This window comes from Pygocentrus nattereri, chromosome 9, assembly GCF_015220715.1.
Source record: "Pygocentrus nattereri isolate fPygNat1 chromosome 9, fPygNat1.pri, whole genome shotgun sequence".
NCBI lineage: Eukaryota > Metazoa > Chordata > Actinopteri > Characiformes > Serrasalmidae > Pygocentrus > Pygocentrus nattereri.
In genome coordinates, this window is record NC_051219.1 from 29,777,627 (window position 1) to 30,002,136 (window position 224,510).

At 38.5% G+C, this 224,510-nt stretch overlaps 8 protein-coding genes across 10 annotated transcripts; 6 read left to right on the forward strand and 2 right to left on the reverse strand.

Moving 5' to 3' along the window:
• Positions 1–1,159: 1,159 nt before the first annotated feature.
• Positions 1,160–5,275, reverse strand: tmem18 (transmembrane protein 18). Its single transcript, XM_017706952.2, has 5 exons — positions 5,000–5,275; positions 4,541–4,658; positions 3,993–4,047; positions 3,793–3,886; positions 1,160–1,638 (listed from the first exon to the last, which is right to left on the reverse strand). Exons 1-5 carry the CDS (start codon positions 5,090–5,092, stop codon positions 1,540–1,542), a joined length of 459 nt encoding a protein of 152 aa, XP_017562441.1. The 5' UTR covers positions 5,093–5,275; the 3' UTR covers positions 1,160–1,539.
• Positions 5,276–7,274: 1,999 nt separating this feature from the next.
• Positions 7,275–23,075, forward strand: ankrd52a (ankyrin repeat domain 52a). Its single transcript, XM_017705989.2, has 28 exons — positions 7,275–7,521; positions 10,656–10,739; positions 11,060–11,138; positions 11,271–11,341; positions 11,555–11,755; positions 11,907–11,994; positions 13,496–13,638; positions 14,050–14,262; positions 14,715–14,793; positions 14,883–14,997; positions 15,198–15,280; positions 15,395–15,512; positions 15,671–15,739; positions 16,228–16,368; positions 16,802–16,852; positions 17,052–17,163; positions 17,280–17,351; positions 17,502–17,703; positions 18,350–18,437; positions 18,759–18,876; positions 19,734–19,953; positions 20,202–20,289; positions 20,420–20,506; positions 20,775–20,920; positions 21,173–21,255; positions 21,767–21,849; positions 21,948–22,039; positions 22,218–23,075. The coding sequence occupies exons 1-28, from the start codon at positions 7,495–7,497 to the stop codon at positions 22,466–22,468; spliced, it is 3,204 nt and encodes a 1,067-aa protein (XP_017561478.1). The 5' UTR covers positions 7,275–7,494; the 3' UTR covers positions 22,469–23,075.
• A 10,847-nt stretch (positions 23,076–33,922) lies between these two features.
• slc39a5 (solute carrier family 39 member 5) lies at positions 33,923–44,759 on the reverse strand. Of its 2 annotated transcripts, XM_017706025.2 has the most exons (14): positions 44,325–44,759; positions 44,207–44,245; positions 43,769–43,901; positions 43,052–43,190; positions 42,100–42,323; positions 41,293–41,470; positions 39,945–40,122; positions 39,111–39,280; positions 38,130–38,249; positions 37,967–38,024; positions 37,743–37,895; positions 37,496–37,576; positions 36,215–36,405; positions 33,923–35,197 (listed from the first exon to the last, which is right to left on the reverse strand). In XM_017706025.2, the coding sequence occupies exons 3-14, from the start codon at positions 43,789–43,791 to the stop codon at positions 35,048–35,050; spliced, it is 1,665 nt and encodes a 554-aa protein (XP_017561514.1). In that variant the 5' UTR covers positions 43,792–43,901; positions 44,207–44,245; positions 44,325–44,759; the 3' UTR covers positions 33,923–35,047. The 2 variants fall into 2 exon arrangements, with proteins under 2 accessions (XP_017561514.1, XP_017561490.1); XM_017706001.2 differs by having other exon boundaries at positions 43,769–44,759.
• Positions 44,760–46,113: 1,354 nt separating this feature from the next.
• Positions 46,114–63,937, forward strand: rnf41 (ring finger protein 41). The gene is made up of 7 exons (XM_017706965.1): positions 46,114–46,262; positions 51,724–51,816; positions 57,223–57,338; positions 59,365–59,636; positions 60,951–61,086; positions 61,269–61,372; positions 61,908–63,937. The coding sequence occupies exons 3-7, from the start codon at positions 57,249–57,251 to the stop codon at positions 62,260–62,262; spliced, it is 957 nt and encodes a 318-aa protein (XP_017562454.1). The 5' UTR covers positions 46,114–46,262; positions 51,724–51,816; positions 57,223–57,248; the 3' UTR covers positions 62,263–63,937.
• Positions 63,938–67,350: 3,413 nt separating this feature from the next.
• dgkaa (diacylglycerol kinase, alpha a) lies at positions 67,351–137,262 on the forward strand. The gene is made up of 24 exons (XM_017706978.2): positions 67,351–67,670; positions 93,232–93,319; positions 95,497–95,573; positions 98,252–98,366; positions 101,274–101,348; positions 101,432–101,481; positions 101,804–101,878; positions 103,355–103,471; positions 109,507–109,624; positions 109,712–109,800; positions 112,797–112,916; positions 117,503–117,601; positions 118,262–118,348; positions 119,188–119,261; positions 120,485–120,559; positions 125,591–125,676; positions 126,288–126,377; positions 126,764–126,924; positions 128,116–128,180; positions 129,905–129,995; positions 131,412–131,589; positions 133,702–133,819; positions 135,166–135,226; positions 136,236–137,262. The coding sequence occupies exons 2-24, from the start codon at positions 93,244–93,246 to the stop codon at positions 136,314–136,316; spliced, it is 2,178 nt and encodes a 725-aa protein (XP_017562467.1). The 5' UTR covers positions 67,351–67,670; positions 93,232–93,243; the 3' UTR covers positions 136,317–137,262.
• Positions 120,568–124,285, forward strand: LOC119264064 (nuclear apoptosis-inducing factor 1-like). The gene is made up of 2 exons (XM_037541365.1): positions 120,568–121,202; positions 123,008–124,285. Exons 1-2 carry the CDS (start codon positions 120,749–120,751, stop codon positions 123,418–123,420), a joined length of 867 nt encoding a protein of 288 aa, XP_037397262.1. The 5' UTR covers positions 120,568–120,748; the 3' UTR covers positions 123,421–124,285.
• Positions 137,263–139,046: 1,784 nt separating the features above from the next.
• Positions 139,047–159,447, forward strand: tamalin (trafficking regulator and scaffold protein tamalin). Its single transcript, XM_017707008.2, has 8 exons — positions 139,047–139,394; positions 143,374–143,426; positions 144,446–144,500; positions 148,706–148,808; positions 152,256–152,349; positions 154,559–154,625; positions 156,211–156,277; positions 157,573–159,447. The coding sequence occupies exons 1-8, from the start codon at positions 139,182–139,184 to the stop codon at positions 158,091–158,093; spliced, it is 1,173 nt and encodes a 390-aa protein (XP_017562497.1). The 5' UTR covers positions 139,047–139,181; the 3' UTR covers positions 158,094–159,447.
• Positions 159,448–206,016: 46,569 nt separating this feature from the next.
• Positions 206,017–212,191, forward strand: nr4a1 (nuclear receptor subfamily 4, group A, member 1). 2 transcript variants are annotated; one of them, XM_017707027.2, is made up of 7 exons: positions 206,017–206,155; positions 207,862–208,628; positions 208,785–208,914; positions 209,073–209,236; positions 209,350–209,552; positions 209,709–209,887; positions 210,391–212,191. In XM_017707027.2, exons 2-7 carry the CDS (start codon positions 207,864–207,866, stop codon positions 210,645–210,647), a joined length of 1,698 nt encoding a protein of 565 aa, XP_017562516.1. In that variant the 5' UTR covers positions 206,017–206,155; positions 207,862–207,863; the 3' UTR covers positions 210,648–212,191. The 2 variants fall into 2 exon arrangements, with proteins under 2 accessions (XP_017562516.1, XP_017562524.1); XM_017707035.2 differs by having other exon boundaries at positions 206,058–206,155; positions 207,953–208,628.
• Positions 212,192–224,510: the final 12,319 nt, after the last annotated feature.

Consider the following 224,510-nt stretch of genomic DNA (forward strand, 5'->3'; position numbering starts at 1 on the left):
CCAGACCTGTCAAACATTGAAACTTTTTGCACATTATGAAATAAAAATATTACAAAAGACACTTTGAACTGTTAAGCAGCTAAAATTCTATATTAAGCAAGAAATGAAAAAAACACTTTCAAAACTACAGCAGTCTGTCTCCTCAGTTCCCAAACACTTTTTTTTAAAGAAGAAATGAAGAAATATAGTAGCAAACATGCCCCCGTCCCAACTTCAAAATTGGGATATATTTTTCGAAGCACAATAAAATTGTAACTAAACCACATATTTTATGTTTTTGCTTTACTATTTTCAAATAAATAAAGGGTTTAAATTGCTTTTTATATGTTTTTTTTTTATTTTGCAAAGCATCACAACAAACAAAGCATAATTTTTTGGAAATGGGGTTGTAAAAGAAACACCAACCCCCCCCCCCCCCAGCAGAATTATAATAAATAAGGATTAAGAAAAAGAGAAACAAATTCAATTAAATTGAACAGTAAACAAAGGCATACATCTGGGAAGTAAACTAATGCACAATTTACAAATGTATCAGGATAGATCTGGAGGACTATCCAGATTAAACCCAGTTTTGTTTCCTTACCCTATTATCCCCCACAAAAAAAAAAAAAAAAAAGTATTTGAGCCAGTAAGAACATGCAGTCATTGCAAAAGCCAGGTCTTCCTTTCAACACTGTAAAATCGTTTATAGCTTCTCCTAAAGTAACTTGGAATATCCATGCAGTGTGTATGCTTGATGCAGGTAAAACTACAGTGTGGAGTCCACAATCTCACAGCGGCCACTACACTAAGCAGACGTAGCCAAATATTGATCCGCTAGCTCCCTCTTCTGGAAGGAAACATGAAACACTCTTTTGACTATAGGACTCAAGTATTTAGTGAAGTCCAAACAAAAAATTGACAAACAGTAAGAAACGCCACAGAGGCTTCCGAAGATTGCAAAATATTTCACGTGAAAAACATAAAATAGCCTTGTAAGAAACTTCCAAAATACTAAATGCAGAAACCAGTATTAAAATATTATTCATTGTTATTACACAAACTGCCCAATAATCATTGCAAATTCACTCAGGATGTATTTTATAATTGATCACTTTTTAACCAAGTGTTCAGGTTCATCTGATCAATTGTGGTTCATCCATCCAAAACCAAACACTGATGGCTTTTTCATAAAACACCACAATGCATTTATTAACAGAAACATACAATTTACATTTTCCATGCACACAGACCAACAGAACGGTGTCAGAAGCAGAAACAGAACAAAAAACAGATAATTATGGTTGTTGATACAATATGAGCTATCCTTTTTCATAAAACCTATATAGTAGTTTTATCTACTTTGCCCCTGTTGATGGTTCTTATGACTTTCTTCTGCAACCACTTGCCATCATGTCATCATTGTCTACTGAAGTGTGCTGAGGTTCTTTACTTATTCTTAAAATGAAGAGTATTACTGGTCCCCTGCACCATCCTGGGTCAAGAAAAGCATGGTCCCTTTTCTGGTACAGTCTATAGTATTACCACCCAACTCTCCCTTTACTGGGTTTTCTTTGAGTTTTCTCTGGCTGCTTTTCTCTTCAACTGTAGCGTCTTCAGCTCCGTCATTGTTGAGAATGTCCTCTTCACCCACACAGCCTGAAACACACCCATCAAACACAGTCACTTCATTTAAATGAAAAAATGCAACTGGGCATTCATTTTAAACTCTGAAACACTGCTCATAGATGCAGATGTGTCAGCTGACCATTCACGCTTGCAAATCTACCACATCCCAAAGGCACTGTACTGGATTTAGATCCGGCAAGGTCACAATAGTACGCTGACCTTGTGGTCATGTTCATGGAACCAATTTGAGGGGACTTGTGCTTTGAGGGTGTACAACCATGCTGGAAGTTGGGTAAATTGTGGCCATAAAAGAGGTGCACACAATCAGCAACAACACTCACATAGGCTGTGGCATTCAAATGATGCTCAATAGGAGGCACAATTTGTTCCAAGAAAAAAAAAAACACTCCCCTGCATTATTACACCACCGCCAGTTTAATGGTGCAGTGTGTTAAGATTTAGTGGCATCTAGTGGAGGGGTTGCAGATTGCAACCAACTGAAGACCTCTCCTTTATTCCTCCATTTCCAAGCACAGAGTACAACCTACGATGCCCATCAGGCTTGCTGCCATCGACTTTCCCAGTTTAGTTTTGCTTCTTCGTGTTTTTTGCTTCTGTTACGTTGAAGATTTACCCTCACTTACTTTTTTCGGGCTAATAATAAATAAAATCCTCCATTTGTCAAAATGTGGCTTCTCAAACTTCTCACAACACAAAACTAGCAGCAACCATTTCCAAACAGTGCTGTAGTGCCACCAAATTCAAGCTGCCACTTCAAAGTAAAAATTTATCCTTCTGGCCTACTGTAGAAACATGGCACCACAACAAGTTGAAAGAGGAACCTCTCCCTATAAAAATATTAAGGGCCAATTCTTAGCTTGTGAAAACACAATGATTCATAGTTACAGGTGATTATACACTAATGAAAACATGGTTTTGTATATCACATTTCTGCTAATAGATTCCCCTAAACCTTACACACGGCACCTTCAAGCTGTAGCCACAAAGCAGGTTGAGTCCTTGGATACATATGGTTCAGCCTCAGATTCCTGTTCTTGGCTGACATGAGTGGAACCCAATGTGCTGTTGTAACACATACTCCTCAAGGTTTGGCGTGACGTGTGTTCAGAGATACTGTTGTGAATAGTGGTCATTTGAATACCGTAGCTTTCCTGTCAACTCAACAATATATGGCCATTCTCTGTGACCTCTCTCATAAGCAAGGCATTTCCCCCACACGGCCGCAATCTGGGTGTTTTAAGGCTATAATTGACCTAGCACCTCAGTACCACACATAATGTATGTCTGTTTGCTCTAACATGCAATCTTATGTCTGGAGATACCGGCCTTCTGCAAATACCTTCCATAACTGCAGACCTCCATTCCACCTTTTATTAGACAGTTTATTCGTAATTAGACGTTAGTTTATTCGTAATTAGAAGTTAGACACTTTTAAGAAATACTTGACAGCATTTTGAGCTGCCACTGGTAATGATATCACTCTAACAAGCTGATATCATTACCATTATTATTTGGCTTTTTGCACCATTCTTGTAAACTCTAGAGACTGCTGTGGGCAAAAATCCCAGAAGATCAGAGGTTCTGAAATGCTCAGACCATCCCATCTGACACAAACAACTATGCAATGGTCAGTGTCACTTAGATACACATATTTCCTTTCCTTTCCTATACCTTAACTCATATCTGTTTGCTTTGCAGTGCTGCCACATGATTGGCTGATTGGGTAACTGCATGACTAAGCAGGTGTACACATTCCTAATAAAGTGTCCAATAAGTGTATATTAAAGTAGAGAATGTTTCCCCTTTCATCCACAGAAACTTCCATCTGAGGGAAATAAAAGTTTTCGTCAGGCAACTACGCATAACCACTTTCATCATTTTGTATATTAATACACATCTTCAGATAATGCACTCTGTTACATTTTTAACAGGATCAGCTTTAGTAACATCAGTTTCTTGATGTCTATTGGAGGACCTTTTGCACATCATCACTGTCCCATCAACACCATGTATCTCTTTACATTGTGTGACCATTTAATGATGGAATAAAACCTTCTTACGTATGTTCAAAGCTGCAAATGTTTTTATGCTCTCCTGAAAATGTACCAGTTTGGAGCCTTGCATTTTTTTAAAAGACCTGAAGAAGCATTAATAATAACTTACCACTATGATGACAGTGTTGAGCAACAATGGCACTGAATACACCAACGATATGAACATTCCCTTGGAGTCAAAGTACTGGAACTTTGAAAATGACCTGAAATTGAAAATACATTGCTAATAATCTGTCAACATGTACACAACATAAAGCTTTAAATTAGTAAATGGGAAGGTCGTGAGAGGCAAAAAAAAAAAAAGTTTACCTCCAGTTCATGGCTGCCACTTCATTCAGATACTCTGCACTATACACCATGGTTACTGAGGGAGGCAATTAGATCAACCCAAGCATTATTTTGACTAGTTTTGAATCAGTGATACAGCAAACATGCTTAACAAAGGATAGTTCTTCGTTTTTTTTTAGTAAAAATAATGGTATTAGTTATCTGGAGCCATGAGTTCTATACAGAACCATTTCATAGTGTTTTTTTTTTTGCATATTGAAACTGGCAAATGTGTATTATATGGTTCTACAGAGAACTTTTTGGTTCTACAAAACACCACATATTATTGAATTGTTACAAGCTTGATATTGTAACAACAGCAGGCTGATATACTGCTATATAGAATTATTTTCCCAAACGTTCTACATAGAACCATATACAACACATTCTCCATCAATCTGACGCACCACTTAACTATGAAACTGTTCTATGTAGAATTCATGGTTCTCAAAAGAATCATGAACTCCTGAAGAATCATCTTTTGAAAGAGTGTAAAAGAAATAAACATTGCATAATCAATACATACTAACCCATTAAGAGAAAATGGAAGATCTGTAGTCTGTAGTACTTGCAGGTGAAAATAGTAAAGGCAAAACATAAGAAGTGAAACACCAGCAGGCCAATGAGCCATGGTTCTGACCAATCAACCTGGATAGCAAGAAGAGAACACCTGTATGTTCTTTTTGTGGTGTAACGTTAGACAACATAATATAACTTATATATATCATATTTACAGCTTAAATAAATGAAGTGTATTGTCAGCTAGTACATTACGTTAACTAACTTCAAGCGCCACTAAACCACAGGAAGCTGAAGGCAGCTTGTAGTTCAAATTTTCCCGTTCCACCTTAAATGATACAGCAGTTACATTGTGGCGTCAGTCGCCTGAATGCAACTGCCGCGCCATTTAAGGTGGAACGGGAAATTTGGAACAAGAAGCTGCCGAATAAGGACCTGACTTCCTCTGAACTACTCGGCTGTGTCCTTACAGACTGTAGGAAAGTCCACGTAGATGTAATCCGTATATTGCTGAAGCCATCTATGGGAACGGCGCTGATGTTCTTTGCTTTTTGTGCGCTCATTTTGCGGAATACCGACACGTTTGAGTTAGCAAAGCTGACGGTAAACCATATTATCAACAATTGTCCGTATTCGTCACGTCTCCTACGAGGAAAAGTGAGACTTCAAAATAAGAGTGCGTGAGACAAAATCGCAGAAACGTGCGCAAACATCAGGCAACAAACAACTGTCTATAAGATTCCCTTGTTTTGGATTTTTAGTGCAGATTCTACCACACAAAGCATTTTACACAGAGTTAAATTACAAGATGAAGTCCATTTTAAAACCTAATGAGGAAACAGGTAGGTTGGCTATCAAAATAAGGTTGTGCCGCGCTTCCGTGTCCTTTTTACAGTACAATTGCTCCTCCCAAATCAAACGTAATAATTGGGAAAATAGAATCACTTGAAAACGTATATTATTATTATAATTGTAATCTAGGGGTTTTTAAAAACTAGAGAGTTTCAATTGTTGAGATTTGTTGATCTTTTATTTTGAAATTTGCAAGGCAGTCGCTGCTACTGTTAACAGTAATAATAATAATATGCAGAGCGCTGAAAAAACAACAAGGAGTCGGTTTAAAACAAAATCACCATCAGAGCAATCACCTCTACAGAGAAAAAACGATACAGCTGGACTGTGCCAAGGTTATTTGTAGTGCGTGTGTCTCATATCAGTCCCTCGTTCCCTGCGTAGTGAATTACAATCTAGGGAACGAAAGTAAGTGATCAGATTAGTCAAAGGGGGTATTTGTCTCAGCCTAGTGGAACATAAGGACCCTCGACATTTTAATACTGTAGCAGTAGGCCAATTACCTAATGGATAAAAAGCTGGAAGCATATTATATACTTGTACTTTAAACATATTTTGTGTATATTTAATATATTTCAGTTTGTTTTTCGTGTATTTTTATTTTTACTTGTTCACTTTCTGTAGAGAGATTACCTGAGCCTTTACCACAAGCATTTCAGTGCATGAATGTCCTGATAGGTTGTGCAAATGACAAATAAACTTGAAAATGGCAAAATTTAGATGCAGGCCACATTTAAAACATATAGTGATAAACTACATGGTAAAAAGCACATTTAGAAAACACTGGAAAACACCATTAGACTTGTTCGTTGGGAGCTTTATGGGGTTTTCATAGCCGATCAGCCACATACAAGCTTAAGATCAACATAAGCAATGTCAAGCATCGACTGGAGTGGTATAAAGCCCTGGAATCTGGAGCAGTGGAAATGCGTGCTCTGCAGTGATCAGAATGCTACCTGTCCAAATGCGTAGTGCCAACTAGAGGTCTGTGAAGCACTGTTTTTCAGTCCCGCTCCCATAATATTTCAACCAGCTCCTGCAGAAAATTAGAAACATTTGTTCGGCTTTTCCTGCAACAAAAACATTTCTGGGAAACTCTGCCATCTCTGTAAGCTACAAGAATTTATATGTTGTTCATATGATTGGTTGCTACTCAACTCTTTAGAAAGACTTTATTCATTGAAATTGGTTCACTGTTATTTTACTGTTATTTGTATTGTTTATACGTATGATTAAGTGATCGTTCTACTTCATTCAGGCAATTCAGTAATTTGCCTGATTTTTCTTAATGATTGCTTAGTCCCGCTCCCGCCTGCAATGGACTGGTAACACTGAACTAAGTCACACACTGCAAGACATTGTTTCTCATAATTTTGACTTAATTATCTCCTAAAATTGCTTCCAATTTGATCATAATTAAAACATTTTCTCATAATTATGAGAAAGTAAATTATAATTATGAGAAGGTTAGTCATAATTATGCCACCATAAGTATGAGATTTAAAATAAGATTTAAGAGACTGAATCTCATTATTAAGTCATAATTGAGAGATGCTAAGTCGTTATGAGACTTTAAGTCATGACTACGACATAAGTTATTATTATGAGATAGCAACTCACAATTATGTGATACCAAGTCATAATTACGGAAAACGTCCTCATTATTATGCCTTACTAAATGGCTTATTATTTTCCAGTGACACAAACGGGCTTCCAGATCCCTCTGCAGAACAAGCCGTGACAGTATTGTCCTGACTAACTAGCTCGACAGAGTGATTTAGACTTATTTGGCCTTTTCACGAGGTCCATTTATCAAATATATATGAAATTACGAACGTCGCCATGTAAGATTTGTCAGACCGGTGGTATTACCCAGTCCTGCTCCTGAGCTCCTCGCTGTAGGTGGCAGTAACACAGACCGCTGCTGTTCAGTCTGCCATAAAGCTCCAGCAGCAGCAGCGGCAGGACTGGAGGCCATTACGGGTTTTTTCTTGCTGGCGTCTCTTTCTCTCTTTCTCTCTCTGCTTCGCGTTTCACACTTCTAACAAATTAACACAGAATCTAGCGTCTGTCCCGATGAAGGAGTTTCGTCCTGACTGACGCTGCTGGGAGAATGGGGGTACTAAATATTTCAGACCAGGTAAGAAACTGCAAAAATAAACCCAGTCTGCAAGCTCTGCCCAGCTAAGCTAAGCTATGCTAAGCTAACGTTACGACAACTGCGTTGTTTATGCTCCTTCTTTGGATACAGCCATCAGCCTTCCGTTAGCAGCCTGGCTAAGGCTTACCGTAACCTCATTGGCTCGTTTGTTTGTGCTTTGGTGTGGATTTTGTTGGCAGTGCTGCTGTATTTCTGTAAACCTCTTATGTCTGCGTGTGCAATAGAGGCAATTTTAGCGCAAAGACTCATGAGCATCATCGTTGAACTCCGACATTAGCCTGTTAGCCAACGGTAACCCGCCCAACATAGGTTAAAAACGCATTTTCCTTTCACTTTCTGATTCTCAGCTAGCTTAGTCTCTAGTTAACAGTGCGTTTCCTCGTTTCAACAGAAGCTTGTAGAACATCTCAAGGAACAAACACAAGCCAGCGCTCTCCTCTTATTCGCCACCTTTTTCTCGTTCCACCTTAAATGGTGCAGCAGTTACATTAGGGCGCCCGAGGCAGCCAGAAGCCAACTTGGAGCCTTGTCCAACACTGGATAGACAGCTATAACACAGCGGCTTAACTGTGTTAGCAGAACAGCTAATTAAACTACCTTTCTGCAATAGACTTGATTTTTAAGGCTGGTTTCAACTCTTAACTTGATTTTCTGAGAGGTTTGGCCGCTATTCACCACAATTTAGGTTGGTACTGTTCGGCAAAACCTGTTGAGGTATTTTCCTGTAGTATATTTAGGACTCTCTAAGGGTCAAATATCGACATTTCACTGTTTTGAGGGGCGACTCATGGGAAATTCCACCGATTAAAAAAAAAATGTTTGCATAATTAAGTGGTTTTAGGCTGAAACTGTGTTCCTAAACTACTGTAAACTGTCTGTCATCAGGCTGAGAATTAGTAGCTATCTATTTCATGTAGTAACTTTCTGAGAGAGAGCTCTTGGAGGCATTAAACTGGTTCCTATCACCACCACTGCCAACACTTCTGACTCTTCCAGTTTCTCTGGAACAGAGCGTTTCACACCAGACCACTTTGCATGTCTTGGTTAACAGCTTCATTAATTAATTATGCAGAAATTTTGAGAAAAATGCTGGAGTTTTCCTTTTTCCGTTTTGGTCAGTCAGCAATACTGTGTAGCGTTTTGTATTTTAAGCTCCCCGTTATTATTGTGATTATTTAGTACAGTCAGACCAAAATAGGATTTAAGACCGATGCTGATTCCGATATTTCAGATAATATTCTATTTTTACCCCCCTTCTTCTTCTTTGTTTAAGCAGAATAAGTTAAATTCTACAGTTTAACTACTCATTAACATTAGTTGTTTTCAACTGATAAGCATGATAAGTATAGCTTATTAACTAGCTTTGTGGGTAACCTAATTTAGAAATTAACAGTGTCCCAGAAAAGTTTTAGAAGTAATAAGCTATGGAAAAAAAGATAAGACCGTTGTTTGTTTACTCTCTGGAATTGCCACACTCATTCATAAATAAATCTACAGTCAAGTTTGTCAACAACTTGGTCCATACCACTCAACTGCAGTAACCTTAAATGTAGGCTACGTATGGTGTTTGCCTGAAGGTACTGTTGATCTAACAGTTTGTCTTACCCAAAGAGCGATCCTGCTGAGCATGCGCATATCATTAGTATAATAAACATTATATTGTGTTTTGACTGTTAATTTGGAGCAGACACAGCTCAATGTTACTGCTTATCCCCTAATAAGATGATTTAGTCTGTCAAAATCATGCGCTGGGGGTTAGGTTAGGGAACCGGCCCTGTGACTGGAAGGTCGCCGGTTCGATCCCCAGTGCCGATCTAACCCCCATCTGTTCCCTGGGTGCTGCGGATAGGGCTGCCCACTGCTCCAGGCAAGTGTGCTCACTAGCGTGTATGTGATGTTTCACTTCACGGATGGATTAAATGCGGAGGTGAAATTTCCCTGTTGTGGGACTAATAAAGGTCACTTAATAATATGATTCATAATAATTATTATTTTATGAATGCTGGTAACATTTTCTGATGATGACATTCACCAGCTTCTTTACATTTTCTGAAGGCGGCAGAATATAGTGCTGCACTACAAAAAATCTGGTGAAAAAGGGAGAAGACTTCAGCTTTGCTGTTTTAATACTGGCAGGATTTTTTTTTTTTTTTAAGATATATAATATCTAGAGGATTTATGTATGGTGACTGGCTCAGATATTTAGTGTGGGCAATTAAATGATCAGTCATTACCCACATGTTGGTATAAATACTACTGTCTCCGCATCTGTAGTGGCCAAAAACGGGAATCAAGCCCATGTTCCTACAGTAAAAGAACCCAAAATGGCTCTCTCTGGGACCATGAGGGCTTCATTTATCAGTCTTCATTTTAGTAAAAAATTAATGGATTTAATACATAAACGTGAAGATGCTGGATCTGTCAATTAGTAAGAGCATGGAAGTTCATGCATGGCTAAGTCATACTGTCCAACATCGAACTGAAATGTTACATGTAAAAGTTTTAGTATTTTATGCCATGCTTTTATACATTGTGCCCTAAAGTAACTGGATGCCCCTTCTAATTGTTAGTAATATACAAAGCCCCCCCAGCACTGGGCTGTTGAGCACTGGAACTGCATTCACTGGATGAATCGAGAACCGATCATCCAATATCAGTACCTGACTTCACTTCATGTTCTTGTAGCTGAATGCAATCAAATCTTCACAGCAGTGTTCCCACATCTAGTGTAAAGACCTCCCAAAGAGTGGAATCTGTTATTGCAACCAATGGGGACAAAGTCCCTGTTAATACCCTTGATTTCAAAAGAAATTTTTTGGATGAGCAGGTGTCTACAAACTTTTGGACACATTGTGTATACTTGACCGTAGCACCACAGCAGTGTACTAGATTATGCAAAGCTGTCTTTGTTTGTTTCTTCAGCAGTAAACAGTGTTGGCCAAGCAACCAAATATTGTCCTTATTTAGCAAAAAGTCATAATTATGGTAAAAAACATAATGCAAGAGCATGGTGAACCTTTTGTTGCATTTTACTAACTAGTGCATTGTTTATAGAGGAATAAAGTCACAGCTGATGACTGTTTATAACAATTTTCTTTATTTGTCCTCTTCAGCCACCTCTGGTCCAGGCAATATTTAATCGGAATGTGGATGAAGTTCAGTTATTTTTGCACAAGAAGGATGAAGTCAATGCACTGGTATGTCTTCTCATTTTATGAGTGAGTAGTATGTATCTATTTTGGAAATGGAGTAATCATATCAGGATTCATGCAGTATTAGACTGTAGACTTTGTTGCATGTAAAATGTTCCTCTTTATATAAAAAACCCTGAGGGGTCTGTAGCTATGGGTTAAGATATTAAAGCTGGTCAAAGTCAGCAAAATCTTCAAAGTGAAGTGAGGAAGCTTAGAGCAGCTGCAGATGGCTGCCCTACTAAAAGGCAACATGTGTGGGGTTGTGTGTGTTTGTTTTTTTTTTTTTTATATATTTTTTATTATTATTATTATTATTTTAATAGGACCAAGAGCGACGCACACCTCTACATGCTGCTGCTTGGTTGGGGGATGTCCATATAATGGACCTCCTCATTACTGCAGGTAATATGCGGCACTGCTGCATTTAATTGTTTTATTAGTGTTATTTCTTTTCTTTTTATGTTTTAAAAGTATTTAATTTGGCCTGCTTTTTCCCCCCAAATGTTCTCTCCGTAACTCATTCTTATCCTTTAGGTGCGAATGTCAATGCAAAGGACCATGTCTGGCTAACACCGTTACACAGGGCAGCTGCCTCCAGGAATGAAGTAAGTCAGCTGAATAAACAAAAATGCTTTAATTTGCATGATGCTCTGATTGTGTACTAGACTATAAACATGCTTTTTTACATAAGTGTTTTAGACATACTAACTATATAAAGCTTTTTGGTCATCTCGTGTCATTAAATGTGATTTGTAAATAAAATTAAGTTATTTGCTCCCTACTGTGATCAAACCTTGACTGTTGCGCTTTTCTGCCAGAGAGCCGTCGGGCTGCTGCTTCGAAAAGGGGCCGACGTGACAGCGAGGGACAAGTTCTGGCAGACAGCACTGCATATTGCGGCAGCCAATCGGGCCACACGCTGCGCAGAAACTCTGCTGCCCCACGTCAGCAGCCTCAACATGGCAGACCGCACGGGTAGAGCTGCCCTCCATCATGCCGCTCAGAGTGGCTGCCAAGAGGTAGGAGTCTTGTTTTAACTGGGGCTAATTACTGCAGCCCTGTGTACAAGGCCCTTTCATCCCCCTCATGCTTGTACTGACCGAATAATCAGAAACGTAGTGTTCATCTTGCTTGTTCTAGACTTAATGTGTTTTACTTGCTTTTCTTTAGATGGTCAAATTGCTGCTGAGCAAAGGAGCCAGTTTGAGTGCCAGTGATAAGAAGGAGAGGCAGCCCATCCACTGGGCAGCCTACCTCGGTAGGTCATGAATCAATTTGATTTATTAGTTGTTTTTGCTATAGTTCAGGGGAGCCCAATCCTGCTTTTGGAGATCTTCAGCTGTGGAGAGACCAGATCCACCCTATTTGGCTCTAATGTTGAGATCTTAAATCTCTGGAGGCCTTAAATACCTGGATCAGGGGTGTTAGATCTGGGCTATAGATAAATTCTACTGGCTGGTAGATCCAGGATTAAGCACCTCTGTTCTAGTGTTATGCATTTTTGAATTGTACTGATGTTGTAGTTGTTGAGGGACCCAAAAGAGGCAGTAGTTCGTGGTAGGGCTCCCATGATCAAACTCAAAACTTCAAACCACTTTTCTGCCTTTATGGAAATGGAAATGCAAATTAGCCTGATTTCAGTTAATTGAAACCAGCATATTTACATATGTCTATGAAATCATACAGCAGTTTAACTCCATCCATTCACAATGAAGTTATAAGTAGTTTTTCACTGACTGTCAATACAGGGCAGCCAATCAAAACAAAGATACTTTACGTAAAGCAATCAAGGTACAATAGCAAACTGTCTGTTTGAATTCAGAAGGCAAATACACACCGTACGTGCCGTGTCGTACAACGTCCAGAAATTCAAGACTGTTGTTTTCAATGACACGCTAGCGCCACATGATTCTCTGTGTAGTTTCTCAGTGTGCCTCGAATCATTTGCCATTAGTGCATTAAATTAAAGCTATATTGAGAACACGGTCAGTCTTTTAGGGTTTTCCAGACCCAGAACTGCTTGCTCTGCAAGTTCAGTATGTTTGGTCAAGTGTGAACGTTGTTTCCCTGGAGAGGTCCAGAGTACCAATCTCTTTTACTTGCCTGCAAGATTTGTGATGGTGAGGAAAGGATTGTTGTGGACAAAAAGCACTATTCTTTGCTGCTTGAGTGTCCAAGAATGATAATAAAAAGCAGCAAACGAATAAAGCTAGAGCCTACCGTTGTGCAAACTGCATGCCAGAAAGTGACGTATGGAATTGTGCTGTCGATCCGTGGTTCGGATGTCATTCTTGTGAGTGAAAACAAACCAGCGATGAGGAGCCCCTCTCCAAAACCAACCTAAAATCAATCCTGGAAGTGTGAAAACACCTTCAGATAAGCACACATGCTAGTGGTCTGTTTCCTCAGCTATCATTACTATCCAAGCCTTTTTCAGTTCATATCTTTCAGCTCAAACACAGCCAGTTTGTGAAGAGGTAGCAAACTGATGCCATGCATGATGAGTGATTCTGAAAGCTTTATTTCATTCAGTTTTATGGAGTGCGCAATTGGCCCTTCCATCTGGCATTCTGTTCACAGCAGTGCTCTGCTGTGCAACTCAGCACGACGTGTCTGGTGTGGACTGGCCTTAAGAGATAAAGAAATATTGGAAAACTAAAAAGTCCCCCCCCCAAATATAATGTTGTAAATATTCTTAATGACTTTTTTTTCAAGGTTTCCTTTAGATTTTCCAGTGATGTATTTTGACATTTTATCAGGTCACCTGGAGGTGGTGAAGCTGCTGGTGTCTCAGGGCTCAGATAAGAGCTGCAAGGATAAGCGAGGCTACACTCCTCTCCATGCTGCTGCCGCCAGTGGCCACGTCGATGTGGTCAAGTACCTGTTACGCAGTGGAGCAGAGGTCAGCAGCTCCATTTTTTAAGGCTTAACTTACACCCTTTATGTGAACTAGCCTTTCCTGTTCATTAATAGAAAACAATGTAAGATGTTCTTTCTTGGTCTTTTGGACAAACAGCATTGTGTAGTGTTGGACAACTTGTCTGTGCAATTATTATTTCCGTTAGCCAACAAGGGGAAATGATTTCAAAATGATGTACAAAAACAAACATCCTGGTGAAATCTGTTACCTTTTGTCACTTAATCTGTCACGGCTCTTATCAGTGTCTGTCCATTACTTACCTGTATCTGTCTTCCAGAGCTTGTGAAAGGGCTGTGATGTTCTTGCATCTTAACTGCAAAAGAAGTGCATAAGCTGTTCTTTGACAGTTTAAAGACAGTGTGCAAACACTAGTGTTTCTTCCCCTTTTCTCAGATTGATGAGCCCAATGCCTTTGGTAACACCGCTTTACATGTAGCCTGCTACATGGGGCAGGAGGCCGTAGCTAACGAGCTGGTTAATCGCGGGGCTAACGTCAACCAACCCAACTATCGTGGCTATACCCCACTACACCTGGCTGCTGTGTCCACTAATGGCGCACTCTGTCTTGAGCTTCTGGTCAACAATGGGGCTGATGTCAACATGCAGGTTAGGACGAATCAGCCTTGGAGTGGTAGCTGTTACTTCTGTGTGGGCATGTCTCATCTTCTTATTGTGAAAGCTAATTTTTCTTTACTTCTTATGTTCCTGGCCATATGAAGCACTTTTTTGAAAGACAGAAAATATTTTTTCTCAATTTTTTTCAAAAATTCTTTTTTTTTTCTCTCTCTCTCTTTTTTTCTCTTGTTTCTCAAAGTAAAAATTTTATTATTTCTTTCATTAAGAACACTTAGTACACCAGATTCAACTGGTCAGATAATTATCACATGCAGTTGTTACGTCAGAGCAGAGCAATTGACTCTGTTACCCACTATTGAGCTGTATTGGAGAAAAGAACATCCAACATCCAGAGTGCCAAATCTGGACAAATATCTGTGCTGGTTAGTGACTGAAAGTCTTGGAATGGTTTGGTTTTTATTTTGTCCTCTTTCTGTCCTTAGAGCAAAGAAGGCAAGAGCCCCCTTCACATGGCTGCCATCCATGGGCGTTTCACACGCTCCCAAATTCTGATTCAAAATGGTAAAGTAGCCTTTCTGTCTGTGTAACTCCCCTTCACTCATGCATACATTTACACTGATCCTCTGTCTTGCTGTCTTTCTTGCACTCAGGTGGGGAGATAGACTGTGTGGACAGATATGGCAATACTCCTCTTCATGTTGCTGCTAAGTATGGCCATGAGCTGCTCATCAGCACCTTAATGACAAATGGTGCTGACACAGCCAGGTATGTGTGGAATATGATGTTCTCAATGATTTTTGTAATTTTGTAAATTAATAATGTTAATAACAATACAAAAAAAGTTATTTAAATAAATAAATATTTATTTAAGTGTCTTTGCATCTGCAGCTTATTTTGTATTTGCAGTTTATTGTTCTGGTTTTTAATTAATTTGTTTGTTTATTAATTTTTTTAATCCTGCAAAGGCAAGGGATTCATGGGATGTTCCCACTGCACCTAGCTGTGCTCTACGGGTTCTCTGACTGTTGTCGCAAGCTACTCTCCTCAGGTATGTGTTTTACATGCGTAATCACTTTCTACATACTGCTATACCAGTTACCAGATTTAAATAAATAAATAAGGCCTTGTCCTTCCTAATGAGTACTGTTGTTTCCCTGGATAGGTCAGCTGTATAGCATAGTGCTTTCTATGAGCAAAGAGCACGTGCTGTCAGCCGGCTTTGACATCAACACTCCAGATGACTTTGGGAGAACCTGCTTACACGCTGCTGCCTCTGGAGGGTCAGACTAGAACTTCATCCACTCTTACAGCTCTCAGTTCAAACACTTTTATGTATCCATTCTGCTACTTGGGCATTCATTGTTGCTTATATCTTTCTCTTCTATTTATTGATATATATATTTTTTTTTTTTTTTTTTTTTTTTTTTAAATAATATAGAAACACTGAATGTCTCAACCTGCTCTTGAGCAGTGGTGCTGACATGAACAAGAAAGACAAGTTTGGAAGGTAAATAACATTTGTCTCTTAATGTAGTTTAACTTTTTTGAAATATGTAATACTTCAGAAATGCAGCGTGTAGTTAACAGCACACTTGAAACATATTGTATCCAGATGGCAGTAGTTATTGTGAAAAGTTGTTTTTCCTCCCTCTTTTTCACATGTTTACAGCATCGTGTTCTCTGTTTAGTTTCATGTGGTTTTAGGCCTATTGTTAAACGGTATCTTTGCTCGAAGGTTTGAAATAGTCCCACACTCCCACAGTAGTTACACAGCTGTTTTCTCTTTAACTAACTCCAGTGATCTGAATTTTATTTGTGTGTTAACATGCTACCATTATGTTAGTGTTTCAACACTGCAGGCCATGTTTACCTTTTTGATTTTAATTATACTGCAGTTTTTTCAGACTTGACAAAGTGTACCAGTTATGTTTTATATTATCATCTGTACCGGTGTCCCAGATTCAAAGTTTTTTGATGTTCATGTTCTCTGTGCAGGACCCCTTTGCACTATGCGGCTGCCAATAGGAGGTATCAGTGTGTGGTGATTCTGGTGGGAGCAGGAGCAGAAGTCAATGAACCTGACCGATCAGGCTGCACACCTTTACACTACTCAGCTGCTTCCACAGCTTTCTGCAGGTAAAATGCACTTACAGATCATGGAGCATTATAATGGCTAATGCACATATTAATCTTTGCCAGATAATGGTCATATTCATATTTATAGAGCACTCAAAGCACTACATGAAATACTGGTATTAAAAATGGCATTATTATATAATATATAAGTTGTGATACACTTTGTAGATATTAATGGTCTTATATATTTGAAGACCCTATTTTCATCTATTTGAAATAGCAAGCATTTTTAAAGTTTTAAATTGTACCCAGTTCATATATGGAAATGAAGCAGAGTTCTTTGAGTTGTTTTGTGATGCTTCCACATCCAAAGCACTTTTGTATGCTATGCTTACATAGTTATATAGTATCAGCAGTAATCCAAGACACTTTTACAAGTGCATTCTGAAGTACTAATATGTAAAATCACCATCAGTGCTGTCTTGTTTTTTAGGTTGGATAGAGCCCAGCAGAGCCCCGAGGATGGAGAGAAGGAATCTTTCATGTATGTCCTCCTCATACTCCTGATTTTTCTCATTGAATCATCTCATGCCCACTTTGCTAAGTTGTAAGAACTTTGTTGGCTAGCATAACAGGTCAATCACTTGTACTAGTAAGTAAACAAAACCTAGGTTATATTGAATTCTATGATCTGCCTCTGCAGTATCTCTGGTCTTTTGACCCAGGTCTTTTTGTGTGGTTAGGTGTGTGGAGTATTTGCTGGATAACGGAGCAGACCCGTGCCTGCACAGCTCTAAAGGATACAGCCCTGTCCACTACGCAGCTGCCCATGGCAACAAGCAGAGCTTGGAGCTGGTGAGGGACTTTGCACTTGATTGAATTCTAAATGTTTTGTGTACATGCTGTAGAGTTTGTGATGTATGTGGAAAAGTAACATTCAGTGATGCTACTTTCTTGCTTTTAATTGGTAGCTGTTGGTGATGTCCTTCAATACATCAGGAGATGCAGAGAGCTGTGGACCTGTCAGTCCTTTACATCTAGTAGTAAGTGTTGGGTAGACTTAATAAAATGGCCTGTAAAACTGTGTGCATATTAATATTCATTGCCATGTATTGCCAGTTCAGAGTTTCTTGTCAAATTTGTGGTTCTTTCTCTTTTTCCTTTCTTCTCTGACCTATGATTTTCGTTCACAGGCGGAGGCTGGGCACTGGGAATGTGTGAATGTGCTGGTTGAATCGGGGGTGTGTGTTGATGTCTGTGACACTGTGGGCCGCTCTGTGCTCTATGTGGCCGCTCAGAAAGGCCATTCCCGTTGTGTAGAGCTCCTTCTCAGCCATTCGGCATCCTGCCTGTTAACTGAACACTGCAGTAATTGGAATCCGCTCCACGTTGCAGGTAAAGAGGAGCTGAATGGGGGTTGGTTTTTGCTTGTGGCGTTTTCTAGTAGTTTGTTTATAGAGATGTGCATTCTGAGTCATTTTAATATTGAAGCATGCATAAGTTGGCCAACAGAAATCTGGTTTACCACAGGGAATGGAAAAACGAGTATGAAAAACAGACTTTAGTGGAAAACAATTTAGGGCTATATAGACTTAACGGCACTGGCCTTTGTTTCTGGTAGTGTCTGAGCTCATGGGTAATTTGGGCTCTAACCTGTTTGTACTAGCTAGGATATATTTTCTGAGTAGATAGCACTTTTGTAAGTTCTTCTGAATAAGACGACTGTGCCAAATGCTGTAAAATGTGAATAACTGCCTTCTGTCCTTTACAACGTACTCATGTTCAGGCATGTGTGTTTCGGAGTAGCAAAGTATAATGTACTAGCAGGTTCAAGCAAAAATATTGTTTACTATATGTAGTATATTTTTCTTTCTGTGAGTTTTAAAAAAAATTATTTCTGCTGTGGAATCAACTGTTGAGTGATTTCACTGTTTGATTTCTGGCACCTTAAATGGTTAGTAGTGAAACTTTTTGACTATGATTTCACTATGCTTTTGAAGTGCTAACATCATTTATTTATTTTTTTCCTTCTGTTTCACAGCTGCCAATGGCCACACAGACTGTCTGCAGATGCTCTTGTCCAGCAAGGAAGACCCTGAACTTCCTAATATCTCGGACACTGAAGGACAGTGAGTGAAGTTTGGATCATACTTATTTGACATTTACTTTATTGGTATATTCGTTGTGGCATATAGCTACACTATATTCTCTATATGCTAAGCAGTATGTCAATTTCAACATGGTGTTTGTAACCTAGTGTACAGTACAGTCTTAATTAAATTGATAGATTTGTAAAGAATTTGAACCACAGTGACAATTTTGATTGTGTTAATTTGTCCATGCTGTAGTAGTATGGAATTTCAGTATGGTTAACCTTACATACATGTAAATGCCTTTCAGTTCAAGCTGTAAAAGCGGTCATTCTGTCTGGTCTCTTCATTTCTCTGCAGAACTCCTTTAATGCTGGCTGTACTGGGTGGTCACATTGACTGTGTGCATTTGCTTTTGGACCAAGGGGCCTGTCCTAATAAAAGAGACAGGAGAGGAAGGACGGCCCTGCAAAGAGCGGTCAGTCTTATAACCACAGACTATGTTTTTAACGTTGTACACATTGTCTCTCAAACTTTGTGTTTTATAGATAGTCGAGTCTCAGTTTAAAATACTGGTGTTTCTAAACATCTGTGTGATGCAGTTAACTGGGGTTAGTATTTTATTCGGGCATTATTGAAAAATTCCCAAATGTCTGTTTTATTCCAATTCAGCATAAAATTAAAAAACTATTCTAACTGGTCTTTGTGCAAGGTTTTATGCTACCAGTTAATCAACTGCATCACAGCCCACAAAAATAAAGAAAAAATAATTTGAAAACATTTGAGTGTATATACTCAATATTTCTACTTTTAATAGAATAAGATGTATACACAGTGATATTGGAATTGTATCTGAAGATATTTTTAAAAAGATTGCATTGGATGAATGTTTAGATTTGAGTGATCTTTGAAACAGATATTTGATTATTCTACTCAAGAAGAGCAGAATGTTTATGCAGTGTGGGTGCTAAATGTCTTATTTTGTTCATTCGTAGTTGTTGAAATAAATTTCTCTGTAATTGTAATCCTAGTAGACGTAGACACAGTTTCCAAATTTTGTCAGTGTTTGTCCACAAAAGTACCAACACTGACAGATGTGTGAATGAAAAATACTTCTGCATGGGCCCCTAATTTCCTTATTGGCTTGTCCCTATTAAGACTTCAAGAGTTCCTGTTGTTTCACTTTATTTGCAATGTATCTCTTTTTCCATGGATTATTGGTGAATTAATATGTAAAAAAAAAAAACTAATAAAATAAAACTTATGATGTTTATGTGAAACAAAATTAACTTGTGTAAGTGGAACATTCCTAACCTCCGTATCATCTCTCTGTAGGCACTGCTGGGCTGGGAGGACTGTGTGACTGCTCTGCTGTCCCACAATGCCTCAATCCTGAGTAGAGACGCTCAGGGACGCACTCCAGTCCACCTGGCTGCTTCCTGTGGCCACGCTGAGATTTTGTCCAGCCTGCTGTCTGGTGCTGACCACACCAACCCACATGATCAAATCACTGACCGCCACGGCTTCACACCCGCACACTGGGCAGCCTATCATGGTAAGTATATTGTGTTAAGGCTGTAGACTGAGCAGTTACAAACAAGCTTTTATGTAGTGCCTTTTACACAAAATATTTTCTGATCAGTATCTCTGACTCATGCTAGAATGAGGTATTTTGTTATGATTAATTTTGATAGAAAGCACAAATTTCCATTAAAAAACAATAACATGCTCTGTTAAACAAGATTCACTCACTAATCATAATATGAAATGGGTCTTTGAAATCCATTTCTTGTGTGTTGGCAGGTCACGAAGACTGTTTGGAAGTTGTACTTGAACTTAAACCATGTAGTATCCAGGAGGGAAATCCCTTCACCCCACTGCACTGTGCTCTGTAAGTCTACTTCTCATGTATGAATGTATGAACATTCATTTAAAGCAGTTTTTAACTATGTGTGTGTGTTGAGAAGGATGAGAGGCAACAATCATAAGTTTTATGGTTTATTTCTGTTTTCCCTTGACAGAATTAATGGCCATAGTGGTTCTGCAGAGATGCTCTTGAACTCAAGTTTTGGCGCATCACTGGTAAATGCCAGGGATGCCAAAGAAAGGTATGTGTAAGCACATTAGCAGTATTGAATAGTAGTTTAAACATGTAACTACTAAAGCAAACCTTCCAATACAGAAGATTATCATAATGATTTCCTTTGGTTTGGTTTGGTTTGGTTTGGTTTGCTCTGTCCTGACCTAAGTGAAATGCCTGAATAAATACCAAACCCTCCTTTGTACCTTCACGTAAACCGTAAAAATGCTGTCTAGAAATGTCTATTTGGGTTCTACTGTACCAAACTCAAATTGCTGTCCTTTGTACTGCTGCAGGACCCCTCTCCATGCAGCCTCTGTAGCAGAGGACGTTGCTGGGTTGCAGCTTGTCCTAAGGATGGGGGCTGACATCAACGCTGTAGACCTCTCGGGCCGTTCTGCACTTATGGTTGCCGCCGACAAGGGCCGGAGTGGCGCTGTGGGTAAGAAGGATTGGCCAGTAAATGGCCTTTTTTTTCTTTATCGCCTTAAACCCACACTTCAGTTACGTCTTTCTCATGGCTCCATTGTGTGCATATTAGTATCATAGTAGTTATTGAATAACCCATAGGATCTACTGAATATGTGAAGGTGTAATACCTGTATAATAAGGGGTGTAAGGGATTAAGATGACCGTCATTGTGTCCTTGTTATGTAAGCGTTCATTGTGTTTCTGCTTGTACTGTTGTACGCAGCCCTGCTGCTGCACAGAGCCAAAGCGGATCTGTCTCTACTGGATGAAAATAGAAACACTGCCCTGCATCTGGCCTGCAGCAAGGTATTAACATCCCTTAACCTTTCCTGCTGAGTCTCTTTTGGTGGTGTTAAGTAGACCTGGGTGATGGGCCAAAATAATTTGTGATACATGAAGAAACTTTGATGTCATTTTATGTATGTTATGTATTTATTTATCATCAATCATTTGATTAGTTGGTACAAAGGAAAAAAAGGTGATGCATAAAAATACTGTGAACTGTAATGCTATAAACTATAAACATAATGACTTGTGCAATACTTTCAATACCACATACTGGGCTGTGCTTATATACTCTGTCGGTCAATGTTTTGCAGGTGCTGATCATATCCACATTATATTAAGAAAAGCATATTGTACTGTGACATTTTATCATTTAACAATGAATATTTTTAGATTGCTCAGCCCTAATGTTAATTAACAAGGGGGGGCACACTAGATTTGACAAATTTTTATTTATTTATTTTATTTGGGTTTTTTTTAAAGCTAATTGCCACCTAATGACTAGCATATGTTTGTGTGCATCTGCTTATAGGCTCATGAGATGTGTGCCATGCTGATTTTGAAAGAGATCCACAACCCTATTCTCATCAATGCAACCAACAGTATGCTTCAAATGTAAGGGCTTCCTACCTTTTCATGTATTTAATTTCACTCACTGCTGAGATCTGTTTTAAAGGGTGGAGACATTTTTGCTCTGTGATTCTATCCTCCAGGCCTCTTCATATAGCAGCCAGAAATGGCCTGGCCACAGTAGTTCAGGCTTTGCTGAGCCGTGGAGCCACAGTGCTGGCAGTGGATGAAGAGGGTGAGGACAAATGGTCTCTCTCAACTATTGCTTGACTACATGCTAAACAAAATAAGGGTAGCCCTTAGTGAAATGTGGAATGATCATGGTATGGTGAGAGAACTGCCAGTCGGATTGTGTGGTTGCAACTAATTCTTGTGTAAACACCATGCGTTTTCTCTCTGCATGTGTATTTCAGGTCATACCCCTGCCCTGGCATGCGCCCCCAACAAAGCTGTGGCCGACTGCCTCGCTCTTATCCTCTCAACCATGAAGCCTTCTTCCTCCACCTCTTCTTCCTCTTCTCCCTCCTCTCCCAGCCTGAACCTGCTCAAACATTGTGGCATCACGGCCGCGTGCCCCCCTTTGCCCAACGGAAGCCTTCGCCACACTTACGGCAAGGATCGGCACGGCGCCACCATCGGCTTGGACGGCTGCCTGACTGAGTGAGGCGCTCTAATTCTCGCTTACAGTGTACAACACACAGAATAATAGTTCTTTGTGTGTGTGTGGATGCTCGGTTTGGTCTTCTGTCCTTAGACACCTAGTCAAAATGATATGCAATTACAGCCACATAACCCTCCTGCCCCCATTTATCACAGCTTTTCTTTACTATTTAGTAGTGGATGACCAGGAAAGAAACCATTTGTTTAATTTATTTTGTTTAGTTACTTGTTAATTCTTGATTCTCAAGAATCTGAAATTCCAAGCCATCTGTTGTAGAGTTTCTCCAAGAGTGCTAGCTAGTCATTTTTAAAATATTGATGATTTAAGCCTAGTTTACTTGGCTAAGGTTAGTATTATGCAGCTGTGCATCTTCTTGGTCACGGTGACAGGCGTGCGGTTTTCATATCATGCTTCCCATGTCTTGAGAAGCTGTGGCCTTGCATAGGAATTTACAGCCTGCCCTGAGGAAGAGTTAAACGGGTTACTCTAAACTAGCATGAAGGTATGGGCCATGTGTTGGGGCCTTTGCACACCAAACGTGATTTGGGTTTTGAATGATTAATAAATTTGAGCATGTGTGTAAGATACTTGCACACCAAGTGTGACCTGTGGACAGCAAAAATACAACAAATTCCAAAAAGAATTGTCACACAGTTTTGGTGTAAAAAAAAAAAAAAAATGTCATAACCTTTTTTTTTTCTTTTCTTTTTTTTTTTTTTCTTTTTTTTTTTTTTTTTTTTTTTTGAACCAGTTAATTATTGTTCGGTGTGTAATGGCCTTCAGATGGTCGTGTGTGTGTGTGTGTGTGTGTGTGTGTGTGTGTGTGTATGTGTGTGTATAGATAGAGATGTAGAGGTTTTTTTTGTTTTGTTTGTTTTTTTTTCTCTAAAGTCCAACCAGATTTCCATCCCATACTTGATTATTGCTTTTTAAGCTTGTGCATTGTATGTCAGGTGCAGTCAAGTTCAGCACAAAAAAACATACTTTGTTTTCACAAGGGAAAAAACCATAAAACCTTAAGCCAAATGACCAGTGACCTCTGGGTTCGAAAGGTCAGAAAATGGTGCATGTTTACTGTAGGCATTTTTTTTTTTGAGAGGAAGGAATAAGCTGGGGACATTGCAATAGAGGTTTACACAGAATATATTTGTTATTCCAGAAAAGAATAATGCTAAAGTGTACCATCAGTCCTTTGATAAATGGAGGAGTCGAAAGCACAAGCTTCGGAGTGGGCATAGGCCTTTATAAAATTAAAATAGCTGAGTACAGCACTTGCTCCTTGGGACCACTTTTTTCTCAGAAGCAAAGACTTTTATTTTGGAGGAGAAAAACAGATTAAAGCTGCTAGCTTCAATCCCCCCCCCCCATATCAAACCTGTCTTATGTTGTATTGAGCTGCTTTCGCAGTGCCTTTTTTTTTTTTTTTTTTTTTTTTTAAGTGGGTTTCTTTTCGGAGGTCTCCAGTCAGTTAGATTTGACACCTTTCACAGCTTAAGTGGTGCTTCCTCTGTGAACCATTAACTTTAGCCATATAAAAACATTTGTCAAGCATTTTGCTGTAAGGTAGAGAATTAATTTTTGGGTTTTTTTTTTTTTTTTGGGTAATGAATTAATACTTGTGTGGAAATAATGTTTGAGCAGCTTTTTTCTGTCAGGGAGTATGGCTTTAACTTCTGCAGTTCACACACATGCGATACAAGAACTCAAACTGATAATCGATGTCTGTGTGATAGATGATGTGGCTGATTTTTGCATTGATTTCGTTTTGATGGACTGGTTATTGATATGACCAAAGTTTGAGAGCAGATTTGTCCATTTCATTAGTCTTTGTTATAATTAGGTAAAGGCAAAACGTCGTCTTTCTAGCTTGTTGACAATACATTTGAAGCAGCATGTTGCCCCCACTTTTTAACTAAATGCTTCCTTATTGCCAAAGGTAGATTATATGTTCTGTGTACGATTGTGCTTCCCTTTCCATTTTACGTCCAAGCCAGAAAATTTCAGAAAAATAGAATATTAGGGCCAGAAAATATCCTTATTTGCAGAACATGGACATGCAATATTTGCTCAAGTAGTAAAGAGACAATCAGTTGAAAGGGCTTTTAATTTTCCCTCCATTTATTATTTTTATTTTTGTTGTTGTTGTTATTGTTGTTGTTATTATTATTATTATTATTATTATTATTATTATTATTATTATTATTATTATTAGCAACTATTAACTCTTTATTCCTAACGTATTTGACATCACAGGTCTTAATAACCTGAATTGGAAGCATTTTATTTTTGGGTTTCAGCTAAAGTATACACAACTTGCTTTTTTTTCTTCTTTCTTTCTTTTTTTTTTCTTTTTCTTTTCTTTTCAGTAATTGGAGCATTTAGTAGAATCCATGAAAGGCCAGAGTGAAAGCACTTGGTTGATTTTTGAATTGAAAAGTAAAAAGGCACTTTTGTACAGTAGCTGTATGTGCACCTGGTCACATGCAAGAATGCGAGGCTGAATGCATTCGCAGGTATGTAGGAAATATGGCTAAGAGACGCATTTAGATGTCAGTTTATTAATATAACTTTTGAGGTGAGCTAACTGGATTGGTTACAAGTGTTTTAGAAAACTGGTGGAGGGGGTGCAAATCAGGACTCAGGTCAGCCTGTTATAAGCAATTAAAATAGCACTGCCAGTTATTGATTTACAAAAAAAAATGATTGAAGGAAAAAAGCCTGACCAGATCCCTGCCTTTTGATGACAGTTGAATTTTTTGGAATATTTTTGTCACTTAAAAAAACAAACAAACAAACAAAAAAAATGCCAGGACTGTTTGTTCCCAAATAATTTCCCATTAGTTGAAAGAAAAAAGTCACTAGCGTGAGGAGCAGTCAGCTTGGTACAGGAAAGTTTGTACAACGAGTCAGTAAAAGTGGTCTGTTACTTAAGTGTCTAGTTGAAACTGTTGCCAAGGAGCACATTTTGGAGGGAATATGAGTAATTTTTTGTAGAGTATGGTGGTGGTCATTTCTCTAAAACTTTGCCATAGAAGTTTTTTTTTTTTTTTTTTTTTTTTTTTTTTTTTTTTTTTTTTAACATTTCAAAGTTGTGCCCCCCCCCCCCGCCTTTTGTTGATTCACTATAACCAAGTTAGCAGTCTGAGATGACATGGGCTGTTCTTTTTTTTTTTTTTTTTTTTTTTTTTTTTTTTTTTATATAGGTAAAATATAAATTGCCATCAAATTAAGCTGTAAGCATGTTACGCTTTTGCAAAGGCTAGATTTTTTTTAATTAAAGCCTTTTTAAGATTTTCATTACAGTCACAATCATAGGATATTTTAAGGAAAAATGTCAGTGACTGCCGGTTTTTACAGGTAAAATTGTCATCATGAGGCCAGTAATTGGTGATTGGCGAGGTTTATGTCTTTTAATATTTGATTAAATGCCTTAACTGTATCAGGAGGGTGGACATTAAAGTTCCTGCTTGCTTTCTTGTAATGTGGGGTTAACATGCATATGAGAATTTCAGTCTGATCCTGCAAATTTTAAACATTAGGGCAATCTCCAATGCCCCTCAATCAAGCTATGATGCTTGCAATGAATTTTAAGCTAGAAGACTGTACATTTAAAAAAAACAAAAACAAAAAAAAAACTGCATGCTGAAACTACAGCCTTCAAAAAAAATTGCATCCAGTTAGCTGAAAAGGGGATAAAGTGTAGCTACTTCAAGTTGTGTCTTAATGGTATGTTTGTCATGTCTGTTTTTAATGTGTCTAGCTTATACTCTCAAAGGTGGTGTTGACTGATGGAATGTCTAATTTACCTCAGTGGACTTCAGTGTCCCTACTACTTGAAGACGCATCCATTTTAAGGCAATATATATTAATACCTATTTGATTTATGCTATGTCCTATTTATCTCTAGCTATTTGCCTTAAGAGGAAATGGTGTACTCAACAAGCAAGTTGCAGCACTTGAGAGATGACTTTTTTTTTTTTTTTTTTTTTTTTTAATAAATCTTGTGTCTTTCTTATGACCAAGATTGTCAAGAAGCACACATCTATTGGGTTTTTGCAGAGAAAGTAATATATTGCCACATAGTTTAAAGGTGTTTGTCAGAGAAAAAAATAGGAAACATTCTGCGTATGTGGTGATTGTGGTGCTGTGTTGTTTTTCCTGCTTTCAGAACTCATGTGGTACCATTTGTTGTAGATTTGGAAGAGGTGAGTCAGTTAGGAGGGTCACTAATTGGCTTAAGTTTAGTTGTGAACAGTGTTCCTTTTACTTTTGTTGTTTGTGTGTGTGTGTAGGGTGTTTTTTTTTTTTTTTTTTTTTTTTTTTTTTTTTCCCCCCCGTCCTTTTGTTTGCCTTCAACAAAGAAATTACCGTTTACCCTTTAAAACCCAAAAACCTAAGGAAGTGGGTTGGAGAAGAATCTCCACAATTGGCACAATTTTCCACTTGCCCCAGATGTGGTTGGTTGGCCGAGACACATTTGGTGTCCAAATGTTACTACTTTTTTTCTTTTCTTTTAATGCTGGAGATATGAGACTAACAAACACTAAACAAAACTTCACTCAAACTGCATGCTAATCCTTAAGGGTTGCCCAGACTTGATATGGTTACGAGCACTAAAGAAGCTGAAGTTGGACACCAAGCATGTCTTGGCTGATTGACTACATACATCTGGAGTCAGTGGAAAATTGTGCAAATGTATTTGAACCATTCTTTGCACGCTTATCTAACAGTGCAAACATACCTCTGAATATCAGTTATAAAACGGGAAGACTTTGTTACAACCAAGGACACTTTAAAATGGCAAAGAAAAAAACAAGATATATAGAATTTGTTTAAGTGAATGGCATCTAGACCAAACAATACTGAAGTCTAGAAATATATCCTTATTACTTTTTGCATTTTTAGAGCTATATACACACAAAGATGCACTGCTGTGTCTTTGCTGAATAATGCAGGAAGATTTTTAATGACAAAGGCTGATATTGGAGAATATTACATCACTTTAATTATTTTAATTGTACAAAAATAAAGAAAAAAAAACATTTAAAATGGTTAAAGGTTATGTAATTTACTAAATGGCAATGTAGCTGATGGGTTAAGTGTAAGGGAGCCATGCACTGAAAGTCATTTGTAAACAGTACTTTGAGTTGGTAATCTTACCTCAAAACTTGTGGTCTTTTAAAACAAAACAAAAAAAAAAAAAACGCACGACTATGCTTGTGTTTCTGTGGTACATATGTACAATAGAATCTGTTAACACTTTTTATTCAGAAAGGGGTTCAAAGAGCAAGCTCTGAGGCCTTCTGGAGATTGGCGTTTGTCCGGTGCTTTTGAACTTCAAATTGATGTCCTTTACCTTTAGCTAAGGGTTAAATTCAATCAGCACCACCGTCATTGCTTTTTGTCCTTGATTTGATATTAATATGCGAATGATTGTTGCAAAAATAGCTGCTTCAGTTTTCTCATATGCAGCAGCTTATTTGATTAGCGCCCTTAGTAGATACAGCCGCCAGAGCCTGACTAGAGTAGTCTTTATACAAGGCCTATGGGGATCCCTTTAAACTCCATCTTATCATATGTGATGAAAGCTATGCAGGAATATTCTTTTTCTTTCAGACATATGAATTTGCATAGTGCCACCAGATCGTGCTTATTTTGTATCAAACGCAGAGCTATGAACCGTACTTCAACCTAAAACTGACCTTACGTGGCTGACCAAGCATCTCAGCTAGTCCATATCACTGCTATATGTGGCATGCTGCTATTACTTTGAGTCTGTAAGCATCTTCACTGTTTTGTTTAAAACTACTACACCATGTGGTAAATGTGGGATTGTGCCTTTTGTTATCAAGTACATGCCACAGGGTATGGTCTTCCATTGAAACCTTTTAGTGAGCCTTACGAATGAACAATTTGGTGTAAACGAACTCTGTTGATTACGTCATTCGGCTAGTTTCTACATGAATATCGTGTCGTGAACAATCAGAAGCCTCTAAACTCGCGGGAGTGAGTGATCTTTGTAAATCTAATTCAACATGAACTTCTCGGTCTGTGCTAGCTAGTGACTTCTTTGAAACCAGAATGGAAAAATCTGTTTAGTTCTAAGAAGTGTGAACTCTTTAGTGAAGTAGACGTGTGCTGTGTTTTTTCGTGTGCTTGTGCATTTGAAATTGGTTGTAACCGTGTCTCGTAGAATGTCAGCATGAATCGTCCTCTCTCTCTCTCTTGTGATAGCGTTATAGTATCCACCTGAAATGATGGATTGGACTGAAGTGCAATAACGTTTTTTTTTCGTGCACCATAGCATCCTTAATGGAGGAAAACGTTGTCATAAACTGACCACTTGTTTTTTCTTCTCCGAGCAGGTTTTTTTTGTGAGGATTACTGTTAAACCATCTGGCTTTGCCTCCATAAAAGTGGCACTTTCTTGTGGAATGTATAAAAGACTTGGTGGAGACTGTGACAGGCATCAAACCGTGTCAGTGCTTCTAGCTTTCGCAAAGATGGTGTGTTTGTTTCATTAGTGTGATTAGTGCCGTTTCCTCCATTTAACCTTTGAGAAACCATTTGAACGTTGATTTCTGCATCAGCATTTATGACTCGCAAGCATGACTTGGGAGCCATTTAACTTGTTTCATGATTTTTTTTTTTTTTTTTTTTTTTTTTTTCTCCTTTCTAAACCAAAAATTGCCTAAAATTTGTTTACTGATTTGGCCTGTTGTGGTATGATGAAGAGCTGTGGGTGGGTGTGGCCAGTAACTAGTGAACTATGTGTATTTCCCTTTGGTCCATATGTGTTACAAAATGAGTAATCCAGGAAATAGTCTGTGAGCATGCATGTGTTTAGAAACTGTTAGTGTGCACTAAGTCTTTTTTTTTTCCTTTTAGAATCAGTACCCATGTAACAGCATACAGATTTGAAGTGCTAAATTTTAAAGAATAAACATGTTCAATATTTCTGAAAGTTTAGTTTGCTAACAAATAGACCTCTGAAGTCGTCAACATTATGCTGCGTTTACATGTTTGGTCGTCAATTTGATATTCCATTGTTTTCAGTGGAGTGGCAACAGCGAATGCCGCCACTTCATTTTTATGGGAATCTTGGACGCCAAACTTGCCCATGTTACGTCCAGTAAAAATTGAGGGTGCAGTGCATCCTGCTGCCTTTTTCCACCGTAAACAATCACCACTGCTAAAGCTCTCCTCTGATAATCACATGTTTTCATCTATGGCGCGGTTGCCATGGCAGTGTTTGCGTAGCGGCATCCTGCCGTCAGTCAGTTACGGCCATGAGCCATGGAACAGTGCCTAACACCAACATGTAAACACTTATGTCCTTATTAGGACTTTTGGTTTGCCGTAATTTCTGACATACATCTTTCCTCTGAACATCACTGGATCCTCTGAATCAAGTGGTTCTAAAGGAGGCGAAATATGAATATTGCTACATGCAAGCTGGCATTGCTGCACACTGAATTGACATAAGACTGGCAACCTCACCAAAATACCACCCACAAACCAGCAAGCTTGCAGACTTGGAAGTTGCTTTGGCAGAATGTTTGAGTAGCTGGTGTTTTGTATATCCTAGAATTGTGGGTGGTAGAATTGCTTTCATGTCTTTGCGCAGGAGTGTCAACTTGCTTTTAAAGTGTGTATATGTAGCATTATTTGTATTTCAACTGCTGAACCCATTTGTTCAGAGGATACAGTGATGTTTTGGGCAGGGGGATGTACACAAGACATCGTTGTTTAGCAGTCAGCTTTTTGAAAAATGCCTTCATTTTTCCCCACAGGAAAAACTGCTTGGACCCAAAGTTCCTAATTTATGGTTATGACACAGACAACAGAATAACCTATGACTTTAGAGGTTTATTTACATCAATCATGTAACATTCCTTTGAATTCATGTGTTTTGCACCAGGAGAATTCAGTTCAGTATTTGGTGACCAAGATCGAAAGACATGAACTGTTCTGTATATAAAGACCAAAATATTCTTGTAGTAGGGTTTTTTCATTTTTTTTTCTTTTTGACCATAAGCAATCAATACTGAAGTATTTTGACATGAACCACAGCGAGCACACTGCTTTAGACTAAAAAGGAAAAAAAAAAAAGTAGCCTAGTATTTTATTACACAGGACCAACCGGTGTCTCCGTAGAGACTGTGGGCCAGTTACGCACGATAACTTGATTTCATCCTAAAACAAGCAATACAATCAAGAGACAATTGTATATTTCGTACGATTTGATCGCTGGGTCACTTTGGCTCATCTTATTTATTCTGTGGCACCTTAGGTAAACACCCTCTCCTTGTGACTGAAACTTGAATAATTTAAATTTCAGTACTGAGAGAGCCTTATTTCAGTCAGACTGAATGTGAATTTGATATGTACAGGATTTGGCCATTTTAAATGGACGGGCTATAACATTCTAGTGGATCTCATTGTGTCTCATATTTTAAATCCAGACCCAGAGTCTATGAGACTTTTCCAAAAGTTGATTGAGATTTTAATTTTTTTTTCTTTTTTTTTTTTTTTTTGCTGTTACAAAAAGAGAAGCAAAAATATCTATGCTCTGATCGTGTCAGGTGGCACCCTTTTGTGTATGCATGCATGTGTGCGTGTCCGTGTATCGTATGGGTGTTGTTGAATCACCTGGGGTCATATTCGAACCTCGTATACCTCATCGACATATCTGCAAATACTCTCGTTATGTCTTTAAGTTGGAGGAGATGCCATCACCAGCATGTGCTGAAAGCCTGGGACCACTGCAGGGTCTATAACATCACTCAAATCCTGTATCAGCCAATCGCGATATTTTTTTATTAATTTTGAATGTTTTTTTTTCTTGCATTAGACACACCTCTGCCTCTGCTTAAAGCCTGACCTGCAGCCAGAGTCGAATTGATTTTATTAGCAGCATAGTTTTTTGAGAAGTAGTAGCATTTATTCCTACCTCTGCGTGTTACAGCTTGATGTATCAAATATTTCACCTGTTGTGGTGACACATGGAAATATGTATGTATATGGAACAGATATATGTATAACTTATAATCAACAAGCGGTAATATAAAAGTGTGCTTGACTGTGTGTCTGTCAGTGTAACATGAGATATTAAGTGTACACAGCAGAGTACCACTGGAATGTGAAGCCAGACTGTATTAGATAATTACACGTTTTTGCTTTAATCATGCTTTTTTTTTATTTCTTTCCCCCCATTATAGCTCAAATGATGTCATGTATGTTATGCTTATTGCTCTCTTCATATGTTTTTGTTTATTGTATCTGCGTATTTGCTAAAACAGGGAAGACCCAGCCTATTTCACCTTTCTATACCCCTTTTCTTCACCGTTGTCTTTTTTTTTTTTGTTTTTTTTTTTTTGCCTATCTTTAGATCTTTAGACCCTCACCTTCTCAATGTTCACTGTGAGCCCTATGAATTCAAGTTTACAACTCATGATGTGCGTGTGTGATTCTGGGCGTTTCTGGGTTTGTGCGGGTGGGTGTTTGACTTTGGTACTGAAGCAACAACCTAATTTTTCTACTGGTGGTGGGGGTTTGAAAGGGCATAGGTTGGAGTTCTACATGCCATTCTGTTCTGATGGGGTCCAGCAGAGACCCCATGCCTTACACCAAGCCATTTCAAAACACTGCATACATTATTGTTCAATTAGCATTATCTACCGCCCATTTCTCACATTGACAAGAGGAACTGTTACTTTCTTTTTTTTTTTTTTAGTCCCAAATTCATCAGTCTCCTCGCAGCCTCAACCCCAATGAACAGCCTCGCCCTTTCTCACCCCCCCTGCCCCCCCCCCCCCCCCCCCCCCCCCCCCCCCCCTCAAGCCATTCGTTTTTGTGTGACAATGCAATCCTGAAAGCACTTTGCCTTGTTAATTCATAGTAGAAGCTTGTAAATGGTTGTTACTAACAGATGTCAAAATCTGTACATGTATTTAAGTAAGAAGGAACATTTTATCTTTGTTTTGAATTTGGCATTATACAAGCCTGGTCTCTCTGACTTTAAAATACGAAGAAAAAAAAACAAAACCCATACATTTGCGTTTGTCAGTTTCATAATATGCTGCAGCCAGTAGGTCTTGTCATTCAGTATTGTGGCTTAGGATTGGTTATGTTTGAAATAAAGTGCTATTGCTACATAAAGTGTGTTGTACTGTCGTTTTTAGACTGGTATTCACTTAAACTTCTCTCTTGATGCGTTCTTTGAAAACTGAAACTAGGTGTGGCTAGAAAATAAGTGGGAGGTACTGAAAATGAGTCCATTTACATAACGCAACAGATTTCAATCTAACCAATAATTATTCTCACGTTGGCTTGGTGACCTATTTTGTTATGAAATTTGTTCCACATATTGGAAAGCAAAACACGACTGGTTGATTCACTGGTCACTTCGTTAATATACTGTTTAACATTTTGGGTCTTCTTTTAAGCTCTTGATGCTGTAACTAATAGGAGAGCCCACCTGCCTAAATCTACCTAGATACAACAGAGAAAATCAGGAATGATTTGGCCAATTTTTCCATTCAGTGGAAGAATTTAACCCTTTTCTTTCCCATCAAAACTTAATGAAATGGGAGTAGTACTGTAATGAGTTTAAATACAAGCATAATTCTTCATTTCTTCTTGAATGATTTCTCTCCATCTTATTTCCAATACATTCATAAACTGCTCAAAGGTTTCAGTGCATCTGCCCGAAACCTTTATTGTTCTCTATGCTTTAATGCAGGGGCACACAAACCTTTGGGGCCAAACTGCGATGTGTTTTGTAGTCAAAAGCCAGAATGAAAGAAAAAAAAGTTGGAAGGTTACAACTTAAGTGTCAAATGCATTTTATAACATTTACGCTATATTTTCATACTAAAATACAGGCCAAATCAAATGTTCATGCAAGCCAACGTTGGGCAGTCTGTTTTTAACTATATAAACCCTTGTTAATTTCACACTGAACTTTCATATCTGTGCTAATATAAGCATGGAATTATGTTTGCTATTTGTAAGTGGAAATATAGTTATGTTCACACATTTCCTGTTCTTTTTGTAATAAGACAAACTTCTTGTCTCATCAAATGTTATGGTTTACTTTTGATGTTGTAAAAGACATTTAAACAGATCGTAGCAGATTATGTTTACATAAAGATAACCCCAGTGTAAGACTAAAAGGATTTTGAAGACACAGATGATGAGCGGTTGGTCATTCTCTGAATGTGATTGTGTGGGCAAAAGTTTAAGTACACTGTAATATTTAAATATATGATTTTTGTGTACAGAACCTTTTTCTAACAGTGGGCAGCAACCACATCCGTAATTGTGTACATTTTAATGTCTATACAGGGACACCAAAAGGCAAATGCCATTATTCAATTAGCATTTTCATTTTGAGACAGAAATATGAGGGGGAAATTCACCTTCAAATATAAGAATACACATGTCACAGGATAATTCAAATGAAAATGTAATTTTTTTTTTTTAATATACAGAGTGACAGTTGAAGTATATAGGCAAATAGATTACACAGGAAAAAAATGGCAGGCAATCAAAATACTGAATCTCTAGTTTCTGGGAACCTGCTTAAATAATAACAAATAGAACTTATTCGGGATAATTTGATAAAGTTGATTTCTGGAACAAATTTACCTGAAAGCCCCTGATGGGAAAATCCCTTTAAATTTCAACTATAACTAGCCATTTGTAATTTCTAATTTTTTTTGTAATTTCTTGCATAAGTCACTGCTGATGTAATTACAGCGGTATGCAAGTAATGTAAGTTATGTAAGTTTTTCTAAGTGAAAATAAATAAGCAAATTCTCTCTCAAAAAAAAAAAAAAAACTTCTTTAATGCACAATCATTGTTTATTAGCTGATTTCAACATAATGGGGGAGAGGAGGGGGTTAATTAAATGTGGCCTGTGCAAAAGTTTCAATATATTTGGCAACAATATGATAAAATCAATAAAATTATGAACATCATGAACTTGAACAGAAAAATGCCATATTTAAGTGTTCCCTGTACATAATGTGTCTCAGAAAATCCAAAAAATGCCATTTCACTGGGGGTGCCCAAACTTTTGCATGCAAAAAATCCTTATAACAGTACATTTTGTTGGTTGACATAAGGCCCATCAAACTATGCATAGTTTAAAAAATTACATATTTATAACAATATTCAATCTGTTCATGTAAACCATGAAGTATATACAGTGATAAAGTGGATGTTTGAAACTACCAGTCATGAGGTTTTATATGGTGATTGTCATCACATAATTATGAATAAATCAACCCTAACTTAACAGTGGTCCTACATGGGTACATGATTAGATGTTTAAAAATGCAAGATTAGATCCTTAAAATTTGATCTTATAGAATTACACTTAAGCAGTGAAACTTATGCGGTTTTCACAGAACGTTCTTATCAAAACTGCTTGCGGTCAGACGAGCTCTCGATGAAGCAGCTTGTAGCAGCCTTGCTTTATAGTGACAGTGTCCATTTGGAATATTCTTAAAGTTATTCTTGGAAGGTGTGGGTGCCACTCCCTGTATAGTGTTCCAGTAATGCTGTTTATCATCTCATCTGTCCCCAATGCTCAGAGCAATGTCCTCCTCAAAGAGGGCAATGCATAGCATAATGATGCCCCCTACCAGCAGACCTGCACACTGCAGGAGGAAACGCCTGAGAGGGCCCATCGAACCACGTTCCCCATGCAGCATCTCTGGCATCTGTACACAAAGGACAGCCGAAAAAGTCAGTCCATTTAATATTTGTATGAAATAGTATGATGCAAGCATATGATGTATAACAAGGTTCACTTGAATGTAAAAGAACAGTTCAGCAAAAATAAACACATTTAAAGTTTACAGTTTTCCACTAACCACAAATGTGGTCATTCAGCCAAGACATGTTTGGCAGTAAGTAATGGAAGCTTGTAATACATGGATTAACCCTTTAAATATGCATAGGGTTCTCTAAGTGTTCATGGCTCTATATAGAATCATTTTCTTTACTAAAGAACCCTTGAAGAACCATTTTTAAGAGTGCACAAGCACTTTGAGATGGGCAGGCTGTCGAATATCACATCTGTGTTCGCGTCTACATTAGTGGTACAAAAGTGGATTATTTATTGCAGTGAAGAGATTTCTAAGCTGTATTATATATTTGCGTGGTGCACTCTGGGTATTGTAGTGAGAGAACACTGCTGGATTAAACATGAAAAGGAAACAAAATGGTCAATTCTGTCAAACAGATGAGGCTCAGAAATTATACTGCACTACAGAATAATACTTAATAGAACAATTAGCATATTAAATGCTAGCTTTTGGCAGGAAAGACCCTTTATCTGATCTCAAACAGACTTGTTTATGTGGCTACTAACATTGTATGACAGTGATAAACATGGACATTGCATTGTCACAATGATTTAGGCTTGCAGTGCTAACTGGTTGGGTATAAATTTCTATTACTTGTTCGTGACATTAGCCTTGTAGCTCCTTTACTGAACTAAAGAATCACCCTTTGGACACCAAATGTTGTGGCTGATCACATTTTGTGTTAAATCAGATTTTTCAAACATAAGGGTTCACCATCTCTCTGCTAATCTTGACCACTGATCAATTTTTTAAAGCTTGTATATTTGCATAAAACTGCAGTTTTGTCTTCTAGGCTTGCTAGAACACACGTTTCCCCTTTCTTTGTGCCGTGAGGATCGTTATCCACAACAACGACCCTGCTGTTCTCACCACGTCTGCCAGAGCCACATAGAGGAAGACCCCAGCGGTGATGGTGAGGATCCAAGGTGAATGCTGAGCCCATTGATGACCCAGTACTGTTCCCCCCAGCACTCCTACGTAGCCCAGCAGAGCCGAGAGCACACTGAACACGGCTAGTCTGCGTACGGGCCAGCCTGCAGCCAGCAGCACCGCCAGGTCACCTGAACAGGGCAGAGGACAGGTTAATGCACAACTGTATCAGGGGCTACCATAAACAAAGTGCTAGAATTTGTTTGATATACACACCTCAAAATGATGGTTCTTCAAGGGTTTAGCAAAGAAAATGGTTCTACATAGAATATAAACACTGTTTTGCATGATTAAAGGGTTCTTTGAATTGGAAAGGGGGTTCTTTAAATTGATTGTTCTATTTAGAACTTTCCAGAAAAGTGTTCCATTATTACAAGCTTGAAGAACAACGCTTTTTGGTGCTATCTGGACCCCTTTACAGTACATTCTCCATCAATCTAAAGAGCCCTTTTACAATGCAAAGGACTGTTTTATCATGCAAAGGGTTCTTTGAGTGTTCATGGTTCTATATTGCACTATTTTCTTTAAAATTTTTCTTCAAAGAGCTCTTAAAGAACCATCTTTTTTAAAGAGTGTATGGTAATGCATTCTATATGCTTGACATTAAACGTCTATGAGGTCATTATAATTATACGAGGCTATGCATGTAATTCATGCTGAACACATTTCATGGCTGTCAGACTTTTAAGTGCTAGTCGGGGGAGGGGGGGGGGGGTTTGCCTCTTCTACACTAAATATAGTAGATCAGCCATGACGTTTGGCATCTGAAGATTGCTTCTTTAGTTTTCCCCTGTAGATACGAAGCTAACAAAGGAGGTTTTCCTTGCCCTAAAGACTATTGTGGCACTGCTGAAGGGTGCAAATAAGCAAGTTCATAACATATGTAGTGATGGTTATATTTCAGTTTTGACCAAAGTGTCCCTTTAATAATCTCAAATAGACTTGCTTATGTAGTTCTGACCCTGTATAATAAATTATGTATGAAAAAAAAGGTTTATTGCTTATCTAAATACAGTAGAAACAGTCGCTGTAATAGTAGTAGCGTTAATGCAGAAGCCTACATTTTCTGTGTACTTTTGACAAAACTTCAGAACAAAACATGACTGGATACTTTTGGTGAAAGTGTGAAATTGTGCTCATTTAATTTTTCAGAACTACCATTATACAGATACACACATCCTAAATAAGTGAGAGTCTATGCGTGAACCCTGTAAGTCATACCTAGCTCGTGAGGAAGCTCATGGCAGAAGACAGCAATAGTGGTGCTGAGTCCTCCAGTCAGGCTCTGAGAGAACGCAACACCTGGAAGAGAAACAGAAAAAAAAGATACATGTTAAAGACATATAGAAATGCTGGGAAGCCCAAAGAGATTTTTATGAGTCACAACAGCTCTTTAAAACAGAGAGGAAGGGGACACAGGTGGACATTTGGGAAAAGAGCTTATCTTAACTCACTCAGTACCACGCACCAATAGCCAATCCATCGGTCAGGTTGTGTATCCCATCTCCCATGACGACCATCCAGGCCACACTGCTGAGGCCTGACGATTCATGGGCAGGCGGAGCGTGAGAGTGACCATGACCAGACTCAGAGCTGACCGTATGATCAGGAGCAGAGGAACCTGCAGAAATGTGCAATAGAGTTTAGAATTTTCCATTATTTCTGTGTTGGTCCTCATCTCTTAGAACTTACCCTCCAGTGCCTCCAGCTCCTGAACCACTTTTGAATCCTGCTTCCTTTTCCTTGATTTCTGATTGGAAAGAAAAAAAAAACATTCTAAGAAAATATCATCTTCTTTACAAGTTCAGCTATTGAGTGAAAGAACATGCCATCTGAGCACTGGAGAGCATCTGACCTTGTAGTGTTGTCGGAGTCCCACCACACTCTCAAACACAAAGAGCAGGTACACTCCCCCCAGCACGGTCAGGCCTTTCAGGACAGCATCCTGGTTATCACTGTGTGGTCTAGAGCTGGCCTGAGAGACCACAGGTCTGAAGTCATTAACTCCACATGACTACATTCATACTTCTTTAGAATGAAATGATGGGGGCACATAAAAAGGACAGTTTGGTAACAAATATATAAAACCTTCCCCTTACTTCAGTGGCAAACCTTGATTATTGGTGTAGGCCTTTAGTTTGCCATTAGTGAAAAATAAGGACAAAACACCTCTCCAACAATGTCAATTTCTATCCCCTTTGGGATTGTAATAGTAAGTTAGCACTAAGCTAACAGCAATCATATGGATGATTTTGTGGCTGTTATAGGTTAATGACAGACAGTTGTAGCTTGTAAAAAAGACATTTCATGTTTTGAACTCTCTTTCAATTCAGCTCATTAACAGAAGATGGGGTTACCAATGAGCTCACTTAGCCATTTCTACCTAATTCTTAAGACTTTTATATCCAACTAAAATGAATAATGAAATCAGACTATTACTACAATACGTGCAGTGTTTTAATACAACAAGCATGATGTTCATATTAAATGAAAAATCACTTGCCTCGAACTTTGTTGACCATGTATATAAATACTATTTTTGTACTTAAACACCTTCATAGGTGAGTTATTTTTGAATTTTATTTAGATTTACAAAAATCAGCTTAATTCAAGTCAAATGCAACAATTTAGGCATGCAGTTTTTTAGCATGCTAACTGGTATATTCATAAGTTATCATTACTTGTTAGCTACATGAGCCTTGTAGCTCCAGTGCATAACTAAAGAAGCAAACTTCAGACACCAAACATGGTTTGGCTGATTACATTTGGGATAAGAGGGAAAATGTATAAATCAACACACCATTATGCCGTCAGAAAATTCTGGTCACTCACTTACGTGGGGCAGTAGGTGCAGCAGGGCATCTCCACACAGAGTGCCCACTGCCATGGCAGCCATCGGGCAGAGGAAGGTGTGGAGGTTGGAAGGTGGAATCAGAGGAGCCAGTCCCAGGGCCAGCAAGGAAGGCAGGCTGATCACAAATAGAGCCAAGGAGGCCCAACCTAGAGCTGTTATGAAACGTAGAGTATATTTTATATCTTAAAACTCCTTTAACACATCAGAATGAGATTTAGTATCTAGGGTGAGACTGACTGCCTATCTAATGCACTCATTTTTCCGAAAACTAAATAAAATATTTTAATTACAGACATACTTTAACTTACATGAAAGTGATCTTCAGATTTGGTCCCATTGAAATTTCTCATTCATACTTTGACTATAATTATTACTTTACTTTAAAGGGCACATGTTCTGCTATTTTCTTGTTTTGTTTCTAAAGACCTTCTAAAGACCACTTGTGTGATTTTATGCACCAAATCTATATCTATAGACTACCTGAAGAAACAACACTCTGGCTGTGGAGTGCGCAATCATATGTAAATGTATTCATGATTGTGACGTCACAACCATATTGAATTCAAAAGGGATTATTTTTGCTCTTATTTTTATAAATGGACTGTTTGGACCTGCAAGTGTATGGGATGCGCTGACAAGAGATTTGTTGTTATTTGTTATAAAAAACACAAAAAAAATTGAATACAAAAAATGCTTTTCATTCAGACTGTCATCAACTAACAGCTGTAAACTTTAGCATATAACCTGAGCATATCACCAGACTCCAGACACCAGCCAGTAGCAATGTATAACAGCTACTATACATTAGCTATTCACCTTTGAGGAAAGCCACACTATTTTTGACTTCTTCCAAGTCAGACTCTGTGTGGCGGAGGCACACGCCACTGTCTATCTGGTAGAGTAGTGCGGGGCACAGGAAGGTGAAATGTGCTGGGGTGATGTGGGACGCCTGACCCAGACCAAAGTTCCACAACAGCTGGGTGACATTCAGACACTGTGGAGAGAGGGAGTGAAGAAGGCATCAGTGGCTACTCTGGTAGGGAAATGATCACATCCTGATTTACTCAAGAAAATGTGATTATACTGGAAATTCTAAAACTGCATTGACTGTTTTGCAAAAATCTAATTTACAGTCTCTCTTACATCCAAATATAGTGAATCAACCAAGCAAAGTTTGCTTCTGTAGTTTTGCACTAGAGCTAGAAGGCTAACAGTTCAAAATGGAAAGTTAGGTACAACAGTTAGCATCGTGTTAACTGTGTAGCTAAATCATCAAAACCTTTCCTCCATGAATAAATTCAAAATGGACTGCTCTTTCTGTATGGCTTGTTTGGAGTGAACAACACGTCTTGAAACCCTATGGTGATGTGGGAATGTGGGTCCTATGTCCATTGTTTTATGTACTTATCTGCTGATGCTTTTCGTTGACTGCATTTCGTTGCTTTGTACCTGTGACATACGCAATGACAATAAAGTTGAATTCTATTCTATTCTATGTTGATACTGATATGCAGCACACTCATTTATGAACGTAGAAACTGAGACACCTGGATTAGCATTACAGAGTTTTTAGAAGGTTATGGGTGCATTATGAATAAAATGCAAGCATTTCAGAGTAGCAGAACCAGCGAAGAAATGTTTGCTTCTTTAGTTCTGCACTGGAGCTATGAGGCTAATGCAGCCAATAGAAAGTTATGTACAACAATTAGCATTGTGCTAACTGCATGCATAAATCATCACAAACTTGCCTCAAACAGTGTTGTTTGTTCGGTAATCTCAAACTGACTCGCTTGCGATTTCTGATACAATATGACATAGAAATTGACAGGTGTTCAGCTATATGACATATTTTTGTTCATTTTTAGAGATTTAGGGAAAGTATGCAATGATTAAGGCAGTCCTTATTAGCAGCTATAAGCATCTCTTAGGCCAACTAACTAGCTACATTAGCCCTGTAGCCTCTTCAGATTCTAAATACGTCTTGGCTGATAAGGTCTAGAGTGAATTATTGCTTATTTGAGTAAATGTATAAACAATCCCAATTTGCATGTGACTCACTCTGACACCTTATGGTGATAAAGGATCTTTGATCACCTGATATCTGAGACGTATCAGGCATGAACTTTGATCATGTAGTATAGTCGGTTTGGCAGTTAGCACTCACGTTGTCATGGATGTGTTTCTTTGTTATGTGACTCGACAGCAGTGACAGGCCGTCCTGGAGTCTTTCTTCTGTGCCAGGGGAAGCTGTGGGATGTGAGTGATCAGCAGCTCTGCTGACCACAGTGGTTTCAGCACTGGACATTGTTTCTTTTGGTCTAAATGTCTCTTGTTGACTCAGTCTGTGTGAGGGAAATGAGAAAAACATTTGAACATTTGAATTGAACCATCTGCAGTGAATAACAATAAATAGAAGCTATTAGCCACCAATTAGCCTGATGTCACTAACCTAATAGTATACAGTTGTTATATGATTTTATCCATGGTTAAAGGGGCATTCAGGCCAAAATGAAATGAATGCCTACTTGCTTCCTACAGTGGTGCTGCAGTAATCTCTAGAGTGAGAGTTTCTGGTGTTAATTATCACAAAATCCCCTTTTCATGATGTATGTTGAGGAGGGACATTTAAAAAACTACAAGCATGGTATTTTTGAGGGTGGGCCTCTACATTAGTAGATTTATTTATTGCCGTGGGGGGTTTTCTATTGACTGAATTACATATTTACTTAATGCATGCTGGGTGACGTAGTGAGAGATCACTGATGGATTAAAAAAGATATATCTCAAAACAGAAGTATCTAGAAGACATTACTGGCATAATGCTAACGGTGGCTACAGAGTTTCATTCATTGTTAGCATACAATTAGAACTCTATACAGTAATAAATAGAGCAGAAATTGTATACTCATGTAGGCAGTACATAAAATACAGTTGGAACTGGAAACCTGTACACCTACAATCTGTCTCTTACTTGTTTAATGGTGCTGTGCTTGAGGCCTGATGAGGATGATGGTCTACATAGGAGTGTGGATGAGAATGAGAAGGATTTGGAGATGAATTCTTGACAACTCCATGTCTGATATTCAGCACGCTGACCTCGCCGAGTCCCAGACTGCCCAGCAGCTTCTGTAGACCCTCATACGTCAAAGTCCCGTTGCTGCCGTACTCCAAGAAAAGTCGCTGCAGGTAGTAGCCCTTGCAAAGAAGACATGTGCACACACTAGAAAACAAGTGCAACACTAGCACTTTCAAGGACAATAAGAATGTGCTCACGGCCTCTTTACGACAGGTCGATTGGGTCATTCACTAAAGCTGTGGGACTATGTTTAGACGGAAACTCTAAACTTATTTCACCACATGCTAAAGGTAACCTTATGGATTTGGAGGAATTGCATCACAGCGCAAATAACCAGTCCCAAGGGCTATGGATAAGAAATGAAAAGCTAAATTCTGATATAATATGAAAAAAAGGGAGGACAAAATATTCTCTCATCAGCTTTAATCTCTTATATTGTCGCTGTCCAATGAAAGACAAGTATCTCCAAAATATTAACTTTACAGGAGAAGGTAAAAACACCCGTACCTTTCAACGTAAGTCAATGTAAAGAGATTTTGTTCCAAGTGATTTTAAAGCATTTCTATTGGTCCATTCATCATGTGTTAAAATAATGTAGAAAACTAGAAATCAACAAAAATGGAGATACATGGATTTCATTACACAGTGATGATATATATAGTAATGATAGCCATGCTTATCTTTGTTGATTTACTTATTTTACTATTTCTTAAGGTCATTTCATTTTTTGAAAGCAAAATCCCATTAACACATCAGAACTATTGAAAAAATGCCACTAAAAAAGTAAAACATAAATAAACAAATAAATGCATTCATACAGTTTGATCTGCAGTCTCAATGTGCTTACCTGCTCTTCAAAGGCCTCATCTAAGTGCTCTTGTGTAGATGCATCTTGGTCATAGGAACGAGAAACTGAGCTGTGTTTGGATAAAACCACCACAAAACTCAAGCAAAGGTGAAGCACGATCTTGAAGCTCAGGTACGTCCTGAAGGCAGGCAGCAGAGAACTACAAATTAGCATATTTGCCTCTGAAGCTGTTTTATTAGACAAAAATAAGTTATGAGTGATCTATCTTCTTCGAAAGTCATGCACAATCTTGAAGTCCAGGTACATCTTAAAGGCACGCTGCAAATTTCATAATTGCTGAACATGTAAATCTACTGTTTCAAGCCAGATTGAACTGGAAGTTAGTATCTAGACAACAGGAAGTAGAACCAACTCTCAGCTGTCCAAATATCTGAACAGTTGTGATAATTTCCTGCCACACTGTTGAACTAACATGTAATGAAACTCTGTGATTGAAGTCCAAGAAATGGATTTTGTATGATAAATGCAACAGAACTTTAGATAAAATCTATACATTCTGTTATTAATCAGACCCACATGACCAAAACACTGAATTTGGTATAAATTAGCTTCGTGTTTCAGCAATACTCAGAGAACACAGAGAACATATGGACCAAAGGAAACTTCGCATTTCAGCAATGAACATGAATGGATTAAGATAACATCTGCGAACAGTCTTTCTTTACTCATTAGACACTTAATATAGAGATAACTTACCTGTGATTCGGCTCCTCCATCATTTGAGGAAACAAAACCGCGTAAAATGTCTGGCTGTCACATGCTGCCCATTCCTTTATGCTCCCGGATGGGCAGCACAGCACTGAATGATCAGCACGGCACTGAAGAGGCTCTAGTTAATATTTACACAGTGTTCAAGTCAGTCACCGGGGTCAAGCAGGAGCAACACGTTAATCAGCTGTTTATTTTGTTATCTTCTCAAGAGACTCGCAGGAGTAGGCCAATCAGCAGGCAGCCGTGAGAATGATCGTGCACAGCTATTTAGTTAGGGGTCTGAAAGTAGGCCACTGCCGCCACCTCAGTCTTTTACCATGATTATGATTAGCAGCGATTTCCCTGATCTGATACACTTATGATTAGGTGATGAGTTGATAATTAACTGATGAACTGGATAAGGGGTGTTGAGGAGGGACTCACCAAACTTTTCTGACCTCTGACCTTCCAGAACCTTAGTTTCTGAGATGAAACAGACGTGATGAATACTTTAGTCTACTTGTTACTGTACTTAAATATTACTGACATAATTATATCTTACCCAACAGGGGGGGGCTTTTTTCACTCCTTACATTTGCATTTAGACCATCAAAGTCTCAAAAGGTCAGTTAGGTGGCTGCTCGTTCTGAGCTTCTTTCAAACCCATATCACTGTAGAATGAAACCGCCCATCAATATGCTAATACATCTTTGCACAAAGACCAATCAGAGTGGATGGATTTGTTTAAGACTAGCCCGACCAACATGGTGGAGAAGAACTTTTCAGATGCAAGTTTAAATGCATTCATTCATATAACTAAACAGCGCTGTGCGTTTAATCTAGCCTGACTGCTATAGATAAGCAAATGAGCTCATTTAAAGAAACAAGGATGCCGACTATGGCACAAATAGAGCCTGTGGGTACGTCACCTGAGTCTGTCCTAACCTGACGCTTTAAAACCCAGTAGGGTTAAAGGGCCCGTATCACGGAAAAACACATTTCTTTAGCTTTTTTAGTAAAGGAGTCTGAAGTAAAGTAATGCGTAAGCAGTATGAAAGTTTCAAAACATATTATTCACTACTATTCCTGGGTGGTATCTAAAAATAAGTAACACGATATCTTCCAGTTAAAAAAAAAACGTGATTATCGATAATATCACCCCCCCCCCCCTCCCCCCTAAATACATCCGGACCTTCTTTCTATTCTGTTTTAGTCTTTACGCTTTGATTACATTTACCGTTTAATTAAAACCTTTAATAAAACTCACATTAAATAATGATACTGAGTAGCTTAACATCATTTGAGAACCTCTTTATCAGTTATTATAATAAATGTTACTGTAACCACGTGCGTTCACAAGCTTCTTCTGCTGCAGATTCCCGGCGACGTGCCTACTAACAGCGCTCCCTGCTGGAGAAAGTTCAGACCGCAAGTGATTTCCAAAGCCACGTCTTCGCGCTTTGAACAAAAAAAAAAACAAAGGGCATTTTTATAAGTCAGCTAAACACGGGGTCACTTAACATGTACAGACAATACTGCACACCGGCCGCAGACCAGATCAGAGGGATTTTCTCTTCAGGTTAGAGTTAATATAGCCTGCTCTGCGCCAACTTTCAGTCATTTTAGCTCTCTCTCTCTCTCTCTCTCTCTCTCTCTCTCTCTCTCTCTCTCTCTCTCTCTCTCTCTCCAGTGTCACAAGAACCAGCTCAATCACACACCACGGCAGATTAGCCCCGCCCCGCCCCGCCCATTCACGCTGAAGTTATAAAGAGTGTTGAAGCCTGAATTACTTGTTGAATTATTGACGGTCTTAAAGGCACAGTAAGAAAACAGCCTGCTTGATACTTAAGTGATAAAGAGTGGTTTACGGAGAGGTTTCTAGTGCATAAATCCACATGTATGCCGTACGTGGAGACATATCTGAAAAATGCAATAGAAACCATTTCGTGTTTCTGTTGGTTTTAAAGGTTTTTGTAACGTGCCTTGGCTTTTTAAATAGGTTGATATTACAGTATCTTAGGACGATATTGGTTTACCAGCTGACCCAAGGCTGATTCCACATACAGGATTTAATCCTAACCGTTTCTAATGGTCATTTTCAGCATGGGACAATGTAGGACGTAGGCAATGTAATATTATTTGCATTCATCCTAGTGTTGGTGTTTTTCTCAACAAACAAAAAAACTGGACAGATTTTAAGAAAGTTATATAAATATATTCCAAAAAAATAAATAAATGCTCGCTGAATTTGCTGATGTGTATTTCTTTATTAGATGTCAAGTCCAAAATGATGGGTTTGATGTGTAGATAAAATTCGGTCTGTTTTTCTGAAGCAGACTGACCCTCAGAGCTGGACGGGACGGACTTCGCTGTAAGTGACACACATCCGTTCAGCTAAGGAAGAGAGGCAGGGGGGAATCGTCTCACAGACTGAACCAATGAAACTGGGGAAATCGACATAATTACGTCAATTCGAGGACGTACATGTCTGTAAGAACAGGTACTGTCACTCCTGGCGTTGTATGTTTGAAAGCTTAAAGAATTTTAAATCCATTAAAGGTCTAGATAGCAGATGACTGCCAAAGACAAACAGTCTTCTGGCAAGAGGGACGCGTTAGCTGTTTTTTCTGCTGTACCTTGGTGAAGGGTAGAGAGCGGAAGACAGTAAATAAAGATATATATCTCAGATACTTAAATATGCCTTTATAAGGACAGAGCAGACGGTCTGTGGTTTGATTTAATGTAAAGTAACGTCAGTTCAGCCTTGTTAGGCAGTCTCATGTTGCTAAGAGGTTAGCTTAGCATTCGCTAGTTACTTGGTGAGGATAATTGCTGTCGCCAATATCTGATTTATATGTTTTTCCTCATACTTTTTTGAGTCAATGCTTGAATAATGCACTACGTGGACATTTAGTACAACGTGTATACCAGTTAGGGTAAAAAGTATTGTTATTTATTCAGTTTTCGTTTCTCCACAGTGCTTTTCACACAACGTTAGCTGGCTAGGTAGCTTTGGTAGTTAGCTAGGTTAGCTGCTTTCTAGCAAACGTTTGGCAACGTTAGCTAAGCAACCAAATACCAACGTTTCAACCTTGTTTATCAAGAACCACGTTCGTAAGATTGGTTTTCTTCACTGCGATATGTGCAACCAAGCTAAGTAAGCGGTTAAGGTTGATTTTTAAAGGTCTACCTTAGCTTGCTAACATTTAGCTGGCAAGCCAGTGTCTAAAAGTAGCTAAGCTAGGTTAACTTAGCTGTGTGGATCACGTTAAACGATAGTTATCGGCTTATTTTGCTGTTAACAAAATTAGGTTGTTAAAGTCTTTGTATATTTGTCCATTTCTTTAGACAGGAGAGATTAAGGCTAGCTTGGCCAGTTATGATTTCCCGACACTGTTAGTCCAGTAGGTCGCATAGCTTGCCTTGTGTCTGTCGTACAACAAGTAAAATAATGTTGGTCCACTTGTTTATAGGGCACTTCCACAGATTTTTCAAATATGCTGTATAATTCAATCTTTGAGACGTGAAGTCCTTTAGAGTGGTTTAATGAGAAATGGTTCACTGTAAAGACTCGGGATTTCTCTGTAGTAGTGGTGATGGGAAGCAGGAGTTATGATGTCTGCAATACAAATATAGCCATTTTATTTACTGTCCGAAACGACCAGTGAAACTACACGTGTCTTCTCAGCTTTTGTATGTAATATTGATGATGCTAAACTGTTATAGCTTATTATTATACATTTTCTTTGGCAAATATTTTGCCTCACATCACCCTGCTGGTATTCCTCCCCATGAATAGATCGTAAAACTACATTTTGGGCCAAATCCTTCTCTAGCATAAAAACTAGTATTAAACAGTATCTCTGACATCAGGCAGCAAATTTATAACCATTTTAATTTGTAACTTTTCTGTGGTGTAGCTTTCCGAGGCTTTAAATGCTTTGGACATCTGGCTCTTATTATCACCACTGTGAACAATTCTCAGTCAGTATGTTTCTCTAGATTCACATCCGATCCATTTGAATGACTTTGTTTACACCATAAAGATGGAATTGTGCAAAAATGTGGGTGAAAAAAAGGATGAAATTCCCCTTTAACTGCATTCTCTATTTCACTTTTCCATCAAGTTGTCCCAGCTCAGGGACAGGAGCATAGTTGTTTAGCATGTGATTTCTTCATGAACCTGTCCAAAAAATCCTTCTAAACATTATTATGCACAAAAATGTGCTGACAGCTTAAGGTTCCTGCCAGCATATCCTTGATGTTTGATGCTTGATTCCACTTTATGGCTTGTGAAAGTTTGCATTTATTTGTACCATCTCAAAGATGTAGAGGTATAACCAGTAATGTAGTTTGTAAAGCCGTAAAATGGCTCACTTGGGATGCAGAAGGCTGTTAGCATACATTTTCTACATGGAAATGTTTAAATTATTTGAATGTGAAATAATATAGTTACAAATAGAGCATGAATGGTGACAACTAGCTGGAAGTGGAAAGCAATTTAAGAAACAGTTCACAGAAAAAAAATCCCTTTGCCCAGATTTAGTCCATCAGCCAAGATATGTTTGGTGTCTGAAGTTTGCTTTAGTTTTGCTGGGTTAACCTTGAAGCTCTAGTGTAAAACTAAAGGCGTCTTGGTCAGTGGACCATTTTAAGGCTAAGCCGAAAATTGTGGAAATGTGATTTTTTTTCAGTGAATCATTCCTTTAAGCCACCTCCCATTGAGAGGGGTACATTCTGATCGTGCCTGCCTCTCTTCCCCGTTTGTGTTGCCATGCTGAAATTAGGTCACCAGCATCCAAATGGGACACGACACCCCCTTTCAAGTCAGCAGTACACTGTAGCATATGCAAAAAAGAGATGTTTCTAAAGCAGAGGATTCCCTCCATTTTTTTTAAAACCCGTCGGCACAATTTTATGCCCTGTCGGATTCTGAATCGATCTGCAGTTTGACCAAAGCTCTTGGCCCCTCACATCTTCTGTTTCAGTTGCATTCTAAGTGAGAAAGTCGATACTGCTGGATTAATGTGCTTCCTGCAAGGATACATAAAACACAGCACAGCCCTGCCAGCCATATCTGCTTTGTTTTTTCAATGTCTGTGGATTAGTACTGACTAAGCCATCAAATGAAGAAAGACGGTTTGCAAAACAACTGGGCTGAGCTGTGTCAGGTTGAAATAGAGAAAAAAAAATCACGTTGTCGTGGGATAACAGCGCACTGTTCAGGTAAATTTGAGTCCCCTAAGGAATGAATGATGTAAATTGTATCCTCAAAGGTACAAAGGACTCACTCCATTCCCAGGAGAAATGAAGTGAGACTAGCAGGGGCCTAGTTTGTCCCTTTTCATAACTTAAAATCAAAAGCCTCATTTATAAAGAAACACCTGAATTACATTCTGAATTTATTATTTAGATAAGGTATCAGTGTTTGTAGACATTTGATTTATAAAAGCCAGAAATGTGCACGAGTACTTGGGCCAGTAATTAAATACAAAAATCACTGTTCAGGTATTGATTTTTTTTTTTTCATGAGAAGACAGAAAATATGCAGTCTAACAATTCAGTAAAATACCGCTTTCATGCTTTAACAGAACTGTAAAATGAACGTTTGCTTGCGTTTGTTTGTACGTTATACTTTGCTGCTCTAAAATGCGAGTGCCCTAATGTGAGCATATTGCCTGACTGATTTCCAGAAAGAGTTAGAATATTTTTCTGTAATCATTTAACATATTGGAATGTCGTCTTCTGAACGGGCAAAAAACATCAGCCTTTCAGCATCCATTGTTACTGGTAAGCTGTAATTTTAGCTCATAAGCTCACTAGAATCTTTTGATATTTGATTCATCTGACACACAAACCTACCACTTTTCCTCAACAGCCTTCTTTTTTCCGCTTCTCAGCTGTTTTACCAGGCATCTATTCACATAGTCCAGTATGAAAATACTCTGCATACACATTTTTAATCATGCAATGTAATGCTCAGTCTTGCATACCAGACTTCTGCCTTTCCCTTTCCTTTACACATGGAAGTGTAGAATCAGAATGCAACTGATAGAATACCTATAGCTGTGTAGAGAAGATATCTCAAGAAACAAAGCATCTAAGACTGAGACAATAACGGCTGTAACACCCTGACACCGGTGTTCTTACGGCAGTTTGAAAACTTGCATTCATCTGTGCACATTTCCACATCACGTTTTCTAAATGGCTTAAACATGAAATTTGACATTTGATCATTTTAAAATCAAATCAGCCTGTATGGATATTTTAATGACTCATTTAGAGTCAAGCTACAGATTATCATTATGTTGATAAATTACATGCTTTTCCAAGTACATCATCAGTAACATGAGTACTTGTAGGATACCGAACAGCTGCATGTGTCATTAATAACATATTTTTACTAAATATAAGGAGCCAAACACTGAATCAGAAATCCTATGTTTTCTTGGAAATGTCTCGGTATCATGAGGTCATTTTTTTTGCTAAGGTACCCACTTGATATTCAAGCTTATATTGGAAGGCGCCCAGCTTTTTGTTTTGCTTTGCAGGCATATCTACCTCAGATCCTGTTTACTTTCACTCTCCAGTGATGAGGCCATGATTTCTAAAGTGCTCTTTTATTTGGTCTGTAGTTTGTGTGTGATTGTAATTGGTAATGCTTCATAAATGCTAATAGAGGCTGTGTGTACAAGAAATCAATACAACACAATGGCAAAGTAGGATTTTCTCTGATGGAAACACGACACTCAAAATTCCTCATTAAGATATGGATCATATTGTTCTAACTGCATTAGTGGTGCTCGGTCCAGCTGATGATTAGATAATAACATACATTATGTTCAAAACTCTATAGACATCCTTCTAATTAGTACATTCAGCTATTATAAGGTACACTCATTGCTGACCATTGTATGTACAGGTTGTATGAATATCTTAATGGGGAGTTTCAAGTACCTTATATCCATCTGATGAAAGCCTTCTTTGATATAAAGGAACATTGACCGCTAGAATGGGATACTGTGGAGCCTAATGTCATCATGCCTGATGCCAAGCGCCGGTTCCAAGGGTTTAAACCCTTAGCATTGGGCTGTGGAGCAGTGGAGCTGCGTACTCTGTGTGATGGAGCTCCATCCAGTGCCTTTGGGATGAGTTAGAGTACCAGAACTAACATCAGTACCTGACCACACTAATTAAATCCTCACAGCGATGTTTCAACATCTAGTAAAGGCTGTTGCTGCAACAAAGGAGAACAAACTCCTTATTAATGCAATTGATTTCATATGAAATGCTGGACGAGCTGGTGTCTACAAACTTTCGAACATGTAGGGTGAAGCAGTTCCATTCTGAAATACTGTGTAGGTTTATTTCTGTCCAACACCATGACCTACAGTATAATGTATTCTGTTGTAGAGTTTATTTGCTTAAAATGCTGGAAAGGGAAGTAGACTTGGGTAATTAAGAGTAGTGAATATTTTTAGTTTCTAATGTCTTTGCAGTCAACTCCTGTGAAAGATTATATTCTTTCACACAACCTTTCACCGAAGATTTATGCCTTTTCACCAGACTGCTTTTAAGATTCTGCATATAAACACATTAGTTACGCAAATGAGTTCAGAAACTGGGACTGCTTCAATAATGTCTTTATGGTCGTCAGGCAGTGAGTCAGTAAAGAGTAATTTACAGTTCCAAATTAACAGTCAGAATAATGAAAGACCATTACATTAGCGGGTGAGAAACAAATAATGGCATGGAAGAGCAAAGAGCTCAGAAATGTAAAAAAAAGGGAATTTGTAAAGAAGTAAGTGTTCATGAACAAGACTTTCTCAAATGGGATCTAACACAGACAATACTTTACATATACACATTAATATTATAGACTTGCAAGACTTGTAAAATATCTGGCAGTCTGGTTTTATTGGTTTATAACACATTTCCTGTTATGCTTTTTGTTTGTTTAGGAGTGATGCATTTTTCATAGAAAACCATCGTTACCATCTGACCCATGAGGAAGACTGAACACCAAGAAAATATGAGGGCAGTGCTTGAGTGAGGTATGAATATTTGTCTTTGTAGAGCTTTATGCTCATATCATGTTTTATCACCTTCCACCATAAAATACTTTGAGAACTGAAATGAAATTGCTATAAGAACAAATACAATATTTGATTTATATAAATGTATGATACATTTATTTAAATATATGGTCAATCAGTCAAACATAAGCATGTTTGTGTTTGTGTGTTATTGTTATCTTTATCATTATAATCTTAAGAAGAATATCTAATCCTGTCTACCTGCTTGAAGGTTGCGAGCCTCTTGGTAATTAAAAGTGCATGTGTAACTCAGTATGTTCATAGAGTTGGTTTGGAATGTCTTGTTTTCCATAGTGCTCTGCAACTCCAATTTGAAATGAATCTCACAGCAAACTTTCAGACCCATTTAAAATGATGGACTCCCTACAACATTCACGCAAACAAAACATTACTATTGCTCAGGCGAAACGTGAAATTATGTTAAGCAATCCAGTGAAAGCTGTTTAACATACTACTTGCGTTCTCTCTTTATTTGAATGACTAAAAAGCCTTTGTAAGAAACACAGTGCAAAATTCAGTGTGTGCACAATGTAGTGGAAACACCACTCGATTGTACAGAAATCGATTGGCTTTTTAATGCTCTTTTGGGTATTCTTGGAATGCTTTTATATGTTTTGAACAGTTCCATATGAGGAAACTGGACCTTTCATTTAGGCAGAAACAGATGCGTGGTCATGTAAAAGATGTGGGCAGTGTTGGTTCAGCCTATCCGTAACAGGCTGCTCACTCTCTTTAAGCTCTGTCTTAACACAATATTTAGTTTGATTTGTTTGTCATACCTCTAATTTGAATTCCACCTTAATTAGCCTCTTATTCTCTTTGACATTGCGTATTGTTTTACCAAAGTCAGCCAAACCTTTTATTTAACAAGTCATTGCTTAACATTTACCTTTTAGTTTCATCTCTCATTCTACTGCTGGTACTTTGTTTTCAGCTTATAAACGGATTATTTATCTGATTAATTATCACATGGTTTTTTGCACTTGGTCGGTCTGTCTGTCTGTCTGGCTGTCTGTCCTGGCACCCCTGGATTTGCAGTTTTTATTTCTTACAACAGGTTTTAAAAACAGTAATTCTAGCATTTAGCTTGTTAAAGGAATCTCCTGGTTTTTCAAATGAATCTGCCGCATCTGCTGGACACGTTCAGTTGCAATTAACAAAAATGCTGACGCATCTCCCTGTAGGTGTGCTGCATCTGTAGCAAAACTACTTTTAATAATTTCCCTCTACTTACAACACAAAACCTGTTGTTAAAATAAACTTAAAACAAACTTAATAGTACTATGCAGACTTCAGAGATTGAGTATTTCGGAGAAGATTAGATATAAGATAATCCACTTGCATAAGGAAGGGAAAAGCGACAGGAACAAAGACGAGGAGGGGAAAATGGTGATCCCAGAATATCAAAGGTACAAAAAATGGGACTCCTAACAGCTGTGAAATACCTGGCAGACCACCCAAATCGTCCCAGTCAGATAAACAGTACTTAAAGCCTTTATCTATTAGAGAGAGGAGGAGAAAAGTTAAGTTTCACTCTTACTTGAAAGCTGGAAAAATTCCACAGGTGGAATTAAAGAAAAACGTCCAAACTAAACAAAAGCTGCTGGTGTTCTCAGAACAGTGGGCTGACCTCCCCAGAGTCCAGACCTCAGCATCACTGAATGTGTTTGGGATTACTGGAATCGTGAGAAGATGAAGAATGAGCTTTTGGAGGTGTGGAAAAATATCCCTGCACATAGACTCTAAAGATTAGGAGTTGAATTGAGGGCAAACATTAGAAAATTATATGTAGTTGTTGAGCCTTGTAACTTATAACTAATGGCCATTTTAATCAGATAATTGAGGGCTCTTGCAAGGTACTGTATAATAGTCAAGCCAGTTGGCAGGTGCTGAAACACCTTCCCATTCATTTCTGTTAGTGGTTTTGAGTCAGCACGTTTTCTGCTCTTTTCTGAGTGCAGTCAAATTATTCTAAGTGGTATCGACCGTGTGCTACAGATGTAGTGTACAGAGATTAGATTGAAAAATGTAGCACTATTCCTTTAATTAGCTGCTGCTTGTTTTTGTTGGCAGTTTAATTACCTCCCTGTAGTTGCCTGTTCTCACAAATCAGTAGCAATGTGATGCTTCGATCCACATAAAGCTGCAGCTGGTGCCATATTCCTGAGATCTAGAATGATTAGGTCGGCGCATATACAATGATGATGATGACCATTCCATAGTATTGGCATCAAGCAGTTATAAAAGCTTGCTGGCGCTTTGCCAGTTCAAATGCCTGACTAGCTCGGTGCAGCCAAAATGGATGTGTGAGAGTTTCAGAATGGATGAGGTGGAGGTGGCTGAAATTTGCTTGTGTGCACACCACTAATCATGAGATTAAAGTCTGTCTGTGTACTTGACAATGGCTGTCACTTTGTCAGGCTCACTTGTCTTTCATGCTGTAACAGTGGACTAGCGCTGCCCATATAAAATGTAATTGGGTGTGTCATAATTATGCAAATAATCTTAAATTAGAAATTACTTTTGCAATGAATTAGTAATTAATAAGTTAGCAATTTGTATCATACATATTTCACATGTTTATATATATATATATATATATATATATATATATATATATATATATATATATATATATATATATATTTATTTATTTATTTATTTATTTATTTATTTATTTATTTATTTATTTATTTATTCTCAGTTAAAAGGGTTATTTAGTAGAACTTAATTTTTCAGCATCAGGAAAGAAAATGCTTCGAACACAAAGTATAAAATCAAATGTCAGTATTTTCATATGTCCACTCTCTACTTTTGTGAACTTCTTGCCACTTGAACTCTTCAGTCCTTCTAATCTTAAGACCAACCAGTTACAGCTGTGTCCTCCCAAAAAAAGCTGCTTACGAAGGAATCTCTGACATTACGCTCCTTTTCAAAGAGTCCCTAACATTCATTAGTACTTAATGCTTTCATCATTGAGAGAGAGGTGAAAATTAGGCTGCACTGTGAGAACAACACTATGGGTTTGAAAGGATGTATAACTGATAGCTGTCAATATGCCCTCACAAAGAAAAGGAGGCAAAAAAGAAGGAAATTTGTGCTAGAACACCATGACATCCAGGATGTGGAGTAATGTTTTATGATCTGATGAGTTTAATTTCTGCTTAGATTTTACTTGGATTATTGTAATTGGAAAATGCAACCAACTTCTAAGACTGAACTTTGAGGGTGTGGAAAAACATCCATCCTAAAAAGAGTGGAAGATGTAATAAATGAAAAAACTGTTTTCGTTAGTTGTTGGGGGCTCTGTTAAATTTCTGTTTAATGTGTTTTTCTGCTTATTTTTTCCTCCTGATGCTAGGAAGTAAATAAATTGTACCGAATGACCATTTTGACTGGTAATTAAGTAAATGAGAGGGTGGTCTCTAACTTTTGCATGGTACTGTATGTGGATGTGCAGTAACAGACGCTGGATATTTGCAAGAATTATGTAACGGTCTGTGTAAACCCAAAGCAGTCATTGAGATTTTTATTTATAGTATACTTTCTACTGAAGGGTAGCTTTTCATAAACACTGTTAATGTCCTGCTACCAGTCTGCTGAGTTTGACTGCTCACACAGAGATTTCTTACATCTGTAACAGGTCTGTGGGAATGTTGCCATTTTAGTTGAGCTCGCTTGTCTTACTTAGACGTTGCTTGTGAATCTTTAAATCAAACAAGTATTATGGGTATCCCCTTTGCTAGAGTACACTGGTCATACAGTATGCATTTCAGTGCATTGTGTTCTTTGAGTGATCTTGAGTGCTCATTCTTTGTTTTATTTTAGTGATTGGATGTTCTGCATTATATTTTCGGACACCACTACAAAATGACTGAACCCCAAAGTGATCCCCTATGCAGTGTTAGTTTTACTCCATAGGTGGACCTTGTTTTAAGCCATACCCTTGCATTTTAGAATTTTTTTTTTTCTTTGTTATTGTTTGAAAAATATATCATTTTGAATAGGGAATAAAGGGTTTGAGAAGCTCAGAAGGAGAATTTTTAAAGGACAGGCTGTCTGTGCTTCCTTTTTATTATACTGGATTATATTACACTGGCATTGACACACCCAGCCAGAGAATGGGACAATGTCAAGGATGCCATTCACACAGATATTTACTCACTACCAGTCTATTCAGAAGCCAATTTGTGCTGGTGTTCAAGAACCTATTCTTACCATCTTATCCTCTCTGCAAAAGTCCTTCATATACTGGGGTCAAGATGGGAGAAGCCAATTTGATTATTTTGATTTGATCACAATCAAATTTCTTCTAGAGAAGCATAAAATGGTGAAGAATAAGAAAAATCTGTCTTCACCACAGAAATAGGCCCTGAAATACGATATGTAGTCTTCCACTTAAGCTTTGCACTGCCTTATTGAGTGCTCCAGTGTGCAGAACAATGGTCACACATCATTAGAACAGAACATCAGTAATCTCATACTCAGCAGCCGTAAATTACGCACACACCACTGCATCTCCTTCCTGAGAGAGGCAAGCAGTCTGACTCCAGTGCAGGGTCTCTAATAGGAACAGAGAAAAGGTCACCTTTTGTACAGGAGCCGCTATCGCATTACCAGCATTTATACCAGTCCATTGGAGTGATTCCACCACCTCACAAAGCCATATGGAGGTGAGTTCTAAAAGGACTACTCCAGCATTTTCAATATCTGTTTGTACATGGTATTAAACCATATGCTGCAGAGGCAACAATCGTTTCAACACATTTCTCTGTGCTTGGAAAAGAGCAGAAGATCCACTGCCATATAACATACTTATAATAGAAGTGAATGGGCAAGTGTTGAAGAAGCTATAAAGCTGAAGATTGACTACCAATTTTTACTGGTTCTGGAAGTAAAAGTCACGTTAAACGCCCAACTGAACCATCCAGCTATGAGAGAAATCTTAATATAAAAGAGATGTCTTGAAAACCTGACAAAAATGCAAAGGTATCATGCTGTGTTTAAAAAAAGAATGGACTACTTATCTGACTACTTGTGTGTTGGCAGGTTTTCAAGTTCAGGAAAAAAGGGCCAAAATGGAGTTCTTTTAGCTACAACAAAACATAATTTAGTCTGTACCATTTTCTTCTGCACGCAGCCTCATTTTGGTTATTCATGAGTTGTGGTATATTTGAAGCGAAATTCCGCTCATCAGCTGTGCAACCAGCTAACAGCGTTTATTTCCCTCATTTTCATACAGGCTCTTGAACCAGCACAAAGGAAATAATGGTGTAAATGCATTTGTTTAACAAATAATTTTTAGTTGGCCCCAGATGACCTTGTTATGGTGCTCTTCACTCTTTTAACCACATGCCTCCACAGGTATCAGAGAGTGCCAGTAATGTGCCATGGGGTACGACGTCACCAGGTTCCAAGGGGAGGTGGATGAGGATCTGCTTTGTCCCATTTGCAGTGGAGTGCTGGAGGAGCCTGTGCAGGTTGGTGGGGCCCTTTGTGTAAAAGCCTCTTCTGAAATAAGGAAGGGGCTGTATTCTGTTCTAACTCCAGTTTAAATTGTGCTGAATTGCAATTTAAAAGCACAAAGCACACTGATCCACCATTCTCCAACAAGCACTCAAACGTTTGGTTGGTCAGTGCACCGTATACCGTTTATAACTGCAGAGAGGCTTGAGAATCACATTGTTCTAGAGGGTTTTCCAACCTTTTGCAATTCTCAACCCACGCAACCGACCACAAGAGCTTACGTGGCCCGCTGGAAGATTTAACTGATCTGTTCGGTTTTTCTGACTCACCTAATTTGGTGGCTGATGTTTGGCTGCTACCAAGTGCTGGGTCAGGCTGAAGAGAGGAAACTGAGGTCTGTCTCAATTTGTTAAGCTTAGATTCATTCTTGCTATGTTTAGGTTTTAAATCACAGTGTGCATTGTTCAGATTCAATGCTTAATTTGACAATAGCCCTGATCACGTAACACAGAGTGATCTGCTCTTTTTCAGTTAACATACTTGTGAAGTCCTGCGTCAAGTACTCACTGATTTATTTTCTTTGTTTCTGGGGTTTCTTACTGAAACATAAAGGCTGCTTCACTTGTACATGAACCAGCCTCTAGATCTTTCCTTTTGAAAGTCCCTGTTAGTTACCATTTATCTATGATGTAGAAATTCCAAATGATCAGAAAGAGAAAATGTTTTACATTGACTTAAACTGGACATAAACATCACTAGCTAGCATTTTGTCAGACTAATCAACAAGCTGAATCTGTATGTTTATGAATAATTACCACCACGACAATATTTGTCATATGTAAAGTTATGTTTGGTTTAGATGTTTATGTTGTAACAAGATTTGTAGGTAAATAAAACATCTGATGACCAAAGGCCCCCAGTAGAAAGCAAAATGAAAACCACTGTTCTTGAATGTTTTTCCTGGTTCTCATTGTTTTAGAATGCTTTCTGCCATTCAGCATAACCTAGAAGTTTCTTCTCATTCACGTTGTTGTAGAAAGTTTTCACAGTTCACTCAGGTTTGTTCGGCTTGACTTGTCATAGTCCTCTGAAGTTTTTTTTGTTGTTTTGTAGTCTGCAACGTGCCCATGTGAGGAACTCTGAATCTAAGCTGATTTCTCTATGGGTAAAATGTTCTGCTGTGTATACTTTTATCCTTGTTAAGGAGCAGAAATAAAAAAAGAAAAGAAAAAGAAGTGTTGCATGCAGACTAACACTGCTGAAATGGCACCATACGACTGGCAGCCTCAACAAAATACCCCACACAAACCAGCAAGTTTTGTCAGATATGGTAGTTAAATTGCTTTGGCAGTAGTAGCCTGCAGTTTGACCAGCTGATGTTATATAAGTGTTGAGGTTTAGTAGTGTGCAGGGGTGGTAGCTTGCATTTAGTGTGTATGTAGCAATTTTTGAATAAAGACTACTAAACAACTTCAGAGGACATGATGATGTGGAAGGGAAATATACACAAAATGTAATGTCTTTAGACCATTCTGTTTACCACAGCATGATGGCAGCAATTTTCAGAAGTGACATTGGTTTTAGTCAGAGAAATCTGCTTGGATACGGAGTTCTTAATTTGCGAATGTTGCTGGCTACAGAGTGACGAAGAACTTAAAGTCTATTCTCGAACAGTGTTGAGTGTGTTGGCTCAGTGTGCACTACACCTTTTTTTTTTTTTTTTTTGAGCGAGATGATCAAGGTTCTGTCTTGGTTTGATGAAACATTTTTAAATGAGTTGTGGTCGCATGGTGGCCTCACTGGGGGAAAATGGCTTTTAGGATAGTCAGAGATTCTGATGAACATTTGCCTGAAAAGGCAGAAAGCCTCATGAACGGTCTTTCTGCTCATTTGGTTCATGGTTTAAAAATAAATAAATAAATAAATCAATATTAGCACTGTGGAGCTCCTCAGACTTGCACCCTAATCAGTGTTCTCTCTCTTCTGTATCTCTTTCTCTGGCTTTATATATGTATCTGTATGTATTTGTCTACCTCTCAGGCCCCACATTGTGAGCATGCCTTCTGTAATGCCTGCATCACACAGTGGTTTGCACAGCAGCAGATTTGCCCGGTGGACCGCACTGTGGTGACACTCGCCCACCTCCGACCGGTTCCCCGCATCATGCGAAACATGCTGTCTAAGCTGCAGATCTCATGTGATAACGCGGGTTTCGGCTGCACCGCTACACTGCGTCTCGACCAGCTGCAGTCGCACCTCAAAGACTGCGAACACAACCCCAAACGGCCCGTTACCTGCGAGGAGGGCTGCGGGTAAGTGAGGTTGCAACCAGAATGGTCCATTCAGTAACTCATGGGGGACAAGTGGAGGGTGGCTGGCATGTTTAGTTGTTCAGAATATGGAATTCAAAATGTTGATTAATGTACTTACTTAAAGGGGAAATCTACTAATTTCTGCATAATTCACTGGTTGAGATGTAAACAGTCAAGTGGGAGAAACTTACCTCCTCACATTTCTTTACGTTGGTGATGACAGGAACCAGGGGTAATGATATCTACATATACACACATATACGATACAACACACACATAGCCACTTTTATTTCCAAAACAACCGGTGAACTTGCATGTGCCTTTCATCTTCACATTTTTTTGTATATATTAAAATAGTAGTAAATCTGGGAAAAAATAGTATTTTTGCCTTATGACACTTGCATGTTCCTCCCCATTAAAAAAAAAATAGTTTGTCAAATTCTTCTCTCAAAACTAATGTAAAACAAAGTTTTACATCAGACTGCAAATTAATAACAATTTCATGAAATAACTCTTTGGAATGTAGCTTTTTGAGACAGTACACTCTTCAGACGTCTGGTCCTTTTCATCACTACTGTAAACAATTCTTGCTCAGTAAGTTTCTCTTCAGAAGAGCATTTCCCAACAGTCATTGCTGAATGACATTTATTTATTTATTTGTTTATTGTAAGGGGATTCCCACCAATTTTTCAAATTTTCTGCAAAATTCAGTCTTTAAGATGCAAACAAAAAATGTGATGTCCTACAGTAATTCTGACTAAACATATAGTATGTAGGGGTGGCCAATGCGGCACGGAGCATACAGATTTATTTTTTATAGTACATATCAGTGTGACAGTTTTGATAGACTACTAGTACACTACTAGTAAGATGTTTTAAAAATTCTCTTAAACTGTGTTTCTTTTCACTAAATCCAGTTAAACAGGACAAATGAAGCATTCAGTTGGTCAGTGTTTTTTCGATACTGAAGATATGATCAGAGTATTGTTTATCAAATTTTCATGATGGCGATAAAATATTGTCACCTTTCTCTCCTCTAGCAGTTCACTACAAGAAATACAGGGAGTGTTAAGGATGCTTTTGTTTTATTGTGATTCTTGTCAGAATAATGACAGAATAAATGTTGAATTAAATGATGTTAGTGGCAGAATGTAAGGAAACCACAGAAAGGATAATGGTTTGATTAACCATTTAATCAAATAGACTATAATAATTGGTTCTAGAAATAATCATGAAATCCTTCAGACCTGTGTGAACCGGATAAGCAGAAAAGTGCAAATGTGATATACTTAACATGCCTGTCGCCTTTTCTAGGCTAGAGATGCCCAAAGACGAGATGCCAAACCACAACTGCATCAAACACCTACGAAGTGTTGTTCAGCAGCAGCAGACCAAGATCGCAGATCTGGAGAAGACTGCAGCTGAACACAAGCACCAGCTTGCTGAGCAGGTTAGACATGTGTATATTGTTCTTTATCACAGAGCCATTTTTTATCAGACCGTTCTTTGGAAAACTTGGTCAGCAAGTACGCTTACCGACACTCCAGCATGGGCTGTGTATAGCTGCAGCTTCCACAAAAACATGATAGGATATAGAGAAATGTGTTCAGTGTTGACTTTTCTTTTGTGTAGAAACGGGACATCCAGCTCCTCAAGGCATACATGAGGGCTATCCGAAGTGCAAACCCTAATCTACAGAATCTGGAGGAGAGCATAGAATACAATGAGATCTTGGAGTGAGTGTTGCAAATTCCGATTTTTGTCTAGCTCTGACTGCATGTGCTATTAAAGACACAACTAATTTGTACCAATTATAAGCAATCTGTTTGAACAAAAGCAATATACAGTAGCAGCATATGCTGCTTAATTACAAGTAACCATTTGCAGATTACCCCATTATGGCATTTATTACAAACTTAATCTATCTGTCTCCCTTCGGTTTCTTCTTAATTAGTTTATTTTTGTGAAGGATGAATGAAAGAACTGTTCAGTGGTGGTGATAGGAACCAGACGTCTTTAATGCTTCTAAATGCTGCATCACAAAGTTATTACATGAAATGGTTTTAAATACACTACCTGATGCCTGAGACATCTTCTTTAATCAGTGTTACTTCTAAAAATTTAGAAGACATTTAGATTCAAGGATTGTTTTGGATACTAAATAAAATGCCTACAATTGAATCATGCAGACTTTTTTGGGAAAACCAGTAGTATTTCCCTTTAAGATGTTACATATTGCTGCATTTCCTTTTTTTTTTTTTTTTCCCCCAGGTGGGTGAACTCCTTGCAGCCTGCCCGGGTGACCCGCTGGGGCGGCATGATCTCCACACCTGATGCCGTCCTCCAGGCAGTGATCAAACGTTCCCTCATTGACAGCGGCTGCCCACTGTCCATCATCAATGACCTCATCGAAAATGCACATGAGCGCAACTGGCCACAGGGTCTGGCCACATTGGAGACGAGGCAGATGAATCGCCGCTATTATGAGAACTATGTGGCCAAACGCATCCCAGGAAAGCAGGCGGTGGTAGTCATGGCCTGTGAGAACCAGCACATGGGTGAGGATATGATCCTGGAGCCAGGATTGGTGATGATCTTTGCCCATGGAGTGGAGGAGATCTTATAGTGGGTACTACAGGAATGCAAAGGGTTGATGAATTTGGGCAGTACTGACTAGATAAAGGGGTTTTACTGTGAGTCATTGTCCCCTCTAAAAAATAAATAAATAAATAAATAAATAAAAATTCTAATTCAGATCCAGTGTCAAGGAAATGCCTGGCAGTCTTTACCTCATATTTAAAAGAAGTATACCAACACGGGAAGAAAATAACATATATGAAGGAACAGAATCAACTACGAGCTGAGGAAGAGAGCCTCTAGCTGTCCTGTTCTTGTTGCCTTAAAAGGAACATTTTCAAAAAGTGAGCCCTGAAGAAAAAGGAGAGCCTTCTCTGAAACATAATCATTATGATATAATGGGGTTTTATCATGAACGCTGACAAAATGGATTGAAGTGATTGTCTATTTACCCCTTTGCCATTCAATGCTGTCTTTCCTGGACTGATGATAAAAAATGTCCAGTCCAGATCTTCTGTAATGTAAATGATGTTCTTTGTAAATATGGAAGATAAAGAAATATAAACATATATGCTGTCTATTCTTGGTATTATAGAATAGTTAACAGGTATTTTTTGTTTTTTTTTGTTTTTGCTGTGTCCGTCTCAGTTTGCTGTTTTGAGTGCTTTTGGTTACCCTGAATCTGTTGGCTCTTCACTTAAAGCCCCAATTAGGACTGCTGCACTTAAAGATTTCTGAATAACAGCTTAGCTGTAGAGAATGGGTACAATTACTGTGCTGTCTGTTGGTTAATGTGTCATAAGTCTGGGTCATGACACTGTTTCAGCAGTTCATAATTGAGGCTTTAACGGTTGTGCTGACTGACCAGGTCAGATAAAGCATTCTGTGCTACCCTACACAGATATCAAACAGAAGGAACACTATATTCTTCAGCATCTGGGAATGTGAAGAGTCTTTGCCGACAGAATAGAGTAACTAGCAGGAGGAAATCTTTGGGAAATTTGATAACTTGATTGCAGTGATGGGTGATGGCTGCTTACCTTTGCTCAGCCACTTCTTATTGCTTGGGAGGGTTTTTTTCCCCTCCCCTATCCCTTTGTCAGTTTCTCAGTTTTGAGTCTCTCAATTCTCTCAGTCTGTTAGGCTCTGCCTGATTAAGTGGAAAAGACTTACATGAGCATTTGATGGTCAGGTCAGATCAGAATAGTGGCTGGTTCTGTCCAGTTTTACAGCGCTTAGTCAACTACACCTTGTTCTATTCCTGTTGAAACACTGACTCTGAAAGGACCCCAAGTCTAGAAAGTGCAGCAAAAGAAGTGCAAGAGCCGACTATCTGAATTTCACCAACTTGCATCCGTTTCACTATGTAAGATGCCCAACCTATCTGTGCTCTGCAAAAGATGGTCATTTGTCTTTATTATTATTATTATTATTATTTTTTTTTTTGGTCGCACTTGAAGTGTTTAGGTTTTTATTTTGTGCAATCAGTTCCTTTGTTCAGGAATAGTGATGGATTTGAGAGTTTATTTTGCATATGTTTTATTTTTTTTTGTTTTTTTTGTCTTGATAATTTTGCTGTACATAGTTGATTTTAAAGAGGGTCTGGTGTAATTCTTGTGCTGCCGTGCTGTCTTTTCTCAAACAACCAAAGTGTGTTATTGTGATTTTTCTGCTCATTTGTGTTTTTTTTCGGTTCTGCAAAAATATCAATATGAACTATTGTATGTTGTCCTGTTCTTTCTTTCTTTTTTTTTCCTCCCTATGATTTATTAATATGGTGATTCTTACTTAGCCCCGAGTGTCATTTATGGTAGCTACTTTCAAATGCGCCAGAGTATGATTTTAGTACTTAACAGGACGGAGAATGTCATTGCTTAGCAATATTCAACATGAACCGGGGGGGGGGGGGGGGTGGGAAAAAAAGTGTGGAGAAACAGCTGCACCTCGTTGCAGACTTTGCCTTATAAGCTGTGCACTTCGTTCAACACAATGTATATTTGACCTCCTTCATTTTTGAAGGGTGTCAGATGGCTCACTTATACTGGTCATCTTGGTCTCCGCATCAACTCTGCTCTTGAATTGTAAGCCTTTCAGCAGATTTCACATTTATTATCCTACATATTAATCTTGATGTTTTAACCAACTACACAGGGACACTGAGCTCAGTGGTTACAGTTTAAGTCTCTGAAGATATTGTGGTTTGGCACATGTTGTATTATTCCACTTTCACTCAGTACAGCATGCTTCTTAGTCCTGAAATGAAGGTACAGGCATTTGGATGTGATATTTTTCCTTTTTTTTTTTTTTTTTTTTTTATTTTTTAAATTGGCTTACTCGTTCTGTTGCAGGAGAATCACACAGGACCTGTAAGACCGCTTCAGGCCTGTGCAGGATTTATCTTGTGATCATGTCTTGTCTTGTCTTGTCTTTTCGGAAGTGAACTGTTCGATTTGGGAGACTTCTTGCAGTGTCGTCTTCTGTGGACGTGACGCTTATTCCTTTGTTGCTAATTGTCTTTCTTCTGGCTTTTGTGCTGTGGGATATTGACAATATTAATAAACACAATGTTTATTTCACAGCATAGCCTCACCCTGCTATTATTATTTATTCTTATGATTATTATTGTTATTATTATAATTGTTGTTGTTATTGAAATCTACTGTGTTATATTTGGTGTTGCACTGTCTAGCAGTTTAAAAGCTTTCAGGGGGCATCATGTGCTTTATGACCTGACTTGGCCTTCTGCTTTTCAGCAGTTCTTCCCCTGTTTTACCACAACATGGCACCAAAGTGCTGCAGTAGCATTTTCTCAAACAGCCTGCTTTAAGATTTCCTGATTACATCTCTTTCACTGCATTGTACCCACGCTAGAGTAATATTTCAGACAGGCTTTCATGATCTTGCAAACAATGCCTTGTAAGCCATTGGTATGTCTACATGTAGGGCTTTTCTGATTGCTTTCTATTCTGTTTTTATTCTACTTCTCATCTCACAGGCTCACTTTTGGTGCACACAAACAAGCATAATCCTCTCTTGTTTGGTATTTGCTTTGGCCAGCCTATACTCAAATGGAGCGAACCATTTTAATCCTCCCTTTTGTGTCGGTGTATGGACTGGAATGCCAGTGTTGTGTGAATGTCTCTATCCAGCCACACTTCTGACTGAGGTCAGTAAACATATTGACAGGTTCCTGTCAAGATGATACATGATATTGATTTATCGATCAGCCAGATGAGCACAATTCAAAGCCTGTGGGTGGATTTTTTTTCCCCTTCATTTGCTCCAAACTTACAGCAAATGCATGAGCTCTTGCTATTAAGCAAGGTATTCTGATAAAGCAGTCTAATGATTCTCTATTGCTTACTGCATCTGATAACCATATGATGACATTAGCTCACGTAGGGTTTGCTATTCAGACACGCCCACAGCCTTATCTGTTTGCGCCTGCTGGAAGAACTTAGCACTTTTTTTTCTAATTACAGAGACTTCCAGAAAATGCAGTTTAGGATTATTTTCAGGTTCATAAAAAAAAACAATGCGGAATAAGAAGCCCTGTGGCTGAGGAGGTGTTCTGTCAAAATGTTGCTGAAGTTCTTGTCTTACAATAGATCACATTAGCACATGTATTGTTTTCTAGCACTTATCAGTTTCAACAGAGCTTTTGTTTTGCTAACAAAAGAGAATAGACTCCCCAAAACTGCAGTTTTTTCACATAAAAGCATTTTAAAAAGCCTTTACTTTTTCAGTTTTAAGAATTCAATGTCAGAGAAGCTTTTTGTGAGGATGATTAATGAGGAATTGCATGGATTCTTCAAAATTGTGGGCATAATTTAATGGCTAAGATGTAAACAAAGTGGTTTGAAAGGAGTGAAATGTATGAAGCCGTTCAAGTGACATCCCATAGAAATAAAAATAATGGATGGCTGCGACATATTAATGTGAGGGAACAAGATCGAAATGTGTGGCCATGACTTAGTAAGCCATGGGAATGGGACCATACCTTACTAAGCTGTGGTCAAAGCTAAATTATCTCATTCCCATGCTATAGTCATGGCCATGCAAGTCAAGACCACGCATTTTTATTTATATATATATATATATATATATATATATATATATATATATATATATATATATATAAATATTATATATATATATAATGTGATCTTGACATAGTAAGGTCTGGGATCAACAGGGCACTGTAGAAATGCTCCATTCTAGAGGAACAGTGGTGATGATAGGAACCAGACGTCTGCAGCATTTAATGTCTCTTAAGCTCCCTTACAGAATGTTATTACATGAGATGGTTAGGAATATGTTTCGTGATGTCCTGAGTTTTTTTTTCTTTCTTTCTTCTAACTTTTAGAAAACTTGTTTTATAAAAACTCAGTCTTCATGTTTGGTTTGTGTTGTAGGAATTATGACCCCTGGTTCCCATCACTTCCGTTGTGTTCATTTACTAAGTTTCCATAAAGTTCAGTTTAACAGCAGGCGAAGCAAGAATTAGTGGAACTAAAGGTGGGCGATTTGATAAAAACACACACAATCTAATTTTTATGGCAATTGCCTGACGCTCTTATCCAGAGCGACTTACAATTTGATCATTTCACACAGGCAGGCCAAGGCGGTGTTAGGAGTCTTGCCCAAGGACTCCTATTGGTATAGTGTAGGGTGTTTGCCCAGGTGGGGATTGAACCCCAGTCTACAGTGTAGAAGGCAGAAGTGTTAATCACTACACTATCCCAACCACCTCGATATATATATAAACAATATTTCAAGACGTTCTCACGATGTAATATATTCATCAAGAAACGGCAAAGTAGAGTCTGCAGTGCCACAGATCCAAATACTGAATTAGTACAAGCTACAACTAGAACCACTTTTATCACCTGCTGTGCTGAATCCAGCTAAACAGGTTTGATTACGCTCGCTTGGTAATAAACATGAGGTCAGTGTTTCTAGAAAAGCGAGTATTTACATTACATAATCGATCTCGGTAGCCGTATTGATCACCTCTCAGTGGGACTGAAGCGATGTTGACATGTCGACATTTTTAAGATGTTTCTCTCAGGGGAGATGAACCGTTACTAGCCAGCGTTTAAACGCTTTGCTGTTTGCTAACGTAGCGTGAGATTCACACCGCACCGGTTCAGTGCTCTCTCGGTCTTCTCACTCTTTCTCTTTTCTTTTTTTTCTGTTCCCTTCTTCAGAGTTATCGAGGCGGTGCTTTTGACTTGGGAGTGTCGAGCTGGGCGTGTTTGACAGTCAGTGGTTTTTTACGCCATTCTGTATGGACTACAAACGCACAGCTCTGCATTTTTCTCCTCTCTCTCTCTCACGCTAGTCCTCTCTCGTCGCTTTTAACTTGCCTCTTTCGGTCTGCCAACTAAAACTTGTGGCCATTTTACATCTCTCTCATCTCTCGGAGGACGAGATAAGGCTTATCGAGAAATCAGGGTAAGTGTTTTGGATCGTTCCTGGTGTTTTATGGTGTCCAGCGCTGCGAGGGAAGTCGTGTTCAGCCTCTGCCGTGGGTTGTACTGAAACTGAATTCAGGAGAGTTTAGAGGAAAGTAGAGCTGGCAGAAATGTCCACGGGCGTGATATATAGCGCACTTCTGCTGTGCTCAAGTGTGCTGGGTATGTGCTCTAAGGGTGGACCGATGCACGTATATTCGATACGGTTTTCAGCTTCGATATTGAGTCATATTCTACGAAGCTCTCATTTAGGCTACTGTACACACGTATGCAACAGACAAAAGCAAATATGTTTCTATATATAAGTTTGAATATAGGTTTACATACATTTGTGGTATGTATTTGATATGTACCTATTCAAATTGGACATATACACTCATCAGCTACCTCCTTCAATCTATTTTATCAGCTGCACTTACTATATAGGTGCACTTTGTAGTTCTACCATTACAGACTGTAGTCCATCTGTTTTCCTGCGTACTTCGTTAGACCCCTTTTACCCTGTTCTTCAGTGGTCAGAACCACCACAGAGCAGGTACTATTTGGGTGCTGGATCTTTCTCAGCGCTGCAGTAATGCTGATGTGGTGGCGGCATGTTAGTGTGTGCTGCACTGGTACTAGTGGATTAGACACGGCAGTGCTGCTGGAGTTTTTAAACACTGTGTCCACTCACTGTCCACTCTATTAGACACTCCTACCTTGTAGATGTAAAGTCTGAGACGGTAGCTCATCTGCTGCTGCACAGTTTTGGCTGGTCATCCTCTAGTCCTTCATCAGTGGCCGCAGGACGCTGTTGGTTGGATATTTTTGGTTGGTGGACTGTTCTCAGTCCAGCAGTGGCACTGAGATTTTTTTAAAAACTCCCGCAGCAATGCTGTGTCTGATCCACTTGTACCAGCACCACGTCAATTTTACTGCAGTGCTGAGAATGGTACACCACCCAAATAGTACCTGTGGTGGTCCTGTTGGGGATCATTGGGTATACAGAGAAACGGACTACAGTCTGTAATTGTAGAGCTACAGAGTCACCTAAGTGGAGCTGATAAAAAGGACAAAGAGTGTAGAAACAAGGAGTATTTATTAAAGTATCTGGCCAGTGTATGTTGACATATTTGCATGTGTTTATATATTCAAAATGGCGCGTTTAACTATTTTAAGGGCATAGATAATGAAATAGCACACGTATTCCATGTATATTGCACATATTTTCAATTTAAGAGCAAATATATGCGTCTTTTATGATCTTCAGTGTTTTATTTTGAACTCAAAGCTCTCACTGTGTGGGCTAACAAATGGCGCAGCTTTAGCATATTTCCGCTAATTTCTATTAGCAAAAGTCACAATATAAACACCATTATTTACTCTTTAAAAGGCCACACTGCCTTTTTAAATCCTTGAAATGCAAAGTGAGTTGCCTGATTAAATAACATGAATTAAATAAAGTGCTACTTTGGAAGTAAGAGGCGGCTGCGATTTAGCTCAGTGACTCATGCATTGTTATGCTATGACATTTTGGTACAGGTGTAGCAGCAGCATTCAAATACAGCACAAGAGCAGACACAGATCGGCCAGAGTAAAAATTCAGAAATCAGCCTGTCGCATGTTTGCATCTGCTGATTCTGATCGTGCGTTAATTGCAAAGTAGCATGTCATTGTGCAAAATAGTGATCTTTTTAAACAGTGTAGCCAAAATAGGCTGCCTTGTTTTGATTGTTGACAGTCCCAAAAGCTGCTAAATGAGAAACATATTTTTTCTACACTGTATTGCCATGGTCCTCAAACCAGTTCTCAAGGGCCCCCAAACTCAATTCAATCCCAGCTCCCACCATTTAGGGTTAGAACAAGAACATGGACCATCTGGTGGTTGCTGAGGACCTGTTTGAGAACCACTGCTGTATTGAAATTGTAAAGACTCGTTTTACTTCTTTTAGTCCTCTGAGCTGCTGTGAGTTCTCTGTCATGACTTGTTTTTTTGGCTGGTGTTTGACTTTCTTTCACGTTTGTCACAGAAAACCCTTCTCAAGTAAAACCTACAATACTGCACTTTCTTTTTACCCTTTCTGTTCTTAACATTCCAGTTAAACTTGGAAAGCCTAAAGTGTCTGAGCTGCGAGGAGTTTGCAACTTATTTGGGTATTCCAAGGCCCACTTTCAAAGTAATGTGCAACATGTTAAAATACCGTAAAGCAGGCTTTTTGTGCGCGTGTATATGTGATCTATATTGGCCACAAAGCACAATATGGACCTGTTTGAACTAGTGTGCTTGTGCTTTGTCAGTGCTGGATCCCTCTGTTTAGTTTGTTACTGGGGTATCTTGAATAATAATCAATGTCAGTGCTGTCAGAGCTGTGGAACGGCACCTAGTGAATAAAGTAAATGTCCCAGATCCTTCTCACCATGCGAGATGAATGGATTGCATAAGTTGCCGTATGAAATGCTGTCAAGCAAGTTTATGGAGTGCACAGTTTTGTATCCTACATTTTTCTTATATGTAATTTTACCCATTATGACATTTCTGTGGTTTGATAGATAAATAGATCGAGGTATTTACATATTATATTTACAGATCATGTAATGTAGCATGTTATTAGCATCTAATTAGCTATTAGCATGTAAGATACATTTGTTTTATTTGCCTGAGAGCAGGTATTGCACTAAGTGGTACGAGGTAGTTTACAGTGCATTGAGTATGTGTTGTACCAAAAATATCATTTTTCATGACCATTTTCCAACCTGTCTTTGTCTTTCATATTTAAACAAGCTATTTTTGTTATTGTTTTGTTATTAAGACTGAGTTCTGTTCTGATTGGCTGCACCTCTTTCAAAAAAGCACTTGGACTGAAACATTGCTTATAAGTTCTGTGTTGATTTTTGTGACAACACAAGAACAGTGGATTCAAAACAGGCTGTTGGTTTTCCATGGAATTGGGCCTTAAAGCTTGTTCTCTTCAGAACTGTAATATCACACCGAACTGCAGGATGTCTGGGTGAATCACTCGTTCGATGTTAAAAAAAAGTTTCAGCATTTTCCTCTGCCTCCTCCTCACCCTCCTCCTCCTCCACTATGACACTCTATTGGCCAGTTGCAAAGCTGTGTTTTTTTCCGTTTTTTTTTTTTTTTTTTGCAGTTGTTGTCATTTAAAACATCTTGAGACAGTGATGGAAAGAATGTCTCTGGTCTGCTTCATTTTTACTGCGTGTTTATGCTCCCTTTTCCCTTCTCTGACACATTAAACCACTGGAAAGCTTTCACAGATATGAACGCATTTAGCTCACCTAAATAAAGGCCTAATGATGATCGTCCTCTTTCTTGTCTCTTTGAGGAAATCCTGACCTACACACATTTGGCTGGTCAATAAAGGGTGATTCACCTGTCCCCCTTTTATACTTCTGGCATCATGGAATGGAAAACCGTCTTCAAGAATAACGCTGAGGTTTTCCTAAAACTGTGGATGTTTTTTTAGCAGGCTAACCACATTGCCCAAATGGCACAATGGAAAACCCGCCTTTTTTGTGGGGCTTATTTGGGACAATAATCACTGTCCCAGAGATCCTTCCCACTTGCTTGAGGCTGGACATGATCTTATTATGTATCTAAAATTGGAGTAATGGTGCTGGATTTAGAAGCCCCCAAGAGGTCTTTAAATCCCTGCTGGCTCCAGTGGTGCTTGTAATCAGGTACAATCTGTAATAGTGTAGTTATGAGTCAGTTGACCACTATTACCACATTTCATAGAAATGCTTTATATATGAAGTTCTGAAAGGCATTCTAAAGTATTCTAGCTGTGGCATCCTCATATATATATATATATATATATATATATATAAATACACAATGTTGCATGTAATGGCGGTTTGCAGGGAGCTCATTTCCTTTTTTTTCTGGTTTCACTTTCCCCACTTCTTCTGGGTACAACCAAGAATAGTATGATACAGGATATGTTCAGGAGCAGTGCTTGAAATGATGAATGTACAGTTGTATGCAAAAGTTTGACACCTACTGTCAGATTACATGTTTTGTTGGTGTTCTGATATTTTCTAAAGAGTTGAGTCATCCTCTACAGTGAGCAAATAAATGTGACACGTTTTTGGCAAATTACAGTTTGCAGTTTGTATTTATTTGTTGAATTGAACATATTGGGGGGAAAAAGAGTACATAAATGTACCATACTCCACTATAGGCTTACATTAAGCAGATAAACAGTAATTGTACTTTAAAATGTGCAGTTCTCTGAAGAAGGCATGTACTTAGTACTTGCTTAAAAGGAACAAAACTTGTCATTTGACAGGGGATGCAAAAATATTTGCTATATTTTATTAATTGTATAATATACAGACTGGTCTGACTCTAAAAATGCCACATTTTATTTTAAAGCACAAAGTAAAAAATCACAAGCTTGTGCAAAATAGTGGTCATATAAAAGTGAGGTACCATGAATATAAAACACAAAAAATCTACCTTTTATATAACAAGCATGTTGGCACCATCAGACAAAAAACCTTGTGTCTCCAAATGGGTGACTTTATAGGAGAAGACAAAAACATTCATAACTTTTAATGGAAATCAATGTGAGAAAATTTCATGACCGGTTATTTTGGCTCGGATCTGTTGGTCCATTCTTCATCAAATTTTAACACGATGCAAAGAGCAGCTGGTGCTTTCGAATTATTTCAAAAAATTTAAATCGACAAAACCGAAGACGCAAAGTTTTGTTCAGAGAGCAACGATATTCCAGTTTTCAGCCCTCTATTATCATTGTCTTAAAAAGTCTTTGTAATAAAGTAAATGGTGCACTATGTATTAACATGAGATGAAGATGTGATGACAGTAGTAGATCTAGCAGACTAGCAGCAAAATAGTGAAATAGACTACAAAAATCAATAAAAACGACAATAAAAATGTCACATTGATGATTTAAACATTTTATTGTCATTATTACACAAAATACTAGTCACTTTATACGACATGCACATTTTCTGGTAGAGCTACAGGCTTGAAACCATTGCCCAATCATAAATCAGAAAACTGCTGAGAATGTACTCTTTAACAAATGATCTTACTATCAAGGGAAGTAACTATTTAACTATCAAACCATTTGTAAAAGTGCTGTCTGTGGAGCTTGCTTACAAGTAGTGGCCGTTTCTGGCTTAGGTTACCAAACATTGCATGTATGAATGGCCAACGTTTGCAAGCTGTAGCAGTCATGCTGCTGCATCACTCAAATGCTTATTTTCCATTAAATCATCCACACCAGTCATATTACATTGTCATTACACGTTAAAAAAGATGAAAATGCACCATACACACAGTAAGCTGTGACAAAACACTCTGTAAGTGTGCAGCAGTGCTTAGTGAAGCAGCTAGCCTAAAAGCTAACTTCACTTGCTTTTATTTGTATTAACATTATATGATTATTATCCATCCACTCTACAAAGCTTCCACATATGTACTTCTTGTTATTATTGTTTGTACTTTAATATTGACATATAAACAGAGTATGTGGATGGTGCAGAGTGGGAGCAGAGCGGCGTGATTTTGCCCAATCGGCAAATCGGCAAGTCAGCAAAATTTCTCTGAAATTGCTCTAATACTACACTATCCAATGAGCAAGTCCTTTTTTTCCCACACTGACTGCCTTTGTGCGACCTGAGTGATGTAGCAGTGATGACGCACACGATGGCCATTCATTCACAACGTCTGCGCTGCGGAACTGTTCGCCAGACCTGTACTGGAAATTCTCACAGATCTCGACAAAGTTCCACAGATGTTACACGCAGTGTTGTGTTGTCGGTTTTGCTGCAAGAATGATGAAGATCGTGTGAAAAGCATGTGCATTTGTTTACTCTCAGCACTTTTCTGGCTCATGATTGGGCCATAGTTTTTAGCATTTACCTTCCAGAGAATGTCTGTGTAGCATGGAATGGAAAGTAATTTTCCCCTATAATAAGGGCCTTAACTAATATAATTCAAATGGAGTGGGGTTTCTGTGGGTATGAGGCTGATATCAGCAAAAAATTGATATATTTTAGATTTCACTATTGGTATCGTAAAAGAAAAAGTAGTATGTCACTGCTGGTTGCTCTTAGTGTTGCCACTCCCTCCCCAGTAAAACCAAAGTTCCAAGCCCAAACAATTCATGAAAGTGTTCTACAAAACAAAAACATGTTTCACAGAAATCAGCAGCTGCCCATTGATTTATATGATACGTGTATTTTGAATAAACCAGTTTTTCTGAGTAGAGCAAAATGTGTCAAAGTCATTGTCTGTGGTTACTGACAGGTTGCAGTTGATGGGGCAGATAGCAATTCGGTTGAAAATCATTTGAGTGTTCCTACATATTAAGAATGAACTAAGAATACACTGGCGAGTTCAGTAATAGCAAATAAGCTGGCAGACAAGCACGGTACTAGAATTCTTAGTATCATTACTTTTTCCATAGGTTCATGAAGAAAAAACTGTTAAAACAGATCAAGAACACCATCTAAGATGTCGGCATAGATGTGTCAAATATGTTCATGATGAGATGAAAATACCAGCATGAACTCCGAGGGTTTACCACAAGGTGCAAACCACTGGAAAGCCTCAAGATTAGAAACAGCAGAACCAATACATCAAAAAGAGTGCACCTGTCCAGTTACACATGTACTGTATAGGCCTATGAGGACAGATAGTGCCATGGAGTTGAGAGGTTAGTTTTGCACATGCACTACGAATTTAGGAAATGTCGTGATCAGGCTGGTGATCAGGCATCGAGCGATTTGTGTGCAGAAGGCCCTAAATAAATTAGTGGACCATGAAACACTGCCATTTAGACTTAACGATAATTTAATGGCCCTATTTAAGGCTTATATTAAATTAAGAAAGCCCCATCCCTTTTTATGGATTAGCTGCAGTTTAAGATGGGTGGCATGTGTAATAGAAGCTTGAGATCATTCTGGAAAGAAATGCCACACTATGGGCTGTTCAGGTTGTTGAAATGAATTTGTGGACCGTGATACTGTCATTGAGTCATAATTTAACAACTAAATGCCCCTAATAATGCCTACCAATTATGTTCAATCAGTAAGGTAGTTCCATACGTGTTTTATGAGTGTGTTGAAGCAGGCTGTAAACTATATGGCACATGTAATAGGGGCTTACGAAGTGCAATGACCAAGCAAATAACAAAGGTAGCCAGTGGCATATTTGCATGCACAGATATTCGGGTCATTTAAGTGTTTAGAGGCCATATATTGGGCCAGTTAAATCATCAACTAGTCCCATCCCATTTTTAAAAATGAATGTATTGTAGTATACAGTGTGGCAAAACAAGTATTCAGACATTTTTGGTTTTGTTATTTAATGTACTTCCAGTGCATATATCCACTTCACATGTACACACATGATGTCTTTTGCCTTTGTACTTATAAATATAAACAGAAAGTATGTATTCATAAGCATTTAGAAAGATATGTTAAAAAATGAGATAAAATAATTCAGACACTGCATTGAAATAAACATGTAACATATGTTAAATTTAAAAATATAAATATTCTAAAAGTTACCTCTTTTATTACCTCAGCTATTCAAAGTTCTACATGTTAATGCTGCAAAAGCAAAAATAGAAATGTTCTCATGTCATGATAAAAGACATTGCCATGCTGAAGATGAAGGAGCTTCACAGGGACAGCATTATTAAACCACACTCGAATGGAAAAAGCTGCAGAGCCATAGCAAAGACCTTAAACATTACTGTCAGTACGACTGTTTTGATAACACGCAAATGGAAAGTTCAAGGAACCACAGTTAATCAGGAACAGACAGGAGTTCCACGCATGATTTCACTCAGACTAATGATAAGGAAGGGAAGAGAGAAGCCATCAGTCACTCAAAAAGTGTTGCAGGATGACCTGAAAGCAGCAGAAAGCAATAAGCAATGAACTGCACTTCATTCGTCTTTGGTCCTACATGCCATGCAAAAGTCCTCTGCTAAAAAAGAAGCACAGTGATGCGCATCTAAAATTTGCACACAGATATATAAACAAATCAGATGTCTTTGAGAACAATGTAGTCTGGTCAGGGGAAGCAAAAATAAAACTGATTGGTGAAAGAATGGTATGTATGATCCTAAGAACACCAGACCCACAGTGAAGTGTGAGGGTGGGAGCATCGTAATAGGGGGCTGCTTCTCTGCAAATGTTACTGGAGCATTATACAGCATCAGAATAATGTGTTGTGATGGAATAATGTACTGGGAGATATTAGAGGAGAACTTGAACTTATGGGCCAAGAAAATAGGACAACAAGTCCAAACATACAACCAAAATAATCATTTTAACTGATTTCCAAAAAGAAAGTGAAGGTGTTAACATGGCTTAGCCAATCTCCTGACTTGCATACTGTTGAAAACAAGGGACCCTTCTAACTGCGGGGAATTGTTTGATAAAAGGAATGGGCCACAATTGAACCACAATGCTGCAAAAAGTGATTTATTTCTTATAGTAGACACCTCAAAGCTGAAATTGCCGGCAACAAAAACGAATGTTATCAATTTGTGGTGTCTGAAACGATTTTCTCCGTCAATGTTTTTTTTAAACCTATTTTTGTTTATGTTTATAGATGTGAACGTTTTTTGATAATCATTAAAAGTACAAAGTCAAAAGACATGCAAAAAAAAGGCAGCACATGAAATGCAAACTGCTTGAGAAGTGTCATAACTATGCTTGTGACTTTGGCTATCGCTTCAGGTTTGTGTAAGTAAATTAGTGGAACAGTGACACACTGCCATTTAGTCAATGATAACTTAATGACCCTACACACTGATAAGCCTGGGTTAAATCATTAAGAAAGCCCCAATTGTTTCTTCTTTTTTTCTGAATGTGCTGAACTCTAAACTAGGTGGAGAGCGTAATCGGGCCGCTCGAGGAGGTTAACTGTATTTACCCGGAGGCCTCCCTCGTGGTTTCCGTGGAATGGAGTGCACTCTGAGCGCTGCTGCTGTGCTTGGCTCGCATTGCAGTGTGTAGGAGGCAGAGTGCAGGCCTTTCGCTGCTTTGCATGCTCTCTGTGCGGAGGCACCCGTGCAGAGATGAGGCAGAAATCGGGAGAGAGGCTGTAGGGCAAGGCGCCTGCAAGCCCAGGCGTGTGAGTGCGGTTCAGCTGTGACTGTGAATGGGTTTCCTCTCATCACGCTGAAGCTGCTTTTTTCATGTACACACGAAATAACAAAAACGCCCCTGCCACAGATGCAATAAAGCATAAGGCCTTCAAAGAGCATATGAATCATTCTGGCTGTTGATGTGAAAGCCTATGACAAGTTTCATAATTCTGCTCAATGTTCAATGGGTGTTGTTGCTCCTGTGTTATTGTATTGGATGAAATTGGTTGAGAAGGAAGTTATAAGTGAGTTCTAGAAGAGTTTTCAAAGGGGAATTCCAGCAATTTCTCACAATTTCTGCACTGTTATTCAGTGGTTTGGTGCCACTGTAAAGAAACTTACTCACCTAGTCAGTATGTGGTATCACAGTGGTGGTGATAGGAACCCAATGTCTGAAGCATTTCATGCTTTTAAAAGCTACATCACAGAAAACCTTTTGCATTAAATGTTGTAAAACGTTGTTTTGTGATAGCTTTAAGATATCAAGCTATAGCTTTAAGATATAAGGTATTTGCAGGCTGTTGTATGGTAAAATAGTCCATAGACAAAACATCTACTTTTCATATTTTCTGCTGTTTTACCATCATCAACATATAAAAACTCTGAAGATGTGTAGATTCACTGATCGGTCTGGATAGTAAAAAAAAATGATTGTTTTTTTGTTGTTGACATTGAGTACCCTGGTTCTAACCACCACCACTGTAAGGAAATCCAAGTTTCTTTGCAACATACCATTTCACAACAGACCACTCTGAGTGACTTTGCATCTTAGTGATTGAATTATGTAAAAATAAATGAGTGGAATTCCCCTTTAAACATGAAATTGAGAATGCAGAAGCCTTTACTCTTTTAAAAATAAAGGTGCTAAAAGGAGTTCTTTGGAGCTATGGCACAGAACCACCTTTGGTTCCATAAAGAAGCTTTTAATGGATAGAGGCATTTTAGTAATTGGAAGTGTGTGGCACGAGGCCATGTTTAAAGTTCAGAGAACCTCAACATGAATAAAACTTTTGTTTCCCTTAGAACTGCATAGCACTGTGTAAAAGTCAGAAACTTCCTTTCATTTATTTAATTTCCAGACAAAAGAGCCATTGAGAACAAGTTTTTTTTTCACTTTCAGGAAAAAAAAACTGAAAGTATACATTTACTATAAAATGTAATTCAAAGAAGCGTCAACAACTAAATATAATATCAAAATTTACAGTATGTGTCCACTCTTCACCTTTATTGTAGCTTCTGTTCTTTTCAACAAGCTCACTTTCAGTTTTTCAAAAAAATCTGCAGGGACATTTTCCAACATCTCCAAAGTTCAGTCTTAGAAGTTGGTTTCATTTTCTGATCATCATAACATTCCAAGTAAAATCTAAATATAGGTTTAGACTCATTAGAGCATAAAAGCTTATTTCACATCCTTGTTGTCCTGGTGTTCTAGTTCAAATTTACTTCATTTCTGTCTACCTCCTTTTCTCAGTAAGGGCATCTTGACAGCCACACATCCTTTCAGACCCATAGTGTTGAGGCTGATTTTCAATTGTATTGTCAAACACATTCAAGCACGTGGACTCTGGGGTGGTCAGTCCATCATTGTGAGAACACCAGTGGCTTTTCTTTTTCTCTAAGGAACAGCTACGCATCCTTTGAGTTGTCTTCTCACAGTACAAGGTTGGGCAGAAAAAACATCTCGCTGTTGAAAGAAAACCTCGTGTCTCCGAAATGGTAACTTTACTGGAGAAGGAAAAAACCTACTCTAGTTTTAATGTAAGTCAATGGAACCAAACATTTTCCCATGTTATTTTGGGTCTTTTCTCTTGGTCCATTCTTCACAAAATTTACACACAATGTAAAGGGCAACAGGCTTTTTAAAAGTATGTCTAAAACTAAAAACAGAGATATGAGCTTTTCGTCCGACAGCAGCATTATGGATTTTTCAGATCAAGCAAGAGTGAAGCTTGGTTTTCTCTCAAAGATGAAAGCTTTAAGTTCTGTGAAGCTGATGCCGATATCATCGTTTAAAGTCCAGTTTTGGAAACTCCCGTTTATTTTTGTTTTTCTTTGACTTTCTCCTTAGTTATGCAAGTGGATTATCTTATCTCTTCAGAAATATCTTCTGAAAATGAATAACTTGCACTTAATGGCCAGTTATGACCGGAAATGAAATGATGATGAATACTTCTGTATGTATGTATGTCTAAGTCAAGAACCACTTAAGAGTTTAGCACAGAACTTTGATGCATAAAAACATTATCTTCCAAGTCATGCGCTGACATGCACACACTTTCCAAAGAAGGGTACCCATTTATAGACATGGAGTAACCCCTTGTTGATGAGGATGAATCAGGCTTGCATCTGCAGGTGGAATGCAAACTAGACTGTTTGAAGGCCAAGTGAGTTGAACAGCGTGGGAGGAGGCCAGGGAAAGACCCATTAGCGTGTGCATATCTCTCTCTCTCTCTCTTTCTCGCTCTCTCTCCCCGTCACCCTTGGCAACAGTCTGACGAAGCACAGCTGATGGGGAAACTCTTTCCATAGTGACCAGGCTTGCCCTTCCTTCTCTTCACTGACCAGATGTAATCTGAGTGTCCTCTTGCAGAAACAGGCATGATTTCATTTGATTTCTTTTGATTTGGTAGAGCCAATTTGATAAACAATGACTGACAATAACAGACCGAGGAAAGAACCACACCCGAGGCCAGGAGATGAACTCCACTAAGTTATAAAAGACTGAGTTCTCTTAGCACAGTGTGTGGGCGAGACGTCAGCAAACAAGACAGAGCAAACACAAATTAAGCTGCAGAGAAGAAAAAAAAACACCTTTTACTTTAAGTGTTTATGACTGGAAGCCTTAATTAGTGACAGGCTATGAAAGACCTTTGACCATGACACTTTTGAAAGAACTGTGAGTTCTTCTAGCATGAAGTGTAAAGATACAATATCTTCAGAGTAGAGTGCTAAGTGCTATGTTGTATGGGTAGGGTGTTCTGGCAGTGATGGTGGTACACCCAGGGGAGTAACAGTACTCTATAGGGCTGCCAAGACTATTTGAGTAAAAACAAATAACATAACAAAATTGACCTTGCTGATGAAAAGGTGATTTGTGATTTGTTGGCAACTTGTATGGTTATAATAAAGGAATAAGCCATGAAAGGCTGTGCATTATTATGATTTTATCTCAGGTAAGGGGTGCTCTTAGGCACGAGTTATGTCTAATAGTAGTCCCGGTATATCGTCTCTGTCCAATGAAAACCATGTAACTCCATTTTTTTGTTGATTTTTAGTTTTCTACATCATTTGAACACACCAGCTGTCCTTTATGTTGTGTAAAAAATTTCATGATGAACGGACCAATAGAAATGCTCTAAAATCACTTGGAACAAAATCACTTTTGATTTACATTGAAAGGTAAGAGTGTTTTTGCCTTCTCCTGTAAAGTTATTTCGGAGATACCTGTTTTTCATTGGATGATATGTTTCTTCCACCAAGGAACGTAGTTTGTTTAGCAGATGCTACTGTTGCCAAGCAACGCTGAACTGCTAAAGGAAGACAAGAACAGTCAGCCAACATTGTTCATTCCAGTCATTTCGCACACTTGTAATTTTTTTTGTGATATGATAATTAAAAAATATCATAACGTAGCTCTGTTTAATGGAGAAACGTCTGCGTCATTTTTCTCACCAGTTTACCACCTCAGTGCTAATTTCTGCTAGTGGCTAAGTGCAATTTTCTTTATGGTGTTAGCATCAAGCTAACTGTGCCACACATTCATTTTGCCACACTGGGTCTAATTCTACGTAAGGAAGATATGCGGAAAAGACAAACGTTAAAAGCATGTTAGAACTGACAGATCCTTTTCTTGTTTGTTTTGCAGTTTTACAGTGAATAATTCAATGAATACTACAATTCAAAGCCTAACACTGAATCTTTTATCCTGTTTAGCTTGCTATTTTTTACCCTGTTTCTTAAGATAATAAGAAAATAAGTTGTCAGTCCACAGTTTTAAACCAGGATCTTACTGCATATTAGTGTACTAGGTAGTACAAGTGAGCATTCACCCAAACAGACTTCAGAACCAGTTCAGAATGCATATTTTATAGGGGTACTGCTGTTTGTTTGGGTAGCGCAGCATAGAATCCCTCAGCCTCATCACTTTGACAGAATCACAATTCTATTTTGCTTTGATGTTTTCATCCACCTCAACAATATCTGGCACGTATTACACAAATACATCATACAGCCATCAGGCATCCCTGTGCTGCTAACACTTCCTGACTGCTAGCCACTGATCTGTAAGATGATAAATGCACCCAAGTTAACAATAGCGTAGCTCTTATGTAACAATATTGTAAGGAAAGAAGCAGTTTTTAAAATAATGCAGTCTTTATTTAGCATAAAATGGATTCCAGACATGAATATTTCTACCCTTTCAGTCACAGGAAAGAAGCCAGACTGAGGTAATGTATCTAGATAGCAGCTCTTGCTAACTTTAGCTCTTCCCTTATTGTCCTCCTCATCTGACAAGCTGTTTCTGTTGTTTAAGTGTCAGTTCTCTCCAATGTGACCATGATTTAAAGACCATTGCGACAGTTATACAGCTGAAATAAGATTTCTGGCATCCTAGCATTAGCGGTAGCGATCTGCCTTTCATCTGCATTCCCTAGCAAAGCAGCTATTTTTTTTTCAGCAGTCCCTTTCATTTCAAAATGTTTTTTCAAACCGAATCTACTAAAGCAGCCCCCAGAGAGATTTATATTAAAGAGATTTATTATTGTATGTAAATATTTTTTCTCAAAGACAGTAATCATTGAAAGAATCATTTAAAAAGCTATGTATAGTTTGTTGTTGTCAAATTAAATCTATTTTTGTTGGTCTGAAACAAAAATTTCCATGAATACTCAGAAAAACTGGTGAATTACCCAATAACTGATGTACTTGACAGCGACAGGCCTACAGTTTACTGATCAAGGGTTTAAGTGTTTACCCTTTACCCTGTTCTGAATGCTTTCTTTCATAATGCTTGGCTTTTTACTACATAAGAGAGGCGTATACTGCAGAACACGATTTAAGGGAACCTCCAACTTTTGCACGCTGCAGCTAACCACTACAGAACGCCCCCGCTGCACCGCTGACATTTCCATAACACTGGTCACATTTCCCTTTTACTGACTAAAATGTCTTGTACCAGCTCATAAAGATGAGTATCTTGCGAGAGTCATAGTGTTCACTCCCACACACGCACACTTGGGTCACCGTGAAATTTCACTTAGGAACGGCTCTCACAGGAGACTGAACGTGGGCATGTAGCGCTGGCTAGAAAATAAGCACACACAAACGCACACTCAGTGGGTCTTCTGATACAAATTCATGCATTAACATTCATGAACGTCCATGCTCGTGGTATAAATTGCATCCACCTGTTTTTGTGCTATTAGAGCTAATCAGTTAGCTGAGCGTGCAGATGTGGATGTGTAATTCAGCACTGATGGCAGATGTGTTCATTTAATGGAATGGTTCACCGAAGAATCAAATTTACACATTTTTCTCCTTCTTTACCACAAAATGTAGTCGATCAGACAATAAATGGTGTCTGTGGTTTGCATCAGAGCTATGAGGCTAGTGTAGCTGCCAATGGAAGTCTTTTTTGGGTGACAAGGAGTGAATTCAACTGGCTGGATCCCTGGTAGCAGGAACATTGGGATACTGACGACTCAGTTTGATGTGACATAGAAGTGGAGATGGCGAGAGACAGTATGCCGCAGTAGGTCTATGTGATTTCTAAAAATAATTGCCATGATATTTTGTAGTTAAAAAATGAAGATTATTAGTTATATTGCCCCCACCCCCAAACAAATACATGCGGTCCACTACAGCTTTGACCTACTTTCTGTTCCATTTTTAGTGTGTATGTTTTTTTAAACATTAAAACATTAAACATTGTGTGCTAATAGCGCTCCATGCTGGAGAAAATTCAGACAGCAAATGTTTTAAAGCCATGTCTACATGCTACAAAATAAAAAAAATAGCCATTTTTTGATGTTACAGCTGCATTGTCACAATACGAGTAACTGCCAGGACACTTAAAGGAGCAGTTAAGTAAGGTGTTTAGTTTAAATATCAACTGATTGTGAAGAAACAACAGTTTTGCCATTATGTGCAAAATGTCTATATACTGAAGTTAGCATTCTAATCAGCTGGCCCATCCTATCTCGTAATACCACTTTATACCTCAAGAGGCTATAGTGAAGCTCTGTAGCGTCAAGTCTGCCATGAGTCCAACTCCCAGCAAGAAACCACAGAAAAGAAGTGACATAAATAGAAGCAAAATAGAAGTTGACACTGGAGTTGCTTTCCAACACAGGAGACAGCTCTTGGCCAATAAAGAGATTTTACTCGCAGCATTTCTCATAGACTGGTAAGTCAGTAGGTTGTGCGGAGTGTGAATTTGACAGGTTGTGTCATTTTACAATTGCTCCTTAAAATTGTACAGAAAATATTGAAATGTTTACTTAGTAGATCACAAACAGCACAGGCAGTGAGGACTTTACTTTACCATAGGCATAATGGCTTTTTGTTTTGGTATTAAGCATTGTGATACTATTACTGCTGTCAAAGTGAGTGTAGTGGTGTGATACATTATTTTTGCCACATTTTTTTACAAATTTCCTAGTTTCACTCATAAAACTGTCTATAGGGTGAAGCTCAGCTGCAACGCATTGTGTGTTGCTGTGATAGAATCTGTGACTGTATCTCTTTCATACAAATACAGCAATTAAATGGCTTAAAGCAGTACTTTGCCACCTTCAGCAGACTACACAGGACAGGGCTCATTAGAGACGTTTGGATAAATCAATGAGCAACAGACTAACAAAAGCAGCAGCAAAGTGGAGTTCCAACTCCCCTCCGGTGTAACAAGAATCTACAAGCTGTATGAATGAGAGCAAGAGGCTACAGTCACATCAAACCAGTGACTATGATATATACAGTTGTATGCAAAAGTTTGTGCACCCCTGGCCAGATGATGTTTTGCTGGTTTTCTAAGTGAAAATGCGTGAAAACATCATCTACAGAGAACACGTTTCTGCACATTTTAATGCACAATTACTGTTTATATTCTGAATTTAACACATTAGGGAAACACTTATAACAAAAACAAGTCTGGGTAGAAGTTTTTATTGCATAAAATGACATATTTAAGTGTACCCCTGTAGAGAATGTGTTATTTTCCCATAGAAAATCAACAAAAACTTGGAATTTGACCACGAGTGTTCAAATTTTTTTCAAATTCATTTTAAAGTGAATGGAGGAGAAGAAGCAGGTGAAGTTCCTTGCTCTGAGGTTTACTGAGCTTTTATAGTCTGAATGTTTGCACATTCATTTTGAGAAGGACATGTACCTGCACCAGATTAATCTGCTGTTATGCACAAATAATTAGAGCAAAGTGACAATGTGATGGAGAGAAAGAGCGAGTATATGAGAGAGGGAGAGCGACAGAGAGAGAGAGGCCAGCCGTGCAGCCCTTATCTGTCACACACACCAGTCAGCGGATCGCCTAAATAAGCGTAAAACGAGCCCTTCAGGAAATGTCAAACCAAACGGATTCACTGTTTCTGCAAAGCCCACAGTTTGTAGAAACGGCCTGTTTTTCCACCAGCCTCTTACTGCAGGGTTAGAGCAAAAGCCACATTGCTTAATTGTGCTCATTGTCCGTGTGTTGTGAGACACATGTTGTGGTTTCCAGTGTAATATATAAGCTATATTTAGAAATTAGAGCCCCAGCAGTGTATTCACTGACTGATAAAGTGGGTTGATATTGAAGTTTCACTACAAAGTTATCATTATCAGCAGAAAAGCGTTGACTTGCTTTGAAGATGCTTGTTTTATGGTTTTAATGAATGCACTGCTTTCAAGTGCTCTTCCTGACTTTCTTTCCACTCTTTACAATGCAGAGTTAGCGGTCGCCTACTGCTCGTCATTATTACAGCAACACAAAATGAACACCACCATCAATGAAGTAACAAAAACATGTGAAATGCATCCACTTCAGCTTTAATGAATTAGACTGTTTTATTGATTTCTAAGTGAAAACATGTTAACACGTTCTGTATAGAGAGCACACCTAAAAATTACATTTTCTGCAAACTAGTGCATAATTTCTACTCATTTATTTATTTATTTTGAGTTTACCATATTAGAAAAAAAATAACGTCAAAACATAAAAGGTGCCATAACTTTTGCACAGTGCATTCTTTTTTTCCCCAGTATACAAAATTCAGCAAATAAACAACAATTGTGAATTAAAGTGTGTTCCCCATAGAGAATGTGTTAACTTACTTTTGGCTTTCAACAAAACATGGAATATGATTAGGGGCTCTTAAACCTTTGTATACAACTGAGGAGAATCTTCACTAGCATTTGGAATCTCTTCTTATATTAATAATGGCGGTTATTATTATTAATAGCTGCATAATAATAATGGAATGTACACTGAAATGCTACAAGCTAGACACCAGAGGGTATTTCCATTTTTTGGGAACATCAAGAACGTATGAAATGAAGCATTCTGGATTAGAGGTTCATTCTCGATGTTCTAGAGCAGTGTTCTTTAATTAAAATCCAATAAGGTCCAGTAAGAGAAAATATCCTTAAGCAAAGGTCCTGAACATCATAATGTCTAACTTGCATCATGATTCAGTGCCATATACTGTATACTAAAGTAGTAGTTATATCAACATCTTATGCAGTCAACAATACCTTATGTATGTCAAATTAAATAAAGTAGAATTTAGCAATATTTCGACACTATTTGCAGTTTACTCTTTTAAGAGCAGACCATGTGAAATAACTTCCCTCTGACTCACTTTCTTCTTCCCTCATCCCTCCCCTATTGTACGTCACTCCCTCGAGTCTCTGTGCTCATCGTAATGCATGGGGCTGATTGGCTGAGTAGCATCACTTGTGATATTTACAACGGGTGCAAGTGGCCTGTGAGTCTCCGGCCGCTAAAGCTGTACTGTAAAGGCTAGAGAAGTTTGGTTATAGGTCCAGGTTCGCATAGGACAGCATCTGGGTCCGAACTCGGACCACGGTCCATCTATTAGTGACCTATGTTCTAGAGCTTTCTGATGACTCTTGTACAGCTTCATCAATTTGGACATGTCGAAAATTTCTTATAAAGTTTATAAATTTCTATATGTTGAAATCAAATTTTTGAAGTTAGTAGCAGCATCATAGTAACGTATTAAAAGGTAATCTTTGCGTGATGCTGTTCAAGAACCGGTAATACTTGAAACCTGCTACATTGATATAACCATGATATAAATGTGCCATGGCAGATGTTATATGCTGTTATGAGTTGTTGTGACAGATCTTGTTCAGTAGTATAACAGTGGCTTGTTACTATCATCAACAATTATCATGACAGTTTGTCAGATGTATAGTGTGCTCTGTTTAGCTGTGACGACAAACATTGTGAGGTCGATCATAATAATTGCCAGGAGTAGTAACATGACATTCTTGTATCACTGGACATAATCTGTTATGACAGCTTCTGAAAGAAAATGAGATGTTTATGGCATGTTTTAGTCGAAGTTGTGTAACAGAGCTTAAGAATAGTGTTACCACAGAAGCACTGTTGGTTCCCAAAGGAACCTTTCATGGATAGCTCTTTAGAGAGCCATATTCATAAATGAAGTATGAGTGTGTAGAACCTTTTCAAAAGTTCAAAGAACCTCCACATAATGTAAGAACACGTACATTTGCTGTATAAAACCTTTATGATATGTGTCCTCTGTTGTTCACTGTTTAAAAAGCAGTCCAGGCTGAAGCACTTTGACGTGAATGGGCAGGGCTAAGCCACTACAGGATGAGTAGGCCGATATAGTTGAGTGCAAAGGTTTGTACTCCCTGGTTAAATTACAGTGAGCTTTATTCCAAAATGATGTAAATGCATTTGTAACAATTTTGATAATAATGAGTGTTTGGAAGGAATAACATATAATAATGCTAAGCATTTTTATTTCTCTCATAAAGGTGGTATTAATTGTAAGGTTGCATAGGTATTTCTCACTAATGACATATCATTAAAAAAAGAATCCTTAGAGGGGTCTTTAATACATTTTGCAGGGAAATTATAATAATAATTCATGTTATTTGATAAGTAATTCATGTTACTTGATTTTCTAAATAAAAATAAGTTAACACATTCGCTAAAAAAACACACTTCTGCACACTTTAATGCACTGTTACTGTTTATTTGTGGCCTGTGCAGATATTATTTCATGTTTTATTTTTTTTAACATGTTAAATAAAAAAATCTCATTTGAATAGAGATGTTAAAACTTTTGCATACGGCTAAATATGTAAATGTGCTGGTTTTCTCAATAATAATTCATCCAAAATAGATCCATTCTATATCTGAATATATATGACAATATTTATTGCTATTGTGATTAAATTCCATCATAAAATGTCTGTTCTGAGCATGTCGTGGGTCTGTTTGATTAAAATGAGCGAAATATGTCCTCTTTATTTGGATTTAGTGCAGCAGTGTGTGAAATGTTGAATGCCAATAATTGAATTTATAATTCTTTGATACTGTTTTTAAAATGTGGGCTTGCTTTGTCTCTTCCGTCTTGATCAGATGTCAGAAAAAATGAATATTGTGACATATCATGTCGTAAAAAACATCCTGAAATATTATGACATTTAGCCATATTGCCCACCTCTACATGGACCTTGTGTTTTGAAAATTGATTTTCGGTATTATGGGCAGACATTTTCATATCAGTCAGGCCTAATAGTGAAACACCGCTGCTGTGCAGAGCACAACTTCATGAGATACGTGTCTCATGCTTCATAACTCCTTGCTAAAAATGAAACCTATACAGTATGCTTCACTTACCCGCTCTTGCTAATTCCCCCTTTTGTCAGGGGCAAACAGTCCTGGTATTGGGTTAACTTTTTTGCCCCCTCTGCCACCCACCCAATGGAGCAGGCCGCATAAACAAAGCTGCTAGGCAACTGAGCTAACCTTTTGAGGGAATTAAGCGGGGCCGCCGCGACCCTTTGTTAACTCACATGACACGCTAGGAGTGGGCGTTCAATCCTGACTTTTCTGTCTGTTCTGCTCCCTGGAGAGGAGGCTGGAAACCTTGCTGCTGCGCAAACATGCACAGTCCATTCACTGCTCGGTTTAAATACATGAGCTACTGTATCTGCTTGATAAGTGATGGCTAAAAAGAAATGGCTAGCTTGATGTTGAATTAAATAAATAAACTGTCTTCTAATAAACGTCACATTTAAGTTTTCTTCTTGTTGCTTTTCTGTTGGGTAAGAAACAGTTCATGCAGAGGGTTTGTCAGCATAAAGCAACTATTTGCTGCTGCTTTGTACGTATTCAGGTTCAACACTCAATTTCATGTCCATTAAAGGGCATTCAAAAATTTCACAGTAAAATTACTGTAAATTATTGGCTACTGGATGCATTACTTATACTGTAAGGTGGTGTATCATATAAACAGTAAACAACAGCCACATATTAACTGCATGCTGTGACTCTACAGTCACCATCCACACGATTACAAAGGTTTAGCTGTATTCTGTTATACACTTTCACTAAGATATAAGATGTTATAAATTACAGTTAGAATACTGTAGAAGTAATACATCTTAGTAATCAGTAACCTTCTTGAAATTTACATAACAAATCATGTTTTTAAGTTTTTTTCATTTTACCAGACCTAAAAATATGCTAATTAAAATATATCCGTGAATATATTTATTCACCATGTTTTGTACTGGATGTGTGCCAAATATTATAAATATACATTTTTAAAATATAAATACACATATTACTGACATTTTAAAGATGCTTATAATTTACCCAAATGTGACCAAAAACTTAGATCTCACAGTGCCAACATTTTTGTCAATACATCACTGTTCCAGTATTAAACAGTAAGCAGCTTAAAAGTCTTAAATCTTTGGTATAATACCAAAAAACTGAATTGTAAAACAGCCTTTGAAAGCATCATATCTCATAATGTTTTAATGCTTTGTACCTTACATTAATTTACTGTGTTGTTACTGAAAATGTGTTAAGAAGTTGATTCCTTAACTTGGTTTGAATATTGTGAAATCCTGGCAATAATTAATAATAATAATAATAACTCATTTTGTCTAAATAATGATTTAACGCTTTTCTTTTCCATATCAATGCTAAAAGCTCTTACTGAAACTCTTTTGGCCTAAAGCTGGTTGAAACACCTGAAAGGGTTGAGTGCTGCTGACCTGGATAGTCTTTAACCTTTTAAACCGGGGATCAGTTCCTCTACTCTCATGACTGCATGTTAGTTTCATAGTAGTTAGTGAATAATTTGGAGTAGTAGCTGAAGTCTTAATACCTGAATAACGAGGATTTATTTGTTAAACATTAAATAAATGTACTCAGCAAATGGTTCTACAGACCAAAATAAGGTTCTATGACCTGTGACAGTAATAAAACTCTTTTTATAATGGGTCAGACTGAGCTCTGTTACGATTAGCTGTCCTGTACCTCAAGATGAAACAGTTTAGCATGAATGGGTGGAGCTAAACTGCTTTAGGTTGAATATATGTGTGTTGTTTCTTGTGACATCACAAATGAGTGTTTATCACATTATTTGATTTTAAAAAAGCAAGAAAACTACTTGGTTTTCTATGATCTGTAGCCTTTAAGCATTCAAATGGTTCTTTGAGTTGTTTTGGTTCTATATATAACTGCTGCCTTCACGAAAGAGCCCTCTTTAAGAAAGTAGGTGCTCTAAAACCTTTGACAGACAGTGCATGTCTTCTCTTGAAGTATTTATAGTATGGTTCTTGTTATAAGGCTGAAGTTCAGCAATTGAAGTTACATAAACAATACGAGGCAGGAGATGAAGCCATCAGCACTGTTCTTAAGTGGGTCACCCATTTGAATGGCAATTAGTTCCCAGTAGCTTCTTTTGGAGTTCCCTAGAGGAATGGGTAGGAAGTGAAGTGAGTCTTTAGCCCTGCAACATTCTGCAGCGCGTCCCTGGACAGCTCTGTGAGCCAGAAGCCCTTTATCATCGCTAGACTGATCCATTTCCCATCGCAGATGAGACCCAGGCACACGCACACATTTCGTTTATTGAGCACGGATGTTCGGATGTGCCCATCTGGCCCGGAGCAGATATCCTTGTGTCATACACAAACAGTACAGTCTTCACCCAGAGTGAGTGTTCCTAGTTGACCATCAAACATTCTTTGAGAGAGTCAATGCTCCTATATTCATATATGTTCCTACATATTCTTACTATAGAGAGATGTAACAATACAATGTGTCATAGGATTGTGTGAATCTCATTATATCGTAATGTATCATGTAACATTGTATAAACATAAAGCATGGCTGCGGTTTAGTGTTTCTGTGCTGCTGAGAAAGCAGACTGATGTGTCTTGGTACATTTACAATGCTGAATACTTCTATGAACATTCAACCGCTGACATATTGAATGGTGACATCACTGTCATGATATTGATTTATGAATATCGTATATCGTAACACCCCTAAGACTTACACTGTCACTCACTGTTGTATAAGCTTATGTACTGTAAAAAAACTGTTAACATACTGTAAATTGTATGATTTTTCCATTTTTTAAGAATATGGGAAAATACAGGACCTGTAAAATAACAGTAACAAAATCTACTTATAAAAAAGCTGTCATTTGCTGTTACTTAACAATATTTTCAGTGCTACTTATGAAGCCTGTTTGAACCAAAAAAGTGAGATTTGTTTCCTCAATATGGCACCATGGTTAAAGATTATATTATAATAGGGTTCTTTATTTGTGCTGGCAGACATCTAATCCATTAAACACAGATGTTTTTGGGAAAGTGGAGCTACCAAACCAGTATTGCGACTACATGCTCATGTTCAGATGTTCCTGAAAACAGTTTCAGTTGCAGTGAGATATTATTACAGAAAATTGCAGTGTTCACATCTCTGCTGTTTGAAAAAAGCTTTAAATGTATGTATTCTTTTTTCACATGATTTGAAAGTGCCTGCTTCTGTTTATCCATCGTCAGAACTTCGCTGTGAATGGATCAATAGAAATAGTCTAAAATGATTCTGGATAGAAATTAGTTACATTAACTTATGTCAAAAGTTGATAGTGTTTTTTGCCCCTCCTGTAAAAGTAGGCCTACTGTTTCGGAGATCCAAGGGTGTATTCACTCGGCAACAATGCATTTGTTTATTTTCCATCACTTTCATACTTTTCTACTGTTGATTTTCTAAATGAAAGTGAGTCAACACATCCTCTACACAGAACAAGCCTGAATATGCCATTTTCTGCTCTTTTTAGTGCATAGTCTCTGTTAATGTTATTAACATAATAACATTGTGTTTATCATTTTATGTTTCATTTTCTCCCAATTCACTTTATTTCAGTAAATAAACTAATTGTGCATTAAAATGTACAGTAGTGTGTTTTCTGATGAGGATGTGTTTCAATACATGCGCACAGCTGTTTATATATAAAACAGACGATGGCTGTAATATATGCTCATTTTAATGTAAGTGTGCAGAAATATAAGGTGAAATAACAGTCAGTGTAATTAAAGTAAGAGCTGGGGTTCATCCAGTCATCAGGAAGTGGTGGGTTTGAATCTCAGCGATGCCATCTGGGGCCAGAAGTGTGTTAGTAGGTTTGTGCAAAGTAGTGCGAGACACTGAACTTTACTGCCAGACCTTTTACTGTTTTTTTAGCAGTATGTTTAAAAGTGCTGTCTTTACAAATTATGCCATATTATGGGCATCGTCATTACTAGTGTTGTAGTACTCGAGTCTGGTCTCAGTCTTTTCATGATCTTTTTCTGTCTTTACTAAATATCAACAAACCTTCAAACAGAATAAAACAGACTTTTCTCCACATGGTTAAATTAAAGAGGAAGGACAGAAAGTAATCAACTTTAACTATCATTTACCAGCAAAAGTTGCAATGCCACTGTAAAAAGTATTAATAATGATTAATATAATAATAATAATAATTTTTTTCAGGCTATGTATAATTTAATGTCATATTTTACAGCACATTTTATACAATATAATATTGTTTATTAGTATATATCATGTTTAATTAATGGTAAAGGATTTATAATTAACTAGTTTTTTCCCGGCTTCCTTCTTTTTGCCTCGTATTCTGAAAAACATCTCAGTCATGTCCCAGTCTGAACCACTCCCTGATGGGTCTTATCTTAGACTCTGTTCTAGTGAGTAGTCTTCTTGAGTGCTACACTAATCAGTATTGTAAGAACACTGAACAACTGCATGTGTCACAAAAAAAAATAGATTTAGACCAAATACAGAGATCCTGTAAACAATAAGCAGTACAGTAATTGGACATTGTTTTCTTTTTTACCATGTTTGTGATTTTTCTTGTCTTCTCGTCCTTCTGAAATGCTTAGCTTTTGCTGTTATTAAATAAGAAGAGTTTATGTACTACTGCTTTTCTCTAGTCCTTTTATAATTTGGCAGTGTTGTTTTTCTGGTGCGTCCTGTCTGTGTCACCTCCATCACAAACCTCAGAGAAACAATCGTGATTCATATTGTCCACCTTTGCTTTTCACGTTTTTTTTTTCCTGCTCCCCTTCGCTCAGGGATGATAAGTGAAGGCGGCGTCTGTACGTGTTGAGATCTGTACCGTCTGATGATTCCAGTGATTCAATTTGCATCATCATCACAGGACGCAAACGCGCTGTTAGTCATGTTACATCTGAGCTCATTTCTCCTTCAGTGCTTAATGAAGACTTCACTTCCGTATTTGATTGTCGGTTGTAGTGCCAGAAATGCGATTATGAACGAGGTTTCAGCTCTTCATGTGTACTGAAATCAAATGATCAACCCTCTCTCTCTCTCTCTCTCTCTCTCTCTATTTCTCTCTCTCTGTCTCTTTATTTGTCTTTCTCCCTCTCTATTTGTCTCTTTCCCCCTCTTTATCTGACTCCTTCGCTCTCTCTATTTCTCTCTCTCCCTCTCTTGTAATATCTCTGTCCCTCTCCTTCTCTCTCTCATTCTTTCTCTGTACATAAATATAACTGATGTTTTATATTGCATTCTCTCTCCCCTTCGTCTTTTTCTCTCCTTTCTCTTTTCCCATCCCTCTCACGTTCTCTTCAACCCTTTCTCTCTGTCTTAATATATATCTTGTGCTTTTTTCAGTCTCCATCTCTCACACTTTCTCTCTCCCTCTCTTTCATTCCTTCATCTCTTTCTCTATCTTACTCCCTGTTTCTCTCTCTCTTTCTATTTGTCATTTGTCTCTCTCACCCTCTCTGTAGAAAAAATTATTTTATCTTATGAACTTTTTCTCAATCTCTTCTCTTCATCTCTCTCTCTCTCTCTCTCAGGCTGCTGGCAGGATGTCGGACTCTGTGGAGCCGGAGGGGAAGGAGTTGAGTCCGGTGGATTTCATCCAGTTGCAGCAGTACATAGACTGTGAGTCTCGCTCACCCACGCACTGCTCTGCTCAGCCTTAGCCTCACACTCCTCTCAGCAGCACTGATGTGTGAATGTGCTCACTGCTGTGTGTGTGATGGGAGAGAAAAAACTAGCCAGTAGCTTCATGTCAGAGTTTCAAAGAAGCATATTTGATTCTCTAATGCACTAAAAATGCGATGGATTGATCCAACTGTGCATATCATTTCAAAATGAATAGTCTATTATGTTAAATGTCCAGTAAACAGAAAGACAAAACTGGGATGCTGTAAAATATGCTATTCATATTGAAAAGATGTACATTTTTTGAATCTGAAACACACAATGATACATTATTAGATTTAGTCTGTTTAAAACGTGATGGAAGTGAATGACTATATTCTGCTATATTCTCTGTGCAGAGCACACACCACACTTTTTGAGCAGGTAGCACTGGTGCCAGAAAAGGTACAAGTATTGTAGAACAAATTAAAGCAATGTAGAACTGGGATTAAAAAAACTACATGACAGTACTTCTACAAAAATATTATTCTCTATAAATAGTTTGTCTTTTTAAAAGAAGAAAAAAAAAGAAACAGCATGTCACAAATTTTAACTTAAATGTTTGTGAAATATATATGCTTATGTTATATGTTTTATATGTTATTTCTGCAATCTTATGTTTGAAAATGGTACAAAAACATATTTGATATTTTAGCATATTAACTTTTTTGTAAATATAGGCTCATTCCAAATTTGATGCCAAAAACAACACAGGAGCATGTGTCCCACTAGAAGGCAGCATTTGTAAATTGTGAAAATATCTTTCAGAGTTTGCCTTCTGAGAGAAAATATTCTCAATGTATGTTGTTTTCCTGTTCTAGCAAATGGTCTTTTGCTTGCCGAAGTGGTGACAACTATCACACTCTCACCTTGTCCCCTCCCTATTTTTGTATTCAAATGACCCTTTGTCTCACAACCTTAAGATGATACCATCACACCCCCTTATCTCTACCCCTTAGATCTCTATTCGTATCCCCAACTACAACCCCTCCTTACCCCTCTAAGTCCTTCGGCTCCTCCTTAATTTTCAATGTACCTAAGGTCCTTCCAAAATATTCTTGTTAGACTGGACTGCTGACCAGACTAGAATGGACTGCTGACCAGACTAGACTGGTGACACACATACTGCTATGATCGTCTGCATGCACGTGAATAAGACTAGACTCCTGTTCCTGCTGATTGACCGTTGATCGACCACGATTTACCCATACTCTGTATGTGGAAATAAACTCCAGTCAACGCTGAAGCTCCAGTCTCCTGACTCTTTCTGCTGAATTTCTAACACTTCATAGATGTGCAAGTTACCCATTCATTCCTTCTAACATGATAGCCTCTGGCTTTTGAACTGTATGCTGTTAACAGTCTGCATGGTCTTTTTCTTTTTTGACCATTATTTCCATAAACCATCTGAAAGCTTGGTTCGTTAGACCACAATACATGTTTCCATTGTGTATCAGTCCATTTCAGATGAACTCGAACCCAGAGAAGTCAGTGGCCTTTCTGGGCATTGTTGATATGTAGCTTTGCTGTGCATAGTACAGTCTTAACCCCTTAAAATCCCAGTGTTATTACATAAGGATTATTCAGTGCAAACTAGTTAAACTATTTTTAGGTTATAGCAGTGTGTAATAAAACTTTGGGCCCACCAGAAGGCCCTGGCCATTCAAGGGGTTAACTGTGTTTACTGTGTTTATTGACAACAGTTTATCAAAGTGTTCCCAAGCCATGTGGTGATCTCCATCTCCAAAAGCGTGCTAGTTTTTAATGCAACACCCTCTGAATAATTGAAGGTTACGGCCATTCAGTCAGTTGTGGTTTTCAGCCTTGGCCTCTATGCACAGATTTCTGTGAATCTTTTGATGATAATATGCACCATAAATTCTTTGCAATCACTCGCTGAGTAACAGTTGGGTTATTTACTGTCATATTTGGCAAAGCGACCCATCCTTCCTCATAAAGGACTAGGCCCTTCCTGGAGTTCCTTTTATACCCAAGCCTGATTGTGTCAGCTGTTTAAGGTGCTTTTTGTCTACAAATATCTACAAAAACAACAAAATTCATGATGCATCACTTTTTCAGTGTAGTCTGAAAGCTGATGTCTCTCTCTCTCTCTCTCTCTCTTTCTGTGTTTACAGACTGCAGTTTGAAGGTGAAAGATGTGCTGAGGGAGTTTGATGCAGATGGCCGCTTGGCGCAGTACAGACATGGAGAGGTGAGAGAGGGGCTGCCAGTGTCAAACGCTTCACAACACACTGCCTGCCCTTTTCATTCTGGCAGACCACCACTCAGAAGGGACTCCTCTTTTCCTGTGTGTGTGGCAGCGCGTGGCCGAGCACAGCTCTCCCACACACAGACACGAGGCTTCTACACATGTCTTCGTGTTTGATCCTCACCAGTACATGATTGTCACAAGAATGGCTGTTTTTAGTGAAAACACTATGATCATACATATCATTATACCCACTGAATAGCTGTTAGTGTTCATTTTCTATCCTTCGATTAATTACATAGTTGTATCCAAGTAATAATGTGATTACATCATAAATTACATATTTGAGTAAGTCATTAAATTTAAATCCAATTTACAGTCTGAATCGACAGATTTGAGACTTAGAAAAACTTATTTAAAGCATACATTTGGACCTTAAAACCATTTTTGTACCAATTAGTACCTTGATTAATGAAACGTCCCTGCACAGTACATTTTTTTGACAGTGTACATTTAAAACAGGTGCTTGATTACTTCCCCATGAATAATATTTGGGGAATAATCCTATTGCAAGTCTAACATTTTTTCTTATTTAAACCTGAAAATAAACAACAAAAATGTTTGGGATTTGAAAGAAATACAAAAAGAGAATTTCTGATAAGTAAATGAAAGAAATATTCAACTATTTCTATATCACTGTTCAAATTTAGGCAGTTTGTTACCTTGACAATGTTAAGGTTTTTATACAACATTTTTTTTTATACAAAGGGTTTAGATTTTTACATGTGGAGTGAACAGTGTCTCTAAATCAATTCTGAAATTGTAAATATTTCAGAACTTTTACTTCTCTCTCTGATTGTTTTGCTGTTCATTTATAATGAGAAGTCTTGTATTTATTAAAAAAATAGAATAGCATTTTTACTAGTGGTCTCATTGCACAGTTGTGTGCCAAACTTTGAGAACCCTTTTTTCCTAAGTGAACTAATTTTTCCTAAGTGAACACATTTGAACCTTTGCAATTGCTGTTTACTTGCTGAATTTAACATATTGAAACAAAACATAAAATGTAGCCTGTGCAGATATTATGGCACATTTTTTTTTAGAAATTATGCACTACCGTTTGTGCATTTTCTATAGAAGATGTGTTAACTTAGTTTAATTTAGAAAATTAACATGTCATTTAATAAAAACAAAAGCACAGATGCTCGTTAAGATCCAGTTTTCGGTGAGTGCTGTGCTAGGGCTCTGAGGGCTCTATGAGAGTTGTTTTGTAAATACGCATGCTCAGCACATCCACATACAGTACACAGAGCGCGACAGCTATTGTGTCATCTGACTCCACTGAGCTCAACTTTCTCATGCTTAGAAATATGACTGTGGAATATGAGGAATGTGAGTGTGGGATTTAATGTTTGGTCAAATGTTTTGACAAATGTTTAAAGCCAAAGTGCAAAACACATAGGTATAATTTATTTAATATATATGGGACATATTATTATGACAATACATCATATACTGTGCTGTGTACAGTATGAGACTGCTCTACTGGAGTAAATCTCTGGAAGTAAATGGAAGCTATAGTAGAGGTGAAGGATTTATATATATATATATATCATTATTAATTAATATTCTATAAATTTTGTTTCTTCAAATATTAACACCTTTCTCAGCAAATAAACACATACTACACAAATAAATAGATTTTGAAAATGTGTCTTGGGAAGACTTTTGCACAGTACTGTATGTGTAATATGAATGGAACGTATCATCACTGACAGAACAAAACCTTTTATCTTAAAAAAAAAGTAACTTTACTAAGACTTTCAATGTGAGTTAACATAACAAGTCAATTTGGACCATTTGTTGTGACCCATTTGCCATGACATTTTGCCAAAAAATACAATTGACAGAAATGGTGATGCATTATTTTTGTTTCGACAGTGATGATATGTATGACCACACAACATTGCATAAAAACAAACCAGTTTGTATATGTGTGTGTGTGTGTGTGTGAGACAGGGCTCCAGTGTGCGTCATCATTTTTCCACTTTTACACCAAAGGAGCACAGGTGTCCGCAGGGCTTTTGAAGTTTAAGTATGTCTCGCAGAAAGAGGACAGCAGCAGTGTTTCTGTGCTGAAAGAAAGAACGAGGTTTGGGTTTGTAGTGCAAGTCCAGTGGGACACCTCATCAGACTCCCCTCAGGAGTCCCTCTGTTATTGTTCTGCTCATTCCTGTGCATTTTTAGTCACCTTTACTTTCTAGTTTGCGTGTCCACGTTGGTGAATAAAATGGATCAGCATGTGGAATTGGAGCTTGCTGTGTGCTACCCTGTTTCCTATCACTGTGTAAAAGAAACTCCATGCTGCCTGTATTGTTGGATGCGCTGTGATTCTGACTGAGAGTGCACCTACATTCAGGATGCGATTTGCATGGTTATGGAACCACTTATTGTTATGCCTCAGCATTAGAGGGTTAAAGCACCCATTAAAAGTGTCAGCTTTTAAACAGCACTGACAAATGGGTTCATTTTGTATTACATAACAGCAAGATACTGTTGCAAATAGAACCTGTTGAATAATTCACAGTGTGTGAGAGCGATAGTGATAAATGAGTATGCACAAGCACTCCAGTTGGTTCATTACTGAAAGGACGCTGTTTGTCTCTTCCACATGTCCTTAGTGCATCGATAAGCATGGTTTCCGGCTCTTCCTGAAGACATATCTGGAGGTGGAGGATTTCCCAGTGGATCTCTGTCAGCGCCTCTTCAGATCTTTCCAAACCTCAGACCAGACCAGTGAGTCTCTCCCTTCACTCTCTCTTCTTGTTTATCATGACAGCAACTTCACTCATCTCGCATATATATATATATATATATATATATATATATATATATATATATATAATTGCTGATGTCAGAACAAAACCTTGTATTTCTAAAATGATAACTTTAGATAAAAAGGTAAGGAAAAAAACATACTTTACTTAAAAAGTCAATGGAACCAGACTGTTTTTTTCCTATTTATTACGTTTTATCCCGGAAAGGAAAATTTGATGTAAAAGTACAGGAGGCAGTGGATAGGGCAAGATGGAGGCAGATGATCCATTGTGGCGACCCCTAAAGGGAGCAGCCGAAAAAAGAAGAAGATCCCGGAAAGGAAAATATACAGTCTTACAAACCAGTGAAACATGATGGTTTTGCTTAAATTAGCTTTATTTTAATCTTTCCTACTCTGAAACACAAGTGCCTGAACATGAGCGTATGGCCAAGGACGTGTTGTTAAGGACATGGCTAAAAAAGGTAGAGAAAGCACAGCTGTATTGCAAACGAAGCCAGCTACTCTAGCTGATGTTAACTGTGTCCATAAACAGTATAAATATATCTCTGATAAAAAACATTTTGGCATGTCGTCCACAGAGAAGAAAACAACTTGTGTGAAAGTCCACGTTAGCATGATGCTGGTTAGCTTTGTTCGCTCATTAGCTCATCTGAAGGGGTAGCCCCTGTTACTCACCCAATGACCAACGTCCCTTGGCTGTTTTTGAGTAATATTTTCCTCTGCTTGCTAGATTTTTTGCTTCATTTTCTGAAAAAGTCCGTTTTTATGTTTATGATACTTGAATATCACAATTAGTCAGATTGCACATCCCAGAGTTGCTGACGGGGATGTGTACGGGTGCTTGGTTAACCATTTGAGATGGCAGCATTTTAATACTGAAATGACTGTATGGGTAATTGTTATGATTCTTTGTGGGAAGACAGAGATAGTATACAGGCTAACAGTTCAGTGAAGCACCAGTTTTATATTTTAACAGGACTGTAATCTGTGAGTGTTTTGCTCGTACTTGCGAGTCAGTATGGATATTGCATCACACTTTGATGCGATAAAAAAAGGCAAATGCTAATATTTACTAAAATGTTTTCACAAGAAATGAAAAAAAAACTAATCTTAAAACATTCGGGCATCGGCAAGCTTGTTAAGGAAGTGACAAAAACTACAGAGCAGTCGGAAATCATTCATTTTGAACGAGCAGTGCTGCAATCGCTGGTAACGCAAACCAAGCAATCTAAGTGACGCAATGGATTTCAGCCTGCTTCACTTTATGCAAATGAGCAGTGACATGAGGTGGCAATAACCAATCAGAAAACACATTCTCATGCCCCATGGAACATGCTGCACTGACCCCGGTTTCTGTGGAGGAAGGTTTGTTCTGTTGCATTTGTGTAAAAATGTAGGCAAAGCGGTGAGTTTACCATGTTGTATGACTCTGTTTAAATAACGTTACTGGGACCTCAATAAAAAAGAAGTGTGGTAGAAGAAAGTGCCTTCTCATTTTGTTTGGATGACCATGACAATGAAACTTTATTGAAATGATAGCTTAGCATACCCTTGGTGTGAACTGAGCTTATGTTAGGCTAAGTTAACTGTTTTGTCTAGTGGATAAGAAAAGACAGATGCAGGTCACCAATCATCAAGTGAGCAAAACCGGTTTAGCCAACAAATTTGGATATCCAAATTCAATTATTTTTGTCTCATGTGATGTTAGTTAATAAATATAGTCTACACTGGCTAGGCACTGGGTCATACTGGCCCCCATGCTGTTAAAAATGAACCACACAATCTGGTCAAACTTGCTGCTTGACTGTACTCACTCAGCAACCATTCAAGGGCTGCCCAAGCAACACTGAGCGATTGTATTGCTGACAGTGTGGAGAGAGCGTGGCTGGCTCTGACGCTGCATTTTTGTTAACCTTTTTGGCTAACTCAGTAGCTGAAGCTGGAACCAGAAACAATGCAAAGATATTTCTCCGAAAAAACAAAGGAGGAGAAAAAACCTCATGTAGAAGACGATGAGTCCTCATCAGCATCCAGCGTTGCGCTGATTAGCTCTAGTGAACCTCTGCTACTCACCTGACATGAAAACCTACTGATTTCCTGTGGCTATTTTTCAATAATAAAATCTGTTTTTAAATCTATTCATCTGTGTGCTGCTAAAATTTTGAGCCGCTAATTTTTACAATTTATTTATTTATTTTATTGTCTTTCGATGGTAGGTGGGGCTAGTGGAAGGAGGAGGTGAATCATGATATTATTGGTTCATATTTTTCCACACCTGCTGGTGCACAGTGATGTAATCAAAAATCAGAAGATGTTTTAGAGGCAGAGCAAAAGTTAGTACATTTTGGTGGAAGATTAGAGAGACAATCATTTTGTCTTTTAAATGGTGTGATATGATATGATGAATATGACCAGGTACATGAACCTGTAAAAAAGGTCAGGTGGACTTAAAACGTTGTGCTGTTCCTGGCTGTCAGGAAGCAGATTTATCAGCACAACCTTCTAAAGTATCTAGACGTGTCAAAGGAGTGGCTGAAGGTTATTTTTTTAAGTTTGTTGCTTTTTAAGTGAAGCACAGTACAGTGAGGCCAGTCGGAAGAGATCATTTACATATGTCAAGCCTGTTTAATTGTAAGGACTAAAGAGATCTTGGAAAAATGAATTATTACTGTTTTAGTGAATGTCTTTTCAGGGGAAACATGCAGAAAAAAAAGATTAATCTGACCTTTTAAAAGTTTTGCTTAATGTTTTCTACATGTTTCATGTACCACAATGAATTATTAACACTGTGGACATTTCTCTAATTAATGTAAACACCATTTTGTTGGCTCTGCTTATTGTTTTGTCTCTGTCCCGTCTCTAAGGGGAGGTCTTTCTTAAGGATGTGTCCTGTTATTTCTCCCTGCTGGAGGATGGGCAGCCCCGAGACAAACTGGAGTGTGAGTTTTAACTTGTTTTAACATGTGCCTGTTTCCATGAGCTCATAGAAACTGAGAGCTAAATCCCATCTCTTTTCCTGTAGTCGCTTTCAGGCTTTACGACAGAGATGGCAACGGAGTCCTGGACAGTTCAGTAAGTGGCTTTTGGGACTTTTAGTGGTGTTTTAGCTGAAAAGGCATTTAAGGAAATGGCAACTCGGTGAGATTGACTTTGGAGCTGTTTATTAAATATGCATTATGTTTACGCTGCCCAGGGCAAATGCAATTATTGTCTAGTAGAGTGGCCATCTGTTCTGATACATTTAACCCTTTATCTCTGCCTTTTAGTGGAAGATTGCAATACAAGCTTTTCACATTTTCTATTAGGACAACATACTTGACCCCATCAGATGTTTATGAATGATGAGAAAAACCTGTTAATCAGCTTTGTGAAATCTCCTCTTTCCCGTCGGTAGGAAGTGGACCGGATTATTGCCCAAATGATGCATGCAGCGGACTACCTAGGCTGGGATGTGTCAGAACTCAGACCTGTGAGTTAAATGTCCTGTCTGTATGTTTGTGTTTGTCAGAAGGTGTGAAATATCTTCATAATGTGCGACATTTTTTCTGCATCTTCTCCACCTTTGATGATAGAATTGATCAGAATTCCTTCCCAGTATTTACTCTAAAAGACTGTCGACTAAAATAGTTCAAAACTGTACTGAAATGCTTGTAAAACCTGAAAGCAGTGATTAGTACATTTTATTTGGCCTGTATTCAATTACAAATAGTACATGTTATGAATAGTTTTTAGAAATATATACTCATGCTAAATCTGATGCCTCCAACATATAAAAAAAAAGTTAGGCCAGGGGTTTATTTACCACTGAGTTACATCACATTTCCTTTAACGGCTATTATTAATTGTTTGGGGGGGGGGGTTGAAATCATATTTTTTTTGCCTTTCTTCTGCTATATATGTCTTGAGCTGTGAAACTGTATGGGGCCTTCGAAGTCGAGATTTTCTTCTTAAGGCACCACAAGTTTTCAGTGGGTGACAGGTCTAACACCTGCACACTAATTATGCAGTCATGCTGTTATAACACGTGCACAATGTGGCTTGATATTGTGATGTTGAAGTAAGTATGGATGTTCCTGAGAGACATCAGCTGGAGGACAGCATGTGTTCCTACAAAACGTGTAAATGCCTTTCAGTATTAATGGTGTCTTCACAGATAAGCAAGTTACCCATGTTACAGGGATTAATAACCCTGGCTTTTGAACTTCACCCTGGTAACAATCCAGTTGGTCCCTCTGTTGGCCTGGAGAACACAACGTCCATTATTTCTGTAAACATCTGAAAGTTTGCCTCGTCAAACCACAATACATTTCCACTGTGTATTGGTAGTCCATTTCAGATGAGCCTGTGCCCAGAGAAGCTGGCAGTATTTCTATGTTATTTACATATGACCGCTACTGTGCATAGTACAGACGTGACTTGTGGAACCAGTGATGAATGGTGTTTATACTATGGGGTTTTTAACATTGTTGTGTTGTAAATGCAGTAAACCATTAAATCTTGTGTTTGTACTGTTTTTGTGTCAAATCACTGCTTTGTTTTTATTTGCATTCCACATACCGTCCCAACTTCTTTGAAATTGAGTTTGTGAATAAAAGCAACAAATTTGATTTAAATAAAAGTAGATACAAGAAAGGTTCTCGATACTTGGATATTTGATTTATGTTTAATATGATAGCAGGCTTTGAATTTTATCAGGCAAACAAATGCATTTTATTACATTGATAGTACCGTTTTTTTTTACTTTTTAGCAGCATATGTACACCATACATCCTGTTATTCTTTTGGGCATTAACTATAGGTATCTTGAAAAATGTTATTATTATTATTATTATTGTGTTTTTAGACCTCAATCATTCAGCAAGCTAAATCACTACAGTGAGCTATACAGGTAGGACACACACTTACGCCATGCTCACTCTCTCTGTCTCTCCCCCTCTCTCTGCAGGTGCTGAAGGACATGATGACAGCGATTGACTCAGACAGCAGTGGAACTGTATCGCTGGATGAATGGGTGGAGGGGGGGATGAATAACGTCCCTCTGCTGGTCTTACTGGGACTGAAGGTTAGACGCACACAAATACATATACACAATATGTGTTTCTGGAAATAAACACACACACTTACACATAAATTTATTCATTAGAGGTACAGTGCTGGGGAAGTCTCAGGCCACCTATATGTACGCTCATGTCACGCAGACATAAGAATGCTAGATCATGTTCATGCTTTCTGTTGTTTCTGTTTATGGACTGTGTGGTCCAAAATCTAAGACCACTAGTAAAAAGGTTTCTATTTTGCCTCTTTTTCAGGTTTTAATACAAATTATTTATTACAAATCATATTATCACCATAACAGCTTGAGTGAAAAGTATAATCTTTGAAATGTTTGCATGAAATAAAAATTTCAGAATTTCTTAGTAATTGGTATACATGCCTTCTGCTTTAATGACAACGTACACTCAACCTGGCATGGACTCCACAACTTTGTGCAATAGCCTTTGATGCATTGGCCAAATTCACCTGAGAGTCTGAGCACGAGCTTCAACTAAATACAATAAAAAATCAAGGACATCCTTGATCAAGGACACCTGACTCATGTACTCTCAGCTCTGAGGATCGAACTGGCGACCTTCCGGTCACATGGCTGGTTCCCTAACCTCCAGCTGACCTCCATGACTGCCCACTGTATCTTCAGGTTAAAAAGACAATTACTTATAAAAAGAAACCACAAAAATTGTTACTGTAATCATGAAACATGAAATTGTTATTACATATCACTTTATTAACGTTTGTGTGTATTTGTCACAAGGGGGCAAAGCCTAGAGTCAGGATATGCAGAATATGCCAAAATGAAAAACAAGCCCTCTATTACGTTTTCACGTCACTTGACTTCTTTACTGAAAAAATGCATTTTCAAACTGAAACGCTGAATTCTTCTCAGAATTGAATGCAATTTGCTTGAAATGTAATAAGGCACAACTGTACTGCTTTCCACTGTACAGGGCTTAAAACAATGTTAAATCAGTGTAATGGAACCTTTTCATTTTGGCACATTTTTCATGTGTTACTCTTTAATTGGTATCTCATGTGTGCACTTAATTTCAATGTTTTACTCGCATATAAATGAGGCAAATGCATTCGAAGTATAAATAAACAGGTGAACCAACGTAAAAAAAATCTGAAAAATCTGTTTAAAGTACTGTGTGGTGTAAAGCAATATAGCCATGCCCTTTCAAGAAGATTGTATTTCGTTTCGTGACATGAATTCAGAATTTTGTTTTCAAATGCAAATCCTCGTGCATTGTTTTTCAGAAAAGAGGTAAAGCAACATGAAAACAATGTAATAGAGGGTTTGTTTTTATTTTGGCACATTTTCTGCATGTTACTACGGAAAATCACAGAAAAGTAAGCTGATGGATCTCTTCTAATCAGCATTTCTTTTTCCTATATTATTTCTACTTCACAATCCCTTTTGCTCTAAAACAGAGGCAGATACTGTAAGGGTGGGCAGTGAGCGAGAGCCAAACTCCTCACATCCCCTTTTGATGTTTATGAGATGGGAAGTAGTGGTTTAGTTGGGCATGACATACGACACTGACGAGAAGTGGTGGGCTGAATTTACCTCTTCAAATGTTTACATAATTTCCACACAAATAAAATATATTACATCAGTAATTGCCAAAAGTAAGGAAGCTGACTGTTTTGATGACATAGGTTTTATTGATGTGGAAATGATTAACTTTCCATGGGAACTTTTGTGAGTGCCGTACAGAAACATGACATCAGTTGTACTGAGTGGCATTCCCTTTGAGATCACATTTTACACTTTTTTGCACAACATTCACACTTTTGTCCAACTGCCACAGCACCAGAGCAGACCTCTTCGTGTTTTTTCTGTTTCTCACCCATTCTCATATGCATTAACACATAGCTACACAGCTTCATTTCTGTATGTTTAATCTGTGACTTCACTGGCAGCTTATTGTAAGTGAGAGTTCTCAGAATAGCAGTTTATTCTGAACTTGTATGCTACTTCCTTGGAGTCTTCTGCAAAAATTTGACCCCCCCAGTTGTTGTTACCGGGACTGCCCTTTTATGTGCCTGGCCTGTAAAACTGCAGAAGCATGAACTGATTGGTATATTGTGAAATCTCAGATGTGAATTATATTATTTATACTTGTAAAATTCAGAGTAAAAATTGCAGAACAGTAGAACATAGACAGCTGTAGCCAAACAAAATAACCTGAGAATTATATTTTGGCTGAAAAAAGTAGCTCATGCAGTGCATATTGTGAAAAAGTCACCACCCTTTATTTATTTAATTTAATACAAGCCACTTGTATAAGAAAGGAGAAAGTAAATAAGCAGGTGTTTCCAAACGTAGAGTTGAGAATGATTAAGTGCAATTGACTAATTAAGAGATCCTTATTAGTCCCACAATGGGGAAATAACCCATCCGTGAAGTGAAACACCACATACCCTCTAGTGAGCACACACACACTAGGGGGCAGTGAGCACACTTGCCCAGAGCAGTGGGCAGCCCAATCCACAGCACCCGGGGAGCAGTTGGGGGTTAGGTGTCTTGCTCAAGGACACCTCAATCATGTGCTGTCAGCTCTGGGGATCGAAACCTTCCGGTCACGAGGCTGGTTCCCTCACCTCCAGCCCATGACTGCCACATAGGAAAGGGGACTTCTAACAACCACCCATAAGATCTGGTAGACCACCAAAACCCTCCCCATCAGATAAACAGCACTTAAAGCTTTCAGAGAAAATCAAGCTATGTGTTTCTGTCCATCCTTCCAATGTAAGAAGACAACTCAGCGCTATGGGTCTGAAAGGATGTGTAGCTGTCAAGAAAATAGAAAAAAAAGGACGTGCAATTCCAACAAAGAAGCTGCTGGTGATCTCAGAACAATGGACTGACCACCCCAGATGCCAAACATGATCGTCACTGAATGTGTTTGGGATTACTTGGATTATGAGGAAAGTAAAACCAGTGAACTTTGTAGGTGTGAAAAAATATTTCTATGAAAAACTGAGTCTCCTGACAAGAATGGAAGCCGTAATAAAGACAAAGAATGGACACAGTAAAACTTGAAAAGTAAATGTAAGTAGTAGTAGATATGTAGTTGTTGAGGCCTCTGTGTGATTTGCTCTTAAATGTGGTAATGCCTGTTTTGAATGGAAGTTAAATAAATGAAGTCTCTGACTTTCACACAGTACTGCACTTGATTAACATTTGAAAAGTAATGCAATTGAATCACCACCTTCAGAACCATCACAATGCATTTTTATGGCCTTTATCTCCTTTGTGTTGTGCTGTTTGTTAGTTTTTAAGTTAGTGATTCACACTGACACTGACTTTTCTGTTTGCGTGTGAGATGTGAGCACCAACCTCTAGCTTAGCCACATATCAAGCCTAGGTACTTCCCCCTTGGTCTATTTCTACCTAACAGTGAATGCTTGAGATGAGAAGGGGTGCACTGTGGGCTCTCAGGGCTAGTCACAGTTTATTTTGGTGGCTTACACTTTCATGTCTGTCTGTTTGTCTGTCTGTCTGTCCTGTGGCCTGGAGTTCTCTCTGACTCACACAAGTTAAAGGTTCTCTCACTATAAAAAAACCATTGCTTAATTAAACAGTGCGCAACGTCTCTGTAGCCCCTTCCTGGACACCCACACATCAGTGCTGGTGTGAAATTTATGACCACTGTCAAAGTTGTGGAAGGAACATATAACCAACGGCTAATAATCAAATACATATGAATATTTTATAAATATGAATATTTTAGAATTCTCAGAATTTCTACATTCTGAACTAAAATGTGAATGAAACTTAATGTAAGTCATAACAATGGAAAAAGACAACCCAGTAAAACAAATAACATGACCCTAAATGTCTTTGTGGGCAAAAACATGCAGACCTTTGCTTTCAGTACGTGGTGCAAGCCCTTTGTAAAGCAATGACTTTAACAATGTTTCTTCTGCTTCAACCATTCTTCGGTAGACTGACTTTTGTATTTAAGTCATTGGTGCTTCTGCAAAACCCAACTTCACTTGAGCTTCAGTTCACAGACAACTGCCCTGAAATTCTCCTGTAGCATTTCCTGATACTATCCAGATAGCAAGCAGTCGTGGTCCGTTGGCAGCAAACTGTGATACTGCCACCACCATGTTTCACAGTTGGAAAGAGGTTCTTATACTGGAATGCTGTGTTTGGCTTTTGCCAGTCATAAAGTTTCTTATTTAAGCTATAACATTCAATTTTCACCTTAGCTGTCATAGCTGGCCTTTTGGAAACTTTGAAATATTCTTCCTGGGAGGTAATGGCTTCCTCCCTGCTGCAATTCCATGCACTCATTCGGTAAATACTATGTCTGTGAGGATCTATAAACACATTCCTAACATTTTATAGAATTTATAAGGCACTATTAATATGGTTATATATATTTATAAAAATGAATTGCACTCTATAGCCATGTTTATTTTGTATAATGAATGATTGATACATAACACATTATAAGTACTGTTTCTAACATGTTATATTGCCAGTGCCAAAGAAGTCAGTTCCAGATTGCAGAGTGTATTATGAATAACACATCTGCCCACTAAGAGTATAGATTGTTTTCAAAGACATATGACATTGTAATTTCATTTTAAGAGCTTGTATGTTGTGTTTATCAGCTCTAAGTAAAGTGTGACATTTAACTTTATTCACATCAAGACAATTTGTAGTGTTTTATTTCTCACCATGGGCTTTGTTAGGGTTGGGCCTTGGGGGCTCAAGTCCTGAGTATTTAAAAGCCAGCCTCAAACAACGTGCCATGCCCAAAGTTTATTAATACAATGCACTTTTCTAAACCACCACTTTCACTTTCAAAATTACATCACATCACAGCAAGCCAAGTTCCCATCAGGTCACTTCCTTGAAACCCCTCTGATATGACACTGACCAGGAAATTACTGTAGAAAGAAGGTATGGAGAATGAGAAGCAAGTTACAGAGCCATCATCGTTACCTGCTCCTTCATTGGTTCTAACATTAACAATGGAATCTTTCACTTAGCTGGTCTTTATCATCACTAAAGTAAAGCTAATTTCTGTTAGCATTCTAATGGATATGCAGTGTGAAGCAGATCCTTAGAAAATAACCTGGGGTTTTTTGCAAACTCCCAGAATATGATATGCCTTGTTCTTGGAGGCATTTTTGTTGGACAGGCACCTCTGGGATGGGTAACAGGGGTGTTGAATTTTCTTTATTTGCATACTAACTATCTAACAGTGAATTGGTGAAATCTCCTTTGACTGAGGCATGACATGAGCTTAAAATTTGTGATGAAGACCCAATTTTGATGGTGAAGCCTGACGTTGATGCTTTATAAATAGGGAAGGGTCACACATACATTAATCCTCCAGATTATCCCTAATTGTGTGTTGAACCAATGATTCTACATGTTCTCATATATTTGCCAACAACCTTTGTTGAATAAATGAATGAGAAACTTGTTATTTGTTTGTGTTATTTGACACAAAACAAGCTCAAATAAACAAACTCACTGTTGCCCCTAGAGGTGGTATAGCACCAGTCAGAAGTTAGAACTTTTGTTGGTTTGGTCTAAACATATGATTTCTATCTTTTTTATGTGTATTTGCCTCAAGCCAGCAGATATTCACATTCTGTTTGTTGCGATGTAAATAATTGTGCTCAGCTCAAATTGCTATCAGGTGATTATGTAATAATTGTGATGTGCCTAATGCTATATTAAGCCTGATTTGTGCACCAACCACAACAACTACAGCAGTAGGAATCAATACATAGCTAAAAAATAGTGATGCACTGATTTCCTTGATTCAGATATGTGCATCATGTCCACATGAAAAACATATATCAAGACAATCATAGCCAAAAGTAAGGAAAACACATGAAACTGATGAAGCACATGAAATTGTATAGATGTTATATATTTTATGTACATGGAAATAAATACATTTGAATCAAGTATGTTCAGTGCATCACTTTTTTCAGTCCACATAAGCCACAGAAATTAGTAGTTGACCTTTGTGACCTCTGTAAGTGCTTTCTGTTCTCCCCTCTCAGATGACTCAGAAGGACGGACAGCATCTGTGGAGGATGAAGCATTTTAACAAGCCTGTCTACTGTAATGTGTGTCAGAATATGCTATATGGACTGCGCAAGCAGGGCCTGTGCTGCACCTGTAAGTGTCACTCGCCCTGACCCCTCAGCATTACGGCTTGTTCCCGTACGGCTTCCACTCCATAATTGCCTCTCTCTCCCTCTGCAGGCTGCAAGTACACAGTCCATGGGCGCTGTGCCAATAGGAATCCAGCTCCTTGCACTCGCACATATGTCAAGTCCAAGAAAGACATAGGGGTAAGATTACTCTAACCTCTAAATCATTCCAGACACGCTCAAGCACATGAGCACTGCAGCTCAGGAGCAAAGCTATGTGAGGATCCTAGAAATCAAAGAAATAGATCGGTGAAATGTCTGATTTTCATGGTTTTACCCTCTGCACTGTTAAAAATTAAGGTTCTGTGCAGGTACATGATTCATTCATCAATGTACAAACAATGAAAATGTACCCTCAAAGGAACAATAGTGGGTTTTTCCCAGTGGAAGTACATATTTGTACCTTTTCATAACCAAATCTTTTAAAGCAGAACAATAAAATAAAAAGCCTAGAGACAAGACAGGGTGTGTGTGGAATCAGTACAACTTAGAAAATATCCTTTTGATGGATTATGGTACAATTATGTTTTCTGGCTAAAGGTAGTGAGATGAACCCTTGAGGGCACCACCCTAGTGATAAGAGGGTTATTGCCCCAGTGAGTCATACCTTTCTTTCTGAGATTGTAACGCACTTGTAGTTGATTAGCCAAGACATGCTTGGTGTCTGAAGGCGAGAATACAGTAGTGGGACAAATTTAAAGAAACACAAACAAACACAAACATTTGGTAGGTGTGCCAAACCCATGTTTGATTATTGAAAGATTCTAAAGTGTTCTCTTCCCATTCAGTCAAGTTTGTTTTCATTACTCTAGTTCTTTTTCTGAACATTACAAGGACAACTACAAGGACTCCTGTTTATGTACTCTGGCCTTCAGTTTCCCACTGGAGCTACATCACTAATGTAGCTAACATACATGGGCACTAACTTTGGGCAAACATTGCGGGGGCAAACAAGAACAAACAAGAATTGTAAATGTGAAATGAATTTACTTCCTAATCTGATGACAGATGTTTAATTTGGGGGAGGATGTTAATTTAATACTTTAAATAATTCATCATTTATATGTTTTTTGTTATCATTCACTTTTGTGATAAAGTAGTTAATGTGTTTGCTTTGCACTGCTGTTGTCCCAGGAAAATGATATGTGATCTGCTCATAGTGTTAATGTATATGTTTAAAATGGAAAATGATTAATTCTGCAAGGGGAGCATGATTTCACATAGACAGCGCAAGCAGAGCAGCAGAGCCTCCCAAACTCACAGTGAAGCATGCAGTATTTACAGAATAGACAAGGAGCCAAATTTTCAGTGTGCCATGCACATCGCACAACAAAATACAGAGAAATAAGCTAAAAAATCAATGAAAATGAAACAGAAAACCTTAAAAAAAACACAGATTCTCTCATTCAGGACTGTTATTAAACCAAATACTAATTAACATTTGGTGCTGAACACCAATTTTCCACTTGGTCCACCAGGCTTAAAACTATCGATCAAGCACAAGTCGAGGGTAAACAAAGGTATGCTGAGCAAAGCCATTGATTTGTCTTGTTTATCCATTTGGTAAAAGCACGTCAATAGAACTTTCTTGCTGCTTTGCTCAGCAGAAAAATTGCTGTTTGTATGAATGACCAACGAAGACGAGCTGTAACACACAGAGTGTCTCACAGAGTGAAACAAGACAGCAGAAAGTTTACTTAAAAATCACCAGAAGCTGACCAATATATGTCCAAATGTAAACATCTGAAACAGGGTGTAAAACATATAATGCATATTAAGATGAACTCTACATTTAATAACTTTTTATAATCTCGTATAAGTCATGAATACTTTTATTTGCTTGGAGAAACTGTTTTAATTAATAGATATCAGTGTCTCCTTGAAGAGATCTCTTTTTTGTGATATCACATGCACGTTTGTCCTTCATCAGGTTCAGAATGGTCAGCGTAAACGCTGCACTCTTCTGCCACTTCTCTCACTGTTGAGTGCCTATGTACAACTGTACACCAACTATATAAAATCTGCATATCTGGCAACCCTGCATGATGGGAAACGATCTTGTGAAAGAAACAAGCACATGTCTAAATCAGCTTAAAATCCCTACTGTTAAATTTCAGTTAAACAGTTTCACTACCACAGCCTTTCTTGAGCTTTACATTAGGTTTGGGGAGGTGTTGCCCCCCTTTCTTTAGTTTTGGGAGTGAGAACGACCCAGTGCCCCCTAGTAATTAAGGCCTGTGCTGACATGTAAAGAAAGCATTTGTCCCACTATTTTGCATCATGCAATTTACATGCCTAAGTCACCACACCCTGCCTCAAACATCTTCAAATTGTTATCTAAAAGAAGAGACATACTTTGAGCTTCAAGATAGCTACTACTGCTGTCTTTGTATGTGATTTACTTTTGTCTATTTTTATTGATAACAGCATGTCATACATGGATAGAAACCATGTAAACAAGTCTACAGGACCTTAATGAAGATCCGAATGTGTTTTCAGAGAAGTTTCAGGGTATTAATTGAAAAGTGTGGAATTCCACTATTTGTTAGCAATGTTAGCCTCATTGCTCCCGTCTAAAAGCTAGAGAAGCAAAACTTGGACACCAAACATGTCTTGGCTGATTGACTCCTCTGGATTAATTGGAAAATAAGTGTGTGAATTAGATTTTTACTAAATTATTCCTGTACCAACGTGCTGCTAATTTGGCAGCTATAAACCTTCATTATTTGTTAGCCATTACTAGAGGCATTAATCTCTAGTACAAATTTAAAGAAGCAAACTCCAAACACTAAACCTGTCTTGCTTAACTGATTACATTTGGGCTAACCCCTCAAAATCCCAGGTTTAGTACATATCAAGGCTTATTATGCAGTATCAACGACTATAATGCAAATTGGCTAAGCAATTCTTAGGTTATAGAAGTGTGTAATAAACCTTTGGGCCTGCTGGTAGACCCTGGCCATTTAAGGGGTTAAGAGAAAAAAACTTTTTTGGCTCAACTGTTTCTTTAAACTACTTTTTTCCTAGTATGAATATACCGTTTATAAAGTGATAGCATGCTTCATCCTTCACTGCCACTTCAGCGGGTGCATATCCTTTTACTGAAGGGTACAGTCATGTGTGATCTGTTTGTCTAGATTTCGGCTCATGACTGGGTGAGCGGGAACTGCGACTCTGGGAAGTGCGACAGGTGTCAGAAGAAGATTAAGAGTTTACATGGCCTCACAGGCAAGCGCTGTGTTTGGTGCCATACTATGGTGAGACTCTTTTTGTTGCCTTCTTGTAATTGTGTTTTTTAATATGGGGTGTTACAGTTTTACAGTAAAAACAGAAAATAGAGCATGTAAATTGACCATTTGCAACCTTCTAAGAAAGTCTCAATTCCCATGCTCATAGTTACCATAACATCCATCAAACTTTCAGCTCTGGCAGCATCCCTAACACAATTAACAAGTACAAGTGTCATGTTGGATTTTCATGTCTAATAAGAAGGAGGTTTTAGCAACAGACGCTGGGCTTCCAGATGATGTAGTGCTAAAGCTAACACTGAGCTGGTTAGAGGAATGTTAAATCCTGAAGAAGGACCACTTCTTTTATGCAAAGTATTTCAGCAAACTTTAATGAAACAGTGCCAAGAAAGGTATGTGTACAATAGCTTTAATATTTATCTTTACATGTTTTAATCTATACAGTCCTGTTTCGTCTGACTGATTTATCAGGATAGCAGCTAAGCTAAGAAATGCTAACTAATTAACAGATATTAATATGCAGAAGTAACATTCTGTAACACTATTTATGGTTAGATATCATATTATAGTGATTTGTAACAAATACAGTAACTCAGATAAAGATAAAGATTAGTTTAGGCTCCATCCAGTATAAAGCCCAGTCCCATTTCACCCCTCACTGCTCACTGTACCCTTACCCCAGGGTTAGGGTGTCCCAATTTTCATTGAGATAGAGGGTGAGGGTGAAGTGTTAGAGCTACATGGCCCTCTAAACTGAGGTTTTTCAGAGGCACACTCCAAACAGAGTCAGAAAAAAAGAAATACTGGCAAGAAGGCTGCACAAGAGAGCAAAGAAACCCACGCATATGAGTCGTTTCTCCATAAAAAATTACGATAACCATTGTGTTAGCTTTTTTTAATGTTTAATGTATTGTTGTTCTCTTCTTCATAACAAGCATAAATGGTGCAGCAGTTATGTTTACAAATTACTGCATCATTTAAGATGGAATGGGAAAGTTCTAACAAGAAGCTAGCTGACTTTAGCTTCATATCGCCAAAGAATTAGGAATGGGCACTAATAAATAATTGCCCCACCTCCCCCTATTTGAATGCATATGATGCTTTAAGTTCAACTGAAGACCAGCAGCAAGGTTGCAGAACTGTACCCTCCTTTGCCATCACTGCATCCTAAAGAACACATCTAGTAGCCTGTTAATAAAGTAATGTTTTATATTGAGGACTGTCCCATTTCATAAGGGAACACTACTATGTTCCAACGGGTAAGGTGATACTCGAAAACAAGGGGTAGGGGTAAACATTAGAAATGAGATTGGGCCCGAGTCTGCCTGTTAATATTTATGACACGGAGCTGTGAGTTAGATCCAAAACATGTTCAGCTTCAGGAATGACATTAAAGCAGCTTCACCCTCCAGGTGATCAGGACATAATGAGTCAGCCATAATATCTTCCTCAGTGATGCCTTTCCAGCCTAATAATATAGACAGATTTACTGCCACCATAGTTTTGTTGAAGGTTTGTTCTCCCTTCTGCCGACAGAAGAAGGAATGATCAGATTTTATTGTGATTGGCTGCAGGTATTTCAATCATAGTTTTGCTAATCGTCAATTTCATCCCATCCCCCTACTGCCCTCTCCCCATGTAAAGCATTAGATCAAACCAAAGTAAAATAAATAGGGTTGTCATTGTTTAACTGTTAAACTCAAAATGTAATGCAGCCCTAACCTGGAAACATGCAGCCCTAACCTGGAAACACTTCTTATAAACTGCAAACCATTTTACACTCCCAGAGAGTTTGTCTTTTGTACTCACAGGAGTCTATATTCCGACCCCAGGCGTGCATGCACGAGGCACTGTGCGCTCTCGCAGACCTGATCACCAGCACAGGGCTCAAACACACAGACTCCATTTTTATCATTTTAGGTGGGCCTCTCCAATCACTCGCTAATCCACCTCCTTCCAACCTATAGGCAGAAGCTCAAGTCTGCCAAACCAGTAGTCAGCTCTGTAAAGAGGTGGACCAACGAGGCTAAAGAAAGGCTACAGGACTGCATGGAATTAACAGATTGGAGTGTGCTTGAGGATCCTGTAGGCAGCCTGGATAAATATACAGATACTGTGACATCCTACATCAGCTTTTGTGAAGACACCTGTGTTTCTACCAGGACTCGTATAAAATATAAGAACGACAAGCCCAGGTTTAATGCCAGACTGAAACAGTTGCGACGGTCTAAAGAAGCAGTGTATAGGAGTGGAGATCGGGCTCTGTACAGTCAGGCTAGGAACACCCTCAATAAAGAAATCAGAGCTGTAAAAACAAGCTACTCAAACAAGCTGAGTAGTATGGTGTCCACAAACGAGCCATCAACCGTCTGGAGTGCTAGCAGAACATCACCAGCTACAAAAGGACACCCCCCTAGACAATGGGCGACAGTCAAACGGCTGATGAGCTTAACACCTTTCACTGCAGGTTTGAAAAGCCCAGCTCCACACACCCATTCAGCAGAGATTCACACCTTCCTGTCATTCAGCCATCTATACAGCCTGCTCTGAAGATCTGCAAGAAGGATGTGCATCGACTCTTCAGGAGACAAAAAGTGAGGAAAGCACCAGGTGTTTCACCCTCCTGTCTGAGGGTCTGCACTGACCAGTTCGCACCAGTCTTTACAGTGCTCTTAAATAAATCATTGGAGCTGTGTGTCGTACCTTCCTGCTTCAAATGTTCCACTATAGTACCAGTTCCCAAGAAAGCAACTATCACAAGATTGAATAACTATAGACCTATTGCACTGACCTCTGTAGTCATGAAATCCTTTGAAGACTGGTGCTCTACCATCTGAAGAACTTCACAGATCCTCTGCTAGACCCCCTGCAATTTGCATACCGGGCAAACAGGTCAGAGGACGACACAGTGAATATGGGACTCTAGCTTATTCTTCAACAGCTTGAACGCTTAGGAACGTATGCAAGAATTTTGTTCTTGGACTTCAGCTCAACCTTTAATACAATCATCCCAGGACAGCTAGACAACAAACTACTCCAACTCAGCATGCCAAGCCCCACCAACTTCCTCACTGGCAGAGGGCAGCAGGTGAAGTTGGGAAAGTTCACCTCAAACACCCAGATCATCAGTACAGGCACTCCACAGGGTTGTGTCCTCTCACCATTGCTCTTCTCACAGTACAAGAACAACTGTAACTCCATGGACCCCTCAGTCAAAATCTTGAAGTATACAGATGACACTACAGTCATTGGTCTCATCTGAGATGGTGATGAGTCTGCTTACAGACAGGTGGATGATCAGGTGGTCCTTTGGAGTAGCCACAGTAACCTGGTGCTGAGCACAGTGGAGATGACAGTGGACTTCAGGAAGAGCCCTCCAGCCCTGCCAGCACTCACCATCCTGGACAAAACTGTGATGGCAGAGGAGTCTTGGAAGTTCCTAGGCACAGCAATCACCAGGGACCTGAAGTAGGATAGCAACATCAGCTCTATCATTAAGAGAGCCCAGCAGAGAATGTACTTCCTGCATCAGCTGAGGAAGTTCAACCTGCCCCAGGAGCTGATGGTGCAGTTCTACACAGCCATCATAGAGTCTGTGATCAACATGCCCATCACAGTGTGGTGCAGCTCTGCTACCAAGCATGACCTCCACAGACTGCAGCGCATCCTCAGATCTGCAGAGAGGACAACTGGGGTTAAGTTGCCTACACTGCTGGAACAGCATGCCTCTAGAACCAGGAAGCATGCAGAGAAGACCTCCACAGACCCCTCTCACCCCGGACACCACCTGTTCCAGCTCCTTCCCTTAAGCTTCAGCCATATGAGGATCAGGACATTCAAGCTACAAAGGAGCTTCTTCCCACAAGCCATCACTCTCTCAGTTAAAATATTACACCACATCTATAATCCAGCTTCATCTGTACTTCTACAGATACTGGTATATAATATCAAGTTCAACTCTATCCTCTGGAACTGCCACGCAAACCAGTGTTTATTCTAGCATCTTACTTACCTGCCTTATTACCCCACTGATCTGACTGTCACCTCATTGATCCATTTCTCTGCTGCTATACACCATTTAACTGCTGCTGCACTCAGCACTTTAACTTTAGACTCATACTTTGCACATTGTAAGGTTTACAGGTATGACTTTGTGTGTGTGTGTGTGTGTGTGTGTGTGTGTGTGTGTGTGTGTGTGTGTGAGAGACTGAGTGATGGTAGGAATGCAGGTTTTATTTTATCTTGTTATATTTTGTATTTATTTTATCTTATTCCCTAAATGTGAATGTCTGACTGATACTGTGCACTGTGAGCTCCTGTAACCAAAAGCAAATTCCTTGCATGTCATACCTGGCCAATAAAGCTTGATTCCTATTCTGATTCTAATGGTGGATGGACTAACAGAAATGGTCCAATATTACTTAACAGTGATGATGTAGACTAATTAATGCAATATATAATCCCAAAATCAGTAACAGTAATGCTGCTTAAGAAAGACTGTTAACTCTTTTTTGTTGCCTCTTTATTGTAAGAGCTGATGTTCTTGATGCTGATGAGCAATTTTGAGACAGCTGATTTTTGGTTCCCCTGTACAGCGTCACGATGAGTGTGTGAACCAGGAGCCTTCAGAGTGTAACTGTGGTCCCCTGAGAGACCATATCTTACCACCGTGGGCCATTTACCCTGTCATCAAGGTAGCGTGTTTCAGGACACTCCCAAGAGCATTTTCCATTTTCAGAACTCTCAGCATCCCCGTATGAACTGACTGCCACAGACAATTACACATGCTTTTATTATAAGACACTCAGTCATATAAAACTGAGTCATTCTGCTCATTATTAAATTGGCTGGTGCATAAATAAAGGAGTTTTGCCTGTGGCTGCGAAGAGGAAGACAGATTCCATTGGGAACCCTTTGAACCACAGACCAATTATTCAGCTATTAACCTCAAGACTTATTCATCAGTAACTACTATGAATTATTCAGTAGCTACTATACTACTACTTTATAATTAAGCAACTACTATGAAATTATAATGCAAGCTGTGCAGTTTTTGGTCCACATATAAATAAATATGAATTATGAAAAAGAACTATTGAGTAAGATTATAGCTCTTTATAGCCCTATATAATTATTCATTTATATTAATAATTAGTAGCTGTTTTCTGCATTATATTATTATTATTATTACTTATGTCATTGCATAAGATTATGACAACCTTATTGGATCACTCTGCTTTATGAATATTATCATGCTTCTTATCAAGAAAAGATATAAAATACACATTATCATGTCACTCATGGTTGTCCTTCTCGTTTACACACTCCTTTGCTCTTCTTTTCCTGTTTTTCAGGACAGGCCAAACTGTGTTAAGAATGGTTGCTCAGGTGTGACAGACGACACTGACCACAACACTACACCTGATGGGCAGGTACTGCAGGTGAGTCAGGGTCTCTGGACTTCCTGTATTTACACTGACCCTGCATCTGCTGTGTTACAACAGCTGGGAGAAACATTCCTGAGCTTTCTGGCTTGTTTATTTATTTAGTCATGAAGAAATGTATGAGAAAGTAAAAAAAAAAAAAAAAATCCAGCGTGTAACTCCAAAGACAGATCTTAGCCTGCTATATGGCCTGTAAGGACCTGGGAGTGGATAGTGCATTTTAAAACTTGCAATCTTAAATAGAAATACAGAAAATGTCATTTTCCTTTCTTTTTTCAAACAAAAGAGTTTTTTCTGTATTAATATTATATTACAGACAATCTGTAAAGAAACTACATGTGCTTGAATCAAATATGTACAGTAATATGCCAAAGCCTGGGCACCCCTGATGACATTTGATGATTTACTAAGTGAAACATCCTCTACAGAGAACACGTTTCTGCACATTTTAATACACAGTTGCAGTTTATTTGCTAAATATAACATATTTAGGAAAAAAAGAGCATAAACTATCCACTGGGTGAGTTAAAGCCCAATTTTTATATTATTTAATTTACTCTGTATATTAAACTCAGTACACATTACACTGTACATAAAATCACTGTAGAGGATGCGTAGCTTATTTTCACTTAGAAATCACCAAATGTCATTTGACCACACAGCTGTACTTCATTTCCACACACACACATATATATATATATATATAATTTTCAGTTTCAGTTCACTTTGTGCTAATGCCACATTTTGTGTTTTGCATAATGTGGAAATGGTGTAGAATAAAGTCAGTGATGTTCAATACAGTGTACAATATAAAAGTCCTTGTTGTCTTTATGCAGATAAACCCTATTCCTGAAACTCATCCTCTCCTGGTATTTGTGAACCCTAAAAGTGGAGGGAAACAGGGTGAGAGGTGAGGTTGCTGTGGATGAATCCTTCTTAAACTACATATTTTTAAGCACATACTTTAGATTAAGCCGTAAACTGCTTTCCAAATTAAATTGTGTCAACTAGCTATTCTACATGTAAACGAGATGTGGGGCTTATCAGTATAAGCATACTGGTTAAATGTTATCCAGAAAAAACAACAGGACCACTTGAGGACCATTTTGAGATGATCACTCAGAACTGCGGTGTGAATTTTGCTGTGCAGAATGGAATCTGACGCAGTGCGAAATCTGGAGTGAACTGTGCAGTGTGAAAATAATTGTGAGTCAAACTAATTGAGAACTCCAGGAAAAAGCTGTGACAGATCAAGCTGCAGACTGTTCACAGGATTTGCCAAGATGACGTGTGAAACAACCAGCAAAAAAAAAAAAAAACACTTCAAATAGGTAGGAAGAAAGTACATGAGAAAAGAGCAGAGGATTTTATTTTTTTCCAAAACCAAAAAGCTGATGACAGGACATCAACATGCATCCACCCAACTGCAGCATGAAGAAGATAACATACTGGTGAAGACACCATATTTTAGCTTTAAAAAAAGTGATGTACAGCATGTAAAACTTGCCTACGTATAGCGAATATGTTAACATCAATGCTGCCTAACTTTTCTAAGCTGTTAACTCTTGGCAAACAAAACTCCAACCACATTCTCATCTGTGCTGTTTGGCATTTACAGTCACAGGCTGTAAAATGCTACACTGCAGGCTTTTCTTGTCTTCGACGTACAGCGTATATCTCACTAAAGTAAAATCACAAAAGCTTCTGCATTATTTTTAAGGGGTTTCTACCCAGACACTTTGCGTTATTGTGCCCCACCTCTCATTTCACAAGAGTAGCCACTTGCCCCAGTTCTGCATTAGTCTATGATTAAGTCTGTGGTTAGTCTTTGTGAAGGATTTAGTCACCACTGTTATTTGTTATTTCACTATAAATTTCACTAAGAGCTTCTTCCAAAACATGTATATCCTAAAACATGTTGTTATTTTATCTAATAAAAAAATAAAAGCAGAATTAATCACAGTATTTGGAATATATATATTATTTTACATATATATTTACATTTAAAACATCGCTTAACACCTGGGTTATATTGTTAGTTAAGAGTGAATGAACTCTAAGACTTTAATTATGAAGACGAGAATTAGCGCGTGTTTTCACTGAATCTTAGAGCACTCTCCTTGTTTTTTGCAGAGTTCTTCGAAAATTCCAGTACCTGTTAAACCCTCGGCAGGTTTATAACTTGTCCAGCGGTGGACCGGGACCAGGGTAAGGACTCCTGCAGCGTGGTTTGTGTTTACAGAGTTTATAGAGTTTAACTAAAACTAAGCGAAGCCAATTGCGCCAAAGGAGAACCGCAGCGCAGCGCAGCGCGCGCATCCCCCCCAGCGGGGTTGAGGGGGTTGAGGGGGAGGTGTGGACATACCTTTGTTTTCTAGAGCTTGTAGACCGCGGCCGATGGAGTCTAAAGTGAGGTTTAGAAGACGAAAGGTGAGGTTTAGCGACAGAGAGCTCGGAGTTTTAGTGGAAGAAACGCTGAAAGCGCAGAACAAACTGAACCGGCTGCTCCCCAACAGAGTGAGGAATAAAGCGTGGCGCCGGATTCTGAGGAAAGTGAACTCGGTGGCCAAGTCGAGGAGGACGCTCAACGAGGTGAAGAAGAGGTGGTACGACGTGAAAAGGCAGCGTGGACGAGACCTCGAGAGGCTTTATCATCAGATGACGATGCGGGCATCGGGTGAAAGCTGTTCTTCAGACGAAGAAAGAGGCTTGTGCCCAACTGAGTTAGCCAGCTTTGTCAAAGAGGAACCAGAAGAGCCGACAGAGCTTCAGCTTCAGCCAGATCTATTTCAGGCGGACTGTAAATTGAACGGACAGCTGATGCCCTGCGTTCCTATGATCAAACTGGAGGGTAAATACATTCACTTACATTGTTCACTATCCTTTGCTCAGTTCGAGCCTAACAAACCAGTTACGGGGCAGTACAGGTGGGCGATACGGGGTGGTTGGTTAGTGTAGTGGTTAACACCTTTGCCTTCTACGCTGTAGACGGAGGTTCAATCCCCCACCGTGGGAAGTACCCTACACTATACCAATTAGGGCCCTTGGGCAAGACTCCTAACACCACCTTGGCCTACCTGTGTAAAATGATTAAATTGTAAGTTGCTCTGGATAAGAGTGTCAGCAAAATGCCATAAATGTAAATATGGCAGACTCTTTCTCGTATCATGATACTAAAATGTTTTTTTTTTACGATACACGATATGTCACAATATTTATTTTTCAGAACAAGGTCAGCCCACATTTTAAAACTATCAAAAACTATTAATTTGGTTATTTGTATTTTACTAAATAAAATTTTACAGGGCTAATTATGCTCTTTTTGTCAATCAAACGTGCAGTTGGTAAGTGGTTTTTAAGTAATGGTATATTATCATGTAGCCCAGCTCTATAGGGCCTTGTATAACATAACCATGGTTTTATTAGGACGATGAGATCTGGGTAGAGTATTCTAAACATACTATACTATACTCATAATTGTAAAGTATTTTACCAGTTAACAGCTTGAGCAGAGGTTCATAATCGTCAGCTTAAAAACTATTATAGAAATAGACCTGTTGAGCCATTTCTACCAGTAGTGGAGAAAAATGGCTTCTTTTTAACTTAAAAAAGTTAGTGTTTGGGCTGCCTTAAAGTTTGTGGTTATTTGAACTTCAAATAATATGTTGACAGAACTTGATGTTTAAAAAAACGACTTAGTATGTAATAATGACATCCTGAAATAATCACTAACTTCCTTAAAATGTAATGACTTGTTATTTTGACATAGTAACTCTAACTTTTGAGGAAATAACTAATTATTTTTGGATATTAAGTCAGTATACTGAGAAAATATGTCAAGTCAATATTGTGAGATGCCACTGCAAAAAAACACAGAGGGCAACATTTTTTCTTTTTCATCTCCAATTTGTTTTCCCTTTCATTTTTTTCTAACCTACCTGGCAGGAATGGGCTTGGATGTCTTTTTGGTGCACTCTTGGTCTGAAATAAACTGATGAACCTCAAAAGTTAGAGCTGTGACTAAAAGCAGAACAAGAACAGATGCTGTCAGCAACCTAACATAATACAATTACAAACGAAAAAGAACATTAGATACTAAAAAGAGACAAGTCAGGTAGCAACTGCAGTGTAGTTCAGAAGTAAATGTTTAAATTGATAAAAGTCTGGCATTGTACATACTGTGGGTCCCAAAAGGTATTTGTGCCTAAACATGTGTTAAGGTCATTGTGATGGGAAACAATACTGCAAACCAAGTGGCCTTTATTTTGAATAGACCATTCCAAGACCTTTTAAAAGGTCTGCTCTGTTTCAGATCATTATCTTCCTGAAAGATCCATTCACATCATTCATTATTGCAGACGTCTTCAGGTTTGCATCACTGAATATAAGCTCACCAGCACCATTGTAAGTAAAACAGTCCCAGACTTTGACATTCCCAAGAATATTTTTCTCTAATCAAAAATAAATTTTCTTGAGCAATTTATGAAGTAAGTTAAAGAACTTTATTGAAATTTACCAATGGTCAACGTGTCCAAATACCTTTTGGGGGCCACTATACATTTCTGGCAAAACAATACATTTTGGACAGAAGTCCACCAACATAGTTTTGGCACAAAATCTTACGTTTATGCAAAATCGTCTTGACTTGTCTTACAGATATAGCCCACCACATTTCTGCCACACCGTTGTATTCAAGCACAGATATGGAGAGTCTACCAGAACAGAATCCACCCCAGCTGAACCGTCAGACCCCTCCAGCGCTTGATACTCTGGATTCTTCTTGCACTGACGAGATTCCAAATGTTGATTCTCCACAGTCCCCACGTAACAGCGAGATTGAGGACATACCAAGTCCTTCTGCTGTAGTAGCTGCGATCTCAGCAGAGATGAAACAAATGAACGCTGCGTGCAGTGCGTTGCTCGCCAGCTCTACCCAGCTATTAAGTGCTGTGGAGGGACTGAACAGAGTTATTAATGCCATGAACTACCAGCGGAGTTATTTCCATCAGAGGATGTTGGATTCCCTGGACAACATTGCTATTATGCTGAAGAAACATGATGGAGTTTAGTTGGACCCATTACAACCACCTGAACAACCGTTAAAACAAGCCTACTTAGGGAAAAAATGTCTTCCCTTCTCATTTGCAGGCTATGAAACTAATGCAGTAGTTCAAATCGTATATATTTTTGATTAAAGCTTACTTTGTCATCTTGCAGGCTTGTCTTGGATTTTTTTTTCTACTTAATAGTTTGTCAAAGCTCTTCATAAAGGAGAAATTTCTTCATAATTTACACGTTATAACGTTGACAAATTCGTTTGATAGGAAATCGAGAAACGTGGTTGGTTGGAATTGTTCACAGTGGTGGCGCTAGGAACCAGACGTCATTTAATACCTCTGAAAGCTCCTTCACAGAAAGTTATTAGATTTAACAGTTAATAGTATGTTGCCTCACGCCTGAGGCATTATGTTACAATTGTGAAGTTGTGTGTTAAATGCATTTTTCTTTATCCCATGTGTGGTGTAGGGGTACATGCAGGGCGTTGTACGGAAACGAAATTCCTAAAGAAATCTTGTTTTTTAGATTTACCACTTTTCACACCAGACGTCTCTGAATGACTTTGTTTGTCTTCAACATTTCTTCATTTTGTAAAAATGATTGAGTTCCCCTTTAAAACCTGATGCACTGTAATGTATTCTATTAAGATGCCTCATTCTAAGAACATGTTAACAGCGAACCCTTAAAGAAGAGTGCATGATAAGGTTATTTCAAGTTTTGTAGTTTTCTATAAACGAAGTAGCCATTCATTCCATCACAGCTGCTTTATTTACAGATAGGATGACTACTCATTTTACACAATTGAGAATAAATAAGAGGACTTTGTTTTGGACACTTTTTAAGATTACAGTTTACAAGGAGTTCAGATGTGACCATTACTGCGTCTAATATAAAAGGAACTACAATATTTAAGCTCACAATATCGCAAGGCTTTTACCTATTCAGTTTTTACTAGAATGGATTACATTTGATCATTTCAGATAAGGCTTTCACAAGTCATAATTAAAAAATGAAAAGTTCATATTGATTTCTTCCAGTAAAAAATTTAATTGTTTGCTTTTAAACTTTTAATTAATTACTTTTAAACTTTTGTTTACTTTTAAACTATATTTTTACATGTAACAATTCTATTTTTATCACAAAAAATCGATTTGAATATGAAACAAATAGCATTTTAACATTTAAAATTTAATTCACAGTACCTTTTATTGCTAAAGCAAGTAGTAAAAGTTGAAAATTGACATTTCTTATTGCACAGTTAACTTTTTACCAGTGCTGATAACATTTTTACTGATTGAGACAATATTTCTGTATCAAAAATGTAGATTAAAAGCTAAAAAAAACTTTCCATACTAATCTTTATCAGTCGCATATTTCAAGGAAGATGTTTTTTGTGGTAGCCTGAACAACGTAGCTAACTGCAAATAGAGATTAGGTTGGAAAACGCTGGAGTATTTCTTTAAGATCGTTCAGTATATTTGCTGTAGTGTACAGTAAAAGTCCACACTAAAGTTATAATAGCGTGCGAAATGGACGGACGACATGTTTCTATTTTATACGCGTGTCGCACAAGTTTGAATTCGCCTGTGCTCATGCGCAAAGAAAGGTTTTGAGGACTTTTATTTAGACAAGTATCAGGTGGCCACAGGGCCTTATATGCAGAATAGTGGAAATACGCGGTTTTGAAATCGTAGCTCAAATAATAAATAAAGAACTTATCTCCTGTAGTTTTAGTTTTTAGAAACTCAATTTTGCACGAAACTAACTAAAATTCACTGCGCTGAGCCGCCATTATTACAACTCTCAATCTTTTCATTCACTTTTTTCTACTGATGCTCATCGATAAATACCGGAAAACTGTTTACAGTCCTTAAATGCAAATAACCATTTATACAGTACCAGAATAACAGTAAAATACACTAAAGCTCAACATTCACAAACCAAACTGAGTTTCTTTGTAAACTGTATACAGAGGAAAAACAAAGGGAAACTGTCAAAAGAAAAGCATTTGGGATTTAAATAAAACTGAAAAGCCTTGTTGCTGACTCCGGTTACATAGCGCGAGGAAAGTTGTTTTGATTCTTTCTAGTTAATTTTGCGTTTTGAGACGTTTCGGTAAATTTTTGGTTGGTAGATAAACATATAGGGGAATATAAAAATCTGTCTTTCCTCTCTCTGCAGGTTGTGCTTCTTCAGGGACCTTCAGGACTACAGAATATTAGTTTGTGGAGGAGACGGAACTGTGGGCTGGATACTTGATGCCATAGGTTAGAATTCAGTTTATTACAGTGCCCGGGGAGCACAGGTCTAAAATACTGCATTATTATCATTTAGTAGCAGTTGTTAAGTGTCTCTGTGTAAAGGATTCCTGTATGGCTTTTTTAGGCGTAATATACATCTTAAATAAAGTGTTTTAAGACTTGCTGTTGCAAAATCACGTTTTCCAGACTTGCCCGCTAGATGGCGGGCTACTTCAGTCTCTATACAGTTTGAAGCGCAGTTGTAAATACATTACTGACTCTCTGCTTTACCTCAATTACATCTTGTTAGCTCTTATAAGCCTTACTGAATAATGGACACAAAAAGAGAAGGAGTTACAGTAATATATCATGTGCAATAAGTGGGTGCATAGACTCCTTTGGATAAGGAATATAGATAGCCTTTATTGAAGGCTTAATTTAGTACTCCTAGACATTGTGTTCACATAGTGGACTGAAGAGCACATTGTTACTGTTTCACTCTTTACTTATATTTACTTACCATTTTTAACAGACCTAAATATACAAAAATCTGTACCTAACAACCTTGGCAAATATGTGTGCATGTTTGGGCAACTGTTGATATTTGCTGTCCTTTGTGCTCTCTTTGACCTCTGTAGATAAAGCCAACCTGCCAATACGCCCCCCAGTGGCTGTTCTTCCTCTTGGCACAGGAAACGACCTAGCACGGTGTCTGCGGTGGGGAGGAGGTGAGAACGACTCTAAGGCTTCTGTGTTTCTACAGGCAGTCAAATTAAAATGGGATTAACAGTCAAAGAAAGAGGCTGGAAAAACAGGCTGGTTTAAACTGTGTGTGCTTTGCTGAGGATTAATTTGACAAAATGTTAAAACTTCTAAATAGGCACAGTTCAGTGTTTCCTAAAATGCCACATATGAAAATCTGTAAAGTGGCTTTAACATGGCAAATCAAATCAACTCATGGCTGTTGTCACATCACATTTGCACAGGTGGAAAGTGTGTGAAAATCTTAGGTGCATAGCCCCTAAATGTATAAATATATAAGAAGAAAAGGAAAAAAAAAAAATAACTTCCGGCACTGCTGTGACAGGGTTTCTTGTTGTTTTTCTGTCTGCAGGCTATGATGGCGTGGACCTGAGCCGCATCCTGAAGGAAATTGAGTTCAGTACCCCGGTGCTGATGGACCGCTGGAGTGTGCAGGTGGTTCTGGAGGACAGCCAGGAGAGAGGAGACCCTGTGCCTTACGAGATCATCAACAACTACTTCTCCATCGGAGTGGTGAGAGAACCGTAAAAACATGCTTCACTGAAATCACTCATGTGGATTTGTACACAATATCGTAAGAATGTTCTTACATGTTCTAAGAAGCTGGATGTACAGAACAAAAATGGGTTGGGGGGGAGGGTGCTGGAGCCTATTGAAAACCTAACAGTAACAGGTAATTAGTATTAGTATGATTAGTATTCAGAGACTGGAACATCATTTCAGAGCACCTAACAAAGGTGACTAAAGGCACATAACAAAAGCATATATTAAAAAGTATTTTATACTGTCGCAGTAAATTGTAAATAAATAACAGCCAAGTGCTATTTGAAAATTTGGTTCACCTCCATTTTCTTTAACAAGTCTCTGCAGTAGTTTGTGCCAATCTAATCAGAATTCACAGCTGTTTCAAACCAGATAATGATTTTTATTTGATTGAAGCAGCAGCTCTTTTAAATTCTGAAAATAAGCAGAAACACACAAAATTTGACTAAAGTTAGAAAGACGTTTATTGAATAGTACCATTGTAAATTCCAAAAACAAATGAATTAGTTGGCTACATATACAGCACAGTATTTATATTATCATAAGTGGACATATATTTTAATATATAATAATAATAATATCAGTAATTATAATATAAAATCTTGTATCTTCAAAGAAGTAACTTTACAGAAGGAAAAAACCTCCTGTAAAGACCTTTTTTATGTACATCATTAAATTTTGATGCAGTGTAAGTGGCAGCTGCAATTTTCAGATCATCTGGAAAAAATTTTAAAACGTCAAAAATGGAGATATGAAGTTTTATTATATCAGCGCTGATGTTTTATGCATTGATATGTGTAAGAAGACAGTAATCTGAGAAACATTACATGTCGTTTGTAATTGACTTTATGGGATATAATAATAATAATAAACAAATGTAGTGTGTTTAGACAATTAGCATGAGCCTCCTATATTGCTGTAAAGTCAGAACAGCTGGAGCTGGAACGGCTTTATTATTTTCCAGGCATGTTGTTTTACACTTTCCCCTGAGAGACTCTTCGTGAGCCGTACAGCTGAGACACAAGTTTAATTCCCAGTAGACAGTCAGGCAGTTTGAGAGGTTCTCTTCAGGGATTGCTGAGCAGTGTAAAATTAAGTGTTTGACATGCACATTGAAAAAGTGTAGCCGATCATACCTCACTGTCCACTTCTCTTCCGCAGGATGCATCAATCGCTCACAGGTTTCATACCATGAGAGAAAAACATCCGCAGAAATTCAACAGCAGGTGAGCAACTGATTTTAGGCTCTTGCAGTACAACCTATCAACTGAGGCCCTGTTCACACTTGGTGGGCAAAAAAGTGTATAACTGTTTACCGGGCACTTTCAGGTGTCTTGAATGCATCTGCTGTGACCGCTTATGATTGGATTTCATGACTAAAGACAGAATATTGTGTTAATTTATTATGTCAGTTTCTTACTGCATGTGATGTCAGACAAAAATGTCCAGTGGGTTGTTGTTTGTGTCACATTGTTTAGATCACATGGACTACTAATGTAAGGTCTCTCATGATCATAATATTATATTATATTATATTATAATAATATTAATAAGTGAGATTTACAAATTACGTTTTTTGAAAAACAGTTAATTTGTATTAAAGTCTCAGCTTAAAATGGCCACGTTAGCTGATAAGCTTTTTTGCTTGATTTCTATCGATGCTCAGTAGCTCTCAACATATGACAGACATGACAGACACAGCAAAAGCTCACATGAACACACATTAGTCACTGTTGCCATCAAAATGTGTTATAGCACCAGTCATTAGTCGTAATTTTTGTTATTCTTGTAAAATGACGTGGCTCAAAGTGTTTTCTGCTTTTTGAAGAATTTGACCCAAACCAGCAGCCAATTCACACATTTTGTTGTGACATAAGCATATGTGAAAGCTAACATCTGTTGAAAATTATTGTGATCAACTCAAATAATGGTGAGTAGGTGATGATGTAATAATTGTGACAGGCTTATATGCAACAGTATGCATTAGTGTTTACACTATTTATTAGGACTAAAATTAATTGTTTTTTTTTTTTTCTTCAAAATACCAATTTAAGAGAGTGCAATATTCAAATGGCAGGAGCTGCAATTTTCTAAAAATTATAGCCTACCTTATCAAAACATCATCCTAAGTTTTAAGTAAAAAAACTCAACCTAATAACACAGAGCTTGTGAACTGTAGATAAGTTAGATCAATCAGAGGCCTTCATGTTTGATATAATACAATATAATTTAATAGAATAGAATAGAATAGATAGAAGATAGAATAGAAAAGATAGAAAACAATCACGATTTAAATTGCAGTCGCAATATTAGCAATTAGATATTTTCTCCAAATTGCCTCGACCTACTATTTACTATGTTATGTGATTATATCCGTCCATGACCACCTGGTGGTTTAAGCAATCAGATTATGATTGGAATCACTCAAGATGTAAATTAATACTAGATGTGAACAGGGCCTGAGGTCTCTTTATACTCAGATAAAATTTGATAGAATGATATTTTATTCATGATAATATTTACAGGGCTTTGGTTTGTACAATTAATGTCCATTTCCCTTTACACCACTGCGGGTGATGTATTATGCAATAGGAGGTATTTTTGTATATAATAATTATTCATGCATTACTTATTCATTCACACAAATCACAAGTAAGGACAGACTAGATCTGCAACTGTACTTTATTAATGGGTTCATTTAATCTCTGCTAATGATGTCACCCTGTTTTACCAGAATGGTATTTACACCCTGGGCTGTTATCTATAACAGTCATTAATGCCCATGAATCATAGCAGTTGTTAGGATTAACGAATTTTAAGTCTTGCCCACTGGGCTCAGCAGCATACATGTAAATACTGAATACTATTACAGCGTCAACTGCACAATGTGTTACGTCTCAGCATGTGTTAATGGCTTCTCTTCACATTTAAATGTCCCTGCTGGATTCAGAATGAAGAACAAGCTGTGGTACTTCGAGTTTGCCACCTCAGAGACAATTTCAGCATCCTGCAAAAAACTCAAGGAGTGCCTCACCATCGAGGTGAGATATTTGGTTTTTAAGTAGTCCTAAATGTCAAACTGCTCAAAGTACAAAACTGTTAATTCCCATTAGGGGTGGGAATCTTCAGGCACCTCACGATTCAATTCGATTACGATTCAGAGGGCTGCAATGCGATTATCAAACGATTTTTGAGGCATTGTGATGCATCTTTGTTTTCTATGCAGGATTTCTATTTTCTTAATGAGGACTTGGTAGTTTTAAAGCAAAGTTTATATAATAATCTATAATGAATTTACTTCCAATATCTTTTATTAATAAATCAAATGGAAGTGATGTGGTAAGTGAACTGGAAGGCTCTCATTCACTGCTTTTGTTTGGAGCTCATTAGACGCTGCTGCCACTCATCTGTGATAAAATGCGCTGTTACGGTGAAATAAGATCCAGTGATAGTGGGTGTCCATGCAGCACGTTACAGCCATCCTGCCCGTTTTCTTTAGTGATTTTATAACTCTGGATTTGGTCTGGTTTTAGAGAGTCAGGGGTCACTGTGTCAGTAAAATATTTTCGAGATTGAGCGCTGAATCTCCAAAGTGTGCAGCTAAGTGCTAAAGCCCTGGTTCTCAACGACTGAGAACTGCCATACAGACTAACTTACAGGTCAGAGCAATGAAGTCTCACCTGACCAGTAACTATGAAAAGAGATTTAAGACGAACATTTAGAGATGACTGGACTTATTCACATATATAAGCACCACACTTGGTTTTCTGGTATGTTAAATCTGCAACAAGAGACTGTCTCTCTCTAACACGTTGCGAAGATGAAGTCGCTTCTCTTTTGAATTTTCCCATTCCACTTGAAATGGTGCAGCAGTTACATTTGGCACCTCATGCAGAATAAGAAGCGACTTGTAGCCTTGTAAAACAGTCAAGTGATGAGAGACATTTTGCAAGAAACTGTTCTAGTTTTGAGAAGAAGTTTTCTGGCGGAGATGGGAGGAAAGAGTCTACAGCCAAAGCTCAAAGCTGAGCAAAGTAAATCTGCATTTTCGTTTATTTTTTTGCCTATACTCGGACATCAGCACATACTGAGACATAGTGGGTATTAAATGCTGTGGCTCCCAAGGTGGTTTGACTTTGGTGAAAGGACAAAATGGCTCTTCTGAACATTTTCCCACTTCCAAGTTCCGCTTTTTACGTTGCGTCAACATTACGCTATGAATTAAATATTTCGAAAATGATCTTTTGACATTTTTAATCGATTCAGAATCATTCACGTCCGCATTGCTATGCATCTAAGAATCAAGTTTTTCCCGCACCCCTAATCCCCATCCTTATTCCCTGCAGAGTAGATGATTCTCAAAGAAGATGGGGAACATCATAAAAAATAAAAGCATTTACATTTACTGAAAAAGTAAAGTGTTTGTGGTATTGTCTGCCTTGTTCTGTCTTATCCAGTGCTGTGGTATACAGCTGGACCTCAGTAACCTCTCACTGGAGGGCATCGCTGTTCTCAACATTCCCAGCATGCATGGTGGCTCTAACCTGTGGGGTGAAGCCAAAAAGAGTGACCGAGGTAACCATGAACTGCCTGAGGTCATAGTAGATCCTGAAGTCTTAAAAGTCAGCCCTCAAGGTAGGTTTGTACTGTTTCTTACCGTTTCATCCCCCAGATTTTCCAACAGTTATATAAAATGTACTTTTCCAGAAATATATATTATGTTATGTGTGATATAATTTGAAAGGTTTTGCTTTGTTTGTCTGAAGTGATTTTGAAAGATTTTGAAAGACAAAAAAAAAATCTAGGAATGAAAAGGTATTTTTTATTCTCTACATATATATAAATGTAAAAAATAGGACGGCACAAATCATTTATTTTTATGACCAATTCTAATTTCTGTACAGTCAAGCTGATGTCATTTTCAGTAGCTTTTTTTTTTTTAACTCAAAGCCCAACTGTGTGGGTCAAATTAACACATTAACACACAAGCACATTTACAGTACTATCTGTTAGCCAAAGCTGCAAGTATAAACATTATTTGCACTTACATCAGGGATCAGCTTTGAGCCCCTTCTTGTTTGCAATGGTGATGGACAGGTTGACAGATGAGGTCAGGCAGGAGGCTCCATGGACCATGATGTTTGCAGATGACATTGTAATCTGTGGTGAGAGTAGAGAGCAGGTGGAAGAGAATCTGGAGAGGTGGAGGTTTGCACTGGAGAGGAGAGGAATGAAGGTCAGTAGAGATAAGACGGAATACATGTGTGTGAATGAGAGGGAGGCAGGTGGAAAGTTGAAGATGCAAGGAGTAGAGGTCGTAAAGGTGGATGACTTCAAATATCTTGGGTTAACCATCCAGAGCAATGGACAGTGCAAAAAAGAGATGAGGAAGAGGGTGCAGGCAGGATGGAGTGGGTGGAGACGGGTGTCAGGGCTGATGTGTGACAGAAGGATAGCAGCAAGAGTGAAAGGGAAGGTTTACAAGACAGTAGTGCGTCCTGCTATGATGTATGGTTTGGAGACTGTGGCTCTGTCTAAAAGACAGGAGGCTGAGCTGGAGGTGGCAAAGATGAAGATGCTGAGCATTTCCTTGGGAGTGACAAGGATGGACAAGATTAGAAATGAGCAGATCAGAGGGACAGTGAAGGTGGAGCAGTTTGGAGATAAAGCCAGAGAGGCCAGGTTGAGATGGTTTGGACATGTGTTGAGGAGGAATAGTGGATATATTGGGCAAAGAATGTTGGAGATGGAGCTGCCGGGTACAAGGAGAAGAGGTAGACCTCAGAGAAGGTTTATGGATGTAGTGAAGGTGGACATGGAGATGGTTGGTGTGAAAGTAGAGGAGGCAATGGATAGGGCAAGATGGAGGCAGATGATCCGCTGTGGCGACCCTTAAAGGGAGCAGCTGAAAGAAGAAGAAGAAGAAAAGAGGATTTCACATTCTTTAATAAAAAACAGGTGCCTGTCAAAATAATGTAAATTCAGCATCAAAAGTAAGAGGCATCTGGCAACCAAGCTCAGTGAGTCATGCATCATTATACATTTTAGTCTGGTTAGCAGCGCCGTTCATATACAGTGCAAGTGCAATTACCTGGCTCACCTTATTTACAGTGTAAAATTGAAACACAAATCAGCCAAAATCAAATTTATAATTTGCTGATTGCATTTTCGGAGCAAAAATCTGCCTGCTTCTCCAAAATTATGCGGTTCTATGCAAATGTATGAAAACCTGCAGTCAAATGACATACTGTGTTTATTTTCCAAGTGAAAACAAATTTAACATCCTCTCCAGAGAGCACACTTTATTATGACATCTCTCTGCATGTTAATGCACAGTGCTCCATTTTTGTGCAGTTTAATATGTTGGAAAATATCTATAAAATATCCCTTTATATAAAAATATAAAAATAATAATCTATAAAAATATTATGTATAAAAATATACTTTTGGGCAAGCTGCATTTTATGTTTTTTCCCTAATACATTAAGTGTACATTAAATAGTAGTTGTGCACTAAAATGATGTGTGTTTCCTGTAGAGCGTGTTGTAACTTACTTTCGTTTAGAACATCAACAAAACATGTTTGACCAGGGGTGCCCAAACTTCTGCATATGACTGTATGTAGAATGTTATAGAAATATTATATTTAAAAAATCGAACGTGATTTATTACCTCTGCTATAAACAGTGTTTTAGCTGAATATTGTGGTGAGTCATATTGTTTTTATGTGATCATTTCATTACTTTAGATCTGAGTGATAAGCGTTTGGAGGTGGTGGGGCTGGAAGGAGCCATCGAGATGGGTCAGATCTACACCGGTCTCAAGAGCGCCGTCCGACTGGCCAAAACGTCACAGATCACCATCAGGTGAGTCATGTGACTGTAGCAATCATGGCAGATACAGGACAACAGCTACTCAGTATGATACGCATACAGAGCCAGCCAGCCATTCTGCATCATGCAGGCTGTATATTATTCACATATTGGATTTAGTGGATATTTCTGTGGTAATAAAGGTCTTTGCACTGAGAAAATGATGCATTGAAGCTGCAGTATGTTATATTTTGTTGTTAAAATGGAAAGAAGTAGCATTACTGAGACATGGTAAAATATGATGTGCATGCGCTGCTGTGTGTCGCCCTGTAAATTCAGAGGTGTCGGCTCATATTTGGCTGGAGTTTTTAGACCACATCTCACATCTTTATGTATTAATGTCTCACGTACAGGCTCAGAAAGAAGGTCTGACTTAATGTTTAGGTCACAAATGCAAAAAAAAACATCATACTGATGGAAATGTGATGACAATAGTAGATAATTGACTTAGATCCTTGGAAGACACGTCCTTCACCAAGTTTTGACTGCGTTCTCATTGAACACTCTTTCATAATGCTTGCAATGATCAGATTCATCTACTCAGGGAGGGGATCCAAAGCAGAACCCATGTCACAAAATGTTCATGTGCAATTATACATTTCATTCCAAATCCCCAAAACTTACAAAGTGTAGGTTTAATCTTTCTGATTCAAATGTGTCATTTCCACATGAATGAAATATATCAACACATGTTTGTCTTTCAGTTTATGTACTTTTGGCTATAACTTTGATGCGATGTATGTAATTAATCAATGTGGAAATTATGTACACATTAAAATGAAGTAAATGCAGTGCATTTGTAGCCTTAGATGTAGCTGTAGACTCACTGTAGGCTCACTTTGGTTAAGACATTAAGGGCTGGTTTCCCAGACAAGGATTAAGCCTAGTTATGAACCACACATGATTTGAATTGAGTTTATCCATAGTCCATGTCTAGGCTTAATCCTTGTCCTTGAAACCGACCCTTTGTTTTGTAAGTTTATATCTAATGTTTACAGTAACAGTAGTTAACGAGTTGAGATTAAGATGGACTGCAGGGTTGCATATCACTGTTGTTAGGACATGCTGTGGCATGTCAGGCTTGTTTAGTCCCTGCGCCTTTATTTGCATCTGCTCCCTAATTTACATACAGTGAAAAGTAATCTGTTCACACTTTAAAGAAACGTTATGCAGCACTTCTCTTTTGTCATGGACAGCAGACCTTCACGTTCTATACTTCCATAACAGTCGTTTAGTAAACAACCACCAGGCAACGTACAGTTAATTCTATAGTTTTCAGTACCCAACATTATCTTCTCTTTAATGCACTACTACTTACAATCTTAAAAACTCTATTATAGGACGAAGAAGGCCCTGCCCATGCAGATTGATGGTGAACCATGGATGCAGCCACCATGTACAGTAAGTGTGCATTATCACTGTGACAACAATGGAAACTTAAATATTTCCTTAATGTTGCTTTTGGAGTGCTATGCATTAACCTAGAGGATAGAGTGTTCATTTAACCAGATCAAACCACACGTCTTGCCAGTGATCCAGTCAAGTTTGTGATGACCCTTTAAATGTATCACTGTGTAGAACCAGAGCTTTCTGTGTGCTACCTTTCACTCAATGTATAAAAGATATTCCTTTTTTTATTGTTGGATGCACTGTTATTTTTTACAAGCGAGCATGCAAGCTCAGTCAGATCACAGTTCTGATCAGTAAGTGCTTATTGTTCGTGTGTTGAATAAGAGTAATGATAAAATAGGATTAATGTTTTTTCCATATCAGATAACAGCAGCACTGAGAAATCATGTGATTATCGGAGAAGAGCAGATTAAACAGAAGAAATACAGTTACTAAGACTTAACTAAAAGTGTCAAGTTATCAAGTGGTGTCTAAAAGGCCTGCTAATGTCGTTTCTGACCCTATATGACACTATTAGATGGGCAAAATTCAGGCTTCAGGACAGATCCTGCTACTGTGTTTTTAAGACATGAAATGCTGTCAATATTCACAGGTAGCAGTGTCAGAAATAACATGGAGATTACTATACAGCTCAGCTGTTTTAGGCAAATGTGTGGTGAAATATACTCTATAGGCCATTGCATTACATTAGCTTTGTAGCTCCTAACTAAAGAGGAAACATCTGTCCGACTTTTTTTGGTAAGGGGAACATTTGTAAATCCAATCTTTTGGCTGTTGTAGGACTATTATGTAATTTTGTTTATTACCTTTTCCAAGCAGTATGTGGGCAGTGGAACTGCCTATGACGTACCAGGCTGGTGCCAAGACTTGCATATCTAGTTTTAATCTTCATCATAATAGACCACGTCATTTCTCATTCCTGAGGAGAAGAGGTGGACAGTGTGGGATGCAGAACTGCTTCTTGAGACCTGCTGTGATGACTCATGTTTCTTTTCCACAGATTCATATCACGCATAAGAACCAAGCCAGTATGCTGATGGCTCCTCAAGCCAAATCCTCTGGCTTCTTCAACCTGAAGTAGTGCCTACGTCTGCCTCAGCACCTTCACGGATCCCTGCGTTTTCGTGGCCCATATTTACCAGCTTGCTTCCATGGACATTGAATCCAGTGTGTTTGTGCAGGACAAAATGTGTGTATATAGGAAAGGAACACTCACTTCATATTCTTTTGAACCTTCATGTGGTCCTGAGGAGAAAATGATCATTTCAAGCTGTCATACATTTACCTCAGTGGTGCATCAGGAATGCTGTGTTAGTTTTACTCGAGCTCCCTTGTGCCATAACGGGACGTTTCATCTACGACATTCTCACTGTCCAGGCTTAGCCCAAAAGTTCCGATCGTTTGGTCTGCTTTGTCTGTACAGCAAGAACACTGCTATTGTTTTCTAAGTCTAAATCTTCTGTGGCTATAGCAAATACTAATCATTATTAACATCAAGTTTTAAACCGGCTGTACCAGATTAGGCATCAGCGGGTCAGAATGGTCACTGGATTCAGTGCAAGGCTTCTGGGGAGATTGCAAACACAGCCAGTAATTTATTTGATTTTATTTGTGTTTACACCAGAAATGTGTGGTGTAATACTTAGATATACACTTATTGGTACTTTAACTGATCATTAAGGCATTTTGCTTATTGTTAGCAATTGTCAGACCATTGTACTACACCATTTAGTACACTTGAATGTATCTATCTGGAAATTAATGAGTAATATAATTTGTGTTCCTGGTAACTCAGTAGAGACTATACAAATAAACACAAAAAGCTGTAGAAATTAAAGTAACCTATCCTTGCAAAAGTAGATTGTAAGTAGTCACATGCCATGCATATCGATTCAGTGTTGACAGGTTTGCGGATCATATTGACTCTTTTTCCTCTAGCTTATGAAATTTATGTAGCTCCTGAGAATATATAGGATCTTTCAGATTCTGTCTGTGAAATGACTGAATAAATATTGCAAAATGTGTAATTAACGCTCCACTCATCATTCGTAGTTGCTTATTTGTGTGCAAGTGTAAATAGTGAAACATGGAATGTAGTTAAAGAAGATTTTTGTCAAAATCTTTGCATAAATTAAAACAATTCAGAGTGGTCTAATGCAAGGGTTACACTACTCTACACACCTGACCCAGCCGACGAAGCACTTTTTAATCAGTCCATTCAGTCCATTCAAGTGAGCTCAATGACACAAAGCATGTCTCAAAAATATGTGTAGTGTTGGGTCACCAGGACTGGGGATTGGGAACCCTGGTTGAATGTGAAATGCTCTGTTCAAGTTTTTCACACCTGTAGTAATAGTAACCCAGTGCCTCTAAAAGCTTCCACAAAGCAAATTATTCTGTGAAATAATCATGAATCCACTGCCTGAAGTCCAGTACATTATTGTATGATAGTTTTGTTGTAAGGTTTTGGTTCAAAACATATTTCGCAAGCCATTGTAAGGCAAAGTATCGCCTGAAGAAAACATTGCTCATATTGGTCTGGTCCTAATGTATTATCATGCCAGATAGCTGGTTTATATTTGGTGTTGGATGGCCCAGACCATTGTAGGACAGCAGACCCCTCCTTCCGATATCTGATCCAAGATGTGACATCAGGACAAACTGTGATGAAGAAAAATAGAGAGAGACTCAGACGTGTGTGTGGAGAGACACACACTTTGTTGTTTACATGGTGTGGTCCATTAAACATGAAATTTATAAAAGAAACAAAATGACTATCACAATCACCACTGTTATACCTTTATCAACATTACATATAAATACTCAGAAGATGAATGTAGGTTCATTCATTGTTTAGGATAGTAAAAAGGCCTTTATGTGTGTTAAAGACATCGCAAGCCCTGGTTTCTATATGCAAGTTTCTCTGCAGTGAACAATTTCACACCAAACCACTGAATTTTGGAAATGGGGTGAAATTCCACTTTGATTCAAACAGAAACGTGTCACACACCTCATGCCCACGAGATGGCGCAATTCGTTTGAGAAAATAGTCCTCGCATGCTTGATTTGACTCCTTCATTCCCTGTACAGGCTGGTAAACGGAGGTAGAGCTGCTTAAAGCCACGCTGCACTACAAGTTTGAAATAATAACTCAAGTAGTAGTTAAAGATGTCACTGGGGTGGGACCCTCAAGGGTACATCTCAGTACCTTCAGTGAGGAAACATAATTGTACCATAATCTACTGAAATGATGTTTTCTAAGTTGTTTTGACTCCACACCCCCCCCCCTCTCGACCCTCTGTATATTTTACTGCTCTGTTTTAAAACATTCGGTTATGAACAGGTACAAATGCGTACTTTTCACCTGGAAACACTTATTTAAGGTTCACAACTGTACCTTAAAACCACCGTGACACCTTTGAGGGAACATTTCCACAGTTTGCACATTGATGGAAGAGCAATGTACCTGCACGGAACCTTTATTTCTAACAGCGCACGGCTTCTCAGAAAGGTCAGGCGTCTCAAAACCCATTCGGTTTCGAATGAATCCAGACATCAGACTCTGACTCTGAAAAGGAGCCAGATAAAACTTCAGTGTTATGTATTGTTTTATTTTCTAAAATCCGTTTGACTTCGGGCTCCCTGCATGTTTCTAACTAAGAAATGCGGGTAATTTAACGAAACAAAAGAAAACAATAACAGTGACGCGCCACGAAGCATCCAATCAGATCCCTCACACGACAAGCCCCGCCCGCCAGGGCCCCGTCCCCCTCCACATGGCCCTCATCCTGAAGTTGAGGCTGAAGTGTGAGCGTGAGCAGTTGCTGAAGTGGTTTCGTGAAGAAAGCCGAGCGAACGGTGGTGAGAGAGAGAGAGAGAGAGAGAGAGAGAGAGAGAGAGAGCGAGCGTGTTCATCACTCGCGGTTTTCTCTCTGGACATCAGATCATGAAGAATATGACTTTCAGACGAATCAAGAAACTCAACTCAAACGAGCCGGACGGGGGGTCAGGGGGGTCTTGTCCGGGCAGTGGAGACATCTACTTCTCCTCCTCCAAGTCAGACAGCTGCAAGACCATGGATCCCTCGGGCTCCTCGGACATTTACAACTACAAGACGCTCGCGTACTCCGGAGGAACTCTGCCAAGAAATTTCAAGAAGGTAAACAACAGAGGCTCGTTATTTACTCTTACTGAGAGGCCAGGCTGGAGACGCTTCTTATTCCCCAGCGTCTTGCGCCATTTAAGGTGGAACGGGAAAATTCGAATGAGCAGCTTCGTTATTTCGAGTCATATCAGTTCATGTGTCTGTTTCTGAGAGAGAAATGCTGCAGCGTTACCTTTTACCTTTCTAAAGTCGCTGTTTTTAGGTGGGGAAACATTTCAAAATGAAAGTTAATTGATAAACATTATTAAAACGTTTTATAAACAAAGGTCAGATATGCGAGTAAGCGCGCTGTGAACTTTCCCGTGCTCGGCACAGTAGACGGAGCAGAGCAGCTGGCTCTGGGATTCATTTCGCGCCGAAAAAAAAATTGATTTGATTAGAAACAGCGGCGCGTGCGTTGATGATGTGGCTTTGATGGGAGACGCGCGCGCAGCAGACACCGCGCAGTTATTAACCCGGGAGTCAGCTGCACGCGCTTTTGGCCACATTTGCAGTTGGCACGTGGCATGTAAACCATTTCTCACCTGCATCCGCGAGGCATTCGCACCTGTTCACACCTGTTCACACCTGGTTTACTGTTTGCATACGTTAGCAGATCCGGGCTTGCCGCCCACTTAGAAGAAGGTTGAGAAGAAAACAGAAATGATGCAAATATTTATACAAATTACACACTTAGCTGCTGTATAAAGCCAGCCCCGCGCGCACACAGAGTCTCCAAGAAGTTTTTGAACATTTGTGCCAGGTGTTAAATTCACTGTGTCAAACCAAGTGGCCTTTCAAACAGACTAGTAAAATATCAGATATCAGATTGATGTTGTGCTAACTATGCTTTTCTCTGGAGTTAGTAGTACACATAGGGTAGAAATAGGAGTATTCATTAACCTTTACCAGTAGTTAGGTGTCCAAATACTTGGCGTCATTGATCTCAAGTAAGTATATAGACAGTATATGCAGTACTATATGTACATAAGTACACATAGGGTAGAAATAGGAGTATTCATTGACGTTTACCAGTAGTTCAGTGTCCAAATACTTTTGAGGTTTCTGTATCTCAAATATATAGACGACATGCTGTACTGTATGTACATTATACATGATAAACATTACCAATAGTTCTGTGTCCAAATACTTAATGGGGCCGCTGTATCTCAAGCAATTATACATATATACAAGTGCATATAGGCCAGAAATGGGAGATTTTGCATTTTATTTCTGTTTGTACATGTTTCACCACATGGGTCTATTTAAGTCTACATGGACCTGAACAACATACCGCATTACAGTATTGAGTATTTGCTTGTATGTATTTGAACTGTATTCATGTTCGGAGCATGATGGAGGCCTGAGTTTCACAACATGCAGAGCATTTAATCTGACAGCCTAGCCTCTATTCTCTGGGAAAAGTTGGTGTAATTTCCAAGCCCTGTTGCAGCACGCATGCTTGGTTATTCATAGTGTTCTCTTGGGTCCACACATCTTGAAGGGCGTTCATGGTTGTTGGTGGTGTTATAGTGTCTGGACCACCCACACGCTCTGCTCTTGACCAAAAGCTGTGACCCCAAGCTCATCTGACGCACTATACGCAGTCCGTGCCGCTGTCTGTGAATTGTAGCCCTATGTGTTACAATACACCCACTGTGCTGCTGTTTGAGACTTTTTTCATGAGGCTGGTGAAGTACAGCGGCTGTACTGTGTGTTCTGTGCATTACCATGGATTTGTTTTCTTGCGTCACCACAAGGCTTGGGGTCGTCATTATGGTGACCATTTGTGACCATGGCTGGTTCGGTGATGGGATCAGTATCTCAGGCTTAAAGACACCAGTATGTTCCTTTTTTCTTTCTGATAAGTCGAGTGTGACTTCCTCAGAGAGTTCAAATTTAGAACGCCTCATTGCGTTCAGTGATCTTGGACATGTATGACTAATGGAAATGCCTAAGTCCCTCAGATAAAAAGGATGGACAGGGTTGGTGTAGAACAGAAAAAAGCCTGTGGCCCTCATTGTATTATTGCAGTTACAGGTAATTAATAATACAGCAGTTAGTTGCATTCACACAATTTAAGCACTCTAGGCGTGTTATATATACATAGAGACTGGCTTTATTTAATTTCCAGTCAAAACAGCCAAGCTATTCGTTTTTCAGGAAATCATTCTGAGGAGATTAGATATGCGCTAATCCACTTGCATAAAGAGGGAAAAATCAAAGGAAATTATGTGAAAAGGGGGCTTCCACCAACCTTGCAAGAGACCTGGTAGACCACCAAAACGGTCCTTGTCAGAAAAACAACACCCAAAGCTTGCATCTTTGAGAGAGAGAGGGGAGAAAATCAGGCTGCTGCAGAACTGAAAAAATCCACAGGTGTTTCTGTCCATCCTTCCACCATGAGACAACTCAACACTATGAGTCTGAAAGGCTGTATAGTTGTCGAAAAGTGAGCAAAATGAAGAATAACTAAATGTCCATTTCCACTGTAAATTAAACAAATGAAAGGGTGGTAACTGACTTTTGTACTGTACTGTAACTGATACCAGCATGTGTCATGGTCTGTCTATCATTCTGCTTACCTCTGGTTACTAAACAACAACAAACTTTACCTTAAGTTTTATTGGTGGAAAAAGTTGCCAATATAGAAATAAAACATAGATGTTTGGGGCTTCTTTGCTTTACCTTTATCTTTGCCAGGCAAAGTGATAGAACACTTGATGTTGCATATTATCTCGAAAAACATCACACACCTGATATTATCCTGAGAAATATGGTGCCTACTTTTGGCTTGCACACGCAGCTGTGATGTTAATTGTGATAACGTGGGCACTTTAGTGTTACTTCAGTATGCAGTGACATTTAAACATATTTTATTAAATGACAGAAGCACAATGCAGAAGTAACTGAGTGACCAGTTGCTGGTGGCTGCACCAAATGAGGAGCCCACTGTATCCCTCCTCCTACACCCAATCCAGCCTCCAGGCCACAACAGGGTATTGTGCAGCTAACTAATTCGGCCTCTGATACAACCACCCCCAAGGGAGCCCGGAGGGTTCTTGGAAATAAATGAAGTCATTGAAGAGCCCCAGGACGATTCTGAAAGTGTAGGAAAATAAAGAAAGGCAACGTTTTACTAGGCCTGAAGGGCTTCTGGTACAAAGTGCACTTTCACTGGAACAAGGCTCTGGGCCATTGAGGTAGAACAGGGGTGAATTGACTTCAGTCAAAACAGACATAATGTGGGCTGTACTTCCAGCTCCTTTACCCAATGGGGACTGGGTGGGGTCTCACATAGATGTGGCTTTTACATCAATGAACTTATTGTGAGGAAACACCAGCAGCACCAGACTTGTGTTTGTCCACGCTGCAAACCCAAGCGTACATTAGATTGATGGATTGGTCAGGTCTAGCGATTCCAGCAAACCTGACCTAACAGAACTTTTGACAAGAAGCCTGAAATGCTGTGCAGCGATTCATCACATTTCACCAGGAACATGACAGAAGTGTCCTGTGACATTGAGGCAAATGATGACGAAAGTGGACAGGCATGCATTTCAGGTTTTATCTGCTGTGTCATCAAAGTCGCATCAGGTTCGCTACCAAAACACACGCACATATGCAGATAAGACCAAACATACTGGAGTGTTTTGTTATGGTGGTAGAACAAGACATTATATCTGCTGTTCTTAAACCACCACCAACGACACCTATAACAAAACAAAATAAGAGTCCTGTCCCATTTAGTAAGAGAGGCATGATCTAATATTTCTTCTCTTTCTCTTCTCTGTCCTTTTGTTTGTTTGTTTTTTTTTCACCTCTTTCTTTCTTTCTTTCTTTCTTTCTTTCTTTCTTTCTTTCTTTCTTTCTTTCTTTCTTTCTTTCTTTCTTTCTTTCTTTCTTTCTTTCTTTCTTTCTTTCTTTCTTTCTTTCTTTCTTTCTTTTTCTCTATCCCTCCCTGTTCTCTTGCCCCCCCCTCTCTCTCCCTCAGAATGGTGGGTTACAGAAGTGGAAGCCGCTCACACAGCCGCCAGAGCCAGAAAGGTAAGACTAGAGTTTCTTTCTACTGTTCCTCTTCTTTCAGTATGAGTGGTAAAGCGGTTCATGAGGGTCTGGATGTGTCATGAGTTTTTTCCCTGAATTAAATACGTTACTAAGGTCGCATAATTTTGCGTCATATAACCATCATACGAATCTCCTGACTGTTTTCTAGCCATAGCAGAATCTCCCTGTAAGTTTTAGGTAGACAGACTTAAATTTTTTGTAACTCTGTGTTTTCCCTTCATAAATTTGATTACATCATTTGAGAATTCCAGTTACTTTTTATATCGGGTGATTATTTTGTGATTAATGGACCAAAACATTGAATGAAATCTACATAACATTAATCTTTGTCTTATAGTTTTCCTTCAGCAATAATAATTTGCTCAGAAGTTCTGAGTGTGTGAGAACAAGTGTGATGCTTCTTTATAGATCTTCATATTACTTGGTTCTCATGACAGTTAACCAACATCAGATGTCACCCATAAGTCAAAACCAAACTGAACTTAACCATTACCCAATTCCCTGCGCTCTTGACTTCCTCACAGGAGCCTTTGAAGCTGTTAGGAACTGGAAGTATGTTTTGATGAAGTGAGCTGCTCTTTCTTAATGGCACACCCAGGATTGTTCTGTTATTACAACAGAATTTTTTTCCACTGTGCCCTGTTTCTGTGTGTTTCATTGAAGTGGTTTCTGATTGAGTTGATTTGTATGTTAACACAGAGATTGTGACATAATTTCTATTTTGAATTGGAAATCAAAGATCAGTGGCTTTTATCCTAGAATTAGCTCTAAACCTGTAGGTGTCTTAGCATCAAGCAAGTCACATGGCTTTAATATTCGGTGTTCATTCATCATTATTGTTGGAATATTTGCATTATACCAGTAAGAGAGTCACTTTGCTTTACATATTGTATTTGGGACTGAGCCATAATCTTGATAAGGCCCTGATATATCAATATATTGTGTATTACTATAAATCTAATCTGTCAAATGTGCTCTCTTTTCACTTTTTTATACAGGAAGGTGGTGGTCCTGGAGAAGAAAGAGGATGAAACGTTTGGCTTTGAGATTCAGGTAAGAGGATTCTCTTTTGGAGCTTGTTTAAGCAGATTTATTCAGACAGCTGATGAAAATGGGCTGAGCTCTGAAATCGCTGTGCTGTTGTCAGGGTAAAATTAATTTAGCATATAGAGAAGGGGTACAGGATTGAGTGTTCGGGTGAGGTTATTAAATTTTAAAAGCAAAAACTCACTTAATCGGGTGATATTTGGCTTTCTTTAATAGGATTTCAGAGCTTTTTGAATCACACAGACTGGATGAGGAGCTGGACAGTGGAACACATGAGTGTTTTATTAGTTTGGTAGATAAAAAAACACTCAGAGATGAAAGAGATAAAAATATATTCAGTATCAGTATAATGGTGCTTTTTAATAGGAATCTCTCCACTATTTGGAGCCTGAGCGTTGGTATGTGTTTTGAGGGTCCTCTGCGGTTTTAGGAAATAGAAGAACTCCCTATTTTAGCTCTGGTTCCACATGTTTTCCTGCTGGCGGATATTGTTAACCTCCTGCCCTTGGTGAAATCTCCCTGCACTAGCGTACAGTGCTTGCTTTGTGGGGGCCTGTGCTTTAGTTTGTGCATGAATAGTACTCCAATATCACAGTACTTGTGGTAATGCCACCATCAGGGTCTGAACGTTGATGTGAAGGTGTCTCAGATCAGATTTATAGATAACATACTTTGAAAGAGTGGAAAAAAAGATTATTATAGCCTCCATGATCAACAACATTGTCTCAGTAAATTTTAATTGGAGAAATTTGTCTTAAAATGGAGCTTGTGATCTGTCTGTAGACGACTAACACCAATCAGAAGCAACAAAACAACACATGCTGTGTACATGAAATACAACCGCAACCAACTGGCAGTCTGGCGCACCACATTCAGCATTCCGAAGCAGAGAGAAGTGGATATGCTAGTTTTTCTGGTTAAAAAAAAAAAAAAAAACAGGGTCCTAATTTGTAGGAGATTGTTGCAATTCAAATTACATCAAAATATTAGACGTGTCAGCTATTTTTTAATATCATCCAGTCCTTCAGCACTCTTTTAGAGGACGTCTTTGTGTTTTGTTTTGTGAACACAAAACTCAGATGTGAAAGGAAACCAAATACTTTTATACAGACTGCTGAGCTTACAGTCGGCACCTTCTTATTTCTATTAATACATTAATGTGTGGGTGTTTCTGCAGCTATAGGCGCTTTGGACTGTCAAAAAAAAGTTTTTTGAAGTGGACGTCAACAACAGTGGATTGTATATTTTAGGGCCTGTATATTGTTTCAACTTAGCATGAATTTATTGCTGCTACTGGAACAAAACCTTTACAGGAGAAGGAAAAAACCTTCTTTACTTCTAATGTAAGTCAGTGTTGCCCGAATTTTTCAGTGATTTTGGGCTGTTTCTTTTGGTCCATTCATCATGAAATTTACACACAATGTAAAGAACAGGCACTTTCAAATAATGTTAAAAACTAAAAAAACAACAGAAATAGAGATGGAAGTTTTGTTCTGACAGCAGCGATATAATTGGTTTAAAAGTCTAATTCAGTAATACACTAGTTATAAGCGTGACGATAACTTATGTTTCCATCAAAAGTAGGTTTATTTGGTCAGTGTTGCGGTAAGAATATGTAGATGTTGAACAAACTTATAAATGACATAAATGACTGACCGACAGCAACATTTAAACAGTGCAGTTTCAGCTGAAAAGACATGAATAAAGCAGGCATTTTGACCTGCAATCTGCTTCATAAAATACATAAGCCAAGCACTTTTAGCAACACTTTTGTATGTGAACATATTTGAAATATTTTTTATGCTAAAAATGTGAATAAATATCAGAACATCTTCTGCCTGTTGTTGAAGGAACACACAAATATTGCTCATATTGGTCTGGTCCTAATGTATTATCATGCCAGATAGCTGGTTTATATTTAGTGTTGGATGGCCCAGACCATTGTAGGACAGCAGACTCCTCCTTTCCGATACAGCTTTCTGATCCAAGATGTGACATCAGGACAAACTGTGATGAAGAGAAATAGAGAGAGACTCAGACGTGTGTGTGGACAGACACACACTTTGTGGTTTACATTGTGTGGTCCATTAAACATGAAATTTATAAAGGAAACAAAATGACTTGGAAAAAAGTTTCCTTCTCCTGTAAAGTTATCATTTTGGAGATATGAGGTTTTCGTCCGACAACAGCGATTATATATTCACAAATTGCCTGATAAATGATTCTAACATTCTGCATTTGGTGCATATGTGGTGTTTGTGTTTCGCATCTCATAGTGCAACAGCACCTCTGAGACCCGTCCAGGCCTTAGGAAAGGGTGGGAGAGCATGGGAAGCGAGGGATGTGGAGGATTCCAAACATTTGGAAGTGCTTGAAAGCCTGTGTGGAATTTCATGCTGTATTCCATAAATAATCCCTACGTTTTGAACATCTTGAATCTATACGATCTCCAGGTTTTTGGGGGCGTAACATTAGTTATGAGAACTCTCATTATGGGATGATTGTTAGGTATTTCAGTTGCATGACTTTTATCAAAGATGCTTAAATTTCCCCCTGGTGACATGCTTATGTTTGTCAGATTGAAAAAGAGGATGAAGAACATCAGAGGTTAGTCAGGTTTACCTCTTTCTGACTGGGTGCAAGTTTCAAGACATGCTCAGTTGCCATGTGTTAACCTCAAACACATATCTTGGGTTTAATGCAGGAAGTGATGAGTAGTGTGCACTCACAGCTAGCACTGTGACAACCCCAAATAACAGTCATTAAGTCGATGGGGTCTTTTATGACTCATCTTCGTTTTTGTGTTCTCCATTTCTCTGTCTCTGTCTCCAAAACACTTTGTAGTGTGTCCAAAAACAATGGATACAGGGTACTATCTGTAATGCCTTTCTCTAGTATCATTAGGCCTGTTAGTTGGTAGTATATCAGAGCCTATCAAGATGCAGTACTCATTTGAATCTGCTTTCGCTCAAGCAAAGTATCACTGATACCAAATGTACCAGTAAGCAAATGAGCATGGAGAGGACTGCTGTGTCTGAGTGGTGCTGAATGGTGTCCTACATAGCTCCTTTCAGCGCTGCAGTAGGAAGTATTGCTGCTGTTTTGCATATTGAAGTTTTCGAAGTGATCTGATGGAGCTCCTCTTCCTGTATGAATAGCTTTATCTTTGCAGGTCAGAGCAACCGACATGCTTCCTGCATGTGCAGGGTTTGTAATGTGAACCTGCTGGGATAAGTGGCAGCGTTTTGGCACCTCAAATGTAAAGCAAGAATTTAGCAAAAAGTTCAATTCACAAAATGTTCCCTTTAGCAAACTATCCAAGGCCTGTTGCTTCTTTATGCTTGAGCCACAAAGCTAATGTAGCTATACTAACTATCTCACTAGCATCGTATGCCCTGCGTGCCTGAATCATCACATTTATCTCAAGCCACATAGATATCATTAAGTAATGTTAAACAGACTAACTTCTGTGGTTCCCGACAAATTTTGACGAACTTTGATCTGTAAAAATACACAAGTGTACACAGCATAGCTAATAGAGACAGCTAAGGAGAAGCATGAATTTCGTCTGCACTTTGTGTAACCTTTTTTTCCCACACAACTATCTCTTCAACAGTCGTTTTTGAGATTCTGCTCAGGGGTTCTGGTCCCTTTTGGCCAAAGCCAGCCTCAGGCCAAGTGTTGTTTTTTTTTTTTTTTTTTGTCCTACAAAAACAAACTGCTTAGCATTGATTAGCGCAAGCCAAACTAGCTACTTGGCACTAAAGGATTTTGTCAAAATCTGACAGGCTACTGTAGGATGACCTGTTCTACTTCATGCCACAACAGCAGGAAATCTCTCTAACAGAGAAGTTTCAGTTTGACTTGTTAAATGAGGATGTTTTCTGTGTGACCAGTAGCCTGAGGTCACTCCGTAACTGCAGACAGTTGAAATTGTCACACAAAGTCTGTTTCCCTGAAGGGTGAATAGTTGATGCAGCCAACCATTCAACTCGTTGCAAATCTTTTTCAAATGTCATTGGTCATACTGGAATAGTGAGAGACAGTTTTGTCATTATAACTGCAGAATGGACCCAGTCTGTTATGACTCATTGTTTAGGTACCTGATCCCTGTGTACATTCACTCTTCTACACATGGTCAACACCCTCTGCACGCGAGCCAGTCTCATTTTTTCACTTTGTTTACTTACTTAGCTGTTTGTTTCTTGTAGACATATGGGCTGCACCACCAGGATGAGAACTCTGTGGAGATGTGCACCTTCGTCTGCAAAGTCCACGAGGACAGTCCAGCCAAGCTCGCCGGCCTTAAAGTTGGTAAGTGTGTGTAAAGTGTATTAACACTGTGTTTGGTTAGGTGGTCACTCTCTAAACTGGCATTTGTCACACAGGCTAGAATAAAGACCCACTGAGCAGCAGCCCAAGTGGTGAGAATAACCCTGAAATGCATACTTTCCCGCACCCTGGTAAAGTTTTTCAGTATGTTACAAAAAATATACTAATGTTTTAATTTATTCTTTTTATTCCAATCATATCAAAACCTTTTTAGTACAGTAACTCCGTGTCGTCTTATCATATAGCCAATCAGCTTTTAGGACCTGAACTGATCGGTTTTATGAATAAGTGCCTAGTCACTTCTCACTTGAGTGTAGTCCTTCTACCGAACTGGTTCAAAGTCATGCTTTCATGCTTTATCTTTATTTTATTCAAATAAATGAAAACAATCATAATACTACCTACTTATGTTTCAGTAGAGACTTTTCAGTAGTGACAATTTAAGCTAATTTTTTAGCAGAACTCAAAAATGCTTGCCAGTACATGACTAGCAAATGACAGCTTTGAATATTTGTACACACATAGAATCATATTTTTCATTAAAACACAAAGTTTACTTAAGTGCACAAAGTATGTGTTCCAGTAGTGACGATTCCTAATGTTACATAGTGTTACATACATATTTAGCTTATTACTGTCTCTGTTAATGCCCTGAGTTTATAGAGATCATCAGATTAAGGGCCAAGACCAGTTTCCTCCGTTTCAGCTTTTTATGCTGATTCTTATACAAGGGGATGCCACATTTGATGTCAGTGTTGGCCCTAATCCTTCTGGGAAAGCACCAATGATAAAAGGCAGTGTTGTGAGGTGAATCTGCTGGCGTGTGTGTCTGCCCCACCCTGTCTTGTTTTGTGACCTGAAGGCCTTCTGTCACTTCTCTGCGTCAACACGGAGAGAGATGAGTGTTATCCTACTGTTTAGGGAAATGCAAACATCACCTGTGTCTACCTGTTTTTCTGTCAATAAACCCTGCAGTGCTCTAGTAGTATCAGCTCAGAGCTCACAGACTTCCGGACTTTTCTCTTTCGCACTGTAACACCGGAAGGCTTTCAGGCGTGAACTCAGTTCCTGCACGTTCACACACAGCAACCCTATTTTAATCTCTTGAAGATTTGCACTGAACATTGTGCTGCTTCCTCTGGTTGCCTTGAACAAATGTGGTTTCTGTATTTGTCATGGATATTTATCAAGAAGACATTTACACAAAGAGGCTTATTCCACAGCTACCTCCAGTGACCGTTAAAACCTAATTAAGGCCTAATTCCCGCTTTTACTCACTGTATTTTCATATTGATGTCCTTAGATGTCCAAATTTGATGTCCTTAGCTTAATTCAGTGATTTTTTTTTTTAAATTAATTTATTTTTTTGTTTTTAAGAGACTCTTATTAGTCCCACAAAAGGGAAATTTTACCTTCACATTTAACCCATCCGTGAAGTGACACACCACATACACACTAGTGAGCACACACATTAGGGGGCAGTGAGCACACTTGCCCGGAGCGGTGGGCAGCCCTATCCACAGCGTTAAGGGTTAGGTGTTTTGCTCAAGGACACCTCAGTCGCGTACTGTTGGCTTTGGGGATCGGCCACAAGGCCGGTTCCCTAACCTCCAGCTCATGTAGTTTCTTACATAATAAGTCAACAGCGATTTACATTGAACATCGACCGGTATCAGACAGCTCATCTTTGTTTTTCCATAAACATATTTTTGAGCCCTTTTGGTCTTGTGAGTTCATTATATTAACACTTTTTCCCATATTACAGTGTACAGGAAGGCAATCTAATATCAGACTGCATGTCTGTCATATCATTTAAGAAGACAAACATATTGTTCCAAGTACAGGTTGTGCTTTTTTTCCAATATCTGAGGAGTTGGCCCCACCCAAAACTATTATGAGACCCAAAGCCAACTGATCTCCGATCAGCTGTGTGTCAGTGTCTGTTAGTTTCGCTTCCTACATTCTCTGCATGCTTTTCTCCATTGTCCTCATTGGCCTTCTTCTCTGAGACTCATGACCTCATCAAATGTGCTAGAACGGTCCACAGCTTTGAAAAGGGAAAAATGACATTCAGAACTAAATGCACTCCAGAGCTTCTAACTGTTTTTGTGGAAAAGCTTGAACCAAGCCAGACTCAAAATGGCTGTAAAACAGCCTCATCATAGACTGCGCTACAAAAGAACGTTGAGTTTGGCCAGGGAAGTTCGAAAACCTTCTTGTGCCAGGTGCTACGTGCCATGAGCCCACACAAGAAGGATCAGCATTAAAGGGGAGTTCCACTGATTTCTCAAAATCCCTGCATAACTCCGTCCTTCAGATGTGAAGTCATTCAGAGCGTGAAGTGGTTCATTGCAGAGAAATTTACCAGCTCACCGTTTTTATATTTAATATTGATATTAATAAAATAGCAGTGAACGGGAAGAAAACAACTTTTCTATAAGGACTATTTTGTCTAAATGTGCCCTCTCAATGTCTTTTAAAGACACAAAACTCTAGGGATCTCTCAATCACCATCACTGTGAACAGTGCAATTAAATTTTCTCCATAACGTAGGATTTCACATTTTCACATTTCGCAAAACACTCAATGTCTTTATTACTTTATCTTAAAGATTTAATTATACAGAAAATTTGAAAAATCATGGCCACACACTTAAAAGTTTAAAAAGTGCTTTCTGAGCCACCTTTATTGTAAAAATCGGAGTAATTTATCATGTTTTTGCAGTGATTACTTGGCATTTTGCATGATTATACATAACGTATATTTTACAGTATCTCTCTTACTCTGCATGTAGTAAATGTGCATTTTGCTTGTACATATGTATGTTTTGAAAACTTTGTTTATGCATGGTTTATTGTTCATTTAAGCCAATTATTGTTATGCCTTTTTCTAATTCGAATTACTCAGTTCATCTTAATCCCCAATGTTTTCCACCTTAAGCGATGTGAAATGTTGCATTGTAGAAAAACTTATCATCTCCGACTTCTTTACAGTGGTGGTGATGGGAACCAGGTGTACTGCAATAAAATAGGTTTTAATTGCTATCGAAAATGATAAGTGAACCTACACATCTTGTAAATCCAATAAAATAACTTCTCTTGTGATGTTGTTATTATTAATTATAATGTCCTGCATGCCTCACTGTGCCATCAGTGCATTACAAAATATGCTTTAGGCTAAAATCCAAAACTCTCAAAACTATCATCAAATGTCTCAGGTGTCAGGCAGTATATTCATGACCCATTTTAACGTAATAACTTTCTGAGATGAAGCTTTTGGAGGCATCAAACACATCAGATGTCTGCTTTGTATCACCACCGCTGCAGGAGATTTCTCTAGAATTGTGCATTTGAAAGAAAAAACACTCTTTACAGTTGATTTCTCCAGAGATCCACTTTAACACTATATTTCTTACTCATTCATTCACAGGAGACACCATCGCCTGTGTGAACGAAATTTCCGTTGAAGGATTTCGCCACAAGGACATCGTCCAGCTTGTCAGGTCATCAGGCAACACCATTAGGTGAGCACACCCTCAATCACATTCTCGGGTTGGTGCGTCCTCTTAGCGTCCAGCGTGCAGTTACGTGTTTCAAAATCAAGATACGAATCTGCTTCCTCTGCTGATTCACTCCAAATTACTTAAGCGCTTTGGTCTTTCTTTTTTCATTAGCATAAAGAATTAGTTCGGTTAAAGCTTGATTGGAACCACACTCACTCTCTCAGCTAATAAAAGATAAAAGGCCTGCGCAAATGAACCTCCATTTATAAACTCAAGGAGGGGGCCGTTATGTGAACCACATGAACGGGGAGCAGCGCATGGCTTTCCTCTCTTCACGGCCTTAAGCACAATTTGCCTCAGTGTTCAGGGCACAAAGGCAGTGCTGTAAATGAGAAAGTTATCAGCCTAATAAAACAAAGTTTCCCCCTTCATATCCGTGTCACCGAAGTTGCGAACTGGTCTTGAAATTGGAGACATGTGGGGGAGCTGGGCCTTGTAAATCGCTAAGCTCTGAGCCAGACACGTTTGTTGTCTGGGGTCTAATGTTAAAGGAGAGGTTTACACAAGGCTATGAGATTTCTCTTCCACCCATTTTTCAAAAATTCAGTTAGTGAGAGCGGTTTGATGTAAAATGGTTCACTGTAGAGAAACGTACAAATTCATTTTCTTTACAGCGATGGTGATGGGAACAAAGGATCATGATATCTACAGTGCAAAATCCAAAATTATTATTTTTTACAAGCAGCATATTCATAACCATTTTCATAACAGCTTTCTGTGAGAGATCTTTTAGAAGTATTAAGTGCTTTGGACATTGGTTCTTCTCACAACCACTGTGAGCAATTCTGACTCTAAGGCCCAGTCCCATTTCTTATTTTTACCCCTACCCCTTGTTTTCACTTGTGTGTCACGTGACAGGTGAATCAAAGAGGGGGGTAGTTATTTATTTATTTATTTATTTATCTATCGCCACCAAGAATTCTTTGGTGATATGAAGCTGAACTTAGCTTTTGAATCTCCAGCTTCACGATCGATTTTCCGTTCCACCTTAAATTGTGAGGCAACCTCAGGTACCAGAACACTGCTGCACCATTTAAGGTAGAACGGAAAATAGTAGGTAGCCAGGTAGCAGCCGAGACATCAACATATTACTAGCAATTTTTATGCGTGTTATGAAGGAAATAACCAAAAAACGCTATAACAATGGTTATCTTAAAATACAGCGGCTTTTTAATAGAGTAAATATTTACATTAATGTGTATCTTTGGTCGCTTGTGCAGCCATCTTTCCGATGATTTGCACGGAATTCCAGGAATTTTCTCATAACCCTTCGTTTGTAGTGCGCCTCTGAAAAATCTCCGAGCCCCTACTCATGAACACGCAAAACGGAGGGGCAGGGCTAAGTGCTAGGGGCAAGGGGTGAAATGGGATTGGGCCTAAGTTTCTTTTGAACAGAGCATTTCATACATTGTTTACATCTTGGCGACTGAACTTTGATGGAATTCATTTTCATTTCTGCAGTATCAGAAACATTATATTAAGACATTATACAGATATTCATTTCTTTATACTTGGAAAAGAACACAAAACAGCTGAAGCCAATGGGCTTCTGTGTTACAGCACCTGCGCATTGGCTTCTGTTTTCATTCTGAGTCAGCAGGTTTTTTTTTGTTTTTGCAACTGTCTGAAATAAAAACCTTTTCACTGCCTATTTGATGAAAAAACTTTTTTATTATTATTAAATAAAAGCGCTTTTCTAATATATAAACATCATCAAATGCCTACCCCCATCCATACTGTCCATATATGGAAACTAATTTGCAATAACAGCCTGTTTTAAAATCCTTGTTTTTGTGATACCACAAAAATTGGTTTATTAAATATATCCCACTGTACAGTTTGTCCTCACCCAGTAATGCTGAAATTAGTGTTTCAGCCTGGACCTTTTGAGTGAGGCACAATACAAGGCAGCCAAATTGACCAGGACTCATATACATGTATCAAAGTCACAGTAACAAAAATGGCCTGATTGAAGAAAATAAGTGAAATTAATTATGCTTTTTTTGGTGCATAAGCCCACACAAGTGTCATAAGTGGAGGTCTGGGGGATGGGAGGGGTTCTGATGCAACTTTATGTGTAAGTTGAGTGAATTAACCGATCCAAAATTGTACTGAAACTCAGGAAATGGTGTGTCACAGTTGACTGATCATGCTACTCTGTCATTTCCAGATTAGAAACTGTATATAGCGACACTATAAGGAAAGCAGAACTTGAGGCCCGCCTACAGTATTTGAAGGTAAACATCTTGCGCAAACACGAACATAAACAGCCGCAGTTTCAGAAGTAACTCTGATACCCTGTGCATGGAGCTGCAGGGCCTTTTATACGTTTCTCAAACATGTTCTGTGTATAATAAGTCTGAACATAAAACACACACCAGCTTTAAGCTTTAGTGGGTTATGCCAGCCCCACCCGTCTCATCATGCCACACCTGTTGCCGTGCCTGTGCCTTCCTAATCCCCCCAACATACCAACCCACAGCTGAATGAGCACATTCGAGCAGAACCACCACTCAGCCGCACATTCCTCTCAGCAGAACAGCCTGACCTTCTGGTGAAGCAACTAAAGCAGAAGTGGCTTATAACACGTTCACAGCGCAGTATAAATTTTAGACTTGTTTTCAGCAGAGCTGTTGCTTCAGAACACGTCTAGACCACAGTGTGTGACAAACAAAAATTATTGCGACTTCCTGACAGACATTAATGCATATTTACAGCTTTAGTAGTACATTTCTTTACGTTTGAAATAATAATTCAATAATAATATCTGTGAGATAAAAAACAAATGCTGTAATTTTTATTTTAAACAATCACTGGGCCCTACTTTTATCTGCAAGTACTATAGTACTACTCTTTTAAAACTGAACAGAAAGTTGTCCAGTCTGAAAAATGTCCAATGCTATGAGGTAAAATATATGTTAACGTTGCCTACAAGCTTCAAACAAATCATGGAATGGCTCTAAATGTATGCATTTGGAATGGCCAATTAATGATTTGTTGTTAGCTTAGTGCTAACATACAACTAAAATGCCATAGGAATGCTAGCAAAAAATGATCATTATTAGATTTTTCACATTTAAATTCAGAGCTGAAGGCCTGCCCTAATTAGTTAATCCATTACTGTTTACAGAACCATCCCATACTTACAGAAACACACAGTCTTCGTAATTGTGATATGAATGGACAAATAGAATTTGATCCAAAATTACTTGGAATAAAATCTCTTTACATTAAAATTGATATCCACATAACTCCTTGCTTAGGAGGAGACAGCTTTTAAAATAGAGCCACATTAAAAACACATGCAAAGGAAACAAAGTGGTATGCATTGACATGCGAGGATATATCACTAGTTTCAAAATTCTTCAAAGGAAAGCTCTTGAGTAACATCTACAAAATGTCATGCTATAAAATCCACAAAGTTTATTAAGTTCAGCAACTACATCTTGCACCAAAAGTCTCCACATGGTGCACAAAGGCAACTGCTTGCAAAAGTTTGTTTCCCGTTGGACTGATTAAACTTGGTGCATGAAAGTGACGAATCAGAATGCAACTGATGTGGCCAGCTTAACAATAGATACCAGACGCTCTATACATCTATGGGCGGAGCATTTGTGGCAAAGACTAAGTAAATGCTGACATTCAAATGAGCTTTTAATACAGATTGTGTTGTGTAGCACATTGTACACAGCTAGCATTGAATTCTGTCCTTAAACATCACTTCTGTTTTCTCATTTAAAAAAGCCCGTGTTCTGTTTTAGGCTGTTAGCTGTGACGCAAAATGGACATTTTGTGTGATGTACTGTCATTTTGTTTTCCTAGCAAACGCTGCATGAGAAGTGGGATGAGTACCGGTCCCTGATGGTGCAGGAACAGAGACTAGTTCACGGTAAGGCTATTTTTTTTAGCTCACTCTGTGTGAGTCATTATGAAACATCATCTTTTTATGTGGTTTATATATGAGGCTCAATAGGTTTAGCTACAGAGATAAACCTATTATAAGTCTTATTGAGTCTGTTGAGAGAAAGTGCAGCAGTGTTTGTGTGTTAAAGTGTGAAAGCAGACTTCATAGTACACTCCATTTTGCCAACACATGGATTAGGTTTGTAGCACCTGGTTAGCAGCTGTATGTTTACTGCCACTGTTAGACGGATCCAAACCAGTTCTTTGATCATGTACCAACCATGTATTGAACCAAAGTTCAAATGCTGCCATACCACATTTTTACTGTTTATATGCAAGGTTAAAAGGGTCATCATAATGGAAAGCCAAATTTTCCTTACGTAGCATGTAAGCATTGTTAACGTTTTAAAAGATAGCTGTCACTAGCCATCTGTGCATGGCAGAGGTGGAGAATTCCAGTCCTGGAAGACCGAATTCCTGTGCAATTTGATGATTTTTCATGCTCAAACTCACCTGATTTAACTTGTCAATTGGCAGGTTTTGTCAGTGAGTTTAAAAAAAAAAGACAGTGTTTGTTGCCCCATAGCGGTATGTGTATTATAATGTCTTTGGCATCCACGACTCCCAAAAGAGTCAACATCTGGTTTATTCTACTGCCATGGTTGATGACCAAAGTTGGGAACTTTGAACTCTGAATAGAATGTTCCACTGACCACTGCAATATTTTGCCGGGGGAGGCAAAATTTTCAATTGTAGTGCCATTGAAAACAATGGACTCTCCGGTTTGCAGTCGACTGCCTATTTGCCAACATGTAAATGCAGCATTAAAGCAGGAAAAACCACCTTGTGTGAGACTTGAAACATTAGTTTGACACCCCTGATTATATGGAAATTAAGCTGCAAAACAGTTGATTTTGAATTTTTTTTATGGGGTCACCACAACCACTTTTATGACTTCCCATTAATTCCACCCATTCACTGCAAAGTGCTGAGGAGTGTTGTTACTGCAGGTAGCCTCTAGTGTAGCTATTAGAGTGTGGAAAACATTGAATCGTTCTGCTGTTCTTGGCTGTCAGGAAACATCTTATTACAGACTTCACTTACAGATTAATAAACACATGGAATAGTCACAAAAAGAGGTTAAGTTTTTGGAAACTGCTGTTTATTTTTCTGAAGTCTCTGAAGTAAAAAACTATAGAATATGGGTAAAATGAGTTGCTCCATGAAACATGACTACATGTGGCATTGCCTAATCGACAGTCTCTCTGTCCGCTTTTCCAGGTATTGTAATGAGTGATGTGGCTGTGTATGAATCCTTGGAGTCGGCCGGTATTTACGGCAGCCTGGGGGCTCCGAGTCCTGTGGTAATGCGGGCCCTACGTTGCACTGGCACAGGCAGTGCCAACAGCAGCATCAGCCACCTCAGCTCAGCCACCGGTGACGATGATCCACTCTACCAGACCTGCTTCTACCAGGCTGAAAATGGCAGCAGCAATGACACGTCCAGTAACCCTGGTGAAGCTTGTATGGAGAGGCCGCAGTTGGGGCGCCAGCGTCTTCTCCGGCCAGCCAGCGAGCTGTTCGCCTCGGCCAAAACCTCACTGACCCGCAGTGCCAGCACACGCAGCTACCTGAAAGGTTCTTCATCATCGTCTTCATCAGCGCCTAGTGGAGAGAAGCAGCAATGTGGTGCTTTCAGCTCATTGCAGAGGAAGCCGAAACAGAAAAGCTTCAGGCGAAGACTTTTAAAGTACATCCCCGGCCTAAACCGACCTTTAGAGGAGGAAGAGAGCAAACTTTGAATGTCTCAGGATTGTACACTTAAACATGCAGCCAAAGACTGCAAAGCTGAACACCAGGAACATACCATTTAAAGATTGAGACTGCAACATAAACATGCATTCAAATGCTGTAGTCAGATAGCTTCTGACAGCTTGGAGAGACCAAAATGGACACCAGGACATCCCAAAGAATGCAGCCTTTCAGCAGATCCAAATGCAGGACAAATGGATGCTCCATAGGAACAGTTTTTGCCCTCCTTTGGAATTGCTTGTTACTTTTGGGAACGCCAGGAGTGCTTCAGTGTAGCTACTATAAAAAATGCCTTCAGTTCATCCAAACCAAGCATTTTTTTTGCAGTTATTCACTCTAACAATTAATAACGAGTTAATTTTCCTTTACTTTTGTTAAAAAAAATAGAGACAGTTTGTGTTTTGAAATTGATTGATCACTTCAGCTGGCCAGTTCTATATAGTACACTTTTAAAGAATGTGCCACACAGGGCTCTTTGAACCCTCTTTTGGTGCCGTAGAAGAACCATTTTTGGTTCCCCTGAAGAACAGTTTGAAAAAGAAAGCATGAAGAGCCTTGACAGACGAGTAAATGTTTTATACAAATTCTGTTGTAGAGGTTTTAACTTTAAAAAAGTTCATGTCACATCTCATTTACAAAATTGGTTCTTCTATGGCAGTGATTCCCAACCTGGCCTACATTTTTGCTCCAGCCCAACTCCTAACACACAGGGATGAAGAAAAAAAATTTGGACCATTAGGCAGGGACATGAGGAGAAAGTTGGGAACCACAGTTCAGTGGTGTAGAACCCTTTCTGGGGCCCTTATTTTTGAGAGTGTAGTTATATAACCCTTCATTCTGAAGCAGTTGTTTTCTAATTTTTATGCAAGTTATACTAATTACCAAGGCTTATGGTCATCCAGACACACAAGCAGTCTAAGGCCAAAATACAGATAAAAAAAAAACTAATGTGCAAAAACCACAAAAAATCAAAAGCCAAAGCAACTAATATGTGTCTAAACGTGTCTGCCCATCTTCCACACTGTCAAACTAACAACTCTGTTACTGTTCCCCATATAAGCTCTGCACTCTTGTGAAGTCAGTGAACATTTGTATATAACTTTGGTTTCTATTACGTCATTCTAAGTTATTTATTTATTTTGTGTTCTTGTTTGTTTTTTTTCAGGAAGATGTACAAAATGAAGGATTTTTTTGTTGTATTTTTTTATCTTAAAAATGGACCATTTTATTGATCAACGACTTTTTGTAAGTGCCTTTTTTGGCTGTATTCATCAGTGTCTTTAATACTTTTTGAAAATGGATCATGCAGAAAACAAAATCTTAAAATAAATGTGTGCTATCATCTGTTCTGTCTGGCCTGTCCTCAATTTACCCTTCCTATGGGAGTCTTCACTTGCTCCTTTGTGTATTCAGTTGCCATTGGTGCTGTTCTTGGTTTCTGACGCCCAATATGCATTTCACACAGAATTCCTCAAATAGCATACTTTGGCTGCCACATCAATGCTTTTATTGTACAAAAAAAATTCTTCTAAATATTTTTCAGACACTATTACTATAAAGGCTGATGGTCCAAAACAATGTGCCCCTTTTGTGCTTTCATAACCTTCACTCCTCCAAAAAAACATCTAATTACCTTAGGGTGGGTGTGCGTGTGCGTGATGAGATGAAGCGGCTGATTGCATTCCTGTTTCGGAGTTTATGGCTCAGAAGGCCCTTCAGCAGAGGGAAACCGAGGCTCTTTTGGTGAGCACTCACTGAATGGCTGTTGTGAATACGCATTGGAATGTGTGGCTAAAAGAGTGACCCCTGGATTCCTCCTCTATTCTCCTCCTCTAGGCCACAGCTGAACCCTTGGCCTCCATGAACGCACAATAACATGTTCTCCTGGTGCTTTGAGCGGATATAGAGGGTTTTGTCAGTAGAGCTTTTACCTCAGTGTCATGCCTGACCCCAGAGGTCACCTAATTCCCCTCCATGACCATCCTTTCTCCAGCTTAACGTCGTTCCTGCATTGTGTCCACCCACAGCCGTTACCCACTGTGTCAGGACCTCTTTGGATGGCCATTGGCTGAGGCGAGTTGGCCCATACTTGTGTAAAAGTATTGTTTCTCAGAGAAATAATGACTCCAGTATTACATCCAGCATATATCAGCACACCTTCTAAAAATAAAGATTCCTCAGTGAATCTTCTATTAACTGTTGAGGTCTAGCAGAAACCTTTAACTAATACAGAGCTTTGGCATTATGTGGAAGTTCTTCACACTTTTTTTTACAGGTTTCCTCACGGTTGCATATCTCATTAACAAAAATGGTTTGTTAATGAATCATACATTGAAGTGTCATTTGCTGAACAAAACCTGGATCTGCCAAGCATATTGCTTGAAAAAAACTTCAGGTGTGTAAGGCCTGTGGTATCTTTTCTTTTTGGGATCATGTTGGTCTAAAACAGGGATGCCAAACTCAACCAGTAAAAGGGCTATATTAAAAAATCTCATCAAATCTGGGGGCCAGAGAAAAAAATGTTTTATTTCATTTTTAATTAATGTTGAGCTTTTACTCAAAGAGGCTATTGTTTATTCAAAATATGCAAAAACTTCAACAACAAAATACAGACACTTGTAGTAGACCTTAAAATACTACATGGACACTAGAAATATTCCAAATTTAAACATCTCTAGGAGTTCACTTTTTTAAACCTACCTATTTGCTTGAATCAGACACCTGGCATCCTGTCTTTGCTCCAAGGTCATTAAGACTTGGGCTTAATTTCTGAGCTGCGGAGCTAATGTTAAGTGTTTATATTGGTTGAACTGCAGATGAAACGCAGCTAGTGTATTTGGTTATATGACTGATGTGGATGGATGGATGCATTTACATTTATAGCATTTGGCTGACGCTCTTATCCAGAGCGACTTACAATTTGATTATTTTTACATAGGTAGGCCAAGGCAGTGTTAGGAGTCTTGCCCAAGGACTCTTATTGGTATAGTGTAGGGTGTTTGCCCAGGTGGGGATTAAACCCCAGTCTACAGTGTAGAAGGAAGAAGTGTTAACCACTACACTATCCCAACCACCATTATCAACATTCCAAACCAATATCAACATTTTAAACTCGCTCAGAAGGTTCACTTGTCTTTTTGGACATCAAATAAAACAGCTATAGTCCCACGCAACTACTGGTTCCTATAACTGCCACTGTAAAGGAACTAAAGTCAGAAAGTTTCTTTAAAATGGAGCATTCCAATCAAACCACCCTGAATGAGCTTTCTTTATATCTCAATAACTGACACATGCACACAAAAAAATAATCAATCAAATTCCTCTTTAAAACCAAAACATTTGTATTTGGAGGATACTGAGGTGTTTTGCAGTGCATCAGTGAAGGCTGATACCCCTGCAGGTGGCAGCTATTTTCAAAGAAGGGCTTGCGGTCATGTCTAAACAGCCAAGCTTAACCAAACCCTTTCCTTGACCAGATGCAGTACTGGACACTGGGTTGTTTCTATCAACACACATTCGGCTGCTCTTTCCATCTGAATAGTATTATTTTAGATTTGTGCTGATTCACACAGGTTACAGCTTTCAGTCAAACAGCTGGCATCCTGTGACATCCTGTCAGAATTGCCGGTCGGTGGCTGAACATTCACACAGAGTTAGGAGACTAGCTGACTGACTGCTACACATTTATGAGGTAGCAGGTGTAGGTGTTAAAAAGGCTTGACAAGAGGCCTTCCTTTAGCTCTTAGTAATTTAATATAAACAAAACAAAAACAAATGGATGGAATTGCAGTGCATGCTGGGGACTGTAGTGCAATGCCCTGTGAAATGCGCTAATATTAACAGAAAATGTAAATATTTTTGCAGGCCAGATAGAATTGTGTGGCAGGCCTTGTGTTTGACACATGGGGCCTAAACTAAAATGCTAATTTTGGGATTGTTGTCATATTATAAGCATTATTTCCTGAAACAAGCAATATTGTATACATTATGTCCAAAACCAAAAAAAGACTCTCTACATAGAATGACATAATACAAGTAAAAATGTCTAAAAAGAAGTTAAAGGCACATATTATGGAAAACCTTTTCTTTTTTTTAATAAAAGAGTTTAATGTAGTTTCTAAGTATTGTACAATTTAAAATATGTATCTTTTTGGGATGTCATTTACATACATCTGCCTATCCAGCCTATGAGAATTTAGCCCCACCGATTCACACTAAAGAAAATTTATCAGGATGTTACTTAAAGAGCAATTCCATTGATTTTTCAAAATTTCTCAATAATGAAAGATTGCTGTGATGTAGACAGGTATTCAAAGGTGTTTGTTGCTTGTTGAAGTTAAATGCCTCAAAAAGCTCTCTTACAGAAAGTCATTGTTTGAAATTATGAATATGCTGCCTAATGCCTGAGACATTGTTGTTTTAGACAGTAAATATAATAGCTACAGTACTGTGCGAAAGTCTTAGGCACCCAAGACACATTTTCAAAGTCTATTTATTTATGTAGTATGTGTTTATTTGCTGAGAAAAGTGGTATTATTTGAATAGAAAAAATGTATAGAATATTAATTAATAATGAATATACACACACACACACACACACACACACACACACATATATATATATATATATATATATATATATATATATATATATATATATATACGTGTGTGTGTGTGTGTGTGTGTGTGTGTGTGTGTGTGTGTGTGTAAGCCCAGTATTATATGTAGTTAAAAACCAACTCCTGGTTTGACCAATCAGTGCTTCATTAAATTGTGCTCATGATGTAATTGATGATATTAACAAGTCTCTGTGGTGGCTGTGAAGGTGTCAAGGAAAAATATGGACCCCAGAAATTCTTGTTATTTTTTATTGTTTTCATCCATCCATCCATCCATCCATCCATCCATCCATCCATCCATCCATCCATTTTCTAAGCCGCTTCTCCATCAGGGTCGCGGGGGGTATTGTTTTCATGTTTATTTGAATTATGAATATGACTTTATTCTAATGTATATTGTGATAAACTCACTGCTGAGATAAATTGTTTAAAAATTTGCTTAGATGTCTAAAACTTTTACACAGTACTGTATATTTGAGTGTGATGGTTGTCTGATCACCACTGTAAATACATCTGAGCCAGTAGGTTTCTCTATAATGAATAATCTCACATTAAACCATTCAATGACTTTATTTACATCCTAACAGGTGTATTATGGAAAATTGCTACCCAACTGTCACCACCTTTGGCCTTTGCGCATGCCCTGATTTGTTGCACTATTGTCTACACTGAGTGGTGGAGACACTGGGGGTAAATTACTGGCTGACGTAAACGATGACTATGTTTGGGTCTTTAAGAGTATTTGGAGTGAGGTGGGCAGTTAAACGGCCTGAATGCATAATGAGGGCACTGTGTGTAATCTAAATTGAGTTGTAAAGAGTTGGACAATAGGCAGGCAATCGTTGCAGGGTAATTAGCTCAGCTAGTGTGTGTGTGGCGGGGGGTGGGCGTTAGGAACATGATGGAGGTGGGGCTGCTTGCGATTCTTATTTATAGAAGTATGTCTTTGTATACGTAGGCATCTTTTTTCTGTGGGCGTGTGGTTGATTATGTAAATAGCAGACAGCAAATTGCACAAGAACAGTCATGTGGTGACCAGGTCAACGCCAACAGATGATAATGCTTCATGTTCTACATAACTGAGTGAGCTATTAGAAAAGGATCAAGAGAAAATCAAGCCTGTGGTGCATTGATGTGTCCACTGCGCACAAAGGCCTTTGTCCTTGTGTCACAATAACTGGCGTACAGAGCTAAGGAGGAAGTCCAGGCAGCAGGGATTTGGCCATTGTCGTTACAGAGTCACTGGAGTTCTTAGCCTGACTGATCCCTCAGATTCCTCTTACTCACTCATAAACATTCTCTGTCCAAAAGTGTGTTCCTAATTACGCCTTAGAGAGCACTGCAGTGAGTAGAAGTTTCCAACTAATAGCTCCATTGTGTACATCACATAGCAAAAATATCCCATTGCTAACAACAGCAGCAGTAGCCATTTCAAACTCTCATTTTTGTCAGTACCTTTGCTGATATGTATAGATATGAGCAAAAGTACATATTACACAGTCTCAGACACCACATACACACCTTTAATTGAGACTGCTTAGGCAAGGATATGATATTTTTTGCACAAATGCTAATAGGAGTAGCTTTATTATGCTTGTTAGCTACCTTAGCCTCATAGTGACAGTGTGAAAGTAATGACTTGAAAAAACCAATTCACACAATTTTCCACTTAACCAAGTCTAGTAGTAAGTCAAATGTCTACATTTTGCTGCTTTAGTTTAGCACTGCAGCTATGAGGCTAATGTTTCTAGCCAACACTACAGACAGTAGAGACATGTGGATGCTAGATTTCAGTTCCAAAGTTAATTGTTTTTTTTTTAAATTATGATTAACCGTTACTTATTGTGAATTGTGAATTCCATGCTAAGCTGGTTTGTGCTGCAGAGTGTGCTGGTCTGTAGCTGGTTTAGCGCCTAGCTTTGACAAGCATGAGCAGCAACCAAAGCACAGCATGCTGGTTTTGGTAGTGATCAGAATAAAAACTTCCATTAATGCCGACCAGCATCCAAAACACAACACATTGCTGGTTTGACCACCCATGCTGGTGGGTGCTGTTTTTTTCTAGCATTAAATCTGTATTGTCCACATGTCTGCACGACTTTGGCTACTTGGCTATACAAGTTTTGTTCATTTTTATGGTTTACAGTAAGTGATATATCTACAAGTCTCCATAACCTCAGTGAAATGGATTGAGTGAGCTAAGAGATGTTTTGTGTATTAACTGAAATGATTTGGGTTTATATTGACTTCTAGTGTTTGTTAGCAACGTTAGGCTGGTAAGTTTAGTGCATAACTAAAGAAGCAAAATTTGGACTCCAAATTTGTCTTGGTTGATCAACTTTATCTGACGTCAGCGGAACTAGTCCTTTAAAGCCTACTTTAAGGGGAAAACTGAATTTTTTTTCCCCAAGCCTGCATTAAGGGGAAAACAGTTTTTTAACTGTTGCTTTAACTAGTGCTTTTTTTTGTTTCTCTCAGTAAATTGTCATATTGGTTTGTTTGTCTACTTCTATGGAAAAACAATGCTAGCTATAAGATAATTGAAACACCCTGAATTTTATCTCAGCTTGACAATCAAAAAAGTGATTGTTATGCATATATGTGTTCTGTTCACAAGAGTCAAGAATGTGGGTGTTCTCAGTTCCTCAGCATTATTGCTGTGTTGTTATGGAGATGCTCTCATTTCTTCAAAAAGTTGCACGCTAAGCTAAAACAGGGGTCACTTTTGCTCACTGCACTGCAGCAGTGGTGGCATACTGATGTCCTGGTGTCCTACGTTGTCAAAGCTAACAATGAAATTGAGCAGGTTTGAAGTGACGACACTGAATTTTTCATCATTGAAATGTTAACTAATAAATTGTATTGGGATAATTAGTCAGAAAATCAAAGAAAACGTCACACAGGACTATAAAACAGTGGAAAATATATTTTACTGTATACAGTTGTATGCAAAGGTTTGAATACTCCCAGTCAATTTATATGTTTTGTGGATTTTGTAAGTGAAAATAAGTTAACACATCCTCTATATTGAACTTAAATATGTTAATTTCTTGCTTTTTTGTGCTGTTTCTATTTCGTCCATTACTTTTGCACAGGCCACGTATTAATGTATTTGAATTCAACAAATATTGTATAACTCTGCAATAAAACGTGCATCCTCTGTAGAGGATATGTTAACTTATTATAATATAAATTAAGAAAACTTGTCATTTGAACAGGGTATGCAACCTATTGCATACAATTGTAACTTTTCATATGGCCACAACAGAAATATCATATGAAATTAATCACATACTCTAAATTCATATATTTTGATGCAAGTTCTGTGCTACGATTTCCCCAGGTTACTATGAAACAATGCTAATATAGATGTATGCACGATCTCCCTGGGCTGCCACTAACAATTCTTTAATAACATTTTTGGTTTAATAAATCAGATCTTTTCTCTTGCAGAGGGAAATGTCTGTAGGCTACTCTAAAGGCAATGTACTGAAGATAACAATACTTGGTGGTTTATTTTCTAGATGTATTTAGATTAACAGGGCAATAAATCACTTCTTTAGAAATGAAAGGAAACACTATGTTTAAACAGGCAAACAGTAAAAGCATACGTGCCAAACATTGCACCATTTCTATTGCAACATGCTTTCTCCACAAACCTTCCTCTTTTGGACGCAGGCCTTTTACACAGGCCTGAGATCAGCCTTGAGGTTTCTTTCACAATTAGCATTAAGACTCAGAGCAGTGCAGACTGTTTGTGGAGCAGCGCTAATGGCACAGAATAGAGCCCTCACAGGAAGTGAGAAAAGTGTGGGTGCTTGTATTCACTTTACTCAGATGCTAATCTATGGCATAATCCACATCACTGTTTCACAGGAAGGTGAGGTACAGTAGAAATGGGAACTTGAGTACATTGGCCCCAATATCAGTTAACTTTGGTTCTTCACTAACATGACAGACCTGCACAATATAGACAAAAACATAGTGCAGTTACGTCATACAACTTTGTACAACACCTAGTTCCAACCACACAGTTGGACTGATGTGTGGCATGATATGTCTGATTATAGTCAAGAACAGTTTAAAGCTGGTCTAAAAACGCATCTATTTTCTTTCGCATTTCACCCAAATTAATTTTCCATTTCTCCTTTTATTCTATGTGTAATTTTTTTTCTGAATTGTTTTTAATTACTCTTTTTACATTAGTCTGTATTTATTGTGTGATTTTATTGTTTTATATTTTATTTATATTATTCAAAATTATCATTACACTTTGTACAGCACTTTGGCCAACTGACGTTGTTTTTAAATGTGCTTTATAAATAAATTTGACATTGACATTTGACATAGCACATTATGTGAACCAAGCAACAGTCACTAAGCTGTTGCTAACTGGTAGCAACACTTCAAGAAACAGAAAAAGAAATAGCAAAATGTCACGTGGAAAGCAGTAGTAAACGGTGACTCAGGACGTCTTAAAGAACCAATCCTTTGGGCTTTGTTACTTTGTTAGCTAAAGTGACATGAGCTAGTTCAATTATATTAGCATTCCTGTTCGCTTACATTGAATGAGTGTTTTTGCTCATATTTTCACACTGGTCAGAAAAAATATATAAGATTTGTTGACTTTACACATACTTCTGTGTATATGAAGACATTTGTGTGAGTGCATGCAAACAGCACAGAACAATGCAGTGTATCATTTTACATCAGCTGCTGAGCTAAGCAAAGTAGATAACTAGCCAAATGAGACACTTTTGAATGGCATAAAATAAAAAAGACAATTGGTAATAATCGTGGTTATTATGATGGTTCCAACTGTCTCAAGCAGGTGGGAATTTAACTAAAACTAGAACCATAACTTCTGTTTTTCCTATTTGGTCAGTTCCTGTTTTTGAATATGCACTGGACAAACACATACTGTAGGTCTTCAGTTCAGCCATAAACATCACAATTTAAAAGCTAAAAAAAACAAAACACCCAGCAGTAATGCTAATTCTGCTAGTGCCACTAAAAGACATTTGAACTGTATTTTAGCACTAAGCTAACCCTGGTGCACCTGTGCATTCTTTAGCCAAATTAGTGTAAATATTTGAAGCTTGTAAAAACATTATATTTTACCTCAAATGTTGCAGCTTTACAGTGACCTTTTCAGAAAAGAGTCTAGCATAGAGCAGCCACTGTTTTCCATTTATAATAAATAACTGAAACCTGCTTAGGCTACTTGGATACTGTATATTATTACTAATATGCATATTTGTGTATTAGTAGTCAATCTAATGCACAAGGCCTTTGTTTCAACTAGTGGAAGCTTAACCAATAGGAGAGCTCACTTGGCTGAATCTACGTAAAATTCTGATTGATCATTTACATTATGCAGCCTTTTGTGATATATTGGAATCACAAAAGCCAAAAAAAACACAATAATGATTAATAAGCATTGTACAACCTTAATGTATTGTCTTTTTCATAGCAAAACTTTGTCTCACAGAAATAGTAACCTTACAGAAAAGAAAAACTTGTATTGTAATGTAAATTAGTATAAAGTGATTCTGTACTATTTCTGTTTTTAACATTATAAACTTCATTGGATTTATACAGAAACTGATCTGAGATTGGTGGTCTTGCTCAACTTGTTTGACTTTAATAATACACTCTCAAGCTTTTAAGGCTCTGTGTTGTGCTCCGTTGAGCTAAACGAGCCTCTCTCCATGTAGCAACGGACCTAAACAAATGAGAAACCTAATGCAAATACTGATCCCACAAGAGGTTCATGTAAAACTCTTTTAAACAGGAAAAACTGCTATGTTGCAGGAAGCATGGCCAAGTGGCCTTAGCATTTGCTTTCCTACATCTGTGCATACAGTCGCATGCAAAAGTCAAATTTACACATTTTGTGGGTTTTCACAACACACTTAGATCTGACATTTTTTCTGCAGGTTGTACTTCACAATTCTCACAAATTTGCTGGGTTTAACATATAGAGAAGAAGTAACATGTAAAAGGTCACATTTTATGTTTTGTTTGCTCCCCAGTATGTTACATTCAGCAAATACATAGTAATTGTGCATTAAATTGTGTAGAAATGTGTTCTCTGTAGAGGATGCATTAACTTATTAAAAGGGTGCCCAAACTTTTGCACATGGCTGTATACTGGATGGCTTCTTGCTCTGTGTCTCAGAAAGGAAGCCAGGAGTTGACTCTTTTTACCAACTACAATATTTGGTTTCCATGAGGGAGTTTTTAAGGCTATGGCAACACTTCTCCAGCCATGACAAACTGATTATTCTCCAACAATTACAAATGAAAGAAAGAGACAACAGAAAAGACAAAACATAAAAGCTAAATGAGAAAAATCCTCATAGTGAAGCTTAAACTGAATCATTAAGTGCATCGTTTCATTTCGTATTGTTGAGGGGTCTGTTTTGTTTGTCTGTGGCACCATGGTGAGATATGAGCTTGTGTGCTGAGGACTGAAAAAGAAAGAGAGGGCAAGTGAGAGTGAGAGAGAGAGGGGGTGAGAGAGAGACAGAGAGGATGCAGATATGTGGCCCACATGTGCAGAGAGGATGTGGTGGAGGGATTGGGGCAGGAAACGCATCACAATGTCTGTGAGTTAAAAAAAGACAATGCATGCCAACTGTTCTTTCCAGAAACAGAAACATTTGTTGGTAACATTTCCAGGGGTATTTACAGGGACCACGCACACTACTGTACACCCACCATGAGCTTTTAGCCCCTTAATCCCTGTACAAGGGCTCAAACCTTAGTTCCTTACTCTATAGAACTACATACCTTACCTATTAGATTCATATTAGTTACCAAGTAATTCACAATACTGTGTGATTGAAGTTTTCTTAAGATTATTTAGACTTAATCTGTGACTGGAAAACAGATTACATTTATTAGTACCATGGGTAGCAGTAGTATTCACAGTAGTAGTAGTAGTAGCAAGAATGGCAGTAATAGCAGTAGTAGTACTTCTAGTAATAGTAGTAACTGCTTAGTTAATATTTAAAAATAGTAATGGTATTAACATTGGTGGTATCAATGGTAGTAGTAGTAGTAGGAGTAGTAGTACTACTAGTAACACTACTAGCAGTAGCTGTTATGATAATAATAGTAATAGTAGTAACAGTAGAATTAGCAGTAGTAGTCATAGTAATAGTAACAATAATAGAAGAAGTAGTAGTAATGGCAGTAGTAGCAGGAACAGCAATAGTAATAGTTATGACAAAACACGTAAGAGTACAATGAAAAAAATTTACAGTTCCATCACTGGGACACTGTAGAGCCTAATGAAGGAGGAGCAATAAGAGTAACATAGTAGTAGTAGTAGTAGTTGTTGTAGTAGTAGTAGTAGTAATGGTAGTAGCTGTTGTAGTAATCATAATAACAGTAATAGTAGTAATAGAAATATTAATAGGAGTACAAGTAGTCATCATAAAAATAGTGGTAACAGAAGTAATAATAGCAGTAATATTAATAGTCATAAGAATGAGTAGTCATAATAATAATAATGTGATAGTAGCTGTCGCCTCACAGCAAGGAGGGCCTGGGTTCGATTCCCCGGCCAGGCGACCAGGGTCCTCTCTGTGTGGAGTTTGCATGTTCTCCCAGTGTCTGCGTGGGTTTCCTCCGGGTTCTCCAGTTTCCTCCCACAGTCCAAAGACATGCAGTCAGGCCAATTGGACATGCTACGTTGCCCCTGGCTGTGAGTGTGTGAGTGACTGTCTGTGTTTGTCTGTCTGCCCTGCGATGGACTGGCGACCTGTCCAGGGTGTATCCTGCCTTCCGCTGGGATAGGCTTCAGCACCCCCCCGCGACTCAGATGGCGAAGTGGCTTAGAAAATGGATGGATGGATGGATGGATGGATGGATGGATGATAATAGCTGCCACACTAGTTATAGTAATACAAGTAATTAAAATTAAATGGTAGCAAGTAGTTGTAGTAGTAATAATGTTAATGGATTAATAGTAGTTCTATTAGTGACAGAAGTAGTAGTAGTAGTAGTGAATATTTTGTAATAGAATTCACATTAATAGTAATAAAAGACGTAGAAGTAGGAGTAGTAGTAATAGTCATAGTAATAGAGTTGTAATAGCAATGGTAGTAATAGAAGTAGTAGCAGTATTAGTAGTATTAGTGTAGTAATATTGAAGTAAAAGTAGAATTAGTACAGACAGTAAATCATTTAACCAGACTTTTATTGTTCATCATGGGAATCAAACCAAGTGCATCTCTGAACTGTGCATGTAACATTATGCAAGGAAGATCAAGGCAGAGATCTTATGTAAGCATTAGATCAATTAAGAACTGTTTGAAAGATTGATTATAATAAAGAAAGAATTCATTAGTAAAGTAAAAGTAAAATTCCACCATACAGAAAGCACACATGGTTTTTTTGCTATGCTTCAAATACTTGAACAGTGTCTTATTTTGCTATTTTCTCATTATTGCTTTCAACAGTTGCAGTTAACCTCTTTCTGTAGTGCCATCAACTCTGGCATTTGTAATTTCGTTTTAATATCAATCTATATTTGAAAGTATGGAGAAAAGTCTAATTAGCATTTCCATTTGGCACTGATCTCACAGAATGACTCAACCTGGACAGTTTGAGGGCTTTCCATGTAAACTTGGGACTTTCCCTCATCCTTAAATGTCCTGTTACATTGAGGTGGACTGTTTATATTCAACTGTAATTCCTCCCACAGCAGGTGAGTAAACAGTATCCTTCAGTCACAGGTAGGTCACTTGTGTTTGTTAGTGGGCAGATGATAGACTTCTCTGAAAGACATCCTCTCATTACTTGATTTTCCATCTTTACACCATCTGAGCTAATGACATGCAGGGGTTCTTCATGACTGTGATTTCAGCCCTTTTCCAGCCTACCTGTGTTCTAAAACTGAAAAACATGGCACTTTGATTTTACTTGATTTAAATGTGTTTATCATTTCCATTACAATAAAACACATTATATGTAGAAAAAAGTTTCTATTGAAATAGAGGATCAATTAAAAGGCAGTTTATCTCTACTTCACTGCAGTAACAGCTTCTACTGTTCTGGGGAGGCTTTACACGGCTTTAGATGTTGGAACATTGCTGTCAAGATTTTATTGCATTCAGCCACAAGAACAGGACCGATGTTGGACAATCAGATTTGGATTACTCCAACTCATCTGAAATGTATTGGATGGAGCCCCAAATCTACAGAGAACATGGTTCAAGTGCTCCACAGCTCAATGCAGGGGGGCGTCCCATTCTATGGTCAGTGCTTTTCAATGGGGATTATACAAGATGTGGGTGCACAATAGAACATCGGTGTCAGCAAGCTGCTGGAAACATCTGAATTCAATTCAATACATTTTTTTCAGTGTAGATAAAACAGTAGAGATTGATACAGTACTACCAACCACAAAAACTGGTGGTTAGTAGTACTGTACCAATCTCAACCATTTACAACCACCAATTTTTGTGGTTGGTAGCAATTTCACTACAACAAACAACAACTGCTATCACCGCTATTGCTAGTACTACTACTTGTTCTTTTTCTAATAATAATAATAACCATTAGGTCTTTAATATCAATCTATCAATCTATATTAGATCTTTAATATCAATGTATATCAATTATTCTTATTTTTATTATCATTGTTGTTGTTGTTGTGTGTTTAATAGATTTTTTTGTGTTTACATCCAATAAATTTACATTTAATAAGAATTGTATGGGACTTTATCATCGTTCCTGCTGAATGCGAGTGAAGTTACTATGAGTGTTTGCAGAGTGATGAATTTAGCATTCTCTCCATGTTTGATAATTCCGGCAGAATTGAAATGCAGCTTTAACTATCAGCCTAAATTAGACTAATAGCTGGGCTAATTGTAGCTAAATTGCAGTTAAAATGCTAATGCAGTGTCATGGTTTCATTTGAATGGCTCCTCTTGCATGCAGCGCTCTATTAACACAATAACACAAATCTGTGTGTTGATGACCCCTATGCTAGGCTTATTTGGTCAGAGATAAATACACCCCCCCCCCCACCCCCCACCCCCACACATGTGCATTTCTATAAAAGCGGTGTTATGCTGATGGGCCAGGCTGATTCAGCGTGCCTGCTGCTGCTGATGGTTGAGTTTAAGTTCTGGAGCAGAACAGACAGCTGCTGGGCTCACAGGCTCTTTTATGGAGTGGGTTCAAGCCCACACCTGCTGGCTTAAAGAGCAGAAAAATACTTAAGTTCACATTAGGGAGAGTATGCCAGAAGACTTGTCAAGATATGTCTGTATGTAATTTAACCCCTTAAACCCACTACAGTTCCTCACTTTCAGAACTCCACAAATTATGCATTAGTTATACCATAATTACTGAATCATTCATAGTAGTTACTGTATAATCAGCTCTAAGATTAAACATAGAATAACAATGTATTTACTAAAGAAAATGGTTCTATATAGAATCGTGAACACAAAAAGAACCCTTTCCATGATTAAACAGTCCTTTGCATTATGAAAGGGTTCTTCAGATTGATGGAGCATGTGCTGTAGATTTTAGACAATGGTTCTATATAGCACCAAAAAGGTTTCTTCTATTATTTCAAGCTTGACATCATAACAATAAAAGAACCCTTTTTGGTGCTGTAAAGAACCATTTTCAGAAAAGGTTGAAGAGAACCCTTGAAGAAGCATAATTTTTAAGAGTATAGGGTGAAAAAGGCCAACTACATAGAAAAAATTAATGGGTTGAATTTACTTGATTGTAGTGTGCACATCATTTCCATATGAATAAAATCTATTACATGAACACATTTTTTTGTATGTTGATAAATATTTTATTCATATGGAAATTATGTACACATTTAAGTTTAGTCAGTTCAATCAGTGATCAGTTCAATCAGAAAATGAGCCAATCTGATTTTTTTGTAATATGTAGGCAGATGCAACCAACTCATTAAACGATGGCCTACCGTGTCAGATTAATCCCTAACATGATTAGGAGGTGGTAGTAATTGACACTAGGTGGGAAAACCTTCATAAAAACCACAGTAAGCACAACTGTCTTCTGAGGCCTAGCCTTATGACAGCCCCACATATGTCACAAACTGCTATAGTCTAACCATGTTTCAGTTAGTTGTTAGAAATTGGGCTCTTTACTGAAAGAATGACTTAAAACGGCTAAATACAGGGTCAAATGTTGTGGTGTCTAGGTGAGGACGAACCAGAGGGAACACTGTGCATGCTAGAAACTGCTCTTTTATTGAACAGGCAGTAGGGGAGAATCACCACCCAATGCTATTCGAGCGGCCAGGATAGCAGACAGGCCACTTCCAGCCATACAGTTTCTCTTTGAGTGCATTTACATGTACTCAATAATCCAATCATAACTGGATTTCTGCAGTTGTCTGATTATTCAAATGATCATGTAAACAGCATACTCCAATTTCTTAGACTGGAGTAGGGTCTAGAAGTCTGATTAAGTAATCTGATAAAGAGAGCTGGATTTCTCAGTGCATGTAAACTCTTTCCTGGATTTCTTTCAGATTTCTCAGTCTGCGTATGCGTAAAAATAGATGGCAGTACCAGAAATGCAGCGTTGCCACAAAATAGAAGCAAAACACCCTTGGAGTGAAGCTGAAAACAAATAAATGCTTAACAAAATCAAGGACTCAAATCTTTTGGATAATGTATGTTCATACTTTCAAGTGTGTGTGTTTTTTTTCTAAAATCTACAGTATAAAATTAGATTTTTACACAACGTTTACATCACATTTATTGTCCGGTTGCAAAGCAGAAATACGATTACTACCTGACTCATGTAGACCTGCAGTTTCCCATTATCTGATTGCTCAAGTGTTGATGTGGTGATCGGATTACTGACAAAATCTGATTTTCTGCAGTAGCACTGACACCAACTACCCCAAAGCCCAGCACAGAATAGCAACAATAACACAGGTGCACATCTTAGAGTGAACAACAGCAACATAAACATTAAATATCTAGCCTTACAGGGAGTGCAGTGCCTTCCGAGAGCCACGCAGCTCTTTCATATGGCTATGCCTTGCAGTGGCAGGACACCACCATGTTCTAATATGTCGATGTTTATTAGAACCCTAAAATAAAACATATGGAATGTCTTTCACAGGGCGCAAATCTCTGTTTAATCTATAACAGACAAAACCTCATGTACATTGCTGATCACTTAGAGCAAACATACTACTAGAATCCCATAGAGGTGCTAACAGAAAGTAGCAGTATAGCAGAGGTAGTTTTTCCCTTGTTTTTGACAGATTTTGACAGATCTTGCTCTAACAGTTATGGTTCTCCACTGTTTTTCACTTTTTACTTTCCAGTGTATGTAAAAGACCACCATACACCCCCCACATCCAGTGTTTGAAACCGGAGACAGTTGTGCAGTTGTGGTACATTTGAACAGCAGGCTAATCTAACCCGCCTTCCGCCCTCAGTTTCAGTTGGAGAGTTGGTTCCTCTTTTTTGGTGGTTTATGATGTTTGCTGCCAGAAATTAGTTCTGATAAAGCGTTATCAGCAGAGACGTCATGCTGTAAGTGGAAACCATCTGCCAGCCATTATACTCTGTGTGTACTTCTCATCCTGTGGCTAATGCTTGTTACTTGGCATTTTGAAATTAGCGGACATCTGTCTAAAAGATTAGCCTGATTACCAATAAGCATTCAAAATTTGTTTCCAAGATATAAAGTCATTGTGACCACTGCTGTGTGTTACGCAATAACTCTCTGGCCTGTTGTCCGGAAAATGTGATTGCGTGTTTGTGCATGAGTTTGCGTTACCTAGAGGACAGAATAGCACTCCTCATGATGTTTTATGGCCATTCAGAAGGACTCCAAGAAGGACAGGATGTTGCCGCCGTCAAGCGGGCTGACTGTCTCTCATACAGGATGCATAAAGAAAGAGAGCACTGCTCGGCTACAACAAGCACAAATTAATACATCTAAATGACTCTTTTTCTATATCTACACTATTTAAAAAAAAGGTCTCCTGATATTTCTGAGGAAATATCTAGATGAATAGACTAATACTAAATTATTGAGGAAAATATCTTATTACATTCACGTACATTAAAGAGAAAATCCAATTCTTTTTTAAGATTTTTTGAGAGTTAAATGCCACTGAAAGCTACCTCATGCAAAATATATTACATGGAATTGCTAAGGATCTTTTTCTTGATGCCTAAGACATTGTTTTCCAATCATTTTTGCTATAATTTTGGCCTAAAATGCAATTTAAAAAACAAAAGCAGTGTGGTAGAAGCAAGACATATTTTTTCACCACTCAATTTTAACAATTACCATATGGCATAAAACTCAGAAGACATGCAGGTTTACTGGTCACTTTATATAACACATAAATCTATTATAGACATGAGCCCTGGTTCCTATCACCACTGTAAAGAAATCAGTTACTCTATATCTCGCATTTCACATTAAATCCCTCTGAATCACATCTCAAAAAAGGGTTTGAAGATTCAAAACATACTAACCACTACATAATCCATATAATCCATATATGAAAACTAAGCTGTTCATTATTTATTGTTTATTTATTGTTTTTTGTGATGTCATAAAAGCCAACACATTACATATATCCACCTATTCAGCCTATATTGGTTAAGCTCCACCCATTCACACTAAAGTAATAGGCACTGCTTTTTAAGCAAGGCCCAATACAGGGCAGAGGTCATTTACACATATCAGTCTTAAAGGCACAGCAACGAAAGCCTGCTTTACTCTAAGGGATAAAGAGATATTGGAAAATGAATGAATGAAAACAGTGTAGTAATAAGTGAAACTCACAGAGAAAATAAAATAGGTCACAGAAAATTAGAAACTCCAGTAACACTAACAGCTTATATAAATCTTTTAAAAACTTTCTCAGCTGCCCAAAACACAGCGCTGTGTATTTATATACATATGTGTGTAAATGTAAGTGTGTGTGTGTGTGTGTGTGTGTGTGTATTTGTTCTCATCCCCTACAGAGAGCACACATTTGTACATTATAATGCACAATAATCACTATTAAACATGCTGGGAAAAAATAAAGCATAAAATGTGACCTGTGCAAACGTGCTGCAGGCGTTTTTAAACATTGTGTCCGCTCACTGTCCACTCCAGACACTCCTACCTTGTCAGTCCACCTTGTAGATATAAAGTCAGAAAAGATCTGCTGCTGCACAGTTTGTCTTATTCAACCTGTAGTCCTTCATCGGTGCTCACAGGACGCTGCCCACAGGACACTGTTGACTGGATGTTTTTGGTTGGTGGACTGTTCTCAGCAGTGAGACTGAGATGTTTAAAAACTGTGTCTGATCCAGTCACACCAGCACAACACACACTAACATACCACCATCACCCAATTAATAGCTCTGTGGTGGTCCTGTGGGGGTCTTGACCATAGAAGAACAGGGTAAAAGGGGGCTAAAAAAGTATGCAGAGAAACAAACAACACAAGAAATATCACTGTGACATTATGATTAATACCACTGTCAAATCCCAGGCTCTGCCACCTTTACTTCTCCAGCACTTGGCTTTGCTGGACTATTGATCCCCAGCTCCGCCCATCCTCCAGTTCGTTCCCTCTCTCACCTGAAGCTCATTTCACGCTCCTCTTTAAACACCCGGAATAAACCTCCCCAGGTTGTTCTCCAAGTCTTTTGCTACCCAGCCGAGCTTCTGAGTCTTTTTATCTCTTGACTTCCATGGTTTTAGACCCTGGGCTGTGTTTCTTTTATATTTGAGTCTGTCTGACCCTTGTTTTGCCATCTATTGCCAGCTTTGATAGCATTTGTTGGATTTTGCCTGTTGTCATTAAAACCTTTCTGTGTTTGCAACCAGTCTGTACCTCATACCTGACAGCCAGCTTTATTAGAGAAATAAAATGTTTTACCTCATACATTAGCTATTGTACCTTTAAAAAGGACATTCAGTGTAGAGTTTGGAACACGCTAACAATATATTGCGGTGTATTTTCCTAGGGGAATTCAGTGATGGCTGTTTAAAGGTGTAGTGTTTTTCCTGCTGGTGTGACTGGTGTTTTCCAAAACCACTAAGAGAAAGTGGGACACACTGTCCGGCCAGGTCTGGCACTGTATGTGTATGTGTAAGCAGGTCCTCTCAGTGGTGCTGGATCACGCTGTGTTTTTCGGAGCTCAGGATGTTGACTCATCAGGCCTTTCCAGGAGATGTATCTCGCCATTCCGAGATTTGGGAAGAAAAGGTCAGGGAACGGACCTCCAAGATACAGTACAGCGTTCTTGCCAAATTTCCTGTGCCTGGAATGCTATAGGGTCCAGCTGTGAAAATTCCTGTCACTGTAGATCATGCTCATCAGCTCCAGCTGCATGTGATTACATTACACTCGCTCACTGAACACAAACACGGCCAATTACTGCACTTTTACTGTCCTCCTGTTCGGCCAAGGTGTTTTGTTACTTAATAATGATTATAAACAATCATTAAATGACAAATGAGTTTGATGCAGTGTGTCATCACAAGAAACGTTTCAACACACACCACTCACTCTACAGTCCATGCAGTCAACATTTGGAAATTTACAGAAGCTGTTATTCAATTCATTGTTTTTGTGGTGTCATAAATATGTATAAGCCCATGGATGCTTTTCACAAAGAGCCGTGATTCCACCCAGTTAAGTGTTAGCAGGGAATACTATCATATTTCCTACATGTAGTGTGAGTTTAATGGACTTTAATTATGTTTAGCTAGCTACGTTACACAAGCCATTGCTAACAGTAGCCAAAGCACAGGGACACAGCAAAACTAGCATATGTTTCGCTTTGGATGTTTTGTTTGGTCAACCAGCAGGACTATGCTGGGTAATCGATTAATCCAGCACCAGAACCAGCAAAGACCAGCTCACACCAGCATGGAATTTATGCTGGTTTTTGCTGGTTGTTTTAATGGGGGCTTTACACCCAAGCAATATAGATATCATTCGCTGCCAGCCCCAGCAGGCTTACATGAAGCAGTCTCTGTGAAACATGTACAGCATTTCTGTAATATTCACGTTATAAAATGAAATCATGTATATCAGAGATGTTATAAATGAGGACTTTGTTCATATGTAGTGTGAATAGACTTCATTTATTTTATACTCTCTGGTTTTTAATGGCTAGTGGACTTAGTGTTAATTAGTTAGCCTGCAATTAGCTGTTTAAGGAACAAGAATAACGGACGCTAACTGGCTAGTTATGTTAGCAATATGTTAGTTAAAAGCGTCACTCTTTCAGTTTCATTAGAATTTATGAAGCCGCAAAAAAACATCAACTTTTACTGTTCACTCGCTGGGGTGCATGGAAAACCAATGTGCCAGCTAATGTTGTCTGATCACACCCAGTTGATGTGAGAAATTAAACTGCTAATGGTTGAGCGCCGGTGGCATAGCATAAGCTTGCTCACCAGTTATGTAAATCAACTTTAATCGGTTCATAGAACAACTGCTTTGATGTGTGGGATGCAGAAAGCTTTATGCTATCTGGCTAACAGTTTGGGAAAACGGTCACTGTTATTAATGATTTCTGGCTAGCAAAGTCTATCAAATTTAAATTCACACTACATATAACGTTTTTCTTTATTTCTAAAACATGAATATTACATCCACTGGCATGTTGACTGGTTCATTTATGAGCCAGCTGCAGCAGCAGTAAACATACTCCAAACATACACTTTAGTTTTGTTTAAGGTTAAATCGGTGCTTTGCTCCAACAGAACTTAAAATACGTCTGTTGTAGCTTATTGTTTGAGAATTTGCTACAGTAATGTTTTTATGTTGTTTATTCACTAGTTATTACAGCAGAAGTGAGTTTTACCCTGCTAACTGGAAGGAAGCTAGCTCCATTCAGCCAGAGTGTTTCAGGCCGGACTGTTCTTGAAATGAAACACAATACAGAGCATAACAGAGCTCATTTACATATATTAATCTTAAGGCACAGTAACAAAACAGGCCTGTTTAGTTCTAAATAGAGGTGTGTGGCGTGACGGCGAGAGAGCTGGCAGAAAGGCGGGGTCCGAGCACTCAGCCGCGACGCACCTTGGCGAGGATGCCAGGGAGAGAGCCGTGAATGCGGATGGGGCGGAGCGCAAAGCCCGAGCTCCCCCGACGGCCGCGAGTGACAGCGGGAGGAGGGGGAAGACGCTGGTGCCGGCTATGGGAGCGCGGGAAGACCAAACCGTCCTGTGGGCAGGGACTCCCTCGCCGGTAGGCGTTGCCCTGGTCGCACCTCAGGACGGCAGTGCAACCCGGTCTGTGTTGGCGGCTGGCACAAGCTTCCAGGCTCACGACCAGGTAAACCCATACAACATCATAAGGGAACTTAAAGTACAAGGAAATGTGGGATTTGGGTCATTTGAACACAACTAAAAAAATATATATTTTTTTGCAGTAAAATTCCTCCCACTTTCTTTTAAAATATGTAAAAAAAAAAAATTCTGAACTGTAATTTGGTGTTGACTAAAAGTCTAGGCTTCTTACACCCTTTGTTTTTTCCAGTAAATATAGTAAATTGAGTTTTAGGAGTGAAGTCTGGGCCTACGAAGTCCTGGGGTGTTTAAGTGGTTAATGGTATTTTTGTGTATAGATATGTTTTCCCTCTGTGTAAAATTCAGACCACATGCAAATGACCACACATTACCTCCTTACATGCCCAGGGCCTGCTGGCATGCCCAAAGTTTCATTACACACTTCTAACCTAATAACCTAAGAAAAGCACAGTCCATTCGCAATGAAGCTCCTGTAATTACTGAATGATAAGCCTTAGCATGTAATAAGCCTGGGATTTTATTAAGGACTTTGCGTTTACTGCATTTCCTTGTATTTGACAGGAAATTTTGTGCTTCATAACTGTGTCAGAATCACTCGTTTGTCTGCAAATAACTGTGCTTGTCAAAAAAAAAAAAAAAAACACACCACCTGAAAATGATTCAGACATGAGAACTGGCAAACATGAATGAGAAATGTATCTAAAATTATCCAACAGTCATATCATACATCTGTAAGTGAAATGCACGCCCACAAATCAATGAGAGGGATATTTAGAGTAGTGGTTATTCATGCACAGTGGCATGTCATGGTGAGATATTGATGACGATACTGAAAGCTTCAGTGAAGGAACAGGACAGACTGATGTAACAGCCCCAGTGTGCAGGCTCTGGAGGCGGTGGGCGCTGTGTGGAGAGTGAGGAAGTGATGCGGTTAACAGCCTGTCTGCTGCCAGTTTTTTTCCGTTAGCTTCAAAATCCCATGATCGGCACAGCTGATGAGCTCAGAGGCACATGCATAGCATTGTCACCTCACAGTTCCATCATTCAGAATGCTCATGATCCTTTTATTGTCCCTAGTAACAGCAGACCTGTGAACTGGCCATGGCCATAGCCAAACATGACCTTACTAAGAATTATAATATGGCATAAATACATTTATGGTCCAAATGAATCCTTAATGAGCCTGTATGGGGGTTCACCAGGGCTGTCACTGTTGGCTTAATTGGCAATTGAGTAATCTATTGATTAATACATTTTAAAGGCAAAACAATAAGCATAGACTTCCACCATTTTTTCATAATTCAGTGGTTGAGATGTACACAAAGTCATTCAGTGTGGTTTGATTTAAAATGTTACCTTGTAACATTATTATTTACAGATTTCTTTACAGTGGTGGTGATAGGAACCAGGGATCACCATGTCTACAACTCATACATGGCCATTTTATTTACTGTCCAAACTGAGTGGTGAACCTACATATGCCTTGTGAGCTTTTATGTGTAATGTTCATGATGGTAAAATAGTCATAAATCTAAAAATCAGCTCTCTTTGGGCACTGTCTTGCCTTAGAACATCCTGCATGTATCCCTCCACCTTTACTGAAAATATAAAAAACACAGTTTTAAGCCAAAAAGCTTACTGCAGAACTATCGTTAAATAAGACATCAGTCATCAATAACTTTCTGTGAAGGAGATATTAGAGAATGAAATTCTTCAGACATCTGGTTCCTATCGCCACTATTAAGAAATATTCAGACTCTGCCAGTTTCTCTAGAACAGAGCACTTCACATCAACCCACCCTGAATTACTTTGTTTACATTTCAGTGCTTGAATTATGCAGACATTTTGAAAAATGTATGGAATTCCATTAATTTAGTGGAGTAACAATAAACTATGCCTTTTCAAGATTCCAAACTATTTTACTGGAAAAATCAACTGGAAAGCCTCAAAGGAGTTTAGAAAGACTTGAGAAAGTCCACTGGGCTCTGTTTCTTACTGTAAGACCAACCAGAAGGGGAATTTAAAATATGCACTATCATTATATCAACCACCAGCTCACCATTACTGATTCACCGAGAAGGTGTCTTTTAATGTAATTGTTTAAGTGATTTAATCGAGTAATCATGACAGCCCTAGCATCCTCTCTTTAATTCCTTGCTCTCATAATTACATCACTTTTATATTAGGCCCATAGTAGATACAGAACAGACACTAAATAATAAGTCCAGCCATAAGATTAATGACCAAATAAGAGATGTACATTTTTTAAAAAGATGGTTCTTTAAAGACTCTTTCATAAAGAAAAGGGTCCTATATAGAATCATGAACATCTAAAGAATGCTTTACATGACTGAAGGCTTCTTTGTATCATAAAAGTGTTCTTCAGATTAATGGAGAATGTGCTCTATATGGGTTAAAAGTTTTTTTTTGTTTTATACGCTTGACATTATAACTATACAAGAACCTTTTTGGTGCTATACAGCACCCTTCTCAAAAAGGTTTTATGTAGATCCATCTACAGCACATTTTGCATCAGTCGGATGAACCATTTGTCCATGCAAAGAACCCTTTAATCATGCAAAGTGTTCTTTGAGTGTTCACCGTTCTGTGTAGAACCATTTCTTCACTAGAGAATCCTTTAAAAACATCTTTTTTAAAATTGTGGTGTTGAAGATGGTTAAAAATACCTTTACCCTCAAACAACACTTAAGGGAATGAGTTGAAGAAAAATCTAATTTACATTATTTCCCACTTACCCAAGAAGTATTTGGTTAGTTAAGATGTTTGGCGTCCAAATTATACTTCAAGTTTTAAACTGAAGCTACAAAACTAATGTTGCTAATAAACACTAGTGGTCAATAGTCAACCAAATCTTTTCCATAAATACTTACACAAATGCACATTTTCTCAACCTGCTCAAACTACATCTTTATCCACATTAACCAAGTCTTCATTATGGTCTTTCAGACTTGTTAGCCCCTTAATAAGCCATCAGCCTGCGAGTGGACCCAAAGTTTTATTACACACTTCTATAACCTAAGAATAGCTCAATTACTTTGCATTGAAGTTCCTGTAGTTACTGAATATGAATATACTGAATATACTGTATGAAACAAACCTTGATTATTAAGGTTTAATATGGTTCAGAACACAGTGTGACACTGGGATGCATACAAATGAACAAAACTTCATTTTGTTGCTGGAGGTTGCAGGCATCTATTTTCAACAACACCTTGTCAAAAGTTGTTATATCTCGTCATACATGTCCTAAACCACATCAAAAAGTCTGAATGAGCATAAAGAAGACCTGGATGTGGTTTGAGTGGGTTCAGAAGAGAGGGCTTGGAGGTGTATTTACAAAAATTTGGGTGACTACTGACTACTAGCTTGTTCGCCTTGTAACTCCAGCACTTCAAAAAGCAAAATATGGCCATCAAGCATGTCTTGGCTGAGTAGTTACATTTGGGGTAAGTGGGAAGTATTGTAAATTAGATTTTTTGCTAAACTGTTCCTTTAAAACACTCAAGTAGGTTGTTTTAGGACCCAGTTAGTTCATTTTTGGCTGCTCGTATTGCCACAGCCATTCTGTTTCTCATGTTCCTGTTGAAAATGAGAAGAGACATTCGAAAATTGTACAAAGCACATTCATCCTGGTGTTTATTTATGCAGGGAGTGATTCCAACTTTTGCTTTCAATCATATGTTTTGTTACACACAGGCAGAGCAAATTCAATGTAAGCCTAGGTGTATGTCAGCTATCAAATATACAACTGGTACATTAATCATGATTTTGTGTCTGTGAAACTAACTGAGTCTAGTGGTCAAGTAAAAATCACTGTCAGTTCAGCTTTAAGCTTTGACCTCAAGATATCAGTTGTGCACTTATGAAAAAGTCTGAGTCTAGAAGAAAGTGAAAGGAAGTTGAACTTCAAGCCACAATTTGTGATGCAATTTTGCACAAAATGTTTGTGACCATTCTTATCTCTGCTCATGCCTAAGCACACTGTGATACAAAATACTGCACATTTAGTATTTTTATTCTATTTGCAAGCAATACAAAAAAAAAGAGTTCTTGGGTATGGTTCTTTATCTTATTAAGGGTAGGTTTCAAATAAGAACACATTCTGTTCAATTTGGTGAAATTCTCCTCACATTCTGGTGGTCAACAGCCAATAGCTTTACTAAAATATAATGGCAAAAAATAAAAACAAATTACAGAATGGCCTATGATGTCTTTTATTATAAGAGAAAACAGAAACAGAAGAGTTGAAGATGAGAGTTGAGTCGAAGAGAAGAGTGAACATAAACGTGGCTTTACAGTGCTGCACTTACATCTGCATGACAGGTAATTATTTTTCATGTCTTTTGATATCTCAATACCAATTCTTATACATGAAGTCTTTTGTGTACATTAAAAGAGAAAATGTTTGTGATTTATACAGGGTACACATATTTACACATTTATACACTTACAGGATTAAAAAAAGCCTCTTTATGCTTATTAATTTTTGTAAAATTGTGCTCCTCAAGTAATTACAAGTGTTGTAATAATTAAAATAATGTAAAACTGGCCTATTACTATATACCTGGACAACACATTTGTACATTTGTTTCATTTACATTAATTCTATATTAATATTGCTGCACTGTTCTTTTACATTTTCAAGTAAATTACAATTGCTGGATAAAAAGAAAAGCTGGTAACGCTTTATTTGGAGCGGTGCTTTGTAGAAGATTAAACTGTTAACAGATTATTAGTAATACAGCAACATATCAGTAAAGTAGCAGCATCTGAACATATTGAAATATCTTCTGTTGATACATTAAGTAGATATTTTGTTAATATGTTACTTTCATTATGCAAAATCTTACTTAGCCAACCTTAACAAAACCTAATCCTAACCCTGGCCCTTATCTTAACCTTAACCTCAACCCAAAACTTAACCCTAACCCTCATATGTTTTTGAGATATTACTTAAGAGTCTGTTGAGTGTTTGTTTCATCTAAAACAGGGGTGTCAAACTCAACACGTAAAAGGGCCATATTAGAAAATCTCAACAAATCTGTGGGCCAGAAAAAAAGGTTTTGTTTTGCTTTTAATTATTGTTGTGCTTTAACTCAAAATGGCCATTGTTTATTCAAAATATGCAATAACTTCAACCATAAAATACAAGCACTTGTGGTAGACCTTAAAATGTTACATGAATACTTGAAAGATTCAATATTGAAATATCCCCAGGAGCTCAGTCTTTTAAACCTACATGTCTCCTAAAACTAGACACCTGGTATCCTTTGCTGCAGTTTCATTAAAATTTGGCTAAATTTCTGAGCTGCTGAGCTGACCTTGGGTGTTTATATTGGTTGCAGCTGAAATATAGCTAGTGTGTTTGGTGATATGACTGGTGTGGAATTGAGCAGATTTATGTAGAACGAGGGTAACCACTGTCTCTTAGATTGTTGCTGGGGTGGGAGAGCCGGAGTGCATTACGTTGGAGTACACACTGGGGACTGTAGTGCAGGGCATTGTGAAATAGTCTAATATAAACAAAAAAATCAACATACCTTTGTGGGCCAGATAGGATTTTTTTGCAGGACAGATCTGTTTGACACATGGGATTTAAAAGGATGAGTCAAAATAAAGTGCCATCAAAATACTTAGTATCAGTGTTTTTAATAGGATCAATAATCAATTCAAAAGGAAATGTCAAAACGTGAAGTCTCAATACTTCAGTATAGATCTGCTGATCCATGGATGAGTGTTAAACTTTCATATGGCTTAGTGTGCTTTATCTGATTTTGCCTTCTGTTCCAATTTCAAAAACCTCGTGATAATCATTTGAAATTAAAGGTGGAAACTTTGGCCTCTTTTCCACCGCAGAGCCATATGGTTCCCATGGCCGAACTGTGTCATTCCATTTCCTAAGTATACCCACTCGGCTGCCATCTTAGCAATGTTGCCGAGCAATTATTTCCAGTCATACAAGACTCCCATCTCTTTGAACTGGAAGAAACCTAAAAACTTAAAACTGAAGGGCCAATTACCATTTCAAAAACATATTTGAAATCACTGGTAAAATCTGACAAAAACGTCACGCATAGTTTTTTAATAGCACACAAAAAAAACTTTCCACATTTCCAACACTGAGGGGTGCTTTTTCCACGTGCATCATAACCAGCAAGTCAATTGATTCTGATACTCATGGGCAGGACTTTTCTCATTAACAGAAGTTATAATAATGAGTTGTCCCATGAATTTTCTGACCTGTCTCCTCCTTTATAGTGGTCTCTGGCCATTCCGTGGTGGTGCAGACTAGCGAGATTAGTTTATGGTTTCTTTTCCTATGTGCTGTGCTGTTAACCAGAACCAGAGAATATCATAGAAAACCACAAACAAAAAGAGTGGCTCAGCAATGGCTAACGGGCTTATCACAACAGAACATGTTCAATTCCGGCTGACGTTCTAACACCACTCACTTGATTGGGTGTTCTTCTTCTTAGATTGCTACACTAGTGTTAGCTTAGCCTATCAGGCTGCAGCTCAAACCACTAGAGAACCAGTTCAGTTTCAGCTGTCACTGCAACGCATCAGACTTGAGGGTCATGACTTTTTATCATTTACATTTGTAACAGCAGAGCAGAAAGAAGTGACTTTGTTGTTTGGATTTGTAGGTTTGATTTCAGCTCTTTGTTCCTTCAACACCAGCTGTTCGTCTTTTTCTGTTATTATCATCTAAATTTGCTTAAAGCTTCTGTTAGTCAGAACCTGATCTGTGGGAGAAGAGCTGGTAACATGCTAGCTAAGCTAATGCTAAACAACTCCTCTTTCCTAGTTTGCAGTGCCGTTTAACATTTAATAATTGTTGTTAGATTAAAAGCTTCACTTATTTGAACTTATTTGATTGTTTTTCAGCAAGACATGGTGGCACAATGCTGCCATAAATGTAGAACCACTCAGCAAATATCTACATCATTCATCATCCCACTAAATCACTGTGTGGCACGGTTAGCTAACCGAAAGAACCACACTGAGCACAATTTGTAAAGGCTCCATGTCAAACCGTGTCCACGTGAAAATAGAATGGTTACTCTGTCTGCTCCAAACCGTTCTGCGCTACAGTGGAAAAGAGGCCTTTGACACAGTTACTGTACTGGGATGCCTTTGAGCTCTTTCCACAGCAGGCCCATCTGTGGAAGAAAGAAGCCGAAAGAGTGGAGGGAAAAAAGACTTGCTCAGGCCAGCTTTAGTGAGTGTGAGATGGCGTTTGTCCCAGGCTTGGAGAGGTATCAGACAGCACTCACACACACAAACACACACAGGCGGCTGTGGAGGTGTTGGACTGAGCCCCACTCCTCCTCTCTGTTCTCGCTGCCGCCTCTTTTCCTGAGCTGCTTCCTGCCTGCTTTCCTGTACAGCTCGAGGAATGTGAACAGCAACATTCTCCACCCTCCAACACCCCCCCCCCCCCACACACACACACACAGAAAAAAGGGTTGCATTACATGCATTTAATTAACATGTGAATAAACTGCCCATATACAGTCAGAGAGCACGTCATTATTTTCATTTCCAGTCAACAGCCATTAAGTCATTTATTTTGAAGCAGAAATTAAGATAATCCACCGTCATAAGCGACGAGAAAGTAAAAGGAAAATATGTGAATAAAACAGGACTTTCCAAAACTACAGTTCAGTTTCAGAGAAAATGGGATTCCTAACAACCGTGCAAGAAAACACCTAAACTGTCCCCAGATAAACAGCATCTAAAGCTTTCATCTTTGAGAGAGAAGCTGCTTCAGATCTGAAAACATCCAAAGCTGTTTCTGTCCATCTTGGACAGAAATCTCAGCACTATGAGTTTGAAAGGATGTGTAGCTGCCATGAAAACCTCACTGAGTAAAGGAAATGCACATTAAAAAGAAAAAAGGAAATGAAAATGGCTCTATATAAAACCATGAACACTCAAACAACCCTTTGCATGATTTAAGGGTTCTTTGCATCATGAAAGAGTTCTTCAGATTGATGGAAAATGTACATGAATGTGCCATAAACAATTCTATATGGGGTTCTATACAGCACCCAAAAATGTTCCTCTTGTTGCTCCAAGCTTGACACCATGACAATAGAAGTCAAAAAGGCTCTAAATAGAACAATCTACAACAGTCTTTAGTCTGAAGAACCATTTCATGATGCAAAGAACACTTTAATTATGTTTCTTTGAGTGTTCTTTGAGTGTTCGTAGTTCTATGCATCACTGCTCTCTAGTTTCAGTTCGCACTAATATTATTCTTCCTAATAAAGAGCCACACATTCAGCTCTGTCTCCTCAATATTCACCACCATCACTATAATACTTTATCTGATCAGTTTTCAACACCTTAACACATGATTAACAGGCCCTTACTAGTCCCACAACGGGGAAATTTCACCTCCGCTTTTAACTTATCTGTGCAGTGAAACACCACATACACACTAGTGAAGACACATACCAGGGGGCAGTGAGCACACTTGCCTGGAGCAGTGGCAGGCCTATACGCAGTGCCTGGGGACCAGTTTGGGGGTTAGGTGTCTTGCTCAAGGGCACTTCAGTCACATACTGTCGGCTCAGGGGATCGAACTGGTGAACAACGATAAATGTAATATCATAGTTATAGTGAACTATGATGGCTTTCACTGCAAATCAACCATTAACTCAAGTTAATTAAAAAAAAAAATTCTGACTAATATATTTTTCATAAAATCACCTGTTCCACAATTATTGGCACCCCTAACATTTCCTAGAAAATAAATGTAATTGAAGCATTTCTGTCATTTCTACTGTAGTTTATAAAGTTGATCAGAGTATCTAGGAACCTTTAATTAGTAATTCATCACTTCCTGTTTCCCTGGGGTATAAATATGACGTGACACAGAGGCCTATTTCTCCTATCCATTCTTCAACATGGGAAAGACAAGAGAACACACCATTCAAGTAAGGTAGATGTGTGTCAACCTTCATAAGTCAGGCAATGGCTACAAGAAAATAGCCACTCGCCTACACCTGCTCATATCTACAGTCAGAGGAATCATCAAGAAGTTTAAACAACTGGAACAGTGGCAAACAAACAAGCCTGGACAAGGACGCAAGTTTACCTTGCCACCACGCACAGTGAAGAGGATGGTAAGTAAAACGTTTTCCAAAGCTCACTGTCAGAGAATTGCATCAAAGAGTAGCATCTTAGGGGCCCCAAGTCTCCATGACAACCATCAGGTGCTATCTACATGCCAACAAGCTGTTTGGGAGGCTGCACGGAAAAAAAGCTCCTCCCATGGCCATCTCAGTCCCCAGACCTCAACCCAATTGAAAACCTGTGGGGTGAGCTGAAGAGGAGAGTGCATGGGAGAGGACCCAGGACTCTGGATGATTTAGAGAGATTGTGCAAAGAGGAATGGTCGAAGATCCCTCTATCTGTATTCTCCCATTTTGTGAAATGTTACAGGAGAAAATTAAGTGCTGTCTTGTTGGCAAAAGGGGGTTGTACAAAGTATTAACATCAGGGGTGCCAGTAATTGTGGCACAGATGTGTGTGAGTGTGTGTGTATGTATATATATATCCCATCCATCCATCCATTTTCTAAGCCGCTTCTCCATCAGGGTTGTGGGGGGGTGCTGGAGCCTAATATATATATATATATATATATATATATATATATATATATATATATATATATATATATATTTAGAAGCCTAACAACACAACAAGGGGTGCCAATAATTGTGGAGGGTGCTGTATTGTGTATATGTACTCTGAAGCGATGTACACATTTGAAGTAAATTCAATGCATTGTTTTTGCAGTGCAGGAATGGAGTGTCAATTACAGGACATGTGGACGCCTCAGTGTCTGAGAGCTATCAATACAAAATATAATTTTCTTCAGATGATTCACAGATTTAGTCATACATTGCACTCATCAATACATATGGAGCCGATAAAGTGGGTCATGCTGCTGGAAACATTTCACATGCTTACATAAGAGCTAACGTAATGAAGCACATTTCATGTTTTTATGTGATGGAAATATTTATTTGAGACTAGCTCCAAAGAACAGGAGTAGAAAAGAATTAAGAAACTGCAGAATGAGTCTGTGTGTGTGTGTGTGTGTGTGTGTGTGTGTGTGTGTGTGTGAGTGTGTGTGTGTGCGTGAGTGTGTAAGTGTTTGTGTGTGTGTGTGTGTGAGTGTGTAAGTGTTTGTGTGTGTGTGTGTGTGTGTGAGTGTGTGTGTGTATGTGCGTGAGTGTGTAAGTGATTGTGTGTGTGTGTGAGTGTGTGTGAGTGTATGTGAGTGTGTGTGAGTGTGTATGAATGTGTGTGTGTGTGAATAGGCGTGTGTGTGTGTGTGAGTGTGTATAAATGTGTGTGTGTGTGTGTGAATAGGCGTGTGTGTGTGTGCGCGTATGAATGTGTGTGTGTGTGTGTGAGTGTGTGTGAGTGTGTATGAATGTGTGTGTGTGTGTGAATAGGCGTGTGTGTGTGTGTGTGAGTGATGCAGCAGCAGAAGGCCGTTACCAGGCAGTAAAATGTCAGTGTGGGCACAATCAGTAAGAAATTTCTCATAACCCCTAAACAATGAGAGACAAACCCCTCTGTGTGCAGTTCACTCACTCCAGGCTCTCTGTGGAAAACAGTGGAGCTCCACTATATGAACTTGCCCACTGTTTGGGTTTTTCACATTAAACATGACACATACTGGGACCGGTGAATCACTTAAACCTATTGTTTTTCTTTTTTATACATACAAGCAATGTTGCCTGGTTGAATATTTAATAGTAAACCCGAGTGATTGAACTGATTTATAATTGATTTTCTAACCATCTCTTTGAACGGGAAGAAACCTAAAAACTTAAAACTGAAGGGCCAATTACCATTTCAAAAACATATTTGAAATCACTGGTAAAATCTGACAAAAACGTCACACATAGTTTTTAGCATTTGATTCAAATAGCACAAAAAAAACTTTCCACATTTCCAACACTGAGGGGTGCTTTTTCCATGTGCATCATAACCAGCAAGTCAATTGATTCTGATACTCATGGGCAGGACTTTTCTCATTAACAGAAGTTATAATAATGAGTTGTTCCATGAATTTTCTGACCTGTCTCCTCCTTTATAGTGGTCTCTGGCCATTCCGTGGTGGTGCAGACTAGCGAGATTAGTTTATGGTTTCTTTTCCTATGTGCTGTGCTGTTAACCAGAACCAGAGAATATCATAGAAAACCACAAACAAAAAGAGTGGCTCAGCAATGGCTAACGGGCTTATCACAACAGAACATGTTCAATTCCGGCTGATGTTCTAACACCACTCACTTGATTGGGTGTTCTTCTTCTTAGATTGCTACACTAGTGTTAGCTTAGCCCATTATATTTATTTGAGACTAGCTCCAAAGAACAGGAGTAGAAAAGAATTAAGAAACTGCAGAATGAGTCTGTGTGTGTGTGTGTGTGTGCGTGTGTATGAATGTGTGTTTGTGTGTGTGTGTGTGAGTGTGTGTGTGTGTGTGTGTGTGTGTGAGTGTATGTGAGTGTGTATGTGTGTGTGTGGGTGTGTGTGAATAGGCGTGTGTGTGTGTGAGTGATGCAGTAGCAGAAGGCCATAACCAGGCAGTAAAATGTCAGTGTGGGCACAATCAGTAAGAAATGATTGAACTGATTTATAATTGATTTTCTAACCATTTTCTAAATAATTCGCTTTTCACTCTTTTTTTCCTTTAAAAATGCAAAACAACCCTAAAAACTACTATTTAGAGGCAACGAGAAACAGACATTAATTTAATTGGAATTAGAGAATTAGAATTAATAAAAACCCATTTGTGTGAACAAAATCAGATGTTATTTACACAAATTTCAAAATTCCTATTTCTAATAAAAACAGCAGCAGCAGCAGAAACTACAAAACATGAAAACAGTGAATTCCGCATCACATAGTCAGAGAGCGCCCTCCAGTGGAATGTAAAGAGTGGGCCAGAGAACAGAGCTTTTCCCTTGCAGATAGATGATGTCTACACTGTGTACTAGATGTCTTGTGGATGAGACAGGTGAAGGTGTCAGTTCATATAAACATTCCAAAACACTTTACAGAAAAATATAACAAACTAAGAAGCCTTTATTATTAAGAAGTTTTTATTAAAGAAATATTAATAATAATTAATTAATAATTAATAATCAACATTAAATATCTTGTCTTTGTAGTGTACTCAGTTGAATATAGGTTGAAAAGGATTTGCAAATCATCGTATTCTGTTTTTATTTAAGTTTTACACAACGTCTCAACTTCATTGGAATTGGGGTTGTAATAATAATAATAATAATAAATTATATATATAATTATATATATATAAAATGTATTATAATCAAGAAATTGCTGATTGATAAGGAAGGTAAATTTCAATATTATTTTAATTGAGATGTGTCAATTCTTACCTATATAGCCTTTACATTTAAACCCCCCAACATGAACCCTCCATTCTCCCGCTTTAGAATAAGGAACTGTACTGAAGATATGAGTTCAGAAATTACTGAGTTCAGAAATGTTCGGGCTCAGAAAGGTTAAGCTTATTTGTGTATCTTGTATACATGTTTGCGCATTTACAGCTGTTTTTGCCCCCCAGTGAGACTAGTGCCTGGGGTAGGGGGAGGTGCCCGGCCTGAATTAGCACTTTTGACAGAGTAACATGAATCCTGAGTATTCAGTTTTCACAGATTCACACAATTCAGGTATTTGGCCTTACACCTCCCTCAGATGAAACTCAACACACCAAAACACACGGGCGTTTATGGGTATTTCAGCCCCCTCTGCACTACCTAAATACGAGTTACACTGTAACACAAGCAGAAACACAAGCACAAACACAGTGCACTGTTCTCTGTAACCTGGAAGTCATTAGACTGACATTCGTACTACATTCTTACTAAACACTTATTATTCAATAACTACATGTAAACGATGTACAATTACTACTTTTAGGAAGTTTCAATAAATAAAAAAAAATCAGCAAGCAAGTCTTGGCCTGCTGACATATGACATCACAGATTCTGTGAGGTGCAGTGCCTGATGGCCATCGCTCTGGTTTTAGGGTTTATTTGATATTTCTTTTCATATAGTTTGTTCTGCCGTAGGCATGTTTTTTGCAGTTTCAGAGAATCTAGAATAAATATTTCAAGATTTAAAGATTTCTGTCTTGCCACGCAGCTGTATTGGTGTTACTTTAATGACACTACAAAAAACTGGGTTCTCCTGCAATAAACAAACAACGTGGCAAAAAATAAAGGAATGGTTTGAAGAAAAGTCCACCTACCCAAGATGAAGTCATGCTTGGTGTCTACAGGTTGCTTCCTCAGTTTAGGGCTGAAGATACAAGGCTATTGTTGTTAGCAAACAGTAAAAGTCAATAGTCACCCAAATCGTTCCTGTAAATACATTCCAAAAACTTTCTCAGCCTGCTCATACTGCATGCAGGCCTTCGTTAAGGTTGGTCAGATCTGTAGATGTGGTTTACGACACAGTATGAGTTCACAGTGTAGCTGAATGCTGCTGTCTACCACTTTAGTCAATGGTGAATTCAAGTCCCCTTCACGTGCATGCATGGTAGACAGGCAGGCTCATGGACTCTAGACTAGATTTGTGATTTCTGTTGTTTATTTTTCTAAGTGTATATCTTAAGTTTGAAAAACTCAACACAAATAGTTATTTATAAATAGGAACCACAAAAATCGTGATCATAATATCTAGTGCAGAGTCCATAAGCCTGCATGATGACCATGCTTGCAAAGCGGAGTCGGAATTCGGCACACTCTCAGAAAAAAGATTCAAAACTGTCACTGGGGCAGTACCCATCCTGACTTGGAGTGGTACCCTCGAGTATATCTTTGTACCTTTAGTCAGGGAACATAATTGTACCATCATTCATTGAAATTATATTTTCTAAGTTGTATTGACTCCATACACCCCATCTCACCTCCAGGCTTTTTATTTTATTGTTCTGTTTTAAAACATTAGGTTCTGAGAAATAAACAAATGTGCACTTTTCTACTGGGAAAAACTTATTTAAGGTTTGTAGTTGGACTTTAAAACCACTTTTGTACCTTTGAGGGAACATTTACATTGTTTGTACCTTGATGAACGAAAAATGTACCTGCACAGAACCTTTATTTCTAACAGTGCATATATATCTAAAATTGCTTCCCGCAGTTTTCAGCTACATGGTGGTTTTGTTCATTATTACAGTTCACAGTCATATTGTGTCCTAAACCACAACCTACACGTCTGCACAATCATAATGAAGAGCTGGATGCGGTATGAGAGAGGTTTTGGGGATGTATTTACAGGAATGATTTGGGTGACTATTGACTCTTAATTTCTTGTCAGAAACATTGGCTTCATAGCAGTTTCAACATTAAAGAAGCAAAATTAGGACACCAAACATGACTTGGCTAATTGACTACATCTAGCATAAATGGAAAGTTGTTGTCATGACTGGCTCAACATCACGATAAATAAAAGGGAAGCAAACAGTGAATAAATGAAAAAAAAATTAATAAGAAAGAAACTTAAGGATCTGGTGAAAAAATCTCAAGGATAAAACTGTCGGACAAAATAACTCCAAAATAAACAAATAAACGGAAGCATAATGCCCAAAAAAAATGAAAACTGAAAAAAAAAACCTGAAAAAAAAAAAGAAAACTGGCCCCAAAAAACCTAACTGCCCGGGACACAAACAACAAAACAAAAGAGAGGCTCCTGCCACAAGCACACCACACAGGTGTAAGTAGTGTTCTTGATGAAGCATTCAACACCACCCACTACAACTCCACCTGTAATGGCACAGGCCTGTAATGGCACAGGCCCATCACATTGTGTAAATTAGATATTTCACCAAATCATTAAAAACACCATGAAAGTTCTGTGAAAATGAGATGTGGAAAAATAACAGTGATGACTGTCAACTAATAAGCCAACTAATACTTGGAAACTAATACGTCATGACTGTGTAAACTGAGAAGTTCAAATACAGCAGTGATGCGGTACAGAATGTGCAAACATTACAGAAATGCAAATCAAAAGGATCAGCAGTATGAAGCTGACGCAACAAGGCAGAACTGAAGAGTCCTCTGATGGCTGAGGGGACAAAACTGTTCCAGAAATTATTCTCAAGTACAAAGGAGCTTTAACATGCTGATAAATTAATCAGAGTTGCTGAATCAAGTGTAACATGTCCGCATGACTGTATGTACCAATTGCTAACACAGCTCAGTCTTTAGAGTTGTTTGTACATTTAAAGGGAAAGAATTTTTAAAACTTTCTTTATAAATAAGTGATTAATATGTAAAGAAAGTCGATCAAAGTGGTTTGTTGTGAATTGCTCCGTTATAGATGATCTTACAAAGTCAGAATTGTTCACAGTGGTGGTGATAGGAACCAGACATCCAAAGAGCGGTACATGCAAGATTTTAGGCAATGTAAGGCCAAATAGTACCCAAAGATCCTTTTTTTAAAAATCATAATTACAGATAAAAACTCAGAAGACACGTGCAGTTTCACTGGGCATTTTGGATAGGAAATAAAATGGCTATATTCGGACCTCTTGTTCCCGGTCACTGCCACTGTAAAGAAATTTGAGGGTAAGTTTCTCTATAGCTATTTCACATCAAACCACTCTGAATGAGTTTGCTTCCATCTCAATGACTGAATTATCAAAATTTCCTATTAGGTAGAACCACAATTAAGATGATACTTTCTATAATACAAGCCATTTCCACTTATAAGTGTACCTCAGCCTGCTCTGGTGAAGTCACCAGCAGAGGGCGTATGTGGGCAGAAAACTGCATACGTTCTTCAGTCCTGCATGAACAACAGATGAATTGCCAGCTTTGTAATATGAATTGGCCAGGGCCAAGAGTCTGGCACCATGCAAACTATCAAACTATAATCCATAAAATGTTTGTTTGATTGATTAACAGCACTTAAGTGGCCTATGTTAACAAACACAGATTAATGAATGCACCACTAATGCTAATCAGAAGGTCATTAACTTGCTCTTTTGAGTCTGACTGCACTATTAATGGATGTCTCATTTTAGAAATGGTAATATTTCAGGCTCGCAGAGAAGCTGTCAGAAAATTATAATTATCAGCTGTTTTTTTTTTTCTCTTTGATGTATAATTTGTAGACCAACTGAGCACTTGCCCTGATCGAGGGCAAGTTTTAGGTGGTGGGAATAAGAGAAGCTGGGGCCATATTGCACCACTCAAGGATCAGCTTTGCGTCTTGCTCAAGGGCAGAAGAAGGACACTTGAACCCCAGGGCTGAATCTAGTAGTATGCTGAACTGGCCTCCCTGAGGGCCACTCTCCAGCTCTACCACATTCGAATTCCTGCTGTCAAGCTACTCCAAAGCTCTTTTCTGTTTCGCTCTCTGGGCCACAAAACATTCCAACAAACAAATAAACATGTTTTCATATCTAAATTTCAACTGCGAACTCACTCGCTTGGGCAATTTTCATGGCTACAAAGATTGGACATTCTGGACTTACTGCTCTCCTAATTTATGCGGCCTATATTTAAACATGTCCTGCTATCTATTTACTGTTTTTTTTCTCTTCGCCTGCATCAGCAAGTGAAACAGGATAAGATGAACTGGGCCTTTAGCCTGCCTGGAGGAATGTCTGGGCTCTAGAAAGCACTGCAGCATTGTCTCATAGGACCCAGGGCACAAGCCTTCAGACCCACAGTCATGTTTGGCCATGTGATGGCTTATTCTTGAAGGTTCCAGTCAAGCTAGGCAGCTGTAATGAAGTGCCTGCATGAAAACCTCTATCAGAGAGTTTAAAAATCCAGAGATAGATGCTCATTTTTTCAAGTATTCAAAAATTATTTCATTGACATCTTTTAATTTAAATTCTCCAAAATCTCATTACAGCAACACACTTATATGCAAAGCAAATAGATTTCCATATAAAGTTTGTACTATATATGCCAAGATATGTTTGACATATGTTTAAATATTAAACATGGATACTGTACATATAATTCACTTTTTTCATCATAGCATGTGTACTGTTGTTGATGTGCTGTTATTTTAAAGCTGTGATTAAATCATATATGGACCATTCTACTGAATTAGCTGCAGGCACAGTTTACAAGGATTATGCTATGATCTTTTTACATACATAAGCTAAATATATGCTAAACCATTATTTACAGGGTAATTTTTCTATTGGGAGGTATCTGCCTCAAATCCTAAACTCTAAATTTACACTTGTGAAATGAATACTTACGTTTTTTTGTTGTTGTTGTTTTTATTTGCAAAAATTTTATTTATTTATGTTAAAGTTGAGAGTTGAAATATTTAGATTTACCATGAGTTCAATGTTTAAATACAAAAAATGCTGTCCTGCAACTGCAGTTCATATGTCCTATAACTGAAAATCATTGTGTAATATTAAGAGTTGTCACTACCGAAACACATTCTTGGTACAATTGAATACATTTTTTGTGTTTAACTGAAAAGATTATGTCATGTGTACAACTGTTCAAAGCTGTGTTGGCTAATCATGCACTGGCTAGTGTTTTTGAGGTCTGCTCAAAATGAGCTAAATTGTAACAGTCACTACTGAAACATTTGGTAAAGTTTCAGAAGTGTGGTGATTGATTTGGTAGTGACAAAATGGATAATTGACTTACAGGGTCACTCAAAAAAGGATTTTAATCTAAAGTCCAAGTCAGTTAAAAGTCCAAAACAGGTTTTCAACCAAAGTTGAAATTAATATTTGAACCGGTTTGGAAGAATGATATAACTATTTTACAAAACGAAGAATTTTTATTTGTTCCAAATGACATTTTTCTGTTTTGTTAACTTCAGTTCACTTTAGAATTAACCAGGAAAAGGTGCATAAACTTTTTTTCCCCATAAAACACACACACACACACACACACACACACACACACACACACACACACACACATACACAAATATATATCAGATATGTGGACACCAGTGCAATGAGAAATAAGGTAATAGATTTTAAAAATAGTACATTTAAAAGTAGTAAATAGTAAAAAAAAGAATGTAACTTTTTGCTGTACCATGTAAACTGTAAAGCTTTTATGTCAAATTTACAATTAGTTACTGGCAGCTTGGTAAATAACAATAATAATAAGCACATCTAACAGACAAAAACCTACTGATTCACTGACTCCATCTCTTACATATATATATATATATATATATATATATATATATATATATATATATATATATATATATATATTACATTACATTACAGTATATATATATATATATATATATATATATATATATATATATATATATATATATATATATATACGTTATGGGTATTATTACACTATACAATGCCCAATGCATTTACACTTTACATACATTTTAAATCTTCTTGTTATTAATTATAGCACGTTTGTGTTAATGCTCTAGAACTTGAAACAATGGCCTATGTTTGCAACTTTTACTTCTGATTCAATTCTGATTTATTTTTACCAGAACTTGCAGTAAATTATTCAGCACCCCATGTTAAGAATATATATGAGCTCTCAGAATTATTATTCTTATTAGGTGTAGTAATTTTAGAAAACTGTATGTTAATATTTATTGAATATAGTATAGTATAGAGAATAGTATAGAGAAAGTTGGCTCTAGTCTCTAAAGATGACATAAAGAACAACGTATCAACAATCAAACAATGCATCACTTTTAATATAGCATTGCCGTTTGATTTAGCTTGCAGTGTGCCATCCTAATATAATCTCTGCTAAAGAATAATTAAATAGATAAAAATATAGCAGGCAACATCCATGCTGGTTACTAAGTTTTTGGTATTGCATCCCCTGGGCATTTTCAGGCTCTGTTGAATTGCTGGCCGAAGAAGTTGCTGGCAGAAGACGCTGGACAGAAAGTTGCTGAGATGCAGATACACAGAGAGGAAAACTCAGCTGCAGAAGTTTGAAACCAAACAGGTGCTAAAGCATTCTGTTTGAGCAACAGGTGGCTGGGACTGGGCCCAGCAACACTGTGTGTGTGTGTGTGTGTGTGTGTGTGTGTGTGTGTGTGTCTGTGTGTCTGTGTGTGTGTGTGTGTGTGTGTGTGTGTGTGTGTGTGTCTGTGTGTGTGTGTGTGTGTGTGTGTGTGTGTTAATTTAGGATGTATAATGCATTAGTGCACAATGAATGTTCTGTTCTGTATATTTGGTTTCAGAATAACAACCTCACCAGCTAATCCTCTTTTACTCTTATAGTCATTTCTGACTCGCTCTGTTGATATACAAGCTAAGTGATAGCAGGATTTGGAATATATAACATTAAAAGTCAGATAATACTCCCTGCATGCGCATTCTTAAACAGTCATGTGCAAACATTTGGGCCACCCCAGCCAAATGATTTTTGAAGTGAAACTATTTTATAAACTACAAATAAAGTTATAACTGTCAAAATTTTTTTTTATGTTTATGCACAGGTACTGTATATTTGAGCAACTCTAAAAAAACAATTGTAACATGCAGAAGTTTGGACATCCTACTAGGCCATTACCTTGGGTGACAAGACATCCTGATTTTCCAGGGACAGTCCCTTTACCAGAGTTTATTATAGTACAACAGTTACCATAGTCAAAATATATGAAACTGGAACATTTCCACCATTTTGTATTTCATAGTAAAACATTGGATATTTTAAAAATGTATTGACCGCTGAACTGGAAATGTCCCCAGTTTTCATTCAAGAAAACTGGTAACCTTATTGTAACCCCATTTGGCAGATTTGACAGCTTACAAAGACCTTTTGTGGTCAGCTAGGAGTCTTTCTGTTCTTGTTTTAGGAATTGTCTCCCACTATTCTTTGCAGAACGGTTCAAGTTCTGTAATATTCTTGAGCCATCTTGTATACACAGCATGTTTAAGATCCAGACACTGGCTGTCAGTGATGTTCAAGTCAGTGGACCATTCCAGAAACTTCAGCTTGAGTTTCTCCAAGCAGTTTAAGTGAATTTTGATGTATGTTTTGAATCATTGCTTCTGGTTCATATAGTAAAACATAGATTATCACTCCTGTGTCAGTTAATCCTTTCTGCAGTTTCTCTGCTTTCATATGGGTATTTTGTTTTGCCTTTCTGGCCAGCATATGAACAGTTCTACCTGAGAATTTTCTTGGTCTTCCAGATCTTATCTTGATTTCCACAGTTCTTCATAACTGCCATTTCTTAAAGACATTTCAAACAGTAGAAATTGTAAACTGGAGGTGCTTTGACATATTTTATAGACTTCCTCTGATTTGTAGGATTGGCTTCATTTTCAGACCATCAGTCAGCTTTTAGAGGTTTTAACACTTTTTAGAAGTGTTAGAATAAGAAGAGTTTTGAAGAGTCAGAGAATTTATTACGCTCTAGATTTGTCATCAATTGGCAATTCCTAATGACTTCTGAGACTTTACAGCTGGAAGGGTGTCCTTTAAAGTAAAAGTGTGTTAATATTTGCAGGAAATATGGTTGACATTTTTTTATTAAAAGATCAACACAATATATTTAATTAAAAATATATATAACTGGAGCCTTCTTTAGAGATGTCCACAGGTTTGCTGTAAGAAGCCAAAGTTTATGACCTATCATCATAGCCTTTCCCTCAGATAGGCCTCTTGATGGGTATATTATTTCCTTAAACTCTAAGCTTGCATTGACACACTTGTCATTCTCATAACTAGATAATATGCTAATATGGATATAGGCCTTAAGATTAGAAGCTGAATAATAAGTCTAGAGGTCAAGGGGTTACCTTCAAAGTTAAAACAGAACAAATCATAATCTTTGAAAAAAGGAAGCTTTCTTAATCAGGTTGTTTTCTCCAAATGCCAAAAAACATGAACAGCAAATGAGTTCGCACATCAGGCAACATACATATGATGTAACAGCTGAAAAATAGAGCCTAGGAATACTTCATTTCCAGTAAACTATAGAACACAAGTGGGAGTGTGTTACCCTGAAATAACATCATGGCTGTGATTTGGTTGCTGGAAGGAGCCAAAGGCGACTGCTATAGATCATCACAGCTGTGATGTTATTCGTGATAACACATGACCTCAAGTGTTCTATTGCTTTCATACAACAGTTAAACAAATAAATATGGAAGAAATAAACTGGGTCATGAACGTGGCATTTAATGTTTTAATGTTCACAATTCCTTCCGCCAAATTATAGTTCCTTAAGAAGCTGCTTGTTGCTACATCAGAGTAATGAACTCACTCACTCTCTGCGCCTTTTGAAATACAGACAGCCATAAAACTGCCGCAATACCAAGCTCAGTTTTGTCCATTTTTGCTAGATCAAAATTAAAGTTGTTTTATTCCAGCCAGTCTGTTAAGCATCTTACAGCCCATTTTGTTTGCCGAATGGTATTGGGTTCAATTCTGGCTGATTCATTAGGTTTTCTTCTGTTACAGCTGCTGACTGAAAAGCTGCTCAGTGCTGATGACAGTTTGGGAATTTAGTTTAGTCTCATCTTCAGACTCTGACCAAATTGGCTGTTGGTCAAATGTGATCTCCATTTATTTTCCATTTAGTATCCATTTATTGTTTGTGCACAAAGTAAGAAGTCAAAACGCTCAAAAGGCTTGAGCGTCTCCTACAGTTGTCAAACTCGTTGCTTAGCAAAATGACTTAAGTAAAAATGCATGCAAATAAGTAAAGTAATCTTAAAATAAGCTTACAATAACCTAAAAATGAAAAATATTAGATATATAGTGGAATGATATCGTGTTTGCAAAAAAAACATGGCAATATAACAGCACGGTCAGAATGCTTTTCAAACAGTCAGTTTGCGAGGCTGGAGCTAGCTGTTGTATAAAAAATGGTATCTTGGCTAGTGACATTATCTTAAATCTAGCCTATATATCTAATATTTATTTTGACAATTTTTTTTGACTTTGTCATTTTGTCAAGTAAAATTATCATATGACCTATTAAAATGACCTAAAACAAGTAAAAATGTCTTGAATATACTGAATGAACAGGTGAATATAGTTAGTTGAATTTAGTTCGGGATGTAGGGTTACATAATTACAAAATTAGACATATTAGGTAAAACTAATTGTGACACTATAATCTATTCAAAATTGGCTGTTTTTGCAGTTTATACTTTCCAAGACTGAGGATGGCACATTTAGAAATTTTAACAATGTTTACCTACCACAGCAAACTCTTTCATTTAATACACAAAAAAAAACCACAATAACATTTCTAGTTTCCATGTACAGGCCTTAATTACTGTACTATGCTCTGAGAGAGAGAGAGAGAGAGAGAGAGAGAGAGAGAGAGAGAGAATGAGAGAGAGAGTCTAACGTCATTACAGGCTCTGTCTAAAACACGATTTTTAATGGAACCCGGCGGATCCGTGAGCGATCAGGGAGTATGATCTGGTTAGCGTTGGCCAGCAAGCTACAATGACGTAAACTAACAAATAAATGCGGCGAACGTGGTTATTTTGCTTTCTTTTTTTCTTAGTCCTTTAACTACTTGGTATTTTTGTTAGAATAAAAGAACAAAGCGCATAACATGACGGTTTATTGCCGCTAGTCTTTGCTCAGGAACAGCTAACTTAGCGTTAACTAGGTTAGCTAACATTAGCGCACTGACACGTTTGGACAGGTTAGCAGTGCTGGCTAACCTCTTTTTTGCTTTCTGAGAGGTCTGGTCATACAAACATAAGATGTAGGACAATAGCCCTTTAATGTATTTTCATTCCCCACGAGTCTCAGTGTCACGGTTTCAGGGTCTAAAATTGCTAAAGAGAAACGTTTCTTCTATTTATTTTAATTCATTTTTAATGGGGCAATTAATTGAATGATACAGGGCTTGCTATCAACATCTATGTAGGTGTAAACTGATTTAGCCAAACCCAAACGGTAGAGTAAAATTAAACCAGGAGGACGAAGAAGGAGACGTTGCATTTCAGCATGTTCGTCCTGAGATGATCAGTCTTGCAGGAGACCGTCACAGTCAGAGACGCAAGCCATGTGGATCACATGAGCCATTACGCTGCATGAGGTGTCTTTACTGTACCTGTTCCTGGATGACTGGTTGGCTTACAGTAGCCCTCGTTTCTATTAAAAATGTGTCTTGATAGTGTACGAGTATATTACAGGACGCAGGTGGCTAAGCCGGAACATAATAAGCCCGTCTTTCGCCGTATCGTGCCGGGCTTCCCCATCTGAGGGATTCCTTCTACGTCATAGCGACGTCTGACTGCTCGGAGAAACAGCAGCTTTTAACCACACCGTGCACAGGAGAGGAAGAAGGCGCAGCAGAGCGGATCACAGAGTGGAACGAGTCGAAGGAGGGGGATCCGCACCTGAAGAGAGAGTCTGCGGTGGAAAAGGGGGCGTGGCCAGGATCTGTTCAACCTTCGTACATGAGAATATAAGAACAAAGATTGAGATCAGCACAGAATGAAAGAGACATTGAGAGAATGGAAAGAACGAGCAGTGCCTGCTGTCTGTCTGTATTCCAGCATCCAACACTATACATACACTGAAGAGAATGGCTCATGATACAAAACGTGTAACGTGGCAGCCTGCACATGCATAAAGCGTGTTACATCAACACACTTGTTGTTTTCTACACTCTTAAGAAAGATGGTTCTTCAAGTGTTCTTTGGTGAGGACTATAGTTCTTTATGGAGCCATGAACACCCAAAGAACTACTTTCATGCTAAATGGTTATTTGCTTGGTGAAATGCTTCTTCAGATAGACAGAGACAGTGTTCTTCATTGTGAAACCTTTTTAAAAAGGGTTGTTCTATTGTTACAAGCTTGACATCATAACAGTAGCAGAACGCATTTTGGTTCTATGTAGAACAAACATATACAACACAATCCCCATCACTCTGAAGGGCAATTTCACCATGCAAAGAACCATTTAAAACTAATTGTTGCCACGTCCGGACAAATGCTTTGTTATTTTAAGTCCCCTACATTTTAAAATGCTTTAGCTTTGTCAGGAACACCTGCAGTCCAGGCTTGCACTGTGATAGGACCTCCTCGTTTTCAAGTAGTTCTGTTGAATAGCTGATCAGGTGGTTACTTTCACTACATGAAAAAGTGAACGTGAGAGTTTGGGGCTACAGAGCATGTGAGTCGATCGTTATCATATGGAAAACCATTCTGTGAATACACCACAAAGACTGACAGAGAAAGCCCCATTATAGGAAGAGTAGGCAGGCTGTGTGGGAAACCAAAGCCAGCAGAGGCCAGAGGGACACTTCGGCTGTGGCACGTTGCTTTCTTTCAGTGTCTAACAGTCTGATTTAAATGATATACACGAAAACATACAAAATAGTAATAACTCATGTGTCTTTTTCCAGGTTGCTGATCTGAAGATTTCACTACGTGCTCTTTATTTTATGAATTGATGTGCTGAGTTTCCCAACCCCAGTCATGGAGGCCTACTGTTTCAACACCCCTGATTCAACTAATCGGCTCTTTAAGTTGATGTGAGTGTGCAGGGCTAACTTTAAAAATGCAGGGGCCTCCAGGACCAGGGATGGAAAACACTGGTTTAGATTACTTTAGTTTATTACTGATTCAGAGCAGCAATACTGACTAACTACTTAACAGCTTTCGCCTCCAGCTATAGGTCTGCTATGTATTTGTTTAGATGATTAGCAAGATTGAGACCAGTCAGTGAAAGTAAGTAGGAGTCTTTTCTTATAGCATAGAAAACGTTTCACAGAAAAGTGACAAGAATTTTCTTAGAGCTTACAAGGTGCAAAAGGCCTACTGTACAATACAATATTGTTTGAAACATCTGTTAAAAAGTAATTGTGTCATCATAATTCATTTTTGTGTCAGCTTAAATTCTACATCATAATATTTAGTAAATATCACTTAGTTTTCGAGCTCCACTGACTACAACCTTTTAAGGAAACCAGCTTCATGAGTTTTTTTTAAGTTAAACAAAAAAAAAAGCAAATTCCTTTTAACTAGAAAAAAAGTGAGCTTTATCACCACAATTCTGTCATCAGGCTTAAAGGAAAGCTGAGGTTTGCAGCGCAGTGAGCCACAGTGAGATGATGCAACCATAGCTTTACGTGCTTCACTTCCGTTTCAGATGCGCTACAGCGTTATAGTGTTTCCACAGGGTGACCCTCTCCTCAACATGTCATTCACGATTCTTCAGATTGATGGAGACTGAGTTGTATATGTTTTTCAAAAATGGTTCCATGTAGCACCAAAAAGGGTTACAATGTCAAGCTTGTGACAATAGACGTGGTATTTGGCGCTGTATAGAACCCTTGACAAAACCGTTCTATACAGAACCATATACAACACATTCTCCTTCAATCTTAAGAACAGCTTCACCATGCAGAACCCTTAAAGCATGTGAATTGTTCTTTGAGTGTTCATGGTTCTGTGGAGAACCAGTGTCTTTAAGAACCCTTGAAAAAAACATTTTTAAGAATATACGGTTCACATTTGCATGGAATTGTGAAACAGTGTGTATGTTTTATTGTGCAAAGGCAAAGAAGGTTATTAAATCTATTATATAGGAGCAGAAGTCAAACAGTGTTATAGGTGTCTTTAAAATGAAAAGCAAAAACAAAAACACATTTCATTTTACCAGGCTTGCGCTTTGGGGGACTTTACCCGTTTTCAACAGTCTTTCCTCATCACTTTATCATCACATCCTTAAATCTTGTCTTCCCCCTCTTTTACCTATTTTTATCCAAATTCAGCAGCTCAGCTAAATTTAGAGCAGCGAGCGCGCGGACTGGCTTTTGTCTTTTTTTTTTTGTTTTTCTGCGTCAATGGAATCCCGTGCGTGCGTCATCGCTGCGTGACGTAGGGTCCCCTGATTGGTCGGCATGAGCGGAAAGATTCTCCGAGAGGTTCCTCCCCCTGCTCGGGAAGGACGCGCCTCTGACGTCACGGCACAAGTACAGCGAGGATATATAGAAAAAGAGAAAAGAAAAAGACGAGCCCGGAGAAACGTGAGAAAAGCGGACCCGCGAGCGAAGACGGCAGACTGTAGATGGTGATCCACGGACATAACAAACCAGGTGCAGCAGCTCATAATCAGGTATGTGGCTGGTTTACTGAACACTTTTACTCTGTCTTATATCGACAAAGCGCTTAATTGTTGTACTGTCGCTCCAGTAAAAGGCATAAAATATTGCTTGACTCGAGGAGAAACACAGAGTAGCTGTCAAATAGATCAATGAATAAAGCACCGAGGTCTGCGCGCAGCTTCTGTCAGCGCAGCAGCTGAAGCAGCTGAAGTCGGTTAGAGCGGTTCTTCTCTTTCGGGGATCCCGCTGATTTAAAATAAAGAGGTGTGAGCAGCAGAGCAGTCCTGAACCAACTGAGCACGATTAGATGGAAATGGACTAAACACGAAGGACTAACGCGCAAAGAAGATTCCTCATGAATGGACTCGAGCAGAACTAGTATCGATTGAAAGTGATGATTGAAAACTTTTAGTGAGGGACATGATTGGCAGAAGACTTCGGCGATCGTCCAGCATGACAACGCTCCTGAAGAGAGGTCGTTAAACTACTGTAGACTACTGATTTCGCTGATAGAAGAGCCTGAGGGGTAAACGGCCGTTCTTCGGCTGAGGCTGCTGTGTAAATGAACTTAAAGCTGCCCGAGCGCTGCACTGCAACAGGTGGCACGGGACGCGCAGTGGACCCGCGTTCGCCTGCCTAACCTGAGCTGTGCTGCAGTCTCTGGATGTGGTTGCAAGGAATAGAGAGCAACCGATTCCATTCTGGTGGACTTGTGTTTCTCTATGTGGCAGCACTGTTACTTCTGCTCGTGTGTATTCCTGAGAAAATGGATCCATTTCATTAGTCCTGTTTAGATTGAACTCCTTTTTAACTCTTTTTATTTGTTTATTTATTTATTTAGGGGGTAACTGCTTTGTTCTGCTAGCATAATTAAAGTAGAATTATTCTACTTGTAGGTTACCTTATCTACCTCTTCTTGTCGCACTGTATACTGTGAGATGCTCGCCGATAGAGGGCGCCGTTTAGGCGGTTTCCATAATCACACTCTCCCCGTTGTTTAGGCTGTCTGCCTGTCATTGCAGACAAAGTTGACTAAGGTGATTACAGGAAGCCCTGAGTTCACGTCCTTTACCTTTCTTGAAGTATAAAATGGTTTGAACTTAAAAAAAAGTCAAAAGTTAACTAACAATATAGGCATGATGAAATGTTGCAAGAAAATTGTTATATGTGTGGGCCTGTCATGCACAAACTCTGCCAACCTGTGAAATGTGATTAGGTTAGGCGAATCGATTGAACCACCTTAGCGAATAGGTGGGGTTATTTAATGATGGTCTGTTAGATGGTATTGCAGCAGTTCATTTGATCTTATATAACCTCATTCATGTCCTCTCCAGCTGGGGCGTGGATGAAAGTCAACTCCTAAGTCTTCTTCATCTAAAATTATGCAGACTCATAAGAGGTATAAATAGTCATTGCTCTGGAAGACTGCTTTCCAGGCTTTCTCAGAAAGTGTTCTTCTACTCTGAGCTGGTTGGAAGATGAACTTCATCTCCTGCAATGATGATTCCATCAATGAAGAAGCTCTTTCTCTAGGTACTTCAGGTTAAAATACTTCAATATATAAAAATGGCTTGAGGATCAAAACGATAGTCTATGTAGTTTGTCCTTGCTTTGACAAGGTTTTCTTGACCCAGTAAGTTAGGGACACACTTTAAAAGGAGCATCAGGAGCAGTTTTAGTAAGATTATAAAATAGCTGTCGTGGTTCTGCTCCACAGAAATGACCTGTGTTCAAAGTCAACATGGAGTCCAATCCTATGAGAGCACCCTCTTCAGCTCAGAGTTTCTGAACCCTGACTTCACCCCCAGGTTGGCCATGGACATGAGTGACCAGCGAGAGCATATTTCTACTCCTTCCCTGCCGAGTATCACCTCACTGGTCGGAGGCTACGGGGGCGAGTTTGATTCCTACTCCTGTCAGATCTCCACTGCTACTGCCACCACCTCAGGACAAGATGCCTTCAAGCTGGATGACATGCCAGTTTATGGCTGTTACCCTGGAACATTTACCTTGAGTTATATGGACGACACGCTGCCCACCTCAGGTGGCTCGAACTGTTTTGGTAGCCCAGCCTCAGCCCCTTCACCCTCAACTCCTGGTTACCAGCCTATGCCTGCCTGGGATGGAGTCTTTGGGCCCTGCTCTCCTGATCCAGGCTGCTGGGGCACAGAGAAGACACCTCTTCATCAGGCCCCTTCTTTCTTTACTTTTGGCCCTTTACCAGGGGGTGAACTTTCTCCTCTGGGGCAGCTGCAGCCTCAGTTGACTGATCAAGATCCCTTCTCCCAGAGCCCCCAGAACAGCTTCAGTCCCCTTGGCCTGGATCACAGCAGCAAGGACAACTCAGCCCTGGTGGACAGTCAGGTGTCTCCCAAGGCCAAGAGTCCAACAGGAAATGAAGGGTGCTGTGCAGTGTGTGGGGACAACGCCTCCTGCCAGCACTATGGAGTCCGCACCTGTGAGGGCTGCAAAGGTTTCTTTAAGGTCAGTGCCAAGTTTAATAGAATACAGTCAGCATTCTGCAAAAAAGTGAAGAAGATAAAAGGATAATGTATTTTATTCTAAATATTTAATGTTATTAATTGATTGTGTGCCTTGGTTGTCCATGTTGATTTGAAAGAGCACTTCTTTGTGTTTTAGCGTACGGTACAGAAAAATGCCAAATATGTGTGCCTAGCCAATAAAGACTGCCCGGTAGACAAACGGCGGCGGAACAGGTGCCAGTTCTGTCGTTTTCAGAAGTGCCTGGCAGTAGGAATGGTGAAAGAAGGTGAGAAATCAACTTATATTTTTCTTTACTTACCAAGAAACTGTAATAATAAAATCCAGTTAGAGGCATGAACTGTCACTATACATCATGCAACGAGATCGTTTATTGCTGATAATAGTTTCATGTAAGTCATTTTTGTTATTCTTGGGTCTCCCCAGTCGTGAGAACAGACAGCCTGAAGGGCAGAAGGGGTCGTCTGCCCTCTAAGCCAAAACCAGTCCAAGAATCAGCATCTATTGCCCCTCCTGTGAACATCGTTGACTCTCTTGTGACAGCTCATATTGACTCTGGCCCAGGCATTGGAACATTAGACTATTCAAAGGTGAGCCAGTTTTGAGTTTCTGCCTCAACGTAATTTATCTTACTTTGCTGCTGCTTCAATATGAGAAAAATGTCAGCCCCTTGCTGATTACATTTTTTATGTATTCTGTCAAGTATCAAGAAACAGTGGTTAGCCTGTCTGAAAAAGAGGATGCCAATGACATCCAGCAGTTTTACGACCTGCTGACGGGGTCTATGAGTGTGATCAGAAAGTGGGCTGAGAGTATCCCTGGATTCACTGCCTTCTGTAAGGAGGACCAAGACTTGCTCTTCGAATCAGCCTTTGTTGAGCTCTTCATATTACGGCTTGCTTACAGGTACAGTAAGTCTAATCTTTCTCATGATATTATATAAACCATATGTAATGAGTTGAAATCAAATATTATTGGAAAAAAGTGCTACATATGACTATTCTTTTGAGAATTAAATAATCAGAAGCATTTCTGCTATTTCTTTCTTCTTGTCCATTTAAGATCAAACCCTGAGACAAATGAACTGATTTTCTGCAATGGGGTGGTTCTTCACCGCATGCAATGTGTGCGGGGGTTTGGTGACTGGATTGACTCCATCATGGAGTTCTCTCAGAATTTACATCGTATGAACCTTGATGTGGCTGCATTCTCCTGTCTTGCCACATTGGTGATCATAACAGGTGAGTTTCACACTTCTAGCTCATTATCTTTCAGTTTGGCCTTGATAAATATTCACTGTAAACCTACATGTATTAAAGTAAAGGGAAGCGCACACACACACACACACACACACACACACACACACACACACACACACACACACACACACACATTTTCTAAGCCACTTATCCTTCTGGGTTGTGCGGTAGAGAAGAATAATGATACCAAATTCATATTGGTCCTCGCAGAAAATTGTTGAAAAGATGTTTAGATTTGACTCATTTTAAACTGATATTTCATGACTTACATGAAACATGAACAGAGCATTTAGGCAATGATGGGCTATTATCATTAAATGTCTGCATTCTATAATGTTCATGACATTGGCATTGGGAAAAATGTGCATGACAAGTATATTAATATATCAGCATCCACACAGTTCCCATATTGGGGCATTCCTTGTAACTTCCTTGCCATTTGACCAAAAAATGAGATCAAAAATGCTGAACACTTTCTGTTTCAGATCGCCATGGGCTGAAAGAACCTAAACGAGTGGAGGACTTCCAGAATGGTCTAATCCCGTGTCTCAAAGACCATGTCTCTGCAAGTGTCTCAGAAGCAGCTCGACCCAACTATCTGTCACGTCTGCTGGGAAAACTGCCAGAGCTCAGAACACTGTGTACTCAAGGCCTTCAGCGTATCTTCTACCTTAAGCTAGAAGACCTCGTCCCACCTCCTCCCATCGTAGACAAGATCTTCATGGATACCTTGCCTTTCTGAAAATAGCTGGGATGTTATATACAATGTTACATACAAAGACAGCCGATATGACAATTTGATGACAGACTTGGTCTAAATGTGAACAAAAGTACAGCAGTACTTCGGGAGCACTTGAAGACTTCTTGTTGAAGGACGGAAAGGCCTGCTATTCTCTATTTTCTTTCTATTTGGAATGAATTTAATGAAAGATGATGGTGTATCACTGCCATCTTCTCACCAGAGGACACTGGTCTGTTTTTTTCCCCTATCATCACACACTTATATGAAATTACCTTAAAGGAACCTTCTGGAAAATCTTGCGGCAGAGGCAGCAATGCCAAGTGTCCCTCAAAATTCAAGAACTGTGCTTTGTTGCAACCTTTTGGAATTGTGGCTTTTGATATGACTTTAGCTACTGTAACAATCAATGGCATATTGTGACGGCGACAAAGGGACATAGTATGTGGTATCTGAGCAGCTTAGGCAGAAAAGGAATCACACCCATATCTTCATGCTTAAACAGTATTACAGCTTTGTATATTCCATGTATGTGAGCATACATGTTTATGACGTCCAGAGAAATGAATGGTGCTTAAACACACACCTGTGGCTTATTAGCTAAAGAGGCCATGGACCAAAACTAACATTGTTTACTCAGACACACCAAATTACAAAACAAAAGCCTTAACCATACTTAATAAAAAAACACCTCAGTAATGCACATACTAATTCATATTCAAAGGTAATATTGCACTGGGGTGCAGAAGGGATTGAGATTTAAGTCCCCGAAGTACCATGTGTCACCCTGAGTCTGCATTTGGGAAGAGAGAAGAGCGAGGGCTCTCCACTCTCCCAGTGCTAAAGAGCTCAGCAGCCATATTTTTTTGTCCTTATGGCAGAACAGGGTGCTTTGTATTCTCTCCTGAATTTACGTTCTAGGTATTTTTTAGATCAGAGTTTTTTTTTAATGCAGTGGTTTTTGCAAACAAGCATCTTTACATACAGTGCTGTATCTTTGATTTGAGTGCAACTGTGGAATCGCTTATGACAGTGATTATACATTTCCATCAAAATAGCTTCTGATGGCATCTGGCAAACATTTTGACTGTTTTTTGAGACCCTGTGCAGCTACTTTACAAGCACTCAGTGCAGCCTCTTGCAAGCATCTTACCAGACCTCTCTGAGTATTGTCACTGACTGATGAATTTGTTCAGTGTGCCAGCCAAAATTTAGATTATACATATTTGTATGTACTGTCTGTATAGAGATGGCTAGATATTCTATATATTTTGTCTTCAGAAGAGAAAAGGTTTGGGCATTATGGTATTTTTTGATATTTTTTATATTCTTAGATATACTTTATCTTTCATTACAAATGTTGTTTAGCATTATACATAACATGACCATGAACAATCTGTGTCATGTATTTGAGTCTTTTTATCCCACGCACAAAATAAAAACACACTTAAATGGTCATTTGTTCTTTGGGACTGGGATAAGACTAGAAGTGAGCCAGTAGCTTTGCGCAAAGATTTTTGATTAAATAAAAGTAAAACCCAAACAGTCATGACTGGTGACATGTTCTGTTTTTGCATGCATGCCTTGTGTACAATGTGAGCAATGTTGACTTCATCCAGTTACAACTTCTCCTTTCAGTTGTTAGTGAGACAATGTGCCCTAAGAGCACTTTTTACTCTTTCAGAGCATGTCATGACTAGTGAAGGGATCAATTTATCACTTACTTTAGTGATACATTTGGGCTATGAAACACCCATAATTAAACAAAGGATATGTTATGAAGATTCCAGAGCACTTACGTTGACTTCATCATTATGTTTAGGATGGATAAAAATCAGCCTTTTAGTTTCTTTGTTGTCACAAGTCTTTTTGTCCAAGATGATTCAGGTGGTACATTGCAACTTCAGCCCATTAGATTCTCAGCCCTTGGATACTAACAAGACACCAGCAACAATATACGGCACGGGTGTTTAATTCCGGTCCTGGAGGGACAGTTTCCAGCAGTTCCTGCTTCAACAAAAATGGCCCTACTTATCTGTTGATTTTCAGTTTTAGTAGGTGTCTGTGAGCAGGGAAATCACCAAATTCCTAGGAACACTGGTACAGACCAGAAATGAATACCCCTAACACATACCTTCACAGGCTTTAGCCACTTGCCATGTTCCTGTCGTTTGTAAGAGTCATGAAAAGTTCCCAGTGACAGAAATAATGCAAAAACTGACTGAATGTGAAAAGTGAGTTTGTGCAACGTTTCAGATGTTGGGAAGATGATCTGCGGCCTACAGCAGCCCATCCCTCCCCCATTGCATGTCTGTGAGTAACAGTCCTCTTATCAAGTTTCACTCAGCTGATTTCATCACCAAGTCATAAGACTGACTTTGACTTCGAGGCATGGGGCTCCAAGTTACACACCTTCTAACGAGGGGGAAATTATGAACGATGAAGCATAGGCGTCTCTAGGAACATGTTCAGTTACAACCAATGTAGATTAGCAAGTTGTTTTAAAACAAACTCACAGTAGTGGTTTCAGACAAGCAGATCCTTCCAATGGTTGACCCAGTCATACTATGCAGCATGGGTGTCGCATGTCCCCTCGGGAACATGAAATTCTGTGGCCTAATTTTGGGTCACTGTAATTTGCGCCGATGACACCACACCTGATGAGGAGGGCCACGCACGTTGTGAATGTCATCTATAAAGGAACTGCCTTCATGGTGTGCATTCAGTACAGGCCAGGGGCTTTGGGGGTTCAGGGAGGACCCCCCACCCCCCAATGTCACAGGGGAAGTTAGGAGCTATAACAGGTTATGCAAAAGACTTTGGCAGTCTGGGTTTCATATTCAGAGCCAATGTGTTGGTTAAAATGTTATAAAGAAAATAATACCATTTCAAAGACATGGTGGTCCAGCTGTTTTCTTTTATTATGACAATTATCAGTTTCATGTATTTGTATATTACTATGCAAAAAAGTGCACTAAATGTGAAGCGTTTATACTGAAATCATCTTTCTATCTATGATGAAAAACCTTCCCATGTATTAGATATGCCATTTATTTAAATAACTATAAATTCATTTTATATTAAGGTACCATATATAAGTAAATTTTTGATTTAATATATGTATGTATGAGGTTTATATACAGTACACATTACTGTGCAAAAAACAGCCATTAGGTATAATGTATTAATTTTTCAGTGTCAAGAAAAAGAGAAAACATGTATTTAACAGAAAATTACACAAAAACCTCAATAACTATATATGATCTCAGAATTTCCAGTATTCACTGTGTCCATCCTTTGCTTTTATTATAGCTTCCAATCTTTGCAGGAGACTTGCTTTCAGTTTTCTAAAGAAATCTTACAGTACAAGAGAAGAGCTTACCTCATGAAATGCATCAAATTAGTAGATGCATTTAAAAATTGTAAACAGGTGTATGATTCACATTTGCTGATGAATCTGTCTTACATTATGAATGGGTGACGCAATCTGCAGTTTGAACTCTGAGAATCTGAGACTTTTCAGCACTTTGGCTTAGAGCTGTTGTCTTTTGTGAACATGAATCAGTGAGAGTTTCCACCCTCTGGTGTTGTAAGAGGCTTGAAGGGACAGATGGGGAGTGACAGAGGAAATCCTATGGTGGGTATTTATAGCTCATCATTGTGGTTCAGTAACTTGATCTGCTGTCTTCATAAAGCAACAGAGCACGATTCTGACATGGAAATGTATATATATATATATATATATATATATATCCCCATCCTTACAACAGACTCAACACTTGTGACATGAAAAATTATGAGCACTCGTTTGAAATCACAAGACAATTGCCATTCAACAGATAAGCCATAGGCATAGCCACTGTCACAATGACACTTCAACAAACCAAACCAAAAAAAAAGCAACAGATTCAAGATCTGTGCCGTGCAGATGAACATGAAGTCTTTGAGAATCTGCAAGTTTGCACATAAAACAGTCTACAGCTATTAAATTATATAGATTATAGTTTAATTTGCTAACTATTAATTACCAAAGGGTTACATTATTACAGTGCAAATAACATAAATAATAAGTGAATATTGGATGCCTATGTGGATTACTGGCTTAGAGTACATTCTTAAGTCTTAGGCTGTTAAACGTGGTGACCTGTTATGAAATTTTCTGTCTGGTATGGCAACCTAATAAGAGCATCTGAAGGACATGGCAGCTCTCGAATAAAAAAATACCATAGCTCATCCAGAAGGAGTAACTGGATAAAGTCACTATCACTCCAATTACAGCTGTTATGTGAAAGCAACGTACAAAAATAAACCTGCAGCTTCCATGCCTCATCTGAGCTGTGGTATACACAGCACAGCACAGCACATACTACATGCAAAAAATACAGACAATTTGCCCTCTCAAAAGGACTAAAATTACAAAGGAGGCCTCTAATGCCCCCCGCCCCATACACGCACCCACCCTTAACCCTGCAGGCAACCTTGCATGCTCACTCTTGGGGACATGAGAGGATGAGAATTCTGGGATAATAAAAGAGAGTGACAGTAGAGCTTGGGTTGCAGGGCCACGAGTCTTGGCAACATGCCTAAAACTTCTTCATGGTTGCACTGCCAGTCAGTCCAGGCGCTAAAAGGCAGAGCCAGATAACCTAACCAATGCACAGGTGCTGCTCACATGATTACCTTCACGGTTGATGGATCAAAGTGAAGGGGACTTTCTGTAATGTTGTCAAAATTGCTTCTTCAAAATCGTATTAAGTTCCTCTTCAAAACAGGAAAACCTGTTCAGCTTGAACCCTTCAAAGCTATGAGATACACCCTGAACATGGGCACTGACCATGTAATATGCACTAAAGGCTATATTCTTAGAGTATACAATACAAAGCATATTCTTTCAATTCATGGTATATACTTACACTGTGTGCTATATTCTCTTTTTGTTCTCTTTATGCTTACATTACACACTATATTCTTACATTATACACCATGCATAGTATTCTTACACTATGTGTCATATTCTTACACTATACACTAAATACTATACTCTTATAATATGCACTATAATCTGATATATGCACTATGCTCTTCACTATACTACACTATACACCAGGGTTTCTCAACCACTGGGCTGAGGTCCACAAGTGAGCTGTGCAGCACCCCTTTGTGGGTCTTGAGGGGAGCAGAGGCGAATGGCATTTTGTCATAAAAAACTGTTTAAAAAATAATAAACTTAATATTAATGCAAGCCCCACAATAACAATGCACAAAGAGAGCTTTGTCAATTTATTTTGCCCTTTGCCTCTAGAAACACCTGGCCTTTCAGTTGTCCATGCACACCATGATGTGATATTTCCCATGAATGATATTTTTAAGCAAAAATGTTTAATTTTGTTTTGTTCTGGGCCCTCAGGCTTTCTAATGATAAACAGGTGGGGTTTAAGGTGGAAAAGGTTGAGAACCTCTGCAATACACTATATTCTAACCCAATACACCATTTTTTACACTATGCACCATGCATTATATACTTACACCATAAAGACTGACACCCGCTGAAATACAACAAAAAAATTGTGTTATTTATAACCACATAAAATTTTGCTGTTTGCTGCTAGGTGCACACTGCTAATAAAATAATTTAACTGATGTCTGTAACACTCAGTTTAATTTGTTTTATAAAGATGGTAAATGACTACTTGTTAACTAGTCAGCTTTAAGGCCTTGCAAGTGAAAGTAATGTATGCAAATATCTTCATTTATCATTCCCATCTTGATGACTATGGCTGCAGGGCATCATCACTCAGGAACAGACATTTGGGCTTTTTTTCTGTAGACACAAATCACCTAGTCATGTATTGTCTTGTCAAATAATTTAATCACATACATCAATCATAGAGAATCTCCTCTGACAGCATATTTCAGTCTGGGTTTGTAAAAATAGCATTTTCTCCAGCCATTTTGGCAGCAGCAACCAGCTTTCAAATCAACATGCAGTAGACCTTAAATTATTTCTACATTTCTGTACATACTGTACCATGTAATGCTGTTAAACTGATTCACAGTGAGTTGCATATGTGCCATTGTGCAGACACTGTCTGATATACACTATATTGCCAAAAGTATTCACTCACCCATCCAAAACATTGAATTCAGGTGTTCCAATCACGTCTATGGCAACAGGTATATAAGACCAAGCACCTAGGCCTGCAGACCGCTTCTACAAACATTTGTAAAAGAATGGGTCGCTCTCAGGAGCTCAGTGAATTCCAGCATGGTACCGTGATTGGACGCCACCTGTGCAACAAGTCCAGTTGTGAAATTTTCTCACTACTAAATATTTCACAATCAACTGTCAGTGGTATTATAAAAAATTGGAAGTGATTGGGAACGACAGCAACTCAGCCCCAAAGTGGTAGGCCATGTAAAATGACAGAGCAGGGTCAGCAGATGCAGAGGCGCATAGTGCACAGAGGTCACCAACTTTCTGCAGAGTCAATCGCTACAGACCTCCAAACTTCATGTGGCCTTCAGATTAGTTCAAGAACAGCGTAGGGAGCTTCATGTAATGGGTGTCCATGGCCGAGCAGCTGCATCCAAGCCTTACATCACCAAGCGCAATGCAAAGCGTCGAATGCAGTGGTGTAAAGCACCGCCATTAGACTCTAGAGCAGTGGAGACATGCTCTCTAGAGTGACAAATCATGCTTCTCCATCTGTCAAACCAATGGACAAGTCTGGGCTTGGTGGTTGCCAGGAGTGCATTGTGCATTGTGCAAGTGTAAAGTTTGGTGGAGGAGGATTATGGTGTGGGGTTGTTTTTCAGGAGTTGGGCTCGGCCCCTTAGTTCCAGTGAAAGGAACTCTTAATGCTTCAGCACCAAGAGATTTTGGACAATTTCATGCTCCCAATTTTGTGGGAACAGTTTGGGGATGGCCCCTTCCTGTTCCAACATGACTATTCACCAATGCACAAAACAAGGTCCATAAAGACATGGACGAGCGAGTCCTGACCTCAACCCGATAGAACACCTTGGGGATGAATTAGAGCGGAGACTGCGAGCCAGGCCTTCTCGTCCAACATCAGTATCTGACCTCACAAATGCGCTTCTGAAAGAATGGCCAAATATTCCCATAAACTCACTCCTAAACCTTGTGGAAAGCCTTCCCAGAAGAGTTGAAGCTGTTATAGCTGCAAAGGGTGGACCGACATCAAATTAAACCCTATGGATTAAGAATGGGATGTCACTCAAGTTCATATGTGTGTGAAGGCAGATACTTTTGGCAAGATAGTGTAGCTGTGGTTTCCCACTATGCTGCATAGCTTAGCATTTTCCCTATGTTGTTGTATCCAGTAACTCAGAAAATATCAAACATAAATTTTGGCCAAATATTTTTTGAAAATAACATTTACATAGTTTTCTCCTAAATATATTCAGTCAGTCATGACATATTTAATGTCTGCAGCTAATAAGTACTGGAAGCTTATAGCTAACATTGTGCAAACTACAGGCCTAAATCATCACAACCTTGTGTTAAACTTTTATCTATGAAGTGGATAAAAATACTGAGAAAATTCTGACTTCAGAATGGTTGCTACTAGTGTTTTTAGCTATGTGAAGTACCTCTGCTAACAAGAGCTAAGAGGTGGCTACAAGCTTGCTCTTCCTGTTTGCTACATTAGATTCATAGTACAAGTACAAGTACATTTGCACAGACTCTTTAGTGGTGCAAATGTCTAAGCGCTGGCTCTATAGCCAGGAGTTTGCAAGTTTAATCCACAGTAATGTCATCGCCGTCTACGGAGTCCAAGAAAGCTTAATGGCCTGGCTCTCTTTGGGATGGCCCTCCCTCTCCCCACCATTATGTGCAGTGGTAGTCAACGCAAGTGTCTGTTAGCTGACGTGAAAGAACCGCCAGTTAGCATTCCTTTCTAAGTCTGTTGAGCTGTTCAGTGATTTTGCATTAGCTGCAGTCTGAAAAGATGCGGTGGTGCTTCACATTTCAGAGGAGGTGCATGCTAGGCTTCGCCCTACCAGCTTGGTAACATTGTGTGCTAGCAGGTAGGAATTGCAGGTAGAAAAAAAATAATAAAAAGACATAGAAGGATGACAAACATCTCTTGGCTGATCTACTATAATTGTAATCTTGGAAAAATTGTGCACATTTTATTTTTGGCACATTTTAAGCTGCTGAGTCGGTTATTTTTGACAACTCTAATGTGCAGGACAGTAACATTGCAAGGTTAAGATCAAGAATCACTCTATTATAGGAAACTCAAGGCTTGGGAATTAGGCTAAGGTGACATACTAAAGCAGTGAACGCAGAGGAAAAGCTAACACAATAAGGACATGGTTCTTCTGCTGAGAAGCTGAAAGTTCTTCCTCTCTGATGACACTCTGGCTCTCTGGTTTTCATCATAGCTGGCCCTGGTTCCCCTTCATCTCGCTCTCAAACAATCAAACCATTCACATGGACTCTAGAGTGGATGATAAAGAAACACAGTACAACTCCCACAGCACAGACATGAGTGAAACACACAACAGAAGAAGCCTTGAGCTCAGCGACAATCACAAGAATCAACGAATTCTTCATTCACTGGCTGCAAAACTTGGACATGACGTTCAACTCTATAGAGGAGTTGCTAAAAGCCTGTGACCCCTCCATTTCTGAATGCACAGGCCTTGAAAACATGGCCAACAGTTTCTGGAAAACTTATTAGTATTATGCTTGCAAAGGAATTAACTGCTGGACAGTGCCATAGGCAGCTGTGCACAAGATGGTTTATAATGAAAGGGAACATTTAGCACATCAACCGACCTCATTAAGGCTGTCATGAGGAGAAGTTCACATCCTACAGGCCAAACCACACTGACCCAACATTAGCCAACAAATGCCAACAATCCCAAACATGAGGTTGGAGTGCCTTACCTGAGAGATTAAAGAATGTTCATACTATTCTAGAACGCTCTAGTCCAATGCACACGGTTCTAGAATGCTTTCCTGTATTCCCACGGTTCTAAAATTGTCTCTCCCCATTCACACCATTCTACAATACCCTAGCCTAGTCACAATGATCTAGAATGTTCTCCCGCATTCACACTGATCTAGAATATCCTCCTTGCATTCACACAGTTCCAGAATGTTCTCCTCCACACTGCTGTAGTGTGCTTTCCTGTACTCACACGGTTCTAAAATGGCCTCTCACCATTCAGAGTATTCAACAATACTCTCATCCATTTTAAAACGTCCTGTTTAGAATGCTCTCTTCCATTCAAGCTATTCTAGATTGGTTCTCCTCTATATCATACTGTTTGAGAATACTCTCCTCTCTTCATACTGTTCTAGAACGTTCTCCTGTATTAACACCTTGAGTTCTCTCCTCAGAGAGTGCTCTCCTCCACCCACGCTGTCCTAGAATGTTCTCCTCTCATCACTTTATTAGTTTTTGTTCTAAATATTCTAAAACCACAGATGCAATTTTTGCATTGAGAGTGTTGGTAGAGAAGTACAGAGAAGGTCAGAAGGAGCTACGTTGTGTCTTTGTGGATCTAGAGAAGGCATATGATAGGGTGCCAAGAGAGGAACTGTGGTACTGTATGAGGAAGTCAGGTGTAGCTGAAAAATATGTTAGGGTGGTGCAGGACATGTATGAGGATAGTGAGACAGTGGTGAGGTGTGCAGTTGGAGTGACAAATGGTTTCAAGGTGAAGGTAGGGTTACATCAGGGATCAGCTTTGAGCCCCTTCTTGTTTGCAATGGTGATGGAAAGGTTGACAGATGAGGTCAGGCAGGAGGCTCCATGGACCATGATGTTTGCAGATGACATTGGAATCTGTGGTGAGAGTAGAGAGCAGGTGGAAGAGAATCTGGAGAGGTGGAGGTTTGCACTGGAGAGGAGAGGGATGAAGGCCAGTAGAGACAAGACAGAATAGATCTACCTCACAGCAAGAAGGGCCAGGGTTCCATTCCCGGCCGAGTGACCAGGGTCCTATCTGTGTGGATTTTGCATGTTCTTCCTGAGTCTATGTGAGTTTCCTCTGGGTTCTCTGGTTTCGTCCAACAGTCCAAAGACATGCCGACTGGGCATGCTAAACTGGAGTCTGTACACATGCACACCTAGGCGTTAAATTGCTATGTGTGTGAATGTGCATGTCTGCCCGGAGATGGACAGGTGACAAATGACAGCTGGGATAGGCTTCAGCACCCCACCATGACCTAGAAGGATAAGCGGTTTAGATGATGTGTGTGTGCAACAGCAGATGAACTGGATTGTTGAATGGGAATCAGAATCATTTATTGGCCAAGTATGTTTCTGATAAGTACTCAGCACAATTAAAAAACACAGAAAATAAAACAAATATACAATAGTGCACTCTTTTGTTAACTCCCATGGACACTGGTCACAAATATTGGTCATATACATTTTTATTATGGTGCCCTGCTACAAGTTTTACCATAAACTCCTACTCCCATGTTAAAATGATTTGTAAATGAAAGGCCGCAAAATCTGTTGTGTGTAAAACATGCTCTGTACGTATCAGTTCAAAATGTTCAATGAGCAACAGTGATCTCATATCTTGTTGCTGTGGATACAGTCAAATGAACACACAGGCATACAGACTATAGCACCAGACACTGGTGCATAATATCTTGGCCAATACACAATGTTCTCGGGATTTGTGATTTAGAGCTGTTAAATGGTGTAGTGTTGGTGGGTGGGAACTAAAACACCTGTGGCATTCGCTTTGGCTTTAAAAATAGGCACGCCTCACATGAAATCAATAATGCCACTTAGATGTGATGGAGTGTGTGTTAGCCAGCTTTGTCGCTCCCAGGATTACCACCTCACTTGGCACTGTAACTACCATCTCTCTCACCTGCAGCTCAAAACAAGCAGACCACCGCCCCAGTCTGTGTTAATACACAGAATCATAAGATCTGAATTGAAATATGATGCACTGTATTTTTACATGCACTTCATTTTGGTTTGGCTGCTTTGGACAGGAGCCTGTATGAGGGATGGCACTTCAGTTCAGCACTGCTAGATCCATCGCTGACACTGAAAATGAGGGACTGATGCACTTTAAAATGACATGTTAAAAATTGAAAACATGGAATGTCTTTTACAAACTGATGAAGTCTTAATGTTGAATAGCTGGAAAGCCTTCATGTGATTCACCAGTAGCTTAGTGCTAGCATAATACTAGAGCCCTAAAACTCTGTTTTATCAGATCAGGAATTAACATTACCATAGAGGTGTTTTTCCCCATTTGTGGCTCAAGGTCAAGCTCTAATAGTCACGGTTCACAACTGTTAATTGTTAACATTTGTTTTTAGTTTGTTTTTTAGATGCTGTAAAACAAAGTCTAGCAATCTGCAAATAAACCTGTCTAAAATTCTGATTGCAGGTACCACTGCTTATCAGAAAAGCTGTGGCTGACGCTGACTGGGCCATAAGTTGCACAATGATCCCATCTAGTGGTCATTAGCAAAAGATCATCCACCACAACCCCATTTCTCTGTTGCTCATTCAGGTCTCTCTCTCTCTCTCTCTCTGATAATAAAGCACACATTCTTCACATTATTCTAAAAGCTGTATGCTACAGTCTGAGGAATGGTGTTATATGGAGAGAATATGTTGTACCAATTTTTGTACCATTCCTGGAGGTCTGCCCTTGTCAGATTATGCTCAAGCAATTCATGAGGTCAGAATGCATGTGTTAGACCAGGGAAAACACTATACTTTGCATTTCAGTACAGGGGTCTTTAGGAACACTAGCTTCCCACATTAAAGGTCATATCTGACATTTTACATTTCCTTTTCTCCATATTTTCTATTTGTCTTTTTGTCATTTGTCTGATCAGCAAACATATTTGTTCAAACCATATGGCTAATATGTGAGTATGTATCATTTAATTCATGATGGCAGGGAGTACTCCAGGACCATGGTTGAAAACCACTGCTCTAGGCCAGTCAGAACACATTCTATGCAATCTTCCTCATCATACTTAAAGTAGTTATTGGACATGAATGGGTTAAAGACACTCTAATACCTTGTCTGTTTAAGTCTGATAAGCAATACTGTTCAAAGTTGTCTGGGCACATTCACTAACTTTCATGAACATTCTACAGTAACCTCCCAAACCCAATGAATTCAACTTGTCCCATTCAAGAACAATAACCTCCGCCCAAGCAATCAATACTTAGCAATATTCCAACTGCTATGCTCGGTTCTCTCAGTTATCTATGCATAATAAACACCCCACATAACCACTGACTTTCCCATGAATGCACCCCCCCACTACACACACACAGACCTACTCATACACACGTCAAATAATGGCATTGTAAAAAGTTAGCTACAAATCTTGTACTCATTTAATGTATTATTATTTTTGCTTGGTCTGTCTTTATTTTAACTTATTTTTGTTATTTTGTTGTTTATTTTTTCTTTCTCTATGTCCTCCAAGTGAAATACATATTATTAATAACAAAGTATTATAGGTCCTCCAAAAGGGTGGCATGTTTGACAAAAAAATTCAACTCTGGGCATTTCAGTGCTTCCAGTGGAGCCAAGCTGAAATGAAGCAGTGAAAATAAAGAAGCAACTTTTTTTAAACCATGAGGGTCACACAGTATGCCACTACTAGATCATACAACAGCCTCTACTCGAGTGCAGAGGTGCCAAGCTCAACCACTCAAACTCAAAAGGCCATATTAAAAATCTCATCAAATCTGTGGGTTATTTTTACTCAACAATTTTGCCATGAGCCCAACTGGCTGATGTTTGTTCAAAATATGACAAACTACAAGGGCAAAAAACAGGCACTGAGTACTTGAACTATTATAATTTTATTATTGAACAAAAATAATTTTATATTAAAAAATAGCTGTTTTATATAAAGCAGACTACATTAGCTGTAGATAACTGTTAAAGCTCTTTAAATGGTCCCAATGTATAGTAGGTTTTTAAAACTGCATATTTGCTTCCAGTAGACAGGAGCTATGGTCCAAAACTGATCATCAAACATACCTGAAGTCACTAATGTTCTCTGAATGCAATCAAATCCTCACAGCAATGTTACAACATCTAGTGCTGTTTACTCCACAGCAGAATTAGATTTTTAGGTAAAAATAAAATGATCCTCCTTTGCAGTTAAATAAAACTCTGTTGATCGTTCAAAAACAGTTTTAACAATAAACGCTGGATAAACCCTGAATGTTGGTGCGCAGACTGCTGGTCACCATGGCAATGCAGATAACAATCTCACCTAGCTAGCAGCTAATGAACAGGCAAAGAGAAAGACTTAAGATGAACATCAATAATTTAGAGACGAATGGACTTTTATAAATTATACGGCCATTCATAATCACTCCAGCTGATAAGTTTAATCCACAACGAGAAACTGTCAATCACTAAAAAGCCATGAAGCTGAAGTCAGTTGCTCATTCGGCGGCTTCTTGTTAAAAATTTCCTGTTTCACCTTAAGCGGTTCAGCAGTGACATTCTGGCGCCTCAGCCAGCATTTAAGGTGGGACAAGAAAATTTTAACCATAAGCTGGTTAATGAAAAGCAACTTCAGCCTCGTAAAAAGTTTGAGAGACATTTTACAAGAAACTGTTCTAGTTTTAAGGAAAGGTTTCCTGCCAGAGATGCGAGAAGAGCAACTATAGCTGAGCTGAAGCTTAAAGGAGAGCAAAGTGAGTCTTCATTTTTATTTATATTACATTTATTAGCCTACACTAGTACATCAGCGCATACTGAGACATATTTACAGCCACAGTGGTAAAATGGACATAAAATGTTGTGGCTCTCAAGGTGGTTGGATTTTTGTTGGCTCTTTGCAATGTTTGAGTTGCCAAATCCTGCGAT

What these genes read in the sequence shown, in the direction of transcription:
- ankrd52a (XM_017705989.2), top strand. Translation starts at nt 7,495, where the DNA reads ATGGGGGTACTAAATATTTCAGACCAG. An exon ending in AATGGTGCTGACACAGCCAG is followed by an intron (nt 14,998 to 15,197) that starts GTATGTGTGGAA and finishes AATCCTGCAAAG; the next exon opens with GCAAGGGATTCATGGGATGT. An exon ending in GCTTCCACAGCTTTCTGCAG is followed by an intron (nt 16,369 to 16,801) that starts GTAAAATGCACT and finishes CTTGTTTTTTAG; the next exon opens with GTTGGATAGAGCCCAGCAGA.
- rnf41 (XM_017706965.1), top strand. Translation starts at nt 57,249, where the DNA reads ATGGGGTACGACGTCACCAGGTTCCAAGGGGAGGTGGATGAGGATCTG. An exon ending in AGCACCAGCTTGCTGAGCAG is followed by an intron (nt 61,087 to 61,268) that starts GTTAGACATGTG and finishes TCTTTTGTGTAG; the next exon opens with AAACGGGACATCCAGCTCCT. An exon ending in GAATACAATGAGATCTTGGA is followed by an intron (nt 61,373 to 61,907) that starts GTGAGTGTTGCA and finishes TTTTTCCCCCAG; the next exon opens with GTGGGTGAACTCCTTGCAGC.
- nr4a1 (XM_017707027.2), top strand. Translation starts at nt 207,864, where the DNA reads ATGACCTGTGTTCAAAGTCAACATGGAGTCCAATCCTATGAGAGCACC. An exon ending in AGTAGGAATGGTGAAAGAAG is followed by an intron (nt 208,915 to 209,072) that starts GTGAGAAATCAA and finishes GGGTCTCCCCAG; the next exon opens with TCGTGAGAACAGACAGCCTG. An exon ending in ATATTACGGCTTGCTTACAG is followed by an intron (nt 209,553 to 209,708) that starts GTACAGTAAGTC and finishes TGTCCATTTAAG; the next exon opens with ATCAAACCCTGAGACAAATG.
- tmem18 (XM_017706952.2), bottom strand. Translation starts at nt 5,092, where the DNA reads ATGAGCGCACAAAAAGCAAAGAACATCAGCGCCGTTCCCATAGATGGC. An exon ending in CGTGGACTTTCCTACAGTCT is followed by an intron (nt 4,659 to 4,999) that starts GTAAGGACACAG and finishes CTTGCTATCCAG; the next exon opens with GTTGATTGGTCAGAACCATG. An exon ending in TCAACACTGTCATCATAGTG is followed by an intron (nt 1,639 to 3,792) that starts GTAAGTTATTAT and finishes GGTGTGTTTCAG; the next exon opens with GCTGTGTGGGTGAAGAGGAC.
- dgkaa (XM_017706978.2), top strand. Translation starts at nt 93,244, where the DNA reads ATGTCGGACTCTGTGGAGCCGGAGGGGAAGGAGTTGAGTCCGGTGGAT. An exon ending in GCAGGGCCTGTGCTGCACCT is followed by an intron (nt 109,625 to 109,711) that starts GTAAGTGTCACT and finishes CTCCCTCTGCAG; the next exon opens with GCTGCAAGTACACAGTCCAT. An exon ending in AGCGGTGGACCGGGACCAGG is followed by an intron (nt 120,560 to 125,590) that starts GTAAGGACTCCT and finishes CTCTCTCTGCAG; the next exon opens with GTTGTGCTTCTTCAGGGACC.
- LOC119264064 (XM_037541365.1), top strand. Translation starts at nt 120,749, where the DNA reads ATGGAGTCTAAAGTGAGGTTTAGAAGACGAAAGGTGAGGTTTAGCGAC. An exon ending in TCCTATGATCAAACTGGAGG is followed by an intron (nt 121,203 to 123,007) that starts GTAAATACATTC and finishes CTTGTCTTACAG; the next exon opens with ATATAGCCCACCACATTTCT.
- tamalin (XM_017707008.2), top strand. Translation starts at nt 139,182, where the DNA reads ATGAAGAATATGACTTTCAGACGAATCAAGAAACTCAACTCAAACGAG. An exon ending in TGCCAAGAAATTTCAAGAAG is followed by an intron (nt 139,395 to 143,373) that starts GTAAACAACAGA and finishes TCTCTCCCTCAG; the next exon opens with AATGGTGGGTTACAGAAGTG. An exon ending in CCCGCCTACAGTATTTGAAG is followed by an intron (nt 154,626 to 156,210) that starts GTAAACATCTTG and finishes TTGTTTTCCTAG; the next exon opens with CAAACGCTGCATGAGAAGTG.
- slc39a5 (XM_017706025.2), bottom strand. Translation starts at nt 43,791, where the DNA reads ATGATGGAGGAGCCGAATCACAG. An exon ending in AGCACAGCACCATTAAACAA is followed by an intron (nt 41,471 to 42,099) that starts GTAAGAGACAGA and finishes TCCCTCACACAG; the next exon opens with ACTGAGTCAACAAGAGACAT. An exon ending in GACTCCGACAACACTACAAG is followed by an intron (nt 38,025 to 38,129) that starts GTCAGATGCTCT and finishes CTTTCCAATCAG; the next exon opens with AAATCAAGGAAAAGGAAGCA.